This window comes from Neomonachus schauinslandi, chromosome X, assembly GCF_002201575.2.
Source record: "Neomonachus schauinslandi chromosome X, ASM220157v2, whole genome shotgun sequence".
Classification (NCBI taxonomy): domain Eukaryota; kingdom Metazoa; phylum Chordata; class Mammalia; order Carnivora; family Phocidae; genus Neomonachus; species Neomonachus schauinslandi.
In genome coordinates, this window is record NC_058419.1 from 81,297,522 (window position 1) to 81,543,654 (window position 246,133).

General features: G+C 40.7%; 1 protein-coding gene across 1 annotated transcript; it reads left to right on the forward strand.

Annotated features, from left to right (window-relative positions):
- The first annotated feature begins 29,388 nt into the window (after positions 1–29,388).
- On the forward strand, positions 29,389–186,861 carry HUWE1 (HECT, UBA and WWE domain containing E3 ubiquitin protein ligase 1). The gene is made up of 82 exons (XM_044911725.1): positions 29,389–29,461; positions 54,532–54,600; positions 60,464–60,562; positions 61,235–61,441; positions 62,588–62,740; positions 86,853–86,915; positions 88,810–88,887; positions 89,934–89,981; positions 90,063–90,131; positions 90,734–90,833; positions 92,121–92,221; positions 92,705–92,855; positions 92,975–93,102; positions 93,700–93,840; positions 94,059–94,164; positions 97,327–97,428; positions 97,915–97,995; positions 105,899–106,005; positions 106,170–106,347; positions 107,810–107,901; positions 108,529–108,740; positions 114,092–114,149; positions 115,173–115,349; positions 118,433–118,678; positions 120,283–120,416; positions 121,195–121,289; positions 130,437–130,628; positions 132,058–132,274; positions 132,687–132,809; positions 133,779–134,016; positions 134,408–134,638; positions 135,970–136,092; positions 136,587–136,682; positions 137,262–137,531; positions 139,608–139,760; positions 141,250–141,377; positions 141,598–141,679; positions 142,478–142,654; positions 143,108–143,267; positions 143,688–144,046; positions 146,569–146,764; positions 148,176–148,343; positions 149,442–149,587; positions 150,012–150,078; positions 151,023–151,237; positions 154,594–154,805; positions 155,694–155,876; positions 158,458–158,630; positions 158,985–159,133; positions 159,885–159,960; positions 160,793–160,891; positions 161,479–161,612; positions 161,800–161,968; positions 163,302–163,530; positions 164,184–164,362; positions 164,682–164,771; positions 164,921–165,075; positions 166,677–166,722; positions 168,184–168,471; positions 169,567–169,822; positions 170,020–170,150; positions 170,676–170,890; positions 170,968–171,256; positions 171,391–171,493; positions 172,227–172,773; positions 173,844–174,447; positions 175,137–175,258; positions 175,372–175,528; positions 176,741–176,873; positions 177,157–177,359; positions 177,966–178,093; positions 179,363–179,459; positions 180,355–180,504; positions 181,044–181,289; positions 181,624–181,741; positions 182,375–182,515; positions 183,482–183,769; positions 183,884–183,989; positions 184,593–184,710; positions 185,016–185,197; positions 185,458–185,648; positions 186,234–186,861. The coding sequence occupies exons 2-82, from the start codon at positions 54,556–54,558 to the stop codon at positions 186,334–186,336; spliced, it is 13,122 nt and encodes a 4,373-aa protein (XP_044767660.1). The 5' UTR covers positions 29,389–29,461; positions 54,532–54,555; the 3' UTR covers positions 186,337–186,861.
- The last annotated feature ends 59,272 nt before the right edge of the window (positions 186,862–246,133 follow it).

Here is a 246,133-nt window from a genome sequence, read left to right on the forward strand (position 1 = left end):
AGCAATCTGCTTGAACACATGCCTTATTCTTATCTTCTTATGTTATTTTTTGAGATGAGTATTGCTCTATGTTTTAATTAGCTTCTTTCCTGGTGTTATTATCCATGAATTCAACAGTAATGAGAAGCTGTATACTCTGCTCCAACAATAATCCAGATATGATGTTGAAAACTGCTTTCCACTAAAAAGATTCAAGACTCTTTGATTCCTTATTTAGTACAGGATAATTCAAGATGATCCCATATCTCTTGCTATAGTCAGAAATCAAGGACTCACTGAGAGGTAGCAGGACATCATTAAAAACAACAATGTGGTCATCATCTACAGAGAGCAGATATAGTGACAATTTTAGCATCCAAAAGGAAATCATAATGAAAGCCAAGTGGATCCAGTTGGGTCTGTGTAAAGTCAAAAGGTATGATGCTTTAAAGAATACTCAAATATAAGTTGTACTAGAAATAACCCTATATGTCCAATTCTTGCTGTAAATATGGAGGACAAATCATTCAATAAATTTGAAGTGTTTTAGGTTGTAAAACCAATGCAAGATCTTTCTTACACAAGGAAGTTTAAATAGATGTTATGGTGAAATGATAATATATTTATTTTGTTTTCTTCCTACAATACATGAAGTGGTAAATTTTAGAAACATTCCCCAGTATATATGGGTTTGTTTCATTTTGTCTTTATTTATATAGTCACTTAGATTTCAACTTTCTCATCTTTGCTTAGTCAGTTACAATTTTTCAGCTGCTTTCCATCTTTAAAATTTTTGTTGCTCTTGGGACGCCTGGGTGGCTCAGTCGGTTGAGCGTCTGCGTTCGGCTCAGGTCATGATCCCAGGGTCCTGGGATCGAGTCCCGCATCGGGCTCCCTGCTCCGCGGGGAGCCTGCTTCTCCTTCTGCCTCTGTCTCTCTCTCTGTCTCTCATGAATAAATAAATAAAATCTTTAAAAAAAATGTTTTTGTTGCTCTCTTGTCTACTACGGTCTTTCTGGTTTACTTCTTTTATATTCCTTAATTGTAATTTTGGTAGAGTTTGAATGAGAAATAGCAATGTAAGTGAATATCCATTCAATTATGTTTAGTGCATTATTAGGAGTTTTTTTAAAGAAATAAAGTATTTCAGTTATAAATGAAAAAAGGCTATGAAAAGACATTTTGGGGGCAACTAGGGAAATCTTAATATGGCCTCGATAATATTACTAGATTATATTAAAATATTGTGAGATTATTGTTAATTTCCTTTGATGTGATAAAAGTTTTGTAATTAGGTAGGAGAATGTTCTTTCAAATGCACATTGAAGTTTTTAGGAATGATGTAAGTCAACTCACTTTCAGATGTTCAAAAAATTATATAGACAATGATAGATAAAGCAAATATGGCAAAATATTAACAGTTGAAACTGAGTGGTGGACATACTGATATTCATTGTACTAATTTGAACTTTTCTACACGTTTGAGATTTTTCACAATAAAAAACTGGGAACATTTTACACTAGATTTCTAGGAATTTGAAACAGGGCTGAGGGCAGGTTTTAGCAAATCCTTAAGTCACCATCTTGATCCAGAAGCTCAGCTAAATTTTTCATATTTTAATCTGCTTCTTAGGTTGGTTACCTTTCCTTTTCTAAAGTGTATGTGGCTATATTAATTATAGCCACATATCTATAACATATATAGATATAGATTCAGTTTCTTGTAACAGACGCCCAAATTGACAAAGCCTTAAATAAAACAGAAATGTATTTCCCTTGAATGTAACAGACCAGAAGAAAGCAGCCCAGGACTAGTATGGTGGCTGTTCTATAAGGTTATTCAGAGACTCAGTCTCCTCCTCATTTACCAGAATGGTGCTCCTGTCCATATGGTACAAAATGGCTCACATTTTAGCCAGTAGGTTGAAGAAGGGAAAAGCTCTCACCTTAAGGGCTTTATGCAAAAGTTGTACACATCATTTCCAGTCACATCACACTGGCTAATATTTAGCCACACCTAGCTGCAGTGGAGAAATCTCTAGATGGGCAGGTATGTGCATACCTAAAAAGATAATTACCTTGAAAGAAGGTGAGAACAGATATTGAAGGACAATTAGTAGTGTCTGATGCTTTAGTTACTACTTTTTGGATCACGGTGTGTTCCTTCCTTTTTCTTTAATTTTGTTTTCAGATCCAGCCACTTGTTTTCCTAACAAACTCCTCTATATTTTGTCTTGTGAGGTTTATCATAGTGAAAGACATGCACTCAAGAAATTGTGGTTAACTAAACCTAGTGTGGCGATCATTTTACAATATATACATATATCAAATCATTATGATGTACACCTTAAACTAATAAGATGTTATATGTCCATTATATCTCAATAAAACTGGGAGGGGGAGAAATTCTGGATCTGGCAAAAGCATACACAGTTCAACAATTCTTGTCTACCTTCACCTTCCAGAATTGGATAATTCCACCAGAAGGTATTCTCCCATTAAAATCAATATCTATTCCAGGCTAAACTCAATCCATTATTTTCTTGCCTGATTTCTCTCTTGTATGTCTCATCTTCCTGGTTTCTTTCTCTAAGAGTCCTAACCCTACACATGGTCTAAGCTTGTGCTCACAAGGACATGTCATACCTGCTTCCCACCCATAATTGTGTTGCCTTGAAACTCATCTAAAATGCTTGAAGTATTTTACAATGATCTTCTTAGTGTCCCTTTCATAAATCTGTCAGAATTTTTATACCCACTTAATATTATGGTTTATAGTAGTTTTCTATTTCTGTTGTGACAAATTACCACAAACTTCAAGGCTTAACAATACAAATTTATTATCTCACTGTTCTGTAAATCAGCAGTCCAGATTGGGTCAACTGGTTTCTCTGCTCAGGATTTCACAAGGCCAAAATCAAGGTATCAGCCAGCTGGGCTCTTACTGAGAGCCTCTGGAAGTAATCTGCTTCCAAGCTCATTCAGGTTGTTGTCAAAATCTAGTTCTTTCCACTAATAGACCTGAGGACCTAGTTTCCTTGTTGGCACTCAGCTAGGAGTGGCCCTTAGTTTTTAAAGGCCTATTTCCAGTCCTTGCACATGGGTCCTTACATCTTACATTTGGAATTCCTCTGACTTCTTCTGCCATAGCTCTCTTGCTGCCAGCAAGGGTAGGTTCTCTGATGTTAAGGGCTCATGCAATCAGAGTGGGTCTACCTGGAAAATCTAGGATAAACTCCCTATCTTAAAGTCTATACCCTTAATTATGTCTGCAAATTTCCCTTTGTCATATAATACATCATATTCACAGTTTCTAGGGATTAGAGTGCAAATATCTTAGGGAAGGGGGCATTTTGCCTACTAAGCTGAGGTCTCTAAGGTCAGCTTTCAGAGAACACCTTTATATGCGAATACTTGCCCGTAGCATTGTAGATCTGGACTCCTGCTGGCAGAGTAATTCCTGTGTGTTTTTTCTTCTCTGCCTATCTCTCTTTGGTCTCTTTGGGACTCAGAATACCTCTCTGACCTAGTAACAATTAAAATATCTCCCTGTTTTCTAGTTACATCTTTAAGAACTTTTAGATCTGAGTATATCTTCTTTTTCCCTTTCATCTCTGTTTAGCTTGCTATCCAATTTTCCTAAAATCACATTTTCCTAAGACAATCCCTCTCTTTCTCCAGCCTAAATAGCATAACATCTTCGATTTTTTTCTTTAACTCTCCTACTGATCTTGTTCTGACAGTAAGACCAAAGCTTATTTTTAATTTACTAACCCTTTATTATGGGACATTTCAAACATACACAAAATTAGAGAGATACAATAATGAACTCCATGAATAGTATAATGAATCACTCTGCTTCAAGAATTATGAACTCAGCCAATTTTAATTCATCTATTCATACTTTTTTCTGGAATATTTCCAAGAAATCTTAGACTTCATGTCATATCACTCACACGTGAATTAGTATAAAGTATTATTTTGAAAGAAATCCAATACCTCCTTGATTTTGTGAGCAAACCCTATTCCTAGAGAAGGTGGTCTTTAAAGTTTTCCTGCTTAGTCTTTGGAATTTTAATAATTCTAACTTGTTTCTTCGCCTCTAAACAAGAAGATGCTATGTCTTATATATGATGAGGACTCCCATTTCTCTATCTGTACCTTGATAAAAATCACCTGTCTTCCTAGGTTAAACCCAGAGTCTGCATCTTTAAAATCCAAAGTCATAATCATAGTTCATGTAATTAGTAAGTCCAGTGCCAACCTGACACCATGCGGAGGTGGTGGTGGTGTGGGGGGGGCAGGGGGGTACTGGAATGAGTCTAGGTGTCTGTGGATGTGCCACAAAAATTCAAGAAGGCAGCTCCTCCAGAGTTTTTTCCTTGCCTCTGTAACAAGATGCATTCAAATCAAGATAGAGGGACAGTACTGATAGAATACCACCTACTAAACGTAAAATATATAATCTCACTCTTTAGTGCTTTGTGGTTCACGTGGAATTTAGCTACTTTTGCAGTTAAAAGCCCCAGCCTGTAGTCCTGACTGAGAAATAGGAAAAAGTGAGCAAAAAAATTTCAGTCCTCTGATGCTGAAAAGCCTGATTATTAAAGCTGTGTTGAACATGAAACCAATGTAACATTGTGTGTCAACTACACTTCAGTAAAAAAGAAAAAGATGGGTTTTTTTGTTTGTTTGTTTGTTTGTTTGTTTTATTTGAGACAGAGAGAATGAGAGAGAGAGAGAGCACATGAGAGGGGGGAGGGCCAGAGGGAGAAGCAGGCTCCCTGCCGAGCAGGGAGCCCGATGCGGGACTCGATCCAGGGACTCGATCCAGGGACTCGATCCAGGGACTTCGACCTGAGCCGAAGGCAGTCGCTTAACCAACTGAGCCACCCAGGCGCCCCAGAAAAAGACGTTTTGAGGCAAACCTAACCAAGACCAAAATATTCTTTTCCTGATACCCTAATCCCTGTCTCAGCCACAAAAGCATGCACAGTCTGTTCTTACTAAGGTCCACTTGGTTCCACCTGCTTTTAGACACCAGCCACAGTTGTAAGGTCAAAAACCTCTGAGGCCTGTGCTTTCTAAAGCTGCTGTCTATTAAAAGCAGCTGCATGCCTGCAGACACCAAGCATAATGTAAACTGTTACAAACTTCCAAAGTCAATGATGCACATGGCCAGTACTTTCCAGGGCTTGCCCTTATGGAAAAAAAGAAAGAAAGAAAGAAGGAAGGAAGGAAGGAAGGAAGGAAGGAAGGAAGGAAGGAAGGAAGGAAGGAAGGAAGGAAGGAAGGAAGGAAGGAAGAAAGAAAAGAAGAAAGAAAGAAAGAAAAGAAAGAAAGAAAGAAAGAAAGAAAGAAAGAAAGAAAAGAAAGAAAGAAAGAAGAAAGAAAGAAAGAAAGAAGAAAGAAAGAAAAAGAAAACCAGTTGCAACACCTGCATACTGGCCACCACACTCCCACAAAAAGAACTGCCTCCCTCAAATGTTATTCTAGATCTCAAACGCCAGTCATTGTATTCGTTTCTCAAGGTTTCTCCACCCATACACCGTGGGGTCTCCCTAAAGGTCCTATAATCACATCACTCTCTCCCTTGAATTCCAAACTAATTAAGAAATAGACACAGAAGTCGAAGAGAGGTCCGAATACTGAGATCTATTGTTGACAAGACTGGTTTGGAGAATTTCAACCCAAACCTGGATTTTCACACCTTTCTGAGGGAATAGATGGGTCTGTACAGCAGAACCTTACTCCCGCTAAGCTGACCTTAGTGGGGCTTGCCCGCATGAAGGGGCAGAGAGGAGGACACAGCATGCTATAGGCAAGGGAGCTCTGGAAAATACAGGGCAGGGAGTTCAGCAGGGGCTGAGCGATAAGCCCTCAATTAAATTTTGGAATCTCACCAATCAGTCACTGTGGGGAGAAGGTGGTAAGTGAAAGAGGTGGGGTGGTACACAGTAGAGACTGGAAAGCTCTCTTCCCAACGCTTCCGAAAGGGCAGAAATTTCTAGTTCATGTACAGATGGGAATACTAGAAAGGAAAACATCACATAACTAATAAATATGGTCAAAGGGGAAGAACCAAAAGAAGGGCTGCTTTCCCACAAGGCCAGTGCTTTCTCCAGTGGCCAGCCTTACATACTCACTCCATGACACTGGAGTGCAGTAATATGTAGAAACGAGTGCTCCAGTGCCCAGTAGAAACACTGGAACATACTGGTTTTGCTCCATGAATATCCCTTAAGAGTCTTGCCTGATTACTGTGGCCGTATGGGAGGGAGAGACCGTTAGAGCTAATTTAAGCCCAGTTATTGGTGGGGGTTTTTTTTGTTTTGTTTTTGTTTTTGTTTTTGTTTTTTTTTGCCCCAGATGGCAGAAGACATCAAGTCCAAATCCAAGACAGAGGATAAAAGAGAGCTTAAAACAGAGCTTGCAAAATGGTAGCTGGCTGAACAGATCCAGTCCACAGATGTGCTTGATTTGACCCGTAAGAATTTAAAAAGATATTTTTTAAAATTACTTGTCAGCATATAAAAATTGGTAGAGTCCATACAAAAACCTAGATTTTATAGCTGCTCTGGAAAAGTTGGAAGATTCCAGCCACGTGAATGTGCATTTCTGTATGGCAAAATCAACTGGACAGAGTAGCCACTCCTTCTCTTAGGAAGGGGCACAGTGCCCACATAGCCTTTTGTGTGACCTGCCTAGCCCCTGCCTACATTTGGGTTTGTGATCTCTGATTTAAATTGACCAGCATTAGCGATTGTTTGTGATCTGAAAAAAAATGCAAATCGCCCATCTCCAGGAGTGTTTAATCATGTCAGAGTGAGTATTTGGCAATGTGGAGAGTGCCAGGGAGGTGTGTGCCAAGAATCTGACCATCCATCGGGGTTGGGGGGGGGGGAGGGATGAGAAGACATCTGTCTATGTAACGAGGATGGAGAAATTGTTATGAAAGGCAGGAGAAAAGGGGGCCACAGCCCGCAGTGTGGAGAAGCAGTCTAGGCTGGAGCAGGTGACAGCGGGAGTCAATTACAGCCAAGTGTTGCTAGGGCAACTCCGTCTCCATGAACAGCCTGGAGGGCCTCTGGCCCTCTCACTGCTAAGGCAGCTGATTTAGGAGGCCAGAGCTCTGAGGTCAGGGAAGCTTAGGAGGAAAAAGCTAAGGTTGCTGAAGCATTGTCCTGGGTTAGGGCTCAAGTACTGGTAGTAGATACAGAGGGAGCCACAACACCACACACGGAGCCACTGGTGGCCACTCTAAAGGCCTCTGGAATTAAGAACCATTACGTCTCCATCCTTAAGGGCACTTCTTTCCAAACTGCAGGTTGTAAGTCATTGGCGGGCTACACAATTAATTTAGTGGGACAAGATCAACATTTTTTTAATGAAAAAAAATGAGTACAATTTTTAAAACAAGAGTGCACTGCACACAGTAAATACTGTTCTGTGAAACAGTGGTTTCAGATGGCTGTGTGTGTGCATGCAGGTACTGAGCTGTGATGTCAAAATTGTTTCTTGCTCTGTTAAACTGAGCCCCCAAAAGTTTGTGAAAGCCTCTGTAACAGGCTACAGTCAGTCACCGTGGCTAGTTGACTGGATGTGTCTCATTTGGCGGGTCTAGTGGATTTTTTGCTATTTTGTTTTTGTTGTTGTGAGCAAGAACGGCAGATGTAGGCCAATTATAACCTTCTAAGGAGGAGTCTCTGGTATCAGAAAAAATGTAGGTAATGTTGGGCCAGCTGGGAAACAGGTTTTGAGGTGTGGCTTCTCAGGAGAAGGGCAACTCCACCTGACTGCTTGAGACTCGACCCACTGGGAGTGGTAGCACTGCAGGTGATTGTACAGGTGAAGCCGAAAGAAGAGCCTGCTCCACAGTAGTGGACCCAAATTGTGTTTTTGTCTGGAACTTTCCAGGGGTTTTTTTTCCTCAAGTTTTTATTTAAATTCCAGCTAGTTAACAGACAGTGTAATATTAGTTTCAGGTGTAGGATTTAGTGATTCAACACTTCCATACAATACCTGGTACTCATCACAAGTGCCCTCCTTAATCCCCATCACCTGTTTCACCCAACACCCCCCCCCCCCCCCCCCGGGAACCATCAGTTCTCTATAGTTGAGAGTCTGTTTCTTGGTTTGCCTCTCTTTTTTTCCCCTTATGTTTGTCTGTTTGGTTTCTCAAATTCCACACTTAAGTGAAATCACATGGTGTTTGTCTTTCTCTGACTTATTTCGCTTAGTGTAATACTCTCTAGCTCCATCCATGTCATTGCAAATGGCAAGATTTCATTCTTTTTATGACTAAGTAATATTCCATTATATATATATACTTAATATACATAAAATATTCCATATGTATATATATACACATATACCACATCTTCTATATCCATCCATTAGTCAATGGACATTTGGCCTCTTTCCATAATTTGGCTATTGTTGATAATGCTGCTGTAAATATCGGGGTGCATGTATCCCTTCAAATCAGTATTTTTATATCCTTTGGGTAAATACATAGTAGTGCAATTTCTGGATCGTAGGGTAGCTCTATTTTTAAATTTTTGGAGCCTCCATACTGTTTTTCCAAAGTGGCTGCACCAGTTTGCATTCCTACCAACAGTGTAAGAGGGTTCCCCTTTCTCCACATCCTTGCCAACACTTGTTGTTTCTTGTAGTGTTAATTTTAGCCATTCTGACTGGTGTGAGGTGGTATCTCATTATAGTTTTGATTTGTGTTTCCTTGATGATGAGTGGTGTCGAGCATCTTTTCATATGTCTATTGGCCATCTGTAGGTCTTCTTTGGACAAATGTCTATTCATGTCTTCTGCCCATTTTTTAACTGGATTATTTGATTTTTGGGTGTTGAGTTGTATAAGTCCTTTATATATTTTGGATACTAACCCTTTATCAGATACATCATTTGCAAATATCATCTCCCATTCTGTAGGTTGCTTTTTAGTTTTGTTGATTGTTTCCTTCACTGTGCAGAAACTCTTTATTTTGATGTAGTCCCAGTAGTTTATTTTTGTTTTTCTTTCCCTCGCCTCCAGAGACATATCTAATATCTAGTAAGAAGTTGATATGGCTGATGTCAAAGAGGTTACTGCCTGCATTCTCTTCTAGCATTTTACTTATTTTCTGTTTCACATTTAGGTCTTTAATCCATTTTCCTGTAAGAAAGTGGTCTAGTTTCATTCATTTGCAAGTTGCTGTCCAGTTTTCCCAACACCATTTGTTGAAGAGATTGTCTTTTTCCCATTGCATGTTCTTTCCTGTTCTGTTGAAGATTAATTGACCATATAGTTGTGGGCTCATTTCTGGGTTCTCTTCTGTTCTATTGATCTAAGTATCTACTTTTGTGCCAGTGCCATAGAGTCTTGATCACTACAGTTTTGTAATATAACTTGAAGTCCAGAATTGTGATTCCTCCAGCTTTGCTTTTCTTTTTGAAGATTGCTTTGGCTATTTGGGGTCTTCTGTGGTTCCATACAAATTTTAGAATTGTTCTAGCTCTGTGAAAAATGCTGTTTGTATTTGATAAGTTTTGCATTAAATGTGTAGATTGCTTTGGTGAGTATAGGCATTTTAACAATATTTGTTCTTCCAATCCATGAGCATGGAATGTTTTTCCATTTCTTTGTGCCCTCTTCAATTTCTTTCATCAGTGTTGTATAGTTTTCAGAGTACAGATCTTTTACCTCTTTGGTTAGGTTTATTCCTAGATATCTTATGGTTTTTGGTACAGTTGTAAATGGGACTGATTCTCTTTCTGCTGCTTCATTATTGGTGTATACAAATGCAACAGATTTCTGTACATAGATTTTGTCTCCTGTACTTTACTGAATTCATGTATCAGTCCTCACAATTTTTTAGTGGAGTCTTTTGGGTTTTCTATATAGAGTATCATGTCATCTGCAAATAGTGAAAATTTGACTTCTTCCTTACTGATACGGATGCCTTTCATTTGTTTGGTTGTCTGACTGCTGTGGCTAGGACTTCCAATACCATGTTAAATAACCATGGTGAGAATGGACATCCCTGTGTTGTTCATGACCATAGAGGAAACGCTCTCAGTTTTTCACCATTGAAAATGATATTAGCTGTGGGTCTTTCATGTATGGCCTTTATTATGTTGAGGTATGTTCCCTGTAAACCTACTTTGTTGAGGGCTTTTAGCATGATTGGATGTTGTACTTTGTCAAATGCTTTTTCTGCATCTATTGAAAGGAACATATGGTTCTTATCCTTTCTTTTCTTAATGTGGTGTATCACGTTGATTGATTTGCAAATATTGAACCACCCTTGCAGCCCAGGAATAAATCCTACTTGATCGTGGTGAATAATTCTTTTAATGTACTGTTGGATTCAATTTGTTAGTATTTTATTGAGAATTTTTACATCTATACTCATCAGGGATATTGGCCTGTGGTTCTCTTTTTTAGTAGTCTTTTTCCAGTTTTGGAATCAGGGTAATGCTGGCCTTATAGAATGGGTTTGGAATTTTTCCTTCCTTTTCTATATTTTGGAATATTTTGAGAAGAGTAGGTATTAACTCTTCTTTGAAAGTTTGGTAGAATTCCCCTGTGAAGCCATCTGGCCCCGGACTTTTGTTTGTTGGGAGACTTTTGATTACTGATTCAATTTCTTTGCTGGTTATTGGTCTGTTCCAGTTTGTATTTTTCCTGTTTCAGTTTTGGTAGTTTATATGTTTCTAGGAGTTTATCCATTTCTCCCAGGTTGTCTGATTTGTTGGCATATAGTTTTTCATAATATTCTCTTATTATCGTTTGTATTTCCATGGTGTTAGTTGTTATTTCTCCTCTCTCATTCATGATTTTATTTATTTGGGTCCTCTCTCTCTCTCTCTCTCTCTTTTTTTTTTTTTTTTTTGATAAGTCCAGCTAGGGGCTTATCAATTTTACTAATTTTTTCAAAGAACCAGCTCTTAGTTTCATTGATCTGTTCTATTGGGTTTTTTAAAATATCTATATATTTATTTCTGCTCTAATCTTTTTTATTTCCTTTCTTCTGCTGGCTTTACGCTTTATTTGTTGTTCTTTTCCTAGCTCCTTTAGGTGTTAGGTTAGCTTATTTATTTGAGATTGTTCTTGCTTCTTGAGGTAGGCCAGTATTGCTACATACTTTGGAATTTTCCAGGGATTTTAGGAGTGATATCATTCCCATCAATTTTTTTTCATGGCCCACATTGTTGGTACCCTACCCAACTGCCAACCTTCAGTTTCTTCCTCCCTAATACACCCCCATTTCTGTTCATATTTAGGGTGACCCTAGGCTTCATGGGAGCTGTGATCTCAAATGAAGACCTACAAAATGCCAGCCCCCAATTTTTATTATATTCAAAAGACATCACAATTACTCAGTCAACTTGTTATAAAAGTTTCTACATGTGTAATCTCAATTTCTGCACTTAGTTTGTCCTGGACTAGTAACCAACATTTTGTAGACCAGCACCAGCCCAGGAACGAGACTATGAGTGGCATTGGTCTGACCTGACTAATCATGGTAATTCTATTTCCCTTGCCAAATGATTGGTTTGGGCATGGACGAGAAACATGATTTCTGGCCATTAAGATAAGAGGGGATGTCTACTGGGGACACCTGGGAAAAATTTCTCTTGGTCTTAATAAGGGACACATGACAGTTATGATCTCTCTTCCAGCCTCTTGATGTTAGTGTATGACCATGTGATGCCTGAGTAGCTGCAGCCATCTTGGGGTCATAAAGTGAAGGACCAACAGGCTGAGGATAGTGGAATAGGATGGAGGGACACTGCATTCTTTTTTATTATTATTATTATTATATTAGTCACCATACATTACATCATTAGTTTTTGATGTAGTGTTCCATGATTCATTGTTTGCATAGAATACCCAGTGCTCCATTCAGTACGTGCCCTCCTTAATACCCATCACCGGGCTAACCCATCCCCCCAACCCCCTCCCCTCTAAAACCCTCAGTTTGTTTCTCAGAGTCCATAGTCTCTCATGGTTCATCTCCCCCTCTGGTTTTCCCCCCTTCATTTTTCCCTTCCTATTATCTTCTTTTTTTTTTTTTTTTAAAGATTTTATTTATTTTGACAGAGAGAGACACAGCGAGAGAGGGAACACAAGCAGGCGGAGTGGGAGAGAGAGAGGGAGAGGGAGAAGCAGGCTTCCCGCGGAGCAGGGAGCCCAATGCGGGGCTCGATTCCAGGACCCTGGGATCATGACCTGAGCCAAAGGCAGACGCTTAACGACTGAGCCACCCAGGCGCCCCTTCTTTTTTTTTTTTTTAACATATAATGTATTATGTTAAAAAGGTACAGGTCTGTGATTCATAAGTCTTGCACAATTCACAGCGCTCACCATAGCACATACCCTCCCCAATGTCCATCACCCAGCCACCCCATCCCTCCCACCCCCCACCACTCCAGCAACCCTCAGTTTGTTTCCTGAGATTAAGAATTCCTCATATCAGTGAGATCATATGATACTTGTCTTTCTCTGATTGACTTATTTCGCTTAGCATAATACTCTCTGGTTCCATCCACATCATTGCAAATGGCAAGATTTCGGGGTTTTGATGGCTGCATAATATTCCATTGTGTATATATATATATATATATATATATATATATATACACCACATCTTCTTTATCCATTCATCTGTCGATGGACATCTTGGCTCTTTCCATAGTTTGGCTATTGTGGACATTGCTGCTATAAACCTTGGGGTGCACGTACCCCTTCAGATCACTACATTTGTATCTTTGGGGTAAATACCCAGTAGTGCAATTGCTGGGTCGTAGGGTAGCTCCATTTCAACTTTTTGAGGAACCTCCATACTGTTTTCCAGAGTGGCTGCACCAGCTTGCATCCCCACCAACAGGGGACACTGCATTCTTAATGATGTTCCTGAGTTGATGAATTACCTACTCTTGAATTCCTTTATGTCTGGGAGATAATAAAATGGCCTTATTGGTTGATCCACTACATGTTGTTTCTGCTGTTAATTGCAACTGAAAGAATTCTAATTGATGCACCTTGCAGGACATAACAGGATTAACTAGTTTGTGTACAGAGGCCTATCTGTACTTAGGTTATTTTATGGTGAGCTTAGAATTTCCAGAAGAAATTGTATGGATAAAAAAATGGTTAAATGAAGCTGTAGTTGTGTACTGACCCACCAGACATAGCAGATGTCATTCTAAATCTAGCATCATTTTTTTATTTTATTTTTTTTTAAGATTTTATTTATTTATTTGACAGAGACACAGCAAGAGAGGGAATACAAGCAGAGGGAGCGGGAGAGGGAGAAGCAGGCTTCCCGCTCAGCAGGGAGCCCGATGCAGGGCTCGATCCCAGGACCCTGGGATCATGACCTGAGCCGAAGGCAGATGCTTAACAACTGAGCCACCCAGGCGCCCTTTTATTTTAATTTTAAATTAACATACAGTAAATTTGATTTTTTGTGTGTATAGTTCCATGAATTTTAACAAATGCAGAGATTCATGTAACCACCACCATAGTAAGGATATAGAATATTTCATCATTCCATAAAATCTCCATCATGCTACTGCTTTGACATCACACCCTCTCCGCACTCCTAACCACTGATCTGTTCTCCATCACTTTATTTTTGTCCTTTCAAAAATGTCATATAAATGGAAGCAAACAGTACATAACATTCTGAAATCATCTTCTTTCATTCATCACAATGGTTCTGAGATTTATCCAAGTTGTTGCATATTCATTCCTTTTTACTGCTGAGTAGTATTCCATTGGATGGCCATATCACAGTTTATTTATCCATTCAACCCTTAAAGGATATTTGGGTTGTTTCCAAGTTTTGGTGATTATGAGTAGAACACTTTTTAAAGCTTTTATGTACAGATTTTGTATGAACATAGGTTTTTATTTCTCTAGGACAAGTACCTGGGCTTGGGATTGCTGGGTCATATGGTAAGTGTATATTTAACTTTATAAGAAGCTGCCTGTTTTCCAGGGTGGCTATAACATTTTGCATTCTCACCAGCAATATAAGAAAGTTCCAGGTGTTGCCCTATATTTTCCTTGGAAAATCTTATAGTTTTGTGATTTACATTTAGATCTGTGATCCATTTTAAGTCAATTTTTGTATTAAGTGTGAGATTTTAGTCAACGTTCATTTCTTATATATGGATGTCCAATTGTTCTAAATCATTTGCTGAAAAGACTGTCATTTTCCCATTGAATTCTTTGTACCTTTGTCACAAATCAATTGACCATATTTGTGTGAGTCTATTTCTGCATTTTCTATTCTGTTGCATTGGTCTATATATTTATCCTTTCACCAACACCACACTATCTTGATTACTGTACTTATATAATAAGTCTTAAAATCAGGTTATGTGACTCCTCCAACCTTATTAATCTTTTCAAAATCATTTTGGGTATTCTACTTCCTTTGCCTTTCTATATGAATTTTAGACTCAATGCATCTGTATTTACAAAAAATCTGGCTGAGATTTTGATAGGAACTGCCTTAAATCTATAGATGAATTTAGGGAGAACTGACATCCTTAATATTTTGAGTGTTCCAGTCCATAAACATGGTATGTTTGTCCAGTTATTTAGGCCTTTGGAAATTTCTTTCATCAGAATTTTATAGACTTAAGCATATAGATCCTATACATGTTTTGTTAGATTTTTCCCTAAGTATTTCATTTTCTGAAACTATTATAAATAGTATCGCTTATTGCTAGTATATAGAAATGTGATTGATGGGGCGCCTGGGTGGCTCAGTCGTTAAGCGTCTGCCTTCGGCTCAGGTCGTGATCGCAAGGTCCTGAGATCGAGCCCTGCATCGGGGTCTCTGCTCAGTGGAGAGCCTGCTTCTCCCTCTCCGACTTCCCCTGCTTGTGTTCCCTCTCTCGCTGTGTCTCTCTCTGTCAAATAAATAAAATCCTAAAAAAAAAAAAAGTAGATTAAGAAAAAAAAAGAAATGTGATTGACTTCTGTGTGTTGACCTCATATTCTACAAAAATTCACTTATTAGTTCTAGGTGTGTGTGTGGGGGTGTGTGTGTGCGTGTGTGTGTGTGTTATTTGGGGTTGTCATCTGTGAATAGGGATGGTTTTATTCATCCCCTCCTTTCTTCTCCTCTCCCTCCCTAACTGTCTAGAGTTGAGCTGCCTAATTCAGATAAAATATAAGAGTAGAGGATAAATAGAGTTGTTATAGGTCACCTGCAAATTTTTCAAGTTGCTTAGAAGTCATTCTACAAGAAGGTGACAAAAATATTACATGCAGATGATATGATCATATAACTATGAAAAATGGTAAAACAATAATAAATATTACAAAAATACCAGTACTTCTTATGTGCCAGGGACTGTTCCAATTACTGTACATAAACAAACTTTTGTAATCGCAACCCTATGAGGTGGATACTATTATCCCCTTTTTACAGATGTACAAGCTGTAAATGGCAGAGCAGGGCACAAACCCAGGTAGCCTGGCTCCAAAGTTTGCACTCTTAATCATTACCCATTGGAACAGAAGATTCTAGAAATGGACTCCAAAATATCCAGATTAGTATGATTTCAAATGAATAAAATATCAACTATTCAACAATTATATAGAAATAATGGTAGCTATTGGGAAAAATTAAAGTTGGAAACCTATATGCATACTGTACATCAAAATAAAACCAATATGGGACAAGTATTTAAAGGCAAAAATTAAAAACATAAAGGTGCTAGAAGAAAACATAGAGAAAGAGTTTTATAATCTTTAGGTAGGGAAAGCTTTTCAAAGTACAGCACAAAAGCCAGCTATTACAAATGAAATAATCAGTAATTTGATTATATAAAATATTTTAAATTTGTATATTCTAAGAAATTTACAAGGGTAAAAGACAAATAACAAACTAAGGAAAATATTTGTGACAGGAAGCCACAGTATTATTATCCACAATATAAATAGAGCTATTCTAAATCAATAAGAAAATACTAAATTCAATAAAAAACCTGGGCAAGCAACACAAACGGGCTACACATCTGAAAAAAGAAGAATTCAAATGGCTAAGAAACAAATTAAAAGGTGCTTGATTTCACCAAAAAGTTAAAAGCATGAAAATGAAAGCAATGACATATCACTTTGTACCAGATTAGCGAAGATAAAATGAGGGAAAATACACAGCTTTGGCAAGGGTATGGGGGACAAACATTCTCATACTCTGGTACTAGGAATATAAATGTATATAATCTCTTTTGGAGGGAGAGTTGGCAATGTTTATCCAACTGTAACATGTGCATACCCATTGCAGCAATTCCATTTTCAGGCATTTGTCTTACAGGAGTACATATATGTGCAAAGCTATTTACAAGGATGTTCATTTTAGTATTCTATAATGAAAACTCAGTAACAATCCAAAGAAGCATCCACCCCATGCAACTAATTAAAAAATAAGGTATATCTTTAAGTATTGACATATTAAGAAACCATAATCAAGTGTTATCTCATCCACTTATTTCTGAGGATCCTCAAGGGATTTCATATAGGGTGACTAAAATGGGCATAATCATAATACTTGCCTCATAGAGTTTTTTATTCATTCAGTCTTTCAAAAAATATTTATTGAAAAGATAAAATTGCCAGGCACTATGCTAGGTGCTGGGGTACAAATATAAACAAAAAAGACATGGGCCCTGCTCTCAAGAAGTTCACTGTTTAGTGTAGGGTGTATGTGGGTGGGGGGGGTGCAGAGAGAAGGAACAGCCATTAATCACACAACTGTACAGTTGTCTTGGGTACCTGGGGAGGAAAATAGCAGAGTATCATGAAAGTGTATTACAGGGTGCCCTGATCCAATTTTGGGGGGTCAGGGAAGGCTTCTCTGAAATATTTGAATTAAAAAGAAAGATGGTGATGGGCCAGGCACTTTGTATAAATGCCAGCTCCAGAGGTTAGTTTAAAAGAATGAGATAGACATATATACATGGACAAAGAAAGAATGTCAAGAATACATTAAGTCATTCATCAGTTGATGGACATTTGGGCTCTTTCCATAATTAGGCTATTGTTGATAATGCTGCTATAAACATTGGGGTGCATGTATCCCATTGAATTAGTATTTTTGTATTCTTTGCGTAACTACCTAGTAGTGCAATTGCTGGATCGTAGGGTAGTTCTGTGCTTTTAAAAATAAATAAGAAAGACTGAAAATGAATAAACCACATATTTCATGTAAACCATTACACAGAAAGCAGCAAAATCAACTTTAGAGAACTAGAGGAATATATTAATAAGTATAAAAGCTGAAAATAATTATTAAGTACAGAGTGGGGGGAAATGGTAGAATAGGAAAATAAATCCAAGAGATGGTTCTTTGAAAATATCAACAAAACAGAGAAACCTCTACAGTCTAGTTAAAAGAGAAAGAAAGAAATGCATCAAAAAATAAGACTGATTGATGGATAGATAGATGATAAAGCAAGTATATTGAAACATTAATGGTAAAATCTATGTTGTGGGTATGCAGATATTTACTGTAAAATTCTTTCAACTTTTCTGTATGTTTGAAAATGTTCATAATAAAATAGATAAAAATCTATTATCATCCAGAACATCAGTTTGAGAAACATTCCATTAGAAGTTTCATTAAAACCAGGAAAATAACAGAGATGCCCACTGTTACCTCTATATTTAATATTTTTCTAGAAATTTAATAAAACGTAATATGTCAAGTAAATGCATACAGGAATTATGAATATTATACAGAGGGGAAATCATTATTTGCAGATGATGTCATGATCTACCTGGAAAACCAAAGAGAGTGAATGTAAAAACCATTAGAACTGATAAGGAAGGTAAGTAGGGTGACCAGTTAAAAAAGATATCCTGTTATGCCCAAAAAATATAAAGGGCTACTTCCAAATAGAGGTGGTAGTGAGAAGAAAGGTGTCTTTCGTGTTTTGTTCCATGTTCAATACTTCTGGGATATTTGAATCTTTTACAACCAGAATGATTCATGTAGTTGTTTGAAAAAAGGAAAGTAAATCTACGGTAGGCCAAATCCTAAAATGTCCCCTTCCCCAGATTTCCCACCTTAATTTCCAGACTGTGAATGTGATCATACCTGTGATTATGTTACATTACCTGGCAAAGGGATTTTGCAGATTAAAGTCCCCCTTAAAATAGGGAGATGATTCTGGATTATCCCAATGGCTTTAATCTAATCACATAAACCTTATAAAAGCAGAGAGTTTTCTCAGGTTAGTGGCAGAAGAGAAAGGCAGAGAGATTCTAAGCAAAAGAAGGATTCCGCGTGCCACTGCTGGCTTGAAGATGGAAACGGATAAGTAAGAAGAAAGTGTGGGTGACCTCTAGAAGCTGGGAGCATGGGGATCTCAGTCCTACCAAATAGCAAGGAACTGAATCCTGACAACAGTTTAAATGAATATGGAAATGGATTCTTCCCCAGAGCCTCCAGATAAAAGCCAAGTCTGGGGACACCTTGATTTTGGCATTGTACGATCCTAAGCAAGAATTCAGTCAAGCCCACAAGACTTCTGACATACAGAACTGTGAGACAATAAGGTATTGTTTTAAACTGCTAAATCTGTGATTTGTTATACAAAAATAGAAAATACAAAATACTTTATATCCATAAAACAATGAGATATATAGCCTATCAAATTTTCAAAGGTTCAAAACCCTTTAATGACCTGGTCATGCAAGTGAGATAGAGAAATGGCTCACCCATACTCCCCAGGGGAATGTAAATTGGTAAAATCTTTCCTAAAGTACACTGGGCCCCTAAAATGTGGATGTGATTTTGCCTTGTGGAAATTTATTGCAGTCGAATAATCATAGTGGTGAGCAAAGATTTTTCTGACTATCCTTTACAGAACTGCTTATAACGGTGGACAATTAGAAACAATATGATTTTTTCCTGATTTGCCTAAGATTAGTTGACCATAGAGTTGAGGGTCCATTTCCGGAGTTTCTATTCTGTTCCACTGATCTATGTATCTGTTTTTGTGCCAATACCATGCTGTCTTGGTGATCAATGTACTATATGGTGGCTAACTGAACATAATAAAAAAAGAAAGAAAGAAACAACATGATTGTATAGCAATAGAAGACTGGTTTGTCAGGGCGCCCGGGTGGCTCAGTTGGTTAAGCGACTGCCTTTGGCTCAGGTCATGATCCTGGAGTCCCAGGATGGAGTCCCGCATCAGGCTCCCTGCTCAGCAGGGAGTCTGCTTCTCCCTCTGACCCTCCCCCCTCTCATGTGCTTGCTCTCTCTCATTCTCTCTCTCTCAAATAAATAAATAAAATCTTAAAAAAAAAAAAAGACTGGTTTGTCAAATATAATATCCTACACCCATTTGAAGAAATAAACTTTTTCAAGCAAAAGCCCAATAGAAATTCTTATAGAACTTTACAAGCTAATTTTCAAATTCATCTGGGAAAGAAAATGCACAAGAATAGTCAAGAAATTTGGGGGGAAAAAAGACAGAGGGGCTTACCTAGCAGATATGAAATAATAATTTAAAGCTCAAGTGCTTAAAAATATGTGGTATTGATGCTGGTATGGATTTTAGGACTATTGAACTGATGATTTATGTCTAAACCCATATATATACTTAGGCATTTGATTTTTGATAAAGGGAAATAATGATCTGTTGAATAAATGTTTAAGTCCTAATGAAAAATACTAGTAAGTAATTGGTATTACAAGGGAATAATAGTCATCTATTAAGCATAATATTGTAAGAATATTTAATGACTTAGAAAAATATTTACCAAAAAATTCCAGATAATTAAAGAGCCAAACATAAAAAATTCTAAAATATTACAAGGAAATACAGAACAATGTTCCTAATCTTGGAGTAGAAAGGTCTTCTTATGCAAGATTCAAAATGCAAAAGCCATAAAAGAAATTATTGGTAAATCTGAATACATCAACATTTAAAACATCTATACCAGAAAGACCCCATGAGCAAAGTTTAAAAATAAGCAGAAGTCTGCAAAACATCTCCCACACATGTAACAAAAACTTACATCCAGACTACATAATTCAATAACAAGAAGCCAAACAATCCAACTGGAAAACAGATAAAAGATATGAACAGGCAAGTCACAAAAAAACACAAGCAAGTAGCCAACAAACATATGAAACTGTCCCTTAACCTCACTAACAATCAATGCAAATAATGAGACATTTTTCACCCATCACATTGGCATAATACCCTCTAGTCCCATCCATGTCATTGCAAATGGCAAGATTTCATTCTTTTTGATGGCTGAGTAATAGTCCTCTGTGTGTGTGTGTGTGTGTGTGTGTGTGTGTGTGTGTGTGTACTATGAACATAGGGGAAGGGAAGGAAAAATAAAATAAGATAAAAACAGAAAGGAGGCAAACCAGAAGAGACTCTTAACTATAGGAAACAAACTGAGGGGTGCCTGGGTGGTTCAGTCAGTTAAGCATCTGCCTTTGGCTCAGGTCATGATCCTGGGTTCCTGGGATTGAGTCGTGCATCTGGCTCTTTGTTCAGTGGGGGCCGGCTTCTCCCTCTCCCTCTGCTGCTCCCCCTGCTTGTGCTCTCTCTCTCTCTCTGTCATATAAATAAATTCTTTAAAAAAAAAAAAAAAAGGAAACAAACGAGTGTTGATGGAGGGGAGGTAGGTGGGGGACTGGGGTAATTGGGTGATGGGCATTAAGTAGGGCACTTGATGTAATGAGCACTGGGTGTTATATGCAACTGATGAATCACTAAATTCTACCCCTGAAACTAATAATACACTATATGTTAACTAAATTGAATTTAAATAAAAAATTTTTTAAAAACAATTGGATAAAATTTAGGGAAATAGTTATTCTTATTCACTGCTGGTGGAGGTGTAAACTGAATCATTCTACAAGGCAATTTGGCATTAAATATTAAAATTTCAAAATGTGCTTTCTTTGAGCTACCTATTTCACTTTTCCATATTTGTCTTACAGAAATATTTTAGCATATGCACAAAAAATGTATGCATAAGGATTTTCACTGCAGCACTGTTAATAGTAAGAAAAAATAACACTAATAAAGATTGAAAACAATATATATTTATCAATAGGTGACTGTATCAATAGTTAACTATAGTACACTCAGTCAATGGAATACTATACAGTACATAAAATAAATGACATAGATTTATATATACTGACATGGAAAGATCTTCAAGCATGGAAAGTGAATAAAGCAATTAACAGAACAATACACAAAATAAGGTGCCATTTATATCTTTAAAAAGTAAAAAATACAAAACAAAGCTATGTATTTCTATATGTGTACATGAATGTAAGGAACTTTAAATTCATCTGTTTAAGTGTTTTGCAATAATGTACTCATTCATGTGTAATTAGGAAAACCTTTTTAAAATGAAAAAAAGAACAAAAACAAAACTAATTACATGTTAAAGAAAGGAATGTTTCATGTTGTCATTAAAATGATGTTATAAAATAAAATGTTATAGACAAATACTTAATTACATGGCAAATATTTACTAGGTTATTAAATAATCACATGCTATGATAATATTTTTGTTTAAAACTATAAATACATATATAATGCATAGTAAAAGGCTGGGAGGACAAAACTAAAGCATTAATAGTGGATCTCTCTATGTGGTGGCTTTACAAGTTTTTTATCTTTTGGTATTTTCTTTATACTTTCATATATTTTCTGAATATTCTACAATAAGAAATAGAAGTTGTGTGTGTGTGTGTGTGTGTGTGTGTGTGTAGGGGGATGTTGGTTGGAATTAAGACTATAAAAGGAGTGCAAGAAAACTGAAGACTGCTACAGATTGAAATTATAATGAAGATCGTGGGGTATGTGGGATTTTAGAATTAGGAGTTGGAAAACTAGACTTTATGGGGCCTAGGAATTAACAGTAGAAATGTAGGGGTTAAAACTAGGTGTAGAGCCCATGGATTATTAGAATTAATGCAGATGCTGTGAGATATTGGAATTGGAGTCAAAGGCCTTACTAAATTAAAAAGTTTTTTGACGACTATAATAGTGTTGGTGAAGATATGGGAATATCCAAATAAACTGGAATTCTTACATATTTCTGGTGGGACTTTATATTGTTACAACTGTTCTGGAAAGCCTGTCATGTGTTTTTTGGGAGGAGTGACCTTTTGACCCTATCTACTCCATTTCTACAAATTTCTTCTTGAGAGAAATCTTAGAAATATGCACGTATTTAGTTACATCAAAGTTCATGTCCGTATTTCTTTTAATAAAAAAAAGACCTAAACATGGAGTCTTGGTTAAATAATTAACATTAATGGAGTAACACTCACCCATTAAAAATAACACTGTAAAAATATGGATCAATCTCTCTCAAAAGGGGCCTCCATAAAGCCGAGATCATACACAAAATTTTTGTGTAAATATATATTTGGCGGGCAGTGGATCCATTCATCAGATTCGCAATTCGGGGCATGAACCACTGTTCTGTAGGGTTAGAATTAAAACTGGAAGGTGTAATTACAGTTTTTATTTCCTCTATGTTTCAAGAGTACTTTGGATAGTGCTTTTGTCTTTATACTTTAAAATACTGAGTTAATACATGATTTTTTAAAAAAAATTCAAACCTTACCTTAGTATCTAAAGTTGCAGTTCAAAGCTCCCCTCTCCTCTCCACCTCTAATCTCATTCTGCAACCCAGATGAAGCACAGTTAATAGTTAGGGGTATCTCCTACAAAATTCTTTTTATTCCTATGCATTTACAGGTGCAAATCCTCTATAAACTCTTTGCCAGTTGCACTACCACCCCAAATAATACCAAGGAGAACAATAAAGAGAATGTTTGTTGAGAGCTTACAATGTGCCTGGAGTAAGTGTTCTAAGGGTTTGCCGGGGGATTCACTGTAGTTGGCGTCCCCGTCGTCTCCAGCCCTCCACACCGTGTCCCTGCTTGCCCTCTTGCCCCCCATTCTTCACAAAGCTGCGGGAGAGATTAATTTTTAAACGTGAATCAAATCAAATCACGTCACCCTTCAGTGGCTCCCATCGTGCCTCGAATCAAATCCAATTCCTTAACGACCCTACTATCCTCTACCGTTGAGTATGTTGGACCCGGAATAGCTCAGGCGCAGCCCCTAAAGGGGACTCTGCTCCACCACGGAGGGAGTGCCCTCCCGAGGGGCAGGGGCGGGGCTTCTCAAGCGGCGGGGGTGGAGCCTCAGATCGGGTGTGAGGAGAGCCGGAGGGGTAGGTTTTCCGCGGAGGGCGAGCGAGGGGAGCAAGGCTGAAGCAGGGCCGCGGACCCGGCGCGCTCCTGCGGACCCCGCAGAGCTACTGCCACCGAGGTGAGCGTCTTCCCCCGGGCTAGGGGGCGGGCTCTGCTCGCGAGGCCGTCCTCGGCTCCTCGCGGAGGGTTGCTGCCACGGGACTCTGCGCGGAGTCGTGGAGGTGGCGGCCTTGGGGAGCCAGCCGGAGAGGCTGGTGTAGGGGCCCGGCGGCCTGCCCCAGCCCTCCCTCAACCCCGCCTTCTCTCCCCTCCCCCAGGCCTCGGCCGGCGCCAGCAGAAAGCTAGCCGCATCTTCAGGGGCAGCGGGGCGGCAGGCAGCGCGGCGGGAGAGCGGCTGACAGTGCTGACAGTGGGGATGCGAGGTACCGGCGTTAGTCGTGGCCAAGTGGCCCTAGCGAGGGAGTAGAGGCCGGGCCTTCGGCGTTTCTCTCACAGGTTCTCGGAAGGCGGCCTCAGAGGAGGGGGAAGGTGAGGGGCCGGCAGGCAGGCTTCGCGGGTAACTACTAGGTGTTGTATATGTATGTTTTGGTATCTAAATGGTACTACACACACACACGCACAAACATTCATTTCGACTAATTGCTTTTTAAAAACTTAATATGTCTTGTAGATCTTCATATATCAGGGAATCTAAATTTATCTCATTTATAAACAGCTGCATTGTACGATTGTACTACAGTTTATTTAACCATTTCCCGATTGATGTACATTAGCTTGTTTCCCTTTGAAGGGGGGGAAGGGGGCTATTACAAGCAATGCTATAATGAATGGGTTTGTATATATACGTTTCATGCACATGTATGAGTATTTCCGTAGGAGAAATTCTTAGAAGAGTAATCGCTCCTCAAAGTGTATATGCATTTTGAATTTTGATAGATTTGTCCAAATTGCCTTCCCAAAAGGCTATACACTCTCCAATGTTGTGCAATATTGCCCATTTTTTCACAGTTGTGCCAACATGAATTATTATCAATCTTTGATAATTTGGGCCAATTTGAAGCGCAAAAAATGGTATGTCATTGTTTTCATTTGCATTTCTCTGATTACCAGTGAAATTGAACATATTTTTTATTTGTCCGATTACAAAAGTAAATAGGCAAATATGAAATATCTATAAGCAATAAGCATTTCAAAAATTTAATATTAATAACCCCATTCGCAGTAGCGAGAAAAATGAAAAAAAAACCTAGAAGTAAACTACAAAACTTTATTGAGGTGTATAATAGAAGAATGTTTGCATACATGGAGAAGGGATACCATGCTTCTTGATAAGAAGGCTCAATTTTGTAGTGATGCCCATTTTTCTTATGTTGATTTATACAGTTGATGAAATTTCAATAAATATGCCAAGTTTTTGGAACTTAATATGATTCTAAAGTTCATCCAGAAAAAAGATGGCTAAGAATAACCGAGAAAATATTTTAAAAGATAAGTAAAGATGGGGGTATTTGTACTACCAGCTATTAAAATGTACTCTAAAGGAAAAATATTTAAATTAGAATAGACAGAACAATGCATTAGAATAGAAAAGCCCACAAATCGAGCCAGATTGGATCCAAGATTTATTGGAGAAACATTGTTGGCTAGACGTGGAAAAACTGCCATATTAAAAACTGCAAGCACGCAACCCCCCCCCCCCCCCCAGCTTGAATTTTCCTTTGAGGGCAGACTCCTTTGTTTGGCGAAAACCACTTTATTGGATCTTTTGGTTATGCCAAGGTAAAGCGTCAGGAGTTAAAAATTAGTGGCTTTAGAGCTAGAACTAACGATAGAGTGAGCCCTTCGTTACATTAAGATGGATTCAGTTTAGCCTGCAGTGCGGCGAGGGAAGGAGTCAGGATACTATGTCTTAAAGATTTTTTTCCCCGATCTAATGGGCAAAAATTGTTATGTCATTGTTTTCATTTGCATTTGCGAGCTTATTGTGAGACTGAACGTCTTTTATGTGTTAGTCCAGGATAATATGTGATTACTGGAGGCAGGTAACAATGGGGGACCCATTGCTCCTCTTCCAGAACGGAGTTTGGCTAATTGGTACAGCTCTGCCCGGAAGCGTGAGAATAAACAGGTTGACTTTTTAAATTTTCCTCAAGCACTAGGCTCTAGACACCTTAGATCGGGGGCGGAGGCAGTTTTCAGGACATGGCCGAGATTTGGCGCTGAGCTGTGTCATCGCGAGGTTTGGCAGCAAGCTCCGCAGTGGGTCGGAAACCTCGTGGTAGCCGAGATCCCTGCAGGACGGGAGGTTCCTCCCTTCCCCCGAAAAACTCCCAGTCATTTTCATGAAACCCCGCCTCTCTCCGTTTTAGGAGCGTGCACTAGGTCTCGCGAGATCTAGTGTTTCCTAAAGGCGAGGCGCGGGCGGCATCCTGCGGTGAATTCGAAGGTCTCGCAGAGACTAAAACGTAATATCGCGATAGTTTCTCGGCGCATGCGGGAGCCGGCGGCGGCAGGTTGGCTCCGCCCCTCGGTGCTTCGTGAAGTTGTGCGTCATTTGCTTTTCGCTTCGCGTAGGGTGAGAGCGGAGCCGTAGCGACTTCGGCTTTGGTGGGAGGAGGGGTCTGGGAAGGGCTGGGCTCAGGCTTTTCCCGTCCGGTAAGAGGTTCTCGCGGGATCGCGCGGAGGCAGCTGCGGTTCGGCTACGGACTGCAGCAGCCGCGGAGGCGGCAGCAGCGTCTTCGGCTCGTGCTGTTCTTAGCCGGTGAGTTCTCGCGCGAGCGGGGTTACGTCCTCGTGGGATCCGTTGGCGGTGGCGGAGGTAGCTTGGGGTAGGGGGGGCAGTGACTAGGGTCGGTCCGCCTGCTGTTAAGATGGCGGCGGAAGCTGATGTCTGTCCGGCCAGGACCCGAGACTGAGGTGTTGGTTGTCCGCGTTTGTGACGCTTCCCAGGCACCCGACGTTAAGGAGGTGACTGTTGGCGAAACACCGAGGTGCTGGTAAGCCGAACCTGAGGCAAAGACCACGCCGTCTCTGTTTGAGGCGACACCATTTCCCGGGCCTCGGTCGCGTGTGGGCCCGCCTTTGCCCCACCAATCGGTCAACGCCTCCGTTGTTGCCACCGCAGTGGGCGGGTTGGGAAGGGGGGGGAGGGAGTCCTGGAGTTAGTTAGGGAGTGGGGCTGGGGGTTAGATTGGGCGGTGGGGGAAAGGGGACCAACCTATGACGACTGGTTCCCTCCCCAATACCTTTTTTCAGGCCTGCCTCTGTTCTCCGCCTCTTCAGCGGCCCAAATTAATCTAGTTTTTCTTGAGGTGGGCTCCACTTTCCCAGCTGCCTTGGTCTTTGAACTAAGATTTAGGGGTTAAGCTTTGGTGTCTCTGACGTGCTCCTCCCCCCTTTTCCCTAATTCTGTCCTCATCCACATGGATATTTGAGGCTCGTATTTAAGAGGGGGAGGCAAAGCTTTCCCTGTCACCCCCTCCCCAGCCCTACTAAGGAAGAGCTTGGCCCAAGCCCCTTAGCCAGTCCCGTCTCCCTCTTCTATTGGTCCCCTTGACGCAAGGCTTGAGTAGAGCCTTTCCCGTTTCGTGCATTTACTCCATCTTTGTGGACGGAACTATACAGTAGCCTTCCGTTTCCTCAGGTCTTCACGTTTGTATGACCCTGATTCGAGTACAGGACAGATTTCTGCAACTTTGCACACTGCTCCACCACTCTTAGATGGAACAGTGAATGGGTTGGTGGTTGGATGATTGCAGACCTCTTGTTCTTGGGGCTCTTAGCCTTCCCTTCCTCATAACGCCCCTTCCCCACCCCCCCCAAAAAAAACTAAAGAAAAGGCTGTCGAGGATAATTCTCCAGTAAACCAACTTTTTGTCCTTCTCTGTCCCCTGCCATCCCTCTTTGCAGGCTCGGGAACCGCCCCTTTTCCCTGCCTTGCTTTGAGTTTCTGAGTCCTCTTGGTCTGTGGACCTCTATCTTTGCTGCTAACCACCTCTTAACATGTTTCTCACTTAATTCTTTTATCCCCCCACACCGTGTTCTTTTTTCAAGAGCTGAATCCCCTAGAGAGGAGATACCCTCCTCTCAGGCTCCACTACATTTCCCGTCTTCCATGTGCTAGAAAATAAAATAGTTTTGATTATCTTCTGACCCTCAATCATTGCCCTGTTCTACTTTTTTCTCTTCCCTTCCCCCATTCCACCATTACTATAGATGATTCCCTATCATTTGTTTTCTTTGTAGATTACATTTTCGGCATTTTCTGTTAAACCCAATGTTGCGTAGATTGAGGAGACCTCAACATTCTCCAGTCAAGGGAGGCACCCTGGTATGGTGGAAATAACTGTGTGCTTTGGGTTCACATCAAACTTTGTGACCTTGGGCAAATTTTCAGATTCTCAGTTTTTTCATCTGTATAATAGGGATAGTAGCGCTTATAGTTGCTAGAATTAGACAATTTGTAAAGTGCCCAGCTTATGGTAGGCACACAATAAATTGTCACTTTTTCTAGGTATAAGAATAGGTTGGAAGATGGATCTGTGTCATATGGTAGTTTTATGATCTGGGAAAGAATAAGAGATTTTTATTCCTCTAAGTTTTTAGTGTGTATTTCTAGGCCAGCCCTGTCATTTTTGTAGTTTTTTCCTCCTCATGGGCCAAATTCTTTATCTCCAGTGGTTCATGATGTTTGATTGTGATTCCCACCTGTCTTAATCAACTAGTCTAGGAATTTCAGTGCAAAGTCACTATCTTGAAATGACCACTGGCCCTAAGGTTCCTGTCAAGAACCACACCCAGGTGCCTTTTAGAAGGGATGCCTCATCCCTTGCCTACTCCCTCTTTCCAGTGCTTCAAAAAGAGTTTGTCCTATTACTCACTCAAAGATGAAATTCATTGCCATGCTTTCCACAGTAATCAAGGGAACTTCTGCCAGCTAGTTTTCAGGTGTTCATACTGCTTTTCCCCTACCTCCTTTCTTTGGTTCCTCAGATCAGTGTGGGGATCTGCTATTTGGCTATACCTACATAGGGTAATTCCTATCTGAGAGAATTTAGGAAAGTTGTTTGGAATACCAGGCTTCTTTCCCATAACGAATTACTGCCAGTTCTTTAATACACCACCTCTTGTTGTGTTTTGCCATTTTATATTTTTCAGCATTCTTTTTAAATAGAAGTGAGTGTATTCAGTTTGGAGGTAGTTTTTCTTACTGTTAATATTTTGATTAGACCAATATTACACTGAACACTTTCATCTATTACTATTACCTTGGTCAGGTGATGGGGCTTGAAATAGGAATATGATGGTGAAAAGTTTACCTAGGATTAAAGATTTACCATGGGTAACCATCTGGTAATTAACCATGTGGACACCAGTTTTGAGCTTTAGGGTTTGCTTTGTTCAACTTAAAGTGCTTTGGAGGTAATAGAATATTCCCTTTTTCATTGGAGGACAGGAGATCACTGTTTTGAGATACTGCCTTGGAGTTCTTTACGGTGGGTCAAGCAGTGAATCAGAAATTAAATCTTAATTTGATTCTTGTCATTCAGAACTAGAATAAACCTGGGAATGATAATCTAGGTGTGACCTAAAAGGTTTAATTTATTCTAGTAGATCTCTAAGAAGAGAGGAAGGAGTGGCAATAGCAGTCAAAAGCATTGTCTAAGGTTCAGTGACAAAGTTCAACCTGAGTTTCCCAGGTGTTTATCAGTTGTCTCCCACTATGGCCAAAAAGCATGTGTGAAGGTGAAAAGTAGTTTTTAATGTTTTTTTCCCACAAAAAAATAATAAATTTAACATTGCCTTAGTATCAATTTATAGTGAGAATATAAAATTGTAATTACTTTCCCGTATCATTTCATTTGGGTTGAGGACTGAGTTGAGTTTTCAGGGGTGTTGTCTAAATGTCAGAATAGAATAATTGGTTTGGCTGTTGGTTCTGAATTCTTGTTACTGCTTAAAGCAGGTCCTTAAAAATGCAAATTGATATGTGAGGGCTGTTGCTTAAGAAATAATAACTGTGATCATGTTTGAACATTGATATAATGGTAAACTCCCCCACACCCTAATAAATACGTTTCTTTTTCTCCCCACCTTTTTTTTGTAGGTCCTCCAATAGTCTGACCTGAGTGGGTTAGTACTCCAGAGGAACTAGCAGACCAACTTGGTCAGGAAGGTTCAGGAAGCTGTTGGAGAAGTGTTGGGATTTCCCACCAGGATGAGTATGATTGGCTGTGATTTTAGGTTAGTTTTTGTAGATCTTTGGGTAGTATTTGTATTTTACTTCCTGGAATGGGGGGGGGATATGTATTTCCATTCTGTAATTGAGCTACTTTGGTTTCTTTCATTGTTTGGATCTGATGCGGCATTGGCTGCTTCTCGTGTTATTGTTTAAATAAATTCCATCTGTACATGATTTTTAAATCACCCTAAAGCACCATTCAAAAAATAAAATTGCAAGATATTATGTCTAATCAATTCTTTTTCGGAGTTATGAAAAATATCAAACACACACAAATCAGATAGTATAATGATTCCCCTGTGTATCCATCACCAGTTTGTGGGTGTTTTTTTTAAAGATTTTTATTTATTTGACAGAGAAAGAGAGAGCACAAGTAGGCAGAGTGGCAGGCAGAGGGAGAGGGAGAGGCAGTCTCTCTGCTGAGCAGGGAGCCGGGGGGGGGGGCACGATCCCAGGACCCCAGGATCATGACCTGAGCCGAAGGCAGCCGCTTAACCAACTGAGCCACCCAGGTGCCCCTCCATCACCAGTTTTAACAGTTACCAGCTTGTAGCCATTCTGCTTCATCTGTACTTCTACCAACTGCCCCCACCAATTATTTTGAAATAAACCCCTGCTGTCATATTTTACTTGCAAAATATTTATATGTCTGAAAGAGAAGGGCTCTTTAAACATAACCTTAAAACCATTATCACAACTCAAAAAATTCACAATGATTTTTGAAGATAGCAAATATGAAGCTCATGTTCATATTTTAGTTTGAATTAGGGTCCAAAGAAAATCCATTTATCACAAAGGTAGATTGATGTGTATTTCTTAAGTCTATTTTAATCTGCAGGCTCCCTCCCTTTTTTATTCTTCTGATTTATTTGTTGAAGAAATTGTTCTGCAACTTCCATCACATTTGGTGATGGTATCCCAGAAGTGGTATCTAACCCGTTCTTAGTTACGTTAAAGACCCTGGAGGACCCCCATTATAATAGAACAAAGGCAATAATCTCCTGTATCCCAGTTGGGAGTTGATACTGCTGGCCTAGGCACTATCCCAAAATAACTAGTCATGGATTCCCTTTTTTGTGGCAGAGTCTGATTTAATTGATACCTGACCTCGGTTCCATGTCTTGGCCCTGCTTACTGCTCCACATGAAAAGTAGGCCTCCTTATGGAAGAAGCTAATGTTTCCTAGATAATGACCTAAGTATGCCTTTGGGATTTTTCATGGTTTCAATTTCCTTAGGTGGTTTAGTTATTTTTATACTATCTTACAATGTTGCTTTTTATTCTTTTGATGTTGGTATCTCAGCTGCTCTGACCCATAACTTCTAAGCTATTAAGACTTAGTGATGAGTTCTTTGGCTATAATACAATTTTTGAAATGGCAGTACTAAACAATTTTTGAGAGCTTCTACTTACATCCTGATTTTCAGCTATTAATATGCAGCCATAGTTTTTCTGTTGTTATTTTTCATTTTTTTTTTTTAAGATTTTTTTATTTATTTGATAGAGGCACAGCGAGAGAGGGAACACAAGCAGGGGGAGTGGGAGAGGGAGAAGCAGGCTTCCCACTGAGCAGGGAGCCCGATGCGGGGCTCGATCCCAGGACCCTGGAATCATGACCTGAGCCAAAGGCAGGCACTTAACGACTGAGCCATCCAGGCGCCCCTCATTTTATTTCTTTTGGAAATGGTGATCCACGACATAAAGTCCTTTAAACTGTTCATTTCTTTCCTTGTGCAGAATTGTTTATCTTGGGATCTACTGTATGTCCCTTCCATAGTCAAAACCTGGGAATGGAAGTTGGACATACAGGCTCCAGCCAGCCTTTGACTTAAGCACAAATGTGGGCAGAGCAAGGCCACTTGTGCCTACCTTTAAAATGAGAGTGATTCCAAGTTGAGAGAGGGTAGAGGTCATCATGAATGAAAGTTTTTGAGGTATTTAGATGAAACATGATTTTGAATCACCAGTGCTGTGGATCATGAATTCAGGCTTTTCAGTTCTTTATTCATTAATGGAGAAATCAGATTGCTAGTTGAAAAGTGACTATTTAAAAGAAGTGATTTCTTGGGAATTCCAGTGAAGTCCATTCATTCAACAAAAAATTTTTGAGCATTGAATACCATGGTTAGATATTTACTCCTGTCTTCAGTTTTCTGTAGTTATTGGGAAGTTTGAACAAGGTCACTTACACCTTCTAATCCAGAGTTTTGAATCTGGGGTAACTAGATTTTTGGAACAGAGCTTTATGCAGTAGGCATTTCAATATTTGAATTGTTTCCAGAGTTCTTAACAGCTACAAGTTTATAATGGAAATGCTGTTGGTTTTTTTCTCTTTTGTTGTGTTTTCAACCATGGGTTCAAAGTATTATTGAAATGCCAAACTTGGTTGCTTTGAAAATGTGTGCCCTTCACATTCCAGGTTACATTTCCTGCTGTTAACATTAAATTGTTAAAATCTGATGTGTAGCTGTAACCATATCAGGCTGCTTTGCAATGATCTCACTATCTATAAGGTTGATAGTCCCAAGTACTTGGGCTCTGGGTGTTTTGCTGTATTGTTCTCTGACTTGTTTCCTCAATGACTGGTTACCAGATGTTTATATGTTAATGTCAGGGATAATTCAGCTCAGAAGATTCTTTGGAAGCCCTCTCATTTGATGTGTCATAGGGGTTGAGTTGCTAAAACTTGATGTACTTGTTAACCAGCTTGGTCTTCTGGTTATAGAAATGCTTTCAGATAGTGTGAAAGAGTGGCTCTCTATGAGTAAAACAACTGTAGGTTTTGTTTGGGCTGTTAATACTGAGTGTTTTCACATTTTAGTGCCCTTAAAAAATTTTAATCATTTGGCTTAAAAATTACAGTGGTGACATGGATTGATCCCAGAATGTGATTTTATAAAAAGTTGGAATTTGTTTTAGCTTCTTAATGAATATTAAATGGAGATCAGTATTGTAGATGATTCAGTCTGGATTGCTGATTGGACTAGAGGAATGTGAAAGTTCTTTTTCAACCCCTAGATTCTGATAGTATAGTGACTAAAAGGGACTAGGAGTAGGGAGATTCAAATTATTCTGGAATGACCTTTTAGTATAATCATTTAGATTTTAAAGATTGGTAAATGTGAACATAACTGCCATGAATTTATGTACCATCTTTAGCATAACCCAGATTTTAAGTCCTTATAATTAGATACCTGAGATAATTGCTCTGGAAATACTGGAATATATTGTATTTGCTTATGTTTTGGAATGCTTTTGGAAGATTGCTTTTTTAATGATAACGTTATTTGCTGTAATTATTTTATTATTTGCCTGTGTTTATAGGGAGACGTATTTCTCCTGGTCTTGCATTTTTTTTCTTCCACTAATTCTTCATTATTGCATTCTGCCAATTGAGTTCTTATAGGTTCTTAATCTTATAGTGATTAAGAACATGGATTCTGGAGCCAGACTCCCTAGGTTCAAGTTCTGACTCCCCCCCCCACTTTTTTTTTTTTTTTTTTTTACCATTTGTCATCTTGTGCAAATTATTTAACCTCTGTGCCACAGTTCTTAATCTGTAAAATGCTAATAGTGTTACCTACGTCATAGGGTTTTAGAGACGTTTAGCTGAGTTAATGCATATAAAGTGCTTAGAACAGTAGCTCTGAAACTTTAAGGAACGTCAGAATCACCTAGAGGGCTTGCTAAAACAATCCTGGGCTCCAGCCCCAGAGCTTCCTATCCTATAGGTCTGGGAGGGGCCTGAGAATTTGCATTTCCAGCAAGTTCCCAGGAGATGCTGATGTTGATGGTCAGGGAATCAGTTAGAATAGAACAATGCTTGGCAGAGTGTTAACTGTTTTTTTGTTGTTTTTTTTTTTCTGGACTGTTTTTTCAGTCCCTGAGTAAAACACTTTCCAGTGCTGTTTAGTACTGCTTTGAGCTAAAACTTAAAATCAGTAACAACTTAAAAGCAGTTTTGAAATCCTTTGTTGCAGTGGTTCTCAAAATGTGGTCCCCAGATCAACAGCAGCAGCATCTGGGAACTTGTCAGAAATGCAAAATCTTGGACTCCACCCCAGGCTTTATTTTAAAAGTGTGTCTTGGCTTAACTGGGGTGTCTTAGACTTTTTAAAACAGTTTTATTGAGATGTAATTCCCATACCATACAAGTCACCCATTTAAAGCATACAGTGGTTTTTAGTGTGTTCACAGTTGTACAACCATTACCACATCAATTTTAAAACATTTTCATCACCCCTAAAGGAAACCCAGTACCCATTAGTAGTGACTCCCCTTCTCTCTCCCAACCACCCCAGCCTTTGGCAACCATTAATTACTTGATATTTCCATGATTTGCCTAGTCTGGGCATTTCATACAAATAGAATCCTATCATACGTAAGCAGCTTTAATGTGATTAAAATGTTTTCCTTTTGTACAGATAGAATACAGATAGGGAAAACCACACTAAAACAAATTTACAGTTTAATAAATTATTTTAAGGCAACTTTTAAGGTATTTTAAGGTAACTTTTGTTACCATAACCCAACTCAAGAAATAGAACTTTGCCTGTTACACCATAAGTCCTTCCATGTGTGCATCCCAGTCACAGCATCTTCCCTCTCCAGAAAGTATCTGCTCTTCTGACTTTATAGTAATCACTTGTATTGTTCTGGTTTTATCATCCAAGTGTGCATCCCTGGACAGTATAATTTGCTTTATCTACTTTTTAAAACTTGGCGTATTTTAAATACCTGTAACTTCCCTTTCTTGCTTTTCCTTACACTGTATTTGTTGAATAACTCAGGCCATTTGACCTGTGGAGTTTCCCACAGACTGAATTGGCTTATTGCATACTCAGTACAGTTACTACAAGTTCCTCTGTCCTTTATATTTCCTGTAAATTCACAGTGGATCCAGAGGCTTTTATAAATTCAGGTTCATGTCCTTTGGCAAGAATTGGCGGTGGTGTGTTTATTCACAACATTCGTTAAGTTGTAATGATGTCTTGTATTTTTTTTAATATTAACAGCCATTTCTGCCTAAGCTTAGATTGATTAGTTTATTGGGAATGTCAAAATGGTGATGTTCTAACTGTGTCATTTTGTTTTTGTATATTAGGTGGAATTTTATAAGGTTACTCAGTGATACAGTTTGTATGAGAAGGGTAGGACAAGTGCTGAATTTTTAATTTTTTTTCTGTCCACTTAATAGTTCTGTCATATTGGGCAAGTTAACCTATCCGTTGCCTCATCTGGGGAAAATACTTTATTTGTGGGGTTATTGGGGTTATATGGGGGAAATGTAGGTTGTTAGTACACTCTGTGTGGTCAGCCGATGGTCATTTCTTTAACATACGATTTCACTTAACCCCTCCAACAGCTCAGAGATGGGCAGTCACGGTGGTGAAGTGATGGCCAGTTAGCAAAGCCTGTCTGGACCCTTCAGGTCTGTGTTGGGATCATCAGTGGTGGGGAGGAAAGGGGTTTGTACTTTGGTCATTTGGGGGCTGATTCTGTCTGGCCCTAGATAAGTGGGTGTTCCACCAGAGTAGTTTTTCACTTTGCCAAGCATTAGGAGTCACATTCATAACCTCTAAATGGTCTTATCCACTTCTGTGGTGACGTGTAATACATTGGTTGCCTTGATCTCCTTACCTCTACATAGCTCCCTACTGTTCAACTTTGTTCTGTTCAAGGTTCTGCTGTAACCTTAGTAACCTTAACCCATAATGAGTCTTCCTAATGGTCATCAGTATCACCACTGTTAACGTACTTGAGTAGCACCGTATATAGCAGATTAGAAAAGAGGTAAATATTATCCCTTTTAACATTTTGTATATTATCTGAAGTATAGCATATGGCACATAGTAAGTGCTCAATAAATTTAAAGCCATTGTTTTTTAAATTAATAATAATATCTTTTTTTCCTCACATCTTAACTTCTTTTTAGTTCAGTAACCATTTACTGAGTTTTTAAGTACAAGGAGCTAGGGACATAAAATGAATGAGAGTTGGTTTCTTCACTTGAGAAACTCACAGTCCATTTAAGGACTGAGATAATGTTTAAAGTTCCTTAGCCTTTTCCTTTATGTTGTCATTTTTCCCCTGCTTTGTCCATGTGTGATATAACCTGTCTATTGTTTTTCAAAGCTCTCCTTAGCTCTGTATCCCCAGCCTTTGAGATTGCTGATCTGTGAGAAAGCCTGCAGTTGTCTTCTATGAATGGAGGGTAATATCAAGAAAAACCTTTGGGCCAAGATTGGATTTCAAAAGTGGCACATGTGGTTGACACTACAGTATCAGTTTATGGTCTTAAGATGGACCTATAACTGATTTTTCAGTCTCTATCCGATTGCTTTACCTATCTTCCTTCCGTCCTCTCCCTCCCCCCATCATTCCCCAAGATGTTTACTACATATAGAGGCTCCTATACCCAATTAGTGATTTATAAAGTATGTAAAGAGACAGCTGTACTTCATATAAACTAGGAATTGTATGTGCCTCAGGTTTCATTCTCACCTAGGAAATGGTAATCAAAAAGCCTACTTCATAAGTTGCTGTGAGCATTAAAGTGAGATGATGTATTACTTAAAATGTTTATATAGTATACTACAAAGATAAGGCGATTGTAATTTATGTAAAATAAATACTTAATAGTTATGTTACTTGGGGCAAATTACTTCATCACTGAGCTAGTTTCCTCATCCTTTAAATGAGGGTGATGATATCTCATTCTCTGAACAAATATTTGAGGACATACTCAATAATGCCAGATACTGGAAATTCAAAGATAAGCAACTAGAGAGAGGGAGGGTAGCATGGTCTACTAGGGGAAGGAGACTTGTAAATCACAGTCAAAGGGATTGGTACGGGGTACCTGGGTGGCTCAATCGTTGGGTGGCTCAGTCGTTAAGCATCTGCCTTCAGCTCAGGTCATGATCCTGGGGTCCTGGGATCTAGCCCTACATTGGGCTCCCTGCTTAGCGGGAAGCCTGCTTCTCGCTCTCCCACTCCCCTTGCTTGTGTTCCCTCTCTCGCTGTGTGTCTCTCTGTCAAATAAATAAGATCTTTTAAAAAAAAAAGAGAGATTGGTACAATGAGGAGGGGTGAACAGAATGTGCTATAGCCATTTATAGGAGGTCGTCAAGGATGTAACCCAGAATTTTGTTGGGGTTAAACAAGATACATGAAAAAAAGTACATCATGAACTCAAAAAATGCTTTATAAAAATGAAATTAGTTAAATGTATATCCCAAATGAATCAATAGCCTCAACCAGTATTTCATTTCTTAATAAGACGTGTGCTTTAGATGTGTTTATTTCTTTAACTGGATTTTATGAGCTCCTCTAGAGTGTTATGTGCTCCTATAATAGGGTATCCTGAAAGTACTACTTGCATCTAAAAGGATTTTTTCACCCACTTTTATCATTTTCTAGTTTCTGTTACTGAATTAATTTAGGAAAAACTAGAAAATGTGTTCTTATTTTGGGAAAAGATTCCTACTCCCACAAAAATATTCAGTCATCATTAACATTTTGGTTGGTGTGTTCCCATCTTAATGATAAGAGTAACATTTTAAAAATAAAAGCAGTAGAAAATTAGGGACAGGCTTTCCCAGAATAGGAACTAAAACTGTCTGGTAACAAGAAAAGATACTCAAACTAAATACCAGAAATGCAAATTAAAATGAGATATTTTTTAACCATTAGATTGGCAAAAAAATAATTAGGTAATATCAAGTCATGGCAAAAATACAGGGATGAATATGGTCTTAGAATACTGCCCACAAGTGGTATAAATTAATACAGCTATTTATGTGGAGATACTTGGCAAGCTGCAAGATAGTTATGTACTATATGGTGCTATTTATATATTTTTAAAAAACTAGGGTAAACTGATTATTTGGAAGGAGTGGTCAAGGGAACTTTAGCTTTTTCTGTAATTGCATTTCTTTTTCTGAGAAACTTAAAATACACTGAAGAATACAGAGAATAATATGACAAAAACCCTTTCCCTACCCACCCCCCCCGAACTGATGATCTTTTTTTTTTTTTTTAAGATTTTATTTATTTATTTGAGAGAGAGTACAAGCGGGGGCGGGCAGCAGAGGGAGAGGGAGAAGCAGACTTCCCACTGAGCACGGAGCCCGATGCGGGGCTCCATCCCAGGACCCTGGGATCATGACCTGAACCAAAGGCAGCCGCTTAACTGACTGAGCCACCCAGGCACCCCTGAACTGATCATCTTTAACATTTATTTTTGCCTCAAATCTTTTAGTGGGGAGGTGTGATATGAGGGGATATACTTAAGTACTTTAACTCAGTATTCCCCTCCCCACTATGATCTTTACCATTAATTGCTTGAATTTTTATACTGTAAGAATGGTATAAATGACTCATGTAAGTAGAAATTGAAAAACTGTGATGTTCACACAGCAGTTTATTATTTGTGTAATATTATTTGCATACTTCTTTAAAGTTTGTAAAATCATTTAATAAGAATGCTTTGGGAGTGGGACATTAGTCATTTGTTCATTTTATTGTAGTTCTTGTTTGAAAATGCTTTCCTGACTTTAAGTAACGTTTCTCATGATTATAGCGATATACATAGCTTATTGTTGAAAAAATACACAATTAAGCACAGAAATCTCCTGCCATTCAGATAAATATTATTAGTATACTGGTACACAATATATTCTTCCAAGGCTTTTCTTTATGCCTGTGTAGCATACGCATACTTTTTTCCCCAAAACTTTACTTTTTAAAAATGTAATTCATAACCTTCCCTTCAACTTTTTATTGTGAAAATTTTTAAACATAAAAATGCTGAAAGAATAGCACATTGAGCATCAGTATATCACCAGCTATATCCAACAATAGTTAAAATTTGCCATATTTGATTTATATGTACATATGTGTGTTTAATTTTTCTGAAGCACATGAAGTAAGAGTGAAATTTCATCCTTAAAAAAAAAAAGTGACATTTCATCCTTTAATCCTTCAGCAGGCATGTCTTAATAAGGACCTACAATATCTACAATACCTTTTATCGCACCTGGGAAATTTGTTCTTTTCCTTAATATTGTCTGATAGCCAGTCCATATTCACATTTCCTCAGTTGTCCCCAAATGTCTTTTTAAAGCTGTTTCTCCAAACCAGTATAGAAATGGTATTTTTAAATTTGCTGTTCCCACTTAATATATTGATCTCTGTTCCTGTCATAATGTAATATGACAATATAATACTTCTGATGGCTGCATTATATTCTATTGTGTACATGATTTATCATTTATTAACCAATTCCCTATTTTCAAACCTTTAAGTTCTAGTTTTCCATGATCTTTAAACAATGCTTCCTAGCACACAGTAGGAATAAGTATTGAATAAAGGAAAGAAGCTTAAGAACATCTGAATGAGAAGTCTTTGTGACATTATGTTTACTTTCTTTAGAAATTTCTAGAACTGGAATGCAAAAATATAAAAGGCTTTTGGTACTTATTATCAAATTGCCCTTTAAAAAGACTATCCTGCATTATTCACTATGGTATGTTTAGTATATAATCCATGTTGACTTACAGTATGACAGCACCTCAGGGTAAGCCTTGATACATTAGTATTAGAAAAGAGCATAAACCTGGATAAATGCAGTTATCATTGATATAGATGGCTCTCTCCTTACATGTATACCTACTGCCATATGTTGTAGGGGCTGGCTTGACTCCTCCACCCTAGAGTGCCTTGTAGTCTTTTGACCTAATCTGGGGCTCCATTTCCCTGCTCCTCAAATTTCCTTAACTGTCTTGGCAAGGCCATCCTTAAGAGGAAGTATAGTCTGGAGGGATGTAGATATCACTTGAATGACAACCTTTTACATAGAGTATTTTAGATTTTTGCTTTTTAAAAGTAAAGGCAGACTACCTGCATAGTTAATTCAAATCTCTACCTCTAGCAAAGCAAATTACCAGTGGCTTTAAAATGGTAGTCTTCTCCATGTCCAACAGAAGAGCTGAATAAGAGCCTATATTTGATATTACCCATATCAAACTCCTTTTATTTTATTTTATAGGCCCAGATTAGGGGAAATGATTTGTCCAAGATAAGAAACATTGCTGGTTAGTGGTGGAGTTGGGCATTGAACCCAGGTTAACCTAGTCCAGTATTTTCACTATGCTGTATCTTTTCTTTTCTTTTTTTTTTTTTTAAGATTTTATTTATTTGAGAGAGAGAGAATGAGAGAGAGCACATGAGAGGGGGGAGGGTCAGAGGGAGAAGCAGACTCCCTGCCGAGCAGGGAGCCTGATGCGGGACTCGATCCAGGGACTCCAGGATCATGACCTGAGCCGAAGGCAGTCGCTTAACCAACTGAGCCACCCAGGCGCCCGCTGTATCTTTTCTTAAAACTGAACTTAATCTGTTTCTAAATGTGCCATCAGATGTCATCCATAGAAGTGCAGAATAAGTGGGCCCAACCTATAAGAAAGTTACCCCCAAAATGGGGAAATTTTAGGGGGAGGAAAAAGTCCAAAAACTCAGTTTCTTTGCCCTTTTGACTATGGCTGTTACTTTTCAACATGGGGTCAATTTTGAGCTCTTTCATGGGACATTTCAATTTGGCCATGTGTTTTCATGCATGTTTATGGATGCCATAAGCCTGTAGCTAGGACTGAATTTCCTGTTATAAAACTTTCAAATTAAAATGGTATTTTATAAGCCCATCTTTTTTCCCCCCAAGCCCATCTATTTATCCCTTTTCATTTGTTTTAAATTATAGAAGTGTTTGCTGTTAAAAACAAAGATTCAAGCAAAATAAACAGTTAAAAATTAGTGTCCCCCTCCCCAAATGATAGTCTTGTTTTATTCATACCACATTTCAAAAATCTGTTGATAATTTGTATATATTCTTTTATGCTTTTTAGCATTTACGTACTGTGCTTATTCATTTGTCATGTATATTTTTATATGTTAAAACATATAGCTCAGCTCCATTCTTTTTAATCGTGCATTGCATTTCAAAGCATGGATCTACTATAATTTAATCATTCCCTGTTGTTGATCCTTAGAAGTAGAATTCATTCTGGGTCAAAGGGTGGTACCATTTAAATTTTTGATAGGTACTGCCAAAATGACCTCCAGAAAGGCTATATTGAACTGCCATTCCCACCAGCAGTGTCTGTCAGTGCCCTTTTCTCTACCTATATCTGCCAAAACAAGATAATTGTTGATCTTTTTAATTTTAACCAGTCTGATGAATGAGAAATAGCATCTCCTTGCTTTGGTTAGAATTTTTGTAATTATTAGAGAGGATGAGCAAATGTTAGGATCTTCTGCAAATTGCAAGTTTGTGCGCTTTTACTTGGTTTTCAATCAGATTATTTGTCAGTATTACTGAGTTTTGGGAGTTGTTTGTATATTAGAAATACCAATCCTTTCTGTATCCTCTTAAAAATATTTTCTGTGTTTATGGTTTGGAATTTTTGTATGGTCATATCTGCCCATTTGTTTTTTCTTTCCTTTATGGTTTCTAGGTTGTGTATCTTTCTTGGACGATCTTTTCTTTGCCAAGATTGCAAGAATATTTATCTGCATTATCTTCTAAGAACACTTTTACAGTTTAGCTTTTTATGTTTAAGTAATGGTGTGAAGTAGGTGTGTGCTTTTTATTTTTGTCCAAATGGTTAACCAATAGTTCTGTTTTGGAAGAGACTATTTGATTTTTAAATACATGCTCAGCTTAAAATTTGGAAAAATGTAGTTTGTTAAAACAAAAAAAGTTGGCATTTGTGTCAAGTAGAAAACCAGCTTGGCTACTTTTTGGTTTTTAGTTTTCGAGAATAATTCAAATTGTTCATGTTTAATACTTAACATTTGTCTTCAACTGAAGGCAAAGTGTTATAGACAGTGCTTTAAGAGATTTTAGTTACTTTATTTTCATTTTACATGTTTGAAGCTCAGATTGTCCTAAGATCACAAAGTCACTTGGTGGCAGGGAACTAGAGTACCTTTGCATACTTTTCTTTCGTTTTCAGCAAACATCTTTCATGTTATAGATACAAATGTTTTAAAGCAGCAGATTGTTCACATTGTTTCATTTATTTAAAGAACATTGGAAATGAGTATGTGCCAGGCTGTGTGTGGTGCTGTTAAATTTACTCAAACAGAGCCAGTTTTGTCTATATGTTGGGACATATTTTTTTTCTAAAAGCGTTGTTTTAAAGTTTTCTTGTCAGTGAATTAATTTTAGCCTCGTAATAAACCTGTGCAGTTGGAGTTACTTCATGTTGAAAGAAGTTTGCTGTCATGTTGATAATTGCCCTAATTACTACTGTTCTTTTAAATCATATAGAAGAATCTTGGTCTCTCTGCATTCCAAATTCATTTGAACCAGCTCAAAATAGTTCACATACACTTAAAATCTCTGATTCTTAAGTTGTATGGCCCAGACAGTATTTAGTAGATTATTTAACCTTTGGAGAACTATAATTTAGTGAGAATGAGACTCAGAGCTTCCCAGCCTCATGATCAAAGTTGAGTTTAACTTTCTGGTTCTTGTCAGTACTTTAAGCTAACAGTCTAGAGATCAGTATATGCTTTATGTTCTTTCATATGCAGATAACGTAGAAAGTTTGAAAAGACCAGCTCTTGTTTGCTTTTGGGGGGGCTGTGTGTGTGTGTGTGTGTGTGTGTGTGTGTGTGTGTGTGTGTGTGTGTGTGTGTGTGTGTGTGTGTGTGTGTGTGTGTGTGTGTGAGACTGCCCTTAGATTAATCTGGAGCTAAAAGAAATAGAACAAATAATAATATGGCTTACTCATTGCCTTGAGATGGACTGTGTTATTTATTTTACAGAGGTTACTGACTCAGCGAGGCATAGTAACTTGTCTAAGATCATACAGCTAATAAATGGAATTTAAGCCCATTTCTGTCCAACTCCCAGGCCTTTCCACTATGCTTTTGTCCTCTACTTCATTTTGATTTTCTTCAAGTTGTATTCCTCAATCTCTACCTTTAAACTTAAATAATCCACAATATACGGTAGCAAGTAAATACATTACTAAGGACTCTCACCCTCTCCCCATACAGATATATCTTTTGTCAGAATATTTTAAGGTATTAAAACCTAGCTTTTATTTAGAAATATACTTAATCTAAGCTTTTGATAGAAGGTTTGGGCCTTTTCTACCTTTCTTCAGGATACATGACTAGAGGATTTTACCCAGGAATACAGAATTCCCTCTTATACAGAGGAGGTTTAATCTTGAGAGATGCTGCATATTTCTTTTTAAACCCAGGGATATGAGACAATTGGAGCTGAATAATGCACAAGGGTTGGGATTCTGTTTCTTTGGTTTCCTGTACTGTCTGTAGTGTATCTGACAGTAGCCTGTCATGTGGCTTTAGGGGAAATGCCATATGCCTGTGTTTCATAAGTGAAAGTGAAAACATCGTAGTCACTAAGTACTAAGTCTTGGAGATCTTTCTGTGGGGTGATGGTTCCTACTGTTGCAGGTCATGGATCGCTTTAAGAAGCCAGTGAAAGCTATCACCTGTCTCAGAAAAATTCCAACATATGCAGAAATTTTCCATACAACTTAAAAATTTTTATGGACATCCCTCAGTATAGGACAAGAAATCTATAAAGATTTCTTCACATTTCTTAAAAGAATGTCCAAATTGCTGTATATGTATTTTTCTAGACTAAAGCACTCTGCCCAAAAAATGAAACTGGGCTAATTGTTTCACTTTTGCTAAAACTGTACTCTGTTTTATGCAACTCGAATCTCTAAAAGTCCAAATTTTTTTTAAAAAGAGGATTATGGTTGGTGTTATATAAGGATTTATTTTATGTATTCTGTTGATCTCTTGTAATTGCGTTTCCAGCTTTGCTTAGGCCACTAGGAAGTTGTAATTTGATTGTGTGCTATAATTTGATTGTGTTTTGTATACTGACTTTGCATTGTTTTTATACTATCATTGCTTCTAGTTTTCCTTTTTCCTCTGATTTATGTTTCTGAATACTTGGCTATCTCATAGCACCCTTTGCAATGCCCTGCATATAGTGTGTTCATACCTATATGTTGAACAGAAAAATGCAAATTGGGTGAATTTTATAAATTGGTTTTCTCAGTTGAAAATTTCACCAAGAGTCTGTGACTTGGATTTTTAAGCTTCCTTAAACGTTTACTGGATAGTCATTCATTCATTCATTAATCTACTAAGTGACAGTTCCTATGCTGATGACAGGAATGCAAAGATAAATAGACACAGTCCCACTCATGCAGAATTCACCCTAGTGTTGAGATTGACGTGTAAATAGGTGAGTTGATTGAGAGTATATGCGGGACACAGTGGGGGGCACAAAGGAGGGAGTGATCGATTTTTCTCTGAGGGAGAGGGTATCTGAAAAGGCCTCATTGAGGTGACATTTAAGCTGAGCTCTAGGGGATATGCAGAGATCAGCCATTTTAGCAGAAGGCGCAATCTGAGTCAAGGTAGTCAAAGTCTTGAATGTTAGGGGAACTGTAAAAAGCCTCACGGGGTTAAAGTATGTGGGGAGCCAAGGGGAATATTACGTAATGCTGTGGCCCTGGTATGAGAGGTGAGCAGGTACCAGGTCCTAGAGGTCTTGGATTCTGGGTTAGGTAAGGAGTTTGCACTTGATGATGTAGGTAGATTTTGAGTTTGAGGGAGATTGTTCTGGTAGTAATGTGAAGGATGGAATGGAGGGATCTGGCAGGATAAAGTCTTAATTTAAAATATTTTAATTTCTGAGATTTTCAAACATACACAAAAGTTAGAGAATAGTATAATGACCCCAGTGTACCTGTTACCCAGCTTCAACAGTTATCAGCACATGGCTATTCTTGCTTTATACCCCATTCTATCCCCCGTTCTTTTTTTTTTTTTTTAAGGTTTTATTTATTTATTATTTATTTATTTATTTGACAGAGAGAGAGAGTGCACAAGCAGGGGAGGCGGCAGGGAGAGGGAGAAGCAGGCCCCCCGCCGAGCAAGGGGGCTCGATCCCAGGACCCTGGGATCATGACCTGAGCCGAAGGCAGCTACTTAACCGACTGAGCCACCCAGGCACTCCTATCCCCCATTCTTTTAAAGAAGATTCCTCAGTGAGTCACAAATAGGCAAAGGATAATTAATAATACCTAACAAAGTGGCTCTCAAGTCTGGCTGTGCAGCTATATCACCTATATAGTTTGAAAAAAAAAGTTCCCACCTCATATTTACTAAGTCAGATATTTGTATGGCCAGACATTTTTTGTTTTTGAAGTAAGTGTCAGGTGACTGCACAGCCAGGGTTGAGAACTCTGGATTTAATTTTTAAGTAAATTATTTTGAAGATAATTTTTAAGTAGGTTGATTTTTCTGGCAAATACGTTTTTCCTGAACTCATTAAATGTCGACTGTGGCCCTTCTGGGTGAAGTTCACCTATTAGAAAGTGGTAGGCTTTTCTGTGGTTAAGTTCTTGACATTAGTTTGAATAATTAGAGTATTAGTTTAAAGGCTGATGTCTTCATTTTCTGTTAGAGGTGGGCAAGACTGAAAAAGCATTTGCATCTTCGAAATTGGATGTGATGACATAGGGAATAACCATTGTTACAGTTGATCTTTTGCGCCAAATCCAGCCACAAGTAAGGAAGGGGACGGGAGACAGATCAGTCTTTGAGGGTAGATGAGGATTATTCCAGAGCACCAGTTAAAAATGTGTAGACAAGGAATCTCTTCCTCTCCTCCTTAATTTGCATAATTTTCACATAGACATTGCTGTTTGTTTTTGTTTGTTGTTCGGAATGCTAAGAAGGAGCTACTTGGCATGTTGCCCTTTCCTTTCTACTGGCAAAACTGATCTGCAGCTTTGGTGAGCCCTATTTTGTTGCCTGATTCTTCTGATGCCAGTTTCTCTCTCTTAAATAATTGGAAGTAATGACCTAAGGGGTAACTCCTGGATCTGCAGCTTCCCAGGGCTGTAGGTAGAGCATATATAGGGTATGCGTTCTCAGACATCATTCTTACCTCCAAAGTCAGTGTTGGAGGTTTCAGATTCCTCCTCCTTGGTATCCCTGCAAGAGATTTTCTTTGAATATACGACAGAGCAAGGAGAGCAAGGATATACACTTACCTGAGGTATAGTGTTTACAGATTTTGAAGGAGGCTCTATTAAGGTAATTCTGTAGATAATTTCCAGATTTGTCTTGGGTGAATAAAGGCTGTTTTTTGGTTGCTTTATTATTACATTTTACTGTCAGTCCAATAAAATCTAGGTCACCAATCCTCAGGGTCATGTTTTAACTATGGCTCAAGGATAAGGATATTGGTGTCTGTAGGAGGAGGGTGGCAGGGTGGACTGTGTGTGCATATAGACATTTTGTGTACTGTTGTAGAATCATGGAGCAAATTTGGTTTCGTCCAGGTTTACCACTTACTGGGTATGTGGCTACTCTTGGACTTAGTAAACTGGAAACAGTCTTCATCTTCAAGTTGTTAAAGGATTAGAGATAATGCATAATTAGGTGGTAAGTAAATATTAGCTGTTATAATGACAAATGGGTTCTCTGAATATTTGTTGGGTTGATATTAATGTAAATAATCAGAAGCAAGGCTGGATGGAAATGTGTTCCCTTTAAGAAATCCGTTAATGTGATTTCTGTGCCTCTGTAATCAAATAGTGTATGTAGCAGGCTGGGTTTTAAGATTGTTTGCTGCTTCCTGAGATAATGGATGGTCTGGGCAGTTCTCACCTGAATTTTCTTTCAGAGACTTCATAGAGGCAAAGGCTTTTGCTTTGTGGCAGGTTGGAGTTTAGTGTTCTCTAAAAGCCTTTTTATTTAAAAGCGGCCTAATTGCTTTTCCGTGATTTCAGTGGGAATTTTAGGCTGACTTGGATTCATCCACACTCCAAGATGTGTTTGCAGCATTTCTTAACCTACCAATAATAAATCAGTAAATACTGAGTGTGTGCTGTGTGCTAAATTTCAGGATTAAACAGCAGAAGGTATAGAAAAGAAGCTCCAAGAGCAGGCAGCAGCCACTCCAAGGCATTTGTTTAGATGATATCGTTCTTAATTTGATGCGTACTGTTTGGATTAGGGGCCACTCTTTTCTACCTTAAGAAAAATTCTACAAAAGGAAAATTCTCATAAATGGATGTATGATTATAAAAAGTTTGGAAGAACCTGAAAAGCATGAAGCATAAATAAGAACTGTGTTATCCTGCCACCTAGAGGCAACCACTGATAATGTATATTTTTTCCCTTCCCAGGTTTGTGGGGGTTTGTGTGTATGCTTGTTCTAAACTTCCTCACCCTGTGGCAAACATTTTCTCATTAGTAGTCATGGAAGTGATAGGTACAGGGTACAATAAGCACATAAAGAGGGACACTCAGTCAAGTTTTAAGAGATTAGGGAGAGGGCAGTCATAATTCTGGTTAGTATTTGTGCTTTCAAAACCCACATGAGTGTTCATTATGTTAAGGTGAAATAGAGGTTAAAGGGTCCCCTACCCTCAGCTTTCTTAGGAATTTTCTTTCTGTTATCTCCTCTTCCCCTCTACCTTTCAGTGACCCCATAATTCTCTGCTTGCATTGACAGCCAACATCTTCAGAAGAGTTTTTTACATATGCCATCTGTATTGCCTCATTTTTTTTTAAAGATTTTTTAAAAAGTTTATTTGACAGAGAGAGGGAACACAAGCAGGGGGAATGGGAGAGGGAGAAGCAGGCTTCCCGCCGAACAGGGAGTCCGACACGGGGCTCAATCCCAGGACCCTGGGACCATGACCTGAGCTGAAGGCAGATGCTTAACAACTGAGCCACCCAGGCGCCCCTTGCCTCATTTTCCATTGATTCCCTGACTCACTCCAGTCTGGCTTCCCTTCCCACCACCCCACTGAAACTATTGTTGGTCAGGTTATCTCTATTCCCAATTTCAGTGTACATTTTTCTGGACATACCTCATTTTAACATTGGACACAATTGATCAGTCTTGCCATCTTTTGTCTTTCATGATACCATGATGAACTAGTTTTACTTCTACCTCACCAACCTCTCCTTTTCTGGGTTCTTCTCCTTTTCCTTACCTTTAAATGTAAGATCAAGTAGGAACTCAGTTCTGGGCCTCTCCTTTGTTTGTAAGTCATCATCTCCAGACCAATGGCTTCAAATACTGTCTATATTATGACAATCACAGATTTTTATTCTCAGTTCATACTTCTCTCATGAACTCCATTCTGCAAATATTTGCCTACCTATCATGTAGTAGATGCTGTGCTAGATGCCAAGAGCTTAATACTGTAGAAAATCAAACTAGTTATATTGGTATTTGCTATGAGAGAAACAGGCAGGGTAGTGTAATAGAAAAATAAACTAGCTTTAGGTGAGTTTCCTTGGGAAGCCACTTTGGGTCTTAAAGTCGTTCCTCAAATGGAACTAGCTATAGGAAGAAATAGGAGTGTGGGGTAGAAGCATTCCAGTGGGAATATCACTTGTAAAGGTCTAGAGGACAGAAGGAACTTAGAGCATTCTAGAAACTAAAGGGAAAGACTAAAGTAGTTGTGCAGAGAGGAGATTGGAGAGAGTTCCAGCAGCCAAATCATGCCAGGACCCTGTGAGTCATGATTAGAGTTTGGATATAATTCTAGGAAAACTGTTGAAAGGTTTTAAGCAAGGAAGTAACATGAGCTGATTTACGTTTTAAGAAGATTACTTTTGCTGCTCTCTGGAGAAATGGATTGGATAAAAGTAAGTGTGGAAGTGGGGAGATCAGTTATCCCTGTTTCACAGTTGAGGAAACAGAAGTGTACAGAGGCTGGTTTGTCCATGCTCATACAGTGAGTAGGTGATCTAGCAGGGATCCTAACCTGGGTTTCCTGATTTTGAGCCTATATTCTGATCTGGTGCTTCTCAAACTTAAAATATATTAATCACCTGAAGATCTCATTAAAATACAGATTGCTTCCTCAGGTCTGGTAGGCCTGAGATTCTGCATTTTTTTTTAAAGATTTTATTTATTTATTTGAGAAAGAGAATGAGAGCACGAGAGGGAAGAGGGTCAGAGGGAGAAGCAGACTCCCTGCTGAGCAGGGAGCCCGATGTGGGACTCGATCCCGGGACTCTAGGATCATGACCTGAGCTGAAGGCAGTGGCTTAACCAACTGAGCCACCCAGGCGCCCGAGATTCTGCATTTTTAATAATTCCCGGGTGATGTCAGTGCTGCTGATCCTTCAACCATACTTTGAATTGTAAAGCTAACCTGCCACTACACTCAACTTCTATTGAGCCAGATTTGGGAACTACAGGTGTCCTCTGCCCTTAAGCTGATTCAGTATTGAAAGTCATTCTAAATTTGGTCAACTGGAGGTGATTACTACAGAGTGAGTTACCCTTTCAAGAGCAACTTCCCCTCAATATATTTTAAGTGAACACACTTGTCTTGATGTAAACCCTACAAAACCAAGATTCGAACCTCAAAGGTAAATGAAGTTTGGGGGAAAGGAGGAAGGGAAAAAAGTGGCTAATTAAATAGAAGTATTTAAGTAATGTATAGCTGTGGATGGTGGTTCATAAAATTACTTAATTTCCTTAAAGCTGATCTTTTTAACCTAAGTTTAGGAAGAAATCTTCATTACATGTAAAGATTGCTTGGTGCTCAGAGTTCTGGTCTGACCTAACAAAGGCAGTAGGCCATTTCCAGGAATTTGTTTAGAACTAATTTCTTTTTGTTAGAGGCTTTTTTATGTAATGGGATTTTCACCCATTTAACTTCTAAACATTAGGTAGAACTCATTCCGTGGTTACTGTTCCCATCATTAGTGTGATTTGACAGTATCTCACCTTCTTACCTTCTGCCCCAGCTTTCTCTCTTGCAATAATTTTCTGAACATAGGATCCAACAGTGTAAAAGAGTCTGTCACAACCATGTATTTTCATCTACAGGGCTTTATTGTAATAAAACTAGTAAATGAAGTGAAAAGCATGTTGTTAAAGCATGGACGTGGCAGCCAAAGAGGCCTGGATTTAGATCTTGGTGCCAGCATTTACTAGCTAGGCATAAGGTACTTAATTTCTCTGAGCCTCAGTTTTCTATCTGTAAATGGGGACAAAACTTGGCTTGAGTGGTGAGGATTGTATGAAAGACTTATATGAAGCCCCTTGGGCAGCATGTCTCAAAGTTTGTTCTTTGGGATACTTAAAGTTGTGGGCTTTTAGTAAAAAACCCTTGAAAAAAATGGTTTTGTGCCCTAATAAGTTTCCTTTACCCAAGATTTCTTGGAGCTGTTAGTAATGTCAGTCAGCCACTTGACTATCCTAAAGGAAGACACATTCCGTTTTGAACATTTCCCAAATTACTGGAACCTTGTCTTCCTTTATGGAGCAGAATGCTCTATAATGCTTTAGGAAACACCAATTCATTGTCTGGCTTGTAGTGAATGCTCAAAAAATACTTTCCTTCCCACTGTGAAACCAGCTTAGAAAGAGACTAACTAGGAACAAAAAAAACTTGAATTTTCTTAATTGATGTCTCATGGACAGTATTATTCTTTTTTAAACTATAGATGTTTCTTGTAACAAAATTACAGAAACCAGGTTAACGTTGCACTTGTTAGGGGAATGTGTGTGTTCGTTCATTTGTTTTGGCTTGGTTATTTAATTGGGTGCCTATCATCTGAATCTGTTTATGAAAAGTTTGGGGCCCAAACACTGGAAACAGAAAAAGCCAAATGTACTTGCTCTCCCCGGACCTTGACAGCTGGGGCCTGGGCTTAGGACCTACCCTTGACCGATGAGATGCTCACACTTGGGATTTTTTTGTGTCTAGAGCCGCTGATGCAAATAACCTGAGACCGTTCAGAAATCATTCTGCCACAGCAGTACCTTCCAGGCATCTAGAGTCTGGTGTTGGCAGTAGAGGCACCCCCATCTAAGCTGTGGGAGGTCCTTGGCTGAAGTTCAAGGCAGCGTAGCTTCCTTGGTTCCTCCTATTTTCTGAATGTGGATCTATAAGCCTTCCTATTGATTCCCTAAGCTGTTATCCTTCCAGTAAGTCTTTTTTCTGCTTTAGTCTATTTTCTCAACCCAGACCCTTGACTGGTACAGAATCCCAAGTCAAAACAGCTGTGGTTAAAGTGCGACACATGTGTGAAGATTTGCCAGTGACCTCATCTACATTTTCTTAAGTCAGTAAAAGAGTTAGAGTTGTTTATTAATGCAAGGTAATCATTGCTCTTGTTTTGGAGGATTGTTTGGTTTTTTATTGTCGAATTGTGAGGTTCTTTATATATTTTAGATACTATATATGGGTCGCAAATATTTTCTCCCTTTTATACTTTTACATTTAAGTCTGATCCTTTTTTTTTACTTTGCATTTTTTAAATAGAGATAATAACATGACATTATAATAGTTTCAGGTGTACAGAATAGTGATTTGGTATTGTATATATTGTGAAATGATCACAGTAAGTCTAGTTAGAATTTTTTCTTAAGACGAAAACTTTTAAGATCTACTCTGAGCAATTATCAAGTATATAATACAATATTAATTATAGTCACCATGCTACACATTATATCCCCATAACCTGTTTGCTCTATAACTAAAAGTTTGTACCTTTTGACCACCTTCACCCATTTCACTCACCCCTGCCTCCGGCATCTACCAATCTGTTCTATCTGTGAGTTCAGTGTTTTGGGACTTTTTTATTTGTTTTTTGAGACTCTACATGTAAGTGAGACCATACAGTATTTGTCTTTCTCTGACTTATTTCACTTAGCATAATGCCCTCAAGGTCCAGCCATTTGTCACAATGGCAAGATTTCCTTCTTTTTTATGGCTGACTAATAACTCCTCTGTGTGTGTGTGTGTATGTATGTGTATCCACTCATCCATCAATGGACAGTTAGATTGCTTCCATGTCTTGGCTATTGTAAATAATGCAGTAAACATGGGGATACATAGATCTTTTCAAGTTAGTGTTTTCCTTTTGCTAAATACCCAGAAATGGAATTGCTGGATCATATTTTTAATATTTTGAGGAACCTCCATAGTGTTTTCCCATATTGGCTGCACCAATTTACATTCCCACCAACAGTGCAGAGGGGTTCACTTTTCTCCACATTCTCACCACATGATTCATTTTGAGTTAATTTTTATATAAAGAATGAGGCTTAGGTCAAACTTCATCTTTTGCCTATGGGTATCTACTTGCTCTGGCACCATTTGTTGATGAAACTATCCTTTGAATTGCTTTTTCAACTTTGTCAAAAATAATTGGGTAGGGGCGCCTAGGTGGCTCAGTTGGTTAAGCGCCCGACTCTTGATTTCAGCTCAGGTCACAGTCTCAGGGTCGTGAGATTGAGCCCCGTGTCGAGCCCCATGCTGGGCATGGAGCCTGCTTAAGATTCCTTCTTTCTCCCCGCCCCTCCCCCCCCCCACGTGCTCTCTCTCTCTAAAAAAAAAAAATCAGTCGAGCATATTTGTATGAGTCTATTTCTTGAGTCTATTCTGACTGATATATGCATCTCTCCCACCTCCAATACTACATATATTATATATCTTAATTCTTGTAGGGAGATATATATGTATGTCATGAAATTGGATAAAGTGATTCCTCCTCTTTTTCAAAATTATTTTAGCGGTTGTAGTTCCTTTGTCTTTCCATATATATTTTAAAGACTTACTAATTTTAGAGAGAGTGCGCAGGTGAGTCCACGGGGTGGGAGGGGTAGAGGGAGAGGGAGAGAGAATCTTAAGAAGACTCTGTGCTGAGTGCAGAGCCTGACACAGGCCTTGATCCCACAACCCTAAGATCACAACCTGAGCTGAAACCAAGAGTCAGATGCTCAATTGACTGTACCACCCAGGCACCCCATATACATTTTAGAATAATCTCAGTTTATTTACAAAAAAAATCTTGCTGGGACTTGGATAGGCTCTGCATTAAACCTGTATGTCAATTTGAGGGGAATTGACTTCTTTACTGTGTTGTTGAGTCCTATGAGCATAGTATATCTCTTCATATATTTAGCTCTTTGGTTTTTCTTAAATCAACATTTTGTAGTTTTCAACATACAAGTCCTATACATGCTTTGTTAGATTTACACCTAAGTATTTTAGAGTTTTGTTTTGAGCAGTTGTGAGTGGTGGTATACTTTTAAAGTTTGGAGTTTATGTGTCCATTGCCAGCATATAGAAATAGATTGATTTGTGTGTTTATTTTGGATCCTGCAACTCTACTGAGATCATTTATTAGTTCTGGGAGTGGTTGTTTTGTACATTGGTGGATTTTCTACTAGATTAATCCTTTGCCATCTGCAAATAGGGAGTTTTGTTTTTCCTTTCTGATATATATATACCTGTTATTTCATTTTCTTACCTTACTACAGTGGCTAGAACTTCCAACACTGTGTTGAATAAAGTGGTGAGAGTGGACATCCTTACCTTGTTCCTAATTTTGGAAGGAAGGCATTCAGTGATTTGGGTTGTATGGTGTTGGGGCTGGCTGCTACTCAGTAGAGGTAGTCTCAAAGCCTCCCAGCAAATGACTGCAGCCACAATAGTGTGATAGCTGCTTGTTTTAGGGAATGAGTGTGAGAAGTTTTGTGAGAAAAAGCCAAAACTGAATACAAGTAGCTCACTTAAATTTCCACTACATGGATCAGATTGTTGCCAGAATCCTGTTGGTCTTGTTTTAGATATTTGGAAGTTGTAGGCAGCAGTCATTTTGTTCATTTTCTTTTATATTCTGAGGTAATTTTTTAAAAAGTAATCTGGAATTTCATATTCTAACATGTGAACCGTAGAGGGAAAACTGTGTGTGTGTGTGTCTGTCTGTCTCTACAAAAGCATTTTAGAATATACTCTGGATGTTTCACCAGTTCTTCCTGAAGTGTCCATTGGTTAAATAGATGCCGACCATGTAGGCAAATACACTTTATTTCCACAGTACTGAGTATGTTGGACTAAATTGAAGCCAAAAGCTACCTGAATTTTATACTTGTGCTTGGTCAGCTTTATACTATGACAGCCTTCTTGGAGAGACATTGACCTTCAGTTACTGCTGTATAGCAAATAACATTATTAGTAGGAGAATCCTTGGTGTGTAAAGAGCTTTCAGTTCACCTCTACTTCTGTCCAGGTGTCCTAGTTGGTAATGGGAGAAACCTTTATTTCTTTCTGTCCCTTGTCTGCCATGAAAGATCACATAGGTTTATACTGTGGGTTGCCCACTTTCGTGCCTTCTAAATTAAATGGCCTTAGTAAAAATGATTGTGTTCTGTGCTTAGGACATTTCTAGTGGGAGTCTTATACCTCATTTTCTAATTTAAAAATAAAAGTGTTGTGTTGCCTTTGTTTTTCTAACACAACTAATATATTTTTATTGGTTAAAACAATAAAAGATACAGAGATGCGTATACATAATCCTTTTGGTTAGCAATGAGTTAACATTTTGATGCATACCCCTTCTAAGCAGTTTAGACATAGGTTTATACTGTTTGTTTTATAACCTTTTTATTTCACCATGAACATCTTTTTGTTATATAATTGTGTGCAGTGTTTATAACAGTTGTGTAATATTTCATTTTAAACCAATCCTTTTTGGACATTTGGTCCTTTCCAATTTGTCACTATTACATATGGTCAGGCAGTATAGATTCTTGTGGTTAAATATTTGTGTACATCCTTATGATTTTCTTTGGATAAATTCCCAGAAGTAGAATTGCTAAATTTTCCAGAAAACTACAAGGATATGGTGAATTTTTCCATCCTGAGGTGTGTTAAAAACATTGTGATCTTTTATTTTCAGTTATGAGTTTGAGAGGTTTGTTTTTTAAAAAAGTGTTTTAATTTTGGCTTAAATTGATTACAGTCTTACTCAACATATGGATGTGGGCCAATTTTGTCTGGAGAGATTCCTTTTTCTTCCCTACCTCATAGCTGTGCCTCTAGTTGGCATGGCATCATAACTCCAGAGTTTTTGCTTTAAGCATTTTGCATGTTCTTCATTCTGTCTTGTTTATGTCAAGCATATAGTACTTAAGATTGCAACTTTAAGTTCTCACTTTTTTTGGGAAATTTCTTTTCAGATCATAAAACAGAAAATCGAAAACATGAAAGTAGACAGGACTAAACTGAAAAAGACACCTACTGAGGCTGTAAGTATCCAGAAGTATGCTCTATTTTTTCATTTCAGAAAAAGTCCTGGCAATCAGTTCAACCATCCTGATCTTCAAACTATGTCATCACTTATATATACAAAGTGCAATAAAACAGCAAATTGTCTTGAAATGGTCAAATTTACTTTTGAACTTCCCTTGATTAAAAAACTGAATAAGCTAGTCACCAGTGGAAAGTGAGCACTAAACTGTTTGTAGCTTTGTGTACCTGAAGTAGGCTCCCTGGCTGCTGTCTTCTATGTGTTGGAAGGCAGTGTGGTATAATGGAAAGAGCAGATGTGGATTCAAATTCTATCTGTACTTATGGGGTCTTTTTCAATTTTGTTTTCTCGAAAATTAAAGTGGTAACACCTTTCTTAACTGGGTTTCTTGTGAGGCCAGTGTTGTAGCTTTTTTTAAATTATAGATTTTTTTTTTTTTAAGATTTTTTATTTATCTGAGAGAGAGAATGGGAGACAGAGAGCATGAGAGGGGGAGGGTCAGAGGGAGAAGCAGACTCCCCGCTGAGCAGGGAGCCCGATGCGGGACTCGATCCCGGGACTCCATGATCATGACCTGAGTGAAGGCAGTCGCTTAACCAACTGAGCCACCCAGGCGCCCCTAAATTAATAGATTCTTAATCATACAATTCACCTTAGCCTGTATTAACCTGTGTATTGGTTGACCATGTCAGTTGATCCTATGTCAGCAGTAGAAATCCCAGGTTTAGTCCAATATTCTGTCAGCTGGCTTAAAATGCATTTTGAGGAGAAGAAAGTATTGCATTGTTATGACCCTCCTGTAGATCCCATTATGCTATAGTTCAGGGAGCACGAGCTTTGGAATTAGACATGAGTTTAAATCACTAGATTTTTGTGGCCTGGTTTTCACAGCTGTAAAATAGCGTTGATAATTTTTCTTTCCTTGATGTGAGGCAGATGCTTAGCAAAGTATCTGGCACATAATCAATTAGTTCATTTTCTAAATACAAGCCACTTGGATTTTAAAAACTGTAGCTACCTGGCAAGTATCACCATGGATATCACTATTAACATTTTGCTATATTTCTTCTCATATTTAAAAGATTATTTCATGGACATTCTCCCGCCCTTTTTTGTTAAGCATTACACTAATGAATGTGAGAAATGCTGTCTTCCCATACCCTCATCAACATTACAGATTATCTTTTAGATTTTTGTTAATAAGTGGGGAAATATTTCATGGTTTTAATTTTCATGCTTTAATTACATATATTTTCAAATTTATTGGCCTTATATTGGTTGTCTGCTCATGCTGGTCATTTTGTATTTGACATTGGAATATCAGGTTTTTTACTGAGTGCCATACATATCAAGTATGTTCACTTTCATATCTATGGATACTTTCCTTTTGATTTTGTTTTTGATGTGTTTTGGCATCTTGAATTTTTGACAGTTATATACCCAAATTATTTTGGAAACGAAGGAGCAAAAAGAAAAGTTGCCTTAAGAAACTACACAAATTAAAACAGTGGCATCGGGGCACCTGGTGGCTTAGTTGGTTAAGCATCTGCCTTTGGCTCTGGTCATGATTCCAGGGTCTTGGGATCAAGCCCCGCATCAGGCTCCCTGCTCAGTGGGGAGCCTGCTTCTTCCTCCCCTGCTCCCTCTGCTTATGCTCGCACTCACTCTCTCTGTCAAATAAATAAAATCTTTAAAAAAATAAAACTGTGGCATCGGTGTAAGAAGATAACCTAGGAAAGGATCCTAGTGTACCTGTGCGTAAGAACTTAACATGTGATAATTATAGGAATTATTGGTTGGTAGGGAAGGACAATATTAATCAAGAAACTGTCGGGAAAATTGTTTTGACTTTTGAGGAGTGGGGACTGTTATTGAAGAAATTCTAGATAAATTAAAAGTCAAATATTTTTAAAAGAAATAAATTCTTGGTGAAATATAAATGAGTATTTACCTGGTGTTAGATGGGGATGGCCCTTCCAAGCATTAAAACAAAGGGGAAAAAAAAAAAATAACAGAAGCGTAAAGTAATATATCCAAAGTAAAAAGGCACATGACGAGCTGGGGGAAATATTTGTAACCTAATACACAGTTGACCCTTGAACAATATGCGTTTGAACTGCACAGTTCTACTTACATATGGATATTTTTCAATAAATATGGTATTGTAAATGTATATTTCTTATTTTTCTAAAAATCATAACATTTTCTTTTTCTAGTTTATTATAAGAATACGGTATATAATATACATTCCATAAAAATATGTGTTGAGTGTTTATGTTACCAGTAAGGCTTCCAGTCAACAGTAGGCTATTAATAGTTAAGGTTTTAGGGAGTCAAAAAAATTCTACTTAGGTTTTCTACTGCATGGGGGATAGTCAGCACCCCAACCCCCATGTCGTTCAGCAGTGAACTGTAGTAGCTACATCAGTAGGAGAGATGAATATCCCAATGACAAAATGGACATAGGTCATTTCAGAAAAGAACAAATTCATTAAACTTCCAGAATAACCTTGTAGATAATCAGAAATGCAAATTTTTTCTTTTACCTAGTGGATTGGTACAGATATGTTCTTGGGGTCACACCTATACACACATTCCTGGCTCACAACATTTGATAGCTCCTAGCAAATTACTTAGGATAAAGTCCTGGAATTGGAATTTTTAGACCATTGCCTATACATTTTTTTTCTTAAAGATTTTATTTATTTTTTACCTGAGAGAGAGTGAGAGGGAGAGAGACAGAGAGAGCACAGAGGGAGCGGGAGAAGCAGACACCCTGCTGAGCAGAGAGTCCGACGCGGGGCTTGATCCCAGGACCCTGAGATCATGACCTGAGCTGAAGGCAGACACTTAACCAACTGACTGAGCCACCCAGGCGCCCCTCCCTATAAATTTTTAAGGCTTGAAGATGCCTAGTTTTCTTGAGCAGCATACCCAATTTTCTGTACTGTGGTTAATACTAGGTATTATTTTTAAGGACATTTAAAGTTTTTTTGTTTTGTTTTGTTTTTTACCTTTTGACCCCCTTTACCCATTTTTCCCATCTGTCCACCTCTGGCCATCACCAGTCTATTCTCCGTATCTATGAGCTTGGGTCTTTTAAATTTGTTTTTTGTTTTTTGAATCTATGTATGAGTTGAGATTATATGGTATTTGTCTTTCTCTAACTTCTTTCACTTAGCATAATGCCCTCAGGGTCCATCCATGTTGTCATAAATGGCAAGATTTCATTCTTTTTTATAGATGAAGAGTATTCCACTGTATATGTACACCCCATCTTTATCCATTCATCTGTCCATGGACTCTTAGGTTGTTTCCATATCTTGGCTATTGTAAATAACGGTACAGTGAACATGGGGGTGCATATATCCTTTCAAATTACTGTTTTATTTTCTTGGGTTAAATACCCAGAAGTAGAATTGCTGGATCATATGGTACTTCTATTTTTAATTTTTTTGAGGAATCTCCACAGTTTTCCATAGTGGCTACACAAGAAATACATTTATTGATCACTTTGTATATCAGCAGCTGTGCAAAGGATTTTTCCCCTAGATTTGATATCTTTAGTGGAGCAAATCAATGTGAACCTTGGCAATTAGTATGCATCCATTGAACTGGCAAGTGCTTTCTTTTGCATTACCTGGAGAAGGAAAATAACAATCAGTTTGCATTTATGTAGCAGGAACAAGATGGTAAAGATAGACTTTTGTCCCTGGTGCATTCTGCAAACCACAAGGTCTGTAGGGACCTTGAGACTGCTGATAAAACAGAACATCATGCTGGTATATTAAATTGATGCCATTATGCTGACTGTATCTTGTGAGCAGAAAACGCAAGTACCTTAGATGCCTTAGACATATGTATGCCAGAGACTGCCCTTTGAAGCTTCAGGGTCTTCCACATCAGGAAAGTTTCTAGGGGTCCAGAGGTCTGGGAAATACCAAGATTTCCCTTCTAAAGTGAGAGATGAATTGCTGTACCTTGTACCATATACCATGAAGACAGAGGAACAACATATGAGGTGCCTCTTTGGATTTTGGAACCAGCATACATCAAATTTGGGCTTGTTGTTTTGATTCATTTACTGGATAACCTCTAACGTGATAGTGAGGTCTGGGTCTGGGAAAGGTTCAGGTTATGGTATAAGCTGCCCTACTATGTGGACATTTTGACCTAGTAGAATGAGATGTCTGACTTAGGTGTCAGCCAAAGATGCCTCTGGCAAGCTGTGATAGAAGTGCAGCTGAGATTCCTAGAATTTTGGCAAGGCTATTGTCTGCCAACAACTATTCTAACATTCAGAAAAGCAGCTTCTGGCTTGCAACTGAAACTTGATACAGACTGAATGCCTGATTGAGATATCAAGTGATTATAGGATTCAAATGTTCATCATTAATTGGGTGTAATCTAACCCACAGAATCAAAAAATTGGATCTGTATAACTGCATTCCATTAGACATTGAAGTGGTATATTAGATACTAAGCCTGAATAGGTCCAGAAGGCGCAAGTGAATTACATGAGCAGGTGGTTTAGACTCCCATGTTATGTTTCTCTTGCTTCATCACCTCTCCCTCAATGTATATGACTTTAAGGAGAGGAGAAAAAAGTGCAGGCCAGTTTATGGAAGGATTTTATGCCAAGGATTTTACATGCATTAATTACCACAAAAATTTCAGGTAGCTCTTAATAATGCTTCCTCAGGGAGAAAGGTTTGGGACTTAGCTTAAAGAAAACCTTTAAACCCCTGTTTTTCCATGTTGTGTTTTGGGTACTGAAAATACCTCTAGTTTAAATCTCACAACAACGTTGCTGGATAAATAGGTGGTGTTAGTTCATTTTGCGGAAGAGGATACTAAGATTCAAAGAGGTAGCTTACCAACTATCTAATTCCAAAGCCCATACTCTTTGTAGTAGTATGCTGTCTCTCAATATTTAAGCCCCTGTTATGTGAAATAAGTGCTTTAGTATGTGGCAAACATTTGAACCTCACATTACCAAGGTAGTTATTAGGTCTCTTTTCCTGGTAAGAAAACTGTGGCTGAGAGATTGGACTAGCTCATGATCAAACAGCTTATTAAACATCAAGCTAAGAACTGAACCCAGTTTTGTTTGGTTGCAAATCTAGGCCCATTTCCAGGATACCATATTGCTTTACAGAGAAAAAAAGCCAGTGTAATCATTTCCAGCTGCCATCCATTAAAAGAAGACTTCTCTGTCCCAGTCCCTAGCCTTCTTCCTCCTCCACTTTCAGAAACTTTACTATAAGCTCTCAATCCACGCCTTGTTACCTGAAAAACAGGCCCTTTCATCAGTAAAAGAGAGCAGGAATATATGGCAGTGTAAGATCAGTGTAAGATCTCCTGTAAGAATGAAGTCCCATTATTACAAAGTTCAGAAGGTCTTTGTCCTCCTACAGTTAGAGGGTTTAATGTTGCAGAGAAATACAGCCAGTGCTAATCTTCACCTTTAACTGTGAATTCACTAGGGTTTTTCAGTGTTCCTCTGATTCAACATTTCTTATCAGGCATTTTAGTTAACTTTCAGACTGTGGTACAGATTCTTTCATTTTGTTCTTATTGGTGTCTAGCTCGTTTCCTTTATTTCTGTTGTCTGTACCCTTCCAAGTAGATTGTCTACATGTACAAGTTTATCCAAGTTAAAAATGCACAGATGGATTGTTTTATTATAATATTTCCCTTTAATCCCAAGTGATTGGCAAATTTCCCATTTTCTAAGGTAGTATATTCTTTCAGAAGTTAAATTGCTAAGTGTGTTGGCCTAAAGATTCCTTTTCCCATTCTTTGTTTTTGTGTATCCCTCATCCTCCAAAACACTCTTAGTGAATACCTGTTTTTCTCAGCCTGCAGACTGCAGAGCCTTAATAGACAAACTCAAAGTTTGTAATGATGAGCAACTCCTCTTGGAACTGCAGCAGATCAAAACATGGAACATTGGGAAGGTATGTGAACCCATGCTCCCAAAAGACAGGGCTCCCTGGACTAGTACATCATTTTGTATTCTCTGATATGGAAAGAGAAACCACAGTGAGGTAGCATCATTCATCAGTTACTTAGTAAGTATCTAGTGTATGTCTAATACAGCTCTAGACCAGTAACTTTTAGCTTGTGAACACCAAGGAAATTTTGAAAAATGTGAAAGAAAATTTCGCTAGCTTGAAAATGAAGAATGTTTACACAGGTGATGATAAAGAATTTCAACCACAGAATTCCTTTAGTTTGACAATATGAGTTTGAGATAGTTAAAAGAATCTTCTTTAGGTAACTCTAAAAATGAACACTTCTGATAAAATGGGTTCTGGCAGGGAGAGTCATTGTATTTGTAGACCTCAGAATGTAGCCAGAATTCTCTCTCTGAAGACCTAGTTAAGGTGTCTACTGGTGTTAGCACATGTGTACTTGATGCACTGATGTAATAATGAACTCAGGTTTATATGCCTCAGAGTATGATATTTCTCATACAGGTTTCTGTACTGGTGGGGGGTTTTAAAGAGAAGCAAAGGTGGGAAGTGAACTTGTCTAGGTGTCACGCTCAGCAATCAATTGTAGCAAAGCACCCACATAGTACTTAGTACCTTATTCTCCGATGTTCCTCTTTCTCTTCCCTTCTCCAGTGTGAGTTATACCACTGGGTGGATCTGTTGGACCGCTTTGATGGAATCCTGGCAGATGCTGGACAAACAGTGGAGAATATGTCGTGGATGCTCGTATGTGATAGGCCGGAAAGAGAACAACTGAAAATGCTTCTCTTGGCTGTGTTGAACTTCACAGCCTTGCTCATTGAGTACAGCTTTTCCCGGCATCTGTACAGTTCCATAGAGGTAGGAAAGGTTCAGGCCTGTGTGATCTCTTCTCAAGTATTATTGTTCATGTCCAGAGATAAAGAAATTGCTATTTCTTTCTGATAATTGCTTCTTTCCTTTTCATTATGGAGGTCTGGGGTTTTCGGTGTCAAAGACAATGATGATGTTTTCTGGATATAGATGCCCTTCACAGGTTGCTGGGAAGGTTCTTTATTGTCACCTTCACTCTGCCTTTCCAGATTCAAGAAATTAATGAGAATGTAATACATGTATTGAAGTATTCTTGGGAATTTGCAAAAATTGATCTTTGTTCCAGGTTATTAGAACATTACTCATTGCCTAAATGACCTGTTAGGTTTATTTTCCCAAGTCTTTGGTAAAGAAATAGGATCAGAATTGAAAGGAAATGGCTTGGGAAAAGTGGAATAACTGAACTAAAGTATAGCACCCACGGTTTTAAGTGAGGAACGGATAAGCAGTCTGTTAAAGATAAAATAGATTAGTTGCAAAAGGAAGTACATAGCCTTCAGGATTATCAGCAACCAGAAATACCTAGGTTTCTTGCCAACTAAGTGACATAATGATTTTAACACTGACCAAATGCTTCAATATAGTGATGAACTTTGATTTTATTAAAAAATCTAGTCACTTTTGGATTACTGTTACATACACTATACTGTAACAGTCATAAATGCCACCAGCTGTTGTTGCTATCTTTAGCTTCTATATGGAGGACCCTGCATTTTAATTAGTTCCAATTTTATATTTGTCAAAGGATACAGAAGGAGCATAAAATTACCTTTCTTTCACAATACTTTTAGTCTAGTTGGAGACTTAATGTTCTTAAGTTCCACTTTGTATTAAAATACCACATTTGTCTCTTTTGTAATCTGTTTTTTCCCGTGGGGACACCTGTGTAATTTTGAGCTGCTGCTCACTTTTTTCTTTTTTAAAAACTTGGACTTTCTGGCTTGCTGCCAGATTATAAGCTGCTTGGGGACAAGGTTGCATGTTGTAGGTGCTCAGATATTCATAAATAGTTTTTTGTATTAAACTTCTTGATAGTTTTGTGTATATGAACAAATCTATTACTACATAGGCATTTTAAGTTTTCAAGGCCTAGTGTGCCCGATACCATAATCTTGCCCATTTTGTTCCCTGTAGCATTTGACAACTTTATTGGCTTCCTCTGATATGCAAGTGGTGCTGGCAGTCCTTAATCTTCTCTATGTATTTAGCAAAAGATCAAACTATATCACACGCCTTGGATCTGACAAGAGAACCCCACTGCTAACCCGGCTACAACACTTGGCAGAGGTGAGTCATGGGTAAAGAGTGGAAGAGCACAAAAATTGGACCATATAGTTCCTTTTCACAGGTGTTTTTTACATTGTCAAAATGGATTACTATCCCTAAGTTTACTGGCCTAAATGAATAGAATTATGGGGGCCCCTTAACTAAGTTCCCACCAAAACCTAAGAAGTATTTTCAATTGTTACGAAGCAATTTTGAGGGATTTCATGAATCTCTACTCACAAAGCAGAATCACTCTGTTCAAAAATGGCAACAGCTTTTCTAGAAAGAAAGTTCATAATCAGATTCTACTTAGGAAGGAAGTAGGGTGCAATTTGGATTTGAGTCTTGTCCCTGCTTATTAGCTCTGATACCAGTTTTCTCTGGGAATTTAGTATATCTACCTTAAGAGTAGTTTCAGAATAAAATGAAATGTAGGGTACTTAGTGCTATGCTCAGTAATTGGTTTGTGATGGTAGTAATTATAATTGAAGGCAAAAAAAAAAAAACTACTCTCATATAAAAGTAAACCAAACTATTGTCCAGTGTTCCTAGAGACAAATTGATCATATGTACTTAGGGTTTGAGAGAGGTAGAAAGCTTTGCTAGAAAGCTTTCTTAGAAGAAAATTGAGGGGTGCCTGGTGGTTCAGTCAGTTAAGCAACTGCCTTCAGCTCAGGTCATGATCCCAGGGTCCTGGGATCAAACCCCACGTACTCTCTGCTCAGCAGGCAGCCTGTTTTTCCCTCTCCCTCTGCCTGCCACTCCCCCTGCTTGTGGCTCTCTCTCTCAAATAAATAAAATCTTTAAAAAAAAAAAAAAAAAATTGGTAAGGCTGACTTTTTAAAAGCCAATTAATGATTACATCATAAATAATATAACTCAAGTTTCAGGCTATTTTTAGGTACATGATTCCTTAAAAATCTTCCCCCCCCCAAAAAAATCTATTTATTTATTTTAGAGAGGGAGAGAGAGCCAGGGGTGGGGGTAGAGGAGCAGAGGCAGAAGAGAGAGTCTCAAGCATACTCCACACTGAGTGCAGAGCCCCACGCAGGGCTCAGTCTCACGACCCTGAGATCACAACCTGAGCTGAAACCAAGAGTTGGATGCTCAACCGACTGCACCACCTAGGCACCCCTCCTTAAAAATCATTTTTGAAAGATATAATATATAACCTGTATTGTGAAAATTCTGGGACATACAGAAAAGTATAAAGAGAATATTAATCACCTTTAATTCATCCAGATGGAGCTTCCTTCAAAATTTGAGTATATTTTCTAATTGTATTTGCAAATATGTATATACAGATGTGCGACCTATTCTGTTAACATAATTTTCTCATGTTATTAAAAACTGTAAGTTCAGTATTGGCTCTCCAAGTAACAGTAAGAGGAAAAAGAAGTCATATTTCAATAGATGCTTCAAAAGCATTGGATAAAATTCAGCACATTAATTAAAACTAATATAAACTCTTAGAAAGCTAGGAAGACAAAATTTAAATTTATAAATCATCTACCGGAAGTCATAATGGAAAAACTGAAGCATCTCCATTGAATTCAAAAGTCACACAAAAATGCTATTACTTTTGCCACTTAAATTTATAGTAGAGGTCCTAACAAATACAAGAGAAAAGGAAGAAATGAAGGATATGTATTAAAAGAGAAAACTTGGGGCGCCTGTTGCTCAGTCAGTTACGTGTCTGCCTTCGGCTAAGGCATGATTCCAGGGTATTGGGATCCAGCCCCACATCATGCTCCCTACTCAGCAGGGAGCCTGTTTCTCTCTTCCTCTGCCTTTCCCCCCGCTCGTGTGTGTTCTCTCTCTCTCAAACAAATAAAGTCTTAAAAAAAAACTTACTACTATTTGAAGGTGATAGGATTGAGGCTTTTGGTTTTCTGGGGAGACAGTATAAAATTATTAGAACTAATAAAAGTATAGTGAGGTAGCCAAGTAAATGATCACTATACAGAAACAAATATTTCCTCTATACATTAGTAATAACCAGTTAGATGATTAGAAAAAAGACCCTATTCACGGTATCAGCGAGTACACTAAAATAAGCCATAACGGTTTGTAAAACCATACATTAAGAGAAGGTAATGGAGAAGGTTATATTGTGATTTACTGGTAGTGAAGGAACTCTTAAAAAATCCAAAGCATAAATCTTATCGTAAAAATTACAAAATTAAGACTTCCCTTTCATTGAAAAACATCATAACTCACTGCAGTATAGGCACTCACATTGGAATGTAAATCAGCACACTGCTTCCTTGAACAAGAAAAACATCAGTTGGAATAAACAGTGTACTTACTGATATGGTTGACTAACATTCTGGTGCAAACTCATTTTGTCATGGACCAATACCACATTCGAACAATTGGTGGAATATCAGCTGGCCTGTGTACAACAATAAAAAACAGAGTAGTGATAGATGGATAAGTGTTTAGCCATGTTTTAAAACTGTCAGGGGTGGTGTGCCGCGGTGGCACAGTCAGTTGAGCGTCCGACTCTTGGGTTTGGTTTAGGTTGTGATCTCAGGGTCATGGGATCGAGCCCCATGTTGGGCTCTGCACTCAGTGTGGAGTCTGCATGAGACACTCTCTCTCTCCCTCTGTCCCTTTCCCCCTAAAATAAATAAATAAATCTTTTTAAAAAACTGTCAAGGGACTTTGTCATTGTAGTATATTTAAGGAACACCTCCAAATTAACCAGGATAAACAAAGGCTATGGATAGATAATTCACAGACCAGGGAATTCACATTAATAGATGTTGGAAACTCAGTAATTAGAGAAATACAGTTTATAAAACTATCAGATTAACAAATTAGAAAACTATGTAATGGTAAGTGTTAGCAGGCATATGTGAGGCTATAGGAACCCTTGACTGGTACTCCTGGGTATATATCCCAAAGATGATTTCACATTATTCCATAAGGTAACATCTGGGAAAATACTGCATCATTGTGGCAGTTAGTAGATTGGATAAGTAAAATGTGCTGCATGCATATTATGGAATATGTAGCATTTAGAAGCAGTGAACCAAATAGTACATGTAGCAACATCAGTAGCTTTTAAAAATAATGCTGGGGGGTGGTTAAAAATGTTTATTGCTCAGTACCATTTCTGAAACTTAAAAATGTACACACAGAGCAACATAAAGTTTTGAAAAAAATTATAGATGTAAGAAGTGAAAAGTGTTGCCTTTGGCAAGGAAAAAGGAATGTGAATGGGCAATAATCAGATGGTTTACATAAATAAGTAAAAGAAAATAAAGGTAACCAGCAGTATTTAAGATCTGTTAGAACAAAACTAAACCTTTATTTACAGATTAAAAGATGATCTAAATTTGTGAGCAGAGACAGATGATACCATTTTTTGCATGGGAAGACACAATATAGTAGAAGCCCTCTTTGATCAAATTAGGGTCAATAGTTGTTAGGTTAGTTATTGTTAAAATGTTAAAGCAGATCTTTTTAAAAATGTCATGACGTACCACTTTTTAAAAAGATTTTATTTTTAGAGAGGAGTGTGAGCCCGGGGGTTGGGGTTGTAAAGGGGGCAGAGGGAGGGAGAATCTCAGGCAGACTCCAGACTGAGCGCAGAGCCCATGACTCTGAAATCATGACCTGAGCCAAAATCAAGAGTCTGACGCTTAACTGACTAGCCACTTAGGTGCCCCAGTACATACCACTTTTTAAAAACTGAAACACAAATGTCAGTTCTTTTTCCTATCTTTCTAATGTAAGGCCACAGACACTACTTTGAGTCAGAAATAGTCTGTTCTCTTACTTACATAAACTACAACTATCATCTCTGATTTCTTTTTTTTTTTTTTTAAAGATTTTATTTATTTATTTGAGACAGAATGAGAGACAGAGAGCATGAGAGGGAGGAGGGTCAGAGGGAGAAGCAGACTCCCTGCCGAGCAGGGAGCCCGATGCGGGACTCGATCCCGGGACTCCAGGATCATGACCTGAGCCGAAGGCAGTCACTTAACCAACTGAGCCACCCAGGCGCCCTCTGATTTCTTTAAAGTAGAGCAACAACGGTGTAAAGACTTCAGTTTGTAAAGGAACCTGAATACAGAATTAGAAATTTTTATAATTTATCCCGAATCTCTTTTCCCTAATTTAACACTTTTTATTTTAACATCTTGCCTTTTTAGCCTTTCCCAAATATTCAGATTAGTTTTTATAAAAATAGTTCCCTTTTCAGTTTAAATCATTGTTCTGTATAATATTTTAACTTACTTAAAATATATACAACTGGCATAAATGAGTTTAGAGACAAACACCTGGCTTGGTACACATACAGATAACTGGTGGGAGCAAAAGAGTGATTGCAAGCATGCGTTATTCAATATGTTTTAAGTTTTTTTAATTGGCATAGGAACAGACAAATATGTCTGCAGAATGAAATAGTAAGCATCGTGTTGTTTATAAAGAAAAATGGGACAATTGACTATTTGAAGGAAAAATGTGTTTAGATCATTTCTTTACACTATTCACATAAATCCTACAAACGTATTTAGAAGTAAATATAGGCAGCTCTTTAACATCTTTCATGAGGAAGGATTTCCTAAGTCAGGAAACCTATAAGCCATTTTAAAAATTGACAGATTTTATGTAAAAATAATAGTTATAAAGAAAAGGCAGGTGACTTCTTAAACTGGGAAAAAGTATTTGCACTGTGTACAACAAAGAAGTAACACGTTATGTAAACAGCTTTTACAAATCCTTAAAAATGTAAATAACCCAGTAGGAAAACATCAAAAGTATATGGACAGATAATTCATAAAGGAATATGAAATAATTTTTAAACTTGGTCAAGAAAACATGAAAAGATTACACTAGGAATAATGGGGAAATGTACATTATGTGAGATCATTTTTTACCATTAGATTGTCAATATTATCTACAATTGGCTAGGTTGTGGGGAAACAGGTACTTATAAACTGTTGGTGTAAAAATGCCCTGCTGTAGGGTTATTTGGCCGCACCTTTAATTTTAAAATGTATACATTTTATTTCATCCAGTAGTTCTAATTTAAGGAAATTATGTTAGAAATATATTCAAGTGTGCATAAAAATTATGCATAAGTATTCTCACTGCACCATTGTTTGGAAAAAAATTTTGAAATACCATATTTAGCAAGGTATAAGCCTATGTATGACCCTAAAAGAGCTCCTCGATGAAAGGATCTCAGCAAGAAAAGTTAGTTGAAGATCCCCATTTATGGTTTTTTAGAAGTCCCAAAGTAAAACTATATTAATGAAGTACAGAAAGTTACATATCTTAATTGTAAGCTTAGAGAATTGAATTGGGGGAAAAGATGATGGGTGAGTTTCACTTTTTATATTCTGTACTTTAAATGTTTTATAGCTATAATGTATTATATATTTTATAATTAAATGTGAGAATTTGTAATGACTTTGTAGATGTATTTTTAATGACTGTAACATTCCATTGTGCTATAGTTGTTACCTGATTTAATACCTACTATATGTAATCCCCTTAATACTCTGAGAGTAGGAATTCTTACCCTCATTTTACAGATGAAGAGTATGATATTAAGCAAGGTGAAGTGATTTGCTTATAATTCCCATAATCAGGCAGTGATTTGGGGTTTGAAACCTGATCTATTTGCTTATATGAGCCATAACCTTTCTAGCCATATTGAATGGTTTTCAGATTTCAGAACAAGGTTTACATTTAGAGATGGAAGAAGAGTACTCTAGTAAATTTGGTGTTTTGTGTAGAGCCATAACAGCACCTATCAGAATTAATATTTTGTCGGATCATAGCACCCCACTTTGAGGTTATTTGATTATCTATACTGTAACAAGAGTTGTTACAGTACAGTATACTGTATTGTTACATGAATATGGTTTCTCTGAAAATAATTTATTGTACTGCATTCACTTTTCATCTTATGATGATATGATAAAATGCCTATGTGATGAAGTGAGGTGAACGACTAGGCATTGTCATGTAGTCATCATGATACAGCCTTGGTCTGCTTTTGACCATCTGACAATATGTCAGGAGGATCATCTTTCAGACTGCTGTTGACTGGGGGTAACTAAAACCATAGAAAGCATTTTGGACTCCTTTTACCTTGTATGACCCTTATGCTCCCTTTTTCCTCTGAATTGGGCTAACATAAAGACTGTAGATGGAAGGTTGACTTTTAAGTCCCAGACAATTTACAATCTTGATGGGTGCAATACATTGCAGCTTTTGTTACTATATTATGTGCTTGATGCTTTGTTATTACAAATAAAAGCATCTTAAGGTTTTCAAGGGATAAGTCATAATATGCTAGGTGTTTAGTAGTGGTAACTACAATTATTCAAACTCTCTTATTAAAATTTTAAAACTTAATTTTTCTCAAAAATGTAACTTGTTGACGTGGGTTGCTTTCTCCTACATCTTCTTTTGAAATGTGACAGTTCTTATAACAGTGGTCTTCAATAGACATTTTGGTTCATGTCTCTTCGTTTTTTAGACTGCTTCCTGAATCTGAATTCTTTTTGTCATCCGTGCCCTGTGCAACAATTACATGTATTCACTTGCATGTGGTTAAGAACTTGGGTTTAGAAGGATCTAATTCTGTCAACAGATCAAATTAATCTCAGTTTATATATCTGTAAATTGGGGATTATGGTATCTACCTCATAGTTTTTAGGTGTAAACTAAATGAGTCATAAAATTCCTAGGTTTAATGCTGATCACATTGAAAGCACATAATAAATGGAAGCTATCGTTGAAGATGGTCAGCACATAAACTACATGATAAATCCCTTTTATATTTACTTTATTTAAAAACTGTATATATACATTATTTTGCATAAATACATATTGCCACGTTTGGGGGTTTTTTTGGTGTAGTCTTTTTTTTCTCTTGGTTATCTTCCCACAACCTAAAATGTATCCTTGTGTATGTATTTTTATCTTTATATTATATTGACATGTTTAGGGTATTTTTGTCTTTGAATTACAGAGGCAGGACATTTTTGCATCTCAGTTTTCTTATTTAATGGTTTGTAAAAAATTCACTAAATCACTTGTATAACTATGTCATTGTTTTAATGGCTACATCATAATTCCATAGTTTGAATGTTCCATAATTTATTCAACTATTTCCCTATTAATGCATATTCTTTTTTTTCCTATTATGAACAATGATTGCTACGTTAAGCAATCTTATATATATGCCCTTACTTACTGATAATTTTGATTCTGTGTAAGAGTCCCAGTAATCTCCACCTTACTTTAATTGGTCCTTACCTGATGAATAGTGAATTTGAGTATCTTTTCATGTTTGGCTATTAGGATTTGCTCTTGTGGATTGTCTGTTCATTTGCCCATTTTTCTCTTGGTTTAGTGTTTTTCTATAAAAGCTCTGTTGGAGATATTAGCCCTTTGTCTCTGTTTAAAGTATTTTCCCCCAAATCTTTGTGATGTTTTTATTTATTGTGTTTATGTACATATTTTCAAAAAATGGTTCAAAAAAAAGGTAAATGGCTTCTAGAAAAAATGTTGAACATCATGTTTTGATCTTCATGAAAAATGACTTTGTATGTGTATCTTTTCTCATGATAGTTTTTTAGTGACTCCCTTAACCCAGTGATGTGGGCCAGTTGTGAATATGAGTAGTGGTTGGTTAACTGCAAATGTAGAGAAAGTTCTCCAAGACTTATTGAATTGTTAAAAGCCAGTTGGTTTGCTGTTGTTGTTTTATTTATTTTTTTTAAAGATTTTATTTATTTGAGAGAGCATGAGAGGGGGTAGGGTCATAGGGAGAAGCAGACCCCCCCCCCCCCGCTGAGCAGGGAGCCCGATGTGGGACTCTATCCTGGGACTCCAGCATCATGACCCGAGCCGAAGGCAGTGGCTTAACCAACTGAGCCCCCCAGGTGCCCTAAATTGAATTTTTAGTTAACGTACAGTGTATTATCAGTTTCAGGGGTAGAATTTGGTGATTCATCAGTTGCATATAACACCCAGTGCTTATTACTTCAAGTGCCCTCCTTAATGCTGATCGCCCAATTACCCCATCCCACCACCCACCTCCCCGCCAGCAGCCCTCAGTTTGTTTACTATAGTTAAGAGTCTCTTATGGTTTGCCTCCCTCTCTGTTTTTATCTTATTTTATTTTTCCTTCCCTTCCCCTATGTTCATCTGTTTTGTTTCTTGAATTCCACATGAGTGAAATCATATGGTGTTTGTCTTTCTTTGACTGACTTATTTCACTTAGCATAATACCCTCTAGTTTCATCCACATCTTGCAAATGGCAATATTTCATTCTTTTTAATGGCTAATATTCCAGTATATATATGTACCACAACTTCTTTACCCATTCATCTGTTGATGGACATCTGGGCTCTTTCCATAGTTTGGCTATTGTAGACATTGCTGCTATAAACATTGGGGTGCAGATGCCCCTCTAGATCACAACGTTTGTTTCCTTTGGGTAAATACCCAGTAGTGCAATTGCTGGATGGGAGGATAGCTCTATTTTTAATGTCTTGAGGAACCTCCATACTGTTTTCCAGAGTGGCTACACCAATTTGCATTCCCACCAACAGTGTAAGAGAGTTCCCCTTTCTCCGCATCCTTGCCAACATCTCTTTTTTCCTGAGTTGTTCATTTGAGCCATTCTGACAGGTGTGAGGTGGTGTCTCATAATGGTTTTGATTTGTATTTCCCTGATGCCGAGTGATGTTGAGCATTTCTTCATGTGTCTGTTAGCTATTTGTATGTTGTCTTTGGAGAAATGTCTGTTCATGTCTTCTGTCCATTTCTTGACTAGATTTTTTGTTCTTTGGGTTTTGAGTCTGATAAGGTTTTGTTTTTTTTTTAAGATTTTATTTATTTATTTGAGAGAGAGAGCACATGGCGGGGGAGGGTCAGAAGAAGAAGCAGACTCCCCGCTGAGCAGGGAGCCCGATGTGGGACTCGATCCTGGGACTCCAGGATCATGACCTGAGCCGAAGGCAGTTGCCTAACCGACTGAGCCACCCAGGCACCCCAATTTTGATAAGTTTTTTTTTTAAGATTTTATTTATTTGGGGTGCCTGGGTGGCTCAGTCAGTTAAGCGTCTGCCTTCAGCTCAGGTCATGATCCCAGGGTCCTAGGATTGAGCCCCACATCCAGCTCAGTGGGGAGCCTGCTTCTCCCTCTCCCTCTGTCTGCTGCTCCCCCTGCTTGTGCTCTCTCTCTCTGTGTCAAATAAAATCTTTAAAAATAAAAAAAAAATTAAGATTTTATTTATTTATTTGAGAGAAAGAGCACAAAGAGGGGAGGGGCAGAGGGAGAGGGTGAAGCAGGTTCCCAGCTAAGCAGGGAATCTGGTGCGGGGCTCAATCCCAAGACCCTGGGATTATGACCTGAGCCTTAGGCAGACGCTTAACTGACTGAGCCACTCAGGTGCCCTGAGTTTGATAAGTTCTTTATAGATTTTGGATACTAGCCCTTTCTCTGTCATTTGTGAATATCTTTTCCTGTTCCGTAGGTTGCCTTTTAGTTTTGTTGATTGTTTCCTTTGCTGTGTAAAAGCTTTTTATCCCAGTAGTTCATTTTTGCTTTTGTTTCCCTTGCCTTTGGAGATGTGTCTAACAAGAAGTTGCTGTCACCAAAGTCAAAGAGGTTGCTGCCTGTATTCTCCTCTAGGATTTTGATGGATTCCTGTCTCACATTTAGGTCTTTCATCCATTTTGAGCCAGTTGGTTTTTTGAAGGTCTAGTACACTGGTTCTCAAACTTGAGCATGTATGAGTAATTTTATTATTGGTCTTCCTCCCCTGTTCACACCCCTTTACCACCTTCCCCCTCCCGTTTCTGATTCAATAGGCCTGGGACAAGGCCGGATAATGTGCATTGTTGTTGGGTTGTTTTTTTTTTTTAAGATTCGATTTATTTATTTGAGAGAGCGAGTGAACACAAGCAGGGGGCGGGGAGAGGGAGAAGCAGACTCCCAGCTGAGCAGGGAGCCCAACGTGGGCCTCAATCCCAGGACCCCGGGATCAGGACCTGAGCCGAAGGCAAACGTTTAACCAACTGAGCCACCCAGGTGCCCCAATAATGTGCATTGTTAACAAATTTCTAGGTGATACTAAGGCTGCTGGTCCAGGGACCACACTTTATAAACCACTGGTCTAGTCTATCCTATTATGTAAAGTTATGAAATCTTACTGAATTCTTACAGTTCCATGTCAAAGAACATCAAGCCTTTCTCCTGATGTCTGAATACTTATTCTTTAGCAAATCCCATCTAGTGAGGTGGTGTCAAATATGCCTCTATGGCATGGATGATAAAATATTTATTGGGTGTCTGCTTAATTGCTAGAATCATGATAACACTACAAGGTAGGTGAGGATAGTGAGATTCAGAACTTATATTATTTTTGGGAAAAGCCTTTGGGCTCTTATCCTCTGATGAAGTGTAAAATGTATTATTTGCTGTTACTGTCTTAGATGTTAGGGGTTGCTGTATAGCTTGGTTTTTATTCCAAACCTGGGTGTGTCAGTCAGAGATGCAGCTCTTGAATCCACACCCAGACCTTCCAGTTGGTACCATTTAAGAAATATATGACCAACCCTGTGCTGGATGTAGTATAAAACATGTTCTTTTCTTTATAAAGCTTACATAGTAGTTGAGAAAGCAGATATATGTGCATAATAAAAAGGACAAAGAACTAGTTATTCTGAGTAGTCCTAATAAATAGCCTAGAATCTCAAACATTCCATAGATTTACCTTGTTGGCTGCAAAAGAAACTTTTCTTCATAATAAAAATATGTGCTCAGTATTTTAAAAAATTTAGAAATTACAGAAGATAATTTATCATGACCATGTGTCTATTCTTAGCATTTTGAAAGATTTTCTTAGTGTTTGTTTTATGCATATTTCTTTACATGACTGAACACATAGTATATATAATTTTATGATTTTAATGTACTAGCATTAGTGTTTTCCCCAGTTAACTTTGCATAATTTTGTAAGAAATGTTTCTTTGTGTTTAGTATAATGGTAATATCATAAATGTCACAGTGTCACAGACTTTCATGGATCAGGTTTGGTTTGGCACATGGTTTTTTTTAAGGATTCCAGTTTAGCACACCTCTCTAGTCATTGGTGCTCTATTTTTATCAGATTACGAAAGATGGAAAGATTTTTCTGGTGACACAGATAATAGAAGTATGCTAAAACAATTAGTTGTGACAACAGAAGAAACAAAAGAAACAATTGTGAAGGTGTACAGCCTTTCAAGCTTATTCTGCCTTGCAGGTTCAGATCCTTGATTTGATCCTCAGTCTCATTCTTGGTCTCTTCTATGTGGCATCAAATGTTTGTACCCTTTATCCTCATGGTTATCAGCAAATTCCATGTTTCTTCACCAGAAGTCCTGGGAATAGCCAAGAAAATAGAAAATGTAACGAGGAAGTATTTTTCTTATTGGGTATTAAACTTTTTAAATAAAGCTGTAGGAGTTAAAGTAGCATGGTAGTAACAGTGGAATTCAGTTGAACATTTACACAAACAGATCCAACACGTAGGAGTTGAATTTATAATAAGGACAACATTTCACATTAACAGAAAAAGGAATTATTCAATAAATAATATAAGAACTGGCTAACAGGGGCAATTAAATTAGATTCTACCTCATCAAAGTAAAATTAAGATGTATTAAAAAGTTGAGTGTTGAAAGCATGAAGCTAAAAGCATTCAAAGAAAGTATAACTACATGTTCTTATGTTGTTTGGGGTGGGCAGTCATTTGGGGAATGAAACTAATACCATCAGAGAAGAAATTGATATTAAAATAATGGCATTATACCTTTTGTAAGTGAATATTTTAAATACTCTGAAGTTATGCCATCATATTATCTCCGTTTACAGAACATTTCTCATTGTTTGGGTTATTTTTCAGTGTTTTTCTATTGTAAATAATGCCACAGTGAAGATCTTTAGTGCATCAGTCTTTGGTAACAAATGCTTTTATTAAGTTCTTAATGTTGGGCCTTGTAATTTACACATTCTTGTCTCATTTAATCATCAAAAAGATGCTGTAAGCATCATTTTCTCAATTTTATACCTAAGCTCAATTTTGAGATAAAAGTCAAAAAAATTGAGTAGCTTGATCCAGCTGTTGAAGATGAACATAATAGCCAGCTGCCTTAAATCTTTCCCTTTTCACTGGTTCCTCCTATCTATATGTACATTTGAAAAAGAGCAAGGGAAAGCAAGAACATACTTTTTTTTTTTTTTTTTTTTGGTCAGTCTAGGTAAAGGCATGTCTTTTTTTTTTTTTTTTTTTTTTCCCAAAGAACCAAATTTGGTTTACTTGATTATATCTCTATTTTGTTTTATTTATCTCTGCTCTAATTATTACCATTTCCTTCTTTCTGTTTGCTTTGGGTCTGGTTTGCTCTTTTTTCCCTAGTTCCTTAAGGTAGAAAGTTAGGTTACTGATTTTAGATCTTTCTTTTTTTGAAGGTAGGTAATTACAGCTGTGAATTTCCCTGTAAGCACTGCTTTCAGCGAATCCTATAAGTTTTAGTATGTCATATTTTTATTTTCATTCATCTTGGGGAATTTTCTAATTTCCATTGTGATTTCTTCTTTTACCCATTGGTTGTTAGGAGTGTGTTGTTTAATTTTTACATATCTGTGAATTTTCCAGATTTCCTTCTGTTTTGGATTTCTAATTTCTTTTCATTGTCTTGGAGAAGATAACTTTGTATGATTTTATTCTTTTTAAATTTCTTGAAGTTTGTTTTGTGGCCTAACATAATGGTCTTATCTGGGAGAATGTTTTATACGTACTTTAGAAGAATGTGTATTCTGCTGTTGTTGGGTGGATTGTTATGTATATTTATCTGTTAGGTCTAGTTGATTTAATGTTCTTCTATTTCCTTGTTTATCTTTTGTCTAATTATAAACATTTGCCCTTTGGATTAGACTAACACTTGAGCAATGAAGAGTTAGTTTGAATTAATACTTAGTTTTAATAGTACACAAAAACTTTGCTCCTGTATAGCTCTGTTCCCCCCATTTTGTGTTGTTGCCACAAATTACATCTTTATACATTGTGTGCCCATCAGTATAGATGTATAGTTACTGTTTTATATGGTTGTCTTTTAAAACACAGAAAACGAGGGGTTATAAAACTATAAAAATATATTAATACTGACTTTTATAATTTACCTATGTAACTACATTACTGTTTTTTTTATTTCTTCATATGGAGTCAAGTTACTGTCTTGTGCCCTTTCATTTCAACCTGAAGGGCTCCAATTAGCATTTTTTGAATCATGTGTACCAGCAATAAAGTCCCTCAGCTTTTTATCGGGGAATTCTTAATTTCTCCTACATTTTTTTTTTAAAGATTTTATTTATTTGACAGAGAGAGACACAGAAAGGGAACACAAGCAGGGGGAGTGGGAGAGGGAGAAGTAGGCTTTCCGCTGAGCAGGGAGCCCGATGTGGGGCTCGATCCCAGGACTCTGGGATCATGACCTGAGCCTAAGGCAGACGCTTAACGACTGAGCCACCCAGGTGCCCCGTCTCCTACATTTCTGAAGGATAATTGTGTCAGATCCAGAATTTTTGATTGGCAATTCTTTTCTTCTAGCACTTTGAATATGTCTTCCCACTGTACCCTGACCTCCATGGTTTCTGATGAAAAATCAGCTATTGATCTTATTGTGGATTGCTTGTACATAACAAGTTCTCTTGCTCTTGCTGCTTCAAGATTCCCTTGAATTGGATTTGTAGATCATGTCTTCGGTCAAATTTGAGATGATTTGGCAATTATTTCTATAAATAATTTCTCTGTTCCCCTTTCTCCCCTCTTTCTGGGACTCTGATTATGCATGTGTTGGTACACTTGATGGAGTCCCACGTTATCTCTTAGACTTACTTTTAATTTTCCTTCTTTCTACTCTTCCAGCTGGGTGATCTCAATTAACCTAGCTTCAGATTTGTTGATTTTTTTTTTCACCTTCCAGTATTTACTTGCAAATATACATGTCTCAGAATTTTTACAAAAGTAATTCATATTTAGTGTTGTAAGTAATAAAGTACATAAAATTGTAAAGAAGAAGTAAGTCTTCAGTCACCATCATGTACAAAAAATAACTGATAGCATTGTGTTTCATATGCTGCTTTTCCCTCCACATAACCCATGGTATCTTCTCACAGCATTAAATATTTCTTTGAAAATGTAATTTTTAAAACAGAACTACCATATGATCCAGTAATCATATAACTGGGTATTTACCCAAAGAATACAAAAACACAAATTCGAGAGGATATATGCACCACGTTAATTGCAGCATTATTTACAGTAGCCAGACTACAGCACCTGTCCATCGATAGATGAATGGATAAGCAATGGAATAATATTCAGCCATAAAAAGAATGAAATCTTGCCATTTGCATCAACATGGATGGACCTAAAGAGTATAATGCTAAGCAAAATAAGTCAGAGAAAGACAAATACCATATGATTTCATTCGTGTGGAGTTTAAGAAACAAATGAACAAAGGGGAAAAGACAAACCAAAAACCAAACAGATGATTGCCTGAGGGGAGGTGGGGAGAGGTGGGTTTGAAATAGGTGAAGGGGATTAAGAGTACACTAATTGATAAGAACAGAATAATATATGGAATTGTTGAATCAGTCTTGTACACCTGAAAATAATTTAATACTGTATGTTAATTCTACTGGAATTAAAATAAAAATGAATAAATAAAATGTGTTGACTTAAAGATTTAAAAAATAATAGTTAAATTCGCTTTAGTACTTTTTAGGAAAAAAGAAAATGTAATTTTTAAAGACTAGACCATAGTCTTGGCTTCTAAACCACCTCCTGGTCCTCCTGAGTTTCCAGAACTGCCCTTCCATGTCTTCTTGGCTACTGCCTCCTCCTGTGCTCAGCCTCTGAGTGTTAGAGTGGCTCAGGGCTCCACCCTGGGCTTTTTTATATAATTACTGCCTCAAAAATCTCTACTGGATATCTAATAGTTGTAATGTGTACAATATCAAACTTCTGACCTTTCTTCCCATTTGTTTCCCCTAGGCTTAGCCTATTCCATGTACCTGGTCCCTTTCCTTTCCTGGACAGTGAGAGACACAGTGAGAGAGGGAACACAAGCAGGGGGAGTGGGAGAGGGAGAAGCAGGCCTCCCGTGGAGCAGGGAGCCCGATGCGGGGCTCGATCCCAGGACCCTGGGACCATGACCTGAGCCGAAGGCAGACGCTTAACGGCTGAGCCACCCAGGCGCCCCCCTTTATTTTTCTTTATAGCACATGTTACCATCTGATGTTCTGTATATTTAATTACGTTAGTTGATTGATTCTTCTCCCTGCTTACATCTGCTGTTGAAACACTCAAAAAGTGAATATTTTCGTTTCTGTTACTGTGCTTTACAGTGCTGTATTTTCTATTTGCTTCCTTTTTTATAATCTCTTTGTTGATATTTGATGAAACCATTCTCATGGTTTCCCTTAGTTCTTTGTGTATGATTTCCTTTAGCCCTTTGAGCGTATCTAAAATCAGTGATTTAAAGTCTTTGCCTGTTAAGTCCAGTATCTGGATTTAGGAATAGTTTGTTTTTTTCTAGCTTTATTGAGATATAATTGATATATAACGTGTAAATTTAAGGTTTACAGCATGTTGACTTGATACACTTACATATTACAAAGTGATTACCACACTAGGATTATCACCTCACATAGTTATCATTCCTTTTTTGTGGTGAGAACATTTAATATTTACTCTGAGCAACTGATGAGTATATAATACAATATTGTTAACTGTAGTCACCATGCTGTACATTAGATCCCTAGATCTTATCATATAACTGGAAGTTTGTACCCTTTGACCAACATCTTCCCATTTCCCCCAAGCCCTAGCCCCTGGCAACCACCGTTCTGTTTCTGTGAGTTCAGCTTTTTTAAATTCCACATATAAGTGATATGATATAGTGATTGTCTTTCTCTATCTGACTTGACTTATTTCAATTAGTAGAATACCCTCAAGATCCATCCATGTTGTCAGTAAAGGCTGGAATTCCTTCTTTCTCATGGCTGAATAATACTCCTGTGTGTGTGTGTGTGTGTGTGTGTGTGTGTGTGTGATCTTCTTCATCCATCCATCCATAGATGAACACTTAGTTTGTCACCATACGTTGTCTAGTGTGAATAATGTTGCAGTTAATAGGAGGGGGCAGATATCTCTTTGATGTCCTGATACCGTTTCCTTTGGATATATACCCAGAATTGGGATTGCTGTATCGTATAGTAGTTCTATTTTTAATTTTTTGAGGATAGCATTTTTCCATAGTAGCTATACCAATTTACATCCCCACCAGCAGTGCACAAGGGTCTCCTTTTCTCCACATCTTAGCCAGTACTTGTTATCTCTTGTCTTTTTGATAATAGTCTAGATTCTAACAGATATGAGGCAATATCTCATTGTGGTTATGATTTGCATTTCCCTGATGATTAGTGATACTGAACACTATTTCGTATACCTGTTGGCCATTTATATGTCTTCTTTGGGAAAATGTCTACTTAACTCCTCTGCCCTTTTTTTAAATCATTTTTTGTGTGTATTACTGAGTTGTAGGAATTCTTTTACTGTTCTCTCACTTGTTTTTGCCATTGTTGCCTGTACTTTTGGTATCCAAAAAAAGTACCAAGACCAGTGTCAAGGAGCTTTTACTGTTTTCTTTTAGTAGTTTTACAGTTTCTGGTCTCATGCTGAAGTCTTTAATCCATTTCAAGTTCAATTTTTTGAGTGGTAAAAGAAAGTCCATTTTTCTGCATTTTGTTACCCAGTTTTCCCAGCACCATTTATCAAAGAGTCTGCTTTCCCCATTGATTATTCTTGGCTCCCTTTTAAATATTAGTTGACCATATATGTGAGGGTTTATTTCTGGGCTCTTGATTCTGTTCTGTTGGTGTAATTTGTCTGTGTTTATATCAATACCATACTGTTTTTATTACTCTAGCTTTGTAATGTTTGAAATCAGGAAGTGTGATACCTCTAGCTTTGCTGTTCCTTCTCAAGATTACGTTAGCTATTTGGGGTCTTTTGTGGTTCCATAAATTTGAGGATTTTTTTCCTATTTCTCTGAAAAAAATGTCATTGGAATTTTAAATAGCAATTACATGAATCTGTAGATGGCCCTTGGATTGTATGGACATTTTAACAATATTCTTGTGATTCATGAACACAGGATATCTTTCCATTTATGTCTTTAATTTCTTTCATCAGTGTTTTATAGTTTTCAATGTACAGGTCTTTCACCTTGGTTAAATTTATTGCTAAGTATTTTACTGTTTCTGGTGCTACTATAAATGGGATTGTTTTCTTTTTTTAACTTTCTTTGAGAGAGAGCAGGAAGGGTGGGGTGGGGAGGGGCAGGGGCAGAGGGAGTGGGGGAGAGAGAATCCTAAGCAGTCTGCACACACCCAGCACGGAGCCGCCCTCGGGCTCAATCTCACAACCCTGAGAATCATGACCTGAGCTGAAATTAAGAGCTGGACGTTTAACCAGCTGAGCCACTCAAGCGCCCCAGGATTGTTTTCTTAATTTCTTTTTCATATAGTTTATTGTTAATGTATAGAAATGTGACTGATGAGTTCTAACAGTTTTTTGGTGGGGTTTTTAGGGTTTTTTTTTAATAGATAAGATAATATCATTTGTAAATGAAGACAGTTTTACCTCTTTCTCAAGTGGATGCCTTTTATTTTTTTTCTTGCCTAATTGTTCTGGCTAGGACTTCCAGTATTATATTGAATAGGAGTGTTAAGAGTGGGTACCCTTGTCTTGTTCAGGATCTTAGAGGGAGAGCTTTCATCTTTTCACCATTTGAGTATGATGTTAGCGATGGACTTGTCACATATGGCCTTTATTAAAACGTTGAACTGTGTTCCTTCTATACCTCATTTTTGAGTTTTTATCCTGAAAGGATATTGACTTTTTGTCAAATGTTTTTTCAGCATCTATTGACATCATATGATTTTTGTCTTTAACTCTATTAATGTGTTATATCATATTTATTGGCTTGTATATGTTGAACAATGATTGCATCTCAAGGATTAATCCCACTTGATAATTGTGTATGATCATTTTAATATGCTGTTTCAATTTGGTTTGCTAGTAGTTTGATGACAGTTTTTGCATCTTCATTTATCTTGTAGTGTAGTGTCCAGATAAGGACACTACACTTATTGTAGTGTCCTTATCTGGCTTTGCTATCAGGGTAATTTTGGCCTCTTAAAATGAGTTTGGAAGTCTGGCCTCTTCAACTTTTTGGTAAGAATTTGAGAAGGATTGGTATTAATTCTTTAAATGTTTGGTGAATGTACCAGGAAAACCATCTGGTCCTATGCTTTTCTGTATTGGGTATGTTTTGATTACTGATTTAATCTTACTCATTATTGATCTGTTCAGATTTTCTATCTCTTCATTACCCACTATTGATATTCTAGGAATTTATCCAATTCTTCTAGGTCATCCAATATGTTGGCAATTTGTTCATATGTAGTTTCCTTTTTTATTATTTTTTTAATTTTAATTCCACTATAGTTAACATACAGTGTTATATTAGTTTTAGGAATGCAGTATAGTGATTCAACAATTCTTTACATTACTCAGTGCTCATCATAAGTGTATTCTTAAACCCCACCACCTATTTCACCTATCTCCCTCCCCACCTCCCCACCAGTAACCATCAGTTTGTTCTCTATAGTGAAGAGTCTGTTTCTTGGTTTGTCTCTCTCCTTTTTTTCTTTGTTTTGTTTCTTAAATTCCATGTGTAAGTGAAATCACAGGTAGTCTCTTAATCCTTTATATCTCTGTGGTATCATTTGTAATGTCTCCTCATTTTTAGCTAAAATTTCATCTATTTCGTTCATCTTTTCCAAAAAACCCGCTTTTACTTTTATTGAGCTTTTCTATTGTGTTTTTTTGGTTTTTTTTTTTTGGTCTCTATGTCATCTATTTCTGCTGTGGTCATTTTCCTTCCTTCTACTAATTTTGGCATTAGTTTGTTCTTTTGTATCCTTGAGTTATAAAGTTAGGTGTTGTGTATTTGAGATCTTTCTTCTTACCGTAGTCATTTATCCCTGTAAACTTCTCAGAACTACTTTTGGTGCATCCCATAAGTTTTGATATGTTGTGTTTCCATTGTTTTTTGTCCTGATATTTTTAAATTTCCCTTTTGATTTCTTTTTTTGATTCATTGGTTCTTCAGGAATGTATTGTTTAGTTTCCACATATTGTGAATTTTCCAGTTTTCCTCCTATTACTGATTTCTAGTTTTATACCATTGTGGTCAGGAAAGATACTTGGTATAATTTCAGTCTCTTAACTTTGCTAAGACTTGTTTTGTAACTTACTATGTAATCTATGTGGGAGAATGTTTTATGTACATTTGAGAAGAGTGTGTATTCTACTGTTCAATGAAATGTTCTCTATATTCCTGGTAGGTTGCCATCTGCAACAATATGGATGGAGCTAGAAAGTATTATGCTAAGCAAAATAAGTCAGAGAAAGACAAATACCATATGATTTCACTTATATGTGGAATTTAAGAAACAAAACAAATAAAGGGAAAAGATAGGCAAACCAAGAAACACACTCTTATCTATAGAGAACAAACTGATGTCACCAGGGGGGAGGTAATGGGGGGATGGGTTAAATAGGTTGATGGGGATTAAGGAGTACACTTCTGATGAGCACCGGGTGTTGAATGGAAGTGTTGAATCACTATATTGTACACCTGAAACTAATATCACACTGTATATTAACTGGAATTTAAAAACTTTAAAAAAACGTATAGTTTAAATTCAGAATTTCCTTAGATTCTGTCAGGACAATCTATCCATTGTGGAAAGTAGGGTGGTGACATCCCCTATCATTATGTATTGTTATCTGTTTCTCCCTTCAGATCTGTTAGTATTTGCTTTTAATGTATTTAGGTGCTCCAGTATTGTGTGCATATAGTTTACAATTGTTATATGCTGTTTGAATTAACCCCCTTATCATTATATAATGACCTTCTTTGTCTCTTGTTACACATTTTGAGTAAGAGTGTATTTTGTCTGATACAAGTATAGCTGCCCATGCTCTCCTTTCATTTCTGTTGCATAGAATATCTTTTTCCATCCCTTCACTTTGAGTCTACATGTGTCTTTAAAGTTGAAGTGAGTCCATGTAAGCTGCTGGGTCTTGTTTGTTTAAATTTTATTTAAATTCAATTAATTAACATATAATGTATTATTTGTTTCTGGGGTACAGGTCTGTAATTCATCAGTCTTATACCCAGTGTAATTACAACACATACCCTCCCCAATGTCCCATCACCCAGTTACCCCATCCCTACACCCCACTCTCCTCTAGCAACCCTCAGTTTGTTTCCTATGATTAAGAATCTCTTATGGTTTGTCTCCTTCTCTGGTTTTGTCTTGTTTCATTTTTTCCTTCCTTCCCCTATGATCCTCTGCCTTGTTTCTTAAATTCCACATATCAGTGAGATCATATAATAATTGTCTTTCTCTGATTGACTTATTTCACTTAGCATAATACCCCCAGTTCCATCCATGTTGTTGCAAATGGCAATGTTTCATTTTTTGATGGCTGCATAATATTCCATTGTATATATATATTTATATACCACATCTTCTTTATCCATTCATCTGTCGATGGACATCTGGGCTTTTTCCATAGTTTGGCTATTATGGGCATTGCTGCTATACATTGGGGTGCAGGTGCCCTTTCGGATCACTACATTTGTATCTTTGGGGTAAATACCCAGTAGTGCAGTTGCTGGGTCGTAGGGTAGCTCTATTTTCAACTTTTGGAGGAACCTCCATACTGTTTTCCAGAGTGGCTGCACCAGCTTGCATTCCCACCAACAGTGTAGGAGGGTTCCCCTTTCTCCACATCCTCGCCAACATCATTTCCTGATGTGTTAATTTTAGCCATTCTGACTGGTGTGAGGTGGTATTTCATTGTGGTTTTGATTTGGATTTCCCTGGTGCCAAGTGATGTTGAGCACTTTTTCATGTGTCTTTTGGCCATTTGGATGTTCTTGGAGAAATGTCTGTTCATGTCTTCTGCCCATTTCTTGATTGGGTCTTGTTTTTCTAATCCATCCAGCCACTCCATGCCTTTTAATTGGAAAATCAATACATCTACATTTAGAGTAATTATTGATAGGCGAGGACTTAGTAATGCCATCTTACTGTTTATGGCAGTTTTGTATTTTCCTTGTCCTTTCTTCCTCTCTCCCTGCCTTCCTTTGTGAATTGATGGTTTTCCATAGTAATATGCTTTGATTCCTTTCTGTTTATCTTTTTTGTATCTAATACACGTTTTTGCTTTGTGGTTACCAGGAGCCTACATAAAACATCTTGTAGCTAAGTCTTTTTTAAGCTGATAACAACTTTGATCACACCCACTCTACCCTTTTACTCCCCCCAACCTCATTTTATGTTTTTAATATTCAGTTTACCTCTTTTTAAATTGTATATTCATTAACAAATTATTTTAGCTCTTACCATTTTTAATATTTTTGTCCTTTAAACTTTATCATCCATGGGTGATTCCTTTTTTTGTTTGTTTTTACAAACCCTTGTGTCGAGGGCTGACTTTCAATAGATCACAGTGAGGGTGCTGCTCTGCTATGTACAAAACCCTGATCCAGAAGCAGATCGTCTACAAATGGTTTAGCACCAGGTTCCCCACGAACGTGCATTGCGTGACAGGCGAGGGGGCGGCCCCCTTTCCGGCCGCACCCTGTTTCCCGGGACAAGGGGCTCTGAGCACCAGACCCTGGTCCCGACACACAGCAGGGGCGGTAGGGGACTGGCTATCTGAGGCCATCTGAGGCCCCGTGGCACTGCTATGTCGTTCTGCCTGGGCGGGATTCTGACTTAGAGGTGTTCATTCATAATCCCACAGATGGTAGCTTTGCCCATGGGTGATTCTTTAAGACCATGTTCTCCTGGGGCTCCTCAGAGTGGCTATAGCTGGTTCATAGGCCACTGCAGGGTCTGTAGCTGAGACCAGTATGCAGGTCTATTACCCAATATGCAGGTGGGTCAGACAACCCCCCCCCATCCTTTGGCTTATGGGGCTAGGTTCCCCAACTCCAACAAAGGCACTTTTGTCCATGGATGGATGCCAAATTGTTGCATAGGGGCAGTGAGGTAGGTCTTATTTGGCCATCATGCTAACATCACTGCTCATGCTCATGTTGCTGTAATTTTTTTTTCCTTTGTGTGTTTCATAGTGTCTTGTTTCTTTGTATACCTCATAGTTTTTTCCTTGAATAATGGACATTTTTAATATAATGTGGCAACTCTGGAAATCAAATTCTCACTCTTCCCCAGGGTTTGTTGTTATGGTTTGTTGTTGTTTCTTTATTTTACTTTTTTTTAAGTTTGTACCTTTTAAAGATGTTATTTGACAGAGAGCACAAGCAGGGAGAGTGGCAGGCAGAGGGAGAAGGAGAAGCAGGCTCCCCAAAGAGCAAGGGAAGCCCGAGGTGGGACTCGATCCCAGGACCCCGGGATCATGAGCTGAGCCGAAGGCAGTCGCTTAACCAACTGAGCCACCCAGGCGCCCAGTTGTTGTTTCTTTAGACTTTTCTGAACTGATTTCATAATTATGTGATCATTAATGCTCTTAGCTTAGGGGTTGGCTAGTGATTTCCCTTAAACTCCTAAACAAGAAAATACATACCCCCCCCCCCCCCCCCAGTCTTTGCAGGTAGGTTTTGTGTGTATGTTCGGTGGCAATACTCCTATCTTCACTACTCATCCAGGATGTTTATAACTATGCCTTAGCCTTCACTTGTGACTTGCACAGAGGCTGATGATCACCCAGGCGTGTAGAACTTGGGGCCTTCTTGGGTCAGATATTCCTCTTACCTTGTCAAGTTGCTCTATGTGAATACAATGTAGTGTGTTACTACTTGTCTGAAATTAAAAAGACAGAGTTGTTAGAAGTCACTGTTAATACCTTAGCTTCCCTTTCCATAAGACTAAAAGTAAAAGAGAGCTGTGTTTAACCTTGGGCGTAGATGTGGCCTTCTAGATTCCCAGGAGTCTGTGGAACTTTTCCAAGCCCTTATTCTCCAAAGCATCTCACTCCCCAGCCATTTCCCCCCCATACTTTCCAGTTTGTCTATTGTTTAGCCCTTGTCCCAGGAAGCAGGGATTAATGCATTTGCTTTTTAATGTTTTCAACAAATGTTCACCCCACCCTTGGGAGCATTCCGAATCAGGCAAAAATGATATCTCAAACACTGTTGAAAATGCAAGTGAGTTGGGCGCCTGGGTGGCTCAGTTGGTTAAGCGACTGCCTTCAGCTCAGGTTATGATCTCAGGGTCCTGGGATCGAGCCCCACATCGGGCTCCCTGTTCAGCGGGAAGCCTGCTTCTCCCTCTCCCACTCCCCCTGCTTATGTTCCCTCTCTCACTGTCTCTCTCTGTCAAATAAATAAATAAAACCTTTAAAAAAAAAATGCAAGTGAGTTTATTAAGTAAGAATATATGGCTGGAGGTTTGGATTTGGAGGCCAGTAATAGTGCACAATTTAGTCATTTTCCCCCATTACCTTAGGGGCTAGTACTTGATGAGTTTTTAGACTTTGTGGTGGCAGAGTATAGTACGAGTAGGCAATATAGAGTCTTCTGCTTTGCAACTTGGTTCGTGTCAAAAAGAAACTGTAGAGCATGTGATTCCTCACTGTAGTGAGGAAGGTGAACAGGCTGAGAGCATGGAAAGCATAATATAGTACTGAAGGCCTGATGGGATAAGACTGACCTGTCAGCAGGTATGACTGAAGGCATGTATAATTGCTTATAGTTGCTTATGTTCTTCCCAGTAGCATCCTCACAGAACAGTGAAATTGATCTCATTGGAGAAATCACCTTTAGGCAGACCTTGAGTCTTAAGTCCTTGCTTCTGTTTTTGCTCCCTGTCTTTGTTGGACTTTCACAGTGGATGTCTTCTCAATGCCAACACCGTATTCCAAGCAGCCACATACTCTTAAATATTTTATACACAGGGCTACTTTAAGCACTAACACTACCTTTTTCCTTTTTTAGAGCTGGGGTGGAAAGGAGAATGGCTTTGGACTTGCAGAATGTTGCAGAGACTTGCATATGATGGTAAGTAACTCTGGGATATGGGTATCTTTTGGCAGAGCTATGTGTGGTCTCTTTTTGAGCCTTACTTTACAATGAATATATGGTATATTAAGTTGCCACTTCACATCAGGACCTTTGAGGAACCTGAGATCAATTGAGGCATAGCACATCTTGTCTAGAAATGCTTAGGTCCTCAGTGTGCTGACAGTAGGAACAATCTCAAACACAGTATATGTTCATACCCAGCTCTTGAGTAGGAAGCTGTATTTGGTGAATCCGTTTGAAAGTGTTGAAAAATCCCAGAAAGGGTATTTGCTTGCATTCTCTCACTGAAACTATTGGAATTCTGGGCAGTATGGTGTGTTTTTTAAGAATGGATGCTTGGGGAACAGTCCTGCCAGGAAGGTTATTGAGAACTTAAAATGTTCTGTGTGTTTTCCATGTTTACTCCTCATGCGCTGTCCTGTTCATACCTTTCATCCATGCTTAGGTTAGAAGGTTAAGCCATCCTCCCTTCTGCTTTGATATGTTGTTTTGGAACTACAAGGTACAGTTGGATTTGTTAAAAACAGTTGTGCCAAGAAGCAACGTATTTTCCAGCAGAAGTTGCTCTTTTTGTCAGTTTGTCGTGTATAGGACAAATAGCTGCAATGAAATTTAGTGAATTTATCTTAGCAAGCCTTTTTTCCCTGGGAGAATGGTTCTTTTTCTGGTCAAAGAAAACTACAAATTAAAACAAATTACTTTCCCACCTTAGTTGGTATACGTTCTTTAGTGTGTGTTATATGAATGAATATTGGGTAATACGGGAGGTAAGTATTGTCTCTTTAATAAAGCTACATAAATCTTAAAGAGTATTCAGTTTGGAATTCTAATTATGAGAAAATGACTTTTGTCTTAAAGTTGGTTAATTCTGAGCCTCCTTTTGTATATCAAGCTTGTTCTTTACCCCTTGTCAAAACAGTATGATACACTCTACTAAGTTTGTATGGTGTCTGTCTTGGGCCCGGTCTGTGTTAAGAAATCACACATCCTTTTATTTATTGATATTTGGTATATCAGTGAGACTTTGAAACATACGATGTGTACTTTAAAAGGAAGTAATACATACGCATGTTTTTAGAAATACATATGCATGCAATTTCAAAATTATTGTATACAATAATCAATTTTTAAAATTAATGTGTTATGTAAATATAATTAATAACTTTATTATATTCAGTAATTCTCCATTCTCAGAAGCAACAATGCTATGCTACTGGTTTCTTTTAAGGATTCATTCTAATGGGCATGCTGTTGTCGTCTTAATTTTGTCTTTGCTTCTCTAGAGTTAAAGAGGATTTGTTGTCAGGGTCTGGTTCATATTGACTTGGTATTTACCTGTGCAGAAAAGCATTTTGATACCATGGGAAGTGGTGTAGAATGGTATGAAAGGGAGTATTTGAAGAATTAAGAAGGTACACTAATGAAGCATAGTTTGAATAAAATATTTCAAAAGGTGATGGTGTACACTAAAGTTTCCATAACAATGTTCTTTTCTATTCCCAAGTTGGTACCTAGAACCTTGTATTTGTTCTCCATCCTTTCTTGGATTCTTATTCATTATTGCTTGGCAGACTTGCCTCTCTTTTTCTTCTTGAAAATAGCTACAGTCAGAATTGATCTCTTGAAAGAAAGAGCAACTGATAACTTATAAGTAAGAAATGTGAAGGCTTTTGGAGCTCTGGGCTCCATCCTCCTGATTTTGTGTTATTATAGGACATCTGACCTCTGCTAAGACGAGGGGTGAAGGCACTATAGCTGCTGACTACACTGCTCATTCTGCTGCTACAATGAGTTGGACAAATGGTTAGGACTTTGAAGGAAGATTTGGGGAGAAGATGGTATCTGATTATTTCATGTGCTTTATACACAGAAATACCCACCCAGTGCAACTACACTACACTTTGAATTCTATGCAGACCCTGGGGCCGAGGTCAAAATCGAGAAAAGGGTGAGTCTCATTCAGACTTGTTCTGATAGAGTCTGTGATGGACTTCTAGGACTCCTCAGTTAAATGAGAGGATGGTTTTGAGCTGCATGCTGCCCTCCCAAGTTAAATATACCTAGCAGCTTCTCAGGAATAACTCTTCATAGGTTTGGATCTTATATTGGAGCTGCTGAAAGATAGGACTCCCCTATGAGGCATTGCCATGACTTGTGTGTTTTTCTCCGTCTCAGTTGAGAATTCCAACATTCAGTTTAATAGTCTGGATAGTGATCACTCAATTTTCTCTATTAGCCAGTTTGTAAGAAATCTATATATTGCTTACAGGGTCCTGCTTCAGTTATCTAGTCATTCCATATTCTTTGAAGAGACAATAAAATTCAGTTTTGTTTATAAGTAGCTTAGTGAGTAAGATTTTTTCCCTACCTATAGCATAATAAATAATCTTTCTAGATTGTGGCTCCTTGAAAACAGCTGTAGTACATATCTAGAGTGGAAACCATTTTCATGAATTTGGTCTTTGCTATGAATACAGAGGCTGTGGGAATTAAGTTAGGTTTAAAAAGGGATAAGGAAAAGAGACAAAACAGACAAATACAGAGAACAAACTGGTGGTTGCTGGAGTGGAGGTGGGTAGAGGGGTGGGTGAAATAAAGGGGATTAAAAGTACACTTACCGTGATGAGCACTGAGTAATGTGTGGAAGTGCTGAATCATTATACTGTACACTTGAAACAAATATAACAGTGTATATTAATTATACTCAGTTAAAAATAAAACTTTTTTAAAAAGGATAAGGAAGAATATTAAATGTGTCTGACTATGTGCATTATATTTTGATACTATTGTCTTCAAAGAAGCTTTCTTGAAAATATTCCATATATAAAATGGGTATTTTGGGGGACTCTAAAGTTACCTTGATTTTAAGAGCATTCAGTTAGGCTTCAACCTAGGGTGACATTTTGGTTTTCAGACAGCTCTCTTTTAGTCTTATGGAAAGGGAAGCTAAGGTATTAACAGTGACTTCTAACAACTCTGTCTTTTTAATTTCAGACAAGTAGTAACACACTACATTATATTCACATAGAGCAACTTGACAAGGTAAGAGGAATATTTGACTGTTGGCTAGTTGCCTAACATTCAGTTTACTTTTTGTTCCTAACCAATTTTTTTCTAATGTAGATTTCAGAAAGCCCTTCTGAAATCATGGAATCTCTTACCAAAATGTACAGCATTCCTAAGGATAAGCAGGTATGATAGGTCCTCATTATTTATCTAAAGGGTGTGGTTGTTACTCATGTAGATTAATGATACTTGCTGGGCTGGGAGACAGCATATCAGAAGAGTCAGATCATGGGTAAATTAGCCTCTGTGAACCTTCGTTTCCTCATGTTTTATGAGACCAACACCTACTAAATTCCTAGGTAGGTTCTCAGGAGAGATTGAGGAAGACATAAGCTGCTTTACTCATGCAAATCTGGTGTTAGTATCTCAACACTTTACAGACGAAAGGAGAAAACATTTAGTTCTGTGGGGTTTTTTTCATTGTTATGGTGATAAAATATTTGATTTGATTAATAACAGTCAGAACTTGTGCCAAATGTCTTCAGCTTGTTGCCTATCAGTATAGTGATAGTTCTTGGCTTATGTTGGGATATTGGGATTCTCTGAGCCTGTGTTTTGTGGCTCTCATTTTGTCAGGTAACCACAGAGTAGAACTTTTCTGTTTGACACCTTAACAAATAGCAACAGTAAACCATTTTACCAAATATCCCAATAGGTAAGATTTAGCCCTCAGAAAGTACATTCACCGTTTTCATTGGTTTCCTAATTTAGGTCTTATATTCCTACAGATGCTGTTATTTACACACATACGGCTGGCCCATGGCTTTTCTAATCACAGGAAACGATTGCAAGCTGTTCAAGCCAGGCTGCATGCAATATCTATATTAGGTAAGAGAATAACACTACAATTAACAGGCCCTGATTAGGCAATTTAGACATGATTTCCTTTGAGCTTCATCTGTGTCTTTGTTGCTGTGAGGCTTATTGTAGTTATCTAGGTGGAAAGTTAAATTGTAAAATTATGCCTGCATTTCTAATGTTCACTGTATTCATCATTCTTGAACTCCTTAATGTTGTATTAGAAAACAGTGTAATACTTACAGACCTATCACTTTGGTTTAGTCTTGATTTTGGCCCTTTTTCTTTTAGGTGGATGTTCAGGTAGTCCTCTCTCCTGGCCCCTGTTCTTCCTCTTGCCATTTCATCTTCCTCTTCTGTCCCGTCAGTAGTATAATTTCAAAGTTAATTTTCAAGGTATTCATTAAGTCAATACTGTGCATTTTACTTTAGGGTAATAGAAAGGACACTGGTTTTGGAATCAGTCCTGGGCTCTCATCCGGATTCTGCAGATGATTAGCTACATGTTTATGCTTTTGGCCTGTTTCTTCATTTAATATTGGGACAGCACTTAACCTTATAGGCTGATACAGGGGTTAAATGAAAACCGGTAAAGCACCTAGCACAAGCTAGGCACATAGAAGGTATAAAATGGTAGCTGCTGTTAATATTACCAGCTTTAGTTACGTTATTACTTGTTTGTCTCCTCTTTTAAACTGAGTTCCTTGAAGTGAAATTCATAACTCTTCTTTTTGTACTCACACCTAGCATAACTTCTGGGGCGTTAATGGATACATGTTTGTTAAACTAAATGAATGTGCTCAAATCCCTTAGTTTGTACTTCAGGAGACTATGTCTACTATTACCTCTGTGTGGGATACACTGAAAGTGGATTACACTCATTCTCAACTTTTACTCCACAATGTCATATGTTTCTGACTTAGTCTGCAGTAGTCCAAATTCTGTTCTTTACAGCCTGTATAAGTGTTTCCAGTGAAAAACAGAAGCAGCACATGAAGGACGAAAATGGAAGTCTATATCCAAGGCATAATAGTTACTATATCAAGTAGTGATATTATAAAAAATTAACTCTTCACACTTCCATTCCCAAAAATCCTTGCTCATGACAACCAGTACTAATAGGAGAGTCTGTAGTTTGGAGAATATTTAGGGCTTACCACCATATTTGATCAATCTTCTAGAATTCAGTGATTCTGCCCTCCAATGCTGGTTGGAAGGGAATCTTTTCCCAGAACCAGTAGGTGCCAAAAGGTTTGTCATTAGGCAGTGGCTTGACCACTGCCTTCTTGCCTAAAGTGTTTATTTCTCCTTTTGCAGTGTATTCCAATGCCTTGCAGGAGTCAGCAAACAGTATCTTGTATAATGGGTTGATAGAGGAGTTGGTAGATGTCCTTCAGATAACAGATAAGCAGCTTATGGTAAGTATTAACATTCTCCTGTGTATGTCAGGCTCATGTGTATTTATTTTCCTTTTGGTTTTTCCCAGGGGTTTAGAATGAACCCCAAGAGGGAAGCTTAGCTCTTTTACTCTTCCTCTTCGGATATTTAGCTGCAGAGTTAAGTGCTGGATTTTCAGTGTTAGTCTCAACAGACCTCCATCTACCCCAAACCATTATCAGTAGAATGACTTTAATTTTGAGTTCTGGGTATTAGCAACTTGGTTCAATCATCTACCTTTTTTTTTTTAGATTTATTTTATTTATTAGAGAGAGTGAGGGGGAGGTGCAGAGGGAGAGGATCTCCAGCAGACTCTATACTGAGCACGGGGCTCAGTCTCATGACCCTGAGATCATGACCTGAGCCGAAATCAAGATTTGGACACTTAAACTGACTGAGCCACCCAGGTGCCCCAGTCATCTACTACTTATTTAATACATCACGTTTACCTTCCATTTTCATAGGAGATTAAAGCTGCTTCTTTACGAACATTAACATCAATTGTCCACTTGGAGAGAACTCCCAAACTCAGCAGTATTATTGACTGTACTGGAACTGCCTCTTACCATGGATTTTTGCCGGTACTTGTGCGGAACTGTATCCAGGCCATGATTGGTAAGTTTTGATGATTGTTACTTTAGATAGCAAGAACTTCACCCTTGCTTTTGTCAGTCTTTGTTTAACATCAAATTCTGAGCTTGCTTTTTTTCTGTCTCTCCCAACCTCCCATATAGATCCTTCCATGGATCCATACCCTCACCAGTTTGCCACTGCTCTCTTCTCTTTTTTATACCATCTGGCCAGCTACGATGCTGGTGGTGAAGCCTTGGTCTCCTGTGGAATGATGGAAGCCTTATTGAAGGTGCTCTGCTTTTTTTTAAAAATACATTTGTGGGGAAATCAACTAAGAGCAGGGTGTAGAGTTATAGGTTTGGAATGGTTAATAGTGAGAGCAGATAGCATAAGAAAGTTTACCCAGAAAATGTTATTCTTAATTTTTCTAGTTTGGCATTCTAGTTATCTGTCTCATTAACAATTTTTAAGTGAGGCTATCTCCATTAATAAGAATTGATCAGTCTAACATGGTCTGAGAGTCAGGAGGCTCCAGTTACTAGTCAAGACTAGCCATATCTTATTACGACCTTAGGCTGTTACCCTAAAGAAAAAATATGTAAAGGTACTTTGTAAATTGTGCTATTAAGGTAATTGGCTTTACTGTGTGCTTGGCTTTTTTCTCCCTGAATATTTCATTTAATCCTGAAAAGTAATTTTATGTCCCCATTATCTCAGGAGGTTGAGTCCCAGAAGTAATAGAGCTATCATTTGACAAACACCTGTTTCTTTTCTCCCACACTGTACTTGCCTCCCTGAGATCTAGACTGCATGTTTACAAAAGAATTATTCACAGTTTTGTGTCTTTTCATTTGATTGGCTTTGCCTTTTTTTCTCTCCTCAATAGGTCATAAAGTTTCTTGGTGATGAACAGGACCAGATAACATTTGTCACCAGAGCTGTCAGAGTGGTTGACCTCATCACCAACCTGGACATGGCAGCTTTTCAATCCCATAGTGGACTTTCTATCTTCATTTATAGACTTGAGGTATTATTATACAAGGAGCACTTTGCGTAGACGTACCCAGTAAGACCTGAGCCTAGGAATCCTAGTATCCTAATAACCCTAAAGAGCCATCTTTGCCCTTTTCTGTTTTTAGAAACCAGTTTTATAATCTGCCTGTGACATTCTTTCATTATAATTATTTTTAACTCCTGGTATGGTATATATGTAGGATTTTCTTACTACTTTTCCCTTGATTGTAGCATGAAGTAGATTTGTGTCGAAAAGAATGTCCATTTGTGATCAAGCCAAAGATCCAGAGACCCAGTACTACACAAGAAGGAGAAGAAATGGAAACTGATATGGATGGTAATTAACAGTTACTAAGTCAGAATTTTCATTTTCAGTAAGAATTTTCATTCTTCCTCCTCATAAATTCCAAAGTGCACAAGTGACTTGAGTGTGTATTTTCAGCAACAGAACAGTGTTTTTCTTTTCTTTCTTTTTTTTTTAAAGATTTTATTTATTTGACAGAGAGAGAGAGAGAGGGAACACAAGCAGGGGGAGTGGGAGAGGGAGAAGTAGGCTTCCCGCGGAGCAGGGAGCCCGATGTGGGGCTCGATCCCAGGACCCTGGGATCATGACCTGAGCCGAAGGCAGACGCTTAATGACTGAGCCACCCAGGCGCCCCCAGAACAGTGTTTTTCTATGTAAATGATTTGTGTATTGTTTTTCATGAGGATAACTATAAAAGGAGGAGGCACAAGTTGTTGGGAATAGTGATGGAAGGTGAAGCAGATAGTAGGGCTGCAGTAGAGCCCCCCCAGTCACTGTGGGATGTTAATCTGTTTTATTTCAAGACTTAATAGCTGTTTTCTAAGTATTGGTTCATTATCTTCTTATTCCCACTAAAATGTAAGCTCCATGAGATCAGGGTACTGTTTTTTTCACTGTTCTTTCTTCAACAGTGCCTGATATATTGTAGGTGTGTAAATATGTGTTTGGGAAAGATAAGGAGAATGTAGACTCATTAGGGACCTTATGAAACTATCAGGCTATTTTGAGAAGGAAGAGGAGAAGTGACAAAGTTGTTGAATAGGCAACATGTTTTAAATCATGAAGTCAAAAAGCTAGGCAACCAGATATTCTTAATCTTTGGGTGCATCATCATGTGTGTTCTTTTTTTTTTAATCTCCCTGCCCCCCCCCCCATGCATAGTTCAGGATAATAGTAATAAAGAAAAAAAAATTCCCCAAAACAGCTTTCTTAGAATTTAAATTCTTACTTTGGTGACCCAGGATGTCATTACGTGAATCTGTTATCATGCTTATGATAAAGGTATTAAAATTTATAATGCTTTCATTCTTGATACTCAATACCCATAGGAAGCTGTTCCTTTTTCTCTATTGTTTTTCCTGAACACAGTTATTTACATGCATTGCTGTCCCTAGGAACTCCTTTACCCAATTTCTATCTCTGGTTTATTATGGGCAAGCTGGCATTTGAGTTAATGGGTGAGATCCCAGAGTGTTGATTAAAATGTGACATCTAAATAGAAGACTATTTAAAAGCCTGTTTATTATAAATCAGGTATTGTCAAGCTTGAATATGCATAAGAATAAATTAAAGTTCTTGCTAAAGATGTAGATCTCAGGGGTGCCTGGGTGGCTCAGTTGGTTAAGCATCCAGCTCTTAATTTCAGCTCAGGTCATGATCTCAGGATCGTGAGATTGAACCCCCCACATCAGATTCTGCACTCATTGTGGAGTCTGCTTGCGATTCTCTCCCTCTCCCCCTCGCTCCGCTTGTGCATAAATAAAATTTTTAAAAAGTTGTAGACCCCATCTGCAATGTTTGATTCAGTAAGTGTGCAAGTGAAGACCAGGAAAATCCATGTTTTTAAAAAATTTTTTTAAAGATTTTATTTAGGGCGCCTGGGTGGCTCAGTTGGTTAAGCGACTGCCTTCAGCTCAGGTCATGATCCTGGAGTCCAGGGATCGAGTCCCGCATCGGGCTCCCTGCTCAGCAGGGAGTCTGCTTCTCCCTCTCCCGCTCCTCCCTCTTGTGCTCTCTCTCTCTCTCTCAAATAAATAAATAAATAAATCTTAATAAAATAAAATAAAGATTTTATTTATTTAGAGAGAGCATGTACAAGCAGGGGGTGGGGACGGCAGAGGGAGAGAGAGAATCTCAAACAGGCTCCCTGCTGAGTGCAGAGCCCTACTTGGGGCATAATCCTACAACCCTGAGATCATGACCTGAGCTGAAAACAAGAGTCAGATGCTTAAACAACTGAGCCACCCAGGCACCCCAGGAAATCCACATTTTTAACAACCAATCTAGGTGATTCTGATGTATTTGTAGAGAAAATTTTATATTCAATAAAGTGGTTACAAAACTATGAGTTTGTGCTTCCTGTATATAAGTAGGCACAAGTGTGTATGTTTGTATATGTATAAAAAGATTGGAAGAAAGTATTTCAAAATATAAACAATGGTTTATTACTTTTGGAGCTTAATTATATTTTATAAATTGTAAGAAGTAATTATCTTGTACTTTAAAATTAGAAAAAGCTCTACCTACAGTCTGCTACCCACCAGTAGTGTGTGAAATTGCATGTTTTACTTACCACTATTTTTCCTCCCACATTGGTGGCTGAGAAATATTGAAGGGGATTTCTTTTGAAGGAATGTTTTTAACTTGCATGTCTTAAATAACTGGTGCTGTTAAATACCTTTCTGTTTGTTTGTGGAAAGCTTACATTTTTATTTTGGGTCTCAGTATCATAATCTGTCACCATTTTTATATCATTTATCTCGCCTTAATGGGAAAAAAAATTTCTCAATCGTTCTTTTGGTGGTGCTTTTATTCTAACTAGTTTCTTTATCATAACTTTTACTTTAGTTGCAGATGTGACTATGGAAACTAGTCCAGGCTCATCCATCTCTATGGAGCACCGGCTAGATGTTGAATTAAGGGCATCAAGTTCTAGTAGCAGCACTAGCCTCTCCTCTGGCTCTGGCCCTGGCCCCCGTCCTGGTGGGTAGACAAGTAGATACCCAGTCTTTCACACTGAATTACTAAACTAGTCAAGAAGGTACTTTGGGAGCAGCTTCAGTGGTACACTTGGAGGTTTGCTTCTTAGGACTATACATGTTACTTTGCCATTCTGGTGTCCATTTTCTCATATTAACATTTATTTCATAGTTTTCCAACTGTTCACACGTTATTTTATCAAAGCAGCCATGTCAGAGATCAGATAATATCTAAAACAGGAATTGAGGATCAGAGAGTTAATCTTCTTACTTGCACTTTTACTTCAGTCTTTTCATTTTAGTATTAGTTTTGTGTAGTTCTTGGTGATTTATTTTCCCAGTTTTCAAAGCTTCCCAATATCCAGAGATCTTCACTTCGAATGTCTGCTAGTGTTGATATAGTGTATCTGCATCTCTTAAAAAATTGTTTTATGTGCCTGCTCATTGTGGTCTAATGGTGAACTCAGTATAATCCTCCATCTTTCTCCCTTGCCAGGAGTCCAGTGTATTCCACAAAGAGCAGCACTTCTCAAATCCATGTTGAATTTCCTCAAGAAGGCCATTCAAGACCCTGCTTTCTCAGATGGCATACGACATGGTATTTGATTTTAAATTCTTTCTTGAAGGATGTTTGACTCTCTCCAAAGATTAGTTCTTTTGATACTGATGCTACTCTTGTAGTAAGACAGGCTTAAGAAAAGGCATGCCATTTTGAATAGCTTTTAGTCATTTAGTGTCACTTTTCCTTGACCTAAGGATTCTCTAGCTATTTTCATAATGATTCACCCATTTTTTTTCCTTTTTCAGCTTTTGACTCTCTACTCACTTCTAGCCTGCTACTCCACTTTGTCTGTGTCTGTATTCTTTTGTTCTTTGACCCACTGTTAAGAGGCTATTTCATGGACAAAGAATAAATAATAGAATATGAGGAGGAGTGAAGTAGAAACCATTAGACTGGAATCAACACAGGAGTTTGTTTACCACAGTGGTGGTATATATAATATATTGCTCCATCATCTCTACCCATCAAACTACTTCTGGACTGATCATATTCTCCTTGATGTTCACTTTTCTTTTCTCTTAGTGATGGATGGTTCTCTCCCTACCTCCCTGAAGCACATCATCAGTAATGCAGAATACTATGGCCCATCACTCTTCCTCCTAGGTAAGTGGTATTGATAGTTGGCTATACCAAGCTGGAATAACCGGGCAGCGTTCTCTGTATATTTTATATCTTTATAGTGTTTTACTGTCCACTTTTGTCCTCTGTGTTATTATGTATCTTTCTAGTTGGTGATGAAATAAAGGTCAGAATTCAGTTTCAAATATCCATTTCTTTGAATGCCAAATATACCTTCTATAAGCAGTATATTATAAATCATTTGTGATACGCAATATTGTACATTTTGCTGTACTTAACATTGCAAGTGTGATAAGCATGTCTTTATTCAGTGGTCAGTCCCAATCTTGGTCTGGAAAATTCAGTCAGCATGGTTTCCATTCTTAGCACTGAATGTCAGATCCACAAACTGTATATAGAAAATTGTTTCTCGCTGTAGAAAATGCAGTTTGGGAAGCTGTGGGTACTTTGTAATCATTTGTAAAAATGCCTTGCAATTTTATGTTAGCAATACTCTGCGTATTGCTGTTGTTAAAACTTCATTTTTATTAATTGTCATTTATTGAGTGCCATACATATTCAGGACAGTGAGATACGTCAGTTTCTAGAATTCTCCTTAAAACTAAAGGAATGTAGTGGGAAGTGTAGAAATAAAACCTCCTTGTACCAGTAGCACATGTTTTTTTAATACTTTGGGGTATCTGGAGGGAGTAGTTTTGGCTACTACAATTTAGGTACTTGTCCCCTTGCTGAAGCAGATTCGGGTTTTTATATTTTAAGTTTATATCCTGTGACCTTGCTAAATTCACTTAGTAGTTCATAATTGCTTTGTTAATTTCTTAAGATATTCTGTATAGTCTTCTCATCTACAAATAGTTCTTCTTTTAATAATCATTTTGCTTTTTATGGCTTACTGCATTGGCAAAGATTTCCAATACAGTGCCAAATAGAAGTGGTGAGAATGGGCCTCTTCACTTTGTTCCCGAACTCAGGGGAAAGCATTCAGTATTTCACCACTAAATTTGAGGTTAGCAGAAGGTTTTGTTCCTCTTTATCAGGTTGAGGAAGTATTCCCTTATACTATAGCAACTCCATCTTGACATGGAGAGACACCCTCCCAAGTTTAGGTTCATATGGCAGAACTCATGACAGCAGTCTTTGGTACGATTGAAGATTTGTTACACAGGTGGAGAAGTCCCAAGTTAAGATGCAGGGAAGGATGGCTCTCTCTGGGAGAAAGTCCCAAAACAGAGAGAAAAGCAAGTGCACAGTCATCAAGGGGAAGTTTAAAGGAGGCAGCAAGAGGACATGTGTGCTTATGGGGTGGAGGCAGGGAGCAGGTGATCCCTCAGAATGACACAGGAAGCCAGAAATGAGACTTAGAGCACTAAAGCAAACATAGTGGAGGTCAAAATTCCTTCTCTAGAGTCTTAATTCATCCTTGCTGTTGGAATTAGCATAGTAACCTTCCTGGTTTACTATAAATAACTTGTACTTGAGAGGGACCAAATTTGCAAAGCCAACTCAAAATAATTAGGCCAACAATTATTATTGTAGCTCCATAAATGATAGTGTAGAGCCTTTCACTGTAGCCAGAAGGAGACAGCCAGGAAAAAAAATTAATGGGGGCCTGAGAATCTCTTGGCACATTTTTTAGTGTAGTTGGCTGTTTATTTTGTTTGTTTGTTTTATTTGAACTATTCTGGATACCTTATCTGTATTATTGACCCATATGCAGCAGGAAGTCCCCTTTAAGGCACAAACGCCACCTTAAAATAACAGTTTAATACCAATCTGTTTTAAGATTTTATTTTTTTATTTATTTTAGAGAGAGAAAGTGCACACACGTGCACAAGCAGGCAGTGGAGTGGGGAGAGAAGGGGGAAAGGATCTCAAGAAGACTCTGCACTCGGTGTGGAGCCCAATGCAAGGCTTGATCCCACGACCCCAAGATTGTGACCTGAGCTGAAACCAAGAGTCGGACGCTCAACCAACTGAGCCGCCCAGGCAGCCCCAATCTTTTTACCAGTTATAGCAACTAGACTTCTTTTTCCCTCATTAAGGGCTTCTAAGGCTTGAGCTGTTTGGTTTATGTGGTTGGCCAGGAGTTGTGCCATTGTGTGGGTAGCCTCTAGAGGAAGTATCTATGTCACAGAATTAAAAACACCTAATCTTGTGCCCATTACACCAAAGACGGTGATGCAGCCCAATATAAAAGATAAAAAGATGGCCCAGTGCTCCCTTTTGTGGCAAGACTTGATGAACAAGCTGGACATACTGGTTTGATCTAGGGTACCTGGATACTAAATACCCCTAAGACACAGGTCAGGGTGTATGGATTAGAAGGGAGCAGTTGGTGGAATAGAGTGTATGGCCTTGCTGAATAGGAGTTGTGTCATTGGAGATCCAGTAGCCCAAGGTGCCTGGAGGGTGGAGTTTCTAGTGGCCAAATTATATCAGAGCAGACATGCGAGGGCAGAATAGTCCCAACAAGAGGGACATCATTGTCTAGACTCCGGATTGGTGGGGAAGGCTAGGAAGGGCATGAAGTCAGTAAGGAAGCTCTGTTGAGGTTGTGCTGTCCTGCTGCAACAGTTCTGTGATAAAACCAACCAAATAAAGATTCTGACTCTTCCCAAATTCAACCTCTGACTCTTCTACCCCACTTTTATACCCAACTGTATCCCTTTCTAATTTCCCCAACTGCCTTTCCTTCTCTCGTTTCTGTTCCTAGACTAGCTGATGCCAACGCCGTGGTGGTGGTTATTTAACCAGAGAGGATGGCAGATAGTCAATATGAATATGAAAACCTCCCAGGGGACAAGAGTTATTTGTATAACATTGCCTGGGCTTGGTCATCTGTTAGCATTGCTAGAGTTTTAGTGCTCAGGTGACCTTCTCTGTTACCATTATATAAATACTGTCTTTCAAGTTGAGGAAGATGGGAAATCTTGGTGCAGTGATGGTGGAATAATGGATAGTGAAATGTGAGACTGTCAGATTAAGGAAAGTCAGCTGATAGGGCCATTGGAATTGTGACGAGTGTTAGGGCCACCCATTACAGGGGCAGTTAACATTTGGGGCTGTCACCACTGAGGCTGGGATTATCAGTTGTGCTGAAGTCATCATCTAGGATAGTGGGTTGATGGGAGTCCTGGCCTAACCCCAAAACTTTGATGGAAGGTTTTATACATTTGAGAAATAATTACAGAAGTGATTTTGAGTATTCCTTTGTCTCTAGGAGTTACAGAGTAATTTCTTACTGGGAACTATGGACTGATTGAATATCCCCAAACAGTTGAGGTCACAGCATGGGGATAAAGGAGCCCAAGTAGTTTGGCATTGAGTCGGAATGGTAGATTCCCAGACGCAGGCCATGAGCCAAATCTAGCATTTCTAGGCCAACCAGAACCAGAATGTTCCATAATATTTTCAGACCTGTTGAGATCTGTAGGTCTTGGCATGTTGGAGGTGTCGGTTTATTATGGAAGTCACAGGCATTGTTATCCCAGGTCCTATAGTGGTATAAGGTGGATCCAGAGCTAGCATCCCTACTTAAGAATGTTAGTACTTGGAACTAATTTAAGGTCTTCCTTTACTTTTTAGAAGAACCATAAAATTGTAGGTGTGGGAACAGTCAGGCACCGAGACCTCCATTTACAAAGGGGGACCTCCAGTTAGTGAACCTTTAAAACTATTATATTGGGAAAAGACTTTAGCAAAGACTTTTTGTGGCATACAGAATAGTCTGAAAGGGCAGAGGCCCTCAATTTTCAGTGGATCCCATTCTGTTACCCACTTTAAATACAGGCACCAATCTAGCATAGGTTGCACCAAGATCAAAAAAGGGGCAGTGTCTTTAAGTGAGAAGGGATTCTGTTTGGTTATAGATTCATACATGGAAAGTTCCTTTTACGGCTAGAAAAGGAATAGGGAGGTCCTCGTTGCATTTTGTTAGGATGTCATATGACTTAAAAGGTTGAGAGTTCAGGATAACTAAGATAAAGTGGGTAAAAGACCCATTTAGGAGGAACATTGTCCATTTTTTTTAAATTTAAGAGCATGCCCTTAAGTAGGCTATTATGTTTTTGTGTTAGGTCTGCTGTTTGCAGAGGATAAGACAAATCAGAAGTTCCAGGTGATGCCTTGTTTTTATTGCCTGTGCCCAGACTGAATGAATAAAATGTGTACCCACATCAGGTCAGAGTTATTTGGAAGCTAAAAGGAAACTAACATTTAGTGAGGCCTGTATTAAGTGTTGGCAGTAGCATGGCAGGAGGGATAAACCAAGAGTAGGCTTGTGTAACATTGAATCTTTGTGAGGGAATAGTAACTTGCACCAGCAGATTGGGGCAGTGGCTTAATAAAATGAATTTGCCAGTCAGAGAAGGAGTATTCACCCCTTTGTATGGATTCCCATTGCCATGATACCAATGGCAGGACAGGGTGCAAAGATCACATTGGTAGGCTAGCGTTTGGGCCAGGGCCAGTAGCATTGGATGCTATGGCACTGAGCCCAAATTTTAAGGGTCTGGAGACTGAGATCACTGGAAGTCTCATGGGACCTGTTGAGCTGAGGGCAGGGAGTAATATCTGAGCTTATTTGAGAAGTGTGAACAAGTTAGTCAGCTAGGGCATAAAAATGAGGTTCCTGTGTGGCAACCTTGGTATGAGTTGAGACATCAGACTTTAATTGTAATACGTAAAGTCTAAGCAGCAGTATGTTCCCAATGTAGAAAGCCTGATAGGGCATGATACTGAATGTGGTAATTTTTGAGCCCATCGACCAACAACCCACTGAGGCTACCCAGTTAGCTACCATCTGGGAGTCTATAAAAATATGAACAGTGGTCATACCTTGATTGAGGTGTCCTCCAGTGCCAAAATAACTATGGTCTGCTCTCTAGTTGGGCTGACTCTTGAAGACCCATCCTTTATCAGGAGTGACCTGGTCATGGGTTGGAAAGCAGCAACTTTCCAGCAGGTTCCATCACATGTGATTAGTGTTACTGCCATCTGTAACATAAATGGACTCCGTTTTTACTGGAGTTCCTATTCAATGAAGGTGTGTCCCTGTGCTTTTAAAGACAAAAGCCGGAGGCTGTGAGTTCACGTTTTGACTTATTTTGGACCTTTAACTATAATTTACTTTGTCTACTCTTCACATTTTAAAAGATATTTTAGGTGTTTAATCCAGCTTTTAGTCGTTTTCAGCAGAATGATTTATTAAAGTATTGTGCCTTTTTATCTTGAAGAATTTTCTATGTTGGTGTATTTTTTTGTGATCACCAATATGTTTGTTTTTCTTTTTCCTAGAGTCTTGTGTCTTAATTTTTTTCATATTCTGAATCTTACACTAGCTTTTTTACTCCTTTTTTGGTAATGGTTACTCTTACATTTTATTGACATCTAAACTTCAAAAATTTCTTACTCTGTCTTCTGCCAGACTGGACAACATAAGATCTTCAACCTGCCTTCACATCACCCCTTTCTCATCATTTTCATTGTCCTTTTTTAGTAACTCTTTGACTTTCCTTTTCTGATTCATGTTTCAGTTTTGTTGGAGTACATCTTTGGGTAATTTTTAAAGTGTCATACTTCTTTTCCTTTCAGAATTTTGTGGACATTTCTCCATTGTCTTCTAATGTTACATATTTTAGGTAACCATGATGTTAAACTGGTTCTTGTTCCTTTGTAGGTAACTTCATTTTCTCTTTGCTCTAGGAGTTTACAAATTTCACCAGGACCTACTTAGTTCTGTTTCTTTTCAGTATTCTTTCATAGCACTTGGTTAGGCCCTTTTTAAAATCTGATAATTTTTTCTTGCTTCAGGAAAATTCCTTTGGTTCCTTTTAACTTAAGTATTCTCTCTTGGAAACCCTATTGTATAGCTAGTACTCCTACCATGTTGATCTCATGTCACTTTCTGAGAGAATTTCTCTGTATAATCTTTCAAGATGCCTATTGCAGTATCAAATTTTTAATTTTTTCTTTAAAACTTTGTAAATTTCTAATTTCCTTATTCTTAAGGGACCCTTTGTCTTAACACATTATTGCTGTTTTATGGATTTTGTAGGTTTTAGAATGTGATTTTTATCATTAATTTTTTAAGAGTTATCTTTCATTACTTAATTTATAGTTGCTAGGTTCCACATGGAGCCATTTGGTTTTTGTGATTCCTTTTTAAAATTCTAATATTGGGGGGGGGAAATAAATTTTAAAAATTCTAATATTTGGTCATCTGTTAATCTTAAAAGAGGGTTTAAACTGTCCCATTGCACAGTAGCATTATGACATAGCATTATAGTTAGACTATGGTAAAATAACAGATTTGATGTCTTAGTAACTTCTAGTAGAACACTAATTTTAGTTTATGAATACTCAATTTTAGTAACCTCTTGTAATTTAGACATTTTTAAAAAAAAAAAAAAAAAGTCTATGGAAGGTTGTATTATATACCAGTAGGAACCCAAAAAAGGACTGTATTTTCCATAAGTTTATAGTCCATCAGGCCATTGACAACTGTTGGTCCCCAGTAATTGTCATATATTTGCTATTTCAATGACACTTGGAGTAGATTCACCCTCTTTGTCAGGTTTTAAAATCAAAATTTTTAAATCTCATACAATGATTTGGGAAACCTTGTCTTAATTGCTCCTAGAAGGTTTAATAACCTCACATCTAAAACTGTCAGTTTAGGGACACCTGGGTGGCTCAGTCGGTTAAGCATCTGCCTTCAGCTCAGGTCATGATCCCAGGGTCCTGGGATTGAGTCTTGCATCTGGCTCCTTGTTCAGCGGGGAGCCTGCTTCTCCCTCTGCCTGCCGCTCCGCCTGCTTGTGCGCGTGTGCACTCTCTGTCTTTCTCTGACAGATGAATAAATCTTTTTTAAAAGTAATAAAACTGTTGGTTTGGTGCCTTTCTGTTACTTGGTATTTTTTAAGAAATTCTTGTGGTTATTAGGTTAGTCTGCTTTGCTATCATTTCTTGAGAGTCAATTTTTATGACATTTTCTTACAAAAGCATTGCATTTCACTTGTTAGCATACAGTTTGTAAAAGAATTTTATTTGTTCTGAATCCTGTTAGATCTCCTTTTTTCATTGCTGACATATTGCTTGCTTTTCTTGGATTTCCCATAAGCTTGTAAGCTTTTTCAGTCTTTTCAGAGGGTTAGTTATTGGTTTTAATTATTCGTGCTTTTTGCTTGCGGTTTCACTTTTTTTTTTTCTATTATTTCTAGCTTCACTTTTGGTTACCTTTTAGTGAATGCATTAATTTCCCCTTGAGCACTGATAATAATCTATAAGCCCATGTTAAATATCATATTGTCAAAAATTGGTCAGATTACATACCTAAGAATTCTTAACATTGCTAGTGGTATTTTAAAATTGCTAAAAGGCTTTTGAGAAGACATTTTGTCCATTTCATCAGTTGTTTACATTCACTTCAATCCAGCAAACCACCCCCACATCTTAGATATTTTCCCTGCATTTTAAACAAAAAAGGATGTGTTTTTAGGTTTATCGGTTCTCATAATTTTGGACTGGTTTATATCCACGGTGGTTCATGTATTTAGTGGAACATGATCTGGTGTATGTAGTGAAATGATTTCTATAATCAAGCTAATTAACAAATCATCTCATATAGTTACCTTTTTTTCACTTGATAAAAGCACTGAAATCTACTCTCTTGGTATATTTTTCAGTATTCAATATGGTATTATTAATTATCATTATACCTGTACATTGCCCATAAAAATCTTGAAAGTTTGTCACCTAATTCTTAATAGTGACCTTCTGATGAAGCAGTATTAGGGGCGTTCATTTCAGAGTAAGTACAAGTATTTAAATTGTTGTACATAGAGTATGTTTTTTTTCAGCCTTTGGAATTTTATTGTTAATACCTGTGAAGAATATCTCAATTTCTCCTATTTCTCATCTTTTTTAGCTACTGAAGTGGTGACTGTGTTTGTATTTCAAGAACCATCACTGCTATCCTCACTCCAGGACAATGGATTAACAGATGTCATGCTTCATGCACTGCTTATCAAAGATGTGAGTCCTTTACTGCTTCTCTGTAAAGAATGCTCTGTGCATACCCCTCCCCACAATATATCCCTCCCCTACTCTCTCTCTCTGCAATACCCTGGTCAAAGTTTCGTGGCATCTACACCTGAACACTTTCAGAGGTCTTCAAACTCACTTGATCTTCTTTCTAGGTTCCTGCTACCCGTGAAGTCCTTGGCTCCCTCCCAAATGTATTCAGTGCACTCTGCTTGAATGCCCGAGGTCTTCAGTCATTTGTACAGTGTCAGCCTTTTGAACGTCTTTTCAAAGTTCTTCTGTCTCCAGATTACCTCCCAGCCATGCGAAGGAGGAGGAGTTCTGATCCTCTTGGTAAGTCACCAGGATTTATCTTAAAATAATTGGTTTACTGTTGTGCCAAGATTTTAGATGATTATCAAGGCACCAATTGGTAAGAAAACCCTTTCTTGACCTCACATCATTTCTCTGGCTAGGTGTGCTAAGCTTAATGGGAATTATCACTATAGTTATCACTGGAGCAATATATACATTGTATTGCAGGTAAAAAGAATACTTCACCCTTATCCTCTGCCCATAATATTTTCATGCTTCTCAACAGTTCATTGTGTGTGTGTGTGTGTGTGTGTGTTTTCAAAAGTTCAAAGTTTTAATCCAAATTTGTACAAGTGTTGGGAAAACCAAACTTTGGCCATAGAAACCTTGCCCTTGCCCTTCCTGGGCCACCGAAGGGACTAGATCACGTCCCAGGTGCCCTGAGTGGCTCCAGATCTTCAGGCAGTACCTCCAGGCCATGCCCTCACGCTCCAATTGGCTGTAGCATTTGGGTGGGTCAGAAGCTAAACTGTAGCAGAGTGACTCACAGAGGCTGTGCCCCCTCCTCTTGGGTTAGGGCAGGATTCCCACGTGGATTCCCAGGAGGTGGGACCTACACTACACCGCTACCTCAGTGGGATTACCCATGGGAGCAGGAATTATCCAGTGAAGATCTTGGGGGCAGGTTCACCTAGGGTTCAGGGTCTGGCACAAGGGGGAAAGGGTCTCCTTGGGAGTCCAAATTTCCACCTGTCACCATTCCACAGAATGTCACTTTGACGCCTCAGTGGCCAGAGCTTGAGAGAGACTAAGGACTTGCGCCCAGTGACCTTTGGATGTCGGCAAATAAGGGGTGGTGCTCCTTGGATTGTCAACAACAGTTCATTGTTAGATGTACTGTCATGGTGCTAGTGAGAAACGGGTATTAGGGGCAGTATATTTCCAGGAGTAGCAACAAGAGATACGAAGTCCTGAGCTATTGATCTTAGTAATCTTCTGTTCTAATATCCAAGTCCCCAAAATAGTCACAAATGAATAGATTTCCTTCTCAGTGTATTTGAGACCAGATTATTGAGGAATAGTGAGAAGGTAGGGCTCCAGAAAGAATCCAGTTTTCACAGGTGTGCTTTGTCCTTTCAGCCACCACTGTAGCATTCTAGCCATTGTCATTCTCTATTGGGGCAACCAGAGGATTAATGGTTTATGTTTCTTTCTTTTCTCTCTCTCTTTACAATACTGCTTCAGACCTTGGCAGTAGAGATTGCCAGGGTAGAATGTAGTATACGCGGTTATTTTAAAATATGCTCAATAGGCTGGTGAGGTTTTCTTCTTCCTCCCCAATGACTTGCTTTCAGAAGTTGGTGTGAATTCATTTGAGAAAGCATGACATTAAAAAAATCACAACCACCAGCTCAGTTTCTTCTTTCCTCCTCATTGGCAGAGAAGATAGCTCAAATTCTATTTTCTTCAGTCTTTCTAACAGTTCGTTTTTTGCTTTAAGGGGATACTGCATCTAACCTGGGGAGTGCTGTTGATGAGCTCATGAGACATCAGCCCACCCTCAAAACAGATGCAACGACTGCGATCATCAAGGTGGGAAGTGATAAGGTTGACCATGGGCATGAGAGAGCAGTTAAGGGGGTTTTTAAGAAAAAAAAAACTTGGCCTACTAGAGGTCATTTGGATTCTTGGGCTAGGCCTAGAAGAGGATTATGTCTACCTTATTTTCTCCATGTCCTTGGGTTGGTCCTTTGTCCCCCTCCCCCAAAAAGTAACTTAAGTATTGCTTTCTTCTATAGGATATTAACAAGTTGCCAGGATTTAGCTTCTATTTGTAAAAGCGTATTACTTTTTCTAATCTTTGTTTCTTGATTTTTTTTTCACATTTAGTATCCCTGCCAATTGCCTGTATATAGTGTATGAGTTCCTGGTGCTTGTGAATTAGGACATGGAGTCAGATTAGTCATGCAGTCACTTAACATCTGTGTGACCCTGAACAAGTTATTTAACTTCAGAACTTCAGTTCCCTTGTTTATAAAATAGGATTGAGGACTATATTCCAGGAGTGATGTATGATACATACATACATACATACATACGTACATGTGTATAAAGTGTTTTGGCAATTCTGTGTATAACACATAGAAAATGCTCCAAAAATGTTAGTTGTCCCCCATTTCTTATTTACTAATAAATAATCCTATTTCCTGTGTCTTTCAGTTACTTGAAGAAATCTGTAATCTTGGAAGAGACCCTAAATACATCTGTCAGAAGCCATCAATCCAGAAGGCAGATGGCACTGCCACTGCTCCTCCTCCAAGGTCTAATCATGCTGCAGAAGAGGCCTCTAGTGAGGATGAGGAGGAAGAAGAAGTACAGGCCATGCAGAGCTTTAATTCTACCCAACAGAATGAAACCGAGCCTAATCAGCAGTAAGTGTTCGCAAGACAGGTTCCCTAGTCTTGTGATCTTAGGCATGTCATTTTCGTCCATAAAAGCGAGGGTGTTGGTTCATTATAAGGTTCTTCAAGCCCTAAGAGTCTAGTTTTTTCTTTCTTTGACCATTGTGTGTCATTTATGCTTTCATATTTAATTGTATTGGTTGCCTTAGCAAAGTGTCTTTCTTTAAAATTTGTTGATGGAATTGAATCAGTTCACTATATCAAGTTAATGGGCTTTTCTCAGAGGACTTTTCCCCATTGTTGATTTGGTATTTGCATCATTGCTTGATTGTTTCCATAAGTGAGTACGTAATGAAACATGGCACTTTTGAAGCCTATTTCCTAAGTCTTTAAAAATTACAGGGATTTGTTGTTGGTTCGTCTTTGCTTTTGTTTGATTACTATCAGTTTATTCTAGATAAATTAGAAGTCTTTGGAATGTACTATATGATTATAACCGGGCACAGTAGATTATTTATTTAAGTTTTGTTTTTACATAAAAATTGACTACCTGGATGGTGAAATGGGGATTGGCTTAAAGACTGCTGGCTGGTAGTGGATAGTCTACCAGGCTCTTTGAGCTTATATTGTTCACATGCAAGGGATGAAACGTAACTTGTAGCTGTAACTCTTAATCACATTCATGCTAGAAGAGGGTGTGATCCCTCTGAACTGTCACGCATTTATGCATTTAATAAGTGTTCTTTTGGTTTATAGATAACTAGTTCTGAGAAAAGCAGGAATGTTTTAGGTGTGGATATGATTGGGTTTGGGCTGGTCTTGAAGGATGGCTTGGAACTTGAGAAAATTATGGCAGAATACATAGAAGGAGCAAAGGCCTAGACTCCAAAACTGGTGTGCCATCTTGGAGCTCTAGGAAGTGATGAGCCTGTTGGTATGAGGTTTGTTTGGAGGGTTTCTTTTTTTTTTTTTTTTTTTTGAGGGGATGCATTAACTACTAAATACGTTGCTTTGTTGAGCAGATGTCTTACCCTTGTCTGAGATGGCAACTCTACCTTCATTCTAGCAGCATCTTCTATTTTGATTTGATTAAAATGTTCTCTTTCCGGAAAAGGAAGACGCCTGAAAGAAAGCAAGACTTTATATGCAGAGGAGTCAGAATCTGTGCTTACTTGCCACACCCTTGATTGTCAGCCACCCTGCTGGGATATGGTTTCCTTTCCTGACTACAAGACAAGGGAAGGATTTCTTAAACTTGATGAGTGGGAGGGTGGCTTTGAGTGAGGCTGTGCATGTTCATCTGCATATAACTTTTTCTCTACCTGAATATCTTACAGACACCTTAGATCTAATGTGCCCAGATTTTAAGCTGTCATAGTAAATTGACGTTTTCTCACACCCTTGTATTTTTTCACTCCATGCTTTTCTTGGGATATGTGTCACTGTGTTCTATCCATATTTGTCCCCCCAACCCCAAATTATCTTATCTCCTTTTCTATCTACCAAATTCCTGCAAAGCCAGCTCAAATGTCACATTCTTAAAGGAGCTTTTCCTTTTACCTCCAAACGGGAAGTCAGTCTTTTATGTTCTTCCAAAAGTGTTGTTAGAATTATTCATATATTGTGATGGTTTCTCCCATTAATCTGTATGCTCCACCAGGGCAGGGACAATGTCTCATTTTACAGTGTATCCTAATTATGGGGGTATAGCTCAGGGGGTAGAGCATTTGACTGCAGTGTATCCTAATTACTTTGTATGTAGCAGATAATCAGTCAGTAAATGTTAGTTTGGTGCTTTGATGGAATAACTCAAGAGCATTAGATGAAGGATTTCCTGAGCCTTAAATGCCAAGAGAGGTGGGTCCTAATGAAACATGAATGAGAATGAAGACATAATAAAAATGTAGGCACCCACAGCATTAATACTCTACCATAGAGTTGGTCATATGTAGCTTCTAAAGCTACAGAGGATCCTAGTACTTGGTACTCCATGGTATTGATGTTTTCCTATACTCTGCATGGTCTGGGTGTTCATCACTACCTCATTCACATAACATACCTAAGAGTCTCACATATATTGATACATACACTTTCCCACTTCTACCACCTTCAGAAGCCTCGATTGGGTCACTCTGTGGATTATTAAGGCTGGAAGGAAAAGCAGGAAACTGCCTAAACTCAACCTTCATCTCGAAAGCCACAATATATTAAAGGGAGTTCTTTTATCTCCTTATCCCAGGTGGTAGTTATGGTGGGAGTTACTTTGTGCCAGTATGGGAAGAGGCTTACAAAAATTGACAGTGTGTGCCATCCTCTCTCTCCAGAAGTCTTATTTGTATCCCCCAACTCCCCCTCCAATGCAAAATTCTTCAGTGGGACTCCCAAATGAATTCAGTCTCTCATGTCCTCATCTGTTGTCCAGTGCCTTAAATAAACACATGAATAAATTTTTTCCAATGTTTTTTATTGAGGTTTAATTTCTATAAACTACACAGATCTTGAGATTCCTATTTCTCTACCCTAAAGCGAGGCAGCTACTTCTTTCTTTTTTTTTTTTTTTTTTTAAGATTTATTTATTTTAGAGAGAGTGCACATTGCCAGGGGGTGGGCAGAGGGAGAGAATCCTCAAGTAGATTCCCCATTGAATGCGGAGCCCAACATGGGGCTCGATCTCACAACCCTGAGATCATGACCTGAGCCAAAACCAAGAGTTGGACGCTTAACCTACTGTGCCAGCCAGGCGCCCCTACTTACTTTAATCATCATCGAATAAATTTGCCTATTCCAGAATATCCTAAAAATACAATAGATGGGTCCTATGTGTGTATCATATCTGATATATGTACTTTCTTGTATCTGGCTTCTGTTGTTCAATGTGTTTTTGAGATTCATCCATGTTGTTGCATCTATCGGTTGTTCCTTTTCATTGCTGAGTAGTGTTTCATTGAATGAATCCACTCCCATGGATGGATTTTTGAGTTTCCAGGTTTTTCCAGGCTAAAACTATTTTTCTCTTATTTTTTTTAAAATCAGCTTGTATTTGAAAATGGTGTTTATATATGATTTTGAGACGTGGTTTTGTGCTCAATCTGGAATAAGGAAATTCAGGCACTACAGTCTACCCCAAATACATGGAGTTTTGTTCTACATCCAGAGACATTCACAAGTAACTCTAAATACTTGTATTTTGGCCTCTCTCTTCTGCCTTCTAAACTGTTTGATGTCAGTAAAACTGATACTTCTGGGGATGAATATACTTGCCAATGAGTAACCAGGGCTTTTAGCTGAGGCACCGTGGTTTATTTTGCGGTGGATTCAATTTACTTTGCCTAACTTAACTGCCTATCCTGAAAAACTTGAAAGAAATGGGATATATAAATCCATGTGGTCTTTAGAACTTGAATAGCAAGTGTCTGGGCTTTAAAGGCAGCAAATGTAGAAAAGCAGTTGTTTCCTGAGTTTTAGTTCACTGGGAGGACTCCTTTGCCAAAGGCAGCTGTGTCTCCTCAAGAGCTGGAAGAAAGACATCCCCCACACCCCACACCACAAAAATTCCATGAGACCTGTTCTATACACTGTAGTATGACACTCAATTGGAATCTTTCTCCTGTACTTCTGATTAAGGGCTCTAGTACCATAAATACACATGTAAAATTGAGTCTGGGAATATGTGTGTTTTAGTGAAAGGGGAGACAGGAATGTTTTAATTTGACAGTTAAGGTAAATTGTTTTATTCATCATGGGAATGCAGTCTTAACTATTTCAAAGATGCTATGGGTCAAAGTTTCATATGAAGTTAAGATTACAATTTTTCTTAAAACCAGTTGATGGGATTTCTGCTAGGGAGAGTTTATCATATGTACTATTCCTGTATGATGTTCTGAGCCTGGAAACCAAAAGATGAGGATAATGAAAAAGTGGTTATTGAACAAATTTGTTCCTAGATTTGGATTAAGAAACTGTTGGTTTGTTTTCTCTCTCGTTCTCCCTAACTTCTATCTAGCAAATGAAGGAAGTACCTTGGTCCCATTTCATGATACTACTTTGGCTCTTTGGTTTCTACAAAGGGACAAGTGTTTAATTTGGGCTAGAGCCACACCTGCACTCCCTAGCTGTAGAGATGGATTTCTGGGTTCTTTCCGAGGAGGTGCAACGAAGCTGGGGTAGATGATTGACGTAAGTAGCAGGGAATGTTGCAGTGGTTCTGAGAAGGAACAACAAGGAACAATTGGCAATATTGCAGTCTTGCCATGGGATCATTCCACTCCTGGCTTATAGGTCCTGCCTTTGTACAGAGTTCTTCCCTAAATTCTTCATTGAGAGTGTTCACCATATCCTTGCCAAACCCTAGCTCTGGATATTTCATCACTGAAGCCATTTATGATGCCTCTCCACTAGGTCTAGTCTCCATTTTGCTGTCAGTGCCCTCATACCTGGCAAATCTTTATTTACATCTTATCTTGCTCAGAGACAAGGACTGTTAACTTCTTGTGAATTCTCTTGCTTTCTCTCTCCTCCTACTTCTCCCTTTTATTTCTGCCCCTTCCCCCCAAATGTCTTCAAGGGCCTATATCCAGAATGCTCCTTATTAGACTCAAGTTTTGTTCCTTCCTAGGGTTTATCTTGAGGTAGATTTTGTTTCATTTTAATATATTTTGTGGGTTTTCTTTCCTCTGTTTATTTCTTGAAAAAGCCAAGACGGGGCTAAGTGCTACATTTTCTGCAGCTCTGGCATTACTACAGCCTTCTCATCTGCAGTGCAGCATTCAAGTATCTGAAGCAAAAGACCTGATCAGTTTTTGGATAGTTCAGGGACTGTTGTGATACAAGTATTAATTATTAGGAAAGGAGGCCTTGGGTGTTGGCTTCATCTTTGATTAACTTTGTTCTGAATGGTTTGTCAGTCTTAAGCATGAATTTTGAACAAAATTAAATTCCATTTCCTGCTCTCTATTATAACTTTAAACCTGATGCAAGAACATGGTTAAGATGTGTATTGTATTTGTTTCTTTGTCTAGCTCTTGTCTTCAAGCAAATGTTTCAATAGTCTCTTAATCAAACTGACTTATTTTTTAGTATTTTCATATTGATGAATTCCTCCAGTGATAGTTTGCCTAAGATAGGAGTTTCTTTTGAGGTATGTGTAAATGCTGAGTTTGTGAAGGCTTGGTTTTTCCTTTTGTGCTCTCAACCTGTCAGGCTAGAAAAGCTAATTTCAGAATTGATTTCAGCTCTTTTTTTTTTTCCTGTGCTGTATTAAAGACTAGAAGTCTGACTTAGAGAAAGGACCTAGAATTTCATGCTATTTCCCTTTCCTCACTTTGTTCTCTTGCACTGGTATTGTGAATTTGTGTGTAACTCACTCTTTTCTCCCTTAACAGGGTTGTTGGTACAGAGGAACGTATTCCTATTCCCCTCATGGATTACATCCTTAATGTGGTAAGATTCATGGTAGGGCAAACTGAGTAAAGGTTTGTGTTTTTCTGGAAAATGTGTGGGATTACCAAATAGTCTAGTGATTTCCACGTTTATTTTCATTGGGACCCTTAAAGTGTGGATCAGTGGGGAAAGATGTGCAAACCTTGTTCTATGAGACTGGTTTGCCAAAAATTGGACAACACTCTTCCCTTTTTTTAGATACTCCCAATCTTCTGTTCATTGTTACTATTCACCATTGGAATCCAAACAAAAGAGTGGGCTTTGTTAGGACAACCCAGTATTATGTTCTTTGAATGTGTCCAACATGTATTTTTCCCCATTACTTGCTATTTTCCCCATTTACTTCTCTTTTATATTGAAAAAATAGTAATATGGTTATTTCTTTTAACTTCCCATGTGTTTCACAAGAGAAAAGGGAAGAGTTTGACTTTTCCCAGAATTGTTTCTCTATAAGGGGAAGCCCACGTAGCAATTGTTCTAGCCCACTGAGCACGTCCAAGACTTCCAGAGATGGTTTCTCTTGTGCCTGTGTGTTTCTTGCCCATATTTTACTTTCTTCCCTTAAAAAAATGCTTTGTTTGGTCCAAATCACTCTTCTAGAGTTCTGGCTTTCATTTGCCTTATGAACACATTGAGGGAAAGTATCCATTTTTGCTTACGGGGAGAGGCAACACACTATCATGCAAGAAGCAAATTAAGAGATCAGATCTGATTTTGCCACTAACTCATGGGTGTGGCCCTGAGCAAGTCATTTATCCTCTCTATTCTCGCAAATTATGTGACTTCAGATGTGGCCAAAAAGGTAGATTGGGAAGAAGTAATTATTCATGTGTGGTGTTTTTGTTTTTGTTTTTATGTTTAGGGTCCATATCATATCTCTGTCCCTATTTACTTGAGGTTTTGGTATTCCAGAAAATACTGATTTCATGACTACAGGGCTACCCCTGTCCTTATTCCAAGTTGGCCTTTTAGTTCCAGGTGTCAGGCTCTAACTTTTTTTTTTTTTTAATTTTCATTACCTAGATGAAATTTGTGGAATCTATTCTGAGCAACAATACAACAGATGACCACTGCCAAGAATTTGTGAATCAGAAAGGACTCTTGCCTTTGGTTACCATTTTGGGTCTTCCCAATCTGCCCATTGACTTTCCCACATCTGCGGCTTGTCAGGCTGTTGCAGGTGTCTGCAAATCCATATTGGTAAGAGCTTCTGGCCAAATATTTTCATTTCTTTTTAGGAACAGTTTTGTAATACTTCTGTATACATGTTTTTACTGTGGTCTCCCTTTACTTTCAACTAAAAAATAATGAAATCTGTGGTTATGTACTACAAGTGAATCAAGTGACTAATAAATAGTGTGTCACATTATTTCTCATTGAAAAGTTGAAGTGTTTGTTCATTGTTCCTAGGTTTGGTATATAGTTCAAACATTTGAGTTTATTAGAAGGGATAGTAGATGAAGAAAGTTTTGGAACTGGGTTTATTTTATTGTGTCATCCTCTCATGGATGCTTTTTAACACAATCTGGTATTGTTTAGTCATACAGCTTTTTTCCTTTTTCAAGCTTGATAGTCCTGCATTTTAAGCATAATTGACCTATTAGTTTATTGCTCAAATTTTATCAAAAAATTAAGTGCTTTATTTACTAATAGTGGTAAAATACACATCAAATGATGTTTACCTTTTTAACCATTTTTAAGTGTATAGTTCAGTAGTCCTAAGTACATTGACATTGTTGCACTACCAATCTCCAGAAGTTTTTCATCTTGCAAAACTGAAATTCTATACTCATTAAACAACAACTCTACATTCCTCTCTCCCTCCCAGCCCCTGGTAAACATTGTTCTGCTTTCTGTCTCTCTGAATTTGACTGTTCCAGGTAGCTCTCATATAAATGTAATTCATAAGGTATTTGTCTTTCTTTGATTGGCTTATTTTGCTTAGCATAATGTCTTCAAGATTCACCCGTGTTGTAGCATATGTCAAAATTTCCTTCCTTTTTATGACTCTTACTGTATGTACAAGCCACATTTTGTTTATCCATTCATTCATTGATAGACCATGGGGTTGCTTCCATCTCTTGGTTATTTTGAATAGTGCTGCTATGAACGCGGGTGTGCAAATACTTTTTCAAGACTACTTTGTGTGTGTGTGTGTAGTAAGCGCGCTTAAGGATCTACTGTCAGCAGATTTCAAGTACACAATATAGTATTAACTATAGACACCAAGCTGTATATTAGATCCCCACAACTTACTCATAACTAAAAGTTTGCCCTTTGACCAACATCTCCACATTTCCCCCCAGCCCCTGGCAACCATCATTCTCTCTGGTTTTATGAATTTGACTTCTTTAGATTCCATATAAAAGTATGAGCATACCCAAGACTCCTTTCAGTTCTTTTAGTTGTATACTCAGAAGTAGAATTGCTGGATTATATGGTAGCTCTTTTTTTTTCCCCCCGCCAAGGAACCACCATACTGTTTTCCATAGCATCTCCATCATTTCACATCATTCCAATCAGCAGTGCACAAGGGTTCCAATTTCTCTGCATCTTCACCAACACTTACTTTCTTTTTCTTTTTTTTTTTTTAATTGATAGTAGCCAACCTAATAGGTGTGAAGAGAGATCGCATGGTTTCGATTTGCATCTTCTAATGATTAATGATGTTGAGCATCTTTTTATGTGCTTACTGGCTATTTGTGTATCTTTGGAGAGATGTCTATTCAAGTCCTTTGCCCATTTTTTAGTGGGGTTTGTTTTTTGTTGTTGAGTTGTAGGAGTTCTTTATGTTCTGGATATTAATTCCTTATCAGATAAATAATTTGCAAATATTTTCTCCTGTGGTTTGCCTTTACCTCTGTTAATAGTGCCCTTTGATGAACAAAAGGTTTTAATTCTGATGAAGTCCATTTTATCTTTTTTTTACTGCTGTTGCTGTGCTCTTGGTGTCAAATCCAAGAAATCATTGCCAAATCCAGTGTCATACAGCTTTTACCCTGTGGCTTCTTCTACATGTTTTTATAGCTTTAGTTCTTACATTTAGGTCTTTGATCTATTTGGAGTAATTTTTTTATATGGTATAAGGTAAAGTCCAACTTCGTTCTTTGGCATGTGGATATCCAGTTTTCCCAACACCATTTGTTGAAAAGACTGTTCTTTCCCTGTTGCACCTATGTCTTGGCACCCTTGCTAAAAATATTTTGACCATAGATGCAAGTCTTTGTTTTGGGGTTTTATTATATTCTGTTGGTCTTAATGTCTGTCTTTATGCCAGTACCACATTTTTTTTTTATTACTGTAGCTTTGTAATAAGCTTGGAAATCAGGAGTGTGAGACCTCCAACTTTGTTCTTTTTCAAGATAGTTATACCTATTTGGGGTCCCTTGAGATTCTTTTACAAATTTTAAGAGCGATCTTTCTATTTCTCCCCCCCCCCCAGCCATTGATAATTTTATTAGGGATTGCATTAGATCTATGAAGCTCCTTCATTAGAGCTGGATTGGGCAGTGATAAGTAATTTCTGCTAAAAATCAGTAATCCAGTTGCATTTGGAAAGTCCATAATTGTGACATACCTGTATTTAATGTTTTATTTTGCTTTACCCTTTGCAATATTAAGTGCTGTTTATGAGAGAGTAAAAGAGGCTGTGCTTCATCGTTACCCTGCCTCTAAGATACTGTGTGAGAATGGATAGATTTATTTAAAGCCTCAGGAAAGGCACATAATTTCTCCTATCTTTGAAAGGCAAGTGATAGTATTTTACTGTGAGATTTTTCTTCAGACTCAAAAAACAATTATAAAGGCCATGTCCTATAATCCTTGAGTTGTCTTATAAAAAAGGAAATTGCCTACCTGATGCCTATTCTAGAATCATCTCTATTTTAGGAAGAAAAAAACAGTTGTAATACTGGTTCACTTCCATGCTTTGGAACCTTGCCTAATATTGCTCCCTGTTGAGTAAAATTTACAATTAATCTTATAGTATGGAGTCCTTGCTATAATAGTATTTCAGTTTGGCCATCACAGGCTTTTAAATGATTGACTTACCACATTTGAAAGCCTCTCACTTGAGAGAAGTAAAGTGTTGCTCTAAAAGGAGGCATTGGGGTATGTCCTACTTGCATTCATGTTTTGGCTCTACCATTTACCAGATGGGATTACCATGGCCAGGTTCGAAATTTGTGACACTTGTCTTCTACTTCTTCCATTGTGACTATTAAAGACATGATGTACGTGAAGTTCATTGTACATTAATGCTTTAATTATTATTCTTGTTTCAGACACTGTCACATGAACCCAAAGTCCTTCAGGAGGGTCTCCTTCAGTTGGACTCCATCCTTTCATCCTTGGAGCCCTTACACCGCCCAATTGAATCCCCTGGAGGCTCAGTGTTATTGCGAGAACTGGCTTGTGCTGGCAATGTTGCTGATGCTACCCTCTCAGCTCAGGCCACACCTCTACTGCATGCACTCACTGCTGCCCATGCCTACATCATGATGTTTGTTCATACTTGCAGAGTTGGACAGGTAAGAATTGGGGGTGAACAAGTTAGTTTAAAGCCGGCAAAATACATAGGGCACATACTGTGCATCTTAACTATGCTTATTAGAAGCAGTTCTAGGGCGCCTGGGTGGCTCAGTCGTTAAGTGTCTGCCTTCAGCTCAGGTCATGATCCCAGGGTCCTGGGATCGAGTCCCACATCGGGCTCCCTGCTCCGCGGGAAGCCTGCTTCTCCCTCTCCTACTCCCCCTGCTTGTGTTCCTGCTCTCACTATGTCTCTCTCTGTCAAATAAATAAATAAAATCTTCAAAAAAAAAAAAAAAGCAGTTCTACCTGGGCTAGCTGCTACAAAGAACAGATTTTTCTTTTGGTGGGGGATGCAGGTTTATGCTTCAAGATGCTATCTAGTATTGAATGGAGCACTGGGTGTTATATGCAAACAATGAATCATGGAACACTACATCAAAAATTTTTTAAAAAGGTGCTATCTAGTTTCATTTTCCCTTAGTTTTGGTTTTTTTTAATTAGAATTTGGGTGACCACATAATTTGTTTTGTGAACTAGACTTTCTTGAGAGTGAAAGTTGAGTTGGAAACCTTGTTGAGTGCTACCTCAGGAATTTGATCATTGCACATGTTTTATTAGGTTATTATAAATAATAGGCATTAATAGGGATACCTGGGTGGCTCAGTCGGTTAAGCGTCTGCCTTCGGCTCAAGTCATGATCTCAGGGTCCTGGGATCGAGCCCCACATCAGACTCTGCTCAGTGAGGAGTCTGCTTCTCCCTCTCACTCTCCCTCTGTTCTCTCTCACTCTCTCTTTCAATCAAATGAAATCTTTTTAAAAAAATAACAGGCATTAATTAGATCTGTAGCAGCCACATAGGCCAACTGGGATATATAGTCACCTTTTTTAGTGGGCAAGCCTGAATTGGGTGCTCATCTGGCCTTACTACTTCCTAATCTTTGTACAAATGCATGTAGGCCTGATAATGGGATGGCAAGAAGGAAATTCGACCATAGTACATTTAAGTCAATGGTAATTAACAGAGATTAGTAAAGATTACCTAAGTATCAAACCCTATGCCTGCAATCCATGTGAGGTTACTCTTGTGGTGCCAGAAGGATGGGGGTGGGGGGCGGTTGTGTGTGTGTTCACAGTTTTACAACTTTTAGTCCTCAAGTAATCAATTCTAAAGATTAATGATGTAATGTTTTAACACCCTTGTTTTATGCTGTTGAGCCAGGAGTATATTCTTTGTATCAAATCAAATGAAAAGCACGGATGTAAACTATTTAGAAAATAATTCAATTACATAACATAGGTTTGGGATTTATTTTTATGACTTTTTATTAAATGAAGGTGAGATGTTCGCTTCAAGGAATTAGATAAATCTAAATATTTATTGAAGTTAAGAAATGAGGGAAATAGCAAGTCCCGTACCACCTAACAAAATTACAAGGCTGTCAATGAATCTGCAAAGCTGTTTCTTTAAAAAGAGTTGCCTATGACCATTGCCTTTCGCTTTACAAAAAACAATGAGAAGAAAATGAGAAGGGATGTTAGATACAGACTGTAAATGTTGCAGAGGGCATCCCAAAGATCAGCTTCTGTTTACTTTGATTGCAGAGTGAAATTCGTTCCATCTCCGTAAACCAGTGGGGCTCTCAGTTGGGTCTGAGTGTTCTGAGCAAGCTGAGCCAGTTATACTGTTCCCTGGTGTGGGAAAGCACTGTCCTTCTCTCCCTGTGTACCCCAAACAGGTAAGGGAATGGTCATCTCTTTATTATCTCTGTTGTCTTTCTTAATAGAGGACTAAGTTCAGTGATCCTGGAGGATTGCTTTGGTCAAGAACAGAAGGCTATTACTAAAGAGTTCAGAGGGCTCCTTGTCTATCTTAATCTATTGAGGCTGCTATCACAAAATATCACAGACTGGATCCTTATGAACAGCAGAAATTTATTGCTCATAGTTCTGGAAGTCTGAGACTATGGTGCTAGCTAGCATGGTTGGGTGAGGGTCCTTTTCTGGGTTGCAGATTTTTCATTGTATCCTCACATAGTGGAAGGGACTAGGAATGTTTCTGGAGTATCTTTTATGAAACAGTAGTCCCATTCATGAAGGTTCTACCCTCAAGACTTAAGCACTTCCCAAAGGCCTTACCTACTAATACTATCACGTTGGTCATTAGGATTTCAACAAACGAATTTTGAGGGGACACAAACTTTCACTCCACAGTATTGTCCTTCCCATTTACCAGCCTAGGGACATGCTTACAGTGTTTGTTATCTTCTGCATCTTTGATCTTATGTCCTAATTCTGTGTCAGCATGATAGGTGTTTAAAATTTGCTAGCCAAATATAAAGTTGAGTTGGAAATCTTGTTGAGTGCTACCTCAGGAATTTGATCATTATACATGTTTTATTAGGTTCACTTCCCTGTTATAGGAGGGATATTGTCAGCCAAGCAGATTAGGGACCAAGCACAACTTAAGAAATGAGCTATCAGGGTTCTTTTTACTCATGGTTTGTCTTGTTGCAGCCTACCATCTGGGTGTGAATTTGGCCAGGCAGACATGCAGAAACTGGTTCCAAAGGATGAGAAGGCAGGTACGACCCAGGGCGGAAAAAGATCAGGTAACTCCAAGAAACTAAAATCTTAGTCATTAATTCTCTTAAGTTTTATCTCTATGTCTTTATAGGTCTGTTGTGACTATTAAGGTAGCTCTATTGTCTTTAGTCCTCAATTTTTTTCCTTTCATTTTTATTTTAAAATTATTCTCAGTTTCTCTATAAAATGTATATACACAATGGTAAAAATTACAAGTTGTAGTAAAAAGAATCACTTACATTTGTACCACAAATAAACAATATTTTGGAACTATATGCCTAATCTTTTTCCCTAGGGATACATTTTATTAGCATAGTTGTGATTATCTATCTTAGAGATAATATTTTATAGATCTCTCTTTACTTAACATTAAGTGCCACGTAAAGGGTCTGTGAATACCCATTCCCTATTAAGTTTTCTAACATACTATTTTGAAATATGAGTATCTTTTTATATAGTTTTATGCAAATGGAAAATTCCTAGAAATTACTGTATTGAAGGGTATGCGGGACTCAATTTTTGTATGCTTATTTTTCAGAAGTTTAATTTTACTGTTAAAAATGACAAATGATTGTTTCAAGTGGCTGTGGAACACTTTAGAACCACACTGTTCAATATGGTAGCCACTAGCCACGTGTTGACTGTTGAACACTTGTAATGTGGCCAGTATAACTAAAAAATTGGATTTTTTTTCTTCTTTTGCTCTCCCTCCCTCCTTCTTCCTTCCTTTTCTATCTTCCCACTTGCTCTTTTATTTTTCTTTATTTCCTCTTGTAAGGGGGAGGGTATATTGGGTTGATTTGTCTCCCCACCACACAAAAAAAATACTGTGTTGAAGCACTAACTCCCCCCCCAGCACCTCAAAATGTGACTTTATTTGGAAATAGGGTTGTTAAAGATGTAGTTAAGATGGGGTGATAGATTGGATGAAAAAAACTGAATTCTTAATTTTTATATAACTACTGTTATTCTGTATAGTTGTTAGAAGGCTTTTAAGTATGTTTAGAACAACTTTGGTATGTGAATGTATTTTTTTTTTTTCAACTAAATTGTATGAAATAAATGTAGGTCAGTTATTTTTATGAAAATTTAACGTCTGGGGCGCCTGGGTGGCTCAGTCATTAAGCGTCTGCCTTCGGCTCAGGTCATGATCCCAGGGTCCTGGGATTGAGCCCCGCATCGGGCTCCCCGCTCTGCGGGAAGCCTGCTTCTCCCTCTCCCACTCCCCCTGCTTGTGCTCCCTCTCTAGCTGCGTCTCTCTCTGTCAAATAAATAAATAAAATCTTTAAAAAAAAAAATTTAATGTCTGAATTGAGATGTACTCTAAGTATATTTCATATAGATACCTGTTTTTAAAAATCCTGAGTATAAAAATGTAAGCTCAATAATTTTTATATATGATTATATCTTGAAATAAAAATTTGACTATATTGGGTTAAGCAGTATATTAAAAATTATCTGTTTTTACTTTTTAATGTGGCTACTAGAAAATTTAAAATTATATATGTGGCTCACTTATTTCTATTGGACAGTGCTATTTTTCTGATTACATATTTAATATATTTTTCTAAATTTTTATTTTTATTATTTTCTTTCATTTTTGTATATTTTTAAGGTTTTTTAAAATTCCAGTTAACATACAGTGTTATATTAGTTTCAGTTGTACAATAAACTGATTCAACAATTCCATACATCACCCAGTACTAAGGACAAGTACACTCTTTAATCCCAGTTACCTATATAACACATCCCTGACCCCCTCCCCTGTGGTAATGATCAGTTTGTTCTGTATAATTAAGAATTTGTTTCTTGGTTTGTCACTCTCTTTTTTCCCCCATAGCTTGTTTGTTGTTTCTTAAATTCCACATAGGAGTGAAATCATATGGTATTTGTCTTTCTCTGACTTACTTTGCTTAGCATTATACTCTCTAGGTCTATCCATGTCCTTGAAAATGGCAACATTTCATTCTTTTTTATGGTTGAATGATATTCCATTGTATGTATAGGCCACTACTTCTTCATCCATTCATCAGTCCATATCTTAGCTATTGTAAATAATGCTGCTATAATGCATGTATCCCTTTGAATTAGTGTTTTTGTATTCTTTGGGTAAATACCTACTAGTGCAATTGCTGGATCATAGGGTAGTTCTATTCTTAACTTTCTGAGGAACCTCCATACTGTTTCCCACAGTTGGCTGCACCAGTTTGCATCCCCACCAACAATGCATGAGTGTTCCTTTTTCTGTACATCCTCAACAACACCTTTTGTTTATTATTTGTTTTGATTTGCATTTCCTTTATGGTAATTGATGATGAACATCTTTGCTTGTATCTTTTGACCATCTGTATATCTTCTTTGGAGAAATGTCTTCTGCCCATTTTTTAGATGGATTATGTGTTTTTTGGGTATTGAGTTGTATGAGTTCTTTACATTTTTTGGATAGTAACCTTTTATCAGTTATGTCATTTGCAAATACCTTCTCCTGTTCTCTAGGTTGCCTTTCAGTTTTGTTGAATGTTTCCTTCACTGTGCAAGAAACTTTTTATTTTGATGTAGTCCCAGTAGTTTTTTATTTTGTTTCCCTTTCCTTAGGAGACCTATCTAGAAAAAAAGTTGCTATGGCTGATGTCATAGAGGTTACTGCCTATGTTCTGTTCTAGGATTTTTATACATTCAGGTCTCACATTTAGGTCTTCAATCCTTTTTGAATTTATTTTTGTATATGGTGTAAGAAAATGGTCCAGTTTCATTCTTCTGCATGTTGCTGTCCAGTTTTCCCATTAGCATTTGTTGAAGAGACGGTCTTTGTCCCATTGGATGTTCTTTCCTGCTTTGTTGAAGATTAATTGACCATATAGTTGTGTGTTTAATTGAGGGTGTTCTTCCCTGTTCCACTGATCTGTGTGTCTGTTTTTGTGCCACTGCCATACTTTTTTGATTACCGCAGTTTCATAATATAACTTGAAATCTAGAATTGTGATGCCTCCAGCTTTTTTTTTTTCTTTTTCAAGATTGCTTTCACGGTCTTTTGTGTTTCCATACAAATGTTATGATTGTTCTGGTTCTGTAAAAAAAATGCTGTTGGTATTCTGATAGGGATTGCATTAAATGTGTAGACTGCTTTGGTTAGTATAGACATTTCAGCGATATTTGTTCTTCAATCTGTGAGCATGGAATGTCTTTCCATTTCTTTGTGTCATCTTGAATTTTTTTCATAGATGTTTTATAGGTTTCAGAGTACAGGTCCCTCACCTCTTTGGTTAGGTTTATTCCTAGGTATGTTATTTCTGGTGTAATTGTAAATGGGATTGTTTTCTTAATTTCTCTTTCTCCTGCTTCATTATTGGTGTATAGAAATGCACAGATTTCTGTACATTGATTTTGTATCCTGTGACTTCACTGATACGTACAGCAGTTCCAGCATTTTTTAGTGGAGTCCATAGGGTTTTCTATATGTAGTATTATGTCATCTGCAAATAGTAAAAGTTTCACTTCTTCCTTACTGATTTGGATGCCTTTTTATTTCTTTTTTTTTTTTTTTTTTTTGTCTGATTGCTGTGGCTGGGACTTACAGTATTATGATGAATAAAAGTGGTGAAAGTGGACATCCTTGTCTTCCTCACCTTAAGGGAAATATCCTTAGTTTTTCCCCATTAAGGATGATGTTAGCTCTGTTTTTCGTATATGGCCTTTATTATATTTAGGTATGTTCCCTCTAAGCCTACTTTGTTGAGGGAATTTTTTTTTTATGATTTATTTATTTTGAGAGAGCATGAGCTGCAAGATGGGGCAGATGGAGAGAATCCTCAAGCAGACTCCTCCCTGAGCATGGAGCCCCATGTAGGGCTTGATCCCAGGACCTGAGGTCATGACCTGAGACGAAATCAAGAGTCGAACCCTTAAACAACTGAGCCACCCAGGTGCCCCTTGAGGGTTATCATGAATGGGTATTGTACTTTGTCAAGTGCTGTTTCTCTATCTATTAAAATGATCATATGCTCTTATCTTCTCTTACTGATGTGATATATCACATTGACTGAGTTTGTGAACGTTGAACTACCCTTGCAACCCGGGAATAAATCCCGTTTGATCCTGGTGAATTTTTTTTTTTTAATGTATTGTTGAATCAGATTGCTAGTATTTTTACTGAGAATTTTTGCATCTCTATTCATCAAGGATATTGGCCTGTAGTTCTCTTTTTTAGTGGAGTCTTTGGTTTTGGAATCAGGGTAATGCTGGCATTCTTCTTTAAAGAGTTCACAGGTGACATCCAGTCCTGGACTTCTGTTTGTTGGGAGTTTTTTGATTACTAACTCTATTTCTTTGCTGGTTATCAGAAATTTTCTGTTTCTTCCTGTTTCAGTTTTGGTAGTTGATATATTTGTAGGAATTTATCCATTTCTTCTAGGTTGTCCAGTTTGTTGACATATAATTTTTCATAACAATCTCATGATTTTTTTGTATTTCTGTGGTTTTAGTTATTTCTCCTCTCTCATATGTGATTTTATTTGAGCCTTTTTTTTTTTAAACCAGTCTGACAGAGGATTAAAGAACCAGCTCATGGTATCATTGAACTGTTCTATTGTTTCTTTAGTTCTGTATCATTTATTTCTACTCTAATCTTTATTATTTCCTTCCTTCTGCTGGTTTTAGGTCTTGTTTGTTCTTTTTCTAGTTCCTTTTGGTGTAAGGTTAGGTTGTTTGAGACTTCTCTTGTTTGTTGAGGTAGGCCTGTATTGCCATGTACTTCCCTCTTAGAATTGCTTTTGCTGCATCCCAAAGATTTTGGACCATCGTATTGTCATTTGTTCCCAATTACTTTTTTATTTCTTCTTTGATTTCCTGGTTGACTCATTTATTGTTGAGTAGCATGTTCTTTAACCTCCATGTATTTGTGATCTTTCCAGATTTTATGTTGTGGTTGACTTCTAGTGTCATAGCATTGTGGTCTGAAAAGATATGCATGGTATGACTTCAATCTTCTTGAATTTATTCAGGCCTAGTTTTCTGGACTCATATGTGATGTGTTCTGTAGACTGTTACATGTGTAATTCTTATATTCTGTTTTGTTTTAGGATGGAATGTTCAAGATATATCTGTTAAATCCATCTGGTTCAGTGTTTGATTTCAAAGCCATTGTTTCCTTGTTATTTTCTGTTTAGATGATCTGTTGATGTAACTGGGGTGTTAAAGTCCCCTGCTATTATTGTATTACTATTGATCAGTTCCTTTATGTTTGTTATTATCTGTGTATTTGGGTGCTCTTATGAGGGTACATAAATATTTACAATTGTTTCTTGTTGGATTGTCTCCTTTATTACTATAGAGTGTCCTTCTTTGTCTCTTGTTACAGTCTTTGTTTTAAAGTCTATTTTGCCCAATATAAGTATTGCTACTCTGGCTTTCTTTTGACAACCATTTGCATGACAAACATTCCCTCATGTTCCATTTGCAGGTGTCTTTAGGTCTAAAATGAGTCTCTTGTAGGCAGCATATAGATGGGTCTTCCTTTTTTATCCATTCTGTCACCCTGTCTTTTGACTGGAGTGTTTAGTCCATTTACATTCAAAGTGTAATTATCAATAGGTAGGTAGGTAGGTATTGCCATTTTATTAACTTGTTTTGTGGTTGATTCCAGAGATTTTCCCTGATCCTTTCTTGTCTCTCTCTTTTTCTTTCACGGTTTGCTCATTTTCTTTAGTGATATGTTTGGATTTCTTTCTCTTTATTCTCTGCATATTTACTAGTGGTTTTTGATATATGGTTACCATTATATTTGTATATAACATCTTTTACATATAGCAGTTTTTTAAGTTTGAACCCGTTCTTCTCTCCTCCCCGCATTTTAGGGTATGTATTACTATATTTTAAATCCTTTTTTTGGTGAGTTCCTCGATACTGTCACTTTTGGTCTTTCCTTTCCACTCATAGAGTCCTCTTTAATATTTCTTACAGGGCTGGTTTAGTGATCATGAACTCCTTTAGTTTTTGTTTGTCTGGGAAACTATTTATCTCTCCTTCAAACCGAATGATAGCCTTTCTGGATAGAGTATTCCTGCTGCAGATTTTTCCCATTCAGCACTTTGAATATATCATGCCACTCCCTTCTGGCTTGCCAAGTTTCTGCTGAAAAATCTCCTGCTTGCCTTCTGGGTTTTCCCTTGTAAGTTAATGATTTCTTTTATCTTGCTGCTTTTAAATTATTTTCTTTATCACTATATTTTGCAACTTTAATTACAGTATGTCATGATGTCGATGTGTGTTTATTGATTTTGTTGGGGTTTCTCTGTGCCTCCTGGATCTTGATGTCTGTTTCCTTCCCCAAATTAGGGAAGTTTCCAGCTATTACTTCTTCAAATAAATTTTCTGCTCTCTCCTCTCTCTTCTTCTGGGCCTCCTATAGTACAGATGTTGTTATGTTTGATGGACTCACTGAGTTCCCTAAATCTATTCTCCTCTTGCCTAAATCTTTTCTCTCTTTTGTTCAGTTTGATTACTTTCCCTTGCTCTCGTCTTCTAGGTCACTAGTTTGTTCCTCTGCTTCTTCCATACTGTTGTTTGGTCCATCAAGCGTGTTTCTCATTTCATTTATTCAACCCTTTATCTCTCCTGTGTTGTTCCTTATCTCTGTGTTAAGGGTCTCACTCATGCCTTCCACTCTTTTCTCGAGTCCAGTGAGTATCCTCATGATCATTGCCTTAAATTCTCTATCAGGCATGTTATATCTGTTTCACTTAGATTTTTGGCCGTGGCCTTAGCTGTTCTTTCATTTGGGATAAATTTCTCTGTCTCTTTATTTTGTCTGCCTCTCTGTTAAGAAAGTCAGCTGTGTCTTCTGCTCTTGAAAGCAGTGACTTTATGAAGAAGCAGTCCTAGAATGCCCTGGAGCGCAGTGTGCCCTGTTCACCAGAACATGGTACTTCAGGAGAGTATCCTGTATATTTTGCTTATGTCTTGCTGTTTTGTCTAAGTTACTTTTCCTGTCTGTGCAGCCATTTGCACTGACTCTCTGCCTTTTGTGAGCTGTACTTGCTCTCTGTAGTGTTAGTGGGACCTAGGCAGGCTAGCTCTGAGGGACATGTCCACTGGTGAACTTGAAAGCTGGAAGGTGGTGTTAGGAAAATGTGCACTGGACCACTAGTCCTATGCCAGGTTCCTCAAAACACTGAAGCAGCTAGGGGCATGCCTGGGTGGAGTATGTGCGGATTTAACAGAATTTGCCCTGAGTAGGTGAGTCCTTAGGAGACCTCGTGGCTATGGTGCACTGCTAGCAAGTTAGGTACCACTTGTCTGTACAGCCTCGCCTCCTGCAGGGTGCTCTGTGTTAGTGCTGGGGGGCAGAGAGGTGGGGTGGGGAATGGCTCCCACCAGCTCTCTCCTTTTCAGAGAAATCCCCCAACATGCTCCTAAATCAATATCAACAGATCTGTCTCCCGGTTGCCCTCAGCATTGTGTTAAACTGCCATTTTTATGTTACTTCTTCATACAGACTGCTGTCTCTTTAAGGGTGGTGACCCAGTGATAGTTGGCCCAGTGCTGAGTGGTCTTACTTTTAAAGCTCCAGACTCCCAAGTCCCAGTGGTTTTACAAACTCCCGGAATTCAGCCACTCTGATTTTTAAAGCCAGATTATGGGGATTACTCTCCCCGTTTGAGCTTCCTAGTGCAAGTGCCCGTTTCTCTGCCCTTGCTGTGTGCCAAGCTCCCTCCCTTCAATGGGCAACCTCCTTCTGCCTTTCTGACCTTCCTAAACTTTCAGATGCAGCTGCTTCTCTATATTTAGTTGTGGAGTTTGTTCTGCCAGCCTTCGGATTGCTCTTCAGTTTAATGACTTGGATGTGGATGATATCTAGTTGTAAATGTAGGACTGGTGAGCTCAGGGTCCTCCTACTCTGCCATCTTTCTTCTCCTTGTACAGTGTTTTGGTTTGTTTTTTTAATTTTTTTAATTTATTTAAGTAATTTCTACACCCAGCATGGGGCTCAGATTCAACGACCCCAAGATCAAGAGTCGCAGGCTCTTCCAGCTGAGCCAGCAAGGCACCCCTGTACAGTGATATTTTAGAAAATAGCTTTTGTGTTATATCACAGTAAAGTCGCAAATTGCAGTAAGCAGAAACTATACACAATTTTCAGACTCTAATGCAACAAACCTAAAATTAATAAAAACTTTTCCCCTTATATTCTGTCTCAAGGAAGAAATAAATTTAATAAACTTTTAAAGAAACAAGACAATTCTGTGTATAAAAACTGATAGGATATGCTTAAAAATTGTATTTAGGTTACTAAACATAGGGGAAATGCTTAAGGAACAGATAAAGGATTTATATGACAGCTAGTTATTATGGGAGAGGGGAGAGAATTAATAAACACAAACCTTTGGTCCAGTTAAATTTGGAGAAAATGGACCAAACCAAAAATTAGAACTTCATATTTAGTCAAAATAAACCAAATTTGAATCAAGGAAAAAATAAATAATTTACTAAGAAGTATGAATAAAATTAGATTCGGTGTCAAAGAATTGCTTCACCTAACAATCTGGATATATTTTTTTCCAGCAATTTCTTTCACACATTTAAAAAGATGATTCCATTTCCACCTAGTCCTTGTTTAGAACATTACAAAGAAAACTTGGTGATGTGTTTTATTAAAAGTTTGTCTAAATCTGATTATTAGTTATAAGAGCATGCATATCTCCACCAAAAAAAAGATACATCTCACCTTCATACACAAAAATCTTAAATGCCATAAAATATATTTCTCCAGTGGCAATCTGATGTTTGAGTTTATTGACAAGCCATAAAATATTAACAGGATATTCACCTTAACAGCATTGGCTGGAGGGCAGGGTACACCACGCACATTGTAGTCTCTGTGAATGGTGCTCCCTATGTCATACAGTGCCTACGGTTTTGCAGGGTAGCCCTGGGTTAAAACAGTTCATATGCTCTGCTGGAAGATGTCAGTATTGGCTACCTAGAAGGGCTCCAAGGAGAGGAGCATATCAGTAGTTATGTTTTGTTTTTGTTTTTCCTTTTCAGATTTAGGAAGTTATGGACATTTTTAAAGAGTAACAAGCACCATAGGTAGCTCTTTCTTGTGACTCTCAGGACAGGGAACCAGGTAAGTGATGACTCAACATGGTCTTATTGCTCCTCTCTTATGTCTACAGATGGGGAACAGGATGGAGCAGCTGCAAGTATGGATGCTTCTACCCAGGGCTTATTAGAAGGCATTGGACTTGATGGTGACACATTGGCTCCCATGGAGACAGATGAACCTACTGCTTCAGACTCTAAAGGCAAATCTAAAATCACACCTGCTATGGCTGCAAGAATCAAGCAGATCAAGCCTTTATTGTCAGGTGAGTGATTTTCTTCATTCTATTCCCTTTTCTGGCTTTCAGAGCCTTAACCAGTTCTTAGACAAATTCAGTTGGTATGGTTCTGTTGTTTCCTTTAAAGAACTTGTAAACTTGGGTGGCTCATTTTCAGGTGGTATCTACTATGTGACAGGCTCTGTACTAACTTCTAGGGATACAGGGATAAGAGACATGCTTCCTGAAAGCAGTATCTTTAATTCCTTCCTTGCTACTCATTCTTCAACTACTGCAAATGGCTCCTGCTCTTACCATTCCACTGAAATGACTCACCAGTGACCTGTTGCTAAGTCCATTGGATACTCTTCAGTCCCCTTCTCACTTGTCTGCAATGTGATAGTCGGCCCATCACCTCAAAATGCTCTTTTCTTGGCTTCTGTGGTATTAAACTCTCCTGCTTTCCTCTTACCTGTTTGGCTACTCCACCCAGTCTCCTTTTCCTTTCTCTGTCCCTTAAATACAGCTGGCAAATGACATGGTTGATTCATGTTTTAATAATGTCATTTTGGCAGCTCTGCGGAGACTACATTAACATGATATAAGACTGCATTAAAGATGTGCACTGATCTTTGTCTTCTTTTGCCCCTTAATGTAATATCAATGTTTGGGGAACCTGTTTTGTATGTTCCTTAATATTTGCTACTTTCCGACAACTTAATGTAGAGGAAGGTGAAGACCTAACTCCTGGGAATCTGGAGCTTTGCCCCAAAGCAAGCAGAAAATGGCCTTTGGTGGGGTACCTGGGTGGCTCAGTTGGTTGAGGGTCTGACCTTTGATTTCAGCTTGGGTCATAAGATCAAGCCCCATATGAGGCTCTGTGCTGGGCATGGAGCCTGCTTGGGATTTTCCCCCTCTCTCTGCCCCTCCCCTGCTCATGCGTACACATGCACAGTCTCTCTGTAAATTAATTAATATTAAGAAAGCCACTTAATAAAATTTTTACGCTTTTCCTAGCGATCTTTTTTCCTTTGGGGATCGTATATTTAATGTTGTGATGAGATAATATATACGATGTTCTTTCCTGGTCCTAAGTGGTTAACAGTTTTGCTATTTTTAAAGTTCTGTAGGCATTTTAAGTGATTCTGTTCATTTAACTGGTTCATATTGATGCTTCTTCTACAAAGGTGGTTTCAACTCTATACCTCCTTTAACAGTGTGTTTAACTTATTTGTCTTTCACATTTGTTATATATCAAGTGCCAATATACTTCTCTGTCTCCTGCCTTCAAAAGAGGCATTTATTCTCTGTGGAACTTCCTTTTTGGATTGTCCTATGTAGAAACAAGTCCAGGTGTTTCCCAGGTGTTGTTGGGAGGAAGTGGTCAGTCATAAAAATGTATTGATAATAATGTTATTCAGTTATAATGAAACCATTCTCAGCATACTCTCATGCCTTATTCTGACTTGGTTTCCAGCATCCTCCAGATTAGGCCGAGCGCTCGCTGAGCTTTTTGGACTCCTTGTTAAACTTTGTGTGGGTTCTCCTGTCCGCCAGAGAAGGAGCCATCATGCTGCCAGCACCACCACAGCACCAACTCCTGCTGCTCGATCCACAGCCTCAGCCCTCACTAAGCTCCTCACAAAGGGCTTGTCTTGGCAGCCTCCACCATATACACCTACTCCCCGCTTCAGGTGAGTTCTACTTGAGATATGGAATTTAACTGGTTCCTTTTCTACTTAGTGGAGAGTGAGCCACTAAACTAGAGGACTTGAAAGGTTCCCTGTTAACTCTAGATGTGTAGCCTACATGCAGTTTAATGTACTTGTCTTGGTTCTTCTTAGTCTAGAATATAGAGATTTTTAAAGTATTTATGATCAAACTGTATTTCAGTAACCTTGTATTTTTTAGTAAGTGAGAACTATCACCTTTTTTGCCTTAGAAGTTTTAATAACCAGACTAGCCAGCCACCCACCTGAATTCCAGTCAGTCTCTTAGTCACTTCAGTGCAATGTTAAATTTTACTCTAGGCAGCTATATGAATTCCCACCACTTCTGTGACTGCCTCAGAGAAGGCTAAAATTTTGCTTTTTCCCCCTCTTTCAGGCTGACATTCTTCATCTGTTCAGTTGGTTTTACATCCCCAATGCTGTTTGATGAGAGGAAGTATCCCTACCACCTCATGCTGCAGAAATTTCTCTGCTCTGGAGGCCACAATGCTCTTTTTGAGTAAGAATCAAGTTGCTTCACAGAGAAGCATTTCTTGGAGTTTGGTCTTTCTGTGTGCCTTAGCAGCACACAACTTTCTAAATCACCTATCCTGTAGTAGTGGGATACATAGAGGCAGCCGTTAGTTGTACCCTTTCACATTCTGGGAACTAGCCATATTTGTCTCAGTCTTCCTTGGAGGGTGGGATTCAGCTTGTCATAGAGGTGTTTGTAAGGGTCTCTGCTTTTCCTCATCTGGTTTTTAGTGCCAGGTATACATATTTTTTTAATAGACTTACCCTTTTCTATTGTTTCTCTGACTGATCATTTTTCTGCTTCTCTTGGTCTGAAGATTCTAAGCAGAGTTTCACTTTTTTTATTGAAGTAGAGTTAACATACAATGTTATACTTGTTTCAGGTGTACAACATTGTGATTTGACAATTTTGTACATTATGCAGTGCTCATCACAATAAGTGTAGTTACCATCTGTTACCATACAAAGTTACTACAATATTATTATCTTTATTCCCTATGCTGTACTTTCCATTTCTGTGACTTGTTTATTTTATAACTAAGTTGTACCTCTTAATCCCCTTTACTTATTTCAACCATCCCCCTACTCCCCTGTGCTCCCTCTGGCAACAGCCACTTTGGGTTTTTCTGTTTGTTCATTTTGGCTTTAAAAAGTAAAGCTAAAAGTGGTAATAATTTTGGATTCTATATGTGTATCAAGTCATCACGTTGTATACCTTAAACTTACATCTGTTATGTCAGTAATACCCCAATAAATCTGGAATAAACCCTCCCCTCAAAAAAAGATAAAGCTAATAAATGTTGTACAGATGTTGGACAGATTAGCAGCCGTAGCTCCAAGAGGAGGGATATGTAATGCTGATGTAGATACTGGGAACCTTCTGAATGCCCCCCTCCCCACCCCAATCTAAAATACTAATATTTTATCTCCATACTTTCTCTTATTTGAATTTTAGAACTTTCAATTGGGCTCTGTCCATGGGAGGCAAAGTTCCTGTTGCTGAGGGATTAGAGCATTCAGATTTACCTGATGGCACAGGAGAATTCCTAGATGCCTGGCTAATGCTAGTGGAGAAGATGGTGAATCCCACCACGGTGCTTGAATCTCCACATTCACTGCCTGCCAAATTGCCTGGAGGTGTCCAGAACTTTCCACAATTCAGTGCCCTCCGCTTCCTTGTGGTAACTCAGAAAGTGAGTATTAAGCATTCTGAAACCAAGAGGGATTTCTCATGCTGACTAGGTAGCTCTCCCTCTTTTTTGTCCTCCTTAATGAAATAACTTGATTGTTGGAGAACCATTGGATCCTACTCCCAGATAGGGCTGCCTTACAGAACGGGATAGAGACCACTGGAGAATTTCCTGTAGTGTAAATATTTTAACTGTACACTTGAGATTGGTATTTCAGGTTGGGTTAAATGCCCCTTCTCTGTGGTTCTTTAGGCCTCCTCAGTACTGACCTAGGGTTTTATTGTTGGCACTGACCTTTCGTGGAAAGACTATCCAATAGGTCTTTGACTTATTCCTCCAGTGGCTTTGAATTGAGATAAAATGATCTTCACACAGCTTTTCAAATGACTTCTAGGCAGCCTTTACTTGCATCAAGAACCTGTGGAATCGGAAACCCCTGAAGGTATATGGCGGGCGAATGGCTGAGTCCATGCTGGCTATCCTATGCCACATCCTCCGAGGAGAACCTGTGATTCGAGAGAGACTGAGCAAAGAGAAGGAGGGATCTCGAGGAGAAGAGGACACAGGGCAAGAGGAAGGTGGCTCTCGCCGAGAACCTCAAGTCAACCAGCAGCAACTGCAACAGGTAGGATCCTGGCTTCCCCACTCCAGGGCCCAGACTTTGCTGCCAACAGAAAACTCACAAACCCACAAGTATACTCTAAGTTTACATGCCACTAAGTGGGTTGTGAGTTTTCTATGTTTACATGCCACAAAGTGCTTGGTGCTCTTAGCCAGGAGATAGGTTTAAATTTGATCCCTCTTAGCATTGCTTTTTTCTCCTGAGAAAGCTGAGGTGTAGTTTCAGTGCTCTTAACCGGTATAAGATTTGTGTCCTCCCAAACATGTTGTTTAGTATTAAAACTCTTTTATAGTATTCTCAGTAGGCTGTGGCTGCCTTGTTCTTTGGAGGTAAACTGTCCTCAGCTATTTACTGATTTATCTGTAGAGGGAATGGTTAAGGGTATCGTGACCCAAATTTATTCTCCAACAAGAGCTCTCTGAAACCTTACCTACAAAACTTATTTGTTGTTTTTAAGTAAATACATAAACCACATTTTGAAAATCGGGAGGCTAGAAGCGGAGGGGGGAGGCACTTATGATCCTGACTTTTCAGTCTCACAGAGCATTTAGCGTATTTCTCTGGGAATTTATGTGTGTGTATGTATGTTCTTTTTATGTCTGGAGTCCTCTTCAAATATGTCTTCTACATATTCGTGCGACATTTTTATTATAAGCAATAAATGCTCACTTTAAGAAAATTTGGAAGTACAGCAAGATATTTTTAAAGTCATTTATAACATCAACACACAAGATAGTTTTTCATCACTTAGTTTTATGCCTAATTTTTACATAATTAACATACAATATGTAGAATTGTGCTGTCATTAAGAAAACGCTTTTTTAACTTCTTGTCATTCTTTTATTACTGGATATTGGTTTTATTACTTGATGTTGTAAAGCTGTGCTGTATAGTTTCCTTTTGTACAAATCTTTCTGTACATCTCATGATTATTTCCTAGCAACAAAATTCCTAGGTCAGCTTCTCAGGCTCTTGTTCTGTTGCCAGTTTGTTTTCCAGAAAAGTGGGGTCCAATTTTTACTTCTATGTGTAAATCTCGGTCTTTGAATTAGAACAATCCTATTAATGTTAATAACCATCTAGCCCCATTTTCTTAGAGGACAGAATTGAGAATCACCTTGGCTTCCTGCCCCAATGTGTAGCTCTGTTTGAATACTATGGAAGCACCAAACGGAAAGGATTGTTCATTTACCTAACTCCCTGAGCTTATTAATGTTCTCAGTTCATATGAAGTTAGAAAAACTTCTTTCCATCTTGGAAGGGTTTCTACCTTTTTAAAATGCATTTGGATTTCTCTTTTACTGTGGTTCTGAGATTCTGCATTCTTTCTGTAGCTCATGGACATGGGTTTCACAAGGGAACATGCCATGGAGGCCCTGTTGAACACCAGCACCATGGAGCAGGCCACAGAGTACCTTCTAACCCATCCTCCCCCAATCATGGGAGGAGTTGTTCGGGTAAGTTGGCTCAAGGGGCTCTAATTTTGTAGACATTGGTTTGACTGCTGATGTGTTTTTTCTTCTGTTGTACTTCCATCATTGGTCTTCCCTTCTAAAACTACTTTTCATTTTCAGACATCTGCATGCCAGTATTTTCATTTTGTGATAACTCTCAGTTCTAGAATGTAATGAGCAGAGGCTTCCTATCTCCATGCAAATTACTGGACTTTTTTTTTTTTTCCAGAAGAACTCTTAAGTTATCCATAGTCAGAAAGCAATAGAAGAAACTCCCCTTTCTGAGCTGCAGAATAAGTGGTCACATTGAAGCCTCCTTCCTATGCTTAATTTCATTGTGATTTTCCCTGTTATTGTAGTGACCAGATAAGCCTAGGTGGGTTTGACTCTTAGCAGCATTCAGAGCACCTTCTCCTCTAAAGCTTGAGCACAGGATGTCTGATTCCTTATAAGTTGGTATGTGCTTTGTTGCTGGACTTTCTGTTGTTTCTCTGTAGGATCTGAGTATGTCCGAAGAGGACCAGATGATGAGAGCAATTGCCATGTCTCTAGGACAGGATATCCCAATGGATCAAAGAGCAGAGTCACCTGAGGTAACTAGGAAACAGGACACCCAAAAGGGTCTGACACATTAATCTTAATATTTTTATGAACATTCTGCTACTGCTGCAAAATAATTGGAGAAATTAATATCTAAAGAACGACATGGGAGTATTCATTCATCCAACCTTGCCATCACTAATAGACTTAATTGACCTGAAGCTTTAAGTGAGGCCCATGAAATGTGAACCTTTTACTGTCAAATAAGAGACCCAAAATGTACTTGGTAGTGTTCATTAGGCCAATTTTGGCTGTCTGTTCAGTTTACAATATTGGCAGAGAATGCAGGACAGTGTCTCCAAATGATTTCGTGGGAGGCTGTGATATAGGATGCTGTAAATAAGTTGGCAGTACTTTGGGGGTTGGAAGCGTCCTCCTCCTCTGCTTTTTCCTGTCTTGCCTTAGCCTTTGAGGCTGCCCTCATGAATGATTACCACACCCTGAAGAACCTATCACCTGCTTGAGGAGAAGGTAGTGGGTATTCAGTATGGTAGGGCCAGTACATTCTTAGAGTGTTCCCTATTTTTCTTTAACTCTCCCGTATGCTATCATTCTTCCTTCCCTGCCTCCAGGAAGTTGCTTGTCGGAAGGAAGAGGAGGAACGGAAAGCTCGGGAAAAGCAGGAAGAGGAAGAAGCTAAATGTCTAGAGAAGTTCCAGGATGCTGATCCATTGGAACAAGATGAGCTCCACACATTCACAGATACCATGTTGCCAGGCTGCTTTCACCTTCTTGATGAGCTGCCGGACACAGTGTACCGGGTGTGTGATCTGATCATGACCGCAATCAAACGTAATGGAGCTGACTATCGAGATATGATTCTCAAGCAAGTAGTCAATCAGGTAAGTTCTCCAGGGCCCAGAAGAGGAGAGTGTTATATGCAACTAATGAATTGTTGAACTCTACATAAAAGTCAAAAAAGTGTGTTTTTCTGCCATCATCAAACTCTGATTAAGAAAATGAAACCTTTTTTCGTTTTGTTTCAGGGAGGGTTGGTTTTTGGGTTTTGGTTTGTTTAATCCGATACGGATATATTCTCTTTGAATTCTTTAGATTTGGTAGTCTCACTCTTTCTTGAGTGCTCCGTGCAAAAAGTGAATAAACTACTTCGCAAAAAATGTCTTTGAAAGGAAAAAACAAAGCTCTCTTTTTCTAGGCATCTCTTCTGAAATTCATCTAAAATGTCCCAAATGTGACTTGAGCCAAGTTAGGTCCCATGGACTAACAGTGAATAAATGTTTTATTTTCCCTCTCCTATGTAACAACCACTTGGACAAAAAAGTTCTCATCATAATGAATAGCTGTGACCTGGTATTTATCTTTTTTTTTTTTTTTTAAGATTTTATTTATTTCAGAGAGAGTGAGTACACAAGTGGGGGGGAGAGACAGAGGCAGAGGGAGCAGGGAGCCTGATGCGGGGTTCGATTCCAGGACCCTGAGATCATGACCTGAGCCAAAGGCAGATGCTTAACCAACTGAGCCACCCAGGCGCCCTATTTATCTTTTTTTAAACAGTGTTTTCCTCATTCCGAAATTAATGTATACTAATTGTATACATTACTTTTTTTTTTTTTTTTTTTTTTTACTATTCATGGGGTTTTTTTCTTTTAAGATTTTTATTTAGAGAGAGCGCATATAAGCAGGAGGAGGGGCAGAGGGAGAAGGAGAGACAGAATCTCAAGTGGACTCCGAGCTGAGCATGGAGCCCAAAGCAGGGCTCAGTCTCAGGACCCTGAGGTTACGACCTGAGCCAACATTAAGAGTGAGATGCTTAACAGACTGAGCCACCCAGGCGCCCCTACTATTCATGTTTTTAAATAATTGGAATCTTGTTTTACGTATTTTTTAAAGTCAAGAAGCAGAGGAAGAAATCAAAGTGATATATGGAAGCATAACTTTAGTGTACGGAAATATTACAAAAGTAAAAGGCAAACTGGATAAACCTTTTTTTCTACACAAGATAAGACCCAGGTTTAGTTATCTTTATATAAAGAGCTTACAGAAATTATTTTAAGAAAACTAAAACTTGGGGCGCCTGGGTGGCTCAGTCCTTAAGCATCTGCCTTCAGCTCAGGTCATGATCCCAGGGTCCTGGGGTCAAGCCCCACATCGGGCTCCCTGCTGAGCGGGGAGCCTGCTTCTCCCTCTACCTCTACCTGCCGCTACCCCTGCTTGTACTCTCTCTCTCCTGTCAAATAAATAAATCTTTAAAAAAAAAAAAAGAAAACTAAAACTTAGAGCAATTGTTTATAAGAAATTTAACATGCAGGGCGCCTGGGTGGCTCAGTTGGTTAAGCGACTGCCTTCGGCTCAGGTCATGATCCTGGAGTCCCTGGATCGAGTCCCGCATCGGGCTCCCTGCTCGGCAGGGAGTCTGCTTCTCCCTCTGGCCCTCCCCCCTCTCATGTGTTCTCTCTCATTCTCTCTCATTCTCTCTCTCTCAAATAAATAAATAAAATCTTTAAAAAAAAAAAAAATTAACATGCAAACTAAAGCAAGACCAACATTTCTGACATTCTGGTTTGTTTTTGTTTTTAATGATAATTCTGAGGCAGATGTAGTAAAAGATTATTGATGGAAGTATAAGTTGGTAGAAGCTTTGTGGGGTTGACTCTGTGTACTGGAATTTATTTTCCCTAGAAATTGTTTAAATACTAATTTCCTTTAACTTACTAGCTTCTTAGCTTCTTGTAATCTAGCCTAGGAAAATAATCTTTTAGAGGTGCTCCTTTCATAGCATACATCTTTTGATGCAGGCACTAAATCCCTATAGTAAATGTTTTACTATTTACTTATCCTCCTTCAGCAAACATGTGTTAGGGATAGAGGGAGTATTTTACAAGGTTGAGAATGTTTTGACAAACCTTATCATACTCCATCTACAGTTACCTGACTTGGTCACTTCTCTGCTTTTGTAGGTATGGGAAGCTGCCGATGTATTGATCAAAGCTGCTCTTCCCCTGACAACAAGTGACACAAAAACTGTGTCAGAGTGGATCAGTCAGATGGCCACCCTGCCCCAGGCTTCCAACTTGGCTACTAGAATCTTGCTTTTAACACTGCTTTTTGAGGTAAGATTTAGATTTTTTGGTTCCTGTGATTCATCATTGAAGAATTATCAAATACCTACCATTTGAGACCTTGAAGAAAATAGAAATATAAGGCATGATCTCTGCATTCCATGAGCTCACAGTTTCTGATAGGCTGTAAGACATGTAATTAAGTACAAAATGCAATGTTTTGTGCCACATAAATAACAAAGAATTTTCTGAGTTCAGGAGGGGGGCTAATGCATCACTTCTGGATAATGAGGAAAAAGCTTCTCAGAACAAGTGTTAATTATTTGAATTGTGTTGTAGAGGATTTGGGGGGTGGTAGTTAAAAGGTTTTTAGAATGACCATCATAGTTTAGTTGTGGAATAATTTGGGCCTCTCTGAAGAAACCTAACTGGGAGCCAAAGAGTGAGATGGGGAATGTGGAAATTGGATAATAGGCATTAGAGAATCTGATTCTTCCTTCATAGCTGGTCAGTCAGCAAATTATTTTAGGCAAGAGAGTGGTTTGGCCAGGACATGTTCTTGTTCCAACCAATTCAGGAATTAGGAGGCAACTGACCTTGAACAAGTGACTCTTCATTTGTTGCTCATGTTTAGTAGTACAACCTGAACTTAATGGAGTAAATCCCTTACAACAGCTGAGGAGATTAAGTCCAATATATGTCAATTGTGTGTCTACAGTCTTGACTTTCCTTTTTGATGGAAGTGGTAATTCTTACTATAGCACTTGTGAATGGATACTTACGGGAACGGGTCCTCAGTAACATAATATGGAGAGAAATCACTCATGAATCCCCTCCCTTTTAAAAATCAAAGGACCTGCCCTATGCATTTAAACAATTAGGATCAGACTTAAGAAACTTTTGTATCCCGTATTCTCAGTATTATATTATGAATATTTTCCCAAGTTATGTGTACATTCCATCTTTTGGATATCTACTAGTTTGTTTAAGTAATTGCCTGTTGTTGGACATTTAAATTACTTCTAGTGCAGCCCCTGTAAAGGAACTACTTTAGTGTAGACCCTATAGGGGAACTACTAATCATTGCTATGTTTAATTATTCCATCTTCCTAGAAAGAATGTAAAGGTTCTCTGAAAATCAGAAGCTTTTCAACTTCAACATAATTAAGACTGTGTAGCCTAGATGACGGTCCTTAATGATATTAATGATACTAATAACAGCTTCCGTATTAAGTATATACTAATGTGCCAGGCACTGTGTTGGGCATTAGAGTGAGCGAACGTACACACACACTTCATTTAATCACCACAATTAACATTGGAGGTAGAAATAATTATTTCCTGTGACCCCTGGGCATCTAGACACCCAAGGCCTAGAGAATTTAAGTAACTCATCTCAGATCACACAGCTGGTAGGTGGCGGAGGTGGAATTTGAATTCAACCAGTTCTCTTAGTGTTCACCTCTGTGTTCTCCTATATTGTGCTAATCCTTAATACTGAGTAGAGGTTGGTATTTATGTTTTTTCTTTGATCATTTAGGAGTTGAAGCTACCTTGTGCCTGGGTCGTTGAATCAAGTGGCATCCTTAATGTCCTAATCAAACTCTTGGAAGTAGTTCAGCCCTGCCTACAGGCCGCTAAGGAGCAAAAGGAGGTCCAGACCCCAAAGTGAGTGACTTTTATCTCACCTGGTTTCACTTCTGTTCCCCTTAGACTTGGGCCATGAAGTGTAGGGCCTGAATTAGGCACTTTTCTGGACCATGTATGGGGCAAATCTTGGGTACCTTTTGTGGTTTGAAAATAGTTGAGGTGCCTAATGAAATCAAGGTAAGTTTTCCCATATTGTGCAAGTTTCTGGCTTTCCCAGAGTAAATCATTTCTTTTTTAGGTGGATCACCCCAGTGTTGCTCCTGATAGATTTCTATGAAAAGACAGCCATTTCCTCTAAAAGAAGAGCCCAAATGACTAAGGTATGTAATAATATGGTTGATAAAACTGCTAAGCTTCTCAGGGCAAGAATAGACCAGAAGAGAATATGAGAGAGTGGTAAAGAATCAGGGGAAAGCTCCCTGATTAAGACGTAAATCTCTTGAGGAATCTTAGTAACTCTAGATTTCTCTTCTGAATGGTGAGTTGGAATTACTTTTTTATGGAGCTGCTTGCGAAAGGGCCCAAGAACTTACCTGGAAGTAAATGTTAAAGGAGTGTGCTATCTCCAGAGGAGGGAGTGGCTTTTATGTGAAGGACTGAGTGTGCAGCAATTCCTCCAAAAGGCAGATGCTCCTTTTTTTTTTCTTTTTAAGATTTTATTTATTTATTTTAGAGAGGGAGGGGTGAGGGGCAGAGAGAGACTCTTAAGCAGACCAGGAGTCAGACACTTAACCGACTGAGCCACCCAGGCGCCCCAAGCCAAGTGGCTCTTTATACGAAAATCATATATGCCACATTATCTCAGTGCCTTCTCAGAAACAGAAATTTTGTTCCTGCACATCCAAATTGTTTCCCATTTGTACAAAATAGTTGGAAACAAAAGGAAAGCTGAGGATTGCAGGACAAGGGTGTAGAGGGTTTTGCACTTATGGAGGGGCTCAGGAACTTGAGAGTTAATGCATACAAAAATTTCTCTCTTGGCTCTCAAAATTTCATTAAATGTTCAGTGTTATTTCTTTTTCCTGGGTTAGCTTTAGCAGTGAACAGATGAAGTTACTATTTCTTCTAAAAACCAACCTTGTAGGAAATACAAAGAAACTTTGTGTTCTTATGTTTAGTATCTACAGTCCAACAACAACAACTGGCGCTGGTTTGATGACCGCTCTGGGCGTTGGTGTAGTTACAGTGCAAGCAACAACAGCACTATTGATTCTGCCTGGAAATCTGGAGAGACAAGTGTGCGTTTCACTGCAGGCCGAAGAAGATACACTGTCCAGTTCACTACAATGGTGCAGGTACATGCTCACTCAGTGCCATAAACTTTATTGAAAAGAGAGGAAGGTACTGGGTGTGTCTTTTGGTTTGCTTCTTCCTGAACCAGCAGTCCTCACGTGTTCTAAGAAGCGCTATTACCACTACTAAATTGGGTATAATTCACGGAGAACAGTGTCTTCCTAAAGTCATTAGTGAAACCATGAGTCAGTCTGTGGCAGTTTGATACTGTCCCACCCAGAAATGATTTTAAGTGTTAGAGATGATATCTGCTCTATTGGAAAGTTTCCAGTTTGTTATAGGGCCTTATGTATGCTACTTTCCTTCTGGGGACTTTAGGCTTTCTCTCTATAAATGATAGGGATGGGATAAATTGCCAGGGTTCCTTCCTATTACAGGATTTTGCCTGGGAGTTCCAACCCTTCTTATAGTTTCTTTTCTTTGTATAGATTTTTTTTGTCTTCTTGAATTTCTAGGTTAATGAAGAAACAGGGAACCGGCGCCCTGTGATGTTGACTCTCCTGAGGGTACCACGGCTGAATAAAAACTCGAAAAATAGCAATGGACAAGAGCTAGAGAAGACACTGGAAGAAAGCAAAGAAATGGATATCAAACGTAAAGAAAATAAAGCCAATGGTATAGACTTTTAGTTTTGAATCTTTCAAGATGTGTTACATAAAGCTTAATGTACCTTTATGGTTTAAATTTTGGACAACTTCATCAAGAGTGATTTTCTTATCCATCATATTGCTTGGTGACTTAAAGATCAACAGTCCTTTTTAAATGCCCTTTCATCTGGTCTTGGAATTGATGTTTTGTATGTCTCTCTTTTTTTTTTTTTTTTTTTTTTAAAGATTTTATTCATTTATTTGAGAGAGAATGAGTTAGAGAATGAGAGGGGGGAGGGTCAGAGGGAGAAGCAGACTCCCTGCTGAGCAGGGAGCCCGATTGTATGTCTCTCTTAATAGGACCCAGGTGCTTGACCTGGCTATGAGGGAGAGATGTGGGAAGAAATGTCAAGTTAAACTGTCTGAACTCTTACTTTCTTATTTGTAGATACTCCTTTGGCCCTAGAGAGTACAAATACTGAAAAGGAGACGAGCCTGGAAGAAACAAAAGTTGGGGAGATCCTGATCCAGGGCCTGACAGAGGATATGGTGACTGTTTTAATCCGGGCCTGCGTGAGCATGCTAGGAGTCCCTGTGGACCCAGACACTTTGCATGCCACCCTTCGCCTCTGCCTGAGGCTCACCCGAGACCACAAATACGCCATGATGTTTGCAGAGCTGAAGAGTACCCGCATGATCTTGAATTTGACCCAGAGCTCAGGCTTCAATGGGTTTACTCCCCTGGTCACCCTTCTCTTAAGACACATCATTGAGGACCCCTGCACCCTCCGTCATACCATGGAAAAGGTAAGTCTTTGTGGTGTCAGAAGCTGGTTTAGCTTTATATCATACCTTTGTTCTCCTTGGTCTCAGAACGGCTACACTTCTGGTTCTTCGTGGGGGGGGGGGGGGGGGTTGTGTGTGTGTGTGTGTGTGTGTGTGTGTGTAGCTAGATATATAGACTATATGCTTTGGCAAACTTTACCAACTATGTGATCAGGTGCTTGCTTAGGTATGGTAGATTGTCCCCCATTGGATGACATTTTTTTTTAAAAGTAGAACATAAGATTTTCTATTCTTAAATTTACTATAGTAATCTTAGCTATAAAGTCCTCTTTGGCAATATATATGGGTTTCTTGAAGCAAAAACTGTTAATGAGGAACTGGGATACCTTCTGCCAAGTTCATGCCTAATTACTTTATAGGAGTATTTCTCATGTGTTCACCCATGAGCCTATTTTCCAAACATTGTATTTTGGGGTTGTAAAAGTAGTAAAGTTTTGGAAATATTTATGATATACCAGACACTTTAATAAGCTCTTTACAGATACCGATTGTGCAGATTGGAAAACTGAGGCATGTATGTTCATTTTAGGAAACAAAGCAGTGGAAGAAATGACATAGCAATTAGGAAAAATGAAAATGTTTTTAACATCAACATTAAGACATCAGAGGGAGGAGTAGGGAAGACAAATGTCTTAGTTCCTCCTCCTAATTCTTTGTCAACAGTCATCATGTGAATGTTATTGGACTTCCATTTTTCTCTTTTGGGACATTGTTTCCCACATTTATAAGTAATGTTGCAATATGCATCTTTGTGCATAGCTTTGTCACATTTAAGATTTGTTTTTCTTAGAGATTCTTAGAAATTGGATCAAAATGTACAAGTATTTTTTAACTTGCTTGCCAGAAAGGGGGTACCACTTTATACTTCCACGTGTGTACGAGTATACATCTCACATTCTTCAGTTCTTTACCCAGCCTTTTTGATTTCATCTGACATGAGCAAAATCAAAAGAAGGACTGCTATTAAAAGCTGCATATACATTATTCCAAGGGCAAGAGACAGCCCAATAGGGAAGAAACAACTATATACAGACAGAATTCTGACTTAAAAACAAAATACTTGAATTATTTAAAGTTTATACAACTTAAAAAATGCTAGGAAATAAAATACAGGTTCGGGATGAGAGGACTTTCTGGGGCGCCTGGGTGACTCAGTCGTTAAGCGTCTCTGCCTTCGGCTCAGGTCATGATCCCCGTGTCCTGGGATCGAGCCCCGCATCGGGCTGCCTGCTCCGCGGGAAGCCTGCTTCTCCCTCTCCCACCCACCCTGCTAGTGTTCCCACTCTCGCTGTGTCTCTGTCTGTCAAATAAATAAAATCTTTAAAAAAAAGAACTTTCTAAGCTTAATTGTATTTGGGGGTGTGGGGAGCAAAGGAAGATCAGTGGCAGTTTTAACATATCAAGTTGGCAAAATGTAAATGCTTGATAATATCCATTGCAGGTACGGGTGTGGACAACCAGGCATACTCTTACTTTTGGTAGGAGTGGAAATTGGTGCAGCCACATTGGAGGGCAATTTGGTACTGTCAGTTTAAGATATCCTTTGACCTAGAAATTCTATGGCTAAGAATTTATTTGATAATTGGAAGTTAAGTATGTCGAGGCACATATAGAATGTTCACTGTAGAATTGGTTGTAATAACAAGAAATGAGATCAAATGTCCAGCAGAGGACTGGATAAATTATAGCACATTCTTTATAGTGAAATTATACTTCTCTGTTAAAAAATGAGAGTTTATAATTGTAGCCTTACAGGCAAGATAAAGGGGTAAATACATTAAACTAAAGAGCATGCCTGATTTGGTAAGAAAAGCATTAAGATTCCAAAAGATGTTTGTCTTTGTGAACATAGCTCACAAAGGAATAAATAATGGAAAATACAGTGGAGTTATTTTCTTTATTCTTTCCTGTATTTTCTATTGATTGATCCGTCCTTTTATGAGAAGACCAAAAGCATAATTATGTGTAAGCCCTGAAGTATCAGAGCAATAGTTTGTAAATAGTTTGATATTTCCTGTGGCTGTCTGAGACTGATAATTGACTTTGAGGCATAAAGAAAACGTTTAATTTTGTTCTTAAGCACCAAGATACCGTATTGCATATTTTTAGAGTTTGAACCATTCTGGCTTAAAATTGGGACAGCATTTGGGAAGGCTAGGAGCTGGCACTTATATGTGAGAGCTATAATTTAGATGGATGATCAGTGGTCTAGATACATTTCCCAATTTTTATGAAGATCATATGCCATCTGGTGTAATAATTGATAGTTTTGGGATATGCCGAATGCTGTAACTTTTTTTATAATCAGAAAGGAACGGGACTTAAAAGACCAAGTGCATCTTTTCTCAAAAATCTAAAGCTGTCATCCACTGTCTGGAGGCAGAGTTGGATAGTATTTTAATCCTTGGTAACTCTTCCTTGAATGCAATTGTATTTTTGGAAAGTGGCCTTTAATCAGCAGTGTTTCTTTCTCTCTTTACTAGGTGGTTCGCTCAGCAGCTACAAGTGGAGCTGGTAGCACGACCTCTGGTGTTGTATCTGGCAGCCTTGGTTCTCGGGAGATCAACTACATCCTTCGTGTCCTTGGGCCAGCTGCATGCCGCAATCCAGACATTTTCACAGAAGTAGCCAACTGCTGTATCCGCATTGCCCTTCCTGCCCCTCGAGGCTCAGGAACTGGTGAGTTTCCCCTTCTCCTGGCCTTTGAGACATTGAAGTCTATGGCCTAGTATAATCCGAGATTTTCTTTGAGGAGATCTATAATTTGGAAAGCCTCCTTAGGCAAGTGTTGGGACATTGACTAGTTGGTCGTGGGCCAATTCAGAAGTACTCAGTAGCTTCTTACTTGCCCTGTGGTAATAATCCCTGCCAGAGATACCAAGGACTCATTCAGTCTAGTCCTTACCTTCAAAGAATTTGTCTTGGTGTGACAGCAGAGCTTATATACAGTGTGAATGGTTTACAGATAAAGTGGTAATTGAGGGACAAGTGAACATGTGATGACTCCACCTGATGCAGTAGGGAGTACACAGTATCATCAATGTGTTCTTACTCAAAATGTCTGGCCTATATTTAATTATGAGGAAACAATTAAATGCAAATTGTGAGATATTCTGTAAGACAGCGACCTAGACTATTCAAAAATATTGTTATAAAGGGGGAAAAATGCAAGGTTCTCCTAGGTTTTAAAAGGAAACTAGAAAGAACTATCAACCATGATGGGATTCTGGACCCAGAAAAAGAGATTTGGAGAAATTTGAATACTGACTATATATAGTCAGATAATTATATCTTTGTTAAATGTCTTGGGTGTTATGATGGTATTGTGGGTATGTAGAAAAATATCTTTGATCTTAAGTGCAGGTAGATAAATTTATGGGTAGACAAATGGTGATTCTAGATGAAAAGTACATGGGTGTTAATTATACTAACCTTTAAACTTTTCTATAGGGTTATGGGTTTTCTTTTTAAAATAAAAGGTAGGTTGGGAAGGGGGACTCACTATCTTGGGAGCCTCAGATATGTGCCTGGCTCTGTGCTGGGCAGATCTCATGTGTGATCTCATTTAATCCTCAAATTTTAGGAATGAAAAAAATAAGGTTTATTTAAGTAATTTGGCCATTATCCTGTAACAGAACTGGATTTCAAAACCAAGTCTCCCCAACTGCAAAGACTGTACTTTTTTTTTTTTTTTTTAGATTTATTTATTTATTTGTGTGCATGGGGGGGAGGGAGAAGCAGACTCCCCGCTGAGCGTGGAGCCTGATTCAAGGTTCTATCTCATGACCCTGAGATGACCTGAGCTGAAATCAAGAGAGTCGGGCACTTAACCAACTGATCCACCCAGGTGCCCCATATACTCTTTTTTGCCTGTATTATTTTTACTATTTGGTACTGCTCTAATAAGTCCTGTGGGATTTAGGGAAAGTAAAAGCCAGATTTTCTAGTAGGCTACGTAAACACCGTAAATGGCCTTCTGTCCCAAGCTTACACAGTGTTTATACGAGCCCCCTTCTGAGTCTTTATCAGTAACCAAGTGTAGGTACTGGTTCACCATTGACTGATTTTTCTGTGTCTCACTTTGGCTTAGCTTCCGATGATGAATTTGAGAACCTTAGAATTAAAGGTCCTAATGCTGTACAGCTGGTGAAGACAACCCCTTTGAAGCCCTCGCCTCTGCCTGTCATTCCTGATACTATCAAGGAAGTGATCTATGATATGCTGAATGCCCTGGCTGCATACCATGCTCCAGAGGAAGGTATGTAGCTAATGTACCTCAGGAGCCTGGGCACTTTGCCAGGATCTTTCAACCAACCAGTCTTAGTGAGCACTCACTATGTGTCCATGTACTGGGAATCAAGATGAGTAAGACATATGATGCCCTTTTCTGAAAAAACTAGTGGTCATACATTATGACAGATGGCAAAATAGTGGTGAGTCCTAGAGCAAGGCACCTGACCTGGTGGGGGTTGCGACCTGTAGGAAAGTTTCTTAGAACAAGTGGTTTCTGAAATAAGTTTTAAATGATAAGGATGAGGAGAATGCTGACATAATGAGAGTCCATCCCTTACAGAGGGAAGAATAAACAAAGATTAAAGAGGAGATAATATCTTGTAAGCAGAAAATTAAATACCAAGAAGTCTCTAATGTTTTCATTCTCAGAAACAAAAACATCTTTATCTCCCAAAAAACTGGAATCAGTATTAGAAGGTGTGGTTAGGCTTTCTGACCTTTGAGAGCACCATCCCAATCTACCTTTATTTCTAGCTAAGGTGCTGCTTGTAAGTACTGGGAAAGTCATGAATGAATTACTTGGAACCTAGTTTTCATTCCCATCATATTCTTCTGGATTTTATTTGGGACATATTTATTTGATAGGTCCCACAGAATTGCCAAAAATTGATGAATATAGTCTTTACTAAGTCAAGAAAATCTGAGTCTTTGGTGCTTTTCATCCATTCAGCACTCTGATCCATAGCTCCTTGCTTCTTCTACAACCATAGAACCTTTATTCCACCTCATATATCCTCCCCCACCCCAAAAAATAATTATAGCTAGGGCAGCCATTTATTGATCTCCGTTGCATTAGGCATAATACCAGCTATGTTCATTTAAGCTTAGTAGTGACAGCTGAGGAAAGTAAATTGCCTGTGGTCACAAAACTAGTTAGTGAAAGAATGAGCCTTTCAACCATGCTCTCTTGGTTATACTACATTTCTCCTCTTAAGTGAAAGCCTGGCAATATCACTATATAAATAGTCATAGTAAGTTGGAGTGAAATTGACCAAGCTGCCAAATAGGCATTAACATTGCACAGTTACAAATGAGTTTTGTTTTTGTTTGTTTGTTTTTCTAGCAGAGAAATCTGACCCTAAACCTGGGGGTATGACCCAAGAGGTTGGCCAACTCCTACAAGACATGGGGGATGATGTATACCAGCAGTACCGGTCACTTACTCGTCAGAGCAGTGACTTTGATACACAGTCAGGTTTTTCCATTAATGTAAGTCAATTCCAACCTCCTGTTTCCTTTTCCCTTTCCGATACCTATATGTTCTCTCCGTATTTAGGGTTATGCTACAGAAATTTCAAAGGTATTAATTTTGATGTACCTGTACATTATCTGTGGCCTGTAAATGAAGATAAATTTAAGGTGTCCCTGGGATTTTTCTCTGTTTGGATTGGAAACATTTCCTTAAATTCATTTTTCATTCTCATTTTCCTCTGCCCCTGCTCCCCATTTTCCCAGTCACTGTTTATAATGATGGCTTCCCACAGATTATAGTATATAGCAGGTAAAGGTGATTAAAAGATCAGCCAAAGAGAATCTGTAGCATTCACAATGAGTACCCTGGGAAGGGATCCTACCATTTAGGGACAACTGTCTTTGAAATTAATAATGGCTCAGGAGTATTCTTCTTCCATAGAGTCAGGTCTTTGCTGCAGATGGTGCCTCCACTGAGACTTCCACATCTGGGACATCCCAAGGAGAAGGTAATGGTTTACTTTCTCTCATTCTTATTTCTCGAGAGGACAAAGAAACTGGGTATGCTGGGCAAGGGGGTATGGGAATGTAGGCATAATTTTCGCATTTACTTGTCCAAGTGAACCTTTCTCAAGAGTGAGCTCAGTGTTCTGTAAATAAAGGGTTTCTATATGCTAAAATTAATAAAACTGTGACTTAACCAAGTAATGGTTTCTATGGTAAGATCCTTCAGATCTACTCTTTAAACCACCCCATATATTTTGTTGGCTTTCATGCTGGTTTATAGAGCTTTGGTGCCAGTGACACAATTCTAGCTCTAAGGTTTGTGTGATAGATTCTTGCCTTCTAGCAGTGTCATCAGAGCCCATTGGCTGCTTAGCCAACAATTAGAGAAATGTCATGTGGAAGCTTCCAAGAGCTGCTGCTTCTTGGATAGGGAAGATCTTTGAGATCTAAGCAAGGAGACAATTGTACTTGATACAACTGCTGGAATGGAGGCATGCTGGGATAAAGTATAGAGGGCACGTGATATAATAGCATCTCAGTATTCCTGGATGAGACAGGAAAGCATTCATAGAGGAGATCAGCTTTTGAGCTAAGCTAGATAAGTAAATATGTGCCAGGGAGACATGTGGGAAGGAAAAGGTAAAAGGGTGCATAAGGCATCTTTGGGAGAGCTATTAGTACAGTATTTCTGGAGCATAAAATTATGTGTAAAAGAAGGGGAGTGACAGAAGATACGTGAACATAGCCTCCCTGCTGTACTATATCTACGTACTATGTCTGAGACCTGTCATCCTAGCTATCTGTCCTTCCACTGCATTGTGATGAGGACATTCAGTTTGTACCAGTGTCCTAAAGTGGAGAAGTAATATTCTCTTTGCACATGAGGCTTGATGTTTGCCAATATTTCAGTATGAAATTAAACCAGAGTTTGGCTCTTTCTCAACAGCATCAACTCCAGAGGAGTCTCGGGATGGGAAGAAAGAGAAAGAAGGGGACCGGGCCTCTGAGGAAGGCAAGCAGAAAGGCAAGGGCAGCAAACCTTTAATGCCCACCTCCACTATTCTTCGTCTTCTGGCAGAGTTGGTGAGGTCCTATGTTGGTATTGCTACCCTGATTGCCAACTACAGCTACACTGTGGGCCAGTCTGAGCTGATCAAAGAGGTAATATTTCCAATCTGCCTAAGATTTTATACTGTCATCATTTGGATACAAATGTGTCAGACACTTTGCTAGAAACCTATGCATGCTAGCCCAGTGTTGCAAGGCAGAGGCCTCTTGCAATAACATTGAAGAAGCTAGGCGTTTTCCAGTGATGTGCTATCAGGCTCATTACAGGGAGTGAGTTGGTGCCATTTGTTACTTGTTTCATAGAAAACCACTTGGTCTGCAGTGTGGCGACTGCAAAAGGCAAGGTTTGGAGTCAAACCAATTAAGAATCTGATCTAGATAGCAATCTGAGTAATACAGGATCTTGGTGAAGTTGCAGGAAAAAATGGGTGAGTTGAGGAGATGTTTTAAAGGTAGAAATAGACAAGAATTGGAAGACGAAGACAAAATCAAGGACTCGATGTTGTGTGGGTTTTCTATTCCTTTTATGTTAGAAGAAGAAATGGTTTGAAGAGTGAAGGTAGAATTTGAAAAGTATCTGTGGTTTGTCTGCATAAGGGTGTCTAGGGGACAGTAGAATAAGCCAAATACACAAGAATATGGGTGTTTATCTTCCAGTATACTCACACCCGTGCAGAGACAACTGATGTGGTTAGTAGTATTTGTAATGTGGAATATAAGGAAAGCCTAAATGTCTATCAGAGCTATGAGAAAGAATGAAGTCATATTTTATATGTCCTGATAGGGAATTATCTTTAAGTTAGATTTTTCAAGTGAGAGGACACTTTAAGAAACTGGATCATGTTCCTATATATGTAAGAGGGGTGCCCAGGGAGGTTTTGTTTTGTTTTGTTTGTTTTTCATAAAGTGGACCTTGTTTGGGGGGGGGGGTCACATTGTAATTTTATGGTTAGTAAGCAGTAAAGGGTCTGAGAGTGGAGTGGGGACAATAATGTTGCAGGCAAAGAATAAGAAAGCAGCTGCCATTTTTTAAGCTATTTTGACTTTAATCCAAGTTTTTAAAATACATACAAAAATACACAATTCCTGAATAATTCATCAGTTTTTCTTGGGTGACCATTACCCAAATTAAAATGTTACAGATTCCATAAAAGCTTACCCCTTCATGCCTTTGTACATCTTCCCCTCCCCTTTAAGCTTCCATAAGGTCACCATTATCTTGAGTTCTATTGCCATAGATTAGTTTTGCACTCTATATAAATGGAATCTTAAAGTACATACTCCTTTGTGTCTGGATTCTTTTGTTTAAGATGTTTGCAAGATTCATTTTTCTGTGCGGTTGTAGTTTTATTTGCTGTATAGAGTTCCACTGTGTGAATGTAACACAGTCTTATCCATGCTAGTGCTGATAGATAATTGGGTAGTTTTCCATTTACAGGTATTAAAGTAGTGTTGCTACAGTCCATTCTTATACATGTCTTGGTGAGCGTATACAGTTGACCCTTGAACAACACGGGGTGTTAAGGTTGCCGACACCCAACCCCCTTCCCCGCTCCATGTATGCAATTGAAAATCTGCATATAACTTTTGACTCCCCAAAAACTTCACTGGTAGCTTCCTGTTGACCAGAAGCCTTACCAATATCCTCAACAGTCAATTAACACATACTTTGTATGGTTATATGTATTAGAGAAAAGAAAATGTGATTAAGAAAATCATAAGGAGAAATTCTATTTATAGTATGGTACTTTATCAAAAAAAATCCGTGTATAAGTGGGCCCACACAGTTCAAACCCGTGTTGTTCAAGGATCAACTGTTATGTTTCTGTTAGGTGGTATATGCCTAGGAATAGAATTGCTAGTGTCTTCAGCTTTAGCAAATGGCGCCAAAAGTCTTCCAGAGTGGTTGTATCAATTTATATTATCACCAAGCACAGCATATGGGAGTTCAGGTTGTTTCACCTCTTTGCTAACACTTGGTATTTTTCTCATTTTTCATTTTAGCTGATCTAATGGATTTGTAGTGGTATTGCATTGTGGTTAATATATCCCTGTCTTTATTGACCATTTGGATATTCTCCTGTGACGAGTCCAAGTCTTGTATTCTTGTTTTCTATTGAATTATTTACATATTCTGGATATAAGTCTTTTGTGGAGTTATGTGTATTAAATATACATTAGGCATTTTATTTCAAAGCTTTTAATCGCAAATTTATTAAGTGTTTAATATGTGTCATGTGACTTTGTGGTACTGGGTACTCCACCAGTGCTTTACAAATGCAATTGATGATCCTTACCTCAGCACTGGAAGGTTATTGGTATTGCTACCCTTAACGGAGAAGTAGAGAAGGCTCAGAAAGATTAGCTTGCTCAAAGCCAGCTGCAGAGGAGCAGGATTAGAATTGGAACCCAGGTCTCTAATTACAAATCCAAGTCTCTTTACTACATCATACTGCTTTCCCAAATTGCAAAGCTTTTTTTCCAGTTTTTACTAATAATGTCCTATAACATATTTATACAATTTTATATTTTATTCATTACTGGGGAATTTTTATTTCTAATAAGCTCCATCTTAACCAGGTCACCTTATCTAATTATCCAGACTTTAGAATTCTTCAGTGCTTTTTTGTTATTGAGGCAAAATTTACATAAAATTAAGCATTTTAAAGTGTATAGTTGAGTTGCATTGGGTACATTCATTGTTGTGCAGCCATCATCTCTTTCTAATTCTAAAATCTGCTTGAATGACAACAGAACTAAGTTCCTTTCTAATATAAGGAATTACCAGGGCAGAAATCGTTGTTAGAGAGAAGGAACAAGTCTCACTTAATTTCCTTCCCTTGTTGGGCCTTTTTTGCTATTTTGTATAACTCTGCATTAAATATGTTTGCATATCCATATCTGTGTGCTGTTTCTCTTTCAACTCCTGCCAATTTTTAGTCCAGGGTCCTTAGCATATTGTAGGTATCGGTAAATACTACAATTTAATTGAATACTGAAGGAATTACAGCACTCAATTATGAATCAAGATTTGAATCCTTGCCATTGGCTGAGTTTTTTGTGCAGGCCATGTTTCTTAGGGCCTCAGATTACCCATCTGTCAGATGGGGAAAATATTGAACTTGGCTTAACTGTTCTATAGGTTTACTGTGAACAGTTCCATCAAATATCACACATATAAATGTTTTGAGAAATACCAAGTGACATGTAAATAAAGGTGCATAAACTGTGTAGTGAGAAATGAATGGGATTTAAAAACATAAAATCTGGATTTGCTACTCACTTAGCTTGTACCTTCAACCCTTGGTTTTCTCATCTATAAAGTAGACCTGATAATCACTGACTGGATGACTTCAAGGATCAACTTTGTGTATTTGTACCTTGTTGATATGCAGACAATATGGCATAATTATGCTTGTGAGTAAATGTCATGATTAATGACTTTTCAGGACTGCAGTGTGCTAGCTTTTGTTCTGGACCACCTCCTCCCACATACCCAGAATGCAGAAGACAAGGACACACCTGCCCTGGCCCGCCTATTCCTCGCAAGCCTGGCTGCTGCAGGGAGTGGCACAGATGCCCAAGTGGCCCTTGTGAATGAAGTAAAAGCAGCCCTGGGACGGGCACTGGCTATGGCTGAGAGTACAGAGAAACATGCCAGGTAAAATCCATGCCTGACGTAGTGCTAATAACCAATAGCATCCCCTTACTCCATTCCTTGTCCATGGGATTCCTTGCACTTGAACAAGAGTTCTGGTCCCACTGGCACTGTGTATTCTCTGGTCCTCTCAAATAGTTCTAGTGCTTCCAAATACCTAGAGTGCTGATTACATTTGGAGGAGGGTACAGCTTAGAGAAAAAAGCAAAGGGATGTTTTCATTATACTTCTGAGGTCTTGAAGAAGTTAAGCAGGGTATTCAGTCTCACTTTTTAAATTAGTGTAAAGAGGGGCGCCTGGGTGGCTCAGTTGTTGAGCGTCTGCCTTCGGCCCAGGTCATGATCCCAGGGTCCTGGGATCGAGCCCCGCGTCGGGCTCCCTGCTCCACGGGAGCCCTGCTTCTCCCTCTCCCACTCCCCCTGTTTGTGTTCCCTCTCTCACTGTCGCTCTCTCTGTGTCAAATAAATCTTTAAAAAAATAAAAATAGGGGCGCCTGGGTGGCTCAGTTGGTTAGGCGACTGCCTTCGGCTCAGGTCATGATCCTGGGGTCCCGGGATCGAGTCCCACATCGGGCTCCCTGCTCAGCAGGGAGTCTGCTTCTCCCTCTGACCCTCCCCCCTCTCATGTGCTCTGTCTCATTCTCTCTCTCTCAAATAAATAAAATCTTAAAAAAAAAATTTTTTTTTAAATTTAAAAAATTTAAAAAATAAAAATAAATTAGTGTAAAGAAGATTAAGAATGCTACCACTCAGGGAGTGAGCTCTCACCTGTTTCAATGTTAATTCCAGAAGGAAACACTGAGGGCACAGGAGGGTTATCCGAGGCAAGTTAGTGAAGACACCAAAGAACAGGCAGTATTCATATGATAGAGGTGTTAAACTTCTCTCCCAGGCTTCAGGCAGTGATGTGTATCATCAGTACTATCATGGAGTCCTGCCCCTCCACCTCCAGCTTCTATAGCAGTGCCACAGCCAAGACCCAGCACAACGGCATGAACAACATCATTCGACTCTTCCTAAAGAAGGGACTGGTTAATGACCTGGCAAGAGTGCCTCACAGCCTGGACCTGTCCAGGTAAAATTATTCCTGAACTCCAGCTACAGGCTTTTGCCCTCTCTTTAGTCATGCTGCTTTTATTTCTTCATTTGCTTATATTTTCTGTATCCTCGTCAGATGAGTAGTGAGCCACCAATGTGATAGGAAAAGTTTGGATATAGGTGGGAACCTGAGTTCTTAGTATTGTGGTTAAGCAAGGTACTTGCCTTACATTAGGCTTTAGTTTTCTCATTTGCTGCAAACTCAAGAGTTGGACTATATGAATAATTTTTTTCCCAAGCTTCCCCCACCTTAATTAAAAATAACCTATTATTATAAGATTATATGTGTATCATGAGAACTACAGATGAGCAAAAATAGATACCATATTTCTGCCACTCAGATATCACTGTTACCTTACCACATATCTCTGAGTGGTTTTCTTCACATACATACAAAATGTATTTTTTTACTAAAACGATATTATATATGTTGTTGTGTAACCTGGGTTGGGTTAGGGTTTTTTGGGTGTGGTTTTTTTTTTTTTCAGTTACTATCTCTACCTTCTGGTATAAGTAATTTTTCATCCTATATAATGCCCAAATCTATATTCAAAAATTTTTGTCCAAACCAGAATCTAGTTACAGACCTTGCATTACATCTGGTTATGTCCTCTGAATCTCTGTTATTCTAACACAGAACCTTAATTTTTTTAATCTTCATTTTATTTCTATTAGTAACACTAATTTATTGAGGTGATCAGGCCTGCTGTCCTACAGAATGTTTTGCCTTCTCGATTTGGTCCATTGCAGTGTCGTTTAACTTGTTCCTTTACTCCCTGTTTTCTCTAAACTTCTAATTAGATCTAGAAGCTTAATGGAGCAATTTAAAATTATTGGTTAAGATATATCATAAATGATACATATCTCATACTCTGTCATGGGGAGACACATCTCTTTGAACTATCAAAAATCATGGTAAAACTGACTACTAGAGTGATAATCATCATACTGTTATATTTTCCCCTTTCTTACTAGAAAGTAATCTGTTAGTATTTTGGCACTGTATAAATGTTTGATTTCCTGTCAGCCATATACCTAATTAATGATCTTAACACTAACTGATAATCCTCTCCTGTGCCAATTTCTTCAGGGATTATCAGTGACAACTTTATAATTTCTGTCATTCCTTCTACACTATTAGCTCACATTTTTGTGTGACAAAGTCCCTGTTCAAGGGGTTGGGGGGTCTGGTTACCCTGAAATACAGTTCCTACTGAAAAGGCAGGCTAAAAACTTTCTTAAGTCACCAATTTTTAGAGTAATCAATAGATTTAATCACCACCTCAAGTGCAACTTTCTCTGGCTTTCGATTTTCTATTTTCACTGATTTTTTTAATCAGTGATTGAATTATTTGGATCACTGCAGTCATTCTTTTTCATTATACATTTGGCCCATGGGGCCTCCTCAGGTTGACTTCTTTGTCCTTTTGATACAAGCTCATCAATTTTTTTAAAACTTTTAAAAATTTCAAACTCAGGAGTGAGCACTGTATGTTTCATCTAGATTAACCAGTGGTTATCATTTCTGTCCTATTTGCTTGAGTTCCCCCTTCCTTCTCCCTTTTAGGAGCTGAATCATTTGAAGTTCATTGCAAACAACATGATGCTTAACCTGTGAATACTTCAGCATGTGTCTCCTAAAAATAAACATTCCTTTACATGGCTAGAATATCATCACATCTAAGAAATTTTACCATTGATGTAACAGTACTCAATTTGTATGTCATATTCAAATATCCCCAGTTATTCTAAGTATTATACCTTGAGGGTAGAGTGTTTTGATCCAGGATCCAATGAGCATCACTAATTGCATTTGATTGTCACATGTCTCTTGTTATGACATTTGACTGTTTTGAAGAATCCAGAAGGCCAAATGTCTTGTAGAATATTCCATAGTCTGGATTTGTCCAATGCTTCCTTATATTTAGGTTCAGGTTAAATTTTCCAGCATGAATAGTACATAGGTGATGTTTGCCCTTATTGGTACATCACAGGAGACACATAATGCTAATTTGTCCCATTATTGGTAATGCTAAATTTGATCACATAGTTAAAGGTTAGCTGTCCCCCTTTGTACTTAGTAAGTTTTTTATGAGGTGATGCTTTGAGTTCACATGAAGATTATATGAATATCCTATGCCCTGAAGATTTTTAACTCCATAGTTTTAGCATTTATTGGTGATCTTTGCCTGGACCACTTATATTGCTGTTTGAAAAGTGATGATTTCTGACTTTCTCATTGCTGTTTATTAGCAGGCAGGCATTCTTTTATAGTGAAGATTTCCTTCTGCCTATTTGTATCCCTGTGGCTGCGGATTCTTTCTATATTTAATGTAATACCATTACCATCATTATTTTTGATACTTCAATGATCTCAAATTTGGCCTGTGGTAATGATGACCCATTAATTTTTTAAAGCCTCTGGCACAACAAGATGTCCCAGACTCACCTTGTACCCTCCATGCCCCGTCCCTGGAATCAGTTACTCTGATGAGCCTTGGTTCCTTTTAGTGTGGATTTTTGTGCTAAGTCCATCTCTGTATCTTGCTTTATCTCAGTCCAAACATGGCTAACACAGTCAATGCTGCTTTGAAGCCTTTGGAAACACTTTCCCGAATTGTGAACCAGCCCAGTAGCCTTTTTGGCAGCAAGAGTGCTTCTAGCAAGAGCAAGTCTGAGCAGGATGCCCAAGGAGCTGCTCAAGACTCCAATAGCAACCAGCAGGACCCAGGTAGGGAATCAGAGCCAATGGACTGGAGAGCTGGCTGGGTGGGCATAGCTATTTTGTGGGCGCATCGCATCACAACTGTTCTGGCTTGGTATTGTTTCCCTGGGAACTTGCTGGCCTTCCAGAGATCTGTCATAGTGGCGTGGGAATCTGCCCCACAAAGAATTCCTTAAAATTGCAGCCTTATTTGGCTATCCTCACACGTAGCCTTGTCTTTTCCTTTGTCACCCATTCATTTATTTTCTGAGAACTTGTAAATTTGCCCAGGGAAGGGACCTTATTGTCTTCATGCTTGCCTCGTGGTGCCCTGCACATAGGCACCCTTTGATTATTTTGCTGGTTGGTTGATTGTTTCAGGCGAGCCTGGGGAAGCAGAAGTGCAGGAGGAGGATCATGATGTCACTCAGACAGAGGTGGCAGATGGGGATATCATGGATGGGGAGGCTGAAACCGACTCAGTGGTGATTGCTGGGCAGCCTGAGGTGCTCAGTTCACAAGAGATGCAGGTAGGGAGGCAGATCACCCAGCATACCCCTATTGCGGCGCTGAACCAAACCCCCAAGCGGTGTGGGTGGGTGAGTACTTTAGATCTTTGCCTCAATGCTGTCTGTTTTGCAGAGGAGCACAGATGATATGCTTAGTAGTAGATGCTCAGTAAATGTGTTTGAATTGTATTAAATGAGGGGCGGGGGCAGGGCCAGGATGCCATCCATGTACTATGAAATGGAATAGATCCCAAGAGGAAAACTTAGGCACAGGTGAAATGTGGAAGTAGAAAACTGGCCTGAGTCCTTTGGGCCCAAGCTCTTTGATTTATTTGGCTCTGGTCATTAATGGAAACTCCTTAACATCACTGTTGTGCCTATAGCACCTGGTCTCACTGGAGCATTCAAACGGCTATTTTCTAAAGACCCTAAAGAAAGCATTGTAAGTTCTGGAGCTGCAGTGGTAAGAAATGGGGCCTACAGTCCTAAGCTGCTAGCTCTGAGGAGATCTGCATGTATTCCTGGATAGTATAACGACTAACCTGGTCTGAGATAACTGGGATGAATCCATTTGAAGGACAGTCTGAGTGTGGATTGGCAGCACATGGTAGTTTCTGTGCTCTTAGCACCAAATGTGTGGTGTTTTATGCAACATGCTCTGTCACACGTTATCCTAGAAATATATACTCCCTTGCTGGCTTTTTTTAGGGTTTCCGTGCTAGCACAATGATAGACTTGTGTGCATCCATATATATGTTCTATTTCTCTCCAGGTTGAGAATGAGCTGGAGGACCTGATAGATGAGTTGCTTGAGAGGGATGGCGGATCTGGGAACAGTACAATTATAGGTGAGAGCCCCAGAACTGAGTATAGCCTCTTCCTTTGCCTCAGTCTCTCTTGGGAGGACCCTTTTTCTCATCATCTGCTTGCTCAGCTCTGCCTAAGGGCTCATAGCCAGCCTAGATTGCTGCTTGTCTTGATGTTGATGGTCTTACAGATGAGAAATTCACAAACCATCTATAGACCTGTGGTGGCAGGTCTGAAGCGTTGCCGTGTGGGGGAGGTGGAGGGGGTGGCCATCAGTATAGATGATACATGAGGCACATCAAGAGTGTTATTCATGGAAGCCTAGAGGAGGCTTTAGAGGCTGTAGGGTGAGAAAGCGCTTTCCTTTCAGTTTTTCAGCAAAATCCAGGGGCTTTCCGCCTCTGAGTCTCAGTAGTGTAAAAAGAGTGATCATTCCCTAAGGGTGGCCCTTTTTACAACTCAAAGGGAAAACGGCAGAAGTACCCTACTGTCACCTGGTTCCAAGGGTCTATGTGTTACTTGTTTTTATTTTACTGATGAAGGAAATCAAAGGATAAACGGAAGTAGACATGTATTCTTAAATTTGACAAGGTTTTTTCACACCCATTATCCTCTGTGGTTTCACAATTAGTGGGATTGGCAGGGCAGATGTGATCATCCCATTTTACAGATGAGGAAACTGAGACTCAGACAGGTAAAGTGACTGGCCAAGCTCACCTAGCTAGTCGACAGCAGAGAACATAGGTCTTCTCCCTCATCCAAAAAAAAAAAAAAGTGGATATCTGCTGGGTGTACATAGCTACTTTAGGCGCACCCAATCTGGAAAGGGAAGTCCTCTGTTGTTCAGTGAAGGCTCTGCTCTGTAACCTTCAGTGAGCAGAAGTGGAGAGGATGAATCACAAGAGGACGTGCTGATGGATGAAGCTCCTTCCAACCTCAGCCAAGCTTCCACCTTGCAGGCCAACCGAGAAGGTGAGAGTGCCGAGGCCAGAAAGGCCTCCCTTCTTGCCCTGCACGTCTGACAGACACTACACTAGGGTTTTCCTGGAGGCAGCTGCCCACATGTGCAGAATAAGGAAGCATCTGTCTGCATGCGCTGACATACACCATCCACTTTATCCTCAGCCAGTTTTTCAAATAACATGTTACTACTGCTTGCCCAAAAGTTTGTCACTTCTTACTTGGTTCGCTTTCTTCTCACCCACCTGCTATCATCGCTCCAGATTCCCTCTTACCAACAGGATGCAGTCAGTAGCAAAGTAGGGCTGGAAAGGCAAGGGGGCACCAGCAGACTTGGCCAAGTCCTAGACCATGGCTCCTGAAGCACTACCCTGTAGCCAGCCTCCACATTCAGCCACCCTGCTCAGCGTGTTGATGCGTTGATTGGCACTCTCAGGAAATCAGGGCTGGCTCACTAAGTCTGTACATCACCCCAGATCTGGTTCTTCCTCTCCTAGAGTCAGATACCCCATCACCTTCCCACTCAGTCTGCCGGCCTGCACAGTAGCCTGTTTGCTAGCTACTCAGTATAGTCCTCCAATGTGCTCCCTTTGTTTTAGATTCCATGAATATCCTGGACCCTGAGGATGAGGAGGAGCACACTCAGGAAGAGGACAGCAGTGGCAGTAACGAGGATGAGGATGATAGTCAGGATGAAGAGGAGGAGGAGGAGGAAGATGAGGAAGATGATCAGGTGAGGGGGGACTGTGTTTGGGCTGGTTCAGACAACCTCTTCCATGGGAACACAGAGCTGGAGAAAACCAACAGTCTGGGTTGCTAGCCTCAGCGCCTCCCTCCCTCATGTGCAAATGTGGCCATGACACCAGACTTCAGAAAACCCTTACCTCCAGCAATTCTCCATCTCCTATTTTCCCCTTAAGGAGGATGATGAAGGTGAAGAGGGAGATGAAGACGATGACGACGATGGCTCTGAAATGGAATTGGATGAGGATTACCCTGATATGAACGCTTCTCCCTTGGTCCGATTTGAGCGCTTTGACCGGGAGGATGATCTCATCATTGAGTTTGACAACATGTTCTCCAGTGCTAGTAAGATACAGGGGCTCAGCTGGGTTTTATCTCTTGATTCTTATACCCTTCTCTAGGGTAAGCCAAGCAGTGAACCAGAGCAGCTATCAATCTGATACAGACAGCACTTCTTTTCCTATGCTGACTTCCTGGGGCAAGGGATATCTGAATCCATCTCTCTCAATAAATGTATACTTAGAAGAAAGAATTGTGAGAGGCTGCTTTTGTTCTCTCCACCTCAGTAAACAGGCAGCCATTTTAGAGCCTGGACAACTTGATGATTTGCTTGAATTTTTTTTAAGTGAGACCAAGGCTGACTGCATCAGGCACCCATGTGCATGCTACAGTGACAGGGCAATCAATAACTCTTATGTCTGTAACACTGGATCTTGAGAGTTTGGATGAACACCTTTGAGCTTGGCATTGGGGAGTAGATTTGAGCACATTCACTCTGGTCATCAAGGATGCATCTTTTCGGAGGAGAGAGTGAATCTCTTCCCTTCTCCCCCATCAACGTCAAAGTTCGCTTTTAGCATCTAGTTCTTAAATTCAAGCTGTCTTGAGAAGGCAGGTCTTGACCCCAAATCACAAGCATGATATAGCAGAAAATACTGAACTGTTCTGGTCTATTGTCTTGGCCAAGTAGTCTCTTACCTCTTTGAGCCTCAGTTTGTCACCTGTAAATGAAAAGTTTTAAAAGAAAAAAAATGGGTTGTATTACATAATTTTCAAGGTGCCTTCTATTCTGTGATTTTCTTTGCATTTTTGTGATTTCCATCAGTCTTCCTTTTGTTGAGCCTCCCTTCGTTTAGCAAATTAAACAAATATTTGAGGAGTGCCTACTGTTTCCTAGGTACTCGGGATACAGCAGTGAAAAAGAAAAGTCCTTTTCCGTGAAAGGAGCTTATGGTCTGTTAGGAATTATAAGTAAGCAGGCGTTACATTGTAGTATGGGTAAGAAAGCCCAGAGAAAAGGATTATTAAGCCAATCTGTAGAATCAGAGGAAGTGACATCTGGGCCAAGAACAAAAGAGCAGGTGAAGAAGGGGGAGCGGAGTCTTCGAGGTAGAGGGAGTAGCATGTTTCTGAGGGGCCTAGAAGCATCACTGGCTATAGTGTGGAGAATGGATTGGGAGAAGGTACTATTTAGGAGGCTGTTGAAATATCTAGGTAAGAGATGGTGGCATAAGCTATGGTAGTGTCAGTGATTATAGATGAGGCGTGGGAATGAGGGAGAAAGGACAAAGCTCAGGTTTCCGTGTGAGGAAGTAAGGCCCAGGAGACATGGTTCTGTTGGAACAACCATGGAAGAGATTTTTTTTGGCACTGACCCCTTTACATATTGTCCTTGCAGCAGACATCCCCCCATCCCCAGGAAATATCCCTACCACTCACCCACTGATGGTACGCCATGCAGACCACAGTTCTCTGACGTTGGGCAGTGGCTCCTCCACAACGCGTCTCACCCAGGGCATCGGGCGCAGTCAGAGGACCCTAAGGCAGCTGACGGCCAATACAGGCCATACCATTCACGTTCATTATCCTGGGAATCGCCAGCCCAACCCTCCTCTTATACTCCAGAGGTGAGTTACATTTGTCCCATTTCTTTGGATTGTATGTGCAGCCTTTTGGGGAATACTAAATTGTATAACACAGTCTTTTTGCTTAAGTGTCCTCCTATGCATACCTTCAGCAATCAGTGAAGCATCTCATGTGCCAAGCACTTAACACTTTAAATGTAGACAGGACAGGATTTCTGCCCTCAGGCTTATGAGTTTAGTGGAAGAAACAATTTTAAAATGAGGGAAAAGGACATAGGTGTCATGATGGTCAATGTACAGGCTACAGTGGGTATACAAGAGTGATATACCCTAACACAGTGCCTGGCATTATCAATGACACAACTATGGAATAATATGCAGCCTCAGCCCAAATAAAGTTCGCAAACTAATGGAGTAGTTAGAAACGTAACTAAGATTTATGCCTAGTAGGGTACCTGGCTGGCTCAGTCAGAGGAGTATGCAGTTCTTGATCTTGGGGTCATGAGTTAGAACCCCATGATGGGTGTAGAGATTACTTAAACAAAAGTTTAAAAAAAAAAGATTTATGCTTAATGTGATCAGGTCCATAACAGTGTTAAGCATTTCCAAGAGGTTACAGAAAGGATCTCGCAATAACAGATTGCAGGACCCCCTATGAATTACAGTGACCATGGCACCCCACCATCACCCTACAGGTTGCTTGGTCCTTCTGCTGCTGCTGACATCCTTCAGCTGAGCAGCAGCCTTCCCCTACAAAGCCGTGGCCGAGCCCGCCTCCTGGTAGGCAATGATGATGTCCACATCATTGCCAGATCTGATGATGAACTGCTGGATGACTTTTTCCATGACCAGAGCACAGCTACCAGCCAAGCAGGCAAGTTTGTGTGGTAAAAGGGAGGGTACAGTTTTTCACATTCTACTCTTTCCTTGCTGAGGGAAGACAGAGCAATATCTGCCCTGCCTAGCTGAGGGAAGACAGAGCAATATCTGCCCTGCCTAGAGAAACCACATTTTATTGGAGCCAGAACCACTTGATAATTTAGCCAAGATCAACAAAACCTTCACTATCTCTGGATACTTGTGATGTGCCAAACCTTGTGATGGACTTTGGGTCCTGTTAGAGAAATATGGCAATTTTTGGATCAGGTGACATATGACCATGCCAAGAATCTCACTCTTTTGTTCCCCTACAGGGACCCTGTCCAGCATCCCCACAGCCCTGACCCGCTGGACAGAGGAATGCAAAGTTCTTGATGCTGAGAGCATGCATGACTGTGTTTCAGGTATGTGGCAGCTTGGTTATCTGAGCAGTAGTGCACCTTCCACAGCTGGGATGAGTGCATGGGAATTGTTGCCCTCATTCTCTGGCTGCAAGCTCTGCCTCATGGCTACCTCCCCTGAGCAACCTCTGATCTTTGCCTCTTTGATCCAGTTGTTAAAGTGCCCATTGTTAATCACCTGGAATTCCTGAGGGATGAGGAGCTGGAAGAAAGGCGGGAGAAACGCAGGAAACAACTGGCTGAGGAAGAAACAAAGATAACTGACAAAGGCAAAGAAGATAAGGAAAACAGGGATCAGAGTGCACAGGTGATTTGCAAGGGCTGGGAGGATTCATCTTTGGCTGTGTCTTCCTTTACTTTCATATGGCTTTGGCATACGTATAGCACCAGTCATTAAAGAATCCTGAGATGTTCACATTGAACCTGAGAAATGATTCATTCCAAATGCACCCTACATTCACATGTTTTTTAGGGGAAAGAATTCAAACCCAGAGGGAAAATTATTTCTCCACTGTCTCTTGCTGGGGAAAACTGGAGCAAGAACCAGAGTGGCTCCTGACTTACCAGTCACACTGTGTAGTCTCTACCTTCAGTGACTGCAGCTAGACAAGAAGAATGATTTTGATTATGCCCATGCTCTTGGTGGTTCGGTTGCACTTCACTTAGTGGAAGTGGATTGACTTACCAAGTGTGGGGAATCCTTACCAAGATGACCCCATTCCATCATTTGGGTAAGTTAGGCTTAGGATTCAGTCAGGAAATATTCGTGCTCTGAACCCCAGCACTACATGTCATTTTCTAAGGCTTGATTTTCAATTTGTAAAACCTCTAGCATGACTTTGGTTTGGAAAGAAACTACCTATTTTGAAATTTCTGGGAAGTTGAACAATACTAGCTTTAAAATATATGAAGTAAAAGCTCATAGAAATATGAAGAAATTGGGGCGCCTGGGTGGCTCAGTTGGTTAAGCGTCTGCCTTCAGCTCAGGTCATGATCCCAGGGTCCTGGGATCGAGCCCCGCATCGGGCTTCCTGCTCAGGGGGAGGCCTGCTTCTCCCTCTCCCACTCCCCCTGCTTGTGTTCCCTCTCTCGCTGTCTCTCTGTCAGATAAATAAAAATTAAAAAAAAAAAATACGAAGAAATTAAAAGACTTGAGTGAAAGACTATTATATCCCACTCAGCAGTTAGGTCAGATTGAGGATTTTGAAAATGTTCAGTTAGGATAACAAACGTGATTTAACAAATACTTTTGTATGAAAGTTTTACCAGATAAACAATAGCATTGTTTCAAACACATGAAAAGGGATAGAAAATAAGCAAGCCTGGCATATGATTTTAAAAGCTGGAGTGGACAATTGGGTCACCTGGATGGCTCAGTCAGTTGAGTGTCCAACTCTTGGTTTCGGCTCAGGTCGTGGTCTCGGGGTTGTAGGATGGAGCCCAGCACTCAGGGTAGAGTCTGCTTGTTCCTCTCCCTCCCACTTCTGCCCCTTCTTCCTCCACGCTCACTCGCTGGTCTCTCTCTCAAGTAGATGAATGAATAAAATCTTAAACAAAAAAAGCTGGAGTGGACAAAAAGAGCCCGAAGAAGGGAAATACATAGAAATGAAACTTTGAGGAATTCTTGCTGGTCTTATGATTGTATTTAGGTCATGTCCTCTGCCCAGCCCAACTCATTATTCAGTCAGCCTCCTGGCAGTTTCCCCTTGTTCCCAAGCCATCCTTCAACACAAGTATGTATTAGAGAAATTAGAGATACATTTGCACACTAAAATGTTCATCTTTCATCCAGGTCCTTGAACTCCTAGGTGGCTTATGTGGGTGGTGGGGAGAGGGTAGCTATTATAGTTGACCCCTGTCTTATGTGCTTGCGAAAGTCCCACATTGGTCTGTCCCTTCTTTTTCCAGTGTACTGCATCTAAGACAAATGACTCCACTGAACAGAACCTCTCAGGTAACTCTACCCCCCTTTTCACCTTCTTGCTAACTGGTTCTTTTTCCTGACCCTTTCAAGTAGCTGGCCCAGGTGGGCTGAAGATGAACACTGGTGCTCTGTGGGATGAGGTAGTAGATTGTATAGTTTTAGGGTCATACCCCATCTTGGAGATAACTATACAGTCTACTGTCTTTCCCACGGTGGTACACTTCCCCTCCGACGTACTCTGTTCAGGGTCTCACTCTGATCATGCTGTGCTGCATTCTGGCATGTGTAGCCAGGCCATGTGTCCTACCCCTTTGGTGACCACCATGGTGTGGTGCTGCTTCCTGAGAATATCTGATGGCGGTGGTTCCCAAATGCCAGCCCTCAGTGGAAATGAACAAAATAAAGAGGGTTTAATGAGTTTTTCAGAAAGCTGAATTTATTCAATTTTTAAAGGACTGGTTTTTAAGAGATTATGTCCTTCCTAGTTCTTTAGTATCAAAATATTTTTATTAAGTGATATTGACAGGATTCTTTCTTATTTGGCTAAACCTAGGTTTGGTAACCCAATGTTAGTCTCTTTCTATTTTTTCCTTTTTATATAAACTTTGTGAGTCTTTGGAATCTAAAAGTCTAGGGATGTTAGTCTATTTTTGGCATCTGTGGGCTAAATGTTGTTACTACTGTATGTTTTGTATTCCTCCTTCTAATCTTAATGTCAGCTATTTCATGGTTCTAATAACTGATCCACGTGGTATTATGTCTCCCCCACCCCTATTTCCTCAGAACTTTCTTCTGTTTCCCTATGCCTTCTGTCTCCTTTGGCATTTGAATTGCAAAATGACGATACTAAAGGCTACACAGTATTTTTTTTTGTTAAAGCAGTGTAAGTGGGTGGTAGGTGTCCTGGTGCCTTTAGCAAAAGGTCTTTGAAAGGGTCTGTTACCAGGTAAAATGGCTTTTTGTCTGCTGCCCTTGCTAGAGGATTCTGCTCATGCCGGGGTGAGGTAGTAAGTTGTATTGTTGCGGGGTAGGGATTTTAGGCCCCAATTAGAAGATAACTATACAACTTACTACTTTCCCTGGTGTGGGCATATTCATACTTAGTCTTGGCACTGTTGCCTCCATCAGAGTTGTAGATGTTCCTGGGATAATCAGGACTGGAAGGGAGGTGGAAGGGGATAGGTGATATTTAGGGTGAGGCAAATAACGTTATAAAGTGACTTGAACTCTTTCCCCTTCCACCCAGGGCACAGAAAGGATTTAATTCTTAGGATCTACAAAGATTCAGAACTCCAGTTCTTGAGACTAAGATAGCACTGTGCCTTAGCCCTCATCCAGGGTATACCAGATCAGCCACAAGCTGTTCCTAGGAACAGGGGGGGTTGGGGTGGGGAGGGGATACTTGTCAGGCCACATGTGCTGATTGAGTGGCTCCCTAGGTTCTTGGCTGATTGTCCCTTAACACCCCCATTGTTATTCTTTCCGAGAAAGATGGGACTCCTATGCCTGACAGCTACCCAACAACCCCATCTTCAACTGATGCAGCTACATCTGAGTCCAAGGACACCCTTGTCACTCTGCAGCCCTCACAGCAGCAACAAACACTCCCACCCCCACCAGCCTTGGGAGAGATTCCTCAAGAGCTGCAGTCCCCGGCTGGAGAAGGGGGTAGCTCTACACAGCTATTGATGCCTGTAGAGCCAGAGGAATTGGGCCCCACAAGGCCAAGTGGAGAAGCAGAAACGACTCAGATGGAGTTGTCCCCAGCTCCTACTATAAGTGAGTAGAATTTCAAGGTTTGGGTGGTGGGTGAGAGGTGATATAACAGGAGGGAAGAATAGACATCTTTGGAGTTTCTCTTTACTCTCCTTAAATAATAGCAGCTCGGGTCCTCAGAGTAGGATCTCAGCTTGCACATTTGCTTTCTTAGCTAAAGTTGAGGTTTCTTCTCTGTGGACTCAAGTGATCATATATCTGAATGTCTAATGATACAGGTGATGATGCCAACAGTTTATTGAGGTAATCACTTTTCCTGGGCTATCATGGCAGGCCTGTTACTTCTTTAAAAACAACCTTCCTGGGGCACCCAGCTGGCTCAGTTGGAAGAGCATGTAGCAACTCTTGATCTCGGGGTTGTGAGTTTGAGCCCAACATTGGGGGTAGAGATTACTTTAAAAAATAATAAAGAAGTAAACTTTGAAAAACAAAAACAACCCTCCAAAGTAGGTAGTGTTATCTCCATGAACAAACTGAAACGCATGTGAAATTACTAGCCCAAGACTATTCAGTAAGTGATTGAGCTGAGATAAAAATCCAGATCTGTGTGATTTTAAAGCTTGCTCTCCTTCAGCATCCTTCAGGGATGGCAAGCACATGACCCACCCACCCACACACAGCTCTCCCATCCTGGCAAACACCATTTATCTCATGGCACTATTTCCCACTGGTTTGAAGTGGGGCCTCAGAATTCTTCTCAGCAGTGTTCCAACAGGGTAAATTGAAACCTGTTTGCTATTCCTGCTCTGTACCATGCTGCCTGTGATTTGCTCTGGAAAAACCTTAAGGCGTAGGAGTTTTTTCTTTCAAGGAGCCGCCTTTAGATAAACAGAACCAGCATGCATGTACAAATGGTGCCTGCAGGGAATCTGAAAGTAGTGACAGACTCCCTTACCTGGGGTGCCTGGGGAAAGGTGTTTCACAGGCATAACGACAGCATGAGGATTTGAGCTGAGCTTTATGTAAAGCATATGAGATTGAGGGGGAATGTCAGGCCAGCGAGATGGTAGAGAAGTGAGAAGTCTAATCTGGCTGCATCTTAATTCGGCCCCCATCTTCTAGGCAGAGATCTAACCTCTCCATGTGACTTCCTCCTAGCCTCTCTTTCCCCAGAGAGAGCTGAAGATTCTGATGCGCTGACAGCTGTCAGCAGTCAACTGGAAGGCTCTCCCATGGACACCAGTAGCCTGGCTTCCTGTACCCTGGAGGAGGCTGTGGGTGACACCTCAGTAGCTGGCAGTTCTGAGCAACCCACAGCAGGCAGCTCCACTCCTGGGGATGCCCCACCTGTTGTGACAGAAGTGCAAAGCAGGGGCGATGGGTCAGGGGAACCTACCCAGCCCCCTGAGGACAGGTAAGCATTGTGTGAGTAAGAGGAAGGCAGGATGTGATGGTGGGTATTTCAAGCTACATGCATACTTGTTAACTCGTGCACATGCTTGGTGCACTGGGGAAATCAACCTGGCTTCTGTGAGAACTGGGTATTACAAGAGTATTTTATAAATGGGAAAACATTAATACCAAGAACAACCTGGAAATTATTTTCTTCAGCTCTCCCCCTGCATCCTCTGAGAGTTCCTCCACCAGAGATTCTGCTGTGGCCATTTCTGGAGCAGATTCCCGGGGAATCCTAGAAGAGCCACTGCCTTCAACAAGCAGTGAAGAAGAAGATCCCCTTGCAGGTGAGCTCCATGTGTGCTTAGGCCATCCTGGGGTTATTTAGGCTTCTAGTAGCTTTTGGCATGGAAATGTCCGCCAGTTAAATGGTTCCATCCAGATGGAAGGCAGCATACATATGGGAGGAGGACCAGCAGTAAGGGGGTGCTGATGCTGCATGATGGAATGAGCCCAGGCCATGGAGTCAAACAGATCTTAAGCTCGGGTTACCCCCTTTGCAGCCACCTACCTTCAGAACTTGGGACCATTACTTCTCTGATCCTCATCTGTTCTAAGGGGGGTTGGTAATAGCTGCATGGTAGGGTCTTGATGAAGATTAAGTGACAGCATACACACAGACTCTGGCACATAACAAGAGCTGTTCTGAGCCTAGGGAAGGTGAGTGGGCCTCTTTGTGTCTTCTGTCCTTTGCATGCACTGAGGACAAAAAGGCTCGTTTCCCTCAAACAAGGCCATGGGTCTCTACTCCCAAGTACATCTTAAGTGTTGGTAGAGATGGGAGTCCTTTCACATTTTGCGCCTCCCCTCAGGTATCAGTCTACCCGAAGGTGTGGACCCCTCTTTTCTGGCTGCTCTGCCTGATGACATCCGCCGGGAAGTCCTGCAGAACCAACTGGGTATCCGTCCACCAACTCGGACTGCCCCTTCAACAAATAGCTCAGCTCCTGCAGTGGTGGGGAATCCTGGTGTGACCGAAGTGAGCCCTGAGTTCCTGGCTGCCCTGCCTCCAGCCATCCAGGAGGAAGTATGTGAGCAGGGAGCTGGTTGGGGCTAGGCTGCCTAGCTGTGGGTATGCCCCCATTGACTTCTTCTGCTCCGTAGGTGCTGGCACAGCAGAGAGCTGAGCAACAGCGACGGGAGCTGGCACAGAATGCCAGCTCAGACACCCCCATGGACCCTGTGACCTTCATCCAGACCCTGCCCTCAGACCTGCGCCGTAGTGTCCTAGAGGACATGGAGGACAGTGTGTTGGCTGTGATGCCACCTGACATTGCCGCTGAGGCTCAAGCCCTGAGGCGAGAGCAGGAAGCCCGGCAGCGACAACTCATGCATGAGCGGCTCTTTGGCCACAGCAGCACCTCTGCACTCTCTGCCATCCTCCGAAGCCCGGGTACAGAGGGAGGCAAGTGGGAGGGCTCTGAAATGTTTGGCTTTGGCCACATGAGGCTTTGTTCCCCTTTCTGTTATTGGACCCAGCACACCACCCACCTCCCCAGTTTCAGTTTCCTTTTTCTTTCTTTCTAGCTTTCACCAGTCGCCTCAGTGGCAACCGTGGAGTCCAGTACACTCGCCTTGCTGTGCAGAGAGGTGGCACCTTCCAGATGGGGGGTAGCAGCAGCCATAACAGGTACCTTTGTTTTTTTTGACCTTGCCATACCACTTCTCATATCTATTGGCTAGTCCAGTTTTCTTAATTTATAGGTGGAGAGACTGGATGACCTCTCTAGGATATTGCCTTGAATGAGTAGGGGAGCCAGATCTTTGGACTCCCCCTTCAGAAAGCCACACTTTTGGGTTGGTGTAGCTACCGTAGACCATAATCACAAAGTAAGGCAGACTGGCAATAGGTGCTAGCTGTGGTTGTAATAAGCAAAGCCACTTGAGCTTATAACATAGGCTGTGGAAGAAGAGTTCATGACTACCCAAGCTGAAGCTGACTGCACCCAACATGCCAAAATGTAAAGGGAGTGATCAGTCCCAATGAGGCAAGCAAATCCCTGGTAGTCTAGATAAGGCAGGAAATAAGCATTGGGGGGTTTTTTTAAGACCTTAGGTGCAGTCTGGTTTTACCAGTTGATAATACAGACATTGTGTGATGTGTAGGGCAAGTCACTTAACCTATTAGAGCCTCTTGTTCATCATCTCAAAAATAGGCAATTCTTTTGTCTTACAGACTGTAGAGTACTTGATACCTAGTAGATACACAAGAGGGCAGCTCTTGTTATTAAGAACCCTTAGACTTAGACACTCTCCCTTCTTATGCCTCCTTGGAGGTATGCAGCTCATTCCCCTTCCCTAGGCCTATACCTAATCCCAGAGCTCTAGCTAAAGTGTTACCTAGAAACCATGCTCTGTTCCAGGCCTTCTGGCAGTAATGTGGATACTCTCCTTCGCCTCCGAGGACGGCTCCTCCTGGACCATGAAGCCCTATCCTGTCTCCTGGTCCTACTTTTTGTGGATGAGCCAAAGCTTAATACTAGCCGTCTACACCGAGTACTGAGAAATCTCTGCTACCATGCCCAGACCCGCCACTGGGTCATCCGCAGTCTGCTCTCCATTTTGCAGCGCAGCAGTGAGAGTGAGCTATGCATTGAAACACCCAAGCTCTCCTCAAGTGAGGAGAAGGGCAAAAAGTCAAGCAAAAGCTGTGGGTCAAGCAGCCATGAGAACCGGCCCCTGGACCTTCTACACAAGATGGAGTCTAAGAGCTCCAACCAGCTTTCCTGGCTGTCAGTATCCATGGATGCAGCCCTAGGCTGCAGGACTAATATATTCCAGATCCAACGTTCAGGGGGTCGCAAACATACCGAGAAGCATGCAAGCAGTGGCTCCACTGTCCATATCCACCCCCAGGCTGCTCCTGTTGTCTGCAGACACGTTCTGGACACGCTCATTCAGTTGGCCAAGGTGAGGAGCTTGAACCCAACCCTGGGGGATGGAAGAGAGGTCGCAGCCACAGCCTAGATGAAATCTGAACTAAGAAAACTAGCAGGTCTTTCTTCACTGTTAGTGCTGAAGCCTGTATTGTTTCTGGGAGTTGTCCAGTAAATAATTTTGTGGGGGTTTTACTTTCACTTTTTATAATTTTTGTGCATTACCGCATTTGGTTATCAAAACAACTCTCAGTGGTCTGTATGATCCCCATTCTACAGATGAAGAAGCTAAGGTACAGAAATTTTTAGTGGCTTTGTCATGGGGCTAGTAAGTGATGGAGCTGGGCCTAGAACTTAGGTCAGTCTTCCTTTTTTAAGAATTTTTTCATTTATTAGAAAGAGCACGAGTGGAGAGGCATAGAGGGAGAAGCAGACTTCCCACTGAGCAGGGAGCCCAACGTGGGGCTCGATCCCAGGACCCTAGGATCATGACCTGAGCTAAAGGCAGACACTTAACCGATTGAGCCATCCAGGCACCCCTGTTCAGTTTTCTTTTTAATAATCAGTGCTGCCATTTGTTGAGGGCCTGCCTTGTGCCAGGTACTATACATTATCCCCTTTAATCTCGACAATTTTTTTTTTTAAAGATTTTATTTATTTATTTGAGACAGAATGAGAGAGACAGCACATGAGAGGGGGGAGGGTCAGAGGGAGAAGCAGGCTCCCTGCCGAGCAGGGAGCCCGATGCGGGACTCGATCCAGGGACTCCAGGATCATGACCTGAGCCGAAGGCAGTTGCTTAACCAACTGAGCCACCCAGGCGCCCGAATCTCGACAATTTTTTGATACAGCATAATGGTGCTCCCCATTTCATAAGTACAGAGACCGATGCTCAGAGGTTAGCTAATCATCTCCCTACAAAGCCCTTGTTTGCTTTTCTAGGCCACTTCACTATCAGATAAAACTCCTGTATGATATCTCTCCCATGTCACCAAAGCTATTCAGAGGAGTGGAGTATCTAGGAACCAGTTGTCTTTCCTTGTTAGGAAGACCTGTTTTCTGTGTAGACCCCCTAGACCAAGCCTGTCCTCCTTTTGCCGGCAGGTATTTCCCAGCCACTTTACACAGCAGCGGACCAAAGAAACAAACTGTGAGAGTGATCGGGAGAGGGGCAGTAAGCAGGCCTGCAGCCCATGCTCTTCACAGTCCACCAGCAGTGGCATTTGCACAGACTTCTGGGACTTATTGGTAAAACTGGACAACATGAATGTCAGTCGGAAAGGCAAGAACTCCGTGAAGTCAGTGCCAGTGAGCGCTGGTGGTGAGGGGGAAACCTCCCCATACAGCCTCGAGGCCTCTCCACTGGGGCAGCTCATGAACATGTTGTCACACCCAGTCATCCGCCGGAGCTCTCTCTTAACTGAGAAACTCCTCAGACTCCTTTCTCTCATCTCAATTGCTCTCCCAGAAAACAAAGTGTCAGAAGCACAGGCTAATTCTGGCAGCAGTGCTTCCTCCACCACTGTTGCCACCTCAACCACATCTACCACCACTACCACTGCCGCCTCCAGCACGCCCACTCCCCCTGCTGCAACCACCCCTGTCACTTCTGCTCCAGCTCTGGTCGCTGCCACGGCTATATCCACCATTGCCGTAGCTGCTTCGACCACGGTGACTACCCCCACGACTGCTACCACTACTGTTTCAAGTAAGTGTGGATGTAGGCTGGGAGCTTTGGGGTATGGACACCCACCTCACCCTCCACTCCCCCATCCAGGTATTCCTCCCTAAATAATAGCAGTCGGCTTGGTTTGTGTTTGCAAGAGCCAAATGTGTTCATTCTTGCCCTCCTCAGTCCCAGTTCTCTCTCTCCATCCTTCTCCCCACACTCATCCACCCACCCACACAGACACTCGTGAAGACCAGCAGGCATTCACTGAATGTGGCTTCCCTAGGCTAAGCACCAAAAGGAGGAGAGAGAGAAAGTCCCTGTCTTCAAAGAACTCCCAGCCTTTCTAGCCTAGTTGAGGGACCCAGTCTTAGGAAAAAGTTTGAGAGCAGGCAGGATACCATGTGAATCAGGGTGGACTAGCCAGGCTATCCTAGGAAGTAAATGGAACGAGCCCTGTAGCGGACTAGTAAGATTTACTTGAAAAAAAAAACGTTTTGAAGAGGGGCCTCTGATGGTAGGAAACAGTTGAGAAATGTTTGAGATTGTCACTTTAGAAGGTACAGTCATGAGAGTCCTTGACATCCCAAGTCATTTGGATTTGGCTTTGGTAGGTGGCTTTTCATTTGCACTACTTTCCCACATTGAAGCCCTGGACAGTTTAGTCATTGTTTGATTCTGGCATGTGAGTTTTAAAGGCTTACAGTGTTCCATCTGATTCCTCAAAGCTTCTACAACTACTAAGGCCAGCAAATCTCCAGCAAAGTTGGGTGATGGGGGCAGCAGCAGTGCAGACTTTAAGATGGTATCCTCTGGCCTTACTGAAAACCAGCTACAGCTCTCTGTGGAGGTGAGTCCAAGTTCTTCAGAATTCCCAAGGTTGGGGGAGAAAAGGTAGATAGGAGTAGATAAAGTTATAGTTCTCAAGTTGAGGCTTACCCCTTTTCTCTTCTTTTTTCCCAGGTGTTGACATCCCACTCTTGTTCTGAAGAAGGTCTAGAGGATGCAGCCAATGTGTTACTGCAGCTCTCTCGGGGGGACCCTGCGACCCGGGACACTGTTCTCAAGCTGCTACTGAATGGAGCTCGCCATCTGGGTTATACTCTTTGTAAACAGATAGGTAATAACGGGAGTGAAGCATCTTGTCTTTCTGAAACCTTCCACTGAGGGATCACCTCTTTATGGAAGCCTTCCCTGAATCTCCAGGTTGAATCAGACTCCTCTGTGCTTCTGTAGCACAGCCCCTGTGTCTCCTCTGTTGCAACACTGATAATACTGGGTTGTCATCTGTTTTCCTCTGCTCAGTTGTTCATGGAGAGCGAGGCTGGGCTTCTCTCTACATTGCCAGTGCCTGGCACATGCCTTGTAATCAGTGCTTAGTAAAGGAAAATGAGCACATGTAGGACCAGCAGTACTCCCTTGCTTCTGCATTCTGGGCACTTATAAGAGCCCTACGATGAGCCTGCTGAGGCAGCTTCACCACCTCAGAGATGCACCTGCACTTCACTTAGGCTCAAGAATTGGGAGTCCAAATGGTAGGTACCCTCTGCCTTTGTGCAGTTGTAAGGGTACAGAAGTTCTAAAAACACTTGCAAATGTCTAGTTTCAGTCTTCCTTCCTGTTGTTACCAAGAAGAAAACTAAAACCCAGGGTGATAAAGTGATTGAATTGAGGAGTAGAGCCAGATTTTCTTTCAGCATAGAGTCTTGCTCTCTCCCACTCCTATCCCAGTCATGGATCTCCCTAGATCTCAGCTACCTGCGTAATTATCTCCTTCTCACAAATGTGCCTAGAGCTGAGGTGATAAGGGTATTGGTTAGACTGTATGAACCAGGGTATTCTTTGTAACATGAGAACTGTAAGGTTCTTCCAGAAAGAATTTGGCCAGTCTCTGACTTTCCTTGACTCCGACCATTCAACACTCGTGGGCCAGGCAGTGTCCCACCTACTCTACTGCAGTTATCTCCTAATTCTCAAAACTGCCTTGTGAGGTTAGGCAGTATTAGTCTCATTATTAAGATAGGTAAGTGAACTGGGAGAGGGGGTTAAGCAGTTTGCCTGAGATCGCCTCAGAAACCGATAATTTTCCCCTCTGCACTGAGCTGCATTTTGTGTAGATTCAACAGATTGCTGAAGCGGGGTAGACTGGTAGTCTCTGGATGGTTGATCCATGAACACACATAGTAAGGTGAACAGCAAAATTCCTGCTCACTCCAGATTCTCTGCAGCTGAGCAAAGAAGATAAGCTGTGCAGGTTTCTTGGAAAGGTTTGGCTTTCAGCTGCTTCACTAGGGGAGTCTCTGAACACTTGCTGGCTCCTCTCCCTGACCAGGTACCCTTCTGGCTGAGTTACGGGAATACAACCTAGAACAGCAGCGACGAGCCCAGTGTGAGACCCTCTCTCCTGATGGCCTGCCTGAGGAGCAGCCACAGACCACCAAGCTAAAAGGCAAAATGCAGAGCAGGTGGGTGGTTGCCACCCATTTGGCTATGGGGCTGGAATCGGGGGTATTCTAAAAGGTGGCTGTTGCTGGTTTCCTGGTTGTTGGTGGTGGGTTTTTGTTTGCTTTCTTTTCCCCTCTCTGGGAAGATTTTCTTATCTGTCCTATACATACTTGACCTTATTTTGTCCTGGGATTTCCTTCTGAGAGTCTTTAACCCTCTGGTTGACACCAAAAAGCCCTGCTCGCTCTGGGTGTTTATGTTTTGATGCTGTCAGTATACGCAAGCCACCTCTACACTATCCAGGTTTGACATGGCTGAGAATGTGGTAATTGTGGCATCTCAGAAGCGACCTCTGGGTGGCCGGGAGCTCCAGCTGCCTTCTATGTCCATGTTGACATCCAAGACGTCTACCCAGAAGTTCTTCTTGAGAGTACTGCAGGTCATCATCCAGCTCCGGGACGACACACGCCGAGCTAACAAGAAAGCCAAGCAGACAGGCAGGCTAGGTATGAAACTGGAGTGTCCAGTTGAGGGGCAGGGTTGGTGGTGGCAAACTCAAAGAGTCCCTGGAGGGCGGGACTTAATGTTATGTCTCCATCCTGCTTAACCTTTCCAAAAAAGGAAGTGATGATCCTTTCCTAGGCTGTTGATGGCTGCATTCTTTATCTCACTCAAGGTGCCTGCATAGGAAATTCATTAGGGCAAGTGAGAATTAAGGGGGAGTGGAAATCTGGCAAAGAAATTGGGGGCAGATCTTTTGTTGAACAAGATTTAAGGCACTGAGTGTGTCTCCTTTCTGCTTCTTTGATCACTCCTGACTAAAACATTGCAGCCATGTTGCCTCAGCTGTGGCCTGCCAAATCCTACCTCTTTCCTCCTGTCCCACAGAACCGTCTCCACCTGCCACTATCCATCTGCCTAGCGCCATGTCCCCTGCCCTTACTTGTAATGGTAGCTCTTAGTGCCTGGTGAAGAGCACTCTGAAGCTGCCTGAGTTAAAGGTCAAAGACTTCAGCAAGATGCCCTGTGGCAGCCCAGGAGATGGGAGAGAGAATATTGGGCATTCCCTCTTTCTACTTTTTATATCTTGCCTTCTTTTTTCTTTCTCCCAGGTTCTTCCGGTTTAGGCTCAGCTAGCAGCATCCAGGCAGCTGTTCGGCAGCTGGAGGCTGAGGCTGATGCCATTATACAAATGGTACGTGAGGGTCAAAGGGCGCGGAGACAGCAACAAGCAGCAACGGTTAGCATGATGCCTGTGGCCCCTCATTCATTTGTCTCTCTCCCCTGCCCCACCACATAATCAGTGGGGTTTCACTGCCCTTACCTTGTATGCTTTTGCATTAAGTTTGCTGTATGAATGCTTCTGGACAACAGGGTTACTTTCTGTTGGTGTTTTCTCTACTGTTTGTCATTGTTTTGGACTGATATGATTTAAAGCTTGGCCATCATACCCCACTCCCAGCTATCCAGTCAACAGTGGCGCTTTTGCAAACTGCATAATGCTTAGTGTCTGGGTTCTGAGGGGGTGTGGGATGAAGATTTTTCAGTCTCATGGAATAATGCAAGTACATCAGGAATCCTGCCCTTGAAATTCCCCAAGCTTGGTATACATCCCACGCAGCCTCTTCTAGGCAGTGGCTGGTCCATCTACCCTGGCCTCTGCTTCTGTTCTCCATACTTTCTCGGCACCTTGACACCTAGGCACTCAGGCACTTTTAGGAAGAAACCTTCAGGTTCCTAGATAGCCAACTCATTGTTGGGATCCCAGCACAGAGTGGCTTCGGGAAAAGCCTGGCATCTTGTATGTATGCTGTGGCGCACTCATTGTTTTCCTGTCCTTGCAACATGCAAGTCACCTTCCCAAGATCCGGGAAATAAAGGTATCCTGAGGCCTGGTTTTTCTTTGCATATGATTACTATTACACAGTATGGTTTCATTGAGCATGCTGAGAACATCATAGAATTTGAGGGCTGTGACTCCCAACAGGGCAGAAAGGGAAAACAACTATTATTCTGGAGTATTTTCTGCCCCATCTTTCCCATACCCAAAAGGACAGATGTTGGCTTTGTGAATAATCCCAACCATCAAAGGTTGTCCCTTATTTCCCCTTTTCCAAGCAAACAGAAACAGCCAAATCTACAGTCTGCTTACCTGATTTTTTTATGTATGTGTATATGTATGTAATCTGTCCCTAGAAGAAAAGAAGTCTTCCAAGTCTGTATCCAGAAGGCTGGTGTCTGACTAGACATAGGTCTGGAGTAGAGTGGAGACAATGCAGGCATCCAGGGAGCTTTTTGGAGAAGTTTGCTAGCTCAGGGTGGAGGACAGCAAAGGGGTGGAAGGACCATTCTTTTGTTCGAGAAAGCTACAGAGTTTTTTGACCAGATAAAGGAAGCTTTATCTTTCCAAGCTTATGATGCGCGAGAATGGGTAGAGCCAGCCTCTAGCCTGTCCCTGAGGAAAGCAGAGTTGCACCCTTTTATGTGACTTTGTCTCCCTTTTATCCAGTCGGAGTCAAGCCAGTCGGAAGCCTCTGTCCGGAGGGAGGAGTCACCCATGGATGTAGACCAGCCATCTCCCAGTGCTCAGGATACTCAGTCCATTGGTCAGTACTACTTCCTATTTCCAGTGCAGCAAAAGAGAGAGCCAGTCTTCATGGAATGTCTGCTGGATCCCCTGCTCTCTACATACATAAGCTCAGTGTTTTCCAGTTTGTTCCAGTGAACACTGGTTTTTGTAAATGTTAATACACTAACTTGCACCACCTCACCCTTTCTGGAGATGCGTAGCATACGCTATAATTCCTAAAGAAACTGAGATGAGATGGTGTTAGACATGGAGATAGCATATGTTTGAGTTGTGGCTCTCCTGTTTACTGGCTCTGGGACCTGAAGCAAACCTCTCTTAGTTTCAGTTTTCTTGTTTAAAATAGGGGTGTTAATAGTTAGGAATGAACAAGTTAACACACACACACACACACACAGCACTTAAAGCAGAACCTGGCACACAGTGGATGCTATTAGTAGCAGCATTTCTTAAAGTTAATTGTATGTAGAATACTTTCTGATGCCCTCTTAACACATTTCTGTGGAATAGTGCTGGCATAGGACATCCGTTTTTGAAATACATTAAATCATTTAATAATCCACAGGTTCTCTGAGAGCTAATGAGGCAATGGGTAAACCAGCACTGTCTGGTAGAACTTTAGTAGTCACTAGCCACGTGTGGCTATTGAGCACTTAAAATGTGGTTTTTGCAGCTGAGGAACCAAAGTTTTTATTGTATTAATTGTATTTGATTTAAATTTAAATGTCATCCAGTGTAGGACTAGAGCTTGCTTTCAGGTGTTACTCAGTATTACTTAGTAGCCAGTGGGCCAGTCTGCTTGATCTCACATTGGACATAGGCCATTGATTAATGGCCTGCACATTGGTCTGGGAAAAAGCTAAATGAAAGAAAAACCTCAAAGACTTTTTGTCTCTCCTTTGTGTGGCCTGTAGGCTCAGATGGAACCCCACAAGGGGAGAAGGAGGAGAGGCCACCTGAGTTACCCCTGCTCAGTGAGCAGCTGAGCTTGGACGAGCTATGGGACATGCTGGGAGAATGTCTAAAGGAACTGGAGGAATCCCATGACCAGCATGCGGTGCTAGGTGAGTTGTGGCCTTTGGGCCAAGGTCCCAACCCACTGATCTGCTCTGAGGCCCTTTCTGCCCGCTTAATTTTCTTCCTTCCAGATCATTCCTCTCTCTCAGTGTCTCTGTAATGAGAATTCAAAGGAGAGGTGTTTTTTCTCTCACTTCAGTATCAGAAGAAAAGATTTGTTCTCTCTTTTAGTAGCTGGTATCTTTTCACTTCTTAGACCAGGGGAATCTTTATAACCGGTTGCCTATTCCTTTTTTTTTTTTTTTTTTTTTTAAAGTTTCAAGGAAGCTCAAACTTCCTTTTTGGTTTTTTTTTTTTTTTTTCCGTTTTCTTTTTCTTTTTTTTTTTTTTTTTTTTTTAAAGTTTCAAGGAAGCTCAGACTTCCTCTGTGGCTTTATTTTTCTTTGCTACCATTATATTTCTCCTATAAGTTTTCATTATTTCTTCTTCTATATTGTGCTTCTGTAATTTGATTATGAAGGAGAAGAGGTTTGTATGTTGAAGTTTCTAAAGTAAAATATCACTTCCCTGTCATTCCTACCCCCAGTGCTACAGCCTGCTGTCGAGGCCTTCTTTCTGGTCCATGCCACAGAGCGGGAGAGCAAGCCTCCTGTTAGAGACACCCGTGAGAGCCAGCTGGCACACATCAAGGACGAACCTCCTCCACTCTCCCCTGCCCCCTTAACCCCAGCTACTCCTTCCTCCCTTGACCCATTCTTCTCCAGGGAGCCCTCATCTATGCACATCTCCTCAAGCCTGCCCCCTGACACACAGAAGTTCCTTCGCTTTGCAGGTACAGGAAACTCTCAGGTCCCCAATAAAGAAGGCTTCATTTTTTATAGGGTCATTTCATACACTTTATCCTTAGGTGTTTCATGGGGGAGAGGGGTGAGAGAGAGAGAGAGAGAGAGAGGGTGTGTGTGTGTGTGTGTGGCGGGGGAGGGGGACGAAGGGGAGGGAGAGAGGGAGAGAATGAAGCTAGTGATGTAGGGACTGGGTCTGAAAGCCCTTTTGTGCCACACTGTCTTTATTCCCTGAAACACAAAGAGAGTTGCTGTCTGGTTGGCGGTCATGTAGTCTTCTGGGAGCCAAGATGTGCTGATTCTTGCTGTCCTTTCTCTCCTCAGAGACTCACCGCACTGTGTTAAACCAGATCCTACGGCAGTCCACCACCCACCTCGCTGATGGGCCTTTTGCTGTCCTGGTAGACTACATTCGTGTCCTCGACTTTGATGTCAAGCGCAAGTATGTGTCCTGGAGGCTGTGGGATGGGAACTTTTCAAATGGTATCTCTCCTCCCAGAAAGGAGCCAAAATTCCTCCTGAAGGAGTGTTTTCAGGGAAAAGAAGTTTCCCTTGGTGGCAGCCCTTGGAATGGTGCTGGATGGGAGGGAGGAGGTTCATCTGTGCCACTGACAGTCATTATACCTAAATACTCCCTGGCCTTCTCCATTCTTCATCAGAGAAATGCAAGCCTTTGTTCAATCACATGACTTCTAAAGTTCTATTCCATTCTTTGGGGTCATGCAGGAGGTGCGGGTAGCCATAGTACACTTATAGCAGGACTCCGGCAGCGGGGGCGCCACAGCACTCCTGTCATCCCTACTCTTCTTTTCTGTGCACCTACACATACTACCTGCTTGTTGCAGATATTCTGTGTAACGATCTCTGTGGGCCTTTATTCGGTAGAGATGGGAAAATTTAGAGTTGGTAATGAATGACCTGCTTCTCCCAACTACTGGGCACCTTCAGGTTCACCTGGGGAACAGATGTTTGGAAGATGGGAGAAGCATCATTGTAGGTCTTCATCCTAATCAAGCTAACAGAAGTTTACTCTGCCACCCCCAATCCTATTTTCCTTCCTTCCCTACCTCCCAAGATATTTCCGCCAAGAGCTGGAACGTTTGGATGAGGGACTCCGGAAAGAAGACATGGCTGTGCATGTCCGCCGTGATCATGTGTTTGAAGACTCCTATCGTGAACTGCACCGGAAATCCCCTGAAGAAATGAAGAATCGATTGTAAGAGCCCAGAACAGAGAAAAGACAGGATGGGAGGGTGGAGGACTGTCCTACGTGGTAGTGAAGGCTTACTCCAGTGCCAGATGTGCAGGGGAACTCCAGAGGAATTCCAAATAGGAACCTGGTATAGATAATCTCACTGAGCTATCTCCTGTCTCCTCGGCCTGGTCTCATGACACTGGTCTTCTACTGGCTAGCTGGCCCTTGGGCTGAGCTACCCACAATTCCCAGAGAGAAGAGTCCTCGGCATTTACAAAGATAGACCTGATGGCTTCGCAGAGAGCTTTCTCTTATTATACTAGGAATAGGAAGCCTGCTGAGCAAATGCTATCCTGGCTTGGGGGGGACCACACTTGCATGAGTGGCCCCTCACCAAATCTATAATCACTCACTGGTGATCCTGAAGCCACCTAGAGGAGATCAGCAGTTTGTGATACTAAATGTCATGGAAGCCAGTGAGATGATAGACCTGTTGGAGTAGTTTGATGCTCCTGAGCTCAGGAACCTGATTCCTCCTCTCCCTTGTGGCATTGGCTCACCATCCATGTTATCACATAGGAAGTCAGGCTTCTGAGACAGACTGGGCCCTGCTCCTCCACCACCAAATCCTTACAGACACCAGGCTGAGCTCAGCCCTCTCCGATACCACTTAACAACTCCTCTCCCTGCTTTCCCTAAGTGAGGCCGTCATTTAAGCCTCTATACCTTTCCTATTGCTGTTTTCTGGAATATTGATAAGCCTTTACTGATAATTCAGGACATCTTTTCTATCGATGCTTTTTTTGTCCCAGATTCCCACCCTTCCTCTGGGCTTTCCTGGCACTCTGCATTCACCTCTATTCTCTGATCCTGCACTCCCCAGCCACTGCTTCACTCACTCACTCACTCACTCACTTGGTTCATGCTGCATAAAAGAATGGATTTATCCTGGGCTTTCTGCACATCTGTTTCTGGTCTCTTATGCAGGTATATAGTGTTTGAAGGAGAAGAAGGGCAGGATGCTGGAGGGCTCCTGCGGGAGTGGTATATGATCATCTCTCGGGAGATGTTTAACCCTATGTATGCCTTGTTCCGTACCTCACCCGGTGATCGGGTCACCTACACCATCAACCCATCTTCCCACTGCAACCCCAACCACCTCAGCTACTTCAAGTTTGTTGGACGCATTGTGGCCAAAGCTGTATATGACAACCGCCTCCTGGAATGCTATTTTACTCGGTCCTTCTACAAACACATCTTGGGCAAGTCTGTCAGGTGAGGAATGTGGCACAGGATCCACATTCTCACTTGACAGGTCCTTTTCTTGTGTCCCACCCCCATACTTCCTCTCCTCCACCCTAACCCATGACTCTAATTGTGTTTTTCTAGATACACGGATATGGAGAGTGAAGATTACCACTTCTACCAGGGCCTGGTTTATCTGCTGGAAAATGATGTCTCCACACTAGGTTATGACCTCACCTTCAGCACTGAGGTAAGTCGAGAAATTTTGACCACAGCACATCCTAGATAGTCCAAGAAACCCATTGTGGGACTGCCCTTAAACTGGCACTGCATAAAGTCTCATGCCCCATTCCCCATCTAGCAGTGAGCAGTGGGTATTTGTATGAGACATCACAAACAGAAAAACCAGGATTTGTAAAACAATCCAGGGTGTTTCCTAGTTTCCTCCTTATTTAAAAAAAAAAAAAAAACTGTTCTAGTACAGTATTCTTCATTCCCAAAAGTAGTTCATTATACAGAGAAATATAAATGAAAAACAAAATTTTTTAAGGTTACTCTCCCTCCGAATTGTTTTCCATAAAGATTGTGTTGTGTCGCTACGCATGTTAACCATGCTTTTTTCCCTTTCACCATTGACCATTTCCTTACTTTCAGCCTTTAAGTGTTTTGGGGCCAAACCCTTGGCTTTTCCCTATTACAAAGTTATGCGCTCATGAGAAACAACACTTTTTTATGACCTTGCTTCGTCTTTCTGCCCAGGACATGGCAAAGAGTTCAAGTATTCCGAGGTATCTATATAAATCCCATCCTAGATCATGCCTGATAGGAATGATTGGTGTTTTGGGTGTTCTAGGTCCAAGAGTTTGGAGTCTGTGAAGTTCGTGACCTCAAACCCAATGGGGCCAACATCTTGGTAACAGAAGAGAATAAGAAGGAATATGTACACCTGGTGTGCCAGATGAGGATGACAGGTAGGGGGAATGTCCCTTAGACCCCTTATTGTTCATATGGAAGAGGTCAGGCCTCAATCATACAGATACTGTTTTTTTTTCTCTTCCCCTGTGCCAGCCACAAGTGCCTTGCACAAAGAGTCCACAAACACCTGACCAAAAAATATTTCCCTTCACCCACCCTCATTCAAGGGCCAGAAGCAGTGTTAGGTGAGGCAGGCAGACCATTCAGCATCCTAGTTGCAGCAGGAGCCAGATTGAGGATCCCTGACCTCTAACAGTTGTGTGAGTTTAGCTGCCACATGGCTTGTTGGTTCTCTCCCCAGGAGCCATCCGTAAACAGCTGGCAGCTTTCTTAGAAGGCTTCTATGAGATCATTCCAAAGCGCCTCATTTCTATCTTCACTGAGCAGGAGTTAGAGCTGCTCATATCAGGACTGCCCACAATCGACATTGATGATTTGAAATCCAACACTGAATACCACAAGTACCAGTCCAACTCTATTCAGGTGAGCTGCTGCTGGCATCCTTCCCCATATCCCTGAGCAGTGCTAGTTGGTATGACACCACATAAACCAGCACTCTTAGGGGGCAAGGGGATATAGGTGACAACTTACTTAGACCTCACTCTTCATCCTCTGGAACACGTTTTCAGGGGGTGTTCTTGCTCATCTTATGGAAGAACTGAAGCCCATTTCACAGAATGGACTTGCCTAAGATTCCAGATTCCATCCCACCTCACACTGGCTTCTTGTGTCCTTTCCCACAGATCCAGTGGTTCTGGAGAGCATTGCGTTCTTTCGACCAAGCTGACCGTGCCAAGTTCCTCCAGTTTGTCACAGGTACTTCCAAGGTGCCCTTGCAAGGCTTTGCTGCCCTTGAAGGCATGAATGGCATTCAGAAGTTTCAGATCCATCGAGATGACAGGTCCACAGATCGCCTACCTTCAGCTCACACATGGTAAGAGAAGAGTTTGTTCTCCTTTTTAGCATTCAGACTGAGCTTGCATATTTGTTGCTTCTAGACCCCTAACCAAGGGCAGGAACCCCAATCTGGCCCCAGCTGTGCTAGACCTGTGGTAGCTCATAATTTGGTGGTTTTGTGGAAAAGGTGATGTTTGAGATGAGAAGCTGGCCCAGATTCACAGTGAGGCTGGGGGGGGGGAACATTGTGAGTGAGCACTGCCACAGGAGAGCACAGTGTACTCCAGGGCCCAGCTTGGAGCAAGGAGTTGCGGGGAACAGAAAGCTTAAAGAGGTTGGATCAGCAGAAGTTGGATCACCAGTGACCCCAAATGCCTCCTGCTTGCACACTAACCCATAGGTGAGGCTGTGATGTTTTAAGGAGTGGCAGGGTCAGATTTATGTTTTAGGTGCTTGATGGCCAGTATTGGGGCCAGATGAGAGGAGGGTAGACCAGGCTAGGACAAGATTTCAAGTCTGCAAGAGAGGAGTAGGTTCCTCAGGGAGGAAAGGTCAGTGGGCACCATGGGAACACAGGGATTTGGTTATCTTTTGTCACAAACTGATCTTTCTTCTTTTCTAGTTTTAATCAGCTGGACCTGCCTGCCTACGAGAGCTTTGAGAAGCTCCGCCACATGCTACTATTGGCCATCCAGGAGTGCTCTGAAGGCTTTGGGCTGGCCTAATAAGGCCCCGCCCACCACTGTGGGGGTTTTCTACCATTGTTGGACCTGGGAATGGGGGGAAATGAAAACAAAAAAGAACCAGAAAGAAAATGTCAAAAACCAATAAATGAAATCCACCAACTCACCATGTGTGTGTCCCAGCTTCCCCATCTTCCCCAGCGCATACCCGTTCCCCCTCTCCTGCTCATTCTCTCTCCCTCTCTTCCTCACCTCCTCCTCCCTGTTCATGCCGTCCATGATCCCCAGCCCATGTGTTAAAAAGGCATTAGCCTTTGCAGGGACCTGTTTGTCCCAACTGTTTGAACAGTGTGCTCCTCAGATTCTGTGTTCAGAAGGATTTGCTGCATTGAGACTTGAAACCTTTGGATAGGGGAAAAATTATATATATATATATTTTTTTGTTCTGTTTGCATTTCTTAATTTGTGCTTGGAATGTGTTGATGTGCACAGCTAATGATTCAATGCGAGACAAGATTGGCGTCTGTGTTGTGGAGGTTTCAAATAAAGAGCACTCTTCATAACTCACTTTTCACAACGGAGTTTTTTTCAAACTTAAAAGAAACAACTCTTGAACATATACTAGACATCTGGAGAAAAGATGCAAATGGACTCTCCAGAAAACCATCTCTGCCACCACCACTGGTGCATCTTCCTTCTTCAGAGTCTGTTTCCCCATTGTCAGGAAAGATCAGCAGCCACCAGGAATTGAGGGGAGCCTGTTTTTTAGAATGGGATCTGCACTTGAAGGCGGTGATGGTGTTAACAGTTTGCAGCCAAGGACAAAGCATCACCTTGCCTGAGGGGAACAAATCAGCAGGTTGTAAGAAACACTGAGAACTCAACCCAACTGACAGTTCTATTTGATGAGCCTTTATAAGGGTCTCAAGTGTAGAGCTTAGTTTAAAATTTTTATTTCATTTAATGTTTTAGTTTTTTTCTAACAAATTTCAATAAGTAATTTGACTAGCTCTCAGAACAGTCTTCCCATCCGTTTTGGTTTTGTTCCGTCATCTGCCAGTCTGTTCACAGATCAACCAGTAGTCTCGTGGTTTTTACTCCATCCAGCAGTTAAAGCTGATCCAAGGACTTTGATGGTTCCAGCTTTCAAAGAAAAAAATAAAGGTTTAGTTAGAAAAATAACCCCAAGTGATGCTTGCTTTGTGTGGTTTTTCTCATTTTCTGAGGCTGTTTTGTAAAGATTTTCTCCTTAACCTAATCCCCCTGCCCTTGGTCCTGATGCAAATGGCTGCTAGACATTTTCTCCCTTTTTTAAAATATTCACACTTGCCTATGCTTCATCCTGCTGACAACTGAGAAGACAGATGGACTGACCCTGTCCCTGCTATTGAACTTCTAGTCAAGGGGGAAGGAGACTGAGTAGTTCTGTGACAGATGTAGGAAGGGGTCCCTAGGTTCCCGGAGCGGAAGTCCTTCACCTAGCCTGAAAGATCGGGGAAGGCTTTCCATTGTCAGGCATTCTAGTTGAATCCTAGCTGGGAGTTAAGATTAAGGAGGGGAGGGTAATCTAGGTCAAGGCAGGAGGAGTCCAGCTGATGGCACAGCTTGAGCAAAGGATGGTGGCCTGAGATGAGGCTGGGAGTCCAGCTGGGCTTTGAAATGAAAAGAATAAGAAATACGGTAGAATTGATAAATAAGCTTAAGAACGGATTCCTTGAAAAATCGAAGTAGGAAAAAAACCTAACATTTAAATTTGGGAGGTACAGGGTTTGGGAGTTGGGTGCGGAAGCTGGGCGTACAGGTGGAATAACCCTGAAGAAAACAAAAGTGAATCTAATTCAGTGGCATACTACAAAAATCTAATGTGTCCAAGCATGACTTGCCTTTGGGATATGTGTATGGTGTAATATTCATCACCTCAATGTCAAATAAGAAAAATCCTGTCAACTGATGCAAGGCATTTGCTAACAATAATTATTATTGGTAACTTAAGACACTACCTTGATAAGGTTGCCTCAGACCAACAGCCAGCATCACACAAGAAGCATAAGGTGGCCAGTTACCACTATTAACACTGTTATGCCAGTTCTAACCACTTCAGTAAAGCAGAAACTGCTAACCAAAGAGAACCAAAAGTTACTAGCACTTAAAACAGTCCAACAAGAGGACTGGTTATAATGAACAAAGTATTCACTCTTGTCGACATTTATTGTCCCAACAAGTGTGAATAAATAATACATACCATGGAATTCTGTGTAGCAGTAAAAATGTATCCCATGTATCAACATGCATAATCTCTAAGTATGAGACCTGTTTAAAAGTTACAAAACAATACTATATAGCATATGTACCAAGAGCATGAAAAACTATATCCATACATACAAAGAGTGAAAATCCGTGCATGAGTATGACAAAGTACTGCACAATGTTCAGGATAAGCTGTGGGAGACAAGGAGATGCAGTTTGGAAGAGGTAATCACACAGCTTCAACCATGTTGGTGATGTTTATTTCTTAGGCTGGGTGGTGCTAGACACGTGGGCATTCTTTATAATGCTATATATTATGATAACACGAGATATTTCATAATTTTTGGAGATAGACAATTTATTAAATTTCACAATGAATTTGAGGTAGGTAGCAGGGGAGTCAATAACAGGCCTAATTCTACATGAAGCCTGCTTGCATGACATGATTAAACATGTCTCTTTTTGCCCCCGAGTAATTACCTCCACTGATCTGTCTGTGCATTATGATTACCATGGGTTATCTCCTTATTAAAATAGTCCTCTTTTCTTATAATCAGGGTGACCATGTAATTATCATTCAAAGTTGGAAAAATTTAATAAAAAGGGTGCTATTAATAATTATGCTGGGCCACAGGGGCAAACTGGATAAACTAGAATGTATGGTTCTATATTTAGGATGTGTATCCGTCTAGGCTGGAGAAACAATCACCCCTAATAAACAAAATTCCATTGAACACAAACCATGTACTGACAATACTGAGAAGGCTCTGCGTGAAGGGAAGGAGGCAGGTGTTAGGAAACTACAGGGGGCAATGGGTACACAGAGACTTACCAGGCAGGTGTAGCAAGATTAAACATGTTCTCAAGTACAAGCAATAACCAGTTAGAGAATGAACAGGAAATAGATTATCTTTACAACAATAACATACCAAAGAATAACTTCAAGGAGTGTTCAGGACTCATGAAAGAAAAATGGCAAAACTCATCATTAAGCATAAAAGAGGCAAATAAATGAAGAGACATACTGTGTCCATTTGCATAAAAATGCAAGTATAGCTGGCTTTGAGACTTTGGTGGACAAACTGATAACGCTAAACAAGATGGGAGTTGAAATAGACCTGACAGAATGGCCTCGGCGGTGAAAAATGAGGCGCCAAGAGCCAGTTGTGGAAAGGAATAGCTTTGTCAATGTTAAGGTCAGGAAACTTGCCTAAGTATTGGGAGGGTAAAAAATATAAATTTTGCCCTTCACTTCACACTAAATAAATTCCAAATGGATTCAAGAGTGAACTGATTTTTTAAAGCACAAAATGAAAATATGGGCAAATAATAACTGATCTGGGATATGGAAAATCTAAGGCTAAAATCTACAAGGACATCATAATGGAAAATATATCATAATGATATATTTGACTACTAAAATGTTGGCAACACCATGAACAATTTAAAAAAAAAGACGACAATCTAGGGGGGAAAATGTCTCTAACAGGCAATGGGTTAATCCTTAATATATATATATATATATATATACACATACATATATACTTTTTTTAAGATTTTATTTATTTATTTGAGAGAGAGAAAGAGAGAGAGAGCACATGAGAGGGGGGTCAGAGGGAGAAGCAGACTCCCTGTTGAGCAGGGAGCCCGATGCGGGACTTGATCCTGGGACTCCAGGATCATGACCTGAGCCGAAGGCAGTCGCTTAACCAACTGAGCCACCCAGGCACCCTACATATATACTTTTTAAAATATATATATATATTTTTTTTAATATTTTATTTATTTACTTGGAAGAGAGAAAGAGCGAGAGCACAGAGGGAGAGGGAGAAGCAGGCTCCCCACCGAGCAGGGAGCCCAATGTGGGGCTCGATCCCAGGACCCTGGGGTCATGACCTGAGCCGAAGGCAGACGCTTAACCGACTGAGCCACTCAGGCGCCCCTAAAACATATATATTTTTTAAACTTACAAATTACTAAGAAACAAACTCCCCAACAGAAAAACATGCAAGGATATGAAAATGTGATTCACAAAAGAAGAAGAAATATAAATGAGCAATAAGTATAAATGCTTACCTCTGTGATAATTATTACCTCTGTAATAAAGATACATTAAAAACCCAGTGGAAACCACTTACCAAATTGAAATATATGATGGTTACCAGAGGGAAGGTGTGGGTTAAACAGGTGATGGGGATTAAGGAGTGCACATGTGATGAGCACCAGGTGACGTATGGAATTTTGAATCACTATATTGTACACCTAAAACTAACACTATGTTAACTAACGAATTAAAGGAAAAACTTCAAGTGTGTGTGTGTGAACACAGGTGGGAGAGAATGTGAAGAAATGGGCACTGTTATACAGTGCTGAGAAATTGGCACCGCCTTTCTGATGTGTAGTTTTGTAATGTCTACTGAGAAAGAGAAAAGCAGGCCCTGACTTCTGGGAGCCGGCCTGGCATTCACAGTTAGGCGTTGGTGTTCTTCTGTTGAACATAAACAATTTCACAGAATATCAACATCAGAGAAGGCTATTCTGTAACCGTTATGGATTAAGACAAAACTGAGACCACCTCAAAATCATGTCTGAACACAGACAAAACATCAGAGACATTGTCTAAACCACCTAAATTAACTGAACATCCCCTATCCTGATTAATGAGTGACTGCTTTTTTTTTAGCCAATTATAGCTTTAGCCTCTTTGTAGTCTGTCCTCTCTATAGAGAAGATGTGTTAACATACCAAATCATGAAATTACCCCCAGCATTCAATCTAGAGTAAAACTTCACTTTGAAATGTTCCCAAATCACTTAACAAGCCCAAATCCTAGGATACCTTTTTCTCTTACTGCGATACCCCACAGTCCCCCATGCTGTGTGTTCCCCCTCACTGCCAACTTTCTTTACTCGGGGCAGGTTCATGCTCCTGACCTTGGGCTGCTGGGGTACTGACACTATGAAGAACTTTAAACTATACACAGTAAGGTGCCAACTGGCATGTATCCTATATTCCTGTTAATGCTTTTTAATATTTATAAATTCAGATGGAAACTGCCAGCCCAAACTCTTTGGCTTGCAGACTACAACCCTGTGTATGTGTGAGGGTATGTGTGGGTGTGTGTTAATGTGAATGGTTTGGGGTGGACATATCTTCTCCAGGTCCCACAGTCTCCACCATCCTTATTATATCTTCCTGCTTTGTTCACTGAACACTTATTGAGCATGTACTGTGTGTCAGGCTAGGGCTGCAGCAGTGAACACATCAGACGTAAATTCCTGCCACCATGAAGCTGACATTCTCATGGGGGAAGGCAGACAATAAATATGTCAGGGAGTGAGTGACATATTTTCTTTTCTGAAGAAAAATACACGTAAAAAGAGAGTTGAGGGGGAGGCTATTTTAACTGGGGTGGTCAGATGAAGGCCTCTCTGAAGAGATGATGTTTACGCTTAGAAGATCTGCTTGGAAGAATCGAGGGTATAAGCCATCAGAGGATCTCAAGGACTCGTGTTCCAGGCAGACGGAACAGCTAGCGTAGAGGCTCCCAAGTAGGAATTCGCATGGCGTCCGAAAGGAGGACCAGGGTGGTTCTAGAGAGGTAGGTGATGGGAAGTGTCCTAGGTGCTGAGGTCAGAGAGAGAGACAGGAGTCAGATCCCAGGCTTCTACTCTGAGTAAGGGGGGAACTACCCAAGGGCACTGCACAGAAGAGATGTGAAGCAGACCTCCCTACTGCTCGCCAAGAGCAGGTGGGAGGGGCCGGCGTGGAGGCCGGGGAAGCCTCAGCAGGCTGCCGAGGCCCTCTCCCCGCAGTTCACGAGTTACCGGCGGGGACTCTGAAAAGAGTCCTTAATAGGTTTATTGTAGGCTTGGGTGAAACGAAGCATTGTTAAAGGGCAAGGGGGACTGAGGGCCTAAGGTGAGCCAGAGCCTCCTCTGGATGATGATGACGATGGCGATGACGATTTCCTTGTCTGTTTTTCACCGTGGGCGCGTATTTCTACAACTGAAAATAAACAGCCTAGTTCTAGTGGGCACGCCCTGCTCCCTCCCCTCCCCGACGCCATCCTTAGGAACTAGGGACGCCCCACCCTGCCCGGCACGCCCCACCGCAGGGAAGCCTCGCCCGGCTCGTCTTGGTTTGCCGGGGGCTTCCCCAGTTTCAGTACCGAAAATCCCACCTCCCCGGCCAACCAGGACAGCTGCTCACCGTCCCCAAGTGGGTCACCCTCCCCAAGCCGACTCGCTCCTTGGCCGCTAAGGGAAAAGGCTGGGCGGCAAGCCCCGCCCCAGCACTGGGCCTCCGGCCAATGGCGGAGCGGGACGTGGCGCCCAGGCGCGCTCTGCCCGGCAACCCCAGGGCCCGCCCGCGACGGCTCAGCGTGAGGCCCCACCCCGGAACCGCCTCCCCACTCCCCTTCCTGAAAAGTCCGTGGGTGTGACTCTGGGTTAGTGTCACTGGACAGCTTAGGGGAGGAGGCATTGTTGCTGTGTTGGGGAGATTGTGTGCGGTCTGACTGCAAGTGATCGGATGACTGTGCGCATTGCTGATTGTGCATAACCGAATGGGCTTGTGGGGGTTAACTGTGCGTCTGTCGTTCCAGAAGTGGGGGTGTGACCGTGTGACCGCGCGCGCGTGGCCCGGATCTGGTGCCTTGAGTTAGGGTGATTGTGTTGCTAAATAACGAAAATGTAACCGAGTAAGTTTTAAAGATGTAATTGGCCTTATTAATCCATTCATGAATCGGGCAGCATCCCATCTAGCAAGTAGAGGGGGAGCTCCAAAGGGCTACAGAAAGGGAAAGGTTTTTAAAGTCAGGACCAGGAGGTCATAAAGAGAAAAAGGGATTATTTGGGGTGAGGTGACATCCTTTGTGGGAAAGGGGTCTTATTAGGTGGATTACCTCATTTTCGTTTGGGGAATGGAGAGGGCCCATATGTGGCAGGTTTCTTCACTGGCGCTGACCAGAAAATTCCTGACTGGCTGGTTAAGACTACATGTCTGGGGAAGGTTGAAACTACAATTAGGTTAGGTATTAAGCCCCAGCTTGGTGACTTGGCCTAGCATAAATGACTCCATGTGGGGCTGGTGGTTTTCTTTTTAATAATTCCCCCCTTTTGGTCGGACTCTGGGCTTAATTTAGAGATGTGATCAAAATTTAAGGCATTAGCACTACTCCCAGCTACCACTCTGAAGGTCTCGCCGTTTTTGTTTTTCTTTTTGTGCGGTATCCACAGGTCTTAACCTTTGTGATATTCACAAGTCATGGCTTCAGGGCCACAATCTTTAAGTCGGTCGTTCTCTTAGTTCCTTTTCTGACACTCCAGTCCTAGGGAGATCGTTTGCTTCGCGGTGAGCAGCTACCAACCCGCATTTAGAGCTCTTGAAAGAATATAATGCCTCAGGGAGATTGTTGTGATTATAATGACCAGGATAATTTCCAGTGTTTGGAATGCACTTTGGAGTGATGGTCCCCAAGACCCAAACCAATCAAAATCAAATAAGTCAAAGAAAGACCCTGCTGAAGGAGTCTCCTTTATAAGCCAAGTGCCTTGCTCCCGATCTTAGGTTAATTGTTTCAACTTCCTCAGAATTGTTAATCCAAGTTCAGCAGGTGGTGATGGCCACAGCACAGATACGTCCTTACTCAGCTAAAAGATAGTCAGGGGCTACCTTATTATCAAGAACTACTTTGACCAGAGAGTCTAAGGATCTTTTTTGGGCAACTATTGTCTTAGCAACAGAATCTGCAATACCTTCAAGAGTTAAGGAGGGGTTCGTGATCATGGCTTCGTTTACATTTATTCCTAGCCAGGGAAGTGGGGCCCTGGTTCAGTGAATTCTGAGTCACGAGGGGCTCCTAGGAAGTCCTTTCTAACTCAGTGATGTAAATACAGGGGAGTCGACCAATGAGGTGTCTAGTTCCTTTGGGGAAAGTTGGGAGCACCGTTAGATAACCTAAAAGGCATTGCCAGGTTATGTGCCAGCCATCTAGGCATTCATAGGCCCATAGAGAATGACACAGACAAAGACAAACCCTGTCAGGGCACAGACCATTCCTGTTAGGGTGGTCCTGTTAATAGACTCATTCACAGGGATTGCTGCACTTATTCATTCAAGCCAGTGGTCAGTCAGGTTTTCAGTGCATGTGGGAACAGAATTCCTGAGCCTGAAAGAGTCCTTCTAAATGCCTGGCAAAGGTGGGTGCTGCTGGGGCGGTCTCATTGCGGAGGGGGCAGATCTGATCTAGATAATCATGGGAACGTGGGAGTGCAAATGGACTAATATTTATGTAGGGAGTTGTGTCGAATTGGGTATGTACAGTTATAATTGGAGAGAGGTCAAAACAAGGCACTGGATGTTCTGGCCGTAAGAGTTGAACTCAGCAAGAGACTTCTAAGGGTGGGGAGCGGTCAATTGTAGTTGAAGGGACATTAAGAAGAGAAATTGGTCACAGGGAGGACGAGGGGGTCTCTAGCATCATGGATAGATTGCTATGTTGGATAACAAATCCAGCAATCTGAAAGGTTACCCCCCTCTTAGCAATGACCTAGGAAATGCAGGGGAGGGCATTATGTTTCCAGGCCAATTCCAGTAAAGGAAAGGGAATAAAGGAGAAAGGGCTTCATGGCTAAAGTATGAAATCTTGATCTGATGTCTTTTTTTACTTGTTTGTTTGCTTGTTTTTCCTTATTTTTCTTTGTTTTTGTTTTGTTTTGTTTGTTTGTTTTTCCTTATTTTTCGATCTGATGTCTTGAGCAGGAGTGGTCTACCCCAATGTCAGCTACTTCTCTTCCTTGTCAGTTTGATTTGGAGGCCTCCAGTGGCTGCCCAGGATCAGCTGTCAGGTGGAGCCTTCTTTAGCTGTGAGATGCGTACCCAAGGCTCGATGCCTTCTAGCTCTGTAGCACCGTCAGTGGTCAGGAGCACTTAGGAAGATCCCTTCCAGTAGGGCTGGATGGCTGTCTTACTCTGATGATATTTCCAGATTACCCAGTCACCAGGCTCTAGACTGTGACCAGTAGGATCCTTTGAACTGGAATATGGGAAAGCTTCTTGAACTTGTTGATAGGCTTGAGCATAAGACATTAAGGACTTACAGTAGCTTACTCGTTTGAGGTAAGGGATCAGCAGAAAGTTTGTGCCAATAGACATTGGCCTACTGGTGCCTATCTTGTATGGAGTGAGCTGATGATTTCCAAAGGGGGTGCTACGAAGAGTCAGCAAGACCAAAGATGGTACCTAACCCAAGGGAGTCTGCTAGTTTCAGCAAGTTTAGAGATTTTAAGTTTGAGGATCTCATTAGTTCTCCCGACCTTGCCTGATGATTGAGGGTGATACGACAGTGGTAATTCCAAGACATTTGCAAGGTTCTGTGTTAAAGCTTGTATGGTTGACCCAACGAAGTGGGTGCCTCCATCACTGGAGATCATGGAAGGTATAACCCAAGTGGAAAACGCATTAAACAGTTTCTTTGCCGCTGTGAGGGCATCAGCCCTGTGGCAGGGGAACACTTCAGTCCATCTGGAAAACATACATACAGTAACAAGAACATATTGATACTTCATACTAAGTGGCTATTGAATGACATACAGCTGCAGGTGTTCAAAGGGTCCAGAGGAAGGGAACAAAAATACTTTTTCCAAGATTGAGGACCTGACAAATCAGACATTGGTGGTAAACTGTTTTTGCAATTTTACAGAAGTCTCTCCGCTGATGTCTATTTATAATTTGAGTCATCTCAAATGCACCACAGTAGGTGAAGGAATGTAAAAGCTGAAAAATGGGGTTTGCCAGGGAGCCGGGAAGAACCAAGTAGCCATCTGGGGTTTCCCATAGCTCTGACTGTTCATTTAATTTACAAGCATTGTTTGCCCATCTTAATGTCTCTGCTTCTGACTGCTGCCATGTTGTAAGGACATCAGGATGGCAAAGGTCTGGCATGGAGAGCAGCCTGATGAGAGTCTGGCAGAAGCAGAATGGGCTGAAATTGCCTTTGCATGGGAGTCAGCCAGGGCATTCCCCTGATACTCAGGTTCAGTCCTTTTAGTATGAGCCTCCATTTTAATGACAGCAATTTCAGAAGGTAGCGAATAGCAGTAAGAAGGTTATTTACTTGCTGCCCATTTTTTTTTCCTGCCCATTTTTGATTGGGGTCCCAGAGGATGTAAGAGAACTCCTTTGTTTCCATAACATCCCCAAATCATGGACAACCCCAAAGACCTTGCTGGTCGTCAGTACAAATACTAACAGTTTGTCCTGATAACTGGCATGCTCTGGTAAGGGCACAGAGCTCTGCTCATTGGGCTGATTTCGCTTGTGGGAGGTTCCCCTTTTCAGTAGTTAATATCGGATAGTAAGAGTATAACCAGCTTGGAGATTCCCTTGTTCATGTCTATAGTATGACCTGTCAACAAACAAGATTAAATCAGGGTGAGTTAAAGGGGTGTCTCATAAATCAGGCCGCAGTGTCATGAAATGGGATGTTACCACCTCACCATCATGGGGCTCTCCTTCATTGCGCAGGGGTGGTAACGTTGCAGGATGAAGGACGTTGCAGTGTTTTAAGATGTAGATGAGGTAGTGAAAGCAGAAGGTAGGAGGTTCGTCCACTTGCAGAGAAGATGGTTTAGTCAATTCAGAGTTAAGAAAACTCTGGACACAATGAGGAGTTTGTAAATAGACACTATTTTCTAGAGTTAGATCTGCCGAGGCTTCTATTAACTTTGCATCTGCGGCTATAGCCTCAAGACTGCTGGGATAGTTAACTAATTAGAATTTAAATAAAAATCTTGAAAGAAAAAAAAGAGAGACTGCTGGGATAGGCACAAGCAAGCGAACCAAGTTATGTGCTATAATAAGCAATAGGCATATGTTCATTACCACGTTCTTGCGTGAGCATTCCCAGGGCTTGATTATCCATCCCTTTCTTGTACAAATAAGGAGAAAGCTTTGGAGTAGTCAAGTAGCCCTAAGGCAGGCAGTTCTTGTAGTACTTATTTTAGGCTTTTGAAGGCCTGCTCACGTTTATCTTCCCAAGGAAGGGGCTCAGGGACTGAAATGTTCGTAAGTTCCCACAGTGGAGAAGTTAACAGAGAAAAATTAGGAGCCCGTGATCTGCAATTGCCAGTCAAGCCCAGAAACCCATGAAGCTGTTGCTTGTGGGCCTAGGAAATCCCCGGGTTAGTTTAATTCTTCTTGGAAATAGCTGGATTCCCCCAGCGCTTAGATTATGACCTAGGTAATGAACAGAATTTAAAGACAATTGCCATTTCTCCGTAGAGACTTTATATCCCTTTGCAGCTAACTGTTGCAGCAAATAAATGGAATCCTTTATGGACACCTCTTTGGTAATTGAGCACAGCAAGAAATCATCTACATATCGTAAAAGGCTCAATTTCCTGGGGAATTGGAAGGTACTTAAATGTTGGTGGAGCACGTGGGGAGAAATAAGAAGGAACCTCAGTGAGCCCTTGAGGCATAACTGTCCAGGTGTATTGTTGATCGTTCCAAGTAAAGGCAAATAGATATTGGCTGTTGGGGTCTATAGGGTTGCTAAAAGATGCTGAACAAAGGTCTACAGCAGTGAGCCATTTGAGTCTGGTGGGACTTATGACAGAAAGGTGTTCAGGTTGGGACAACTGGGAAATGGGGAATAACTATCTTATTAATAGCTCTCAAATCCTGGACAAATCACCATCCCCACCCATTAGGTTTAGGGCCCCATGGGCGTGTTACAGGGGCTGGTACGGGAATGATTAGCCTCTGGGTGAGTAGGTCTTACGCTACGGGTGTGAGACCTTGTTTGGCCTCAGACTTTAATGGATATTGAGGCAATTTAGGAAGAGGCTTAGTTTTATCTATTTGAGTTTTTTAAAGATTTTATTTATTTGAGAGAGAGAGAGTGAGAGAGCGAGCACAAGCAGAGGGAGTAGCAGAGGGAGAGGGAGAAGCAGACCCCCTGAGCAGAGAGCCTGACGTGGGGCTCGATCCCAGGACCCCAGGATCATGACCTGAGCTGAAGGCAGACGCTTAACTGACTGAGCCACCCAGGCGCCCCTCTATTTGAGTTTTTATAGGCTCTGCACGTTCTATTCTCCCAGTGTCAGTATTAGAAGTAGCCCACAGATTTTGGGGTACCTCAATTAAATTAGGGGACTTTTGTTGGACTTCTTCCTCTTCTACATCAAAGACAGATTGTAAGGAATATAAAAGATCAGGTTTGAGTTGGTCAGGAAATTCCAAGGTGAGGTCTCCATTGGAGGCAAAATGTATTAGCCCTTTTAACTTAGGAGATCTCTACCTAATAGGTTGACTGAGGCTGTATCTCATATCAAAAAGGAATCTTTTTCACTGAAAGGTCGCAGAGTCATTTGTACTGGTTGGGATAGAAACTCTCTGAATTTTATTAGATACCCTCACTCTGGAAACTTCTTTATTACTTCAAGGGATTTGTCCTGTGATGGTGGGGTTTAAGGTAGAAAGCGTAGCTCTGGGGAAAAAAAGAAAGAAAGAAAGCGTAGCTCTGGTATCAACTAGAATTTGGCAAGATTTCCCATTAATTTTAATTTTAGTTCCCCCTTGGCTGTTTAAGGGGATTACTGGTAATAGTTTACTGGAGAACCCTTCAATGTCCCATCAACTGTGGGAGGGGCACATATGGGGACCCTCCTCTGGAGGTACATATAAGGGCATTTCAAGAAAAATTTGCATAGGACCTTTGAGGATAATCTGTTTTCCAGTGTCGCAGGTGATTACAGCTGAGACATCGATCCTTAGCCAGTGTCTTGATGCTGAACCTCTAGGAGGGTGCAATTTGAGAGGCCCAGGTGCTATTTTAGGTCTCTGACTTTGGAGCTGTTGTAACTGTAAGGCTAATTGCTTGGCAGCTTATTGTTTGTGGTCTAGCTCCAGGGTTCTTCCAGAATGGTCATGAGTTCAGTCAGTCCAGTGGCCTCCCATCCTGTTTTCTGTCTTTTTATCAATCCACTAATTTCAGGAGATAATCCATTTACAAATAAAGCAGCTAGAGCAGGTTGGGTGATCTTATCTATTGTACGAAACCCCAAATGCTGTAGAAGGAGGGCTTCTAAACAGGATTTAAAGTCTTCCACAGAGTCACCTGGTTTTTGTTTGCAAGTTTGTATAGTAGACCAATCAGTGTGGGCAAGGAAGACCCTATGAATGGCTTGTAAGGGTTCAGGTGCTATTTTGTGAGCTTCTTCTGGTCCCTGAGACATTGAAGATTGAGGATCTTGAATATCATCCTCGGGATTTTGCCATCTTGCTTCCTGAGTCCATTTTGGGGCTTTACCAGGTCCTACCAACCTGTGTCCAACCTGATGAGGATCTGGCAGCCTGGAGTCATAGGCCTCAATGATGACTAAAAATTCTTCAAAAAATTTGGGGGGTTCCTCCCTAGGTTTAGGAAATTCTTTAACTCTATGGTCCTTAGTTCAGTCTTTGACCAAGGGTAAAAGATAGCTGAGGATGTCCATCTGCCACCTCAGGTAATTTTATTTTAAAGGATAACTGTTTGATAGTCTCTTCAGAGTGGACAGGCCGTTCAGACAGTGAATTAGTAAAACGTGAGTGCTCAAGGAAAGAAGGACCGAGGGGAGCAGAAGGGGTCACATCAGCCTTACTGTGCTTTGTTTTACGTAATCCCTTGTGCTTTTAATTTTTCATTAGCCTTCTGTGATGAATCTCTTAATGAAGCTCTTTTGGAATCTTGAAGCTTGAATCTTTTGGAGCTTTCTGCCTACCAACTAAAATAGGTATCTCATTCTGTTTGTTTAATTTGGGATCCCTTGCCCTCAAGTACACATCATAAATGAACAATCTTGTCTAATTGGAACATTCCCCATTCCCCGTAATGACTGTTGTAATTCTAGTGTGCTTTTAGGAAGATTTTGCCCTTTTACTGGGTATCTATCTGCAACCTCAGGGACTATAGGTTTTAGACACAAGCAGGTTTCCTGAAGGGGGCGCACTCAACTCTTTGAATTTAAAGGATCCTATTTCTTGTAGCTAGACCTTTGGGCTTCTCAGAGCCAAACCAATACCTAAGAGGGACATGCCATGGGATTGGGGATTGTGGGGTGTTTTACAGGGTACCTTGTTGCACAGAAATTTTCTTAAGGTTGGCAAATGTCACTCTGTCCTGTTCTGTGACCAACTTATGCTACATGGCAGTTTTCTTGAGGTGGCAAGTGCTCTAACAGTCTTTAAATGCTTGACCCATGCCCATCAACATTTGTGGCTTTTTTGTAAAAAAAGATTTTATTTGGGTGCCTGGGTGGCTCAGTCATTGGGCATCTGCCTTTGGCTCGGGTCATGATCCCAGGGTCCTGGGATCGAGTTCCCCATCGGGCTCCCTGCTCGGCGGGAAGCCTGCTTCTCCCTCTCCCACTCCCCCTGCTTGTGTTCCCTCCCTCACTGTGTCTCTCTCTGTCAGATAAGTAAATAAAATCTAATAAAATCTTTTAAAAAAAGATTTTATTTATTTATTAGAAAGAGAGAAAACGAGCAGGGGGAGGGGCAGATGGAGAGGGAGAAGCAGACTCCCCACTGAGCGCAGAGCCCGCCGTGGGGCTCGATCCCAGGACTCTGGGATCATGACCTCGGCTGAGGTCAGACGCTTAACTGACTGAGCCATCCAGGCGCCTCTAAGCTTTATTTAAAATAAAATTTTACTGACTTGAGGCCTCGTACTGGACCCTCCAGCTTAAATCGGACCCAGTCCGATCCTGGACACAGTCTAGTTTTTAAGCCAGACCCAGTCCAACTCAGCCCAGTAACCAACAACAGTCCCAAATGTGGAATCTGGAGATTAGGGAAAGGATTAAGGTTTTTCAATCAAAATAGGGAACTGTGGAAAGCCAATTAATATTGGGAGCTCAACACTGAGAAAGGAGGGCACAGAACTGAAAGAAACTTACCAATGGCCCTCGGAAATAGGGAGAAACACAGAGAACTCAAGAGTTCACAGGCACCACACCTGTGCTTCTCATTGTCCCAGAATGCTGTCAGAAGTTCCCCTTGGATCCTGATGCTGCCACCAAATCTGTTGAACGAAAGTTCAACCAAGTACATTTTAAAGATGTAATTGGCCTTATTAATCCATTCATGAATTGGGCAGCACCCCATCTAGCAAGTAGAGGGGGCTCCAAAGGGCTACAGAAAGGGGAAAGATTTTTTTAAAGGTAGGACAAGGAGGTCATAAACAGAAAAAGAGATTATTTGAGGTGAGGTGACAACCTTTGTGGGAAAAGGGGTCTTATTAAGTGGATTACCTCGTTTTCCTTTTGGGGTTAGAGAGGGCCCATGTGACAGAATATCTTATTGGTGCTGACCAGAAAATTCCTGACTGGCTGGTTAAGACTACATGTCTGGGGAAGGTTGAAACTACAATTAGGTTAGGTATTAAGCCCCAGCTTGTTGACTTGGCCTAGCATAAGTGACTCCATTTTGGGCCTGTGGTTTCCTTTTTAACAGTGTGAATGTCCACATTTGACATGGAAGAGGGGCCATCGGTGAGTGTGTCTGTGTTTCTGGGAGTGTGTGTGTGTGTGGGAGAGAGAGAGAGAGAGAAACTATGTAAGCACATGTCTGCATGGGATTGCCTCTGAGTTTGGAACTAGCTTTCTTATGGCCAAAAATTGTCTCTGTGTATCCCGGGGTCTCTCTGGGCTTGTGTGTGACTCTTGCATAGTAGTCAGGCCTGTCGGTTCTGGAATTAGACAAACTGGCCTGGGTACAAATCCTGGCACTTACTGGCTAGGTAACCTTGACCAAAGTACTGAACCTCGCTTTTCCTCAGTTTCCTCATCTGAAAAACACAAATCCTAATCATTTCTATTTGGTGGAGCATAAAATGAAGCAATACTTATCTGGGGCTCGGCACAGCACCTGGCCCATAGGAAGCACTGGCTAAGCATCAGCTCGTATTAACATGGGGCTGTATGTGCCGGGGTGCACAGCCGTGATGCTGCCAGCATTTCAGAGATCATACATCTAGGCATGCCTCTCATGGGTTTCATCAGTTTACGGACTATTAGTTTGGCAACTCCTGGATGCCAGGCACTGCCCTAGACCCCGCATATGCAGTTATGAAAAAAAAAAAAGTGGCCATAAGCCCCTGCCTTCAATCAACTTCCACCTTCAGGATTTGACCACACTGACCATTTTTTTTTTAAAGACTTTATTTATTTATCTGAGAGAGAGAATGAGAGAGAGAGCACATGAGAGGGGGGAGGGTCAGAGGGAGAAGCAGACTCCCTGCTGAGTAGGGAGCCTGATGCGGGACTCGATCCCAGGACTCCAGGATCATGACCTGAGCCGAAGGCAGTCGCTTAACCAACTGAGCCACCCAGGCGCCCGGCACTGACCATTTTTAACACTACAGACATATTTGCCGATGTACAGAATTGCATGGGCACAAAAGTATTGCAGGAAAGGGACGAAGATGATTTAAATCAGTGGGTGACTAGTTACACATGTTGTAATCCAGCCTCATTATGCCCTTTAGGCTTCTTCTATTCCTCGACTCTCTAGTCTGTTCCAAGGATCTATCTGTCTATCTTGATTCCAGTATCATGCTGTTTTGATTACTGTAACTTTATAATAAGCCTTGAAATCAGGTAGTGTCAGGCCCTCCAACTTTGTTCTTTTCTTATAACATTGTTTTGGCTATTCTAGATACTTTGCATTCCATATGAATTTTATAATAAGCTTGTCAATTTTTACCCTCCCCCCCCGAAAAAACCCTTCTGATATTTTGATTAGGATTTCATTGCATCTATAGATTAATTTGATGAGAACTGACATCACAGCAATATTGAGTATTTCAATCCATGAACATGTTATATCTCTCCATTTATGTTGGTCTTCTTTAATTTCTCTCAGTGATATTTAGTGCTTTTCAGTGTAAAGCACTTGCAAGTCTTTTGCTAAATTCCCTCCCCCCCACCCCAGTATTTCACCTTTTAATGGTATTATGTTTTTTACTTCAATTTCTGACCATTCATTGATAGTATATAGAAATACAATTGATTTTTTTCTATTAAACATGTGTCCTACAATCTACCTAAACTCACTTATTAGTTCTGGTAGGTTTGGGTTTTTTTTGTTTTGTTTTTTGTTTTTTTTTTGTAGATTCCATAGGATTTTCTACATAGGTAATCATGTTGTGTGCAAGTAAAAACAGGTTTTTTTTAAAGATTTTTTTACTTATTTGAGACAGAAGGGAGCAGGGAGGGGCAGAGAGAATCTCAAGCAGACTCCCTGCTGAGTGTGGAGCCCAACTCAGGGCTCAATCCCACGACCCTGAGATCATGACCTGAGCTGAAATCAAGAGTTGGACGCCCAACTGACCCACCCAGGTGCCCCAATAAAACCAGTTTTACTTCTTCTTTTCCAGCCAGTCTGACTTTTATTTCTTTCTCTTGCCTTATTGCCCTGGCTAGACCCTCCAGTACAATGTGAAACAGAAATGGTGGGAGTAAAGCATCCTTGCCTTTTTCCTGATCTTAGGGTGAAAACACTCTGTCTTTTCTTTTTCTTTCTTTTAGAGGCAGAGAGGGTGGGGGAGGGGCCTAGGGAGAAGGAGAGAGAGAACCTTAAGCAAGGTCCATGCCCAGCTCAGAGCCCTAATCTCACAACCCTGAGATCATGACCAGAGCCAAAATCAAGAGTTGGACGCTTAACCAACTAAGCCACCCGGGCACCTCTATCTTTTACCTTTAAGAATGAAATTAGATGGAAAAAAAAAGAATGAAATTAGATGTAGTTTTTATGTAGGTGCTGTTTATCAGGTTGAAGAAGCCACCAAATTCTAATTTTGTAAGAGATTGTTTTTTGTTTCTTCTTTTTTTTAATCACAAACGTATGTTGGGTCTTGTCAAATGTTTTACTAGTGTCAGTTGAGATGATCATATGGTTTTTCTATATTAGTCCATTAATATGATGAATTACATTGATTGGTTTTCAAGTGTTAAACCAACACTTGTATTCTTAGGATTAAACCCTACTTGGTCATGCTGTATAATCCTTTTTATGTATTATGTTGGATTTGATTTGCTCAGATTTTGTTTAAAACTTGTGTATCTGTGTTTATGAGGGATATCTGATCTGTAGTTTTCTTTTCTCATATCTTTGTGTTTTTACAAAGACTTTATTTTTATAGCAGTTTTAGATTCATAACAAAATTGAGCAGAAGGTACACTTACTTCCCATATACCCCCTGCCCCTACACATACATAAACTCCCCCATTGTCAAAATCTTACATCAGAGTGGTACATTTGTTACAATTGATGAACCTACATTAACATATTATAATCACCCAAAGTCCACAGTTTACGTTAGAGTTTATTTGTGGTCTTATACATTCTATAGGTTTGAACAAATGTGTAAGGACATATATCCATTACATAAATCATAAAGAGTAGTTTCGCTACCCTAAAAATCCTCTGTGCTCTGTCTCTTCATCCCTCCCTCCCTCCCCCTAACCCCTGGCAACCACTGATGTTTTTACTATCTCCATAGTTTTGCCTTTTCCAGAATGTCATATGGTTGGAACCATATAATATATGGCCTTTTCTAATCAGCTTCATTTATGGTTCTTCCATGTCTTTTCATGACTTGATAGCTCCTTTCTACTTAGCATTGAATTATATTCCATTGTCTGGATATACCATGGTTTATTTATCCATTCACCTACTGAAGGACAATTTGGTTGCTTTCAAGTTTGGGAAAATATAAATAAAGCTGCTACAAATATCCATGTCCAGATTTTTGTGTGGACATAGTTTTCAAATTCTTTTGGGTAAACACCAAGGAGCATGATTGCTGGATAGTATGGTAAGAGTGTGTTTAGTTTTTGGTTTTTTTTTTTTTTTTTAAGATTTTATTTATTTATTTGACAGAGAGGGACACAGCGAGAGAGGGAACACAAGCAGGGGGAGTGGGAGAGGGAGAAGCAGGCTTCCCGCCGAGCAGGGAGCCTGATGCGGGGCTCAATCCCAGGACCCTGAGGTCATGACCTGAGCCAAAGGCAGGCAGACGCTTAACAACTGAGCCACCCAGGTGCCCCAAGAGTGTGTTTAGTTTTGTAAGAAACTGCTAAACTGTCTTCCAAAGTGGCTGTACCACTTTGCATTCCCACCAGCAATGCATGAGAGTTCCTTTTGCTCCATATCCTAACCAGCATTTAGTGGTGTCAGCATTCTGAATTTTGGCTATTCTGATAGGTATGTAGTAGTATCTCCTTATTGTTTACATTTGCATTTCTCTAATGACATAGGATTTGGAGCATCTTTTCATATGCTTATTTTCCACCTGTATACCTTCTTTGGTGAGGTGCCTGTTGAGATTTTTGGCCCATTTTTATATTAAGTTGTCAATTTTCTTACTATTGAGGTTTAAGAATTCTTTATATATTTTGGACAACAGTCCCCTATCAGATATGTCATTTTCAGATATTTTCTCTCCGTTTGTGGCTGGTCTTTTCATTCTCCTGACAGTGTCTTAAACAGAGCAGAATGTTTTTAATTTTAACAAAGTCTAGCTTATCAATTCTTTCTTTCATGGATCATGCCTTTGGTGTTGTATCTAAAAAGTCATTGCCAATCCCAAGATCATCTTGATTTTCTCCTGTGGTATCTTCTAGGAGTTTTATAGTTTTGCATTTTACTTTTGGGACTGTGATCCATTCTGAATTAATTTTTGTGAAGGGTATTAAGGTTGGTGTCTAAAATCATTTTTTGGCATGTGGGTGTCCAGTTGTTCCAGCACCATTTTTGTGCACGTGTGTGTGTGTGTGTGATAAGAACACTTAACATGAGATCTACTCTGTTAAAAATTTTTTAAATGTACAATGCATTATTGCTGACTATATAGGTACAATATTGTAGAGCAGCTCTCTAGAGTTTATTCATCTTACTTGACTGGCACTTCATGCCCATTGATTTGTAACTCCCTATTTCCCTCTTACTCCAGCCCAGACAACCACCATTCCATTCTTTGAGTCTATGAATTTGACTATTTTGGATACCTCATGCGAGTGGAATCATGCAGTATTTGTCTTTCTGTGACTGGATCATTTCACTTAGCATATTGTCATCAAGTTTTATCCATGTTGTCGCATACTGCAGGATTTCCTTCTTTTTAAAGGTTGAATAGTAGTCCATTGTATGTGTATACCACATTTTCTTTATCTATTCATTAATTAATGGATGCTTAGGTCATTTCCATATCTTGCCTATTGTGAATACTGCTGCAGTGAACATAGGAGTGCTTATATATCTTTGAGATCCTGATTTCAATTTTTTTGGTATATAATCAGAAGTGGTATTGCTGGATCATATGATAATTCTATTTTTAGAATTTTTGAGGAACCCCAATACTGTTTTCCATAGAGGCTGCACCATTTTGCATTCCCACCATCAGTGTGCAAGTGTTCTACTCTTCTCTCCATATCCTCACCAACACTTTTCTTTTGTTTGTTTTTTAAGTTATCTCTACACCCAATGTGGGGCTTGAACTCATGACCCCGAGACCAAGAGTTACATGCTCCACCAACTGAGCCAGCCAGGTATTACCCCTCCTCTTTTTTTTTTTGATAATAGCTATCCTGACAAGTGTCAGCACCTGTTGAAAAGATTATCTTTGCCCCATTGTATTACATTTGCTCCTTTGTCAAAGATCAGTTGACTTGGGGCACCTGGGTGGCTTAGTCAGTTAAGTGTCCAACTCTTGACTTTAGCTCAGGTCATGCTCTCAAGGTTGTGGGATCGAGCCTCGAGCCTCAAGCCACACTGGGCATGAAGCCTGTCTATGATTCTCTCTCTCTCCCTCTCCTTCTGCCCCTCCCCCCCCCTAAAAAAAATCAGTTGGCTATATTTATGTGGGTATATTTCTGAGCTCTCTCTTCTGTTCTGTTGATCTATGTCTATTCTTTTGGCAACACCACACTGTCTTAAATACTGTGGTTTTATAGTAAGTCTTGAAGCTGGGTTGTATCAGTTCTCCTACTCTGTTCTCCTTCAATAGTGTGTTGGCTACTGTGGGTCTTTTGCCTCTCCATTATACATTTTACAACCAGTTTGTTGATATCCATGAAATAACTTGCTGGGATTTCTTTGTCTGGTTTAGATATCAGGACCAGAGTAATGCTGAACTCATAGAATATGTTGGGAAGTGTTCCTTCCTTGTGGTAGGTGGAATTCTAAGATGACCCCCAAGATTCTCAGCCCCTGGTATACACATACCTTCTCCTACTTACTTAATTAAACATGAATCCAGTTACTGTTGTGAAGGGATTTCGAAGATGTAACTGTCCAAAATCCAAAGCACTAGAAGCATTTGACACACTGTTGCTGGCTCGAAGACCTGGAGGGCCACATGGCAAAGGATAGGGTGGCCTCTAGGAGATGAGAGCAGCCTCAGCTGATTGCCCACAAGAAAGTGGGATCCTCAGTCTCACAACTGCAAGGAACTCAATTTTGCCAACAACAAGAATGAGCTTGGGGACGCCTGGGTGGCTCAGTCGGTTAAGCATCTGCCTTCGGTTCAGGTCATGATCCCAGGGTCCTGGGATCCAGTCCGGCATCAGGCTCCTTGCTCAGTGGGGAGCCTGCTTCTCACTCTGCCTGCCACTCTCCCTGCTTGTGCTCTCTCCCTCTCTCTCTCTGACAAATAAATAAATAAAATCTTAAAAAAAAAAAAAAAGAATGAGCTTGGAAACATTTTTCCCCAGAGCCTCCAGACAAGAATTTAGCATGGCTAGCATCTTTTTTTTTTTTTTTTAAGATTTTATTTACTTATTTGACAGAGAGAGACACAGCAAGAGAAGGAACACAAGCAGGGGGAGTGGCAGACAGAGGGAGAAGCAGGCTTCCCGCTGAGCGGGGAGCCCGATGCGAGGCTCGATGCGAGGCTCGATGCGAGGCTCGATGCGAGGCTCGATGCGAGGCTCGATGCGAGGCTCGATGCGAGGCTCGATCCCAGGACCCTGGGATCATGACCTGAGCTGAAGGCAGACGCTTAACGACTGAGCCACCTAGGCGCCCCAGCATGGCCAGCATCTTGATTGCAGCCTTGTTACACCCTGAGCACGTCGTGCTGGACTTCTGACCTACAGAAACTGAAATAATAAATAAATATTGATTGAAGCCATTAAGTTTATAGTAGTTTGTTATGTAGCAATAGAAAATTAATACGTTCCTCATCTATCTCCTGGAAAGTTTGTGTACAATTGCTATTATTTCTTCCCTGTTTGGTCAAATGGAATGGCCAGTGAAGCCATCTGGGCATGGAATTTTCTTTATGGAAACGAACGTTTTTAACTATGAAATAAATCTCTTTAAAAATATATGGTTATTCAGGTTGTATTTTTTCTGGAGTGAGTTTGATAGCTTGTATCTTTTAAGGAATGTGTCGATTTTATCTAAATTGCCAAATTTGTGAGCATAAAACTCTTTATAACATCCTTTTATTATTATCTCAATTTCTGTAGAATTTATAGTGTTGTCCCATATCTTATTCCTGATATTAGTCATTTGGGTCTTCTTTCTCTTTTCCCTCCTCATTGTGGCTAGAGGTTTATCAATTTTATTGATCTTCTCAAAGAGCCAGCTTTTGGTTTCTTTGATTTTCTCTATTGTTTTTCTGTTTTCTACTTCAGTGATTCCTGCTCTTACCTTGTTATTTCCTTTCTTCTACTTATTTTGGGTTTAATTTCCTCATTTTATCATAATTTCTTAAACTGAGGTCATTGGTTTGAGACCATTCTTTTTTAATACAAGCATTTAATGCTATATATTTCTTCCTAAGCATGGATTTTGCTGCATTCCATAAATTTTGATAAATTATAGTTTCATTTTAATTCCATTCAAAATACTTTCTAATTTTCATTATGATTTCTTCTTTGATCCCTGGTGTGCTGGTTGTCAATTTATTGCCTCTCAACTTCAAATTCACCCTTTCTGCCTGCTCTGTGATAATGGAGCATATTTTAACTATTTTTCCTTTGCCAGCTGACACTGAAGCTTTCTCAGTAGAGGGTGCTGGAGAGATATTGCAAGAGGAAAAGAGGCTTCCTTCCTGATTTCTGTGTGCTTGCTTGGCAGGCTCCTTCTGCATGGCTTTTTCTAACATCAGACTCCTGCATTGCTCACAACTTTTCCAGGGCCTGCTTCTTGCAGGGCATGGTGGTCAGTACCCAGTGATCAGTAGCTTTTCCGTCCCCCTAGCACTTACCCTCAGGCACTTTGGTAGCAAGCTGAGTGCTTCTGGATCCTGCAGCTTCCCCAGGGCCTGGCTCCTTCCGTGCACAGAGGCCAGCAGCACTCAGTGAATCCCACAGCAGACAGATTTCTGGCAAGTTCCAGAGAAAAGATTTCCAGCAAGTTCCACCAGTGTGGCACCACAGTGAGTTATCTGCCATTCAATGAGCTACAGTCATGCCTCTCCAACAAAATCTGGATCTCAGCCCCAGAGCATTGTATCTCAGCCTAGAGATAGCAACTACTTCTTATATCTGCTATTCCTATATTCTTTGGAGTTGTCTTGTTGTCTTTACATCTTCCTAGCCAACCTTTCATTATTCCGATCCCCTCTTACAGGTAATACCTTATATTAACTTTCCCTGTTACTGTGTATTACTGTGTCATTCCTCTCTCCAGATAGGACTCAGGCTGATATAGAATTGTCACCAAGAGTGGTCCCAGGAAATAGACCTGCAGAGATGAGACTTTGGGTTTGGTTTGTTCACACCTCTGGGCTTGAGCACAGTCCTTGCCAATGAGAAATGGATGCTTGTAATCCATGGCATACGGTGGCATCACAATTAATCAAACTATGGTCGATTGTGTTGAAATGCCAACTGAAGCACATCCTTGGAAGCCTAAACGGCTGCTGCATTTGACCATTATGGCAATAATCATGGCTATAAAGACTGTGATGTGGGATGGATTATTTTGAGTGCACTGAGCACTTACAAAGAGAAAATGACAAGCTTAGGTCCATTAATTTCTCAGCTCAAGCCACAGTCTAAGAACCAGAGAGCTTTCATGATGCCTAAAAGATGCTCTTATTTATTATAGCTATAGGGCTAATGTTGCTGAAAATCAAGTACAATATTTAATTGTATGGGTTGTTGAATTGCAATGACAGTTGAATTCACAGTCTTGACAAGTTTCTCATGTGAAAACTGGGGCATTGACTGGTAAAGAATGGGATCCTGAAACTTGGAGTGGTAACATCAGTTTGGTTCCAGATGAAACTAACAATCTTAAACTACCAAGTCATCTGAGCCTCTCTTACTAATGGAAGTAGCTTGCCCTTCAGTGTCTGAGTCTAGCCTTTCTCTCCTTGAAAACCCTGTAATAAACTCACCTGGTCCAGATGCCTTGAAAGTATATGACCATTCTCCTCAAGACCAAACACAACCACTCCCTATTGCTGATAGAACCATAACTAAAGTCAAATCTTAGCACGTTCCAGGGGAACAAATGCACACTATGACTAAGGAAGAAACTGCTTATATACCAAAAGAATTGTAAGACTTCGCTAATATATATTGGCAGAAACCTGGGAAATCTGCGCAGAGGCAGATTCTAAGGGTGTTTGATGAAGGAGGGCAAAATTCATCGATATGGGTACACTTACTAGAAATTCTGGATTTAATGTGTTAGTACATGCAGCTGAAGGTGGCCCTAAGAGCTTACTTTGTTGATTGGCTGAAACTGGAACTCATTTGTGGCCCACATTAATGAAGCTGAGATGCCAGAGGTGCCCTGGCATGATATGGAAGAGGGAATCCAAAAGCTTAAGGTGATAGGAATGCTGGACAAGATTTATAATGTATGACCTGTACACAATCCCCAACCATGTTCCGTGAAAAGGATCAGAAGACACCTCCTTCACATTAAGACATTAAGAAATCCATTAGTGAGAGGAGCACCTGCATCCTTGGAAGCTCTGTGGTTGTTTCCCTTTGCAGGCCAGGTATGACTTCAGGGGAAGAATGACCCTGATGGCAATCCAGAGATCATCAGGGCTGCCTCTCTGATCATAGGCCCAGAGTACAAGGACCCTGGGGACAGAGTGGTTTCAAAGGAGAACCCACCTCACGTGGTGGGTTCTGCTCCTGCACTCAGCACCGAGCTCCCCACCTACCCCAGGTACAGCTCTGGCAGCCCAGGATGGCATGGACTGCACCCAGCAGAGCCATGGGAACAAGGTGCCTCCACCCAGATTTCAATGGACCAGGCCTCCAGGCAAAGCTGCAGACTCAGGAGCACCTGGGTGGCTCAGTCGGCTAAGTGTCTGCCTTCGGCTCAGGTCATGATTCCAGGGTCCTGGGATCGAGCCCCGCATCAGGCTCCCTGCTCGGCGGGAAGCCTGCTTCTCCCTCTCCTCCCCACTTGTGCTCTCTCTCGCTCTCTCTGTCACTATCTGTCTCTCTCTCTCTCAAATAAATAAATAAAATCTTTTTTAAAAAGCTGCAGACTCAGGACCCCAGCTAGGAAAGCCATGGGGTCCCAGCAGAGAACCACCTGGGGGCCAGCTACCCAAAGCTTTAGGGTCCCAACCCATGCCCAGCAAAGCTGTGGAGTAAGCCTGTCACCATGTGTCTCTCTCCAGTGTGTCTGGAAGGCAAGACATCCACCCCAGTGGGCCTGGGGGGCAGAGTCCTCAGCCAAAGAGGAATACTCTTGAGCCTTAAGGTCTAATGGAATTTGCCCTGTTGGATTTTGGACTTGCCTGGACCCTGTCACTCTTTCCTTCTCTCCTATTTCTCCCTTTTGGGGTGGGAATGTCTACCCTATGTCTGTGCCAACATTATATTTTGAAAGTACATGACTTGTTGGGTTCATAGCTGGAGAGCAATTTGCCTCAGGATGAATCATACCTTGAGTCTCACTCATATCTGACTTTTTTATTATGTTCAGTTAGCCACTGTATAGTAAATCGTTAGTTTTTAATGTAGTGTTCAATGATTCATTAGTTGCATTTAACACCCAGTGTTCATCACAACATATGCCCTCCTCAATACCCATTACCCGGCCACCCCATCCGCCCACCCCACCCCCTCTGAACCCCTCAGTTTGTTTCCCAGAGTCCATAGTCTCTCATGGTTCATATCTGATTTAGATAATATTTAGATGAGACTTTTAAATTTTAGAGTTGATGCTGGAACAAGTCAAGACTTTTGGGATTGTTGGGTTAGAACAAGTATATTTTGCATGTGAGAAGGACATGAATTTTAGGGGGGTCAGGGGTAGAATGATATACCCTGAATGTGTCCCCCAATTCATATGTTGAAACCTAACCCCCAGTGTGATGGTATCTGGAGGTGGGCCCTTTGGAAGGTGATTAGGTCATGAGGGTGGAGCCCTCAAGAATGGAATCAGTGCCCTTATGAAAAAGGCTCCAAAGAGACTTCTGCCCCTTCCACCATGTGAGGACACAGTAAGAAGACAGCCGTCTATGAACGAGGAAGCAGGTCTCAACAGACACCAAATCTGCAGGTGCCTTGATCTTGGACTTCCCAGCCTCCTTAGCTGTGAGAAGTAAATATTTGTTTGTTTGTTTTTTTTATAAACCACTCAGTCTATTATAATCTGTTAGGGCCACCTGAACACACTAAGACAGGCTCCCTGTTTTCAATGGGGATGACAGATTCCCAGAGAAGCCGAGGCCAAGTGGCAACACTTAAATGCAAAAGACCAGGTGGGAACATCTACCATGAAGGGTAGTATGAATGTATAGGCAAACTGATCATGATGTCCCTAGCTATGAAATAAATGAATAGCCTACTACAATATTGCTAATCTATATGATAAGAAAAGTTCTAGATCTAGTAACCAGAAATCTGACTCAAGTCACCATAGTGGAGAGTCAACTTCTTGCTGTTTCCAGTCTCAAGTCAATTCACAGACCCAGAGACCTTTGATTAAAGGGGAGGCCAGGTTCCCTTGAGGAAGGAACATGCATCACTGCTGCAAGAACATATTGCAAATCTTCCTCCAAGCCTTCCCCAAAGGGACCTGTGGCCCTTTTAATAGAGCGAGTACCCACTGAGGAAAACGAAATACCCAGACTTTATGAGGATTCCTAGGTACTGGCTCTGAACTGACACTAATTCCTGGGGACCCAAAATGCCACTGTGGCCCAACAGTCAAAGTGGGGGCTTTACTTTTACTTTACAAAGTGGTGGTCAGGTGATAGAATTTTACCTCAGGTCTGATTCCCGTTGAGCCAGTTGGTCTAGTAACCCACCTTGTGTTTATTTCCCCAGTTCTTAAATTTATTATTGGAATAAATAGAAACTGGCATAATCCCCACATCAGTTTGCTGATAATAATGAGGGCCATTATGGTAAGAAGGGGCTAAGTGAAAGTGAACTTCTTCTCGCTTCAAAGTTAGTAAACCAATGATAATGCATCCCCAGGATAATGCAGAGATTAATGTCACCATAAAAGACCTTAAAAAGGAAATGCTGTGATAATTATCATGTTTCCCTTTAACTCACCAGTTTGGCCTATGCAGAAGTCAGCTGAGTCTTGGATAATGACTGCAGACTATCATCAGTTCAATCAGGTGGTGACTCCAGTTGTATGTAGCTGCTGTTCCAGATACAGTATATTTACTGGAACAATTCAATATAACTCCTGGAACTTGGTATGCAGGTATTGGCCTGGCTAATGACTTTTTCTCCATACTAAATTTCAAGGACTACCAGAAGCTATTTGCCTTAACTACCAAGAATACCAATATAACTTGGGGGCACCTGGCTGGCTCAGTTGGTAGATCATGTGACTCTTGATCTCAAGGTTGTGAGTTCAAACCCCACGTTGGGAGTAGAGCTTACTTAAAAAAAAAAAAAAAGATCAACAGTATAACTTCAAAGTGTTGCCTCAGGGATACACCAAATCTCCTGGTCTCTGCCATAATATAGTCTGCAGAGATCTTGATCATCTTGACACTCAACAAAACATCACACTGGGCTTCTATATTGATGAAAGGCTGATTCAATCTGGTAAAAAGGAAGTATCAAGTATCTTGGATGCCTTAGTAAGAATGACCCCAACAGAGCTCCATCCTGCCTTCTACTATGTGAGGTTACAGTAAGAAGAGAGCCGTCAGTGAGGAAGCAGGCCCTTACCACACATCATATCTGCCAATGCTGTGATCTTGGACTTCCAGCCTTCAGAAGTGTGAGACATAAATGTTTGTTGTTTATAAGTCACCCAGTCTGTGATGTTTTGTTATAGTAGCCCAAACTGACTTAGACGCCTTGGTAAGCTTCTTTGGATTTTGGAAGCAACATTTGAGTGTGCGACTTTGAACCCATCTACAGAGTTGCCCACAAGGTTTCCAGTTTCCAATGGGACCAGAACTAGCTAAAGCTCTGCAGTTCAGACTTCAGTACAAGCTACTCTTCAACTGGGACCTTATGATCCAGCAGATCCATTGGCACTTGAAGTGTCTGTGACAAATAAGAATGCTGTATGAAGGTTCTGGCAAGCACCGATGAGAGAATCACAGTGTAAGCCACTAGGATTTTAGAGCAAGTCTGTACCCTCTTTTGCAGATAACTGTTCTCCTTTTGAGAAATAGATTCTGCCTTACTACTGGACCTTGGCAGAGACCGAACACCCAACTGTTAGGTATCAGGTAACCATACATCCTGAGAGTCCCACGTGGGTGTTTTGTCTGACCCACATAGTCGTATGGTTAGACATGCATAGCAGCAATTTATTATCACATGGAAAAAAAAACAACTTGGGCAGGTCCAGAAGGTCCAAGTAAGTTGTATGAGCAAGTGACTCAGACTCTTTTGACACTAAATCCTGTAATATTGCCTCCTCTCCTTCAATCCATGTCTATGGTATCATGGGGCATTCCTTATGATGAGTTGACTGAAAAAGGCAAGACTCAAGCCTGGTTTATATATGGGCCTGCATGATATGCTGATACCATTTGAAAGTGGAGATGTGCATTACAGCTCTACTCAGGGGTGACTCTGAAAGACAGTGGTGAAGGAAAATCTTCTCCAGTGAGCAGAACACAGAGCAGTATATTTCGTTTTCTATTGTGTCTGGAACGAGAAATAGCCAAAAGTATGGCTCTACACTGATGCATGTGATCAGGGAGTTGGAAGGAATAGTACTGGAATATTAGTGACCAAGAAGTCTAGGAAGAGAGAGGTGGATGGACATCTGAATGGACACAGTGAAGATATGTGTATCCCATGTGAATGCCCACCAAAAGGCATTTACTGCAGAGGAGACTCTTGGCTCTGTGCACATCAGTCAGCTTCTTTCACCAGCCACCCCAGTGTTTGGTAAAAGAAACAATGGGCCTGTGTACTAGTCTTCTTAGGCTATAGTAACAAAACACCATAGACTGGGTAGCTTAAACAACAGAAATTTATTTCTCACAGTTCTGGAGGCTGAGAAGTTCCAAAATCTGAGTGCAGGCAGATTTCATTCCTGTGGAGATCTCTCTCCATGCCTTACAGACAGCCTTATTCTTGCTGTGTCCTCATATAACAGAGAGAGAAGGCTCTTTCATGTCTCTTTTAACAAGGGCACTGCTCCTACCATGAGGGCTCCACCCTCATGACCTGATTACATTCCAAAGGCCCCATCTCCAAATACCATCACACTGCGGGTTAGGGTTCCAACATATAAATTTTGAGGGACCCAATTCAGTCCATAGCAGCCCAGGAACAAAATGGTGGAGACGGAAACTATGCCTGGACTCAACAATATGGACTTCCCTTTACTGAGGATGGCTTGGTCAGTGCTGTTGCTGAGTGCCTAACTGCCACCAAACAGAGATGAAAATCGAGTCCCTGATATGGCACTATTCCTTGTGGGAACCAACCTGATGGCAGGTTGATTATACTGGACCGCTTCCATCATGAAGGGAGACAGAGATTCATCTTTTATGGGAACAGACACATTTTCTAGATATGGTTTCCCTTTCCCACCCATAATGCTCGTGCCAACACCACCATTGGTGGCCTCTTTTGCACAGCATTGCATCTGATCCAGAAACTCATTTCACAGCAAAGGAGGTGTAGCAATGGGTTCATGGCTATGGAAGTAACTGGTCTTACCACATACCACATCATCTGGAAACAGCTGGCCTAATTGAAAGGTGGCATGGCTTTGAAGACTCAGTTATGATGCTAGTTAAGAAACAACACCCCAAAAGGATGAGATTCTGTTTTATAGGATAGAGTATATACTTTGGATCAGAGACCATTATATGGTGCTAACTTCCCCCATACCCAGTTTAAATGGGCCCTGAAATCCAAGGGGAGGAGTAGGAATGGCACCTCTCACTATTACACCTAATAACCCACTCACAGAATTTATGCTTCCCATCATGGCAACTTTGAGCTCTGCTAGTTGGAAATCTATGTCCCTGTGATGGTTAATTTTATGTGTCAGCCTGGCTGAGGCATGGTGTGCCCAGATATTTGACTAAATATTCTTCTGGGTGTGCCTGTGAGAGTATTTCTGGATGAGATTAAGGTTTGAACTGGTAGACTGAGTAAAGTAGATTGCCTCCCCAGTGTAAGTGGGCCTCATCCGGTCCTTTGAAGGCCTGAATAGAACAAAAAGGCTGAGTAACAGAGAATTCACTCTTTCTCTGACTGACTGGCTGTCTTTAAACCAGGACATCAGTCTTCTCCTGCCTTCAGACTCAGATTCAGACTCAGACTCAAACTACACCATTGGCTCTCCTGGTTCTCAGGCCTTTGGACTGGGACTGGAACTGTACCATTCACTCTATATTCTATGTACTGTGTACTGTGTACTATCTACTACACCCATAAACCACATCAGTATACAGTATACTACTGTATACTATATACTACACCATCTCTGCTGGCTACAGATCTCAGGACTTCTCACCCTCCCTATTCTCATGAGCCAACTCCTTGTAATTAATCTCTTTATATATAAGAATATCCCATTGGTTCTGTTTCTCTGAAGAACACTGACTAATACAGATTTTGGTGCCAGGAGTGGAGTTAGATGAACAGAATGTTAAGGCGGAGTTTTCTAAATTGGTTCTGGAGTTTCTGGAGTTGGCTCTCTAATCTGATTAAATTTAAAGATGTTAATGACTCAATTTCCAATATAAAGAGAGCACTGATAGAACGTGGCCTGATCTGGCAATAGAGATACAGAAAATATATCCATTGGATACGTCTAATCAACTTCTTATAAGAAAGAGCTCAGTGACAGTGTATATGATACTTTCAAACATTTTTAGAAAACAAATATAATGGGATTGGCCAGTTGCTCCTGATGTTGCTGGACAAAGTAGAGGAAGAAAAAGCCGAGCTCGAAGATTTGAATTCCCAGCTCAAGCACCACATAAATGACCTAAAATCTAGGTGTGCCCTGAAGAAGACCCTAATCTCCTGTAGCTGGAGAGCTGAGATTACTGAAAATCGACTGCAGAGTCTCATCCTACAATTGGCCGAATTACAATGCAAATTGAACTTGCAACCTTGCAGGGTGTCTACTGTTAAAGGGAGGGCATTGATGGGAAAGGACTAGGGTCCTGTAAATTGGCATGGGTACATGTGAGAAGACCCTAATGAAGCTGGAGACACTGTCCCCTAAATTTTGGTGATTCTTTGCCAATGGAAGAAGCCTCTACCAGGTGGCACAACAACAGTTCTACTGAATTGGAAGCTGAGACATTTTGGACATTTTGGGCTCCTATGCCAGCGGAACTACAGGCAAATAAACATGGGGGGAGGTAGAGTTAATTCACTGGCTGGAATGATTGATTTTCATTACCAATGATTGAAATCAGGTTGCTGTTACACAATGGAGGCAAGGAAGACTATGCCTGCAACTCAAAGGATTATCTGGGGTGCCTCTTAGTACACCCATGCCCAATAGTAAAAGTTCATGGAGAACTAAAGCAACCCACAACAGACAGGATGATGGAGGACTCAGACCCTTTAGAAATGAAACTTTGGGTCACTCTATCAGAGTAAAAAAAGAGCGCCTGAGGTGCTGGAAGAAGGCAGAGGAAATACGGAATTGATAGTGGAAGAGGAAAGCCACAGATGGGAATTACAGCTTCGTGATCAATTACGGAAATGAGTACCCTTGTAGCTTTGCCTATTTTCTTTTTGCTTGTTGTATTTATGTGTTTATCTGTATATGCTAGCTATTTTCTTTTTCTCTCTCCTTCCCATTTTTATTTTATATACAAATAGCTGTTGGAAGTTGATCTTACAATTTAGTCTTCCAATATTGGAATAGCAGTGGGACTGTGACTAAATTTGAGGAATAATTAATATAGGCAACAATGGATACAATGACCCTTGGGACTGTGTGTCTCATTTTGGGGAAAGAATGATAAATTCCTTTTTAAGAGAAGGAGAGCCATACATAGGTAGAACTAAAATTGTTTTGTTGTATAAGAATTTAAATATGTGTAGAGGGCTGCACATGTAAGCTGAGTAGTCAAAGGGGTGGACTGTGCCACTTACTGATTTTTCCTCTTGTCTTCAAATTCACTCTATGCCCGCTCTGTGAAAATGGATCTGGCCCATTTAAATAGTTTTCCTTTGCTAGATGGCACTGAAGCTTTGCCAGTAGAGGGCACTGGACACATTGCAAGGAGGAAAATGGTTCTGCTTCCTGACTCTGTTGTGCCCACTCAGCAGGTTCCTGCAGCATACACAGCTTTCTCCGGCACCAGGGTGCCCCTAGATTCTCCAGTTCCTGGCTCCTGCAGTGCATGGTGACCACCAGCACCCAGCACCCAGCAGCTTCTCCCTGAAATCCACCATCGGATGGGTTAGTAGCAGTTTGCTTCCGGCTTCTGAAGCACTCACAACTTCTTCATTTTCCAGTTCCTGAAATGCACAGCAGCCAGCAGCGCCCAGTGGCCAACGACTTCCCCTTGGCACCTTCCCTCAGGTAGTTTTGTAGCAGAGTGCCTCTGATGACACAGCTCCCCGTGAACAGCTTTCTTTGGCATCCTAGGGGGTGGCTTTCTGGCAAGTTCCACCATTCATTCAATGAGCCACAACCATATTCTCTCCCACAAGGACTGGATCTCAGCTCTGAGTTTTGGCAAGAGGAGTAGGGTCTTCCTTGGGTGTGGTATTTCAGCCGTGCTCATGCTTTCCTCTACCTTCTCGAACATACGGATTATATTTATAATAGCTGTTTTAATGTTATTTATCTAGTGTTCTATCATCTGGGTCATTTTTTAGGGATTATTTTTCTTCTCACTAGGGGTTGTATTTTCTGGCTTCTTTGCATGCCTGATAATCTTTTATTGGATGCCAGACATTGTAAATTTTACCTTGTTGAGTGTGGAATTTTTGGGGGGGGTACTTAAAACACTGTGTGGGTGACGGGTGGAGTTCTGGGGCACAATTAATGTGATCCTTTTGAGGCTTGCTTTTAAGTTTCTTAAGCTGGACCTGAATGGTCTTTAGTTCAGAGCTAATTTGATAGTCTAGAGCTAATTTGGTACTGAGGCAACACCCTTCTGAGTTCTCTATTCAGTGCCTTGTAGGTTTTTCCACTCAGACTGGTGTGGCGATGGACTACTGCCTCTGAGGATTGTTCCTCCTGATCCTTTTCAGTGGACTTTTCCTGGCCTCAGGCAGTTTCCTCACATACGTTTGCTGCTCAGTACTTGGTTGAAGACTTGAAGGGAACCCTCTGTAGATCTCCAGAGCTTTCTCTCTCTGTGAAGCTTCCTTCTCCATAGTACTCTGTCCTGTTCTGAGAATTCTAGCTGTTGTGACCTCCACACTCTTACTATGTCTTTCAGGGATCATTTCTATAGTTTGTTACTATGTCTTCTAAACTCAAGGAGACCACCAGGTCCCTTTTGAGTCCCCCCGCCCCCACGCCCCACACACACCTGGAAATTCTCTCCAGGCAGTCATATGGTTCACTCATCTGTTTGCCTTCTCTCTGGGATCATGGTCCCGTGTATCCTGCTGTCTAATGTCTAGAAACCATTGTTCCATATATCTTATCTGGTTTTTCAGTTGTTTAAGGCAGGAGAGTAAATCTAATCCCTGCCACTTTATCATGGCTGTAAACAGAGGTCCCCAAACTCTCTTTTCTGACCCATCTGAGACATTGCCTTCTGCAACTCACACTCAGTCATTACCAGAATCCCTACATCCTCAACCTCTTCGCTGAAGGTTGAATTCACCTTCTTGCTCCAATGGAAACCTGAATCTTCCGGCACAATACTGTAGCTCTCTCAAGCAGTGAATTCTCTCCCATAGCTCTCATACCAGTGATTCAGGAGGCATAGCTGTCCTCCTTGAACTTCATGCACAACCCAAGACCATGCTCCTTCCCTCCTCAGGAAGTCCCCCAGCTCCTTTGAGGCACAAACATCAGGTTATATGGCCCTCTATGCATCTTTGTTACAGTCATCTACCAAGCCCCTCATCACCCCCCTTTGGGTTTTGAGGATTTTTTCCTGGCTCACTGTGACTCTCTCCAATACCTATCTTGTCCAGAATCTTGGTGATTTCAAAATCCAAATCAATGGTGGGTTCAAAATACACATTCCAACCACCTAGCAATTTCCTGTGACATCAGCTGGGTGTCCTACGATTCAACTCAATTCTAAAACTACCTGCCTGCAGATAGTGTTAGATCCCACAGGTTAAGGGCTCAGTCCTATAAGACTGCTCCACCCCCAAATTCAGATGCCAGTCGCAAGTCTAGGTTGTCACCTGTGCTTCTGACCAATAGGCCGTAGATATGAGAGTCTAATGACCCCCTCCTTGGGTTTGATTAATTTGCTAGAGTGGCTCAGAGAACTCAGGGAAATATTTACTTATGTTTACCAGATGGACGAGATGTGTAGGGCAAGGTAGGTGGGAAGAGGCCCTGAGCTTCCATGTCCTCTCCACAGTTATGGCACTCACTCAACACTTCCACACCTTGTTCATCAACCCAGATGCTCTCCAGACCTTGTACTTTGGGGATTTTATGGGGGTTTCACCATGTAGGCACAGTCAATCATTAACTCCATTTTCAGCCCTTTTCCCTTCTCAAATGAATAGAGGGGTGGGGCTGAAAATTCCAAGTTTCTAATCATGGTTTGGTTTTTCTGGTGACCAGCCCTCATCCAGGAGCCATCCAGGAACCCATCCAGATTCACTTCACTAGAATAAAAGACACTCCTCCTATCACCCAGGAAATTACATGGGTTTCAGGAGGCCTGTGCCAGGAGCCAGGGACAGAGACCAATATATATTTTCTACTATCTCACAGACTTTAACATATGTATTTTGAGGGGACACAGAAATTCAGTCTATAGCACAAAACAAGGAGGAAATACTCAAAATTATAGTCCTCAGTTCTGTAACTGGCCATATTCTTGTAGCTGGTATTTATAACCACCTTCTTCACCTACCTATTCCATATTCCCTCCCCTTGCCCTCAGCAAGCACCTCAGCTGGTTGTGGTCCTTTACTGGTGGGGTGATCCAAACCTTCATTCCTGAAGGGTCTGGGCCATTAGTAGTCCTACCTAGATTGGGTTGTTGTAGTTATTCCATTGACCTTAATCACAGGGCCCTGTAACACTAAGAGATGCCCTAAGGGATCTCCCGTATTCCAGACACACTCTTTCTTATCTCTATTGTGGGGTAGCAGTCCAATTTCCCCTGGGTAGTCAGGATCAGTCACACAGTACCTCCCTTCTTTACTTGTTGATTCAGAGGCATGGCCAGCCCAAAGGGGGCTGGGTGGCAGACTCAGCTTCTGGTTCAGTGGACTCATTATTGTGTCTCCTGGCAGAAGCAGTCCACCTTTTGGAAACAAGACCTCTAGGCCTTCAGAGCATTAGGTCATGGGAACAGGAAGCACCCTGTGGACCAGTCAAGTTGACTTATAAAATTAACCATCACACACTTCAACCCCATTAGCACCTTGAATTTATTGACTCTATTACCTTTTCACTGTTCCATACCTCTCTCATGTCCTCACTTCCCAATTACCCCAGCTTAAATTCTATGCTCCATAACTGTGTCCCTTTCTTACTTCATTTAATTCACTCCAGCCTAGCTCCTAATGAAATCATGGACCCAAGCAGTGATCACTAATGGTTGTTACATCCCAAGAAGAGACACGTTGGATATCACTGGTTGTGCATGATGATGTCCTCTTCTGTGTGCCTGTGTCTGACAGTGTTTTAAGAAAATTTCTATGGCTGGCTCAGTATATATGACCCCAGTCTGCATGCTTCTCTGTTTCTCAGTACCTTTGTTTGTTGAGTGTGTACCTGTGTGACTGTGTCTACACAGATCTGGTTTGGTATCCCTGTATGTTAGCCTGTGTAGGCTCTGCCCATGTCGGTGTTCATGGGCTGTGTCTATGCATGGCATGTGGGTCTCTATGTGACTTGTGTCTTTTTGTGAGTGACTGACAGTCACTATACTCGGTGTCCCTGGGTGACTGTGTCTGCATGTGTCTCTGTTTGCTGTTGCCATATGTCAGAGTATGTGTGCTTGTATCTGTGTTTGTGTTGTGTGTATGTGTGTGTATGAGTAATGCATGGTCACTCTAGGTGGGTGTCTCTGGGTGATTCAGGGGCTGTGCCTGTGCTGCCCCCTTTCTATGTGTCTGTGCCTCTGACTGAAAAGAGAGGGTGGGGAGAGAGAGAGCAAGCAAAAAGACTCTGATCTAAAATTTTCTCCCCTCCCACTCTCATAGGCCAAGGTCGCCATCTTGCAGCTTCAGGATATACTACAGGAGACAGGTGATCCACTGGGTGAGAAGCACCTGCCATCTGTACCCAAGGCTCTCCCCAGATGCAGGAGGGGCTTTCTCCCAGGAAGGAGAGAAGGAAAGAAAGGGGGAGGAAGGTGAGGTGACCCCTTGGTATCCCCAAAGGGTCTAGGAATACTCCATCTCCCTGTCTACATTCCCTCCCTGACCCCCCATTCTAACCCTGACTTACCCTCAAGTCTTAATTCTATGCTGACCCCATCCCCAGCAGAGTCACTGAAATGCCATACACCCATACCTACCTCCTGTGCCTATGACCCTTCCCACCACCATCTGTACCTGCCCTTCTCCAGGAGAGCCTCTCCTCTCCCTCCTCCCTCTGTGCTACCAGACTGAGCCAAGCGGGAATGTGTGCCTGGCAAAACCCTGAGCCCCAAGCATTTCTGCCCTTATTGGATCCTAGTCACTAGCCAAGCTTATTTCCAACTCAAAACCTTTACACTGTCCTCTGCCTGGAATACCATTCCCCCAGATCAATGCACAGCTGGCTCCTTCAGGTCACCATTCCAGTCTAAGTTCATGTGTCACCTCAGAAAGGCCTTCTCTGATCACCACTGGTAAGTACCCTCCCTGCTTCATTTCCTTCAGGGCATTCATCACCACCTGACATATAATGTACTGACTTGTTTGTTTTCTGTTTGCTATCTCTGCCAGAATGGCAGCTTCCCTGGGGCAAGGGTTTAGACCTATTTTGTTCACCATGGTTTCCCCAGCACCTAGAACATATAGGTGCTCAATAAGGAATTGATGAATTAAAAGATCTCCTGGTGTTAGATGTAGGCCCTAATCTCCCCCAGCCCCCCACTGTGGGCCTCACTGCTAATGGCCCTAAGAGAGGGCAGGACAGAACTGGCTGAAGGTGAAGTCACAGAACAAGTTAGGTCAAGGGCACCAGGCCAGCCTGTACCTGGCAGTTCCATGCTGGGCACACTCCCTGCACCCAGCCTTGGTTCCTAGGGACCTCACACCTGGGGAGCTGGTGCCCTAACCATGGCAGCTCAGATCAGCAACATGGAGATTTTGTCTAGCTGAGAAGCCTCTGGTGGCCTGGGGTGGGGGGCAGGCCCAGAGTTCCTCTAGGGAGGGTAGCCCTGCCACCTCTCCTTCCTCTGGCCCTGAAAGTGGCAGAGATGGAGGGCCTCTCAGAGTGCTCAGTTGCCTACCCTGGCTCTGGGATGAACAATTGCATTCATTTATGGTTTATCCTTCCTAGGTTTCTTCTTTGCAAAAATAAGCAGATACATGTCTATATTCTCCCTTTTTAAAGATTTTATTTATTTGAGAGAGAGAGAGAAAAAAATGCGAGCGGGGGAGAGGGAGAGAATTTCAAGCAGACTCCACACTAAGCATGGATCCCAACATGGGGCTCGACCTCACAACCCTGAGATCATGAGCTGAGCTGAAACCAAGAGTCAGTGACTTAACCGACTGAGCCACCCAGGTGCCCCAATACATGTCTATATTCTTATTTCTTCTTTATTATCAAAAGATAACACTTTATTTTTATTTTTTTGAAGATTTTTATTTATTTATTTGAGAGAGTGTGTGCGCGCGCGTGCGCGCATGAGTGGGGGGAGGGGCAGAGGGAGAGGAAGAAGCAGACTCCCCGCTGAGCAGGGAACCTGACAAGAGGCTCGATCCCAGGACCCTGGCATCATGACCTGAGCCGAAGGCAGATGCTTAATCGACTGAGCCACCCAGGTACCCCAACACTTTCTTTTTATTTTTTTATTTTTTTTAATTAATTAATTTATTTATTCTTATGTTAATCCCCATACATTACATCATTAGTTTTAGATGAAGTGTTCCATGATTCATTGTTTGTGCATAACACCCAGTGCTCCATGCAGAATGTGCCCTCCTCAATACCCACCACCAGGCTAACCCATCCTCCCACCCCCCTCCCCTCTAGAACCCTCAGTTTGTTTTTCAGAGTCCATCATCTCTCATGGTTCGTCTACCCCTCCGATTTCTCCCGCTTCATTCTTCCCCTCCCACTACCTTCTTCTTCTTCTTTTTTTTTTTTTAACATATATTGCATTATTTGGCCAACACTTTCTTTTTAAAACCCAATAGATGAAATGGCCAATTCACCAAACCATCAAGCCTCCTAGAACCCAACTGATGAAAGTTAATTTACTGAAAAACCAATGTGCTGAATTCTTGAGAATTTGGGAAAATTTGAGTTTCACTCTAGTCCTGGGTGGTCAACCAAATCTAGGTCAATTCACTGCAGCTGTTCTGCCAGAGGCAGCAGCATGGATGATCACAAACCAAATCTTGGGGGAAAAAAACCCCAGAAATGGGTTGTCCTGCTCACTTGGCAATTGGGCACACAGGGGAGGATCCCAGGCAGCACAGTAGCTTCCTCCCATGGAGCCCAGAGCCAGGGTGAGGCAGGAGTCAGAAAGTGAAGACGAGGGGGAGCAAGGTCCATCTCGAAGTCAAACTTTTCTAGATACTGAGAGCCATGAGCTGAGCCTCACCCCAAGGAAAGGCTCTAGTAATCTTTATGATCTCAGGTTTGACAATGAAGTCTTAGGTACGACACCAAAAGTACAGAAAACAAGAAACAAAATAGATAAATTGGATTTCATCAAAATTAAAAACTTTTGTGCATCAAAGGACATTATCAAGACAATGAAAAGACAACCTACAGAACAAAGTATTTATAAACCATATATCTAATATATATTCAGAATACGTAAAGAACTCTTGCAACTCAACAACAAAAACAATCTGATTTTTTTAAAAGATTTTATTTATTTTCACACAGAGAGAGAGACACAGCGAGAGAGGGAACACAAGCAGAGGGAGTGGGATAGGGAGAAGCAGGCTTCCCGCTGAGCAGGGAGCCCGACGTGGGGCTCGATCCCAGGACCCTGGACCATGACCTGAGCCGAAGGCAGACACTTAACGACTGAGCCACCCAAGTGCCCCAACAATCTGATTTTTAAAGTGGGCAAACAGCTTAAATAAATAGTTTTCCAGGGGCTCCTGGGTGGCTCAGTTGGTTAAGCGTCTGCCTTCGGCTCAGGTCATGATCCCAGGGTCCTGGGATCGAGTCCCGCATCCGGCTCTCTGCTCAGTGGGGAGCCTGCTTCTCCCTCTCCCTCTGCTGCTTCTCCTGCTTGTGCTCTCTCTCTCTCTTCTCTCGCTCTGTCAAATAAATAAATAAATAAATAAAATCTTTAAAAAAAAAATTTCTCCAAAGGTATACAAATGGCCAGGAAGCACATGAAAAGATGCTTAACAGTATTCATCATTAGGGAAATACAAATCAAACCCACAGTGATGTACCATCCCCACTAGGATGACTATAATACAAACAAGCAAAATAAGTGTAGGCAAGGATGTGGAGAAATTGGAACCCTTGTGCACTGCTGGCGGGAATGAAAAATGGTTCAACCACTGTGGAAACAGTGTGGAAGTTCCCCCAAAACCTAAACAGAATTACCACAATTCCAGCAATTCCACTACTAGGTAGACACCCAAAAAAGAACTGAAAACTGGTACTCAACAAATGCATGTACACACACGTTCACGGCATCACTATTGACAATCGCCAAAAGGTGGAAACAGCCCAGATGTCCATCAACAGATGAATGGATAAACAAAATGTGGTATAAACAGACAATGGAATATTATTCAGTCATAAGAAGGTATGAAGTACATGATACATGCTACAATGGGGATGAATCTTGAAAACATTATGTAATGTGAAAGTAGACAGACTCAAAAGGTCACATACTGTATAAAAATCTAGAATAGGTAAACCCATTGAGATAGAACACAGATTGTTGGTTATCAGAGGCTGGGGATGGAATGGGGAGCAATTGCTTAATGGGTACAAGATTTCCTTTTGGGGGTGAGGGAAATGTTTTGGAGCTAGATAGAAGTAGTGACTATACAACATTGTGAATATACTAATTGCCACTGAATTGCTCACTTTATAATAATTTTACTACAAACTTAAAAAAAAAGCAAAAAGGAAGAAGAAAGAGGAGAAAAAGAAGAAAGGGAAGGATGGGGGCGGATCCAAATCTCTGGTGGGGCCTGGGAGAATGGGTTTTCCTGCAGACATTTTTTCCAGCTTTATTTTTTTTAAGATTTATTTATTTATTTGAGAGAGAGAGAGAATGAGTGCAGGGGGAGGAACAGAGGGAGAGGAAGAGAGAAACTCAAGCAGACTCCATGCAGAGCAGTGAGCCGACACAGAGCTGGATCCCAGGACCCTGAGATCACAACCTGAGCTGAAACCAAGACTCAGACGCTTAACTGACTGAGCCACCCAGGTGCCCCTTTTCCAGCTTTATTGAGATATAATTGACATATAACACTGTAAGTTTAAGGTGTACGATGTATTGATTTGATACATATATACTGTTTGATACATATATACCTTATCACAATAAGGTTAGTTAATGCCTCCTTTACCTCATAAAATTACCACTTTGTTGTTGCTGTTGTCGTTGTGTTGTTATGATGAGGATATTAAGACACCATTCTCATAGCAACTTTCAAGTATACAATACAGTGTTATTAACTATAGTCACTAGACTGTACATTAGATCCCAGGAATTTATTCACCTTATAACTGAAAGATTCTACCCTTTGACCTTTAAACATTTTTATCACAGTAATTCATGAGCATAGGAATAAGTCCCATGATCCCAAGGGGCTTTTGGTGAAAAGCAAGATTTCTGTCCGCCCATCCCCACCCCATACTGCAGCCCCATAGACAAGCACTTTTACCTCTTTGACTTCATTCTGATTTTAGTTCTTCCAGTACTTATAGTTTTCAGAATATAGGTCTTTCACCTCTTTGGTTAAGTTTATTCCTAGGTATTTTATTATTTTGGGTGTAATTATAAATGGAATTGTTTTCTTAATTTCTCTTTTTTTAAGATTTTTTTTATTTTCAAGCAATATCTACATCCAATGTGGGGCTCAAACTCACAACCCTGAGATCAAGAGTTGCATGCTCTACTGATGAGCCAGCCAGGTGCCCCTTATTTTCTCTTTCTGATGCTTCATTCTTAGCGTGTAGAAATATAACAGATTTCTGTACATTGATCTTGTATCCTGCGACTTTACTGAATTCATTTATCAGTTCTAATAATTTTTTGGTGGAGTCTTTAGGGTTTTCTATATATAGTATCGTGTCATCTGCATACAGTGAAAGTTTTACTTCTTCCCTACCAATTTCGATGCCTTTTATTCCTTTTTCTTGTCTGATTGCTGTGGCTAGGACTTCTAGTACTATGTTGAATAAAGGTGGTGAGAGTGGACATCTTTGTCTTGTTCTTGACCTTAGGGGAAAAGCTCTCACAAACCCCTCAGTTTTTAACAATATTTATTTAAGTAATCTCTACACTGAATGTGGGGCTTGAACTCATGAACCCAAGATCAAGAGTCCCATGGTCTTCCAACTTGAGCCAGCCAGGCGCCCCCAAAACCCCTCAGTTTTAAAGCACATGTTATGAGAGTCCTGATTTATCAGTCATCTACCAACCCTTACATCTCTAGAATTTTAGCTCCTAGATTACTATCACTGTCTCCAATACCACCTGTCCCTTGAACCTTGATGATTTCATTTCTCCTTAAATGACCTTCCATCTTCACATAGAGACCTGGCCTCTCACTTTTTTGACCTTCTTTCCTCCAGTCATCTTCCCATCCACTCACATCCATATAAATAACCTTGACATTGTTACCCAAACTGGAACAAGTACAGTATTAAGTTCATGCATCCCACTCTCAGACAACTTCTTCCTGTTGTTTCAGCTCATTCTCTCTAGTACCCCAACTGTAATAATCACCACACCCTAGAAAACAGACAGTGAAACACCCTAGAGACTTTGCACCCATGGAACAGACACCTAGGCATATGAGAGACAACTTGCCATGGAAACATCACCCCAAATCATTCTGACTTCAAATCCTGACACAGATTTGTGAAAATCTGAGAAACCTCCCACATGGACAGAACTCCCAAAACTCAGGTATGTCACAGACTGGACACAAATCTCCAAAAGGATCAGAGACTTCACACCCTGTGACACAGACCACCCCCAAAAGTACAGGGATTTCACAACCTGGGACACAGACCCCATAATAGCACAGATCTCATCCTCTGTAACATATCTGCAAATAACTTAGATACCTCATACATCAGATACATACCCCCTAAAAGTTCTGAGACTTCAAACCCTGACAGAAACCTGCCCAAACCTCAGAGACCTCAAAACCTAGAAGGAGACTCCCCAATCTCCTCAGACACCTCACACACCAGGCATGAATCCTCACAGGGCTCAGAGGCACCACACACCAGATCCCAAACATCTTAAAAACTATGTACTCTGAAACACAGACCCACAAAAAGCTCATAAACCACGTCTGCTGGGCACAGACTCCCAGAAGCCGATACAACTCATGCTATGGACACAGAATCCCAAACAAATTTGAGACTTTACACTTTGGGACACAGAAACCCTGAAAGAATGCAAACATCAGATCCTAGAACAAGAAACTTTAAATCAGCTCGAAGATTATCATTAGATGGCCCATCTCCACAAAGGCATAATAGAGAATTTAACACCTAGAGACACCACCCTACAAAGAGTTCAGAGACCACACATCCTGAAAAAGATCCCACAAGAGAGACATCTCATTCTATGATAAAATCACCCAAACAGCCTTAAATACTACACATTTAGGGATACAGACCCACAAACTGCTTGGGTGCTATCATCTCAGACAGAAACCCAGACAGCTGAGTGACCTCAATTCTGGATGTAGGTACTAAATCAGCTCAGAGGCCTGAAACATACCTCTGAACGGTAATCGGGAATGAAAACCTTGGGGCATCTGGGTGGCTCAGTTGGTTAAGCATCTGCCTTCAGCTCAGGTCTTGATCCCAGGGTCCTGGGATCGAGCCCCACATCGGGCTCCTTCAGCCGGGAAGTCTGTTTCTCCCTCTCCCTTCCCCCACTCATGCTCTCTCTCACTTGTTCTTTCTCTTAAATAAATAAAATCTTTAAAAATAAAAATTAAAAATTAAAATTAAAAAAAAGGAATAAAAACCTTAAAATGCCAGAGCCTCCATACTCAGGGACACAGACCTACAGAATATTAAATCTTCACCATCAGGGAGAGTCTCACAAAGGTTGAGAGTCCCCACACCCTGGATAGCAGAAACACAAAGAGCTCAGAGGCCTTGTATCCAGGCAGAAAATAAACAAATCATCTTGAAGAATTCATAACCTAGAAAACAGGGCACCAAAAAACTCAGAGACCTCACACCTGGGACACAGGCCACAGAAGAGCTCAGAGATTTCACTCCGTGGAACAAAGACTCAAATAACTCAGATACCACACACCATGGTATAGAGACTCTACAGATTAGACTACAGATGAAAGATATCCCAACTTGGACAAAGTCCCTCAAGCAGCTCAGACACCTCATACCCTCATACACAGAAGAACACCCAAATAGTTATCACCATATGATAAGATGCCTCCATCAGCCTTTGAGATTTCACAACTTGGAAGAAAGAGTCCAAAAATTACTTGTCCATTTAATATCCTGCAAAGACACACGAAAAAGCTCAATGACCTCGCATTTTGGACATAGTTGCTAAATCACCTCAGAAACCTGTCACAAGGCTAAACACACCTTGGAATAGCAACATGGCCTTAAATTCAAGGAGAGAACATTCAGAGATGTTTACAGTGAGGGATGCTGACCCTCAAAATATCAAGTACTTCACAATAATGGAAAGAGACTCAAAGACTTCAGAGAATTCATGCTACAGTTAAAAGTAAACCAGCTCAGAGATTGCACATACTAGGAAGTATGAGATGTCACACTTTGAGAAGTAGAACCCCCCAAGGTTTCAGAAGCCTCATAGCCTGAGGCATTCTGAAACTCAGATCCCCAAACATCCCCAGGAGTTCACAGCCCAGGACAAAGAAGCACAAACATCTCAGTGACCTTACATTTGTGACACAGACTCCCAAACACATCCAGAACCTCATGCCATGGGTCAGCAACGCCAAATATCTCAGCAACCCCAAATATCTAGAAACATAGACCCAAAATACTCAAAGTCTTCACATACTGGGAAACAGAACCCCAAACAGTTCAAAGACCCCAAACTCTAGGACACAGATCCCCCAAAGAACTATGAGCTCTCATACTAGGCTATTTGAGGGACCAAAGAGAAGCCTCACACTGCCCCCTACAGATAAAGGACACAGTCTAGGCGGTCTGGCCTTGTGGCTGTTGTCTCCCTCCTCCAGCTCTGGGGGCAGGGAGGGAGCTTTCTCTGGATTCTGCGTTATCCTTCTTGTGAGACCCTAGTGGAGTTCCTGGAGTAAAAGCCTGCACTCACTCCACAAGCTTCACACTCTCCTTCCAATTGGTCTCCAGCAATTTGTCAAAACTTCTAGTTTAATGTTCTTCTTAGCTCACATAGCATCCAGTGGCTTCCTATCCAGGTGAGCAAATTCTCTGGTCCTGTGTCTCCCTGCAGGCAACTTGTTTCTCTCCAGATTTCAGGATAGCCATCTCTCCTGTGATCTCAGTTCTCTGATGAGTTTACACAGTCATCTATTTGCTCCTATCTTTCTTGTAAAGATGGGAGTTTTTTTCTGCAGTTCTTGACATGTCCAGGTTGAAACCAAACGTCTTTTCATTTATTTTTTATCTTTAAAGCTTTCCTTCTTGGGCGCCTGGGTGGCTCAGTCAGTTAAGCGTCTGCCTTCAGCTCAGGTAATGATCCCAGGGTCCTGGGATCAAGTCCCGCATCGGGCTCCCTGCTGAGCAGGGAGTCTGCTTCTCCCTCTGCCTGCCACTCCCCCTGCTTGTGCTCTGTGTCAAATAAATAAATATTTTAAAAAAAGCTTTCCTTCTTTCAATTTATTTTTTTAAAGATGTATTTATTTGAGAGAGAGAGAGAGAGAGTGCAAGCTGGCAGAGGGGCAGAGGAAGAGGAAGAGAATCTCAAGCAGATGCCCCACTGAGCGCGAAGCCCCACGGAGGGCTCGATCCCAGGACCCTGGGATCATGACTTGAGCCCAGGTCAGATGCTTAACCAACTGAGTCACCCAGGTGCCTCTCCTCCTTTTCAATTTAAAAAAGGAGGGGGGAGGGCTTCGGAGGCTGTCTCAGTTAGTGGAGCATGTGACTCTTGATCTCAGGGCTGTGGGTTTGAGCCCCACATTGGGTGTAGAGATTACTTAAAAATAAAATAAAATAAAACTTTCCTCCTTTTCATGTATTTCTCTTAAGCCATTATCTGTTGTGTTTCTTTGCTCTGGTGGTCCTTCTAGTTTAGTCATTTCTGAAATAATTTTGTTTAGTTGGGGTGCCTGGGTGGCTCGGATGGTTAAACATTTGCCTTTAGCTCAGGTCATGATCTCGGGGTCCTGGGATTGAGCCCCGCATCGGGCTCCGTGCTCAGCGGGGAGTCTGCTTCTCCCTCTCCCTTTGCCCCTCCCCCTGCTTGTGCTCTCTCTCTCTCAAATGAATAAATCTTTTTTTTTAAAAAAGAAATAATTTTGTTTTGTTTCTAATTCTTTCTTGAATTCTATTATCTCATTTCTGAATTTTTCTCATTCTGATTTATGCTGTTCTTTCATATCTTGTATCATTTCTTAATCTCTTAGCTCATTTGGAAATACTAAAATGGAGTTTTCATTTGTTTTATAGGCACGTCTTTCTGGCATTCTCTCATTGCCTATAGGGACGTTATTCTGCTCCTTATCCTCTTTCTTCTTACGATAACTTTACATGAGATTTGACCTCCATTCTTTTATATGGAATTAATTTTCTTGAATGTTTAGAAGGGAGGCATGGTTCAAGATAACTCTTCTAACTTCATGGCTCTATAGCTCCCTCTTCTGTATTTGTAAAGAGCTCAAAACTGTGGGAGCTGGCTTTTGGAGGTATTGGGGCTTCTGTTCTCCCTCACTTTTACGTGGAGCTTCTTCTTTCCTTTACTCCTAATTTTTACTCCTGGTGTTAGTAATTTGAATTCTCACTCCACCCCCACCCCCCCCAACCAGTCCTACTAGGAGTTTTCCTATTTCATTGACCTTTAAGGGGTTCCTGGCTGGCTTGGTCCATAGAGCACGCAACTCTTGATCTCAGGGTTGTAAGTTCGAGCCCCATGTTGGGTGTAGAGCGTACTTAAAAATAAAATCTTTTTTAAAAAAAAAGAAGAGGCAAGAAAGAAGAAAAAAGAAGTAGGATTCAAAAAGTTACTTGGTAAAAAATAAGTTCAAATATATTAATAATTTTGATATTTTAAACAATAAAATAAGGGGTGCCTGGGTGGCTCAGTCAGTTAAATGTCCAACTCTTGATTTCAGCTCAGGTCAGGATCTCAGGGTCGGGGATCGAGCCCTGCCTTAGGCTCTGGGCTGGATGTGGAGCCTGCTTAAGATTTTCTCTCTCTCCCTCCCCCTCCCCCCGCTCTCTCTCTCTAAAATAAAATATAATAAAATAATTAGTAAAACTTGTTTCATAAAAAGAAGTGCCAACATACTGTCATATGCTGCAGGTACGAATGGTAAATAGTACAAGACCTATGGAGGACAATTTGGCAATATCTATTGAAAGTACAAATGCACATATACCCCTTGACCCAGTAATTCCATTTCTGTGGCTATGCAAAACGATGCACATACAAGATTATTTATTATAGCATTTTTATAGTTAGAAACTGGAAACAACCCAAGATTAAGTAAATTATGGTACATGAACACAAACAAATGTTAAGAAGCTGCAAAAAAAAAGAATGAGGAAGCTGTCTGTGTAGTGATATGTATAGATTTCTAGGATATTTTGTTAATAAAGCAAGATGCAATGCTGTATATCTAGCATGCTACCTTTTGCATAAGAGAGGGGGGAGTATACATTTGTATTGCTTGTATATGCATAAAGATATTCTGGACGGATACACACTAAACTAATAAAGATAGTTACAGAAGAAAACCCAAGTTCTTTGGCCTGGAATACAAGTCCTTCTAGGATATGCTTTGAAGCCAGACTGCCTGACACTTCTTTTAGTATACAAGACTTTGGTCAAATTAATGTTTCCTCATCTGCAGCATAAGGATAATAGTACCTATACTCACAGGGTTGTGAGGATTAAATGGATTAATACACATAAAGTGTCTGGCACATAGTTAATATTCAATAAACATTAGCTAATTTATCATCTCTGTTATCTGGCTCTAGACTTTCCATCCGTATACTGAACAGCTCCCTATGGTTCTCAAGCCCAGCTGCATAGTAGGATCACCTGGAAGACCGTTTAAAAAATACTGAAAAAATACTCTTTGCAGATGACATGATACTATATATAGAAAACCCTAAAGACTCCACCAAAAACTATAAGAACTGATACGTGAATTCAGTAAAGTCACAGGATACAAGATCAATGCACAGAAATCTGTCACATTTCTACACACTATAATGAAGCAGCAGAAAGAGAAAATAAGAAAGCAATCCCATTTACAATTACACCAAAAATAATAAAATACTTAGCAATATACTTAACCAAAGAGGTGAAAAACCTATATTCTGAAAACTCTAAGACACTGATGAGAGCAATTGAAGGTGACACAAAGAAATGGAAAGACAGTCCATGCTCATGGCTTGGAAGAACGAATATTGTTAAAATGTCCATACTACCGAAAGCAATCTACACACTTAATGCAATCCCTATCAAAATACCAACAGCATTTTTTTACAGGACCAGAACAACAATCCTAACATTTGTATGGGAACACAGAAGAGCCCCCCCAAGAGCCAAAGCAATCCTGAAAAAGAAAAACAAAGCTGGAGGCGTCACAATTCCAGACTTCAAGCTATATTACAAAGCTGTAGTAACCAAAACAGCATGGTGCTGACACAAAAATAGACACATAAATCAAAAGAATGGAACGGAAAACCCAAAAATAAACCTACAATTATATGGTCCATTAATCTTTGACAAAGGAGGCAAGACTATACAATGGGAAAAAGACAGTCTCTTCAATAAATGGTGTTGGGAAAACTGGACAGTAACATGCAAAAGAATGAAACTGGACCACTTTCTTACACCATACACAAAAATAAACTCAAAATGGATTAAAGACCTAAATGGGAGACCTGAAACCATAAAAATCCTAGAAGAAAACATAGGCAGTAATTTCTCTGACATTGGCCATAGCATCATCTTTCTAGATATGTCTCCTGAGGCAGGGAAACAAAAGCAAAAATAAACTATTGGGACTACACCAAAATAAAATCTTCTGTGCAACAAAGGAAACAATCAACAAAACTAAAAGACAACCTACTGAATGGGAGAAGATATTTGCAAAGGACATATCCAGTAAAGGGTTAGTATCCAAAAAATATAAAGAACTTATACAACTCAACGCCCAAAAAACAAATAGTCCAACCAAAAAATAGGCAGAGGACAGGAACAGACATTTCCCCAAAGAAGACATCCAGATGGTCAACAGACACATGAAAAAATGTTCAACATCACTCATCATCAGGGAAATGCAAATCAAAACTACAAGGAGATATCACCTCACACCTGTCAGAATGGCTAACATCAAAAACACAAGAAACAACAGGTGTTGGTGAGGATGTGGAGAACAAGGAACACCTGTGCACTGTGGGTGGGAATGCAAACTGGTGCAGCCTCTGTGGAAGACAGTATGGAGGTTCCTCAAATAGTTAAAAATAGAACTACTCTACAATCCAGTAATTGCACTACTGGGTATTTACCCAAAGAATACAAAAACACTGGGCGCCTGGGTGGCTCAGTTGGTTAAGCAACTGCTTTCGGCTCAGGTCATGATCCTGGAGTCCCTGGATCGGGTCCCGCATCGGGCTCCCTGCTCGGCAGGGAGTCTGCTTCTCCCTCTGACCCTCCCCCCTCTCATGTGCTCTCTCTCATTCTGTCTCAAATAAATAAATAAAATCTTAAAAAAAAAAAGAATACAAAAACACTAACGCAAAGGTTTACATGTACCCCCTATGTTTATAGCAGCATTATTTACAATAGCCAAATTATGGAAGTAGCCCAAGTGTTCACCGATAGATGAATGGATAAGGAAGTGGCATATATATATACAATGGAATATATTATCCAGCCATCAAAAAGAATGAAACCTTGCCAATTGCAACAACATGGATGGATCTAGAGACTATAATACTAAGTGAAATAAGTCAGAGAAAGACAAATACCATATGATTTCAATTCTATGTGGAATTTAAGAAACAAAACAAATGAACAAAGGGAAAAAAGAGAGAGAGAGAGACAAACCAAGAAACAGACTCTTAACTATAGAGAACAAGCTGATGGTTACCAGAGGGGAGGTGGGTGGGGGGATGGGTGAAATAGGTAGTGGGGATTAAAGAGCACACTTACCACCATGAGCACTGAGTCACGTATAGAATTGTTGAATCACCATATTGTACGCCTGAAACTAATATAACACTGTTAACTATACTGGAATTAAAATGAAAAGCTTTAAAAAAAAAAAAAAGAAAGAAAGCAGGGTGATGAACTGGCTCACACATCTAGTGTATTTGTCAACCATTTCCGTGTAATTAACAACCATACGAATTTCAAAAAAAATTACTGATGCCTGGGTCCCACCCCCAGACCACATAAATCAGAATCACTGGGGCTCTGGGGAAGGGGGGGCACTGGATCCCAGGCATGGATATTTTTAAAAAGCGCTCCAGATGGTTTCACTCATTTGTATCAGATTATTGGTCCCTCGATGCACTGACACACATCAGGCTCATTCCTGCGTCCACACTCCCCCCCGCCCCTGCTTGGGAAGCCTTCTCCACCCCACATCTCTGCCTCTTGAGTTTCTATCATTTCCAAGCCTTAATTTAGATGCCCCCTCCTCCATGAGGACCTCCTCGTTCTAATCTTCTCTTTGATGATTCCCTGATGCCTACAGGGTAAAACCCGAACAGGCCCACATTTCCAGCCTCATCACCCACTTCTGTTCCACCACACATTTATTCCCGGTGCTTCTACCATACCAATTTGCCCTTCCACAACCACACTTATGCCTAAGCCTTTGCATGTGCTCTCCCCAACCCCCAGCCTCAACAATGCCCTCAACAAACTCCTACTCACCCTTCAAGACTCAGCTTGGGCAGCACTCCTACAAAGCTCACTCTGAGCCCCTCTGCCAGTCTCCCCAAGACTCCTCTCTCTGTCCTCTGTTCCCTAGCACTTTAGATTTATCACTGGCACTCAGCACATTATGTTAATTGTCTTGTATTTGCCTGGGTTGCCTGTGAGTCTGTTTCTTGAGAGCAAGAATTGTGATTTTTCCATCTCTCTTACTTCCCTGCAGCACAGACCTTGCATAAAGGAAGTACTTAGAGAACGTTTGCTGAATGCTATTACTCTGTAGGGGGTTACTGGTATTCAGTGTGAAAATTGCTGGTCTCCCCTTCAAGTTAAAGCCTGGTAACTGAACACAATAGCCTAAGCCTAGTATGAACAGCACTGAGGAAACTGGATTATTACCTCTTTCATTTTAGCCCATTTCTTTCCATAGAATCTAGGGCTAAGATCTCGATACCTTATTTACATCCCATTATCAAGCCAGGCTTTGAGGTCTAAGATCTTATTAATGTTAATAAGCCAGTCTTTGAGTACCGCCTCCTCAACCAACTCACTGCCTGATAAATTGCTTTGCCTAGGCAATGGTTCAAAGCCTCGGCTATACATTCAAAACCAGCTGAGGAGCTTTTCGACATCCTGCAGCTCAGGCCGCCCTGCAGGCCCATTACATTAGATCTGGGGGTGGGTCCCAGGCGTCATTGTTTTCTGATGCTCCCAGGCGATCCCAAAGAGTGGCCAACAGTGAGAATCACTGGTAGATTTGAAGCCATACAGCTCCATCGGCTCTGCCCTTTTATTTCTTCCCCCCCTGTCTACCTTTCCTTCCTATCCTCATCTCCACGCTCCTCTCCTCCCCCTCCCACTTGCTGCTCTCTGGTCGCTCACACTGTCTTGATGACACAACTCACATTATCAGCCGGATGGCAACTGGGTAGTGGAAAGTGCACTGAGCTAGGAATTAGTAAGCCTGGGCCTCTGTCCCTTTGCGGTCCTGGGGCAAGTCCCTTTACTCTCTCCATCTTCGTTTCTTCTTGAGTCAAATGGGGATCATAACACTTGGTCTGCCTCCTCAGGAGGCGTATGTGAGAATCACAGGAAATAACGGACCCTAAAGTCCTTTGGGTGCTGGCGAGCACCATGTAAATATCGAGAATTCTAGAACTTTGCTACCAACATGGGGGCCATACAGTGTTAACACCGCTGGCACAAAACAAGACTCTATTGTGTTTACAAAATACTATGAAACATTTATGGATGCATTCACATCAAGTTGGAGAACAAAACATGCATGAGCATGATGAACTCCAGATTCAGAATAATGGTAACTGGGGAAGGAAAGGGGATGCACCTGAGGGAATTGCAGAGGGGGGTTCAACTGCTTTGTTAATGCTCTCTGCTTAAAAAATCAAATCTGGGGACGCCTGGGTGGCTCAGTCGGTTAAGCGTCTGCCTTTGGCTCGGGTCGTGATCCCGGGGTCCTGGGATCGAGCCCCACATCAGGATCCTCGCTCAGCGGGGAGCCTGCTTCTCCCTCTCCCTCTGCCTACCGCTCTGCCCTGCTTGTGTGCTCTCTCCCCCCACAACTCTCTGTGTCAAATAAATAAATAAATAAATAATCTCTTAAAAAATCAAATCTGGGGGTGCCCGGGGGCGCAGTCAGTTGAGCTTCTGACTCTTGGTTTCAGCTCGGGTCCTGATCTCAGGATCCTGGGATCGAGCCCCATGTCGGGGTCCACACTCAGCGTGGAGTCTGCTTGAAATTCCCTCTCTTCCTCTCCCCCTCCCGCTCATGTTGTCTTTCTCTCTCTCTCTAAAATAAATAAATAAAATCTTTTAAAAAATAAAACATAAATTAAAAATAAAAAATAAAGGGGCGCCTGGGTGGCTCAGTTGGTTAAGCGACTGCCTTCGGCTCGGGTCATGATCCTGGAGTCCCGGGATCGAGTCCCGCTTCGGGCTCCCTGCTCGGCAGGGAGTCTGCTTCGTCCTCTGACCCTATCCCCTCTCATGTGTTCTCTCTCTCTCATTCTCTCTCTCTCAAATAAATAAATAAAATCTTTAAAAAAAATAAAAAATAAAAAATAAATAAAAAATAAAATCTGAAGTAAACATGCTGAAACATGAAGATCTGATGAAACCGGGGATGTTTTTTATTAACATCTGCCTTTCTGCACACTTGAAAAGAAGATAATAAAATAACTATATCCAACATAAGTATCCAATATAAACATTTTAAAGCAAAATAAATAGGGGCACCTGGCTGGCTCAGTTGGAAGTCTGCAACTCTTGATCTTGGGGGTTGTGAGTTCGAGCCCCACGTTGGGTGTAGAGATTACTTAAAAATAAAGTCTTTAAAAAAATAAAGCGAAATAAATAAAAAGGGATTCTTATCATCTTGCCCTAGGTTCATTCTATTGTCCACCTTAGTATAGTGGCAGGAAAACACAAATCTTGGAATTGACAACCACTTCAAATCCTTTACATAAGATAGAAATGTATAAATTAGTAACTCCATAAATCTAGAAAAATGTGTCTGTGTCCTCCACCTGATTTTGGAGACATCAGTGAGGACATTTTTTGTATGCACTGTACCAAGTAACGAATGCTCAATTCTGTTGAAATAAACAAAAGGAATGGGAAAGAGAGACCCAGAAAGAGCCTGAAGGGGGAGAGGGAAGGGGATGCAGCAGGGGGCAAGAGGGGCTCAGTCGGGGCGCCTGGGTGGCTCAGTCGTTAAGCATCTGCCTTGGGCTTGGGTCATGATCCCAGGGTCCTGGAATCGAGCCCCACATCGGGCTCCCCGCTCAGCGGGAGGCCTGCTTCTCCCTCTCCCACTCCCCCTGCTTGTGTTCCCTCTCTCGCTGTGTCTCTCTCTGTCAAATAAATAAATAAAATCTTAAAAAAAAAAAAAGAGGGGCTCAGTCACCTGAATGAAGTCACGCTCAAGTATCAGTGAGTACCCGGATGCATCACACTCTCCCCTGTTCGGTCCTCACTGCTGTTTCTCCATGGAGGGGTTGAACACGCCCACTGCACTACCACTATGGGCCCTGTAATCAGGTAACGCACATTCATTGTTCATGGCACCGTTCTGTTTTGTTTTGTTTTTGAAGACAGCTGCTTAGATGCTTCAGCTTTTTCAATAACCTTACACCCGGTCTGCTACCCTGGCAACTACTAGCTCGGCGCCTGGCACACAAGCCACAGCTTGCCTGGCTAGTACCTTCATTCTGTTTAGACAAAGGTGCCCTTCTGGGCAGACCATCCCTCCTGCTCACAGTGTGGCCAGCTTGTGCTTATTAGAAAAAGGCACCCCTCTCTCCTGGCTGATGCAGCCCTGCACAGCTGGGTGACCACAGAAAAGGTTAACTTTGAGATTCCTGTCCTCATTCCCTCAGTACAAGGTGTCCTGTACAGTAAATATTTGTGTGACCTCACTGGGGGCCTGCTGGCACATAAATACTAGTGATTTGGCCCCTGACTGTCCCCAAGACCTCAGACTTAATTATCCAACTCTCCCCAGCCCTGCCCTGATTTGCTGCGTTCACTGTGTGTTACCTGCGCCCCGGGTCTTTTCACTTGCTCTTCCCTCCAGATTGCTTTCCTTCCCAGACCTTGGCATATCTGGGTTCTCAGTTCACCAATAGAGTAAATTCCTTCTCCAGGTCTCCCAGGTCTTCAATATCGTCACTACCTGAAAGTCTTCTCTACGTGTTTGTTATCGGTTCCATCTCCCTTGAGAACTGCAAAAACTTTCCGCACAAACCCTCCATTCAAACACTCCCACTCCCCCTACCCCACACTAAAGGATTTGACGAAACTTTGGCTTGGCTTCTAGCAGCCTAAGGCTGCAAGCTGAACTGGCCCAGCCCTTTTTTGAGTTCCTGTCTGAAAAAGCTCAGGACTGTCAAAAGAATTTCCCATTTGCTCTAGCCAGAGCCTGATGGTGAGCCCATGACCCCCCTTTCTTAGAGCATTTGCTAAAAATGGCTTACAACTGTGAATTCTTCCTGTCCCTTTGAGATGTATATGTATCTCCTACAACTCAGAAAGTGATTTCTTAAGGACCTGAGAGCCATTCCTTTGAAATGTAATCATAAGAAAGGCTAGGGCCTCTACCTCCCAGTCTCTGTGGGAGGAGAGCATCCTAACTTCCGTAAGTGCCCCCTAGCAGACACAGCAGGCCTAATTGCTTTTATACAGACTAAACTTCTTACCCGATTTTTGTCATTTTTCACCTCCCTGACTCTACTTGAGCCCCTGCCCTCTCCTCTCTCATCCTCCCTTTAAAATACCCAGTCACGGGGTGCCCAGGTGGCGCAGTCAGTTGAGCGTCCAACTCTTGGTTTCGGCTCAGGTCGTGATCTCAGAGTGCGGAGACAGAGCCCCATGTAGGGCTCCCCGCTCAGCAGGGAGTCTGCTTTCCCTCTCCCTCTGCCCCTCCCCTCCCGCCCCCTCTCACCCACTCTCTCTCTCTCACTGAAAGAAATAAATAAATCTTTAAAAAATGAAATAAAATACCCAGTCACTCCTGCACAAATTGGAACAGAGCTCAGCTCTTTCCCCTACTGGCAGCAGTTACTGCATAAAATTTGTTTTCACTGCTTTAACTAATATCCAGTTTTGTTTGTTGTTGACACCCTCCACCTTCACCCTCCCTCAGAGACTCAAGGACAGGGGCCATGTCCGTTTTGGTCACTGCTGAATCCTCAGTGCCTGCAAGAACACCTGGCCTGACACACATTGGCTGAATGAACAAATAAATGTTTGTTAAAATGCATGTAGTAGGGGCGCCTGGGTGGCTCAGTCGTTAAGCGTCTGCCTTCGGCTCAGGTCATGATCCCAGGGTCCTGGGATCGAGCCCCGCATCGGGCTCCCTGCTCGGCGGGAAGCCTGCTTCTCCCTCTCCCATTCCCCCTGCTTGTGTTCCCTCTCTAGCTGTCTCTCTCTCTCTCTGTCAAATAAATAAATAAAATCTTAGAGGCAGGGAGAGAGGGAACACAAGCAAGGGGAGTGGCAGAGGGAGAAGCAGGCCTCCCGTGGAGCAGGGAGCCCGATGCGGGGCTCGATCCCAGGACCCCTGGGATCATGACCTGAGCTGAAGGCAGAGCTTAACGACTGAGCCACCCAGGCACCACCAATAAATAAAATCTTTAAAAAATAATAATAATAAAATAAAATAAAATAAAATAAAATAAAATAAAATAAAATAAAATAAAATGCATGTAGTAAAAAGGCCCCAAGATTGAGAGACAGGAGAACTAGATTTTAGTCTCATCAGTTGTCTTGGTTAACTAATTTGTTACCGGAGTCAAGTTGCTTCATCAACTTGATTCAGCTACTATCTACGTGACCTGGGCAGGATACAGAACCTCTCTGCCTCAGTTTCCTCCACTTCCTTCCTTCCAGAGTTGTTGGAAAGATTGAAATAAGGTGAGAGAAACACAATAGTGTGAGAGCAGGTGCTCAGAAAATGATTTCCAATCTTCACCTTCTACTGGATTTCTCTTATGTGATCTCACCCAGAGCAATATGAGCTTGTGCTCGTAAGAGTGCCCCCCCCCCCCACCCCGGAGTCTGACTGCCTGACTGTGAGGTCCTGCTTTGCTCTCTACTAGTATGTGACTTTGCAAAGAGGCTTAACTTTCCAGGACTTACTTTCTTCATCTGTAAACTGGGGGTGATTGTAATACCTACCTCGTAGGATTGTTGTGAGGATTAACAGAGTAAATACACTCACAACAGAGCCTGACCCAGCGTATACAAGTGTTAGATGGTATGACTGGACCTCGGGATCCTCATTCATAAAAAGCATTGGGCTTTCAGGTCTCCGACGCCTCTGTTACTTTGCACCTGCAGCTGGAGAAGCCAATGGCTCTTTTCCCTTTCTGTACAAGGGTCTGGCATTAGAATCATTAATTTAGTCTCACACTGGGTTTCTGCGCACCTCCTTCAGGCTTCACTTCCTGATCAGTGGTCTGAGGTCACTCTCTGGGCGCTTGCCAGGCCCAGTGGCGGATGAGGAAGCAGGGGTTCTTCCCAGGCCACAGAGGCGGCTCCATCGCAGGTCTTTCAACCCTGCCCCGCCCTCAGGGAACCCCCTTTTTTATTTAGAGTTCCCCAGGGTGTGGGGCGGGGCCCTGGAACTTCCTGGAAGACTAGGGGGTGGGCTGCAGCGCAGTTACTGTCCAAATTTAGATTTTCTGCCGGGGAGGCTGACCTGGGGGCGACCAGACTTGACTGGGTCCCTTCTAGGGCCTGGAGATGTAAGGGCGGGATCCAGAGGTGTTTCCTCCGGGGTTTCACACATGCACTCCCTTCAGTCCTCTGGATTGCAAAGTGCAGTCCAGGCGAAAAAAGCAACCCCAAGTGCCCTTCTACCTCCGAGGACTCTGCGCCAGCTTAAACCGCCCTTGGCGGCCGCACTTAACTCTTCCGCCGTCTGTAACGTGTCGCTATCACACACCCCTTCGTCCAAATCCCCTAACAGCCGCCCACTATGGGCTGAGCTACGGTCCTCCCACTCAATCGCCCCGCCAGCTCCATAGGGGACTCCCCCAACTCCACCGGGAACTTGATGAGAGCGGGATACACATGCGCGGACAGCACCTCCACCGAGTACGGCCCGACCCCTTGGGAAGGCCCGGTCGGAGGGCGGAGAGCGCATGCGCGGATGCCGCGCGCCCCTCCAGGCAAGGCGCTGCCGGAGAGCGTGGCCGCGCCAAGCTGAACTGGTGCGTCTCCGAGCCCCCTGCCGCCCTTCTTCTTCTCCCTGGGTCTTGTCTTCCCACACTAATTCAGGTCTATAGGAGGGCCCCGTATTGGAGTCTTGGTGTGAATCCTTCCGTTTAGCTAGCAGTCCCTCTAATAAAATGAGTAAGTGACAAGGACAGTGAATCTAAGGTGACTTTGCTTAGAGGGGATGCAGCCTGTAGGTCGCCATACAATTCTTAGTCCCACAGCGGGCGTCTTTCCCCACCTGGAAGTCGCAGAAATAAAGGAATTTGCCGCCTGCCCAAGCCCCTTCACCGGAACTTTTAGTTTCCCTCAGACCTTTTGAGGGCCTGAGCCACCTTTGGGCTCCCTGTGATGACGGATCAGGGTCTCCTCACTGTGCCCCACACTCCCACCATTGGGACAGTCTCACATGGCGCAAGTGGACTAAGGTAGAAGGCACAGCAGTAAGGATGATCGTTACTACTCACTGACCACCTTTTATGGCAAACATAGTATGCTCAGATAAAGCAAATGAGTATTCATATTCCCATTTCACAGAAGAGGAAATTGAGGCTGGGAGATGAAGACAACCCGTGTCCCACGCATGCCCCTTTAGTGGGTGCGTGGTCAAGACTTACTACAGACACTTCCTCTAAATCCTCCCACCCGGAATGGGCACCCCCACGCTATGGGCCCCTCACTTCTGGGTGCTGCTGCCCCAACCAGGCTGACTCATCTCCCCCACAGTTATTTATTCTGTTCCAAGTCTTTATTAAACTCCACCAGTTGTGGAGGGGAGGGGATTATCAGAATCTTTCCCTAGTCCACCCAATTCGGGGGCTGGGGGAGTTGGAGAAATTAGTCAAACTGATGTAGGAAAGACGTTAGGGTTCGAAGCCTACAGCCAAGAAAGAATTCTTGAGACATCTTTGGTGCAAAAAGGTGATGTTATTAAAGCACAGGGACAGGACCCGTGGGCAGAAAGAGCTGCACTGGTGTCATGAGAAGTGGCCCATTCATATACTTTCAAGTTGGAAGGGGGTTGGGGATAGCATAAGTCTCTAAGATATTTTGGAAGCCAGGTTTTCAGGATCTTGAGGGGGGCTAACTATTGTTAGGAAAAGGTCATTTAGGGGCACCTGGGTGGCTCAGTCGTTAAGCGTCTGCCTTCGGCTCAGGTCATGATCCCAGGGTCCTGGGATCGAGCCCCGCATCGGGCTCCCCGCTCTGCGGGAAGCCTGCTTCTCCCTCTCCCACTCCCCCTGTTTGTGTTCCTGCTCCCTCTGTCTCTGTCAAATAAATAAATAAATAAATAAATAAATAAATAAATAAATAAATCTTTAAAAAAAAAAAAGGAAAAGGTCATTTATTACCATCTAATAAAACCTTAGTCATGAGACCCTTCAGATGTATATCAGTGGGCTGCCAACATGTATCTTGGGGGAGGGGTGGGTTAGAGATAAAGGAAGTTTCCAAAAGAATTTTTATTAAAGTAGGCTTACAGGATCGATCCGGGGGGTGGGGGGGAGGTTCCGGCTAGGATTGCCCTTTTCCCTTAACAAAGTGTCAACACTGAGGCAGTTGAGTCCCTAGAGGAATGTCACTCTACCTGTTTCAAGGACTTGTCAATGGGCTGTAGGTAGTAAGGAAATTTAATAATTTTTCTTCTGCCTTTGTTTCCCACATCAAAACTCCCAGGCTGGAGAGCTAGGAGGCCCAGAGAGGGCCAAGCCCCGTGTGTGCCTCTGCCCATGAGGGTGGGGGCTTCTGCGCTGCCTGCATTAGGAGGAGAGGCGGTGTGGCACCCCTTGAGGGAGAAGAATGGTCTCGCCCACGTTGCCAGAGCCTCCCTTCTCTGGTTCCTGGCTCTACTTCTCT

Bases quoted from the DNA above. Each gene is read 5' to 3' on its own strand.
- HUWE1 (XM_044911725.1), top strand. From the start codon at position 54,556: ATGAAAGTAGACAGGACTAAACTGAAAAAGACACCTACTGAGGCT. The intron at 134,017-134,407 runs GTGAGTATTAAG...AATGACTTCTAG, and splicing joins TCCTTGTGGTAACTCAGAAA to GCAGCCTTTACTTGCATCAA. The intron at 185,649-186,233 runs GTAAGAGAAGAG...CTTCTTTTCTAG, and splicing joins CTACCTTCAGCTCACACATG to TTTTAATCAGCTGGACCTGC.